This window comes from Bos grunniens, chromosome 16 (genome assembly GCF_055505025.1).
Source record: "Bos grunniens cultivar Pamir isolate PY7600 chromosome 16, Bosgru_T2T1.0, whole genome shotgun sequence".
Classification (NCBI taxonomy): Eukaryota; Metazoa; Chordata; class Mammalia; order Artiodactyla; family Bovidae; genus Bos; species Bos grunniens.
Window position 1 is genome coordinate 81149465 of NC_141180.1, and position 263026 is coordinate 81412490.

The 263026-nt window shown below is 47.3% G+C and overlaps 2 protein-coding genes across 10 annotated transcripts; both read right to left on the bottom strand.

The window, feature by feature from the left end:
- Nucleotides 1–23563: 23563 nt before the first annotated feature.
- On the bottom strand, nucleotides 23564–33213 carry LAX1 (lymphocyte transmembrane adaptor 1). 2 transcript variants are annotated; one of them, XM_086345778.1, is made up of 6 exons: nucleotides 32975–33213; nucleotides 32441–32633; nucleotides 29815–29924; nucleotides 29067–29177; nucleotides 28322–28407; nucleotides 23564–26489 (listed from the first exon to the last, which is right to left on the bottom strand). In XM_086345778.1, the coding sequence occupies exons 2-6, from the start codon at nucleotides 32527–32529 to the stop codon at nucleotides 25722–25724; spliced, it is 1164 nt and encodes a 387-aa protein (XP_086201904.1). In that variant the 5' UTR covers nucleotides 32530–32633; nucleotides 32975–33213; the 3' UTR covers nucleotides 23564–25721. The 2 variants fall into 2 exon arrangements, with proteins under 2 accessions (XP_086201904.1, XP_086201903.1); XM_086345777.1 differs by having other exon boundaries at nucleotides 24861–26489; nucleotides 32441–32639; nucleotides 32975–33211.
- Nucleotides 33214–43371: 10158 nt separating this feature from the next.
- ATP2B4 (ATPase plasma membrane Ca2+ transporting 4) lies at nucleotides 43372–143556 on the bottom strand. Of its 8 annotated transcripts, XM_086345773.1 has the most exons (22): nucleotides 143172–143556; nucleotides 95208–95866; nucleotides 83037–83234; nucleotides 80719–80976; nucleotides 80114–80239; nucleotides 79528–79653; nucleotides 76696–76731; nucleotides 74849–75010; nucleotides 72325–72539; nucleotides 71771–72013; nucleotides 71030–71271; nucleotides 69860–70091; nucleotides 68588–68767; nucleotides 67818–67905; nucleotides 67077–67183; nucleotides 61603–61794; nucleotides 60954–61167; nucleotides 60215–60426; nucleotides 59156–59263; nucleotides 56693–56869; nucleotides 52861–53041; nucleotides 43372–47890 (listed from the first exon to the last, which is right to left on the bottom strand). In XM_086345773.1, exons 2-22 carry the CDS (start codon nucleotides 95398–95400, stop codon nucleotides 47865–47867), a joined length of 3516 nt encoding a protein of 1171 aa, XP_086201899.1. In that variant the 5' UTR covers nucleotides 95401–95866; nucleotides 143172–143556; the 3' UTR covers nucleotides 43372–47864. The 8 variants fall into 8 exon arrangements, with proteins under 8 accessions (XP_086201899.1, XP_086201902.1, XP_086201894.1 ...); XM_086345776.1 differs by lacking the exon at nucleotides 76696–76731; XM_086345768.1 differs by lacking the exon at nucleotides 52861–53041.
- Between the last annotated feature and the right edge of the window lie 119470 nt (nucleotides 143557–263026).

The window sequence follows — 263026 nt, forward strand, 5'->3', positions numbered from 1 at the left end:
TGCATTGATCAGTTGATGAAAATATGATCAGAAGCTTTCAGGAACCTAATTGTATTTCCCTTGAGAGCGCTGTGGTTCAGTATTCACCAATTCAGTGTTTGTGGTAACTCTTTAGACCATAACTACCATGAATAACAAGAATCAATTGTATTTCTTTAGACTGTGCTCTGTGGCATTTGGGATCTTAGTTCCCCTACCAGGGACTGAATATGTGTTCCCTGCATTGAAAGCGTGGAGTCTTAAGCACTGGATCACCAGGGAAGTCCCTGTATTTTGCTCTCACCAGAGCAATGGAAACACTGTACAGGACTAATTCAACTGTTTCAACTCCTGTGATATTGTGGCTTTTAAAAAGAAATACATATTTGGTCTTTGCCCCAATTTCTGGCACAGAGCTCCTGAAACTCTTGAAATTTCCTAATGACAAAGATACTTTTTGTTATATTAATGAGATGACTACTGGGCCCTACTGGGCTGATTGTCAGGAGAACCAACCATGTGATTAGAGGGAAGGGAAGGACAGGGAAGAAAGGGAAGGGAGACAATGAAGAGCTAGAGGTTCAATCAATCACCAGTCACCAATGATTGGATCAATCTGCCTGTGAAATGAAACTTACATAAAGCCCCAAAAGGAGAGTTCAGAGGACTTACAGGTTGGTGAACCAGAGTGCTTCCACTATGAGAATAGAAGCTCCTTTGTTGAGATGGCACCCTGTGTATCTGTCAAAAAACCAAGAAGCCACGTAAAAGTCTTGAGTTGAGCCTGTTCAGTGTCTTATTGAGAAACATAGCCTCAGAGACAGACTCTCAGATAGCTCTGAGAAATTTCCAAAAGACTAGAGATCTCTTCAAGAAAACTAGAGATACCAAGGGAACATTTCATGCAAAGATGGGCTCAATAAAGGACAGAAATGGTATGGACCTAACAGAAGCAGGAGATATTAAGAAGAGGTGGCAAGAATACACAGAAGAACTGGCATGTGAAATGAGAGCAATTGTATGGTAGTTTGAACATTCTTTGGCATTGCCTTTCCTTGGGATTGGAATGAAAACTGACCTTTTTCAGTCCTTTGGCCACTGCTGAGTTTTCCAAATTTGCTGACATATTGAGTGCAGCCCGTGTTTTTAACAGCATCATCTTTTAGGACTTGAAATAGCTCAGCTGGAATTCTATCACCTCCACTAGTTTTGTTTGCAGTGATGCTTCATAAGGCCCACTTGACTCACATTCCAGGACATCTTGCTCTAGGTGAGTGACTACACTGTCATGGTTATTCAGGTCATTAAGATCTTTTTTGTACAGTTCTTCTGTGTATTCTCGCCATCTCTTCTTAGTATCTTCTGCTTCTGTTAGGTCTTTACCATTTCTGTCCTTTATTGAGCCCATCTTTGCATGAAATGTTCTCTTGGTATCTCTAATTTTCTTGAAGAGATCTCTAGTCTTTCCCATTCTATTATTTTCCTCTATTTCTTTGCATTGATCACTTAAGAAGGCCTTCTTATCTCTCCTTGCTATTCTTTGGTACTCTGCATTCAGATGGGTGTAACTTTCCTTTTCTCCTTATCTTTCACTTCTCTTTTCTCAGCTATGTGTAAGGCCTTCTCAGACAACCGTTTTGCCGTTTTGCAAGTCTTTTTCTTGGGGATGGTTTTGATCATTACCTCCTGTACAGTGTTATGAATCTCCCTCCACAGTTCTTCAGGGACTCGGTCTATCAGTCTAAACCCTTGAATCTGTCACTTCCACTGTATAATTGTAAGGGATTTGATTTAGGTCATACTTGAATGGTGTAGTGGTTTTCCCTGCTTTCTTCAATTTAAGTCTCGATTTTTCAATAAGGAGTTCATGATCTGAGCCACAGCTCCTGGTTTTGTTTTTGCTGACTGTAAACAGCTTCTCCTTCTTCAGTTGCAAATATAATCAATTTGATTTCTGTATTGACCATCTGGTGATGTCCATATGTAGAGTCGACTTTTGTGTTTTGGAAGAGGGTGTTAGTATGACGAGTGTGTTCTTTTGCAAAACTCTGTCAGCCTTTGCTCTGCTTCATTTTGTACTCAAGAGCCTAACTTTCCTGTTACTCTAGGTATGTCTTGACTTCCTAGTTTTGCATTTCAGTCCCCTATAATGAAAAGGACATATTTTTTGGGTGTTAGTTCTAGAAGGTCTTGTAAGTCTTCACAGAACTGTTCAACTTCAGATTCTTCAACATTACTGATCGTGATATTGAATGTTTTGCCTTGGAAACAAACAGAGATCATTCTGTCATTTTTGAGACTGCACCCAAGTACTGCATTTCGATGTTTTCATTGACTATGATGGCTACTCCATTTCTTCTAAGGGGTTCTTGGCCACAGTAGTAGATATTACGGTCATCTGAGTTAAGTTCGCCCATTCCAGTCCATTTTAGTTCACTGATTCTTAAAATGTCAATGTTCACTCTTACCATCTCCTGTTTGACCACTTCTAAATTACCTTGATTCATGGACCTAACATTCCAGATTCCTATGTAGTATTGCTCTTTACAGCATCAGGCTTTACTTCCATCACCAGTCACATCCACATTTGGAAGCTGTTTTTGCTTTGGCTCTGTCTCTCATTCTTTCTGGAGCTATTTCTCCACTCTTCTCCAGTAGCATATTGGGCATCTACAGACTTGGGGAGTTCATCTTTCAGTGTCATATCTTTTTGCCTTTTCATACTGTTCATGGGGTTCTCAAGGCAAGAATATTGAAGTGGTTTGCCATTCCCTTCTCCAGTCGACCACATTTTGTCAGACCTCTCTACCATGACCCATCTGTCTTGGGTGGGTCATAGTTTCATGGAGTTAGACAAGGCTGTGAAGCAGAAGATATTAAGAAGAGGTGGCAAAAACACACAGAACTATGCAAAAAAGATCTTCATGACCCAGATAACCACGATGGTGTGATCACTCACTTAGAGCCTGACATCCTGGAATGTGAAGTCAAGTGGGCCTTAGGAAGCATCACTATTAACAAAGCTAGTGGAGGTGATGGAATTCCAGGTGAGTTATTTCAAATCCTGAAAGATAATGTTATTAAAGTGCTGCACTCAATAGGCCAGAAACTTTGAAAAACTCAGCTGTGGCCACAGGACTGGAAAAGACAGTTTTCATTCAAATCCCAAAGAAAGGCAATGCCAAAGAATGTTAAAACTACTGCACAATTGCACTCATCTCTCATGCTAGCAAAATAATGCTTAAAATTCTCTAAGCAAGGCTTCAAGAGTATGTGAATCAAGAACTTCCAGATGTTCAAGCTGGTTTTAGAAAAGGCAGAAGAACCAGAGATCAAATTGCCAACATCCGTTGGATCATTGAAAAAGCAAGAGAATTCCAAAAAAACATCTACTTCTGCTCTATTGCCTATGCCAAGGCCTTTGACTGTGTGGGTCACAACAAACTGTGGAAAATTCTTAAAGAGATGGGAATACCAGACCACCTGACCTGCCTCCTGAGAAACCTGTGTGCATGTCAAGAAGCAACACTTAAAACTGGACATGAAACAACAGACTGGTTCCAAATCAGGAAGGGAGTACGTCAAGTCTGTATATTGTCACCCCGCTTATTTAATTTCTATGCAGAGTACATCACATGAAATGCCAGGCTGGATGAAGCACAATCTGGAATCAAGATTTCCAGGAGAAATATCAATAACCTCAGATAGGCAGATGACACCACCTTTATGGCAGAAAGTGAAGAAGAACTAAAGAGCCTCTTGATGAAAGTGAAAGAGGAAAGTGAAAAAGCTGGCTTAAAACTCAACATTCAAAAAACTAAGATCATGGTATCCAGTCCCATCACTTCATGGGAAAACAATGGAAATGGTGACAGACTTTATTTTCTTGCATTCCAGATGGTGACTGCAGCCATGAAAGTAAAAGATGCTTACTCCTTGGAAGAAAAGGTATGACAAAGCTGAACAGCATATTAAAAAGCATAGACATTACTTTACTGACAAAGGTCTGTATTGTCAAAGCTATGGTTTTTCCAGTAGTCATGCATGGATGTGAGAGGTGGACTATAAAGAAAGCTGAGTGCGAATGAATGGATGCTTTTGATCTGTGGTGTTGGAGAAGACTCTTGAGAGTCCCTTGGACTTCAAGGAGATCAAACCAGTCAATTCTAAAGGAAATCAAACCTAAATATTCATTGGAAAGACTGATGTTGAAGCTGAAGCTCCATACCCTGGCCACCTCATGCAAAGAACTGATTCATTGGAAAAGACCTTGATCCTGGGAAAGATTGAAGACAGGAGGAGAAGGGGATGACAGAGGATTAGATGGTTGGATGACATCACCGACTCGATGGACATGAGTTTGAGAAAGCTCCGGTAACTGGCGATGCACAGGAAAGACCAGCGTGCTGCAGTCCATAGGGTTGCAGAGAGTCGGACACGAGTGAGGGACTGAACTGAACTGATTGGTAGAATCATGCACATACCTCAGTGGAAGGTTGCTGCAGGTCATAAGGAACTTAGATAGCTCAGATACCTTAGTTATCAGTTTTCTAAGTATGGGACTTTCTAAGTACAGGCAGATGTAAGAATGCAGATTCATAAAAATTTCTCCTGAAAATCTCTCTCTGAAGGCTTGTTTTGCTGTTTTTTTCCCAGGGCACAGAACGCCTACTTCCTGGTCTCCATCTTGAATTCCTTAAAGGATGTGTTGAAGTTCGGTGACTGAGTGGCTCCTGACTTAATTCTTGTAGAACTGATACTGAAAACTGGTTGCACTGGTGCTAAATCAACTCTTGGAGACAGAGTTTTGGGTGAGGTAGAAAATGCTAGGTTTATGGCTTTTCCAGGCAAAGGGGGACGCAGCAGCTCATGCCCTTCAAAATTCTGTGTCCTGAGAAACTGTGAGAGAATAAATACTTGTTGCTTTAAGTCACTAAATGGTAGCAATAGGCAACTAATACAATATTCACATTACCCCATTGTTACAATAAAAAGAAAACAACTCCTCTGTGTCCCAACCTCTGTGCAATTTTTTTTCCACATCAGGTTGATTTTATTTAACTTTCGTTATTAATGTATGCTGTTGGTGTAAGATTCAATGTCTGTACTGTTGGCCATGTCTCAGCATGAGACCCCCGAAGATTTCTGAAGTCTAACTGTGGTCTGAAGTCACTGGTCCAGCTGGAATGGCAGGGCTCTCCATGATCTCTGTGACCTCCTCTGCTTCGTCCTGATTCAGCTCTTCATTCACCTTGGAACACTGGCTACAGAGCTTTGAACCTCTGGTTTTATTATTTCTTAGAGGTGGAAGATTTCTGAGAAGCTTTCTTGGCCACCTTTTCTTGAATGTGCTTATTCACCTTCACGGTTCCCTGGCCACCTTGACACTTCTTTTGGATCTCGGTTGATAGAAGGTCTTCATCTTTTTGTCCTGGGTATCTGGAGTTGGCTGTTCCATAACTGCTCTAGAGCTTTGTGGCATCCCAGTCACTTTAGTCATTTTGAAGGCTCCCAGGGGTCTGCTCCAGAGCCCCTGAGCACCCCTATATACACCCCTCCCCAGGGGGCCACACCATTATGCTTTATGAGGTCAGCAAGTCAGTTCGCCAGCCATTGGTGGCCCTGGGTGAGCCTTGACATCACAAAGCCCCATCCTGACACCTCTAGGGGAGGATAGGGAGGAACTCTGATGCTTTGGTGGGAGAAATGAGGCATTTTTTAATGCCCCTAAAGAGCCCTCCAAGCTCACCTGCCATCCTCATCTCTCTAAGTCAACTCTGATGGGTTACATGCCAGGGAGAGTGTATCTTCTCCAAACCTTCCCTCACAGCCACACTATTCAGGGTTTCATTCTGGTCTCACTCACCTTTCACCATTATCTAGTTTTTAATATCTTGCCTAAAATCCCTCCATGGTAATTTGGCTATATTTAAGTGTCCGTGGAAATGAGAATCATTCCACTTTCCTCCTACAAGGTGGTCTTCATGCACCTTGAAGATCATTTAATTCTGGGCCACCTACCAGAAACCTTTTCCATCCCACCTCCTTTTCTCAGTGTTCATGTAGCTCTCCTCAGTTTTCTAGTTTCCAGTCTGAAACCCCTGTCTTGAGGCTGTGAGACTTCATTGAATACACTTGCTCCATTTGGAACTATCTTGTTTCAAGTCTAGGACTCACAGTCACCCCACTAGGAGTACTACCTAGGCTTGCGTTTTAACAGGGTGATGGGGATGAGGCAGATAAATGCTTGCTTCAGGTTGTGCTGGGTGATCCCATGCAGGAAATGACAACCTGAGACTGATTAGTATTCCCAGGAAGGGGTGGAACTCGCCCAGAGGTGTGTGAGCCTCGTGTGCAAAGGTCTTCTCAACATGTGCCTTCACAAATCTTTTTTTCTCATCTTTTTATCTGCTGGCACCTCCACTGGAACTTACTCACAGTCGAGACCATGGTGGAATTCATTTCCATGAAGAGTTACCACAAGCTTCCAGCTTCTTGAAGGAGACACTGAGTAATCATGTCCTGCCCATCTAGTTCTTAAGGTCTCTCACTGAGGTTGTTGGCTCTGGATGAAAGGGGAGTGGGTTGCATACTTCACCGCAGTCCTTGTGTTCCTAATGAGTAGAAGGGTCAGGCAGCCTGAGGTGTGCCCCTGGGGACACAGTTTTTTGGCTTAGTGGCTCTTCTTGTGTTTCCTGTGAATCTCTCACTTCCTAGTATCCACTGGTTGCTTAGGATGCATCACAGCGTTTAAAATTTTAAGAGGCAGAACAAAGCACATCAAAAACAAGCCCCAAAGATGACTCTTAAAATTTTTAGAACAAGGAACCTAAAACCCTTGCCCTGAAGATCCCGGACAAGCCCCCAAGATGATAGCTTATGGAGAATGATGTCTAATTCATAATCTCCACAGAAGAAGATTTAGCTTCAGGACCAGGGACCAGGCTTGATCACTCATGAGCTTTTGTGTAGCAGAGTTTTATTAAATCAAAAAGAGGACAGAGGAAGCTTCTGAATGGACATCAGAAGGGAGACAAAGAGTACCCCCCTCTGTGCAATTTAGTGAGGAGTTTTACAGCAGTGGTTCAAGGACAGGGTTGCTGATAAGGCTCAGTCTGTGTGGGGGGCTTGCACTCCTTTAATCCGGTCTAAGGTGGTCTCTCAGCATGAGTCTTTCCCAATGAGGCAACTCTTCGCACGAGGTGGCCAAAGTACTGGAGTTTCAGCTTTAGCATCATTCCCAGGTATGCTGCGATTCATGGGGTCACAAAGAGTCGGACACAACTGAGTGACTGAACTGAACTGAACTGAACTGAAGGTGGTCTCCTGATGAGTTTTCTGTAGATCTAGAGGTTATCAAACTGTGACCTCTCTGGAATGAAGAATGTTTCATCAAGAAGTTAACATCTTCCATTTCTTGGGGGTTTTAGTTCTGCCGAACTCAGACTTTAAGTGCTTAAGTTGAGAGGGACCTAGGGCTCTGCCCCAAGCCTGCACTATTATTTCTTGAGTGAGTCTCCTTTGTCTCTTCATCCCCTCCCTTTCCTGACTAGCAACTGTTTGAACATGCCCTTTCTGCCTTAGGAGAGGTCCTGGAGGCTGAAGTGTGCTCCCTACAAACAAGAAATGGGGCCACAGAAAGGCTTTTGTGCGCAGGAGCCTCTCAGTGTCCTGCTCAGCTTCAGAATTAGGTGATGAATTAGCGTATCTCTTCATCTGGTTATTGATTCATATCCTTTAATACCTTTTGTAATGAACTGGTCATCTAGTGAGTTAACTAGTTTCTTGAGTCCTATGAGCTGCCTCTAGCAAATTAACCAAACCCAAGAAGGGGCCTGCGAGAGCTATGATTTATAATCAGAAGCAGGTGTAACAACCAGGATTTGTGGTTGGCATTGAAATGATGGTGGTCTTGTAGGACTCAGTCCTTACCTGTGGGATCTGATACTATTTCAGTGTAGATATTGTCAGAACTGAATTGTAGGACACCCAGGAGAAACTCCCCACATCCTGTAATTGGTGATCAGAACTGTTGACTCCAGTGCTTGAGAGACATGCATTCTACCAACACTCTCCACTTTTGACTTGATGACGAAGGGCAGACTGAAGAAAAAATTATGGATTTCCCTTTTTTGCCCTTTCTTGCTATGCAATTTTTTCAATGGGGTTGGGAGGGGAATAGCATTTCCTTCCCGCCTGTTCGTTTTCTTGGCTGGCCTAAGTGATGTAAGACAGATTAACAGGAGGGGAAACACACACACACACAAAAGTTTAATAACTTGTATACATGGGAGAGACCTTGGAAAACTGAGCAGCTTATCCGAAAAGAATGGAAACCTGCCCCTTAAATACTATTGAGGTAGAAATTGCTAGGCAGTCAGTGTAGGGTTGGGGTCTCCATTGAGTCACTCAGTTGTATCCGACTCTACAACCCCATGGACTGCAGCATGCCAGGCTTCCCTGTCCATTACCAACTCCTGGAGTTTACTCAAACTCATGTCCATTGAGTAGGTGATGCCATCCAACCATCTCATCCTCTGTCGTCCCCTTCTTCTCCTGCCCCCCAACCACTCCCAGCATCAGAGTCTTTTCCAATGAGTCAGCTCTTCACATGAGGTGGCCAAAGTACTGGAGCTTCAGCTTTAGCATCATTCCTTCCAAAGAACACCCAGGGCTGATCTCCTTTAGAATGGACTGGGTGGATCTCCTTGCAGTCCAAGGGACTCTCAAGAGTCTTCTCCAACACCATAGTTCAAAAACATCAATTCTTCGGTGCTCAGCCTTCTTTATAGTCGAACTCTCACATCCATACATGACTACTGGAAAAACCATAGCCTTGACTAGACAGACTTTTGTTGGCAAAGTAATGGTTGCAGCCTGGATTTTTTTTTTAGTTGTAGATTTTAAGTCCAACTTACTCCCTCACATAAGTGTCTCACTCCATTAACCTATAGCTGTACTTTTTGTTCTAGTTCCCAGGCATTCAGAGGAATGCCTCCTTGGCCTGAAGGCTCATAAAGCATCCAGGCCCCGGACAAGAAAATCAGTAACTGCAGTCCAACTTATCAACGAAAAAAACACCAGATGGACCACTAATTCTTAAACATACATCTGATCCTTAAACAGCCTGAGGTCATGAGAAAAGGTCACAGGCTAATGACTCAATGTCTATGAATACTCAAGGACTGGGGGATCAAAGAAAGCCATAAAAATGACAAAGTGGACATTGCAACATTTAAAATGATTGGTCAAAAATTACACACATTAGGGCCCTGAGCCAACCAAAAGTGAACAGATCAATACTGTTAAAGATATAAACTGTTGTTATTCTCACCTTTGGGGGAACTTCACCCCCTCTCAGTGTCTATGCTGAAAGCTCTGTATCTCTATCCTTTAAAATACACTCTGCCAGGAAGTGTTTGCATGTTTGTGAAGTTCATTCTTTGGCTCCATGAACGAGAACTTGGTTTCATGCTTTACCACCTTTAGCTAAAGACAAAGGACGTGGTGGTGAAGAGCCAGTTACAGGCAGATACCAGAAAAAGGACAGTAAACAAGGGTAGGGTTGATATGCAGATTCACGTTGTTGCCTTCTCCAGTGATACAGGTTTCTAAAAGTTTAGACACCCTCCCTGCTCTTGGTACAGTGAGGGAGCTACCCTTACAAAGGGAGAGCGTCCTTATAGATGCAAATGTCTCTTATAAAAGGTAACTTCTGCTCAGTTTTCAGAGCTTCTGCTGTGTCTGTAGTTTCTTTAACCAGTTTCAAATAATCCTTAAGGGACTTCCCTGGTGGTCCAGTGGTTAAGAATCTGCCTGCCAGTTTAGGGGACACAGGTTTGATCCCCTGCTTGAGAAGATTCCGCATGGGGCAGGGCAACTAAGCCTGTGCGCCGCAACGACTGAAGCTCGAGGCCCTACAGCGCAGGCTCTGCAACGGAAGCAGCAGCCACAGGAAGCCTGTGCGCCTCCATGGAGACTAGCCCCTGCTTCCCCACTCCCCAACCCCCGCCCACCACCACTAGAGAAAGCGCGCATGCAGCAACGAAGACCCGGTGCAGCCGGAAATAAATAATTACATTTTTAAAGAATTAAAAATATAAAATAAGCCTTATGGAGGGGTAGAGACAAGATGGCAGAGTGGGAAGGCGAGGAGTCCAGAAGGAACTCCTGAGTGACTGGGTAGAGCATGGCGGGGGAGAGAAGGGGGAGGGGAAGTGGAGCCAACGGGGCTGGTGCCCTGAGGGGCAACTGGGGTGTCTAATGCCTGGAAAGGCACACCTCCACGGGGCCAGTGGGGATGGGGAAAGGCCCCTGGGCGCACTTCCCCTGCCCACTGGGCCCCTGGGAGCTACTGTAGTCTCAGGCCTGGTCCTCCATCCTCTGAGGCCCCCCCCAACCTGCTTGAGTCCTGGGAGCATGAGAGAGAGGTGAGGGGAAAGACCAGAACTGGACTGGAAGGGGCTCTGGTGAGGAGGTTTGGAGGACTGGTGGAAACGGCTGGCATTCTCCTGACCACTTGGCCCTGGGGCACCTGCTGAGGTCCCAAGCCTGATCGTATACCCTTGGAGGCCAAAGACACTCCAGGGGTGCCCTCTGGGCTGCACTGAGCCTAAGCCCCACTCTGCACCCCCAGCCAGAGCCTTTTCTGGCTTTTTATTTTATTTTTGCTATTTTGGTTCTGTTTTACTTTCTGGTAGTTGTTTCACTGATATGTTTATTTTTTCTAACATACCTGTTAGTTTTCTAAATTTACTTTATTTTTTTTAACTCTTGTTAATGTTCTGCTTCACTTTTTTTCCTTTTTAGCTGTTAGGGTTCTGTTTTACCTTCTAGTGTTTATTTCATTTGTCTTTTTTCCCTAACATATCTGTTAGTTTTTAAAATTTATTTTATTTTTTTTATTATTGTTCTACTCCATTTTTTTTTTTTTTTTGCCTTGCTCTGTGGCTTGTGGAATCTTATTCATGAGCTGGAGGCTGGGCCTGAGCTCCTGTCCTCAAACTCTTCCAAAAAATTGCAGAGGAAGGAATTTTTAGGAAGTAGAACTCCTAAATTCGTTCTACAAGACCACCATCACTGTGATACCAAAACCAGACATAGATGTCACAGAAAAAGAAAACTACAAGCAAATATCACTGATGAATATAGACACATAAAATCCTCAGAAAATACTAGTGAACAGAATCCAGCACACCAAAGGATCATCACCATGATCAAGTAGGATTTATCCCAGTGATGCAAGGATTCTTCAGTATATGCAAGTCAATCAATGTGATACACCATTTTAATAAATTGAAAGATAAAAATGACATGATCATCTCAATAGTCACAGAGAAAGCTTTTGACAAAATTCAACACCCATTTATGATAAAAACTCTCCAGAAAGTGAGCATCAGTTCAGTTCAGTTCAGTACAGTCGCTTAGTTGTGTCTGACTCTTTTGCGACCCCATGAATCGCTGCAGGCCAGGCCTCCCTGTCCATCACCAACTCCCAGAGTTCACTCAGACTCACGTCCATCGAGTCAGTGATGCCATCCAACCATCTCATCCTCTGTCATCCCCTTCCCCTTCTTCCCCCAATCCCTCCCAGCATCAGGGTCTTTTCCAGTGAATCAACTCTTCGCATGAGGTGGCCAAAGTACTGGAGTTTCAGCTTTAGCATCATTCCTTCCAAAGAACACCCAGGGCTGATCTCCTTTAGAATGGACTGGTTGGATCTCCTTGCAGTCCAAGGGACTCTCAAGAGTCTTCTCCAACACCACAGTTCAAAAGCATCAATTCTTCGGTGCTCAGCCTTCTTCACAGTCCAACTCTCACATCCATACATGACCACAGGAAAAACCATAGCCTTGCCTGGACAGACCTTTGTTGGCAAAGTAATGTCTCTGCTTTTGAATGTGCTAACTAGGTTGGTCATAACTTTTCTTCCAAGGAGTAAGTGTCTTTTAATTTCATGGCTGCAGTCACCATCTGCAGTGATTTTAGAGCCCCCCAAAATGAAGTCTGACACTGTTTCCACTGTTTCCCCATCTATTTCCCAAGAAGTGATGGGACTGGATGCCGTGATCTTCGTTTTCTGAATGTTGAGCTTTAAGCCAACGTTTTCACTCTCCTCTTTGACTTTCATCAAGAGGCTTTTTAGTCCCTCTTTACTTTTTGCCATAAGGGTGGTGTCATCTGCATATCTGAGGTTATTGATATTTCTCCCAGCAATCTTGATTCCAGCTTGTGCTTCTTCCAGCCCAGCGTTTCTCATGATGTATTCTGCATATAAGTTAAATAAACAGGGTGACAATATACAGCCTTGACATATTCCTCTTCCTATTTGGAACCAGTCTGTTGTTCCATGTCCAGTTCTAACTGTTGCTTCCTGACCTGTATACAGATTTCTCAAGAGGCAGGTCAGGTGGTCTGATATTCCCATCTCTTTCAGAATTTTCCACAGTTTCTTGTGATCCACACAGTCAAAGGCTTTGGCATAGTCAATAAAGCAGAAATAGATGTTCTTCTGGAACTCTCTTGCTTTTTCCATGATCCAGCGGATGCTGGCAATTTGATCTCTGGTTCCTCTGCCTTTTCTAAAACCAGCTTGAACATCAGGAAGTTCACGGTTCACGTATTGCTGAAGCCTGGCTTGGAGAATTTTGAGCATTACTTTACTAGCATGTAAGATGAGTGCAATTGTGCAGTAGTTTGAGCATTCTCTTGCATTGCCTTTCTTTGGGATTGGAATGAAAACTGACCTTTTCCAGTCCTGTGGCCACTGCCGAGTTTTCCAAATGTGCTGGAATATTGAGTGCAGCACTTTCATAGCATCATCTTTCAGGATTTGGAATAGCTCAACTGGAATTCCATCACCTCCACTAGCTTTGTTCGTAGTGATGCTTTCTAAGGCCCACTTGACTTCACATTCCAGGATGTCTGGCTCTAGGTCAGTGATCACACCATCGTGATTATCTGGGTCACGAAAATCTTTTTTGTACAGTTCTTCTGTGTATTCTTGCCACCTCTTCTTAATAGCTTCTGCTTCTGTTAGGTCCATATCATTTCTGTCCTTTATTGAGCCCATCTTTGCATGAAATGTTCCCTTGGTATCTCTAATTTTCTTAAAGAGATCTCTAGTCTTTCCCATTCTGTTGTTTTCCTCTATTTCTTTGCATTGATCACTGAGGAAGGCTTTCTTATCTCTTCTTGCTATCCTTTGGAACTCTGCATTCAGATGTTTATATCTTTCCTTTTCTCCTTTGCTTTTCACTTCTCTTCTTTTCACAGCTATTTGTAAGGCCTCCCCAGACAGCCATTTTGCTTTTTTGCATTTCTTTTCCATGGGGATGGTCTTGATCCCTGTCTCCTGTACAATGTCATGAACCTCATTCCATAGTTCATCAGGCACTCTATCTATCAGATCTAGGCCCTTAAATTTATTTCTCACTTCCACTGTATAATCATAAGGGATTTGATTTAGGTCATACATGAATGGTCTAGTGGTTTTCCCTACTTTCTTCAATTTGAGTCTTAATTTGGTAATAAGGAGTTCATGATCTGAGCCACAGTCAGCTCCCGGTCTTGTTTTTGTTGACTGTATAGAGCTTCTCCATCTTTGGCTGCAAAGAACATAATCAATCTGATTTTGGTGTTGAAAGTGAGCATAGAGGGAACTTAATGCAACATAATAAAGGCCATGTATGACAAAACCACACCAAACATCATTCACAATGGTGAAAAACTGAAAGCATTTCACCTAAGATCAAGAAAAACCAAGGATGATCACTCTCACCACTCGTATTCAACATAGTTTTGGAAGTGCCACAGTAATCAGAGAAGAAAAATAAATAAAAGGAATACAATTTGGAAAAGAAGAAGTAAAACTGTCACTGCAGATGACATGATACTATCCACAGAAAATTCTAAAGATGCTACCAGAAAACTTCTAGAGCTCATCAGTGAATTTGATAAGGTTTCAGGAAACAAAATTAATGCACAGAAATCTCTTGCATTCTTGTACACTAACAATAAAAGAGCAGAAAGAGAAAAAAACAATCCCATTTACCATTGCAACATAAAGAATAAAATACTGAGAAATAAACCTACTTAATGAGGCAGAAAACAGTGCTGAAGGAAATCAAAGATGACACAAACAGATGAAGAAATATACCATGTTCTTGGATTGAAAGAATCAATATTATGAAAATGAATATACTACCCAAAGCACCCTACAGATTCAATGCAATTTCTACCAAATTACTGATGGTATTCTTCATGGAATTAGAACAAAAATTTTACAATTTGTATGGAAACATAAAAGACCTTAAATAGTCAAAGTAATCTTGAGGAAAAAAATGGAGCTGGAGGAATCACGCTCCCTGAATTCAAAGTTACTACAAAGCTACAGTAATCAAAACAGTATGGTACTGGCACAAAAACAGGAATGTGGATCAATGGTACAGGATAAAAAACCCAGAGATAAACCCACACATCTATGGTCACTTTATCTATGACAAAGGAGGCAAGAATGTACAAATGAAGAAAAGAGAGCCTCTTCAGTAAGTGGTGCTGGGAAATCTGGACAGCTACATGTAAAAGAATAAAATTAAAACACTTCCTAACACCATACACAAAGATAAACTCAAAATAGATTAAGGACCTAAATGTAATACCAGACACTATAAAACTCTTAGATGAAAACAATGGAAAAACACTCTGACATAAACCACAGCAAGATTTTTTTTTGACCCACTCCTAGTGTAATGAAAATAAAAACAAAAAATAAAAAATGGGACTTTATTAAGCTTAGTACTTTTTCACAGCAAAAGAAACCATAAGGAATACAAAAAGACAACCCTCAAAATGGGACAAAATATTTGCAAACAAAGCAACAGGCAAAGGATTAATCTCCAAAATATACAAACAGCTCATGGAGCTCAATATCAGAAAAGCAAACAGCCCAATCAAAAATGGGCAGAAGACCTAAATGCACATCTTTCCAAAGAAGACATACAGATGGCCAAGAGGCACATGAAAAGATGCTCAACATCAATAATTATTAGAGAAGTGCAAATCAAAACTACAGTGAGATATCACCTCACAGCAGTCAGAATGGCCATCATCAAAAAATCTAAAAACAATAAATGCTGGAGAGAGTGTGGAGAAAAGGGAATCCTCCTGCACTAGTGCTGGAAATGTAAATTGATACAGCCACTGTGGAGAACAGTGTGGTGGTGGTGGTGGTTTAGTCGCTGAGTTGTGTCTGACTCTTGCGACCCCATGGACAGTAGCCTGCCAGGCTCCTCTGTCCGTGGGATTCTCCAGCAAGAGTACTGGAGTGGGCTGCCATTTCCTTCTCCAGGAGACCAGTATGGCGGTTCCTTAAGGAATTAAACATACAACTGTCACGTGACTCAGCGAACCCACTACTGGGCATATACCCTGAGAAACCCGTAATTCAGAAGGATGCATGTCCCCCAATATTCATTGCAGTGCTACTTAACTATAGCCAGGAGAAACAACCTGAATGGCCAATGACAGATGGATGGATAAAGAAAACATGGCACTTGTAAACAATGGACCGTTACTCAGTCACCCAAAGGAATGAAATAGGGTCGTTTGTAGATATGTGGATGGACACAGAGTCTGTCACACATAATGAAGTGAGTCAGAAAGAGAAAAACAAATATCTTACACTAATGCATACATGTGGAATCTAGAAAAGTGGTCCGGATGAACCTATTTCTAGGGCAGAAATAGAGACACAAATGTAGAGAATGGGCATGTGGACACAGGGAGGAGGGGAGGGTTAGACAAACTGGGAGACTGGGAGTCACATGTATACACGACCTGTGTCATTCACTGGATCACAGAGAAAGCTAGGGAGTTCCAGAAAAATGTCTACCTCTGCTTCATCGACTACGCTAAAGCTTTTGACGGTGTGGGTCATAACAATCTGGAAAGCTCTTAAAGAGATGGGAATACCAGACCATCTTACCTGGTTCCTGAGAAATCTGTATGAGGCAACAGTTAGTTAGAACCCTGTGTGGAACAACTGATTGGTTCAAAATTGCGAAAGGAGCACGACAGGGCCGTCTGCAGTCACCTTGTTTGTTTAACCTATGCTGAGCACATCATGAGAAACGCCAGGCTGGAAGAGTTACAAGCTGGAATCAACGTAGGTGGGAGAAACATTAACAACCTCAGATATGTGGACACCACTCAAATGGCAGAAAGTGAACAGGAACTAAAGAACCTCTTGATGAGGGTGATGGAGGAGAGTGAAAGAGCTGGCTTAAAACTAAATATTAAAAAAAACTAAGGTCATGGTGTCCAGTCCCATTAGTGCATGGCAAACAGAAGGGAAAAGGTGGAAGTAGTGACAGATTTCCTCTTCTCGGGCTCCAAAATCACTGCGGATGGTGAGCCCAGCCATAAAATCAGAAGACGACTGCTTCTTGGCAGGAAAACTATGACAAACCTGGACAGTATGTTGAAAAGCAGAGACATTACTCTGCCGACAAAGTTCCGTATAGTTAAGGCTGTGGTCTTCCCAGGGGTCATGTCCAGTTGTGAGAGCTGGACCATAAGGAAGTGAGAACGCCGAAGAATTGATGCCTTCGAACTGTGGTACTGGAAAAGACTCCTGAAAATCCCGTGGACAGCAAGATCAAACCAGTCAATCTTAAGGGAAATCAACCCTAAATACTCATTGGAAGGACTGATGCTGAAGCTAATGCTCCCATACTTGGGCCACCTGATGTGAAGAGCTGATTTACTGGAAAAGACCCTGATGCTGGGAAAAACTGAGGAAGGAGATGAGGACTAGATGGTTGGATGGCGTCACTGACTCAATGGATATAAGTGTGAGCAAGCTTTGGGAGGTGGTGAAGGACAGGGAGGCCTGCTGCAGTCCATGGGGTCGCAAAAGAGTCAGACACGACTGGAGTGACTTATTATGCGTGCATGATGGGTATGTCATTCTTTTAAGGATTGTGCTCTCCCCACTGTTTCACAACTACATTCCGTTTAACTCACAGTTTCCTGGCAACTAATTTGAGAAAATAAAACTATAAGAGGAAGAAATTATAAGACAGTCTTTCATCCGTTCATTTGTAAAAATTCTCAGAATAAGAAATAAACAGAAAGGTTACCTATTTGAGAACATAATTTATTAATTATTCTCAATTTAGGAGAATGTATTTAAGGATAAATGACATTTAAAAAATAAAATTCAACCAAGTAAATTTGAGATCTAATGGCTTAAGAAGGTGATTCATGAATCAGGCTGCATTCCATCTGGCAACTGGAGGGCATTCCAGGAGCAGTACAAAATGGAAAGCTTTTATGCAAAGGAGGGCAAGAAAGTTATTAGCGAGAGAAAAGGGTTTCTTTGGGCCAGGTCTCCTTCTTTTTGAGGGGAAGGAAATAGCTTAGTTTATCATGCATATTACCTCACTAGCAGCTGTTCAGGAAATTTCAGATTGCTTTATAGGTCACATTTCTGGGCAGGATTGAAACTTGGGTGGATGTGGTGAAGTGTACATGACTCCGTTTGTGGCTTGGTTTTGCTTTTTAACTCATCGGGGCATAGGTGAAACAGTGCAACTCAGATTAGAACCTGAGCTCATTGGCCAGGACTTGAACCGGTCAGAAGCCAGACTGGGTCTTAAATCCATGGTCTTTAACTGAGGTCACACACCTGGTCTCAGGACTTAATGAAGCTGAGGGTCTTGATGTCTCATCACAGGAAGAATTCCGTGAGAGAAAAAATGATAGGCAAGAAGTGGATTATTTAGAAAGAAACACTCCACAGAGAATAGGCACCTCAGAAGGTGAGGCACAGGGTCATGGGGTTGTCAGTTTTTACAGGGGTGGGTAATTTCATAGACTAACGAATGAGACGACTATTGGACCTAGTTGGTTCTAACCAGGAATTTTGGGGAAGGGGCGGTGATTTCCAGGAACTGAGCTACTGCTCACTTTTTGACCTTCATGGTCGGCCTTGGAACTCTCATGGGGCAGGTGGGTCTGTCATTTAGCTTGCTGATGTGTTGCACTGAGGATACAGTATGGCTCAAGGTCTAGAAGAAATCGACTTGGCCACCATCTTGCACCTATTTGGTTCCAATCAGTTTATGTCATGTCCTCAGGCTATGTCATTCTTTTAAACTGCATGCTCTGCTCCCTTCTGTCTCATGAGCATGAGCTGGCTTTCTTTTCTTTGGGACCTGCCACCCAACTGTGGTAGGTTGAACCTCCCTTTCTTACTGAGTCCTAGCTCTCTTAACAACTTATTTTGATCCCATAAACTATCATCTCATAACTGAAACCAAGTGCCCCCTGAAGCTGAATTTCTCTGCCAAGTTTATGATTAACCGCTTGATCCAAAACTATTCCCTTTCTTGTCCCGCCCCCGTTCCCCTCAAGATTCAGTTCAGTTCAGTTCAGTCGCTCAGTCATGTCTGACTCTTTGCGACCCCTTGAATCGCAGAACGCCAGGCCTCCCTGTCCATCACCAACTCCCAGAGTTCACTCAGACTCACATCCATCGAGTCTGTGATGCCATCCAGCCATCTCATCCTCTGTCGACCCCTTTTCCTCCTGCCCCACAATCCCTGCCAGCATCAGAGTCTTTTCCAAGGAGTCAACTCTTTGCATGAGGTGGCCAAAGTACTGGAGTTTCAGCTTCAGCATCATTTCTTCCAAAGAACACCCAGGGCTGATCTCCTTCAGAATGGACTGGTTGGATCTCCTTGTAGTCCAAGGGACTCTCAAGAGTCTTCTCCAACACCACAGTTCAAAAGCATCAATTCTTCGGTGCTCAGCTTTCTTCACAGTCCTACTCTCACATCCATACATGACCACTGGAAAAACCATAGCCTTGACTAGACGGACTTTGTTGGCAAAGTAATATCTCTGCTTTTCAATATGCTGTCTAGGTTGGTCATAACTTTCATTCCAAGGAGTTAGCGTCTTTTTATTTCATGGCTGCAGTCACCATCTGCAGTGATTTTGGAGCCCAGAAAAATAAAGTCTGTCACTGTTTCCACTGTTTCCCCATCTATTTCCACTGTTTCCCCATCTATTTCCCATGAAGTGATGGGACCAGATGCCATGATCTTCGTTTTCTGAATGTTGAGCTTTAAGCCAACCTTTTCACTCTCCTCTTTGACTTTCATCAAGAGGCTTTTTAGTTCCTCTTCACTTTCTGCTATAAGGGTGGTGTCATCTGCATATCTGAGGTTATTGATATTTCTCTAGGCAATCTTGATTTCAGCGTGTGCTTCTTCCAGCCCAGCGTTTCTCACGATTGAGGAGTATCAAAGAAAAGGAGGGTTGACATTGAACAGGACCCTGTGGGGCCCTCTTGGGTACAAAAGACTCTTTACTTCTAGTTTATAGAAGAGTGCTGTAGTGTCCTAGGCCTTCCCTGAGTCCCAAAGAGCAGATTCAGCTTCAAGAAGTTACCAGTTAAGAGATGCAGGAACAAACAAAAAGCAGGAAGCGCTAGTTCAGTGACTGGACAGAGTCCTGGTGCCGTCGCAGGAGTACACACACCATGACAAGTGCGCGCTGAGGCCCCAGACTGGGGAGAACAGGAAGACTGGAGGCCGAGGTTCCCGGAAGGCCGCGTATCACCTCGCCACCAACCGATCAGAGGCAGCGAGACCCTAAAGCTCTCACCCCAAATACTGCCTTTAAGAACACTTCCTTGGACACTCCCTGGCGATCCAGTGGTTAGGACTCAGCGCTTTCACTGCTGTGGCCTGGCTTCCATCCCTGGGAGGAACTAAGATCCTGAAAGCTGCCGGCAGCAAGCAGCCAAAACCAACCAAACAAAAAACTTCCCTGAAAACCACTGTGAGTTCAGGTTTTCTGAGCGCTCTCTGTGCATAGCCCTTGCAATAGACCTTCCTGCACTCCAGACTCCAATGCTTCAGTTTGTTTCGCCTCACTGTGTGCAGGGCATGTGGACCCGGGTTTGACAATGTAGCTATCTCTCGGTTATGAGAATCCTTTCATGCCAGTGTTTAAGAATCAGTTCTGTCTGAATCTTCATACAGATCTGATACAAATCTCTCTTTACTTGATGAATGGGGTTACCATGCTCTTTCTGTGTTTATTTTTGCTTCCTAGGCTAACCTTTACTGGCCATCAATATCAGACTGACATAGTGCCCTTGTGTGTGACAGACATTTAAATGCCTGTCACATGTAGAGCGAATCTGAGAGCAACGAAGAAATTGACCCAAAACAGGTATGAGAGCTAGCTCCTGTAAAAATCGCCTTTATCCTACCATCTTAGTCTGCTCAGGCTTCTATAACAACAATACTATAGACTGGGGACTGAAAGAGCCAACATTTATTTCTCACAGTTCTGGAGGCTGGTAAGTGCAAGTTCCAGGTACTCACAGACTGGGTGTCTGGGGAGAGCTTGACACCTGGTTCACAGGCAGCCATCTGGCTGTGTTCTCACAAGGCAGAAGGCGTGAGAGGCCCTGGAGCCTCTGTTACAACGGCACTGACCCCATCCATGAGAGCTCCACTGTCATGACCTGATCATCTAAGGCCTCACCTTCTAATGGGGCTTCCCCGGTGGCTCAGTGGTAAAGAATCCACCTGCAGTGCAGGAGACACAAGAGATGTGGGTTCAGTCCTTGGATCGAGAAGATCCCTTGGAGGAAGGCATGGCAACCCACTCCAGTATTCTCGCCTGGAGAGTCCCATGGACACAGGAGCCTGGCGGGCTATAGTCTATGGGGTCGTAAAGAGTCGGCTATGACTGAAGCGACTGAGCATGCATTCACCATCAAATACTATCACAACAGAGATTAAGTTTCAACATATGAATTTTAGGGGCACACAAATGTGCAGTCTCTAGCACCTACCCAAGTGCTTGTGAAGCCACTTCCGATGTTCTATATTATCTATGTTATATACACAGATTTATCCTAGAAGTCTCTGGCCCTGCACCCTGTTGACATGGTACCAATGAAATGACCTAAGCCCAGATGCCTTCCTCTGGTGACACTTTTAGAGTTGCCATGCCCAGAAGTGTGTAGTCAGCCCCTCCAAGGCCCTTCCTCTCAGTTCTGGCACACACTCTACTCTCTCCTTTTCCTGGGGCATCAGGTACCCTACAGAAGAGATGGTGAGATGGTTCCCGCCCCTGGGGACGGAGGCAGTGAGGAGGAAAGACACTCTCCTCCCGACCAGCGTGTCCTCAGAGGCTCGCCACAGCCACACTCGGTCCTCTCCCGCGGAGCGGAGGTGCAGTCGTGGGGAGCAGTGCACGTTAGGACTTCTTTTCCTGTCCTCAGTAAGCCCAGAGGGTTGTTGGCTGACCCCTAACAGCTGGTGGTGCTCTGAACTCAGAAACGTGGGATGTTCTCACACCTTTGATGCTTAGCTTTAAGCCTCGGCCTCCATGCCTGAACTACAGAAAAACATCACTCAACATTTTATAACGACATGCACTGAAATCACATCACCTGTCAGTTACTGATAACCTGACTGTATCTTGGGGCTTGTCCTCAGAACTAGGGTGAATACAACGGATTTAATTATATTTTCCTACAGACAAAGGGACTGCAGTTTGATAGGAGAGACTGAGTACATACATTAACAGAACCATGCAGAAGACGAACACAAATATCCAAAGCAACGATAGCAGCGTGTGCTTTACATTATGTCCCTTTTTGCAGAAAAAGGAACAAAGGCACACTTGTTTGAGTGGAATGAACCTAGAAGTCTTCACTCACAGCTTTGTCCATGCTTTAAAATTACTTTTTGTTTTGGCATAACTTTCAGAAAAGTTGCAGGGACAGTACAGAGAGTTCCTGTACCTTTCACACAGCTTCCCCTAAATGCTAATTATATAACTTGGTTCAGTTCAGTTCAGTTCAGTTGCTCAGTCGTGTCCGACTCTTTGCGACCCCATGAATCGCAGCACGCCAGGCCTCCCTGTCCATCACCAGCTCCTGGAGTTCACTCAAACTCATGTCCATCGAGTCAGTGATGCCATCCAGCCATCTGATCCTCTGTCGTCCCCTTCTCCTGCCCCCAATGCCTCTCAGCATCAGAGTCTTTTCCAAGGAGTCAACTCTTCGCATAAAGCACTGGAGTTTCAGCTTTAGCATCATTCCTTCCAAAGAACACCCAGGACTGATCTCCTTTAGAATGGACTGGTTGGATCTCCTTGCAGTCCAAGGGACTCTCAAGAGTCTTCTCCAACACCACAGTCCAAAAGTATCAATTCTTTGGCGCTCAGCTTTCTTCACAGTCAAAACTAAGAAATTAACATTGATACAATACTACTGACTACAATATGGACTTTTTTCTTTGTTTTTTTTTTAACCTTTTTCCCCACTAATGTCCTTTTCATGTACTACAATCCAATCCAAGGCATCACGTACTTAGTCATCACACCTTCTTAGTCTCTGCCGGCCCGACAGTTTCTCCAGGCTTCCCTTGTCTTTCATGACTTTAACACTTTAAAGAGTTCTGGTCAGGTATTTGTTGAATGTTATTCAATTTGAGTTTTTGGATGCTTCTCACGATAAGACTGGGATTGTGGCTTTTAGGGAAGAATACCACAGAGGTGAAGCACCCTTGTCCTTGGTCATAGAGCAGCACAACTTTTATGTATGTATTTGTGGCTGTGCTGGGTCTTCATTGCTGTGAGTGGGCCTTCTCTGGGGTGGCAAGTGAGGGCTGCTCTCGAGCTGCAGGGCTCAGCTTTCTCACTGCGGTGGCCTCCCTTGTTGCAGAGCACGCGCACTGGGCATGAGGGCGTCAGTAGTTCCACACGCGGGCTCCGTAGTTATGGCTCACAGGCTTGGATGCCTTTGGCATGTGGACCCTTCCTGGACCAGGGATCGAACTCTTGTCCCCTGCATTGGCAGGCGGATTCTTAGCCACTGGATCACCAGGGAAGTCCAACATAGCTTACCAGTGGTGAGCTGACCTTGATCACATGGTTAAGGTGGTGCTTACCAAGTTTAGAAACCAAGGTCTGAGAGCTGAGTGCCTTCATTCCTACTGGAGCGTCACTGATCCTAGACCTTCCAGTGGACAGAGGAAATCTACATATACAATAGCCTACATATACACAGGTTTCTCCACTGTAGATTTACTATCTTCTCTTTTCCATATTCTTTTCCGTAGACAAGAATCACTAAATCCAGCCCACACCAAAGGCAAAGGGAATCAAGTGCCAAGGGAAGTATCAAATAATTTGTGGATCAACGTTAAAACCATCACGGTAGTGAATGAACATTTGAAGGGAGATTCTTTGAAGTTATGAAATTATCTTATTTTTCCATAAGGCGCCACCTGCTAATTTTACCATTTATTAGGGATTCATGGATATTTATTTTATCCCTTGAGTTATAAATCTGCATTATAAACATTTGCTTTTATTGCCTAAATTGCTCTAGTACCTTTGAGAGTGCTCTCGGCTCCTTCTGACATGGCCTCACCTTTTCTTCTCTCTTCCCCGATCCCTTGTTTCTTTCTTTTCTTTCCTTTTCTATACAGTGCTCAAACTCATCTTGTATTTTTCCTGCCTCAGCTCTAAAACCAGCCATTCCTCCAAGGAGTTCTGCTTCCTTTTATTGGACAATGATATTTGGAATCCAAGATCTGGGATCTAAGTGTATTCATCGCAATTGGAGAATCATTGCTTCTAGACCCTCTAGTGGGCAGAGTTAGGAAATACACATATATATACTGCTGCTGCTGCTGCTGCTAAGTTGCTTCAGTCGTGTCCGACTCTATGCGACCCCATAGACGGCAGCCCACCAGGCTCCCCCATCCCTGGGATTCTCCAGGCAAGAACACTGGAGTGGGTTGCCATTTCCTTCTCCAATGCATGAAAGTGGAAAGTGAAAGTGAAGTTGCTCAGTTGTGTCCGACTCTTAGAGACCCCATGGACTGCAGCCTACCAGGCTCCTCCATCCATGGGATTTTCCAGGCAACAGTACTGGAGGGGGGTGCCATCGCCTTCTCCCATATATAAACTAGCCTGTGTATTTGTGTGTGGGTATGCTGTGTGTGCTCAGTCATGTCTGACTCTTTGTGACTCCATGGACTGTAGCCCACCAGGCTCCTCTGTCTGTGGAATTTCCCAGGCAAGAATACTGGAGTGGGTTGCCATTTCCTTCTCCACAGGATAGTCCCAACCCAGGGATCGTACCTGCGTCTCCTGAGTTGGCAGGCAGATTCTTTATCACTGCGCCATCTGGGAAGCCTATGTGTACACTCATCTGTATTTCCTTTTCTACTTGCTTATTTATTACTTCTTTCTCTGAGAGTAAGAAACCTGTCTCTCCTTACCTGTGTAATATTTACTTATTTGTTCAATTCCAGGCTACACTTAGTTTCAAAATTGCTAAACTATATTCCCATGAGACACAAATTTATCAATTACACTCCAGTGTCTGTGTTCAGCTCTTTGTGTCTTATCTTACATTTTCAAGCAAAACATTGTTTTCCAAAGTTACTTAGGCCAGCTCAATTTTCCCCCACTCCCTTCAGTGAGATTATGTCATACATTTGTAAAACCAATTCAATTTTTACAAAATTTTACAAAATTTGTACAACCTGCATTATATTGTGGGCCTCCCAACAGCCTGGTGAATTTTTTAAATTTGCATATAATAAAGTCATCCTTTGTGCTGTACGGGCTTTTGTGTGTGTTTTGACAAGTGCATACAGTCAAGTATCAATAACCTTATAGAAACATTATCCTAAAAATTTCCTTGTACAGCTCCTTTGTTCCCTCTTCCCAAACCTCTCAACCATTGATCTGTTTTCTGCCTCTACAGTTTTGCTTTTTTCAGAAATGTCATATAAGTAGAACCATACAATATGTAGATTTTTACATATAGCTTCTTTCACTTAGCAAAATGTGTTTAATATTTGTCCACGTTGTTGCATGAACCTTTATACTTCACTCATTTTTACAGCTGAGTGTGGATAAATTCATTGTGTGAAGATAGGACAGCTTGTTTACCCACTCACCTGTTGAAAGACTTATTTCCAAGTTTTCACAGTCATGAATAAAGCTCTATAAACAGTCATGTATGAGGTTTTTTTTTTCTCTTGTGAACACAAACTTTACACTTGGATAAATACCTAATACTGGAATGACTGGGTTATATAATAAGTGTATGTTTATAAGAAACTGATGAGCAATTTTCCAGAGGGAAGGTTATGGCTTGCAATCCCCTTAGCAATGATGAGAATTATTATTCTGCATTTTCTCCAGCGTTTGGTGGTCCACACTCATTCTAGAGTGGAAACTCTCCCTCCCCACCCCACTCTGATTTCTTCATTCCTTTTGGCCTCTGCCTGGATTACCAAATAATCTGTGTTCTTGCTTTGCAGCCTGCTGCTATCAGCAAAGCCAATGAGTTTAGGCTACATCGTGTTTCCAGTGCGCACTAAAGGGCTCTTCCTTTTTTTAACCTCCTAACAATTCTGTAAGGTAGTTTCAGCAAACATTCTTAAGTTGGTACGAGAGGTAACAGAATCTTGCTGAGAAGAATTCCTTTCTGGCTTTCTCAAAACTCTGTTTTTGAGACCCTCTTAGCTCCTTACTCATTTCATCTCCTTAGCCTAACCAAATGAAACCACTGAAATACAGGGTCATCAAGGGTGAATCTGGCAGCAGCAGCCACTTCATGTGGCTTGCCGGCTGGGTGGCTGGGCCCTAGTTTGTCAGGAAAGAGCCGTGGGTCAGGCCACTGCTCAGCCCCTGGCTCCTGCCTCGGCAGCGCACACATTCTCATAGTCGTGAGAGTCCTCACTTGACGTCTCTTCTGCATCTTCCCACGGCCCGGTCTCACTGTGGGCAGACGACTGACAGGCCACGTGATCCTTTAAAGCCAGGAAGCTCCCTGACTGCACGGCAGGTGGGGTGTGGGTCTCTGGACCATCTGTCCTGCCCTCTACATGGTCTGTGTTTGAGGATGTCACTTCCTCCTCCTGCTGCTTGTTGCTACTGGGACCTGGTGGTACATTTTCATAATCCCTGCGGCACTGAAACATTCCCTGGAGCTGCTTCCCTTGGGGGGTCCCGAGATCCAACTCTGCCATGTTGACATAGTCATTCGAGGTCTGAGAAGACCCTTCCCCATCACTGAGTGGATCACTGTTCTCAGTTCCTGGAGACCCCAAACTGGTGCAGTCACTGGCGTTCCCACAACCCTCATCTATTTCTTCAGACGGTGCCAGCTCCTTGGTACTTGGGAGGATGAAGAGGTTCCTGGGAGGGTTACTGGCAGAAGCCAAAGTCTCAGCAATCTCCTTTGCTGTGGGGATATTGACATAGTCTCTCGAGTCCTCTGAAGAAGTGCTCGGGGAACCTCTTGAAGCTCTGACATTGACATAGTGAGGCGAGGGAGCAAGGTTTCCACACATCTGGGGCCGCATGGCATTGTCATAGATGCCCACTGCATACCCCATGGCGTGAGTGTGGGCTCTGTGCATGTGGAGGGCGTCGCCTGCTCGGGAGGGCTGTAAGTAAGAAGAGATGGTGAGTGACAGAGTAGGGGTAGGAATAAGGACAAGCCCTCCCTTCTCCCCACCCGGCACTACTGTATCTAACGGCTCCTCTACTCAGCTCTTCACTGCAGAGAGACGCTCTCAATCAGGGTCTCAAATCACAAGGCTTCCGATGCCAGGTTGGGATGAGTGAAGTGGGCTGGGTTTAAGGAAAGCAGCAGTGTAAATGTGACAATAAATTGTAACTAGTTTCTGGCCACACTGTGGGGGTTCAGTGGGGGAAGTATTATGAACTGGAGAGAGCCTGCCACCCCAGAACATATTGCTAGGCCCAGGATAGTGGCTAAAGGTAGAGGCTTCAGTTCAGACTGAGGGTGCAAGTCCTAGCCTCACCACTCTGTGCTGAGTTTACACAAGTTACCTAATCTCACTGTGCCTCAGCTTCCTAACTTATAAAATGGGGATAATCATAATAATATCAATACCATGAGGTTTTGTGAAGAAAAAATGAATTACTGCCTGTAAACTGTTTAGCTCCTGGCACAAAGGAGACACTACGAAACGCTTGCTGTTATTAGTATGGGCGCAGCTGACACAGATCAGCTATGGTCATTTAGGAATGCTGGTCTGATGTTTCCAGAATGTCTGATTTTCAAAAAAGGCTGAATATCTGGACTTCAGTGTGAAATCTCTTAGGTTTTTAAATGTTGGCAACTGGTTCAAAACGTCCTTCAAACAGCACAGAGTACAATCCAAACATGTTTGTAGGTTTAAGTCAGCTTGAGATCTAAACTCTAGGTACAAAATCCCCTCAGGGCTCAGCTGAATCCGAGAACTAGCTTAAGCAGTGGATTGCCTCCACTCTTTCTTTTATAGCCACTTGGACCTGCTGCCCTAGGAAGTCTTAGAAGCAGGACCAGAGCCTAAGAATGGGACACGTGAGAGGAGGAGGAAGCAAATGTGGCAACTTGGAGACGGCCACGCGGTCATCAAACTTGAGCCCCTGGGTAAGGAAAGGCTGGATAATGAGCCAATCAGCAGCCCTGGGTAAAGAAAGGCTGGGTAACGAGCCAATCAGCAGCCCTGGGTAAAGAAAGGCTGGGTAACGAGCCAATCAGCAGCTCCAGGTAAAGAAGGGGTAACGAGCCAATCAGCAGCAGCGGCACCATGGCCGTACTCACCCAGGGATGCTGTAAAACCGAAGAAACAAATTCTTAAACAAGCTAATAAGGACTTATCTACAGAAACGAGCGCCCTGATCTTCAGAACAGTCCCTCTGCCCCACATTGCTGTGCGTCTCCTTCTTGGGAGCTGCCTTCAGAGCCAGACGCAAAGGTATCCCCAACATGCTCAACACTTTTTACACCAGTCACAGTGCTGAGTGACTTATGACTATTACTGCTATGGAGGAAGATTGAAACAATTTGACATAGGCTTGGAAGTAATTCCCGAAGCAGAACTTTAAGGGTGCTTTGAGCACCAACAGCTCTGTAGGAAAATTTATGTACCCTCCCAAGATAATTACGGTACAGGAGACAACACTTATTTGGAAAAATGCATTATCATGTCTTTGTTAAAGCAATACATTTCGGTTCCAACAAGTGTCCATGAATACTTGTGCCTTGGTGCCTTTCTTAAAATCTCAAGCACTTGCTCTTCTCTTTCTAAATTTTTTGCCTTGGGTGGTAGGGCGATCCTGAGGCTAGTCTTCCCATTTATTAATAGGGCCTGGGGTGCCGTTTATAGTGAAACAAGAAGCAACACCTAGGACTCTTGCACTTCAGCTCTTCTGCCAGAGACACGTCATTTCTCCCAAAGGGACTGTCGTTTCGCTTGACTCTTACCACATGCTCAGAGGAAGGGCTGTCAGAATTCCTGGAGAGGAGGCTTTCGGTGCTGACAATACGGATGCTCCTTGAGGGATGTCTTCCTGAAAGGTCAGAGAGCAAACCCTGAGCATAGTCAGCCAGTCCTCCAAGTGCTTCAGCCTGTTCAGTCCTCACATTCTGGGTGAAGTGGACCTGTCTGATACCTGGTATTTGGGGGCCAGTGTTCTGTGGGGAGAGGGTCAGGGCTTCAAGGATGATGAGCTGGGAGACCAGGAACACTCCTCAGCTCGCTGAGGACAAATGGACACTAACACAGGAATCGAGGAGGCTGGCTGGGCGGAGTCTTCTCGGGTGAGCCCTCCCTGACTTGAGGCTGGAGGCCATGTTCTCCTGTGTGTCTTTCCCAACTTTAGACATACCCAGCTAACTACATCAAGAAAAACCAAATTTAGTCTATGTAATCAAATTATCATGCTGTACTCTGTAAACTCATACAGTGACATATGTCAATCATTTCTCAGTGAAGTTGGAGAAAACCCCAAACCAGATCCCTGACCCTGATGACTTCCTGCTCCCTCTTCAAGCCCCCAGGCCCCACTGGAGGTAAACCTTGCCATCTGTCTGTCCCGTCCTCTCGCCTGCTCCCTGAAGAGCAGGATGGTAGCATGCTTAGAAAAAGCCGCTTTTGCAGGTGAGACCTATATTCTGGGGGCAGAAGTTCTGTAGGCCTGGATTCCATGGATGAGAAAGAAAAACCTACCCAGCTCTTCTTGTCTTCGGGGCAAGAGGTCATAAATATTTTTGGCTCGCTGTCTGGGTCGAGGCAGAGTCAACAAGGGCATGATGGTAACTCGGAGGTAGGGAACTTGCCCTACAAGACAATGAGAGACACAGAGGTCATGGCTGGGCTTAGCTGCACAGAATGTGGGGACCCTTGGGGAAGAGACGGCGCCTGAAAATATTCCCCACCCTCACCATGTATTATGAAAAATGTGTTTCCAGACTTGACCAATGCCTTTGAGCTAGAAGAACAGGGGACTCAGGAGACAGAAGCAGGAAGCAGAAATGGGCACAGGGTACCAGGGCAAGGCTTTCAGAATGAAGTTCGACTCAGCACGGAGCTTTCAGAGCCACAGCTTGTGATCCTGACGGAGACAATGACCTGTGTTAACACACAGGTAAGAACAGAGGACTCCTCGGTGCAACGGTTTATCTCTGGAGGGCAATGTGTGTGTCTGTGCTCCGTCATGTCTGACTCCATGTGGCCCCGCGGACTGTTGCCTGCCAGGCCCCTGTCCATGGGATTTTTCCAGACAAGAATACTGGAGTGGGTTGCCATTTCCTCCTCGAGGGGATCTTCCCAACCCAGGGCTCGAATCTACGTCTCCTGCACCTCCTGCATTGGCAGGCAGATTCTTTACCACTGTGCCAGCTGAGAACTGGGCTTTAAATTCCAGACTAGACAGTTGATCGTAGTGTGTCTCAACTCTGGAAAACAAGGGACTCACGCTTCTTCCGTTTACCGCAGCACCACAGGACGCAGATAACTGCAACAACCAGGAGGATGGCAAGGAGAGCCGCAAACCCAGAAAAGATGCTGCTGCTGTGGTCTTCAGCCCTGTGAGGAAAACCAAGGGCCACGATCCAGCCATGAGGCGGGGAGGGTGGGGGGGAGTGCTTCCTCCAAGAGGCAGGACTCGAGGGTTTGGGGTGGGAGCCGAGGGAAGGAAAACTGAGGTGGGATGGGCTGCGCAGTAGAAGAACGGGTTATCTCCTCATGGAGAGAGGGAAAGAGGACGTGGGAGAAGGGAGCTATCCCTTCTGAATGCTCACTGGATGCCAGTGGTTTGCATTAAAGCTTATTTAATCTGTACAACAATCCATCTCTCTTTGTGACCAAGGAATCTGAGATTTAGACTCAGTAAGGTAAACATAGGGAAGATCACAGAGGTAGGAAGGAGCATGATGGAATGTGAATCTAGGTCTGTTTGGGCCCAAAGACTGTTCTTTCTATGGCTTCACACTGTCTTCCAGACTTGTCAAATCCATTTGCTCCTGCTTGCCCTGTTCCCTGCCCCTCAGCTTTCTGTCTTGCTTGGAAGAGATTATCCACTTACAATTAAGGAGCAGCTCTGGGACAAGAGTCCAGGTTGCTTGCATTTTAATAATCCCTGTAGCATCAACTTGTGGAGCTGGTCTTCAAGCAGCACTCTGCTCTGCTGTGGAATGTGACCAGTGCAAATGCACTGGTTAAGTACTGGGCTATTTGCAATTCCTGGGCAGGGCCAGGGCTACTGCTCTGCTTTGGCTAAAGGAAGCAGCCAATTGAGGTTACAGAATGAATCACTAGCAGTCCTGCCCCTCCAAATACCAGAAACCAGGTCATCCATCAGGGAAGGTTTTTGTCCTTATGAGTTCTAGACTTGTTCACCCAATTTCGTACTGGACATTCCCATGTGGTAACCCAATAGACATCTCAAAACAAAAATGTTTAAAACAGAACTCCTGTGCTCCCCCCACCCCCCATAAACCTGTTCCTCTGATGTTTCCTGTCATCTAATGGCTTGGTCAAAAATCTTGGAGCCATTCTTGAATGTTTTCTTTTTCACACCCCACTGCTAGTTAACCAGCAGTTTTTATCTGCTCAACTGGGACATCTATCCCAAAGCATCACCTCTTGCTCCTCCATTGCCACTACCTCAGTCTGAGCCACCGTGAGTTCCACCTTTGCAAGAACCTCTCTAATGATCTCCTTGCTTTCACTCTGGGCCCCAGCATACTATGTTCACACAGGAGCTAGAGTGATCCTCTAAACGGTTAAATCAGATCACGTGCCCCCTCTGCTTGCAACCCCCCATGACTTCTCATCACACTTGGGATAGCATCCATAGTCCCTAACAGGCGAGAATGTCACGGCCTCTTCTCTTCTGCCTTTGCCTGCCTCTGACCTCCTTTCCTGCTATTTTCCTCTGACCTTGATGACCAGGACTCCATGCTGTTTCCAGCAAAGCACAGTCTTGTCTCAGTCCCGCTGCTCCCTCTCCCGCAGTTCAATCCCCTCATTTAATTTAGGTCTCTTCTGAAATGTCACCTCCTCAGATAGGTCCTCCCTGGTCACGCCCTCCTTGGTACTGCAGTCCCCTTACTCTGCCCTGGTTTTTCTTCATAGCACTTAGGACTGATGTTATGCTGGCCATGCCTTTGTTCATCTATTTGTATCTGACCCTCCCACTTAGCTGTAACCTCCAGGAGGTCGTCTTTGTCTGTCCTGTTCACCTTGTGCCTGCAGCAGTGCCTGGCACTCACTAGGAACCTGATGGATATTTGTTAAATTAATGAATGAATAAATTATCAAATGAATGGATATAGAAATAGTATTGGAGGAGTGCTGCAGGATTCTGACACTTTATGAATTCATTCCCCATCAATGACCTTGTCCACCTGCAGGGGACGTGTATTTGTTTGTCATGGTCATGAATTTACCTCCCCAAACTACAGTGATTTTAAATTTATTGCTGTTGAGCTGTGCTTTTATCATTGCACTGAAACCAATACCTCTCAGCGTCAAAGTTTCAACTATTGATGGACTTTTTGTTAATATAATATTGAAGGTTTTGACTGTAAGATTTACATCTATGATTAATTCTGTGAGGTTTTATGATCTAAGGATGTATCTTTATCATATCTTTGATTCCGTTTTTATTCATGGCAAGTGTTTAGGGCCTGAAAGCACATCTGCGTAAGAAGTGGGCCGTCTGTTTCCATCAGAGTAGAAACTAGTTTTTGTTTCTGTTTCTTTGAGGAGTGATCGGTGGGACTTGAAAAAGGAAAGCTCAAGCGCTGCCATGAGGGCCTCTGAGCATGAGAAACCCAGCCATGCCAGGAAGCCAGCTCTAAGGAAGTGGTGTGTTATCATATTTCCTCTCTTCCCAACAACTCCTTTCTCCTCGCAATACCTATTCCTTTCCTCCCGGCAGTTCTGAGCAAACCTCTCTGAGCCAAGAGTTTAGTGGTCTTAGGAGACGAGAGCCTGGTGAGGGATGGCAAGGCTGCTGGGGTAGAAGCCTCCCAGGATAGACCAGGACCCCCTTTCTAAATCAGGGGAGGGGAGCACTCACCGCCCCCGGCACTCACTTGTCCAGGCTGCCGAGGGTTCCCTGCAGAGTGCTGGGCTCTGAGATCCTCCTTGTGGTCTCTGACCATGCTGACGTGGTGACATCCATTATTCCGCGACCCTCTCTGGCTTCAGCTTCTCCTCCTAGGTGTTCTCTTAATTGTCATCAGCTTGCCAGCCAGCCTGACACTTTTCCTATCTCTTCTTAAACTTCTGACTCTCAAGAGAAAAGGCAGAATTGGTTTGTGTTTTACATATAATCCCATCTAGTATAAGCATTTTTTTTAGTAAGTAAGAATGACAGAAACCCTCCTGGTCTCCATTTTCTGAACATTCCCTAACATACAACTTTTGACTCTCAAATTTTCATCTTCTTAAATCTTTATTTATCAAAATCCATCACAAAAAGTCTATTGGTTTTTACTTCTTCCTTTCTAAAGCTTCTAGTCTTTCTTTCTAGAACTTTCTCTCCCGCAACCAACTCTACCTTGCGTCTGTCCCTGAAATGTCAGGCTGACTTGACCCAAAATACAAAACAACAAGTTTGGCTCTACCTGGATGTGGCTGCGATGCCGACTGCAGGAGGGAAGAGCTCTTCTGGGTGCGGAGCTCCCCAGCTCAGCTCAGGGGGACGCCAGACGCTCTGCCTTATGACGGGGACGTGCAGGGTGCCCAGAGGGAGACGGCCAAGAGGGCAGAGACAGGCTCCTTGAGAAGTTCATCTTCCCCCAACCCCCAAAGCAGAGAGAAGAGAGCAAACACTGTGCCAGAATGGAAACAGATAGTCAGCTACAGGAAGCAGTACCACCAACGTGCTAATGAAGCCTGGGGCCCAGGAAATGCTGCTCAGCTCTCAATATGATAGAAGCAAGGGCGCCTGCACCCTGTTCCCTGGGCTGGCTGATGCACTGTGGTCTGCGGGGAGCATGATTCAAGAGGGGTCAAGGTGATAGGGTATTTGTGATTGCTCGACCTGGGTTTCTGTGATACCGAGAGTTTTATCAGCCTCCAGATTGACCGTGTTTCTTTCAGCAGGTCTGAGGAGCACTGGAAGGTGCTTTTTAGAAACAATACAGATTTCTGGTGCCTGTGGCTGATTCATGGGTGAAGAGTGATCCATTGCTGCAGCACTTGTGCTGGGATTGAAGCGAGAGGGCTTCCCAGACCTGGTGCCAAGGGCAGATGGCGTGGGAATGGGGAATCTGGAAGATGGCAGGTGGGAAAGCAGACAGAACCAAACCTCAGAACCCCGACAGCTACTTTAAAAATTTTTTTCAAGAACGTCCCCCTGCCTGCGACCATCTCAAGGTCTTATCTTATGTGATCTTATCATCTACACAGGTTGTTTGAGTCAGCCGAGTCTTCCATCCTCTCTTATTTTCTCCTGCCCCCATGTTTGAGGGAAACAGCCTCCTCACAGGAGGCTCCCAGGCCTCAGACTGAGCTCTGGGTTTCCCGGCCCTGGCTGTGCCCCTTCCCTCCCCACAGTAAACCAATTAAACCAACCACTCAAAACACAAAACAGATATCTGAGGTAATTCGTCGTGATAGTAGAAGAAAACTATTCACTCCTGGTGACAGGATATGTGTTTTAAACCTAATTGCTCTGGTGTTGCCTTTAACCACTTTATCAGTGCAAAGAAATAGAGGAAAACAATAGAATGGGAAAGACTAGAGATCCCTTCAAGAAAATCAGAGATACCAAGGGAACATTTCATGCAAAGATGGGCTCAATAAAGGACAGAAATGGTAGGGACCAAACAGAAGCAGAAGATATTAAGAAGAGGTGGCAAGAATGCACAGAAGAACTGTACAAACAAGATCTTCATGACCCAGATAATCATGATGGTGTGATCACTCACCTAGAGCCAGACATCCTGGAATGTGAAGTCATCACTATGAACAAACTAGTGGAGGTGATGGAATTCCAGTTGAGCTATTTCAAATCCTAAAAGATGATGCTATGAAAGTGCTATACTCAATATGCCAGCAAATTTGGAAAACTCAGCAGTGGCCACAGGACTGGAAAAGGTCAGTTTTCATTCCAATCCCTAAGGAAGGCAATGCTAAAGAATGCTCAAACTATCACACAATTGCACTCAACTCACACGCTAACAAAATAATACTCAAAATTCTCCAAGCCAGGCTTCAACAATACATGAACTGTGAACTTCCAGATGTCCAAGCTGGATTTAGAAAAGGCAGAGGAACCAGAGATCAAATTGCCAACATCTGCTAGATCATAGAAAAAGCAAGAGAGTTCCAGAAAAATATCTACTTCTGCTTTATTGACTATGACAAAGTCTTTGACTGTGTGCATCACAACAAACTGGAAAATTCTTAGATGGGAATACCAGATTACCTTACCTGCCTCCTGAGAAATTTGTATGCAGGTCAAGAAGCAACAATTAGAACAGGACATGGAACAATGGACTGGTTCCAAATTGGGAAAGGAGTATATAAAGGCTGTATATTGTCACCCTGCTTATTTAACTTATATGCAGAGTACATCATGTGAAATGCCAGGCTGGACAAAGCACAAGCTGGAATCAAGATTGTCAGGAGAAATATCAATAACCTCAGATACACCACCCTTATGGCAGAAAGTGAAGAAGAACTAAAGAGCCTCTTGATGAAAGTGAAAGAGGAGAGTGAAAAAGCTGGCTTAAAACTCAATATTGAAAAAACTAAGATCGTGGCATGTGGTCCCATCATTTCATGGCAAATAGATGGGGAAACAGTGGAAACAGTGAGAGACTTTATTTTCTTGGGCTCCAAACTCGCTGTGGACAGTGACTGCAGGCAGCCATGAAATTGAAAAGACTCTTGCTCCTTGGAAGAGAAGCTATGACCAACCTAGACAGTATATTAAACAGCAGAATTACTCTGCTGACAAAAGTACATATAGTCAAAGCTATGTTTTTCCAGTAGTCATGTGTGGATGTGAGAGTTGGACTATAACGAAAGCTGAGCACCAAAGAATTGATGCTTTTGAACTGTGGTGTTGGAGAAGACTCTTGAGAGTCCCTTCGACTGCAAGGAGATCAAACCAGTCCATCCTAAAGGAGATCAGTCCTGAATATTCATTGGAAGGACTGATGCTGAAGCTGAACCTCCAATACTTTGGCCACCTGACATGAAGAACTGACTCACTGGAAAAGACCCTGATGCTGGAAAGATTGAAGGCAGGAGGAGAAGGGGATGACAGAGGATGAGATGGTTGGATGGCATCACCAACTCGATGGACATGAGTTTGAGCAAGCTCTGGGAGTTGATGGACAGGGAAGCCCGGAGCGCTGCAGTCCATGGGGTCGCAGAGAGTTGGACACGACTGAATTGACTAAACTGACTGAACTGAGTGACTTGAAGAGTTGAATGTGACATATGATTCTAAAGATTCTAAGATTGGTTTTCAATGGACAGAATGTAAGCATCCAAGCAACCAAAGCCCTTTGAGGTGGAGGGGCAACATGCTAAACATCCTCTTTGGAAAAACAGAAGCACTGGGTTAAGAGTATCAGATCTTAAATTACTACCTGGGAGATCTTGAACAAGTCCTCTAATCTTTTCGGGTGTGTCCTTGGATGTAAAATGACAATCATAATGATATTTAGGTAATGCTGTTGTGAGAATTAATTGGTTGAACCATGAAGAATGCCTGGTTTAGGACTTGGCATGTGCAGGGGTTCATTAAATGGGGCTGCTATTACAGTATCATCTCCTGATGCATGAGGCTCATTTCTTTACACTTAATGGACTACTCCCTCAGGCCTTTCTCTCTTCCTCTCTGGATGCTTAGCCTGCCTACCTTTTGTGTGTTCCTTTATTCTTTGAGCACATGTCTCTGGGATGTCTTCCACCAGAGTGCCAGTTTGCACAAAAACCAGATGTGGTCCCGGTCCTCCTGCTGTGGTCAGCTCCAGACAGCCACCCCTTTGCCTTCTAAGCAGACCCAGCTCATTGTCCTTTCATACTCTGGGCCTTTGCACTAGTCCCTTCATTTTAACAGAGTGTCCTTTTCTTTGGTAGAATTCCAGTAAAAATCACCTTTATGAGTTTATTTCTGGGTGTGTGACTTGAGATATTTGGTTATTTTCTTTTTTTTGGACCCATTGTTTGAAGTGTCATTTTTATAAAAAACCAAAATTGTTATTTTAAAAAATTTGCCATAAGCATCACCACTTCTGTAAAGCCCTTTGCATCTGGAACTGGATTCTTGCTCTTCTGTATCTTCATGGCCCTGTGTGTAATAGCACTGCCCAATTGTTGGGATGAGTTGTTTAAATGTTTGTTACCCCGTGTAGACTTTGAACCTTCTCAGCCAGACTGTGTTTTAATTTATTACATCTCTGGCATTTGACACAGTGCCTGACTCTTAAGAGTTAACTGGGTCCTCTCAGAAGTTCTCTCGGTGCTTATTGCTGTTGTGAATTTATGACCTAAGTGCGTAACAGGATGAGATACTGAGAAAGAAATGAGCGTCCTAGTCTTTGCCTGCTGTGCAGGAACAGGCTGAAGGACAAAGCCATCTCAGCACTGCCCTCGCTGCTCCTCCCAGGAAGGGCAACCCAGGGCCTGTGTCGGGTCTCCTTCGCCCTAGGAAGGGGTTATCAGTGACTCTTGTATTTCTGGGCTCCCCCAACATGCCAAAATTGCCCTGTGTGAAAGACAGCTGCAGCCAGGCTTTGGTTTTGAAGGTCTAGGAGCTGAGACAGTGGAGCAGGATGACAGCTGGCTGACAGCCCCGTCCCTCCTTGCGCATTTGCTCGTGGAGAGGCCTTCTCCAGTCCAGACATGTCTGAAGCAGAACAAAGGCAGCAAACGCCCTCCTTTTAAGTTAACCCTGTGAGCAAGCAGGGTTCGGATAGAGCAATTTGGAAAGTGCATAAATATTTCTTTCACTTCTCTGCTCCCTGCTCTCATTCAACCCAAGATCCTTGGGAAGAGCTGAGGAGAATTTGGAAGCAAGAAGTGTGACCGGATTGGGAGACAGCCTCTGCCTGCTAGGCTGAGGCCCGGGGGGACGCCGGGCGCCGCTGCCGAGCAGGCCTTTCCTAGGCCTCGGTCTGAGGGTAGGCTGCCCCTGTGCGCGGTCACTGAGAGCAACGGCAGCTGCGGAGCCGTGCTCAGACGCCGGGAGGCTGGCCGCCGGCCTCCCCTCCATCGGCCCGGGCCCACGCGGGCGGGAGGAGGACGGGGCGTCGCGGCAGGAATCGGGAAGAGCGCAGAGCGCGCCGGGGAGGCGCCGCGGCAGCAGGACCACACGGAGCACCACACGCAGCGAGCAAGGCGGACGTCAGGACGGTTCCCTGTTCCCTTCTCCTGGGGGTGAACAAAGTATCATTTCAACTGTTTCATGAACCAGGGCCTCCTGAACAAGCTGGGGCGGCAAACAGTTCAATTCTGTTTTGAACACGGATTTTCTTTTTTGTGTGTCATAGGACAACAGCAAGACAGGGAGGGCTGAATTGACCTGTATCCCTTAGTATTGGGCTAGGCCCATGTGAGGCGTGCGGTGCACTGTTGTTCCTTCCATTTTCGTTATCCCATTAAACTGTAAGATAGATCATCGGAACCCTCAGCTAAAGCCCTCTCATGAATTCCTGTCTTAAGAAAGCCAAGCTTATGCTGGCTTACACGTTCCCATCCCTCCATCTCTGAACTTACTCCTTCGCTTTCCCACTTAAGTCACTCAGTGCCAATTCCTGTCTTCTTTGCGTGTCCTCAGAGCAAGAGTGCCTGCCTCAGGTCCCTCACACCTGCTGTGTCCTTTTCCTGAAATCTCTTTCCTCTACATTTACTAGCTCAGGCTTTCACTCCATAGCCTCTCCTTACAGTCTTCTACAGAAGACCAATCCTCATGGCCTGGGCTCCCTTTTCTTCTCACAACACTTCACTGTTCTCCTTGGTCCTTCTCACCATTTGACAAGCTCTGTATTTATTTGTTTGTTTTGTCTCTCTCCACAAGACTAAATTTAAAAGTGTCAGAGTCTTTGTTTTGTTTGCTATTGTATCCCAAGGAGAAGGCAATGGCACCCCACTCTAATACTCTTGCCTGGAAAATCTCATGGACAGAAAAGCCTGGTGGGCTGCAGTCCATGGGGTCGCTAAGAGTCAGACATGACTGAGCGACTTCACTTTCACTTTTCACTTTCATGCATTGGAGGAGGAAATGGCAACCCACTCCAGTGTTCTTGCCTGGAGAATCCCAGGGACGGTGGAGCCTGGTGGGCTGCCGTCTATGGGGTTGCACAGAGTTGGACACGACTGAAGCGACTTAGCAGCAGCAGCAGCAGTATCCCAAACACATACGTTGGTGCCTGGCATAATAAATACTTGATGAATGAAGGAGTGGCCCAATATCCAAGGGGAGGAGATGAGACCATAAAAAAAAAACTAGCAGAGGCCTCTCGCAGATCTTGGCCAGTGCTATTTTGGTGCTAGAGTTGACTGGATTTAGAAAAGAAATTGATTTCTTGTACTTTAAGGGCCGGGGAACAATTTGTGTTTGTTGCAGGTATAAGTGTCTGAGCCCCAGGTGAAGCCTGCAGGTACCAGTAAGCAGTAGTGCTCAATGCACACACAGTGCTGCGTTCTAGAGGCAATAAAGCAATGGAGAAATGCCATCTAGATATTCTCTTATGGTTATTAATAGCAATTTTAGACGCCAGAGCAAGCTTGGAAAGTGTGCCAGAGTTGGAGAGACTCTTAGGTCACAGCAAATTAGCAGCAGAATTGGTGATTGTTTTCTTTAAGAAAAAATTATTTATTTAGCTGTGCCAGGTCTTCACTGTGACATGGGAATTCTTAGTTGCAGAATGTGGGATCTAGTTCCCTGATCAGGGATCAAAACTGGTTGCCTGCGTTGGGAAGTTCAGAGCCTTAGCCACTGGACTACCAGGGACGTCCCAGGGTTGGGATTGTAACACAGGCCTTCTAATTCCCTGGCTAGCTCTTTCTTGGAGAAGGCAATGGCACCCCACTACAGTACTCTTGCCTGGAAAATCCCATGGATGGAGGAGCCTGGTAGGCTGTAGTCCATGGGGTCGCTAAGAGTCGGACACGACTGAGCGACTTCACTTTCCCTTTTCACTTTCATGCATTGGAGAAGGAAATGGCAACCCACTCCAGTGTTCTTGCCTGGAGAATCCCAGGGACGGGGGAGTCTGGTGGTCTGCTGTCTATGGGGTCGAACAGAGTCGAACACAACTGAAGAGACTTAGCAGCAGCAGCAGCTCTTTCTACCAAAGCTCAGATGAGCCCTCTTGCTTCTCTAATTTCATGCCATTCCATTGGATTAGGTCTCTGGATTCCCAACCTATTGCTCTTTCCCAATAAATTCCAACACAGAACAGCCAGATAACAATCTCAGCCGAAGGATCGATAATCACAAAGTTTTACTCTGTATTATTTATGTTACATTAATAACTATAGTAGGAGACAATAAAGACAGGATCCCAGTTAGGCTGGCTTGTGCATTTATTCACACAACTTATGACATTGTCACCCACGTTTGGATCATTTCAGCACTGACGATTTGATTTGTTCACTAGAACCTCAGCATTTCAGAGCTGGGGGCCCTTAGAGATGGCTGGTTCGTAAGGCTTTTAAGTCATTTTTTAAAGCTACAGCTGACCCAGAAGTCAAATACTTATATATGTTAAAAAAAAAGCGCTCCTTTTGTTGAATACCCGTGGGCTCTGAATCATCACTAAGGAATCCCTTTCAGGTCTTTAAAATGTAGCTTGAAAATCATTGATGTAGTTCCACTTTTTCCTTGTAGAGATGGAAAATCAAGCCAGTCAAGAAGCAGAGTTTATATCAGGGTTTTACTCCATCTAATTACTGTGTTTAAGCTCCTCCACCATAGGGTGAGCAGAAAAATATTCAAACTCCTTTTCTCTCCTACCTGATCAGCAGCAGTTTCAGTTCAAGGGTTTAATGGGAAAGATGCAGAAAAGCTTAACTCAAATGAAGAGTTTGGGTAGCCGCATCTGAAGGCAATCAGGAGTTTCCAGCCCTTCTCTCCCCACCTTCGCATCCTCTTTTAAGTTTTCATATATATTTGCTTCATTTTAAAATTGTATTATTATTATTTTTTGGCCATGTTGTGCAGCATGCGAGACCTTAGTTCCCTGACCAGGGACTGAACCCGCACCGCTGGCCGTGACCAGAGTCCTGACCTCTGGACTTCCAGTGAAAGTCGCTCAGTCGTGGCTGCTCTTTGTGACTCCATGGACTGTAGCCCACCAGGCTCCTGTCCATGGGATTCTCCAGGCAAGAATATTGGAGTGGGTTGCCATTTCCTTCTCCAGGGGGACTTCCAGGGAATCCCCTATATTTGCTTTAAATAAGGCCGAGATATGAAGATCTGGAGTTAAAACAAGAACCCTAACCTAATCAGCTGTGCTGTTTGGAGGATGGTCTCCATGGCCATTAGTCCAGGGGACACCAGAGAAGCCACGTAGTGCCCAGGCCTGAATCCACGGGCCAGGCCTGAGTGGAGACGCTGCAGCCAGCTCTGAGTGTGATGGCACTGGCCACTCAGCTCAAGCACTGTATCTTCTGAGAGCTGGGAGGTTTGCTTTGAAATAGATTTCAGAGATTTATGATTTATGATTAGTTCCATCAGGATACAGGCAAGCCCAGAACCCAGAAGTCACTGCCTAAAAGGCTACAAGGCAAGGCTAAAAGTATCCTGGTCTATGAATCTAGTTGACTATTACTCCTCATAGCTCAGGTTCTTTTGGGGGAGTGCTGCTAAGTCACTTCAGTCGTGTCCAACTCTGTGCGACCCCATAGACGGCAGCCCACCAGGCTCCCCCGTCCCTGGGATTCTCCAGGCAAGAACACTGGAGTGGGTTGCCATTTCCTTCTCCAATGCATGAAAGTGAAAAGTGAAAGTGAAGTCGCTCAGTCGTGTCCGACCCTCAGCGACCCCATGGACTGCAGCCCTCCAGGCTCCTCTGTCCATGGGATTTTCCAGTCAAGAGTGCTGGAGTGGGTTGCTGTTGCGGACAACTGGATGTTAATGATGTTACACAGATAGTAACAGGTTCACATGTTTTATTTATAACAGGTTTCAAAATCTGCTGGTAAAGGACATACCATTTTTATCCTGCTTGCAGTGGCATGGAGGCCATTCCCTAATAGACCCAGGTCAAAGGTTGGTAACCAGCTTACTGGTACCTAGTGAATCATCCTTGGATTTGCCCGGAATAAGTTAGGGAGTTGTCTGGCTGTGTGTATACACTTGGGCAGGGTGGGGGGTGGGTGGGGGTGTGGGGCTGGGGGCAGAGTCAGTCAGTCCTGGTGGAGAGTTTCAAACAAACCCAGTGACCACTGGGAGAGGATACAGTCATTGAGAAAGGGGAGACTCACAAACCATTATTAAAGATGGAGGGCAAAGAAACTGCTTTTTTTTTTTTTTTTTAAGAAACAGGGGTAGGAAAAGAAGGAAGAAAAGAACAGTTTTTTTCCCATGTGGTAACTCAAGCCTAAGGAGCTAAGCTGGCTATATACCCCATTAAACCAATGTCTTAGGGAACACTGGTCTCTGCCAGAAAGCTGCTCTGAAGCTCTGCTTCACGCCTCACCACACACTGGGGTTGGGAGGTACGGCTCCTTGAGATCCTGTTTGATGTGGCAGACGCACAGATCTGGGGCCCAAGACAAGGTGAGTAAGGGGGGAAGCATGGGGCCAAACTTTAGAAAGGACTCGAGTCGTGTGTGTGTGTGTATTTTGCATCCATTTTAAGTAAGGATATTTGGGATGGAAGCTACAAAGGAAGGAAAAAGACTTCAGTCCTGTTTTGTGAATGATTTCTGTTTTCAAATAACTCCCAGACTCTGTTTGTTTGGTTGGTTATTAGTTATTTTCTCCTCAGCGTGTTTGAAAGAACCTAGGTGGGCAGTGTGGCCGTGCCCATGAAGAGCAACCTGGGACCGGCAGGAAAGGTGGTAAGAGTTCTCCTTACAGAAGACTATCAACCGTGGCTGGTTCCTCCTTCAGAATCGACCTCTTCAAACAGCCAGGAGAACTGGGCTGTTCTTCAACATCATGCTTGCCCTGAAATACCTTGGGGAGCCAACAACTCCTTTCCTTGCTTGCTATTTTAAAGGAGAGTCGATGGTCTGGATGAGAGTTGCTGGAAGGAGTTCTGAATTCTGAGAAGTGAAAGCTCAGAACCTAAAGGACTTGCCAGGAGGCTGCTTTGACCTGAAACTAAGGCCTAATGTTAGTCATGCTAGAGACCCAGTGAATGGAACAGCTAAAACAAACAACAAACTCTCAACCCCCCAAAAACCTCTGGGAAGGTGGGAACTGAAGAACTCCGGAAGGAAGGTAGGGAATAGCTGCTAATATGTGGTGGTTTGGTTGCTAAGTCGTGTCCAACTCTTGTGACCCTGTGGACTGCAGCCCGCCAGGCTCCTCTGTCCATGGGATTCTCCAGGCAAAAATACTGGAATGGGTTGCAATTTCCTCCTCCAGGGGATCTTTCCCACCCAGGGATCAAACCTGGGTCTCCTGTGTTGCAGGCAGATTCTTTACTGACTGAGCTCCGAGGGAAGTCTAGCTGCTAATATAAAGGAAACTAATTTTCCTGATAGGCATTTCGTTACAAATTAAAACAAAGAAAGAAAGGACTGCCAAGCCTGACTCTTTCATCCTTCCAGATTCATCCTTTTTCAAAAGCCCCAGCTTCATAGTTTTCTGATTGCAGACTCTAACCAAGGTGGGCAGAGCAAAGCTCGTTTCCTAAGGGAGTGACACTGGCAACCAGGGCTGTGAATCACCAAAGTGTTAGCAGAGAAACACTTCAGGATCCAGTAATAGGCTGAGTCCTGGGCTTGCACAGATAGGCTCTCAACGTGGCCGTGGCAGGGCCCTTCTCAATTTTGACAACCGGTGACCTTACCCAAAAGTGGATACACACAGAGGATAGCACAGTCACAAGTGGGCATGGATGTTTATTCTCAGTGCACAATAGTTTGGTTTCTGCTCATCAGCAACAGCATCATTGGTTCTAAAAAAAAAAGATCTCTTTTTTCCTTCTTTTAAAACTCCCCTTCCATTCTTCCTGTCTCAATGGAACAACGTATTTGAATTTCAGAATTGCCATTTATAGCGTTTTTTTCCTAAGAACCATATAAATACATGCAAAACATTGTACAGAGAGCTTAAATAATATTAAAATGCAAATACAGATTGGGTGTACTGCTTAGCTGAACTGTAGGTTATAGCACACACTGGGGTACACATTGCTTTGATATCACCACTTGTGTATGTCATGCAGATCACGATAATCAATCTTCCGTTTTGGTTGTTTTTTTCTTTTATACAAAATACCAGTGCCTGTTATACTAGTTACTGAAAAGAAAAAAAAAAGAAACTCAAAATTCCTATCTGTGCGCTAATTTGAAACAATGTAGATAGGTTTGTTGGCACATATATATGGCATACTCACATATGGCATATATACATACAGGGAGAAAACATGAACCAAAGGCCAATTCGGTCATGGGGAGCTCACGTCCCCCCACCTCTCCTGATCAGGAGGAAAGGGGGCAGCAGGTCTACCAGCAGGCTGGGAAGGTAAGGGCAGCACTGAGCTAAACGGAGGGGTGTCTGGTCTGTTCTGAGGAAGAACCTGTAAAGGCTGAAGAAGAGCAGGCATTTACAGAGGGTCCCACCCTCACCACTGCAGTGAGGGGTCCCCAGCTGTGCAGAGGGAGGAAGAGGAAGTGTGCACTTTGGGATGGCATCACGGGCTGCTTCAGTCACTAGGCAGGGAAGACAGGAAAGAGAAGTGATGAGTTTAGAGGTTTCAGGATACATGTGAGCTTGCCATGACCCTGGGTTTTGGCAGTGAGGTAATCACTCAGATTTAACTGTGCGGACTCTCCCCTCTGAAGCTCAAGGGAAGAAGAAATGCAAACCCTGAAGAACTCACAAGTGCCTGCGGGATTTCTTGGTCTCTCTACCACACTTAGAGATGGAGAGTCATTTTAGAAGCAGAGGACACCTATGGGAAGGATCTAGTCAAGATTGTCACCTAGGGCTAGAACCAGCCTTTATTTTTCCATGTACAGCTATTATCTCCCATCTAATATATTGCATGAAACTTTTCTAGGGGAGGGGGAGAAGTCTCAAATCAAATCCTTGCACAAAAAAATCACTAATGGAAAACTCCAGGGGCAACAGGAGGTGAAAGAACTGTAAAAAATGCAACCCCCAAATCAGAGTACCCGTGCAGCCCAAGTGTCTTGGGTACCACTCTGCTAGCTGTTCTTCAAGAAATATATATCTACCTGAGGTCCCTGATCCTGATCACTAGTTCCTGATACCCATTTCCATGGGGACGTGCACTTATTTCCTGCCAGCTGTTCCTTCTTCCTGGATGCCCTCCTTCCCATTGGTAATCTACTGCCCATTCTTCTAGTTTTATCAAGAGAGGAATCTAGGATAATATTTCCCCCTTTTCCCCATCAGACTCTTTTCAAATCCAAAGCACCATTTTTGGGGGAAAGCTTTATTAACTTATGCCATATTTATTCACTGCCAGTTGGATCACTGAAACTGAATAGGAAAAAAAAAACATATAAAAATATATGCACATAAGCACTTAAACTTGCTCAATTCCATATCAGCAAAATTTATATTAAAAAGTTCTAGAATCCAACAAAATTCTTCCCCCTAAGGATAAAGATGGCTGTTTGGAGAAAGGTAGTATGGTGCATTGGTTCTAAAACCAATTGCAAATACATTGTAAGTCACCTGTCGTGTCTAACAGTTGGTTTTGTGCCCCCTTCCACAGGGTTACAGGACAGCACTTTATTTTAAATCCTTTAAACAAAATACATATGGCTGACTCAAAAAATATCAGTTTATGATCTAAAGAAAACTATATATTGTTTGCATAATATTTCTGTATTTTCTCTCTTACTATGGAAACTAGAATACACACAAAAAATCCCATTGACTTTAAACAAGTAGACACAAGCCCTCAAGAGGAAACTTGTCAGGCACCATGAGAGTCTTTCGGGAGCAGGAATGATAAAATAGCCTCCAAAGTTTGTTTTAAAAACTGATCTGAGGTAATAAAAGACTCAACAGAACTAAATCTTCCAATTACTTAATAAATATGTATGTGAACATCGAACACCTCGGGTGAGCTATTTTTCCCCCCATTAGTACTGAAGACGGAGAAAAAAAAGATCACTGAATTTGGGGGCTGATGTACTAATGGGAATGTGCAGGGGGTACCGTTTCTTTATTTTTCCTTCCTTAGGGCAGCTCTGGTGAGGGGCGGGGGGGGGGGAGGGGGGAGGTAGCCACCTTCCTAGGGCAGCTCCGGTGAGGGGGAGGGGGGAGGGAGCCACAGGAAAAGGCTGGAGAGGACAGCTCATGTCAGCGGACCCCCAGATGGAAATGCGGCAGTCCCCAGCCACCTCAAGGCCCTTCTCCCTGTCCCCATCACTCGAGAAAGAGGGGAGAGGCTTCATTTATCCGATGGAGATGGGACTTGGCCGACATGAGCTGACTCCTGCACAGAAGAGCTTATATCAGCGCAGCAGGGAGAGAAATGGAGAAACTGCAAATGCAGCTCCACCCCGTCCCACTGAGGAGCACTTAAAAAAATCTCCTAGCCAATTCCCTGGCTCCTGAGAGCCAGGCGGGGAAGGGGATGCTCTGGGCAGTGCTCAGGGAGAGAAGGCACAGGGCTTAACTGTGCCGCACTGAGCGTTCTAGAGGGGGCTTGAGCAGGGTGTAGGGTGCAGGAGCAAGGAGGGGAGCCTCCTTTTGCTCCTTTAAGTCAGCGGAGTGTCACTGGAACCATATATTTTCAAAATCAGAATATCTGAGAAAGGCTGGGGCCCTTTCAGCAACTAGCTGAGCTAGGGGACACAGCAGAGTAGAATTCGAAAACTGAAGGCAATGTCCAAGCTGACCCATCACCTGAGCTCCAGGGTTCCGGCTTCTCTGAGGTTTTCTCAGATCCTGCTCAAGGGCACTTTGGCCTCTCCCACGCCTTCTCAGTCCTCACTCCCCCAACAATCAGGCCCTACCGGAGAAAAGCCTTAGCAGATGGCTTTGAAAGCAGCAGTGGTTACTCCGAGGAGGACTCCTAGTTGGCTTTGGTGGTCTGTCTTGTCCTAGATCTGCCAGCTTCTGTTCCTTAATATCCAAGTCCAGTTAGGAGGCAGGGTCAATCTTAATTCATTCCTTTGCCACCACTTTAGGAACAGGAGGAAGCTCAGGCTTCAGGTGAAAACTACAAACCACGTATGTGTAAGCTTCATGGTCAAGGCTAATCTTCCTGGCACTTAGAAACCACACACACCGGACAAGATGGCAGTTTAGAAGCAGACAACCTGGCAACAACAGGGCTATAGTATTACCTGCTCTCAACTGCTTCCAAAGGGCTGTTAGCAAAGAAATGTTATCTGTCTCTAGAAATAAATCAAGAGTTCCATTGGGGCCGGAAGGGAGAAAGGTCAAAGTTGACTCAACTCACCTATATTCTTTCCATTTTCTTAATCATCACAACTTAAAAAAGAGTGAAGGTAAGGAAGACGGCGGTCACAAAGGACCAAGAGATTGTGGGGAGGTTTGATTGGAAGGGCAGAAAGAAGCTAAGGGCCTCGGGTACAAGTTTTCAAAATGGAAAGACTGTTTTCAAACAATCACTCTATAGGCTGATCCTGTACCTTCCATTCTTACCTCAACACGTTTCATTTGATAACGTTTGTAGCTCTGAATTTTTTGAGCTCCTGAACAGCATAGACTCATAGGGTAAAAATCCACAAGTAAGGAGACTGGTGACCTGGGTATGAATGTTGGGGAGAACTGGAGGTGGGGTAGACGCCAAGACGATTTTCGTCATTTCTTTCAAAATGACTACTGACACGTCCGAGGGACAGATCCACCACTCATCACTTGCCTGGGGCTTAACTGGGTCCCGCTGCAAACCCCAACTCGAGTTTCAGTTAAAACGCTCGTAGGTCTGTGCTCTTGCCTCCTCATGGCAGGTGAGGGTTCACACATACTTGGGAGCAGCTGACACGACGGTGAAAACTCCCATCATCACCTTACTGATGGGACAGATGAAAAGGGAGACAGGGAAGGCAGGAATGGGGAGCAGAGAAGAAGTTCACACGGACGTCTCCAGGCTGTGTAGAGGGCTGTCCGAGTGGGAAGCAACAATTTGTACTTGGCAGCAATCCACCGAATTGTTGTTTTTGTTGGTTTGTGGAGTGACCTCACCATCCGGCGAGGACGTCTTAGTCCCAGGCTTAGACACCTTTTCAAAAATCTCCTCTTCTTGCTCATCCAGGAGTGGTGTTCGTGGCCCCTCCTCATCTATGGTGAATTCAGGGTGGGTCATGAAGTTGTGGATGGAGTTTTGGTTCTTGGGTTTCTGAATGCTTTCGTGGAGGGAACTATGGAACGCTTTGACCACTTTGATCTACACCAGGGGAAGGAAAAGGAGGGTGAGAAAACGCAGCGGTGAGAACTGGTCAGCAGAACAGGGGACTGGGTGGTTTGATGACAGAAACAAAGCCCAAACTACAGAACACTACCGCCCCACAACCCAAACCAAAAGTATGAGAAGAGATCATGAAACACCAGAACACCACGTGACTTAAATTTCAAGCACTGAGGTGGGGTGGGGAGAGTGAATAATGACAAACAACTAGAATATTTCAAAGCTGCATAAAAAAAGTAGAAAACCCAAAGCAAAGTTAGCATTCCCAAACAATCTACTCTTAAAATTAAATAGGAAACAAAAAGATTCATTAGTTCTTTTGGATGGGAGGCAAGGACGTTGGAAGTAGGTGCAGTTTAATAGTCAAACTTAAAAGATGATCCAGACATGTGGATTTCTGTGTTGGGGCCAAATAATTTGTGAATGTGGAATGGAAGATTACACACTGAAGTTTAGTTATCTGTTGAAAACCCCTCAATAAGCCAAACACATATCAATTTGCACACAATACACGTTGGGTGATAAGCGACCATGAATACTGTGTGGCAAGGCAGACAATACCATGCAGCTGTGTTAGCAGCATGCAAGAAATCAAAATTCTTATACTCTCCAATTTAATAATTGCTCTTTCAATCAGGAAACATGCACATGTTTATATCCCACAGTCTCCACTGTGTCCTCTTCCCCCAAACAAAGCAGAACTCCACTCCTTCAGTCCCTCCCCTTGAAGAGGTGGATAAATACAGGCATCACAGTTGCCCCCTCTGAGGCTGACAGAGGGCTGCTCTCTCAGTTCAGACGCGGTTGGACGCGTGCAGCCATGACTCTGACGCACAGCAGCTGTGCCGAGTCACAGAGCTTTCTCCAGCTGTTTGTAAACTACGAAGAGGAACATAATCTTAGGTAGGGGAGGGAGAGCGTGGGCTCAGAACAGAAGCCACTCAGGCCAGGAGGCTTTCCTGATGGGATGGATCAAGAGGATGGAGGAAAGGGAGCCACCTGCGGCTTGTCAAAGGGGATACACTCCTGTGAGTGTCACAGTCTGTCCTACTGCACAATAGAGGAAGGGGTTCAGTTTAGAAGAGAAGAAGAAACACTTGACAAGCATTGACTACTTTATCCATAGGCACCAGCTCTTCTGGCAGCTGTTTTTCCAAACTGGAAAGCTCTCTGAGGTATGCTTTAGAACTTGGGGTGGTAGTACTAGAGTAGGGGGCAAGGTGGGATCCTGAGAGGCGGAGAGAGAGGGGAAAAGAAAGTGGTCGTAGGACAGTTTCAGTTCTTGGGAGGTGGCTGATCCTAGACTGATCCCAAAGTTCCTTCATCAGAAAAGAAATGGAAATAACGCAGGAGAGGCTGTTGAGGTGGGAGAGGGGAAAGAAGTGATGGGGGCTGGGGCGGGGAACCTCTTCCAGCAAAGAATACTTCCTGAGGAATATGGATCCAGCAGAGCACGCAGACAGACAGGCAAGTAAACTGTACAGCTTGTCTCAGTGCTTCCTGTCACTGTACAGAACCTTCCAAAGTAATGCACAAGAAGGTTCACTGAAGTTGCATCTCTGCGGCTAAGGCTTTCTTTATCTTGCCTCACTCCACAGCACACTGGCAGACCCACAGGACAGAGGGCGCTCAGAGCTCAGAAGGCAGAGGACGCTGGCACTCGGTGAAATCCGCTCAGTGCTTCAGCCAAGAAGGATCGAGGCACCCGGGTACAGATTCACCTTGCTGCACACAAAGTTAGGATCTACTCTTCTATCCCTTTGGCAAGATCAGATGGAATACAGGTTACATCTGGTTTTCAGGAAGTCCCGAGTTATAATGGGTCTACATCAAATCTTAGAGCAAAGCACCTGGGATGAAGCAAGACCGAATCCAAAGCCCTAGTCAGGTAATGGGCTCAAAGCCACACTCCCCCCGCAGGAGTGCTGGCCCAGCCCACACTTTCCACTCTTCCGATCTCCACGTTTCTAACACGTGCCACAGGCGACAGCAACCTCTATACCATGAGCTGATCATCTTCAGTATCAGTGATTTTCAAACTTCCTGCTTCTATTTTTTTTTTTTTTTGAAGCAACTGAATACTTTGTTAAAACAATTATATGTTAAGTCCAATCTAGAAAACAGATGTTTATAAACAGGGGTCGCAATGAGGTTCTGGAGCCCTGTTTGCTGGCTTTTCCTCTCACCTGTTGGGGGGACGAGTCACTGTTACAGGCAATAAGGGAGATGAAGGTGACGTGGGGATGGGGACGGAAAAGATAGGGACAGCGTCTTCTTTAGGGGAGCAAGGAACAGTCATCCAGCTAGATAACAGGGCTCTGGACTCTAAAGAGAAAGCAGCCACCTGTAAGGGAAGCTCGAGAAGAGGAGTCAGAGAGCTAGGAAGCACCACCTGGTAGCCTGGCAGGCGGAGAGGAGGGTGGTGGGCAGAGGGTGTGTGTTGCACCAGAAGGCCCCTCAATCCCAGCGCTGACCTCGGAGACTCTGTGACACGCACGGATGCCCACCGCACAGCTACCTCATCACAGCCCACCCCAGGCGGTGGCAGCCGCCCCTCCTGATGCACAGTGCCCGGTGCCCGAGCAGTGTGGGGGATAAGACACAGATAGAGGTGGGTGCTGGGCAAGCTTCAGGCCCCTCCACTGGGCCAGCCAACCTTTCCCTCCCCAATCACCGTCACTCAGAGTCTCTGGGAAACGTCACTTCTGGGGCGCTTATCCTACCAGTGAAAGTGGCAGATTGAAGAGCAACTGGTTCTCATGGCTCAGAGGCCTGAACCAGGCTGGACCTTAGATTAGGCATGAGTGCTTAAGGGCCACTCTCTGGAGTTCAGTGAATGGGAAGATGAAGACTTCCTTTTCTTCAGCTGGTATTCTGCAGTTTTCCTTTGCAGAAATTAAGGGAAGAGAAGGAATTAGGGCCTTCCTAGAGAGGGAAATCTTGGGTTTTCCAGGCGGTGGTAGTGGTAAAGAACCTGCCTGCCAATGCGGAAGACATAAGAGACACAGGTTCAATTCCTAGGTCAGGAAGATCCCCTGGAGGAGGGCATGGCAACCCACTCCAATATTTTTGCCTGGAGAATCCCATGGACAGAGGAGCCTGGCGGGCTATAGACCACAGGGTCACAAAGAGTCGGACATGACTGAAGTGACTTGGCATGCAGAGAGGGAAATCTTAGAGATCAGTCTGCCGAAGGTTAGATAAATACTTGAATCCGTTTGGAAATCTGTAATGGGAAACGGGTTTTAAAATGCATGACTGTAAGTTCTGGGCCCTCCAGTAAGAAGGCACAGCTGGAGAAAGAGCAGGTATGGCCTGACTCTCCGGATCTTCCACCTCTGCGGGTCTGCACCGTACCCTCCACCAGCAACTCTACACGAGCCCAGTGGCTTAGTGTCCTCCCACCCTCAAATCACCAGGACGGTTGGCACCAACCCTTCCCAACAGAGAGGCAGGGCTTAAAACAGAACAGAGACGAATCAGAAGGACGTGGTAAAGCCAGAAGAAAGCAGGGAACACGAGCGATACGGGAAGACTAGAGCAAGAGAGCCTTGCATGTTGGTGGGGTAAGTCGTAGATCTTGGCTGCCTTTGGGCCTAAAGAATATGCATCTACATAAACCTCCTCTCCCCCTGCTCCTCACACCTCACGTAAGAACACTTAGGGCTGGCTAGAAAGACAATGGATAATCTAGGTCTGATCATCCTACACACTCACCATCAAGTGAACCACAGATAAAGCAGTTGCTCTTTCTTTACCCGCCATCCCAGAGATGGAGCGGTGGTATCCAGGAGTCAGGGGACAAAGAAACAGACTAAACACTCAGATATTTGAAGTCCACAATATACTTAATACAGAGAGACTCCTTCCCCACCAAATACCTTAACAGCACTATCAGCAAAGAGACTTCTGTTTCCTCTCTGGGTCCCACTTGGGGAAGGTAAAAAGATCAGGAATAGGAAGGCATAAGCATTAGCAATAATCCAATAATCTACCTATAATCTACCAGATCTTAGGGTGAGCCTTGATGGCATTCTGGTTGACGGGATGACTGAGAAAGGGGTCCTAAAACTTTACAGCCAAAATAAAATATGAAGTGTTGGTTATAAGTAAAACAATCAGATTAGAGGAAAGGAGGAAAACAAAAAAAAGGTTGCTCTTCAGAAATTCCTAAAAGAAAAAAAAATTTGTTTTTAACAGGTGAAAAATAAGTTATTTTGATCTTTTTATATATTTCTCCTATGAGATGTGAATGAATAGATTCTTAAACCAGAGTTTGGCTTAAGATCCCTGAAAAGTAAAACAGCGGGACTGCTCAGACCTGTGCACGTGAACTGAACATCTTTTCTTCATATTCAGCCGCCACTTTTATGCCAATGCTGCCAGCTAACGGAAGGGTGGCGGCCAAGAAGACACTCTTAGTATTGGCCAAACTCAACGCTGATTCAACTATGACAGATCTACCTCTTAAAAAAAATGGGAATAATAGCTCCTTTCATGCCTTTTTTCAGGAGATCTCAAATTTGCCCCCAGATGAAGAGTTCCCAAGTCTTCATTTCGCTTAACCTTACACCTAACCTTAGGGGACAGAGTTGACACTCAAAGGAGCAGAAGGAGAGGAAAGGAACAACAACATCTTCAAACAAAGTAAAGTAAAACAAACAGAACTCAAGGAAGGAACAGCAATGCAGGGGAACAATCAGAAAACAAGATTACTGTCTTTAAAATGGTTACGGTTTAATAGCTTTTCAACATTAAAAAATTAATAAAATTAAAGGGCACACAGCTAGTTTTGGAGTGGGGATTTTGCCCCAACTTTTCTTTCCTTAACTCAAAGATCAAAGGGAAAAACCAAAAGGAAAAGATAACCACGACTGGTTAAAGTGAATGCCACGTGCTCTCTTGTGGTCATTTTAGCAAATCATGCATCATAATAGACTATCACTCACTGCCCAGAGTAGGAGATGAAACAGCAGCAGCAACAGAAGTGGTGGGGGGAGATTTGACTGGTGCAACTGTTACATAGGATGAGCTAGGAACATGTTTTACATCAAGGTGTTGACCCATGGTCTGGCGCTTTAGGACTCCCTTAAAAGAGGCTCCCGTCTGGAATGTGTTAATTACGTCGATCTGCAAAGAATCAGAAAGTGAGACAGCTTTGCTCCACAGTCAGAGAGAAGTGAGAAGAGAGGAAGGGAGGGTCCAAGAGGGTTAGGGGAGGGGATGGAAAGAGCTGGGGAAAGGGGACAGGAGATGGGAAGCCAGAGAGAATCCCTCACACACAAAACGACAGTCAGGAGAAGGGGGGGAAAACGTTAATTGCAAATCACACTTCATTTAAGGAACAGTTTGCCGTGGAGTCTACATACCCAGCCAGAATCTAGCCTTCCCTTCCCTTGTAGCCTATGAGGGACATTTTAGGTGTGCTGGTGTCCAAACATATCTAAAATTTAAAGGGACTTTCCCCACTCCTGACTCCTGACAGAGAGTGACAGCTTATTCACAGCTTTGACCCATACTCTTAAAAAAATAAAGCATGCAATTTAAGATAGTAGGCAAAATATATATTACTGAGTTTTGAGGCTCAGGAACTCTAAACCAATTAAACTGATTACCTATTCTTGCAGATTTTCCAGGAAAACAACTTATGTGTTTAAACAGAGGCAGTGTAGTAGCCCACACACAAGTGGCCATGGGGAAAAGGCTCCTAGACCACGAAATTGCTGGGCTCACCCTCTTCTGGGTTATTCTCTGAGATACCCTTTCCTCGGGTGGAGTAGACAAGGCCTCTGAAGGCGGAGCTCAGGAGCCCAGGGGCCAGGCCCTTAGAGAGAAGGCCTCCAACAGCAGTCGTGGAGTCCTGGAAGCACCGGCACAAGTCAGTCATGAGCTCAGAAGGTAGACGGGCCCAGGAGGAGGAGCTGGCTGAGAGTGGCGGCGGTGCTCACCAGCTGTGGGTCTAGCCCTGCACAAACTGCCTCTGATTTTCAGGGTCCAACTCTTCAGAGACAGAGGCAATGAAGGCCATTTGTCTTCTGACAGTGGCCTTGATCTGAGGCCTCGGCAACCTACCGCCCTCATCCCTGACTTCTGACTAACAAGGAACAAATCAAAAAGAACTTCCTTACCCTTCAAGATCTGGTAGAATCACATTAAAAATGCCCAAATGCTTAACACCACGGGTCAGTCTACCAGGGAGGTAGGAGAGGTGCTGACCCCACTCATCTAACCTCTCTTCCCCAGGTGAGAAGATGGGAGTGCAGGGACCTTGTGAATCAGACAGTTGCTCTTATTTATAAAGCTTCCGGAGAAGCCATGAAATGTTTAGGGCTAGTTTCTGGATTCAGACCAGGTTTGAGGTAAAATACCACTCTTATCACATGATACAGTCCTCACTTCCAAGGGATGGAGGAGCCTGACGCTGTGAGAGAAAAAGGTCTGCATGTGGGAAGGGCTCAGCCACATGGAACAAGGGGCTGGAGAGTCACTCCTCGGGCTTGTTAAGGCCACAAGGCCCCAAACCATGAAGCTGGAAGTTTACCAAGATTCAAGCCCTTGGGTTTCCCTAACTTCCGCCCTCTAGTGCTTTTAAGTCTCCCAAAGTTACAGGGACCAGGAGGGGACAGAGCCTGGCACTTCCCATCTCAGGTGCTGCAAGGAGGATGACAAGGACCAGCTCTGCCGAGGGAAGGGCTGAGGCCAGGAGAGGGCTTTAGGGTCCAGGGTGAAGGTTAGCAGTCAGCCGCAGCTGCTGTGGCTTCAGGACTGATGGCGCAGACTGCTCTTCACAGCATCTTTAACAGGTCGCCTGTGTTGCCCAAGTTCAGGCTTTAATGTCATTCTGGTCCAAGTGCCTCTTGCTCTAACAGAGAAAGGCAGTATACCTAAAGCTATGTAGGCAGCAGAACCAGAGAGGTATAGTCGAGGGGATGGACATTGGTAATGGAGGGGAGGGCAGATCCATGAGTCTCAGCCCCAGGAGAGAAGCCTGGGAAGGAGCCACGAGACACTGGAACGAGGGGATCCTGGCTAGGAAAAAATGTACATAGTAGAAGAGGAGGCAGATGATCCTGAAGGGAAGAAAAGAAGACAGGTTATTCTGAAAAGAGCAGGCCTGCAGGGAAGCACCGAGGCCTCAGAGATGGGAGCCACAGGCACCGAGCTCTCAGGGTCCGGGGGGCCCTGGCTGGGGGTGCACGTGCAGCCTGGAGTGGGGCTGCTGTGGAGACTCTGCAAGTGCTAAGGCGGCTTCTGCAGACCCTTGGGATTTCCCTCTGTGAGGAGGAGCTCAAGACAGGGGAAAGGGGCCCCAGGATTTCCCTCCCTAGCCCTAGTTCCCCATTTTCATCTGCTGTCTTGTCTACAGGAGACCAGTTCCCAGCTGCTACAGGAGTCCTCCCTTATCTGCAGGGGATAAATCCCAAGACCCCCAGTGGATGTTTGAAATCGCATAGTGTTAAATCCTGTATATACTATGCTTTTTCCTAGACTAATGGGCAGGTAGCTGATATAGTGAGGATATGATAGGCAATGGAATGATTTACATCCAGGGCAGGATAGAGTGGGACAATATGAGACTTCATCAGCTACTCAGAATGGCATAAAATGGAAAACTTATGAGTTATTTATGGTGGTTTTCATTTAATATTTTCAGATTGTGGGTGACCAAAGGTAAATGAAACCAAGGAAAGCAAAGTCATGGATAAGGGGCGATCACTGTATTTACCTTAGAATATTCATTTCACCTTTCTTCCCTAGAAAGTGGTGGGTTTGACAAAGGAACTTTTGAAACCACCTGCAGTGTTGTTTAGAGGATGAAATTTACTTCTGGGATCTCTAGCCAATCTGCAGAGATGCACAGGCCTGTTCTCTGGAGAACACCTTTGAGAACTTGGGGATTTACAGGTCCCTGAGATAGGAAATTTTAGGACTAACACAATAGAGGTATGTGAGATAAGAATGGGGAAGTGTTAAGATTATCAATACCTAGACCAGGCCATTTACCCAGGAAAAGGTAGCTACAGTTGCTGCATGAAAGGTGGGGAGAAAAAGTTACTGTAGGGCTAGAGGCAAGGGACTTAAGAGCAGCAGGAGCAGCTTCTATCCCATTTCAGAGATCACAGGAAGGGAAATGGTGTGAAGAAATTATAGCCTCTTCTTTTCTGGGGAGAAAATCTGAACCTGTAAAAGACACTCAGGCACCGAGAGACTACTGTTATTTATGTACACTTAGCAATAAGGTTCCCCATCATGGTCTTACATTTTGAGTGGGGAAGACATCAAAGAGTGAGTTTCTTTTACAAAGATCCTCCAGATAATACCTACATTCCCTTAATAGCAGCTTGAGGATGTACAGTAAATGTTGGGGATGATGGTACAGAGATACTGTCTGAACCCTTTCTTCTGCAGGGCCAGGAAAGATTCTGAACATTTCCCACTGGAGGTTAGGCCTGGTGCTTACGAGAGACTGTAAGCCGGAAGCTTGCCTAGCCGTGAAGGGTGGGAAGTGGACTTCAGACAAACCCAAAGCTAGAGGACCATGCTACCAGCTGGGGTCCTGTGTTCTGGGCTCTCCACGATCACTCTCCTCTCAGAGGAGCCCAAACTGCCGCCTCTGCCTCTGTCTATCTTGAAGCAAGGGAGCTTGGGCTATCCACCAGTGAAAGGGCCTTAAGAAGGGTAGAGACACTGGCCACCAAGAACTACTGCCCTCCCAACACCTCCCAATAAAGACGGACAGGATTCCTCCTCCAGGGCAAGGACAGGCCACCATCACCATACCTGAGTCTGGATACGGTTCAGGCCCCGGAACCAGAGGATCTGGCCTCGGCGCAGCTCCATCTCTGCATGGTCGATTTCGTCCAGCCCCTCAGCATCCTTGGTGATCTCCTCTTTGGTGGTGCCATGCCCAGCCTCCTTCAGGAACTTCAGGGATTGGGTAGGTATCGTGGAAATGACCTGAGAGCAGGTACAGCAAAAGGGGAGAAACCAGGATCAGGGCGAGAAGAGCTGTCACTCGGCTGCGTGGGTCAGGCTCTGGGCAAGTCACGCTTGGCCCCAGAACAGGATTTAACACTATGCTTGGCCCCAGAGGGAGAAGCACCAGCCCGCCTAAGGCCAGCATCTGCCAGGGCCCGACCAGCTGTCTGCATTTGTCTCCCACGTCTGAAGGAGAACTTAAATTCTAGTATCTGACCAGCATCTGCCTTGTGACACACTTTATTCTCCTCCTCCTGTCTCAGTTCTCTCTTTTCATTTTGCAGTGTGTCTCTTAAGGGAATGCAGGCTACACGGTGGGAATGCATGCTACAGGGTGGGAATGCGTGCTACACGGTGGGAATGTGTGGTATAGGGTGGGAATGCGTGGTATAGGGTGGGAATGCGTGCTACATGGTGGGAATGCATGGTACACGGTGGGAATGCGTGGTCCACAGTGGGAATGCGTGGTCCACGGTGGGAATGCGTGGTCCACGGTGGGAATGCGTGGTCCACGGTGGGAATGCGTGGTCCACGGTGGGAATGCCTGGTCCACGGTGGGAATGCCTGGTCCACGGTGGGAATGCATGGTACACGGTGGGAATGCATGGTACACGGTGGGAATGTGTGCTACAGGGTGGGAATGCGTGGTACATAGTGGGAGGGGACACAGACAAGAATCTGGGGCAAAACACGGCTGGGGACAAGATGGTCACAATGTGTGTGTATGCACAAGGGGGACGGAAGGCTGTCGGAGGGGAGGGGTCCTCTTCTCAGTCTGCACATGCTAAGTGATTCCTCTTTTATAAAACTACAGTGAGAGGACCCTGAGGGTCTTCCTGGGCTTCGGGTGAGAAAGTGGATGGGCAGCCCACAGAAGGGACGTATGCGTATTCTCAGAGGACATGGAGCAGGAGCTCGGGCTTGCGATTCAAAGTGAATCACTCAGTAAGCTCAGTGCCTGCCGGTCAGCTCTCCTTTACAAACAAGAAGAGGAGCAGACAGGGCTCAGCTGTGAAAGGGGGCCGTGTGAGCTGTCCTACGTGGAGCCAAACATTTGAAACAGAACGTCCACATGCTGCTTTCAGATGTTGGAAGGAGCTGTTGTGATACAGAAGGAAGGCTTCAAGGCCACAGGGGCACATGTGAAACGCGATCCAGGTGAGTGTTTCAAACAGTACATGAAACAAGAAAGCTTTAGGGACCCACTGGTAAACAAACAGCAAACAGAGCAGGTTGGAGGGACGTGTGTTAGGAACTGGGATAGGGGTTAATCAGGGAGGCAACTAGGAGGTAGGGAAGAAATAACCAGCAGGTCTATGGGGGAAAGCCCGCAGTCCTAGGAGGAAACTTTGGGGCCAGTTAGAGCAAAGCCTCCATTACTCAGGTGGCTGGGCACCGATCAGTGGAGACCTGGGGTCTGCAAAGCAGAAGCATAGCCCAGGGCAGAATTAATGATGAGGGGGAGTTGTAAAGTGGTACTAGGGAAGGAATCAAACTCTTATCAAACCAGATTATATTATTATAATGTTAATAGCTAACATTTATTGAGGATTTACAAGGTATTAGACATTTGTCTAAGTCATTTCTATATGGAAACTGGGTTGCTGATTAAGAATGATTCACAATGGCCTTGCTATCCTGAGTTGAGGAAACTGAGGCAGGGCTGCTATGAAACATACTCACTATGATGCAGTTTGTAAAAAACAACCAGGATTCAAACCAAGGTAGTCGGTTGCAAAGTCTGGGCTTTCGACCATACGCTATACTGCTTCTCTAGAGACCGCGTGAGTCTGAATTTATCTTAGGTGATGGTCAGGCATTCATTGTGAATAAGGTGATGGTGAGAAACAGCGGAGGCAAGGGAGTCCTGCAGCATGACGCAGAGCACGCACAACCAGACTTCAGCTTCACTGCAGACATGGGCTTTGTAAACGCTTCTGCTTCTAAGACCCTTACTTTTTTCCTTTTTTTTTAAGCAAAATTAGCACTGAAAATTTCCACTTCCATCTCAGAGAAGCTAAGGGATTTGTCTGTCTCCAGGCATGATTAGAGAAGAGATCAGAAGCCTCTGAAGTGGCAGGCACTAATCATTCTGCTTGGAATCCTGCAAGATGGAAAGAACCTGAAAGCCTGGTGGCAGAGGGAACGGGGAAGCAGAACACGAAGGTCTGGAGCTGGGGGTCTCCAAGCCGCTCGTTCCATCTCGTCTAGGGAAGGGGAGGTCTGCCGGCTGTGCAACTGCGGGAAGGGTGTGTCCGTACTCACCTGGCCCCACAGCAGCTCTCCAATACCAATGAAGAGGCACCAGAACCACTGGGACAGGGTGAGCTTCGTACAACTGAAGGGTTTGCCCCCGAATTCCACGATGATGATCTAGAACAGACAGGGAGGCAGCCTGTGACTGGGAGGCGAGTAACAGGTAGCCAGCCCTCTAGTCAAGGCCACCAAAGCCACGTCAGCTCCCTGCCCCAGGATCCCTGCAGTGCAAACCCTGGTCTGCTTGTTGGGGAAGGAGAAAGAAGAGACCCAGATCGGGGGAAGGGAAGACAGACACCAACAGTCTTTGCAGAGCCTTCTGAAGGGGAGTTCCCAGTCACTATGAACACTATTAATGCAAAGGCGAGCGGATCAAGGGGAGCTAAGGGCTTCCTGTGACTGAAGCCAACAGTGATAGAGAAGGGAAACTTAGGAGGGGTGCAAGTAAGGAAGAGGCAGACTCTCTTGTGCTCATCATCTCTTGCATGGCACCTGTCTTGGGATATCTCTGAGGGTGGCTCGATCCTTTCACCAGCAGGGCAGTCATGCCCTTGACTCCAGTCTCACAGAAAGAATACACATCAGGCTTATCTACAACTACATGTGGCACCATGCTCTTTCTTCTCCTTTACTCTTGAATCGTGTAGCATTTTGTACCATGAGCCCTTTCAGAACAAAGCGGCAGGGACAGAGAGACGCCTATTTGGCAGCTGCATGCACATTTCGAGTGCGCTGGTACGAGACATGAAAGGGGTTAGAAGACAGTGACCTTCCTCCCGGTCACTATGTTAAATTTCTGTGTTCTAGAAAGTTAAGGAGAGAATTCTACAAATTTTATTTTATTCACTACCAACATGCTGCCGTGCACTGGAGCACTCGACACAGAGGGATCCAATTCTAGAGAAATGAGCAAATGAGAACCAGCTGGGAACCCCAAAGGGTGCAACCCACAACTTAGGTCCCTAGCCCCTTCCTACTCCTCTTCTGGGGCACCCAGGGAATCCTGGCTTCCAGCTTCTGGCCTTTATCTTCCCAGACCTTCTATCCCAATCCTAGCTAGAATCTCACCTGGCTGATGAATGTGCCCAACACCACTGAGCAGAAGATGAGATTGCGGAAGATGCCCGAGAAGACATTCCTCTCCCCGTGGATCTTGCGGGAGTTGATTTCGTTGAAGAGCTGCATGAGCACGAAGGTGTTGAAAATAATGGTGTAGTGCTGGCTGGGCGGAGAATGCAGAGGCGCTCTCCTCCCGCTGTCAATGTCAAAGAATTTCTCACCTAGTTGGGAGAGGGGTGCACCGCAAGATTGAGTACACTCTCAGGGAGGGCTGAGGTCGAGTCAAGACAGATGAGGGTTGGTGTCCATTCTAACCGCTCAGTGTCCGAGCCACACGGTCATCAGACGTTTTCGGCGTTAGCCCTGGTCTCAACATTTCTGACCTTCTCTCTGTTTGTTCCGTCAATATGCATGGTGGTAAAACTACATGCACTGGAGTCTGGCAGACATACGTTTGAAACACAGTGCTGCTATTTACTCAATATGTGACCTAAGCTTCAGTTTTATGATCTAAAGAAAGGTATCATAAAGTTACCCCTGAGAGATTCTTAAGAGGAGTCAGAGAATGCCATAATGCACCACGGCGCGGGAACAGAGGTGAACTCAGTGCGCGAAGATGCTACCGCCCCGCTGGCTCAGCCTGCGCCCTGCTCCCTCCTCCTCTTGGGCCCATCTCTGCCTCCACACTCCCTCTCGCACTCCACACGCTGGCCCCCACCCCATCCTCCCCAACCTCCCCGTGGCTCACCCGCAAACACAAGGAAAAAGATGACGGTGAGCTGATAGACGGCGTGACCCAGGATGTTCTTCATCATGGTGCGGGAGATTAGAGGCTTATTGCGGCCATAGGGCCGGCGCTTCAGTAGAGAGTCTGTAGGAGGCTCTGTGGCCAGGGCCAGCGAGGCAAAGGTGTCCATGATTAGATTAACCCACAACATCTGCACGGCCTTCAGTGGGGAATCCTGGCAGGAAGAAGAACCACTCCTTTTAGCTTGCCTTGCAGACTACCCCTCACCTCACTCGTCAGCCTCACCTTTGCCCCTGAAAGGGCCTACCTCCTGCTATCCAGCTGAGTGACACTTGGAAACTTATTTAACCTCTTTGAGCCTTGGGTGCTTCACCTGTAAAACGGGGATAATACCTACTCTGCAAGGCTGTTTTTGAAGATCAGAGAACCACAAATAAGTGCTTATCATGCTGGCTAACATGTAAGTGCTGCGTTAATGGTGAATACATGATCATCCTCCCACAGGAGCAGATGCAGACTCGGGAGAGCGAACTCCTGCCCCAACACCCCTGCAGAAACGCTGGGCCTTGGTCCTCAGCCGACACACTGTAACGTCACACCCCTTGTTCCTTGGCCCTAGCCTCATCCCTCCCGTCTCAGCTCATCCAACCTGGGTGATGCAGGCTCCAGTGAAGGCCACGATCACGGCCACCACGTTGACGGTGAGCTGGAACTGCAGGAACTTGGAGATGCTGTCGTAGACGTTCCGTCCCCACATCACCGCCTTCACGATGCTGGTGAAGTTGTCGTCTGTTAGGATGATGTCGGAGGCCTCCTTTGCCACATCTGTGCCTGCAATACCCTTAGGTAAGAGCGGGGAGGAAAACAGTGAGGAACTGGAAAAGGAGCTCATCTGTATTCGGAACCCATTTCCTGAACTCCAAGAAGCTTCAGAACTCGGCACAAACATCAGAGGGCACAGCAGCCACACGAGTTCTACAAACTAAACCACCGTGTTCTGTCTTCTCTCCCAGAGGAAAGGAAGGGGAATGTGCCGCTGTCACTCATGGAAAAGGGCACTGGGCCGTGATGCCAGCACTGCACTCCTGAACTGAGACTGGAAATCACAGCCACCTTGGATATTCCGGTCTCCTGTCCCGCCTACTTCTCCATCTCAGAAAGCAATTAGAAGATAGGGGAAAAGTCCTTTCTGTTCTACCTTCAAATTAAATATCCACTTTAAATCCTTATGTCCCCCACACCTTGAAGTCACCCTACGTTCTTTCCTAGAAGGAGCAGTCCAGCAGCATGGTTCAGATATCCTGTCCTTATTCAAAAACCGATTTCCGGGGAACCACTCAGTTCAGTTCAGTTCAGTCGCTCAGTCGTGTCCGACTCTTTGCCACTCAAGGTTTGTAAATAGACATACCAGTGGTTGAAAGCAGAGCTTGAGAAACAGTAAACTCTCTAATCAGGTAGTCAAAGCCTTCAACAAGTGAGCTCTGGTTCATTTTCCAAACTGCTCTTATATAAGCTTTCTGCTCAAAACCTACTGATTTATTCACAACTCCCTGAATTCTCTCATTCACTTCAAGAGTTCAGTCTTCTACTTACACCCTTTGTCCAAGCCTGGAACATCTTCTTTCCCCTTCCATTTAAATCCTATCTATCCTTAATGAAGTGAAAGTTGCTCAGTCATGTCCGACATCTATCCTTAAGGCCCCTGTAAATTAATTAAGCCCTGCTTGCTAAACAAAGCTGTTCCTAACACCCCCAGACCGTACTTCTATGCCATGTCTTACAACTCCTAAAGCCTACAGAGGAGCCTGTTTGTGAATCTGACCTGTACCACTAGATTATTTGTTCTGTTTACCTGGTAGTATTATTTTCCTATCCAGATTGCAACAAATGAATATCTGTTAGATATACTATATAATTCAATTTCCCTTTCAAAAGATTCTCTAATATATCCACACAATGCTGTACTATGCACTGTTAGAAGAAAGAAGAGAAAGAAAAGAAAGAAAGAAAGAAAGAAAGGATGTCTTTAAATATGTACTACTATGGAATACTCTCCAAGTTAGGTTGTTATATGAAAAACAGCAAAGTGGAAAAAAAAAAAGAGTATATAGTGTGTATACAGATAAATATAGCTAAGTGTCACTTATTTAAGAGAATGGGATATAAATATACTACACATTTGATTCTATTTTTAAAGGAGCAAACAGAAGGATAAACCAAAAATCAAGGAGGCAACAGGCTAGAGGTGACAGGGATGGAAGCTAGACTTCTATAAACAGATCCTGTTCTATATACTTTAAGTTTAGAATTATGTAACTACTTCATATAGGTATAAAACAACATTAAATTTAAAATAAGCAATCTCAAAAATGGAAAAAAAAAAAAACCAACCCAACACATGGTATAAATGAACTGGTATAACCGGTTGATAGCAAACCACACAAAATGAAAAGTTCTCAATGACTTTTCGAAAAACACAGTACTTTGATCCTACATCTGTAGTAGGATATACCTACAGGATAAAAAGAACTCTAAGAAAAATCTTTAACTGTTTTTAGTACAGGAATTGTATTATTATGGTTATCTTGAGACTGTTACATATATATTAGGATAAAGCAAGTAATAATTATGTTAATACCCTTAGATCAATGTAAAATCAGGGAAGTAAAATTAGGAAGTTAGTTCTAGAATTCTAAATTTGAAATGGAAATGCCAGTATGAATTCATAAAGTATTTTACCTTTAAAACAAAGAAACACAAAACCAAAAACGGATATAAAAGACGTATTTCTTAGCTTTGTCCACTGAAAAGTTCTAGAAACAATAATTTACTCAGAAGTAAAGAACATACTGACATTCAGATTGTGTTCTCTAAATACCATTTCTCACTAAAATGAAGCAGAACTCCTTTGAAAAGTGGATAATTCTAGATCTAGAACAAGAAATATGCATGACGGATGTGGAACATCTTATCATGCAAGAGACCAAGAATGCCATTACACAGAGAACTGAGGTTATACTCCAAGTGCTTAGCAGTGTGGAAGAGGCAAATGATGGGTCAGTATGAACATCAAAATAATAATATGGGCAATGGACGGAAATATATCACATACGTTCAAAAGAATATGAGCTCATAATGATACTTTAAAAAAACAGACAATTAACTTTTAGTAGTTTCAGTTCAGTTCAGTCGCTCAGTCGTGTCCGACTCTGCGACCCCATGAATCGCAGCACGCCAGGCCTCCCTGTCCATCACCAACTCCCGGAGTTCACTCCAACTCACGTCCATCGAGTTGGTGATGCCATCCAGCCATCTCATCCTCTGTCGCCCCCTTCTCCTCCTGCCCTCAATCCCTCCCAGCATCAGAGTCTTTTCCAATGAGTCAACTCTTTGCATGAGGTTCATTGGACAACTGTGGAGGATCCCCCAAAAATCAACTCATTGCTTTGGGAACTGGTAAATAGTGGAGAAAAATCAAGCATTTAACCTATCTTTCACATAGGAGCTGAACCAAAGGGTTGATGAGGGTAATTTTCTTTTTATAGAAGTATTCAAGTTAATAAATAAAGAAAATCAGAACATTGTCATATTGCAGCCCTTAGTGAAAGATGGGGTGTAGAATCTGACTGCTCACAGAACTAAATACTACTTTATAGGAAATACAAGGGCACGTTAAAGGACATAGGAATATAATCAACAAAATCCATGACGTGGTATATCCTACATAGAAAAACAAACTGTTTCCTTCAAAATCAAATAGCTAGGAAAAAAGACGCAAAGGCTTGTGCAGAAAAGAATTAACAGCATGGCTGAGACTGCTATCTTGCGAAACGTCTGTTTGCAAGGTTGGCGCTTGGTTAGCATCTGGTAACTTGGCTCTCAGAATGCTCTCAGTCAACATTAACTGAAAATTAGTTAGTGATTCACTAATTTTTCTTATTTTCCATTGAAAACCTGCTTCCTTCTAGGAGTCTGGAATCTTAGCATATGCTGGGTTGATGGTGCTTATATGGCCAACCTTAACAGAACTCTAGGGTACCAAGTCTCTGATGTATCTCTCTGGGCAGAAACATCACCTGCATCGCTACATTTTCGTTGCTAGGGAAAGCAGGCCCTCTTTTTGACCCCCTCACTGCAGGGAGCAATCACAGGAAGCCTGCATGTGGATTCCAGACCCTGTCTGTGACTCTGTTTTACTAGATTCTTAGTATACCAGTGGATTAAATCTTAGCTACGAGCACAGTTAGAGGCCGCGTCCCCTGAGCCCTTCCAGTGAATCCACAAATGTAAAGGGTGGTCTTGGGAACCCCTGACATGTAGGTCCTATGGGGTCAGTGGTTCTCAAACTTTAGGATGCGTGAGAATCACCCAGAGGGCCTGTTCAAACATGGACTGCTGGGCCCCCACTGCAAGATTTCTGACTCAGTAGATCTGGGGCGAGGCCTGAAAAAATCTGCATTTCTGTAGGTTTCCAGGCGGAGGCGGAAGAGCACACTTCAGGAACTACTATTATAGATTCATACATTTAAGAGATATATCAACCAACCACAGTGTATGGATCTTGTTTGGATTCCGATTTGGACAAACAATTTAGAAAAACAAAAACTTATGAAGAGAAATGTGAACACGGACTAGATAGCTAATGATAGCAAGGGATCAATATTGCTGTGAGACAATGGCATACAATTCTTTTAAATATATTTTATTGATACATATTTCTATTCCAGAGACACATACTAGATGAAATGATATAACATCTTGGAAATGTTTTGGAGTAAGCCAGCTGGAGAAGGGGAAATGTGTATGTGTGGGCCAACACTGGCCCACCCAGCAAGATTTATTCTGGGTAACAGGTACACGGGGAGTCAATAAACTATTCTATTTTTGTATGTTCTTGAAATTCCCTAGGACAAAAACTTTTAAAATTTATTTTCTGGGTAAAGAGAGCATCCTAAAGATAGATTTCTTCTTGAATCACCTTCTACTGCTTAAAAATCACCAACAGTTCAAAATGTATGGGAAGCTTACAATCATTACCTACTTGAATGTGAGAATGTACTTTGCTATCTGAGGGCTTCTAAATGTCCCTGAGCATTAGAATCAACAAGTGTACCTAGTAAGAAAAACCTAAAGATTTCTGTTTGGGCTCCAAAATCACTGTGGATGGTGACTGTAGCCATGAAATTAAAAGATGCATGCTCCTTGAAAGAAAAGCTATGACCAACCTAGACAGCATATTAAAATGCAGAGACATTACTTGGCCAACAAAGATCCGTCTAGTCAGGGCTACGGTTTTTCCAGTGGTCATGTATGGATGTGAGACTGGACAATAAAGAAAGCTGAGTTCCGAAGAATTAATGCTTTCAAATTGCAGTGTTAGAGAAGACTCTTCATTGGAAGGGCTGATGCTGAAGGTGAAGCTTCAATACTTTGGCCACCTGATGCGAGGAGCTGACTCATTGGAAAAGACCTTGATGCTGGGAAAGACTGAGGGCAGGAGGAGAAGGGGACGACAGAGATGAGATGGCTGGATGGCATCACTGACTCGATGGACAAGAGTTTGAGCAAACTCCAGGAGGTGGTGATGGACAGGGAAGCCTGGTGTGCTGCAGTCCGTAGGGTTGCAAAGAGTCGGACATAACTTAGCAAATGAACAACAACATACGTTCTGGGATCTGGCCCAGATGCTATTGAATCAAGATCGCTGACTGTCGAACCTTGAAATACGTGATTTTAAATGAACTTTCTAAGTGACTCTGATGCTCCTGGCCTCATAAGCAGAGTGATGAACAGCACTAACTACAGAATAAACACTTTCCATATGGAATGTGAATTTTCTCTAGTGTGCCTAGGCAGACAATATTACCATATTCATGGGTAAGTTTCAGTTTGTCTTATTTTCCTGGGTAATGAAACCTCGTGATTTCCCTGTCTTCATACTTCATGAATCCCTCATTATATATATTATTATTGGCCAGGCAGGCAGGTGAGATGGAGTTAGAGAAAAGAGCACAAAGCGGGCTGTGAAGGTCCAGGAAGCAGAAGGGTATCAGAGCCTGTCTGGGCTTCCCACTGGCGCAGGCAGCTTGCAGTCAGAGAGAGATGCTACGCTGAGCTGCTTACCATGGCAAAACCAACGTCTGCTTTCTTCAGAGCTGGGCCGTCGTTGGTGCCATCGCCGGTGACAGCCACCACCTGCCGCTGGTCGCCAACAGTGCTGTCGATGATGCCTGGGGAGACAGGCGCACCACAGTGAGGTCAGGGGCCGCTTTCCCACAAAAGATGCTTTTTCGGTCTTCCTCTCTAATCCCTGTCACTACCTCCCTTTTTACGCTCTTTCCTTCTTTTTCCCTATGCTGGAGGTTTTACAGCGTCACCAAATGGCGGTAAATTGTTTCACAGGTAGCAATCTAAGCTAAGAAAGTCTGACCTCGTCAGATATCCTGTCTGGTACATCAAGACACCTATAATGCAGTCGGAAAAGCACTGCATGATTTGAAGGCAGAGACCCAGAGGTTGAACGATAACACTTCCATTTACCACTTGGGCAGTCTGGATAAGTTATGTGTCGTCTCAGCCTCAAACTTTCTTTTTTGCAGAATGGGAAGAGCTTAACCTATATTGCCTAATTCCCAGTACTATCGACAAACAAGATACGATAATGTTTAAAAACAACTTCATCATATAGCTTATACTCACCAGGTGCTCAGACGTTTGCTAACCTGCATGTTCTTCCCATGAGCTGGGAAGCTCTCCTAGGCCTCCCTATTCAGGATGAGAGTTGCTTTGGCTTCGGTTCTTTATCTGTGCTCGCCCTGGTCTGCCTTCCCCTATCCCAGGCACCTGCTCAGGAGCCGACCTCACCTTTCACCAGCGTGTGCTTGTCAGTGGGGGAAGACCGCGCCAGCACTCGGAGCTTAGGCCAGATCTTGTCCAGCTTTTCCTGCTCTACCTGCAGCAGCAGACACACCTGGGTCAGTCAAGCTCAGAGCAGCCGCCAGGGAAGTCTGCACATGCGCCAAGCTCCTGGCAGCTGGTGTCCCAGGGCCCCCCGGGAGCGTGACCCTGGCCTCCAGCGGAGGCAAAGCAGCCAGCTCAGCTCTGAGGGCGGGTTCAAGGATGCTGACCGTTCAGGCCCTGCTTGTCTCCTTTTCCTCCCAATTCCATCCCTGGGAGCCAACCCCCTAGTTTTGAGACCCGTGACAGAAGGTGAGACCCTTCACTATTGGCTGAAGTAGTGCCTCTGAGGTCTTAGCTTCAGTCTCTACTTAGACCAGGAGCTGTGGCCTTCCCACACCCAGATCGTACCCTGTCACCAGCCTGAGGCCCTGCCAGTCACAGGGCAGTGGTACAGGAGGGGTGGGGTAGAGGAAAATCAGGGAAAATCATCCCACGACTGGAGGAAATGCGGAGATGTAAAAAGTGAGTCTCAAAAATAGCCTGTGAATGAATACAGTGAGAAGAAAAAATTCCCAATTTTACTGTCTGAGCAGCTTTGGTAAAAGGCACGTCTCACTATGAATAGATTTTAATTTAAAAACCATCTACTTTCTCCTACCTGTCCCAGATGCCTTACACATGCATCAGCCTTCCCCTAATGAAGGAGGCTCTGATTCCCACCACCTAAAGCTCACCTCGCCCTTCTCGTTTCGGATGAGGCGATTGAATTCTTTGCCTTCTAAGCACAGAAAGTCGTCCCCGGGAGTCACGATGCCACACTTGGTGGCGATGGCACGGGCTGTGTTGATGTTGTCCCCTGTCACCATCCTGACAGTGATGCCAGCTCGCTTGCATTTGGCAATAGCTTCTGGCACCTGCGGAGAGTGAGGCAAGCAGAAAGGAGAGGTGGTGGCGGCGAGGCCCGGCCATCGGCTTCTGCTCAGCTGTCCCTCACTGCGGACAGGAGAGAGGCACCCTGGAAGTAGAACCCCGGGGCGCAGGCCGAGTCTGGTCAGCTTTATATTGCTTGGTGCCCCCTTACTTCTGGCCTACCCATGAAACTCACATTTGAATTTGCCTTATTGCACCATGAGTTGAGGGCTTCCCAGGTGGCGCCAGTCGTAAAGAACCTGCCTGCCAATGCAGGAGACATAGGTTTGATCCCTAGGTCGGGAAGATCCCCTGGAGGAGGGCATGGCAACTCACTCCAGTGTTCTTGCCTGGAGAATCCCATGGACAGAGGAGCCTGGCGGGCTACAGTCCATGGGGTCGCAGAGTCAGACACAACTGAGTGACTTGGCACGATTGCATGGGCCACGAGTACTGCTTCAGGAGCCAGGTGTAAAAGTGTATTCTCTCACTTACAATCTAGATTTCTTAGCAGGCACGCTAGACCTTTTGAGATTTTACCACTGCCTTCCTTTCCAGCAGAAGTTTTAACTACCTTCCACCCCTGGCAAGTACTCCAACCACATCAGTTCTTCCAAGTTTCCCAACTGCATGACACCCTGTCACGCCTCCAAAAGTTGCGAGTAGTGTGGAGCTACTCTACGGGCGCCTGACAAGATGTGTGGATCGAAGGGACGTGACTAGAGCCAAAGCTGGTGTCTCAATTAATCCCACCTCCTCACTATTCTTGAGTGCCAAACTGTTCTTATTAGCCCAGTGAAACCTGTGCTTCTCAGCCCATAGACGGCATGAACCACAGGAAGTGGGATTGCCACTTTGTATAACTTCAGTGAGCTCCAGCAGTTCTGTGAAGCAGGAAGCACAGAAACACCTATCCCAGCAAATGAGAAGCAGTTAGGTGACTTGCCGAAGTTTCCTAAGTCACAGCTAGAAACGGAGCTGGTACCGCGGTTCCCGTGACTCCTGCGTGGCTGCTCATTAGGTCACGTGCAGGGGCCGCGGCCGCTGGAAGACTCCCCTTCATGCTTCCCAGACCTGTTCCCAAGTCAGAGCCTCACCTCCGGGCGCACGGGGTCCTCGATGCCCACCACTGCGATACAGGTCAACTCAGTGAGGATCTCGCTCTCGTTGTCCCACGGGGGCTCTCCATCGTTGAAATCCCGGTAAGCGATGCAGAGTGTCCGCAGCCCCTCACAGGCCATGGGCTCGATGACGGTGCGGACCATCTCATCTCGGTCCTTATTCTTGAATGGCACGGCCTCCCCCTTTTTGTCCAGGATTCGATTACACCTGGGGAGGTGCACAGTCAGAACACAGCACCCCACCTCCCGCCCAGTGTGCTTCGACACATTGCAGACACCCTGACCACTCTGCCTGACTCCTAAAGACACTACTGGGTGGCCGTAATCTCCACTCATTGCCCAAAGCTGAGCCCCTGTATCCAGGGTGGGGTGGCTGATAGGTGGGCAGAGTGTGTCGCTCTCCCCTGTCATCTGCTCCTACTCATCTGGGAACGCAACACCAAGAGCTGTTCATGGGTCGCCTACTCTTCTGAGCTTCTCAGTGGTAGAGAGACCTTCTCAATCCCCAGTCTCTAGAGGGCTCAGGGCAGAGGGTGTGGGCAATGACAGAGTCTCACCCATGGTGGCGCTAACCCATGCTGGGGCATTGGTTTTTAGCTACTGGCCCTGTATCCACATAGGTCAACTTTTAATGCCCTATGGATCGTCTAGCCACTTTGATTATGCAACTTCCTGTGATCAGAACTGAGAATGAAAAGGAAAAGGAACACAGAACTAACATTTCTCGTGCTTACTATGTGCAAGGCGTTTTTCATACATTCAATCATTTAATCAGAGTAACCCTGTGAGATAAGTGGGTATTCTCTCTTCAGAATAGGAAATGGAAGCATGGATTGCCTAGGTCTGAATCCTGCCTGGACCACTATCCGTTGTATCCCCTCTAGCAAGTTACTGAACTTCACTACACTTCTGTTTCCTCATCTGTAAAACAGGGATAATGGCAGCATCTGCCTCCCTGAGTTGTAAAGTGTAAGTATAGTATCCAAAGTATATAACTGCATGGCTTGGCCAGAACCAAGCTCAGATCTTGTCATGATGTTACCACCCGGAAGGAGGGTCAGCTATTATCCGGGTGGCTCAGCATGGGGCCGACACCCAGACCTCCCCGAGGAGAGGACCCTGGAGGAAGAAGCTGGGGGGGCTCACTTGCGCAGGATGATCTCGGAGGCGCCCTTGCTGTACATGCGGTAGCCGCCGCCCGGCTTCTCGATGACCGTGCTCATGGACTTGCGCACCGAGTTGAAGGTGTACACTTTGTAGAGCTTCTCCTCGGGCACCTCGCTGCGCACGGCGTGGTAATCCTGCTTCAGGTCCGAGACGAAGCCCAGCAGGGCGCACTCGGTCTTGTTGCCCACCTGCCGGGGCAGGCCGCCCTCCTTCTCCGGAGGCTGGAAAGAAAGGCACTGGTGGGCCGGCGGGGCGAGGGGCCGGCCGGGGAAGGGCTCCCTCAGGAGGCTTTCGCACGTGTGCCCGGGGCCCACGGGGGCGCGGGCCATGGCCGTGGTGACCTGGCCCTGGAGCCACCCGGGGCCTGGGGTGTTTTTAGCCGCCGTGGGGCTGGTGCTGGTGCCTCTAACACTGTCTCTTAGCTTCCAGAAACTAAGTGATTTACTCGTGATAAGCTCAATTCTGCTACCAGCATGAGGCCTCTTTTTAGAGATACTGCCTTTCCACGGTGATTTCACAGCCCCAGATTCCTACCTGCCTCACTCCCCCACCCCATCTCCCAGTCTCCTTCCACGGATTATTCCCTAGTCTCACCCCAAACGCGTTCACTGGGGAGTGGCAAATGGGAACTGGGATGGCAGTTCAGGCAGAATAAACGAGAAAAATCAATGGTTCCTTCCAACTACCCATTTTAAGTGTCCTGGCAAAAGAAGAGCTTACCAGAATCTTAGAGGTGTAGGCACTGTTGATGGAAATGCCATTGACAATAAGGTCCAGGACCCTGGGCACAAGGTCATCAGGGCTTGGGATCTGATGGTAACGAGTGTCTCCAATGTAAGCCTGCACCACAGACATGCGGTTCATGGTCAGCGTGCCCGTCTTGTCCGAGCAGATGGCTGTGGCGTTGCCCATGGTCTCACACGCGTCCAAGTGCCGCACCAGGTTGTTGTCCTTCATCATTTTCTACAAAGGAGAACAGAGGAGACTGCAGAGCGGCCAGCTGAGCTCTCCAAAACACAGGGCAGAGGCCATTTCCCAGCCAGCAACTCTCCACGTTTCATTTCCCGCTCCCATACAAAAATGCAAGATACGATTTTTGTAAACCCTCTTAAGATGCTACTGGGTTAGGTAAACGTTGATTTCAGCAGCTTGTGCCCCTGGAAGGCATCACCCAGAGTTTATGAAGACAAAGTGGCCGTCCTTTCAGCAGAGCTACTTGGCGCCCTTCCCTCTGGTCTGTGTTCTCAAAGAGCAGAGCCTCACCCCAGCCTCACCTTCACAGAGTAAGCCAGTGAGATGGTGACGGCCAGGGGCAGCCCCTCGGGCACAGCCACCACCAGCACCGTGACGCCGATGATGAAGAACTTGACAAAGTACTGGACGTAGATGGGGGTACACTCGGCCAGCCATGGTCTGCGCTGGATCACAAAGTTGTCGATCACGAAGTACAGAATCAGGATGAGAACTGTGATTGCAGACATGATCAGACCTGTCCAGGAAAGAAATCACGTGAACCCAGGCTTGAGGGCATTCCTAGGGCCCTAACTGAGACAGATCTCTATCTGGTCATACCCCAAGGCCCTAGCTGGTCTCTGGTACTTGTACATTACGGTGTGGGCAAAAGACATGGTTTTGCATTCTAAAGACATGGGTATCAGTTTCGGTGCTTACCAACTTGACTCGTGGCTTTGGACTGGTCTTGACCCCTCTCTGAGCCTATTTCCTCATTTATAAATAAGGGGGTTGGTACAGTTTTCCAAAAACAGCATTTTAAGATTCTATCTCAGAGCTACTATCTTCCCAGAAATCATAATGTAGTGACTACTGTTACCTCTTTCCTTAGCAGTTTATTGACTTTTTCTCTAGTAGACTGAGAATGTCAGGCAATTCATGCGTTCACAGTGGTGCCCTATGGTGTTAGCACAACACCTACATAACTAAGCCTTAGAAGTGTGCCTCCCAGCCTTCCTCCTGACGTGGCACAGACAGAAGATGACAACAACGGCAACTGTCCGGGCAGCGCTTACTATGAGCCAGGCAAGCACTTCCAGGTAGGAACTCATTAATCCTCACAACAACCCTGTGAGGTACGTTACTATTATCATCCTCTTTTATGAGGAGATGAAGGCACGGGGAGGTGTTAGTATGGCACACCAGAGGAGGACCAACCATCCTGGGTTGCCTGAGAGACTGAGCAGTTTCCTGGGCTGTGGGACTTTCAGAACTGAAACTGAGAAGGTCTCAAGCCAACTGCCACAGTTGCTCATCCTACACATCCTATAACAGAAGAATAAGCTCTGGGTCAGAAAACAACCGGCCTGGGGGCTCCAACTGCCGTTACGTATTGCCTGGCTACTCTGAGAGCTGCGGCATCAATACGTGGGCACCTGGGTCTACCTGTGGCACAATATCCGGGAAGAGTCCTGCTTTCTGATTCGTATCTTTGCTTTTCCCGAGAGCCCAATGATTCAGGGAAATCAGAGCAAGGCTAGAGGTGATTATATCAGTGAAGGCATGTTCAGGGTCAGGATGAGCATGGCATCAAGCGAGGGTGCAAACTTCAGGAAGGCCTTCACTCTCAGGGTAGTGCATTCCCTTGCTTCCTTCTGGTCCTTGGCCTCGCTTGATGTGGGAAGTTCACAGACACCACTGACAGCCCTCAGTGGCCTGTTCTCCCTAAAGAATAAGGTGGGGATTAGGAGCACAGCAGGAGGCCTGAGGCAGGAAGTGTTTAATGCTTCAAACCTGTGTGCCAGGCTCAATGATTTGATTTCATACTTCTTTTTCTTGTTCATCTATTGTCTCTTTGCAAGGGGTTTCATGGTGGTCAAAATTAGCTGGGTACTGGAGCTGAATGGCCAGGCCAGGCTGACGCTCTGTAAACTCTGTGATGTTCAAAATGTTCTCTGTTGGCACTGTCCAATAGGGAGCCACTGGCCACATGTGGTGACCGACCACTTGAAACAGGCTGATGTGACCGAGGAGCTGAATGCTCAAGTGGATCGCCGCAGGTCCCTGCTTCTCACTATGTGCTCAGCAGAGCAGCAGCGCAGGCCCCACCCGGGGGCTTGTTAGGAACGCAGGTCCCACCCAGACTGCTTGAGTCAGAATCTGCACCGTAACAAGGTCCCAGGTGAACGGTACACGGAGAGATGCATTGGGCTAGACTCTGTGGTGAACACAGAGGTGGAGTCAGGAAGTAAACAGGGGGAGGAGACTGTTTGGAGAGATACCCGCTGAGGGAGCAATCTTCCTTTCGCTGCCTCTTTCAGCTCTGTCCCTCCCCGCCCCCTCCCCACCACCCTCTCCAGAGTCAGGCATGGAGAAGCTGTTTCCTCTCACGATGCACAGGAGTACCTTTAGTGACCTCTGCTCTGCAAAGCACCTCTTTAATCATTGTCTTCCTTTGCCTTCCAGTCCTCATTTTGAACTGATTGTCCTGTGCCTGGCCATTCCTATGCTAGAGAATTGCTCCCAGCCAACAGCAGCCTTCTCTACCCTTCAGGAATTTTCAAGCCAATACTTGAGCAGGTGAGCAGTTATTAAAGTCTTCCTTCTTGCTAATGTTAATCTCCCATTTGTTTTGGGCCTTTATCTCTAAATAGGAAGACATGTCTCTCTGCTAAAGCCAAGGGTCCAACAGTCACAGGGAGGGACATGGATTCTTGAACTGCACCAGCCACTTGGAATTTTCGGCTCCTTCCTGCCAGGCCTGGTTGGTACAGAAAGGAGGCAGTCAAAGTGGCGAGGACCCAGAGGAAGACTGACGGACACACTGAGAAGTCCCCGCCTACTCACCAGCTTTCCCAATCTGGACAGCCAGGCGGGTCAGCTTGCCCTGCAGCACGGACTTCTCCTTTTTGGGCAGCTTGGCGGCCTTCTTCTCCTTTTCCTCACTGTCGATCCCCTCCTGGCTGTTGAGTGGCTGGATTTCCAAGGCCACTCCATCTTGGGTCTTTGCTAGGGTGCACACACGAAGAGGACAGGTCAGCAGGCAAGGCAGCAGCCCGAGTAGTAGGCAAGGGGAAGCTAACACACCGTTCTGTCTGCTTCTGGAACACAGCTTGGACCTCTGGCATCAGATCTGACCTCGGGGAGCTTGGCCTTCTCTTAGGGCCTTGGGAACGGTATCTTAACAACTGCAGGTGAAATGGATGGCTCTCCTCTCCAGTGGCAGCTTCCTGGCACTGTCTCAGAGCCCCGAGCCAGGTTTGTTCCAGCAAGAGGATTTGTCCTGCCAGTCAGTGCTATTACCAACAGCCATCCTTCCTAGAATTCAGTGCTTAAATCAGTGAATCTTTACTGCAGAAAGGGGCTGAAGGGGAAGGTTGATAAATGTTCCTACAGCATAAGGGTCTTGTTGTTTAGTTGCTAAGTCGTGTCCAACTCTTTTGTGACCCCATGGACTGTAGCCCACCAGGATCCTCTGTCCATGGGATTTCCCAGGCAACAATGCTGGAGTGGGTTGCCAGTTCCCTTTCCAGGAGATCTTCCCGACCCAGGGATCAAACCCACATCTCCCGCATTGGCAGGCAGTTTCTTTACCACTGAGCCACATGGGAAACACATTAGGGTCTTAGTTGGCTCTTTAAAAGGTTCCCCTCTCTCTCTACGTAGATATAGACTTTCACAGAAGAAACACAGACCCCAGACACAGGGTATTTTCCAGTTCTCGCTTATGTTAGTTGAGCAATAGGGGAAGGAAATCTCCTTTCTCCCCTGTCTGATGAAGGTAGGGAGGTACAAAGTACCTTTCCCTAAGGGAAGAAGTTGGTATGAGGGACTCTCTGGAACAAGAGAAAGCAGGTATAAAGACAGACATAGAAATCCATTTTGCTTTCAAAAGAAGAGTTAAAGAGATCTGAAATTTAAGAATTACTTTTGTTGAGCCCTAGTTTTCCAATGTGATGTCTTTATGAAAGGAAAAAGGCTCCAGGAGCTGTCTCAAGAGAGCAGTTCCTGCTGGCCCCCAGCACCCCTCCAGCTTCACCCTGAAGAGCTCTGCTCCTTTGCTTAGGTGCCCTTCCTGAGAGATCGTCTCTGCTGTCAGACTCACAAATAAGACAGAAACAGGATGTAAACACAGCCACCAAAAAAGAAACACACATCAAATTAGGAAGAAGAAAACAGACTGTGGAGAGAACAAAGAAGTGGGGAAAGAGGTTACAGAGAAAGGGCTCTCTGCACCCCAGAGAAGACTAGCTGAGAAGGGATCTAGATGGGAAGACAGCACCAAAAGAGGAAGAAGAGGGTGCAGGGACTGCCCATCCTAACCCCTTCCCCCATAAGGACCCTGCAGACTTCCAACCCAGAGACTAACGATCCTTGCTCTTTAACTCTGGCCAAGGGCAATGAAGCAAGGTCAGCACCCTGGGAAGAGCAGATCACCACACAGGCTTCCCGAGAGAAATCTTGACAGAAGGCCCCTTGAGCTAACAGCAGAGGGTGCTGCGTCCCACCTTAGATTGGGTTTGGCAGCTTGGGACCACCCCCAGATCTCTGCACCGTCCTCAGGATGAGGCATCTGGGCCACAGGAGCAGATAACAGATTTATGGAGAGGAAGAGAGGGAAGGCAGATGGCCTGGAAAGGTCTGGTTTGAGTGTGGGCAGGTAGAGATGGTAAATGAGTGAGTGGAAAGGTTACCTTTGTTGCGATTTTCAGGGACTCCTTGTTTTTTACCTGTTTGAACAAGAAAGAAAAAAATGGGGTGGGGACCCAAAATGACTATTCAGAGATCAGATATCCAATTTGCCGGTCCTGTTCAGAGCCTAAAAGGGCGACATCAAAGGGTCTGAGTTGCAGCGAAGGGGATGTAAAGGAAGCTCACACCTCTATTTATCCCCATTTTTATTAGAGGCGCTCACAAATCCCTGGGGTATGGACCAGGCCACTCATGCAGGGGAGTGCACACCCCCTTCTGAGCTGCTTTCTCCTGGAGCACAGTTGCTGTTAGGAGGTGCTTCTGGCTTGAGTCAAACCACTTGGAGAAATGGGGTGGGAGTTAGGGAGTGAGAGGTCTGAACTGTTTCCACCTGGTGGCAAAGGCCGCGCAAGGTGCCTCCATGTCAGCTCACCAGCACCAGGCAAGCCTCCTTACTCACTCTGAAGGCAGCTGCAGAAACAGGCTGGTTCCTAACTGAATGAGCTTTGTTGCCTTCTCATTAACTGCCCCTCCCCAAACAGCCCAAGATGCACCTCCAGCCAAATAGTACAAATCCTTCTCTCCTCCAAGAGAAGGAACACTTAGGGAAAGGTGCAGACTTGGTTTGTTATCTTTCTGCCTTCTGTTTTCCTTCTTTCAGGAACAGTTCAGTTCAGTCGCTCAGTCATGTCTAACTCTTTGCAACCCCATGAACCGCAGCATGCCAGGCCTCCCTGTCTATCACCAACTCCCAGAGTCCATCCTAACCCATGTCCATTGAGTCGGTGATACCATGCAACCATCTGTCGTCCCCTTCTCCTCCCGCCCTCAATCTTTCCCAGCATCAGGGTCTTTACAAATGAGTCAGCTCTTTGCATCAGGTGGCCAAAGTATTGGAGTTTCAGCTTCAACATCATAGGATGGACTGGTTGGATCTCCTTGCAGTCCAAGGAACTCCCAAGAGTCTTCTCCAAAACAACAGTTCAAAAGCATCAATTCTTCGGTGCTCAGCTTTCTTTATAGTCCAACTCTCACATCCATACACGACCACTGGAAAAATCATAGCCTTGACCAGACGGACCTTTGTTGGCAAAGTGATGTCTCTGCTTTTTAATATGCTGTCTAGGTTGGTCATAACTCCTTCTAAGGAGTAAGCGTCTTTTAATTTCATGGCTGCAGTCACCATCTGCAGTGATTTTGGAGCCCCCCAAAATAAAGTCTGACACTGTTTCCACTGTTTCCCCATCTATTTCCCATGAAGTGATGGGACCAGATGCCATGATCTTCGTTTTCTGAATGTTGAGCTTTAAGCCAACTTTTTCACTCTCCTCTTTCACTTTCATCAAGAGGCCCTTTAGTTCTTCTTCACTTTCTGCCATAAGGGTGGTGTCATCTGCATATCTGAGGTTATTGATATTTCTCCCCGCAATCTTGATTCTAGCTTGTGCTTCCTCCAGCTCAGCATTTCTCATGATGTACTCTGCATATAAGTTAAATAAGCAGGGTGACAATATACAGCCTTGATGTACTCCTTTTCCTATTCAGAACCAGTCTGTTGTTCCATGTCCAGTTCTAACTGTTGCTTCCTGACCTGCATACAAATTTCTCAAGAGGCAGGTCAGGTGGTCTGGTATTCCCATCTCTTTCAGAATTTTGCACAGTTTATTGTGATCCACACAGTCAAAGGCTTTGGCATAGTCAATAAAGCAGAAATAGATGTTTTTCTGGAACTCTCTTACTTTTTCCATGATCCAGCGGATGCTGGCAATTTGATTTCTGGTTCCTCTGCCTTTTCTAAAACCAGCTTGAACATCTGGCAGTTCACAGTTCACGTATTGCTGACACCTAGCTTGGAGAATTTTGAACATTACTTTACTAGCGTGTGAGATGAGTGCAATTGTGTGGTAGTTTGAGCATTCTCTGGCATTGCCTTTCTTTGGGATTGGAATGAAAACTGACCTTTTCCAGTCCTGTGGCCACTGCTGAGTTTTCCAAATTCGCTGGCATATTAAGTGCAGCACTTTCACAGCATCATCTTTTAGGGTTTGAAATAGTGCAACTGGAATTCCATCACCTCCACTAGCTTTGTTCATAGTGATGCTTCTTAAGGCCCACTTGACTTCACATCCCAGGATGTCTGGTTCAAGGTGAGTGATCACACCATCGTGAAGATCTTTTTTGTACAGTTCTTCTGTGTATTCTTGCCATCTCTTCCTAATATCTTCTGCTTCTGTTAGGTCCATACCATTTCTGTCCTTTATTGTGCTCATCTTTGCATTTGGTATCTCTAATTTTCTTGAAGAGCTCTCTAGTCTTTCCCATTCTATTGTTTTCCTCTATTTCTTTGCATTGATCGCTGAGGAAGGCTTTCTTATCTCTCCTTGCTATTCTTTGGAACACTGCATTCAAATGGGCATATCTTTCCTTTTCTCCTTTGCTTTTCCCTTCTCTCTTTTCTCGCTTTCAGGAACAAGTGAATGGCAAAGACGCCTTGATGGTTTGTATAGCCCCCCGTGTCTGAAGAAGAAAGTGGTGAAGGCTGGAGCCAGAGCACACTGCTCGCCCGTTTGCGTGGGCCTTCCACCTCATTCTCTTACAGTCGACCAGTAAATGCAGGAACCAGTGCAACCTGACCGCAGAGCAGAGCCGGATCCGGTTCTCATTAGAGCACCGTGGGGAGTCAGGGATGAAACCGTTAGCTAAACAAGGGGTTTGGAGATCTGTCCTCATCATCCTGCAGAGTCTGCCAACCAGGTGTTCCACTCCAGACCCGCTCCCTCTCCTAGTCTGTCCGTGGGGCTGGGAGGGGAGAGGCTCTTCTGAAAGCCCCTTACCTTTCTTCTTCTTCTCTTCCTCTTCCCCCTCACTGGCTCCCAAGAGGGTAAAAATGATTCCAGTCTGAGAGTTGATACCCACAGCCGTCACTACCATTCGTCCAGAACCTTCCATTACATGGGTCCCTATATGAGAAAGAAGATGGGAGAAGAGTTTTTTCTTTTTTTTTTTTTAATACCTGGCCATTCTTTGGTGTGAAACATAAACTTGGAAAAAAGCAATCCCTCTACCTTCCTCTCCCATGCATGGTGTTATACTTGGCAGAGAGTAGGAAAAGATCAAGAGCAAGCAATGTGGGGGTAAGGAGAACAATGTGTGTAACGGCTTTGGGGTAAGGCTCCTTTCCCACCACCCATTCCAGCCAGCAGAGCCCTTCGCAGGCTCCTGTAGCATCTGCTCCATGGACAACCTCTGTTAGGTTGCTTAATATCCTTGTATTCAACCCACTGACACGCTACAGCCCCCGCTGAGCCTTGGGGCAGGAGACGGGGCACGATCGGAAGACAGGGCAAGGTCTGGACATGGTCTCTGTGGCCGAGTGTCTGCGGGGAGGGGGGCTGGGCGCTGGTGCAGTCGGGGCCTCACCTGAGAGCAGCATGGGGTCCCTCTCCAAGGACTTCTTGACATGGTCCGATTCCCCAGTCAGAGAACTCTCATCAATCTTGAGATCGTTGCCCTGGATCAGGATCCCATCTGCAGGCAGCAGGTCACCTAGGACATGGAGGTGAAGGGCCGACAGGGAGAGGGCAGGTGAGGACCATCCAGCCTCATCTCAGGGCTGCTCCCAGGGCCCTGCCTGTAGGCAACGGCCCGGGAGAGCCTGGAGAACCTCTGAAAGACAACTTCACATCTGACAACCTGCGATAAAACTCTGCTCTGGGTATTATAAATTCAAACAGTTACTGATCCCCAAACACCTTCCCATGGCCTGAATATTACATACTTGAAATCTAAGACACACAGGGTACAGTCTGACAGTCTTTGGCAGTTTCAGTTACTGCTTTCTTTGAATTTCTTTTCCATAACCTCCTTAAACTCTAACCTAGAAGCTAACACAATTTGGGTCTTATCTTTTTGGGTCCTCAGCAATTCCTAGCCCCCTTATGCCAAAGGACCTAGCCCTCCGATAGGGAGGGTGGCACAGGTGTAAAAAACAGAGCTAAAAGAGAAAAGAACCACAGAGCTCTCACCATATTTGATTTGGGCAATGTCGCCCACCACAATCTCAGCCACAGGGAGCTGAATGATGTGGCCATTCCGGATAACGGAGAATTTCTGCTCCTTTTCGATGCGGTTCTGCAGCCCCCGGAATTGCTTCTCCTTGCTCCAGTCATTGAAGGCGGTCACGAGCACGACGATGATCACCGAGAATAAGATGGCTGCACCCTCAATCCAGCCAGCTTCCGCCTCCCCTTCGTCCTCTGGGCTAGTGACGGCTAGACCACACTCTAGCCCAGGGAAAGGAGAGAAAAGGGTCACCGAGGGGCCCTTGCGGACATTAACAATGGGGGTTGTGCTTCCATAACTCCCCAGAACAGAAAGCCAGGGGAAGAGAAGAACAGAAAACTCGGGTAAAATAGCTATCCTGAAGATAGCAGAGGACGGCAGGATTGGGCATCATCTCGTCACCAATATATAACTACTTATGTTTACCCAAAAAAGGCATATGACTAAACAGCATGAAACAGGTCAATGAAAACTACAGGCAAGACACATAGAGAGGCCTTATGACCCCAGCATGGCAGTTCCCACTGCTATTTCCCGTGATGCCCAGCGTGGGGGACGGGGGAACTTTGAGGTGCATGGTCTTGTTGGTTTAGAGAGGGCAGAGGATTCATAACATTCTGAATAAGGATTTACTAGGAAAGGGGGGGAAGACCTTGGAATCAGGATGAGTTGGAAGAATAGCCTACTAGTTACTTTTTAGTTTCCTTTGGAGAACCCACTCAGATAACGGGGTGGGGGGCAGGCACATGCACAACACTTAAGCTATTAGGTTGGTGCAAAAGTCATTGCAGCTTTTGCATTATTGAAGTTTGCCATTTGCTACTGGAATACATTCTTAATAAATGTGGTTATGTTGTACATCATTTTAATGTGCATTATTTGCTTTACGTTTTTTTTTTTTGTTAATGACATTTCTTGCTGTTTATTTTATACTGACTATGGAAATGATGTTAGATAAGAAGGAAATTTGAATGCTTTTCTCATTTGAGTTCAAAATGGGTTGTAAAGCAGTGGAGACAACTTGCAACATCAGTAATGTCTGGTACAGGAACTGCTGACGAGCGTGCAGGGCAGTGGCGGTCCAAGAGGGGGATGAGAGCCTTGAGGATGAGGAAGGTAGCAGCCGGCCGCCAGAAGCTGACAACGGCCAACTGAGAGCCGCCACTGAAGCCGATCCTCTTACAACTAAACAAGAAGTTGCTGAAGAACTTAATGTTGACCATTCCACGGTTGTTTGGCACGTGAAGCAAATTGGAAAGGTGAAAAAGCTCGGTAAGTGGGAGCCTCGTGAGCTGACTGAAAATCAAAAAAATCGTCATTCTGAAGTGTCATCTTCTCTCATTCTACAAAACAACAACGAACCATTTCTCGATTGGATTGGGATGTGCGACAAAAAGTGGATTTTACACGACAACTGGAGATGACCAGCTCAGTGAGTGGACTGAGAAGAAGTTCCAAAGCACTTCCCAAAGCCAAACTTGCACCAAAAAAAGTCATGGTCACTGTCTGATGGTCTGCTGCCGGTCTGATCCACTAAACTTTTCTGAATCTGGGAGAAACCATTACATCTGAGAAGTATGCTCAGCAAATCAACGCGATGCACTGGAAAGTCCAACGCCTGCGGCTGGCACCGGCCAACAGAAAGGGCCCAATTCTTCTCCACAATCAACACTTCAAAAGCTGAACGATTTGGCCTACAGAGTTTTGCCTCATCCACCATGTTCAAAGTTCAAAGCTCAGTCATGTCTGACTCTTTGTGACCCCAAGGACTGTAGCTCACCAGGCTCTTCTGTCCATGGGATTCTCCAGGCAAGAATACTGGAGTGGGTTGCCATTTCCTTCTCCAGGGCATCTTCCCGACCCAGGGATCGAACCCGGGTCTCCCGCATTGCAGGAAGACTCTTTACCATCTGAGCCACCAGGGAAGCCCATATTCACCTGACCTCTCACCAACTGACTACTTTTTCAAGCATCTTGACAACATTTTGCAGGGAACATGCTTCCACAATCCTAAGGATGCAGAAAAATGCTTCCCAAGAGTTTGTCGCATCCTGAAACACAGATTTTTACACTACAGGAATAAATGAACGTTTCTCATTGGCAAAAATGTGTTTATTGTAATGGTTCCTGTTAAAACTAGTTATGTTTTAAAATTCATGCTCTGAAACTGCAATTATATTTGCACCAACCTAATAAAATTTGTCAACACACACTACGTGCTTTTCAGTGACAGTGGAAAGAGCCCAGACAGGAGTCACGCTTGTTTGTTCAAGGTACTCACGTTCGTTTTCTCCCCCCGGGGGGCGGTAGAAGGACAGGACCAGGGAGATGATGGCCGCGATCTCCAGGATGATGAGCGTGACGTCCTGGAGGGCTTCCCACACTAACTCTAAGAAGGTCTTGGGCTTTTTGGGGGGAATCAAGTTCTGTCCAAACACTTGTTTACGTTTCTCCAGATCTGCAGGGTTTCCAGATAGGCCTGAAAAAGAGACAGGAGCGGAGTGAACGAGCAAGAAAAAAGAGGAAGAGCTGAATGACGGAGGAAGGCAGTCAAAAGAGCCCTTTAAAAAGGATCCCTTGCTTCCCAATCTGCCCAAATATGAGATCCAATTAGGGTGACCAACCAGCCTCATTTTCCCCAGACTCAGCAGGTGTGAAATGGGGGCAAACGAAGACAAGCTGGTCACAGGGGCTGCTCACTCCTCTTGGTCTCCAGGGTAAGCTAACCCAGACCTACAGTTTCATCTCTTCCTCACTGAGTTTGCACCAGGCTTCAGCTCTAAGAGTACATTAAAATGTTTCCTGAGACACAGAATTTTCCTCTTATATTAACATGTAAATGCTGGCCATGATTTAAAAGAAGAGGTGGCTTCTACCTACGGGCTCACACAAAAAGGCCATAAAGAATAAGCTATTTGCTCAAGGTCATGCTAGGAGGCTAGGAGACAGAGCCCAACCAATTGTCCTGACTCCAAGTTCCAGAGGTTTCAGGACATCAACAGAATACAGACTTCATGAGACTCCAGCTTCAAACATCCCCTTTAGGCATACAGAGCCGTCCCATTCCATCACACACAGACACACACATCTTTAAGAGGTACTACTGTTCTACTAAGAACTACGTACTTGGAGATGTACTAAGTGCTACGAGTACTGCTTAGACAAAGCACTGGGAGAAGCACTGTCGTTCAGAGTGAAAAAAGAGAGAACAGTGGAGGTGAAAGCGCGGAAAGTCAGACAGCGCTCAGTCCGCGGTCAGCAGCACGCCCTCCACTAACACACGTGTGCTGACATACCCATGTGAGTGTGCACACAGAGTCCAGGCACGGCCCCAGAGGGAATAAGAGGCAGAGTTATTCCCAGAGTCCTAGGCTCTTCTCATGCGCCCAGGAGGGGTTACACTTTAAGGAAAGAGGAGAACGCATATAATTTACATTAATGCCAGGCGGCATTTATCAAGTTGTTTACACAACTTGATTAGCGAATAGCCTTGCTTTGGCACTAGCTGTTGGCTATACTGCTTGATGGGTTCCCCACAGGCAGGGTGAGGCAACCTTTGTCTTGAAAAAAGATCAGCAGTGTGGAGGGTTAGAATCAGAGGATGGAGACACTTAACATAGCTTTACCCAGAGGCACGGGACGAGGAGATGCCTGGAAGCTGCAAGGAAAGGACGGGCTACTGATGCGAGGACCTCAGCCCTCTCCACACTGAAGGGCTGGTCCGCTGGGGGGAGAGGGACACTGGGGGCCGGCAGACTTCTGTCTCCACTGAATAGGACCCAAGCGCCTTACTTTAAATGGCAAAGAAAGAGATCTGGGTTAGAACTAAGGAAGACATTCAGACAGGGATTTTGAAAATGGGAAAATCTGTACCCAAGGGAGTACTGTTTGCAGGGTCCATTCCTCCACCCTAAAGACAAAAACCATCAGGAGAGGTATCGAAATATACCTGGGGACCCTGCCTGGAGATACAGCAGGGGTGTGAACTGGCACCCACGACTGTGGAATGGGGACTGGAGACTGCTTCCTTCTACCTGCTAGCGCTCGGCAGAGAGAAGCAGGAAGCTGGTTGGGGAAGTGGCCCCTGATGCTCTTATCCAGGGCCTCCTGCCTCCTCGGGGCCAAGAGCAGGACCCTGGCTAGAGAGCTGAGAGGCACAGCAGAGGTCTGCAGGGGAACGGGTGGGCGGGGGGTGGGGGTGGGGGTTGGCCAAAGCACTAGAAGCAACACGGGCTGCTTGCCAGAGGCTCCCTGCCCCCACCACTCTGAGGAGTCGGTTCTCAGCAGGCAAGAAACGCCAGAGCCTGGGAAAGGAGTGTTCCTGGGCAGGGCATCTCGATCCCCAGGCGGGCAGAGGCAGAGTTGCTAGGGAACAGGGCCGTGTGGGGTGTTTCTCCCAGGGACCTGAGATAACACATGTGTGCCAACTGGAACTGCTGTGCTGGATGGCTAGGCCTGCTCTTGAGAAACAGTTCTGATACTTGTTAATCTAGCCGGGATGTTTCTTAAGAAAGCAGGATTTACGACGTAAAGGGAGGAGATGCTATTCCCTCCATAAGAAGGGCGAGTAGACGACTATGAGGGCAAATCAAGACATCAGATACAGAAGGTTATCACATGCCAATAGTCCAGTGAAGGCCAAAAGGCCAAAAGACTCAACACCAGTCTAGCTGAAAGGGCTTCCCTGGTGGCTCAGATGCTAAAGAATCTGTCTGCAATGCAGGAGACCTGGGTTCGATCCCTGGGTTGGGAAGATCCCCTGGAGAAGAGAATGGCAACCCACTCCAGTATTCTGGCCTGGAGAACCGCATGGACAGAGGAGTCTGGCGGGCTACAGTCCACGGGGTCGCAAAGAGTCGGACACGACTGAGCGACTTACACTTTCATTTCCACTGAGGTAACCCTGCCCCACTCTGTTCTCATATTAATGCCTCGTAATCATCCTTGACGCCTCTCTCTCTCTTATCTACAATACCCATTTAGTCAGAAAATGTATCATCTCTACCTTCGAAATACATCCAGGTCCCCCTCACTTCTCATCTCCCACTGCTCCCATGCTGGTTTAAGCCCTGGCCGTCTCTCAGCTAGGCTACGGCGACTGTCCAATGGGCCTCCTGCTTCCAGCCTTAGCTTTCTGCCCTCAGTTTCTTCTGGTTCCAGAATGATCTTTTTCAACACTCCCGTGGCACTCGTCTGCCCTTTCGCGTGGAATGAAACGGAGTAGAAGTCTGTGCCGGCCTGGTGGCCCCCTTTGTGAGCACCCAGCTCCCCACCTGGGGAGTGCTACCATTTCCGCCTTGTTCGCCGAGATCCCGCCAAGCTAGCCTTCCGGCGATTCTCTGTGTGCACCAGACATGTTTCCATTTCAGGGTCCCTGCACATGTTGTTTTCTTTCTCAGATTTCCCTTCACAAGTTAGGGCTTGTCCTTTCACTTCCTTCAGGTCTTCAGACAAACGCCCTAACCCTGACCAGCGTATTTCACGCGGACATCTCTGCCCCAGCGCATGGGATCCCCTTGGCCTGCTCAACTGTTTCCCTCTACAGGTCCTCTCCTGGAATAGGTTATTTGATATATTTGTTCTACATTTGTTTATCTCCCTCTACAAGGCCAGGGTTTTTGTCTTTGTTCCTTAGGTCTAAAGCAGTGCCTGACATGTGCACAAATTCGTTGAATGAACTGCATGAGTAATAGATATTATCGTGAACATTTAGGCACATTTGTGTCTTCTCACTGAAACACTGCAAAGCCCTGAGTGATAGCTGCTATTAACCCCATTTCTCATTCAAGCAACCTGAGGCCTAGACAGGTTTGGTAACTACTCAAGTAAATATGTGGCAGTCTGTAGCTGCTCCACAAGCAGCAGCTGGATTCCAACTCACACACAGAGGGGGCTGGGGCGTGGAGGCAGCTGTACTCAGCTGAGGCTCCATTTTGCTGTGACTAACCTTTCCTACTTCGCCTAGGACTTTCCAGATTTCATCACTGAAGCGCCTGTCTCCTGGGACAACCTCTCAGCTCCAGGCAAACAGGAATGGTTGGTCAGCCTTCTTCATTTACCGCAGGGCCGGCCCACTTGCACCTCTAGGCAAATCAGCCTTGTTCCTACCCTTTATTTACAATTGAGGTGAATGAGTCCTGTCTTTTTCCTGTCCTCAGGCATGGTGACACCAGGCCTGTCAAGAGTCCAACCTATGAATTTTATATTCAATAAAAGTTTCGTTATTGGCCTTATTTTGGACCCAAGCAAATGAAACAAGATACATTACGGAAAACAAAAAGAGGTCAGGCCTTGCTCTTACCTAGATGCTCTCAAAGTCACACATTTACTTCCTCTTTGTATTTTCTCTCACCTCTCTCCTCCACCTTAAGTCACCCTCAGCTCTTAAATAAAAGCCCCCCTAAGAAGTCAAGTGGCCCCAGGACCCCGTACACCCTCTGGCAGGGAGGGGCAGTGTGGGGCTGCTGGCGGGTGCCCTTGGGAATCCTCTGACATGCAGCATTGCACAGGAGAGCCATGTGGGACTGGGAGCTCCGCCAACCCCCAATGTGGGGCTTTCCATTCCAATTCTTCCAGCCCCCAAGAGGCTCTCAGGCCTTGATCTCAGCAGCTGTGATTTCACATAAATACTTGCCCAGGCCAGAAGGGGGTTTTAGTCCCTCATCTTCACAGCTGCTTCTCAAGTACACCGCTTCCCAAAGTGGGGAAGGAGGACTTGGCAGGAAGAGAATGCGGGAAACTGGAAAGGGGTTTCCCCTAGAAATATGTCAAGAAAATGAGCAGAAACCGTGTCCCCAAGAACATATGACAAAAAGTCCCACCCAGACCGGGAGTACCTCTGGTCCTCAGCCAGATTTAGCACATGAGCCGGGAAAGGGGACAAGAATGGCGGCCTGGGAAGTCACCGCCCGCACCCCAGGCTGGGGACTCACCCGGCCCCTGCCCGGCCAGCGGAGATGGAATGGGCGGCGGTGGAAAATCTGTGTCTGCTCTGAGCCCCTGCGGGCTGTGGCTTGGAAGAGGAGCGGCAGCCCAGCCCCTCATGGCCTGGCTCCAGCGGGAAGGAGGGAGGGGCGGCCGAGGACTGTCGGCAGAGGCACCCCTTATCAGAGCCAGTGCAGAGAGGGTGCGGCCAGGTCAGACATCAGGAGGGACTTCCCAGCGGTGTGGGCGATGACGCCTTGCCAAGAGGAGAGCAGAATCTTCTGCTGCACAGATAGTACCAGGGAGAGGTTTCTCTGGGTTGCTTAGAAGCCAATCCTATTTGGTTCATGAGAAGAACAGACATCAGAATATCTTTCAAGTCCTACCTTAAAACCCTGGATTATGGGGTAAAAGAGAAGTGAAAGTCTTGGTCACCCAGTCGTGTCTGACTCTCTGTGACCCCACGGACTGTGGCCCACCAGGCTCCTCTGTCCATGGGATTCTCCAGGCAAGAATCCCGGAGTGGGTTGCCATTCCCTTCTCCAGGGGATCTTCCCAACCCAGGGATTGAACCCCGGTCTCCTCCATGACAGGCAGATTCTTTACTGTCTGAGCCACAAGGGAAACCAAGAGGGAAGAGCAGCTTAAAATCAGCATGAGGACTGAAAGGCTTCAGCCAGCTCCTGTGCTAAGCCACTGCCACTGCTCTGAGGAGTCAGAGCATTTCCTGCTTCTGCGTCTCCTACTTCTCACACCCGCAGCTTGGAGACGCGCTCTGTGCCTATGGCCTTCCTGCCTGTAGAGAGTAGGCAGCCTCCCTAAAGCCACAGCAAGAGGTGACGGATTGAGAAGAGAATGGCCCTTTCCTCATTCTCGATCCCAAAGCCTGCCCTTGGTGGACAGCTTTGTCCGGGGGTGTGTCTTTCCGTCTGGGCTTCTGCTGTGCACCTTTTGTGAACTCTCCAACTCCAGCACAGAGAAGAGAGAGCTGCCCAGAGTGCCCTCCTTACCCTCTGCTTGGTTGCCCTCTCCCAGGCTGTGTGTTCATCCGCCCCTCTGGTGTCACACCCCCAGTGCTCACACCTTGTAGCTAAATAAAAAGAGTGAAAGCCCCACTTCCAAGGGCAGATGCAACATCTGTCTTGGCTGAAGAAGGAATGCTATCTTTTTTCCCACCCCCAGCTGACATTCAGAGCAAGGCAACCGCAAGGTTGAAAGCAAAACAAAACTTGCAAGAGATTCTGCTGAGTTGCCAAATGAATGGAGCACCAAAGGTCTTAGGCCTGGTAGAAGGGGAGAAAGCGGGGAGGGTTCTCGGGTTGAGAAGACGCAGCGACTCTCCCTGCCTCCAGAATTCCCTATCCCCTGCTTGGCAGCATTATGCCAGCTAAGCCAGAAGCCCCACTCCAGGCAAGGAGGAGCTGGCTAGGAAAGAATTCAGAGAGCCTGGAGTTGGCCTGGGAAACAGCAGGCCCGTGGCTGTCATGCACCGTTGGCCTAATTCGGCCCTAGGCGTATAACTCAAAGCAGACAAGGAATTCCCAGGACACAACATGGAATTCCCTGCAGGGTAGGCGGGACTCAGCAAGGGCACTTTTTCTCTCCTGTCTTTCTCAACCATCTACCTACCATCCCACTGTTGATGCTGCTTCCTACAGGTTTTGTGAAAACCTCCACCCCTCTACCATGTACTAAATATTTCATTTTTGAAGCTCCTGGACTTGCCTCAGCTATTCTCATCACAGTGTAGTTGCTCTCCGGCTGTTTGAGCTGGTTTGCCCCCTTCTCCTCCCTCAAAGATAGTGTTCTGCTATGAGTCTCTCTCATGCCTTAAACTTAATATATCCACCCAACGTATGATGGGCAGAGAGGACCACAGACTGTTCATCTTGGCAGGCACCCAACGTATGATGGGCAGAGAGGACCACAGACTGTTCATCTTGGCAGGCATGCCCATGGGACTGGTTTTTAGGGTAATTTACTTGACATCTTCAAGGTGATAGCTACGGGGCAGAGGGCACAAGGAGAGAGGCAGCTTAGCTGTACTTCTAAGCTGAGCTGGATGGACTCCTAAAAGCAGACTGCTCATGAGTCTGAGCAAGCTCTGGGAGCTGGTGATGGACAGGGAGGCCTGGCGGGCTGCAGTCCATGGGGTTGCAAAGAGTCGGACACGACTGAGTGACTGAACCGAACTAACTGAAAAGTGGATTTTCTGAAACAGACTAATTTTCTATAACAGACTAATAAACAGACTAATGATAGGGAGGAAAATCTCAGAGAAGCCAGTTACCCCTTTTCCTCTCACATCCATTCTATCCCATATCCACTTGCCAATTTCTTTATACACCCCCTGGCAACATTAACATTCTCCAAGGCAGTGGTCTCTAAACAGGAGGCATGCATTCATCTGTTGGAGCATGGGAAAGGTACTAGAACTTTTTGTATTACTTCATCCATTCCTATTTCTTGCAGAGTCTATTATGTAAATGATATTAGTGTTAGAAGTACAGTAGCATGTAGTTGAACATTTACTGGGGCTACCTGTGCAGTTTTCTCCCAGATTGACAATGCTACTAGAAATTTCAATCTGCCGCACTGAGGAACAGCCCAACCCCAGCACGTCCCAGCTTTTGGAAAAATAGTTCATGGTAGGACATGCCGCTGGCCTCAAAAGGCACGCCAACAGAAGCACAACAGGGACACTGCTGAACCCCAGAAGCCGTAGGCTGGCGGGAGATATCAACTCAAATCCTACAGTTAATGAACCAAAAATCAAAATCTGGGCTGTCTCAAAGCAGTTTCTTTCCCCTTCCTGCCATTTACTCCCCAAAGAATCTCAGCTTCCCAAACCAAGTAGCTGCTCAATAATTACGCCAGGAACATTTAGTAAGTGGTAGCAATTACCCTAGAGCACAGCCAGGCCAGAGCTTCCCTAGACAGTCACATGATCGAGGAGTCCTATCTCCAACTCCTAAGCCCAGCTGTCCTCCCCTCCAGGTCCCCATAATACCATCACAGCACTATGACACTATTTCTGAAGTTGACTTAATTTTTGTGTATTCTCTTAGTGCCTGTCAAGCCCTATGGAAGGAAGAACTGTCCCTGTTGTGTTCACCACTGTGTCCCCACTACCTGCTGGACACTATTTGTTCACTGTCATTGAAAAGAAATTAGAATCCCTGTGTCCTACAGCCATACCTCAGCTCTGCAGAGGAGAAAAGAAACAGCAGGATGTAGAGGAAAGATGAAATAGAAACTCCCAACAACGTTCTTCTTGATCCAAATTCAATATAAATAGCCTTTAGCTTTCTGAAGGAAGCCCACAGGTAATTATTCAATGTTTAGTCAAGGCTCCCCTTCTCTGCCCTTTCTGATCTGGGCCCAGGTCCCCTGACTCCCCTAATATTGGCATAGCACCTCCTCAGAAAACATCATTCTTTCTCTGAAAAAGGGTAACACAGCTGAGGACCCATGTGGAAAGGTTCTGTGGGGAAGGAGAATTCATACAACTTTCTATCTGCACCGAAGAATCTCTCATCCAGATCTTCTCTTCTTCCTGCACACCAAGGGAGACTAAGGAAAAGACTTCTTTCTTCCCCTTAGTTCAGTTCAGTTCAGTCACTCAGTCGTGTCCGACTCTTTGCGACCCCATGAATCGCAGCACACCAGGCCTCCGTCCATCACCAACTCCCGGAGTTCACTCAAACTCATGTCCATCGAGTCGGTGATGCCATCCAGCCATCTCATCCTCCGTTATCCCCTTCTCCTCCTGCCCCCAATCCCTCCCAGCATCAGAGTCTTTTCCAATGAGTCAACTCTTTGCATGAGGTGGCCAAAGTACTGGAGTTTCAGCTTTAGCATCATTCCTTCCAAAGAACACCCAGGACTGATCTCCTTTAGAACGGACTGGTTGGATCTCCTTGCAGTCCAAGGGACTCTCAAGAGTCTTCTCCAAAACCACAGTTCCAAAGCATCAATTTTTCAGCGCTATCAGTTTTCTCAGTTCAGATTCACACAGGTTTTTCTTGCTCTTGGAAGCCAGGAGATAGCATGGAAAATTAATCAGAAGATAAAAGGCTACCTTCCAGTGGGTATCATCCGGCTCTTTGAGGACTGGAAAAATCTGAGGGTGGGGATGGAATCGGGAACCAAGCGGCAGTGAAAAGAGAGAGAGAAACTGGAATGAGGAAAGGAGCAAACTGAAAAGATCCCATCAGTGCAAAACGCTCAGGTTTTTCTTGCTGATAAACCTCAGGCAACACAACCTCTTAGGGCCTCCCCGACGGCTTGGCGGTGAAGAATCTGCCTGCAGTGCGGCAGGTGTGCGTTTGATCCCTGGGTAGGGAGATTCTCTGGAGGAGGAAATGGCAACTCACTCCAGTGTTCTTGCCTGAAACATTCCACAGACAGAGGAGCCCGGCGGGCTACAGTCCATGGGAGTCAGACATGACTGAACGACTGAGCACACACACACACACACAATGCAGCCGCTTACCCAACCGACACAATCAGCTCTGCCTCTCTGCTGAGCCTCGTCTGCTCACTGATGAGTGCTGAGGGGGCTGAGCACCTCCATGTCATCTCAGATGTAACCAACTCTTAGCCACTGGGGCACCGCCTCTTGTTCCAACTAGTCACTGGACTCTTAGCGACCCCATGGACTGCAGCCCATCCATGGGATTTTCCAGGCAACAGTACTAGAGTGGGGTGCCATTGCCTCCTCCTCAAGGAACACAAGCCAATATTAAATGCATATTAATATCGGGTCACAGTTAGGCATTTTATCAGGTACCAGAATATAAAACAAATTGTAAAACTATCTGTGCTTCTGAGACTCTCTGTGTTGCTGCTCTAGCTGAAGAGGCAGCAGAGCATTAATGGTCTGTAAGTCAGAAAACACGAATTATTCCATCAAGTTCTACCCTGTGGTAAGACTTTAGGCAAGTCATTTAATTTTTTTGGTCTGTTGAGATCACTCAACAAGAGAGAGAGAGAGAGAAATAAAACTATGTTAGTGTCAGAAAAGTTATAAACTGCAAGTTGCATAAGGTCCCTTAGTAGCTATGGTGTAAAACAATCTATCCTAAAGATACTATCAATCCAACAGAAAATAAAGAGGAAGGGTCATATTCTAGGGAACGATCTTCCCAATCAATCAGCGGAATTCAAGCACTGGGAAAACTTCTTTATGTTATTATCAGCCTGCAGGGACCTACCACAGGAGACAAAGCTGTGCTTGGCTGTCAGGCGCCCTCGTGTGCTCTCTGTGCACTGGCTGGCTTTTTCTGCCACCTGGATACTGACACTCTTTTCTCAGCCTGTCCAAACAAACCGCGCAGCATCACCTCTGTCTGGGGAGAGAGTCCCGTGTCATAGCTCTTCTGTGGCTTCTTTTCTTACCCCTTTACCCTTCTCACACATGAGCGAGTCACTGTTGGCCCTGAGCGCTAAAAATCACTCATGGAAAAGTTGTTTCTGACAGCCTGCTTCCCAGTTCCAGGACCAGCCCAATGGTAAGTTGTAATACTGAAAACCATCAGGACACATGTTTGCGATCCAAGGAAGCAGGGGAATGGCAGCAGACAGCTGTGCCGGTGGCAGGGGTCCTGGCGTGGCCAGGGTCTGCGGCAACAGAAGCCCCTGACACCAGAAGGCGACTTCCAACTACAGGTCTACAACTGGGGTTGGGAGAGAATCTAAGCATTTGATATCTGATTCTGACATGAAAGAACACGTATGTTGGCCTTTGGGAATGGGAGCTCTCTGGGAACTAGAAGTACACAGTAGCAGCTATGAGAAAGGGGCGGGGAAATTGGGAGGAAAGTCTGGACTCTGCTCTTGGAAGTTTCTCAGGTTCCAGTTTATTCGGAGTTTCACTTTGTGAAGGAAGCAACTGAGCCAAGGGAAAAGAACGTAACAGGAAGAGGGAAAGGAAGATCCTGCTTAAATTCTGAGTAGTGTTCCTGAAGTACTGCATTATCTCAGTGAAAACATAGGAGTAGCCACTGTGAAAGTGGCAAAATAAAGAAATCCAGCTGACAAGAAGAAGGCATTACCCAAAGGGCAGTCATGAGAAACTGGACAGACGGCAACGACTGAGCCGCACGAGAGCAGCTTAGCACTGCCACACTAAGCAGGCTTCTTTTGACATCGATGGTGAATGCAGAGAATGGACAGCGGCAGCAGGTGGACTGCAGCAGCCTGACAGATGAATAACACCCTGCACTCCATGGGCTCTCATATCCTGGCAAATATCATCAGACGCATGGGCTCTGTTTTAATGTGAGACAACTAATTTATTGAACACCCATTATTAGAATAAGCATTGTACGTACATTATTTAATCCCAATAACTCTATAGACTAAGTATTAATATCATTTGCAAACAAGAAAATGATTTTTACTTACGGAGAATGAGTAAACTATTCAATGTTATTCAGCTAGTAAATGGTAGAGCCAGTACTGAACTCAAAGCCTACAAGATAAGAAAGTGAACTCTAGAAGTACAGAGACCATGTAAGGCAGCTCTCCCTGCTGGTAAAGAAAATAAAACATGGGCAATGGACAGATATCTAGATAAAAATTTCTCCCTTTTTCCTTTTAATCATAGAGTCTGGACTCCAAGTCACTAATTTATAACACTGGCTAGGGGTCACAACTTCTTAGAACTGGCAAAAAATATGATGTGGCTTCCAAGAAAGGGTCAGAAATGGTACACCTCAAGAGGCTGAAGGCATCTCAAGGACAAGATCTTTGCTCCACCTCAAGCTACTCAATCAAGGCCTGCCTGACTGATAGGGCCAAGCAAGGACCCGTAACAGAGATGCTGAAACTAGGCAGAAAGAAGCAAATAAGATTTCTCTAGTAATATCTCCATTTCAACAAAATAAAATTACCATGGCTCACTGGGCAATTGGGCTGAGCCAGGTAAGCATGAAGCTGGATTTTTCATTTTCTTTAGAGAATAGATTAAGAAGAACTATACTAAAAATACATCAGACAGGGTTGAAAAAGTCATCAATAATTTCCTGAAAGAAAACTGAGTAACCCAAAGATATGGTGGGTAAACTCTCTACATTTTGATTTTCCACCCTGTTTCTAACTGTGTACCATAGAGAAGTACTACATTAGGTAGACGGACTCACCCACCCTTCTTCCTATTATACTGTAAGATCAGGGTAGGGAAGAATCATATCTTCAACCCTTTGCAATCAAAGACTGATACTGAGTTAGGGACTTGATTATTTACTGATAAACACACCTCTAACATAAACATTTATAAGAGACATTCCCCCTTCTGTACAAGAGAAGGAAAGAATGATCTTCAGAGAATACCACAGTCACTAAACCTCATCTCTGGGAAAGAAATAATGTTTCTCTCCACAGCCTGACATCTTTTCAGTGCTATGGAGACTGTACTTTGCCTGCACAGATATAGCAGCAAGGTTTCCAGAAACATTCCTTCTCTAGACGCAGACAGAACACAGGCCGCCTTCCTCCAATCCCCCGCCCCTGGCGTGGCCTTTACCTTCCACAGGGTTGGTTTTCAGTCTACTGCAGAGGTTCATCACTCCTCCGTAGTGGACGTTGATCTGGTCTATTGCATCACTTGAGCGCAGCTCCATCAGCTTCCTCAGGTCCATCACTGTGCAGCCAAACTCCCCTTCACGGCTCTCAAGTATCGAGTTGGACGGCAAGGTGTGTTCTGTTGGGTTCGTCATTTTGCCTGCTGTTACCAAGCCCCTCAACAGAGAAAATGTGAACTCTCCCTTCCACTGATTCAGGGTCTCTCGTTTCTCTTCCTCACTTCTTACTTCTTTCTTCTCTGAGAGTCCAGATGCGATTAAGACCGACTAAATCTTGTGCAGGAAGCTTCAGAGCAGCAGCCTGTGGTCCAGGTCCTTTCTTGTGTATGAAGCGTGTCAGCCAAAGGAGGAAGAGGAGGGGGGAACTGAGTGTGAGCCGGACCACGTGTTACGATGACTGGTGTCCCCAGGTGGTGATGGAAGCAGTTGTCCAGGGTAGGTAGGTTCCTAGTTTAGACCAACTTTCCCAGATGGCGGGATAAACAGGATGTCCATGTTACCATGGAGGCAACCTTAGCAACAACCAGCAACTGCAGTGGCAGAGAGGTGGCAGGAGAGGAGAACGAGGAGGGCTCCCTGGAAACCGGTGACAACTGGGTCTCTGGAATAAAGATTCAAAGGCAGACATAAAGAAACAATTAGAACAGCATGGGATCCAGCAACAGCAAGGACAAGAGGTACTCATTCTAGCGCAAGGGTTTAGGTGACAGTTGATATCTGAGCTGAACTGATAGCTCAGGCCTAAGCTGAGCGGACTGACTTAGGAGAGGCCCCTTCTTCCCTGGGGGCCCCTCGGCAGCCTGTAAACTCCAGTGTAGAGAAATAACTTCAGATACACCCCAGCCTTCACACCTCACCTCTGCTAAACCAAGCAACACAAACCCCACAACTGGAGAAACTTGGAAATAACGGGTTATATGACCTCTAATGGCTCTCCCTGTCTATTTGAGGGCCCTGCAACAGAATGTTTTAGTCTCTTTTAATCTTAGAATGTTTTAATCTTACCTCTAAGAGGTGAGAAGAGATCAGGAAAGGAGTCCAGACCAGAGTGATCTGGAGGGTAGCCTGCCAGTCTGCCACCCTCCTCCAAACCCTGTACCCTACCACATTCCTAACACACCCATGTACAAACCAGGAGGGCAACCTGGGAGAAGACGGCCACATCCCCTGCAGCCCCTGAGAACACTTGGCCTGACACTGTATAGAAATTCTGCAGTTGTATATATTTCTGTATAGAAATATTGCAGTTGTCAATAGATCAGGTACTATGTTCAGATCTTGGAGTCTAAAAAGCTTTGGGGAGAAAAGGATGAGTAAAACCCTCCAGCAGTAGGCGATGCAGGGTGGAACATTTATACATAATGGGAACAGAAAGACCTCTGAGGAAGAAAGATAGTTTGAAGCCTGTGAGTGTTCAAGTTTCTCTGGGATTGCAGGAATATGACAGCTATCAATTCAGCCAGAGCCTAGGGCCACAGCAAGGTCAGTAGGGGAGCAAAGTCAGCTTGTGTGTGAGTGACAACGGAGGGTCTCAGGTCAGCAGTTCTCTCGGGAAGCCATATGTCACCTCACACATGTTGACTAGGGAGAGAGAGATGGGTGGGAACGGGGAGGATGAAGGAGAGAAAAAGCCTAAGCCCTGTCCTCAGCTTCAGGCAAGAGGACCACCACACACCAGCCACTTAAATGCCAAGGGGATCTTTCTGAACACGGCGCCAAAGCATTGAGGGCCCAGCCCTGGTCAGCCCCTCTTTTATACGTGGATGATGTCCTTGCTTCTAGACGATGAACAGGAAGTACAAGGGTCATCAGATAAGGGCTTGACTACTATATTAATTTCCAAAAATCACATGTGGCCAAAGTTCTTACTAATTCTAATCAGCACTGTTCTTAGTAGATTCCGCGGGGATGGAGGCGGTTACACCCCTCCCTCTCCCAGGATGCCCGCAGCTTACTCCTTCTACTGTGAATTTCTAGTGCTACCCTGACTTATAAAGGGTTATACAAGCAGCGTTTTGTTTTGTTCTTGTTGCTATTGTTTTTCAAACATCATGCTCCCTTTTCTTTTCAGGTGACATTCCTAGGGGACAGAAGAGAAGCTGAGGCAGTGTATCACACTCCTTTCAATCCTCCTGGCACCGGGACAGGCAGTACCACGGACATTTCTCTCCAATTCGGTTTCTTCTCCAAGCCTGGAAGCCTTGGGAAGGGCTACAGCAGCAAGAAGCCCATTTGACCCTTAAGTGGAACTCCTTAACCTTTGGAGAGGATGTTGAGGGCAGTGCTGATTGACAGCTTAACTGGAAATTATAACCTTTTTTTTTCTTTATCTCTACCACCTACTGCCATGGCTGTTTCACGAAGGCAGAGATTTTTCATGTGTCTTGCTCAATGCTTTCTCCCCAGTGCCCAGACAATCACCTACACAAAGCAGGCATTCAGCTAATTTTTTTGGCTGAATAACTCATAGTAGATTCAGAACCAGATTTACCATCTTCCCAAGAACCTTTTGAACAAGTCACTTAGCTTTCTTAGAGCTCAGTTTTTTTTAGGGCTCAGTTCCTCCCACCTTTATCTGGGAGAAGAAATTGATAAATGAATGGCATTATAAATAGAAATAGTACCTGGAAATCTTAGATGAAAGATGACCAAAAAAAAAAAAAAGAAAGATGACCAGTGTCCTGTATAGGACAGTCAAGTGATGTGAAAAGGTTAATTTGATCTTAATGAACTTTTGTTATCTAGTCCTTTAAGCAGAAAAGCAATAATCCCCATGTGCCCCTCCATCTTTTCTTGTGAGAGCAAACTCCCTCACCCCCCAAACAAGTGGAAAATTCCAAGCAGCATCATTAGCAATAACCATTATCTAGGTTATAACCATTAGCAAAAACCACTTCATGGATCACAGCCTTGTCATGGTAAAGGGGTTTGCATAACTGAATGAAGCTGTAAGTTATGCAGTGCAGGGCCACCTAAGACAGACAGGTCATAGTGAAGAGTTCTGACAAAACTTGGTCCACAGGAAGAGGAAATGGCAACCTATTCCAGTATTCCTGCCGCAAAAACCCTATGAAGAGTATGAAAAGGCAAAAAGATATGACATGGGAAGATGAGCCCCCCATGTCAGAGGGTGTCCAATATGCTACTGGGGAAGAGTGGAGGGCAATTACTCATAGCTTCAGGAAGAATAAAGCAGCTAGGCCAAAGCAGAAATGATGCTCAGCTGTGGATGTGTCTGGAGGTGAAAGTAAAGTTTGATGCTGTAAAGAACAGTGCTGCATAGGAACCTGGAATGTTACATCCATGAATCAAGTTTGAACATTGTCAAACAGGAGATGGTAAGATTGAACATTAACATCTTAGAAATCAGTGAACTAAAATGGATGGGAATGGGCAAATTTAATTTAGATGACCATTTTATCTCCTATTGTGGGCAAGAATCCCTTAGAAGAAATGGAGTAGCCCTTATAGTCAACAAAAGAGTCTGAAATGCAGTACCTAGGTGCAGCCTCAAAAACAACAGAATCATCTTGGTTCATTTTCAAGGCAAACCATTCAACATCAGAGTAATCCAGGTCTATGCCCCAACCACCGATGCTGAAGAAGCTGAAGTTGACTGGTTCTGTGAAGACCTACACTGTCTTCTAGAACTAACACCGAAAAAAGATGTCCTTTTCATCACAGGGGATTGGAATGCAAAAGTAGGAAGTCAAGAGATATCCAGAATAACAGGCAAGTTTGGCCTTAGAGTACAATATGAATCACAGCAAAGGCTAACAGAGTTTTGTCAAGAGAATACACTGGTCATAGCAAACACCCTTTTTCAACAATACAACAGATGACTCTACACATGGATATCACCTGATGGTCAATACCGCAATCAGACTGATCATGTTCTTTGCAGCCAAAGATGGAAAAGCTCTATAAAACAAGACCTGGAGCTGACTGTGGCTCAGATCATGAGCTCCGTATTGCAAATTCCAGGCTTAAATTAAAGAAAACACGGAAAACTACTAGGCCATTCATATATGACCTAAATCAAATCCCTTATAATTATACAGTGGAGGTGACAAATCAATTCAAGGGATTAGAGCTGGTAGACAAGTGCCTGAAGAACTACGGACAGAGGTTTGTAACACTGTACAGGAGGCAGTGACCAAAACCATCCCCAAGAAAAAGAAATGCAAGAAGGCAAAATGGTTGTCTGAGAGGCCTTACAAATAGCTGAGAAAAGAAGAGAAGAGAAAAGCAAAAGATAAAGAGAAAGATATACCCAACTGAATACAGAGTTCAAAGGAAAGCAAGGAGAGATAAAAGGGCCTTCTTAAATGAACAGTGCCAAGAGATAGAGAAAAACAATAGAATGGGGAAGACTAGAGATCTCCTTAAGAACATTAGCGACATCGTGCAAGGAGGGGCATGACAAAGAACAGAAACAGTAAGAAGCTAACAGAAGCTGAAGAGATTAAAAAGAGGTGGCAAGAATACAGTATATTAAAAAGGTCTTAATGATAACCATGATGGTGAGGCCACTTACCCAGAGCCAGACACCCTGCAGTGTGAAGTCAAGTGGGCCTTAGGAAGCATTACTATGAACAAAGCTAGTGGAGGCAACAGAATTCCAGCTGAGCTATGGAAAATCCTAAAAGATGATGCTGTGAAAGTGCTGCACTCAATATGCCAGCAAATTTGGAAAGCAGTGGCCACAGGACCAGAAAAGGTCAGTTTTCATTCCAATCTCAATGAAGGGCAATGCCAAAGAATGTTCAAACTACTGTACAATTGCACTCACTTCATATGTTAGAAAGGTTATGCCCCAACTCCTTCAAGCTGGGCTTCAGCAGTATGTGAACTGTGAACTTCCAGATGTACAAGCTGGATTTAGAAAAGGCAGAGGAACCAGAGATCAAATTGCCAACATTAATTGGATCATGGACTAAGCAAGAGAATTCCAGAAAAGCATCTACTTGTGCTTCATTGACTACACTAAAGCCTTTGACTGTGTGGACCACAACAAATGTGGAAAATTCTTAAAGAGATGGGCGTATCAGACCATCTTACTTGTCTCCGGAGAAACTTGCATGTGGGTCAAGAAGCAACAGTTAGAACCAGACATGGAAAAATTGACAGTTTCAAAACTGGGAAAGGAGTATGACAAGGCTGCAAACTGTCACCTTGCTTTGTTGTTGATGTTCAGCTGCTCAGTCATGTCCAACTCTTTGCAACCCCATGGACTGCAGCACGCCAGGTTTCCCTGTCTTTCACCATCTCCTGGAGCGTGCTCAAATTCATTTCTATTGAGTTGGTGATGCCATCCAACCATTTCATCCTCAGTCATCCCCTTCTCCTCCTGCCTTCAATCTTTCCCGGCATCAGGGTCTTTTCCAATGAGTCGGCTCTTTGCATCAGGTAGCCAAAGTACTGGAGCGTCAGCTTCAGCATCAATCCTTCCAATGAATATTCAGGATTGATTTCCTTTGGGATTGACTGGTTTGATCTCCTCGTTGTTCAAGGAACTCTCAAGAGTCTTCTCCAACACCACAGTGCAAAAGCATCAATTCTTCGGCATTCAGTCTTCTTTATGGTCCAACTCTCACATCCATATATAACAACTGGAAAAACCATAGCTTTGACTAGATGGATCTTTGTTAGCAAAGTGATGTCTCTGCTTTTTAGTATGCTGTCTAGATTTGTCACAGCTTTTCTTCCAAGGAGCAAGTGTCTTTTAATTTCATGGCTGTAGTCACCATCTGCAGTGATTTTGGAGTCCAAGAAAATAAAATCTGTCACTGTTTCCATTGTTGCTCCATCTATTTGCCATGAAGTGATGGGACTGGATGTCATGATCTTAGTTTTTTGAATGTTGAGCTTTAAGTCAGCTTTTTCACTCTCGTCTTTCACTCATCAAAGGGCTCTTTAGCTCCTCTTTGTTTTCTGCAATAAGGGTGGTGTCATCTGAGTATCTGAGGTTATTGATATTTCTCCTGGCAATTTTGACTGAGCTTGTGCTTCATCTAGCCTGGCATTTTGCGTGATGTAATCTACATAGAACTTAAATAAACAGGGTGACAATATACATCCTTGATGTAATCCTTTCCCGATTTGGAACCAGTCTATTGTTCCATGTCTGGTTCTAACTGTTGCTTCTTGACTCACATACAGGTTTCTCAGGAGACAGGTAAGGTGGTCTGGTATTCCCATCTCTTTAAGAATTTTCCACAGTTTGTTGTGATCCACAGAGTCAAAGGCTTTAGCATGGTCAGTGAAGCAGAAGTATATATTTTTCTAGAATTCTCTTGCTTTTTCTATCATCCAACGGATGTTGGCAATTTGCTCTCTGGTTCCTCTGCTTTTTCTAAATTCAGCTCGGTTCATATAATGTTGAAGCCTAGCTTGAAGAATTGTGTTACTTTGCTAGTGTGTGAAATGAGTGCAATTGTGTGGTAGTTTGACCATTCTTGACATTGCCTTTCTTTGGGATTGGAATGAAAAACTGACATTTTCCTGTCCTGTGGCCACCTTGCTTATTTAACTTATATGTAGAGTACATCATGGAGAAGGCAATGGCACCCCACTCCAGTACTCTTGCCTGGAAAATCCCATGGATGGAGGACCCTGGTAGGCTGCAGTCCTTGGGGTCACTAAGGGTTGGACACGACTAAGCGACTTCACTTTCACTTTTCACTTTCATGCATTGGGGAAGGAAACGGCAACCCACTCCAATGTTCTTGCCTGGAAAATCCCAGGGACGGGGGAGCCTGGTGGGCTGCCATCTATGGGATTGCACAGAGTCGGACACGACTGACGTGACTTAGCAGCAGCAGCAGAGTACATAATGGGAAATATCAGGCTGGATGAATCACAAGTTGGAATCAAGATTGCCAGGAGAAATATCAATAAAGTCAGATATGCAGATGATACCACTTTAACAGCAGAAAGTGAGGAGGAACTAATGAGCCTCTTGATGAGAGTGAAAAACCTGGCTTGAAACAACATTCAAAAAACTAAGATCGTGGTATCCAGTTCCATCACTTCATGGTGAATAGAAGGGGAAAACGTGGAAGCAGTGACAGATTTTCTTTTCTTGGGCTCCAAAGTCACGGCGGATGGTGACTGCAGCCATGAAATTAGCACATTAAAAGTGGAGATGTCACTTTGCCAACAAAGGTCTGTATGTAAAGTCAAAGGTATGGTCTTTCCAGCAGGCATGTAGGTGTGAGAGTTGGACCATAAAGAAGACTGGGTGCTGAAGAACCGATGCTTTCAAATTGTGATGTTGTAAAGACTCTTGAGAGTCCATTGGACTGAAAGGAGATCAAGCCAGTCAATCCTAAAGGAAATCAACCCTGAGTATTCATTGGAAGGACTAATGCTGAAGCTATAATCCCTTGGCCACTGATGTGAAGAGCGGGTCATTGGTAAAGACCCTGATGCTGGGAAAGATTGAAGGCAAAAGGAGAAGGATGTGGCAGAGGATGAGTTGGTTAGATAGCATCACTGACTCAGTGACGTGAATTTGAGCAAACTCTGGGAGATGCTGGAGGACAGAGGAGCCTGGTGTGCTGCAGTCCATGGGTGGCAGGAGTCGGCCGTGACTCGGCAACGGAACAACTACTGCAGTGCAGCCTTGGGCCTCTAGAGAAGGAGGGGCAGCCTGAAGAGACCAGAGTCTTCCACTCACACAGACAACCAATGCGAAAAGGCCAGTTAAGGTCAGAACACGTGCGGCAGGTAGAAAAGGGTGAATCTGGTCTGCTTCAGGCCGCCCTTGAGACACACACAGGCCAGGCACGAAGCTGCTGGCACAAAGGCAAGGGGTGCTGCCCGTCTGGGATCCCTTTTTAAGCCGGGCTCTCTGCGAAAGTGCTTCTGGAATTTGGAGGCATTGCAGGAGCCAGAGCCAATACTGCTCTCTCTCTGTGGCTGAGCTTGCCTAGCCCCTACCCTTATTAGGCAACTGGCAAAGAACGACCGGTAAGTGTTCACGCAGCCTCAGCCCCGGGCGCAACGCTCTGATGTCCGGGAGGCCACTGCCTCCCGTCAAGTCAGGATTAGTCATGCTGCTCGGGGCTTTCTGGGTAAGGCATGTTCTCACTCCCCGTTTCTAGCATTTTGCCAGCCTAATGATGACGGGATAGAAGAGGGAATTTTCTTCCCTTCCTGTGGGGTCAAGAAATCCTACTGCTTACATGACCACTAAATCATTGTAATTTTTTTCCTCCTAAAGTTCTGTAACACCTGTTGTGCAACCTGTCGTGACACGTGACAGGATTTGGCATACCAATTTTAGGTAGGACGGCTGTGACTCCCACCTTACAGGTGAAGACGCTGAGATTCAAAGCCCTAAAAAGTGCCTGTTCTTCCGCAAGTCAGTGGCCTTTCCTGTGCCGTCCTCTTGCTGTACCTACTCCTCCCCTCCAGTCTGGGCCTCTTCATTTTCTGACAAATATCTAACAGGTTCTTTACCACCACTTAGAGGAAGTACTGACTCTCGCACTTGCTCTTTCTCTTTCAGAACCAGTTCCCTCACATTCCACACAGTCAGGATCAGAGATCCCCTCCAGTTCCTACACATACCTGAGAAGCAGAGCGCCCTACACTTCCTGATAACTCAATTTGCAGCTAACCTCCCTAGCAAGTTCCAAAGTGAGGAGCTGCCAGAGATAAAAAAAAAAAAAAAAACAAAAAAAAAAACCATGTCTTAAGCCACCAAGCCATAAACAATAGTCAGACGCTGTTCCCTCCAGTTTTGCCAAGAAATCCCTTACTCGTAGAAACCTTCCTGGAGTGCCCTCAGAATATGAGGGAAAAAGTTAACTTCCTATGTAGGGGACAGAGTAGGGTATTTTGAGGATGTGAAAGGAACCCACTCCCTGAATCTCCACTGCCAAAGGCTGCTAATGAATCTGGCGTGATGCATGGGAAATGAAGAATGAATGCAAACAGGAGAAAGGAAATGGCAGGGGGCCGCGGGCCCAGGCTGCAGGCTGGCGACCGCAGCGAGACCTGCCGGGAATGGTAAGGAGCTCAGCTCCAGCCTCTGGGCTGCCGGCGGCCGCTAAGATGGGGGTGGCACAGGAACAGGATCGAGACACCTTATAACGCGCCAAACTGAGCACGGAATCTGCTTCAGGCCCACCCTTTCCCATTCAGAGAGAAATGATTCATGTAAGTACACACGTGTTATTACTGATACATAAACAGCAGCCTAGCATAGCAGCTGTTATGTAGTGGTTGGTCCATACATAGTTATTCTCATTATTCCACATATTGTTTCTCTGAATCTTCATTAACAGCCTTGTAAGGAGGGCAAGCCATTTTATAGGAGGGAAATACAGATTCTGAGAACGAGGATTTGTGTCCTAGCCTGAATCCAAAGCCTCAAGTACAAGGTCAATCCTCTACGAAAAAGGAAACAAAGCTACAGATTTACTACCTAAAGCTTGACGAGAAGCCCATATAAATCTATATGGCCCAGAGCCCCTAAAGGCTCTACCACACCTCAGGGAAACACCTCCTTACCTCTTTCAGCTTCCTGGGCAACCACAGCAGTAGGTCACAGCTTATGAGGGGCTGACACCCTCCACTCCAGCCCTGCCCCCACATACATATGCCCCGGCCAGAATGCCCTTGGCTCCGGATGGCATGACTCCAAGTATGTCCAGTTCCCACTCAGAGGCTGAAGGAGGGGGCTGAGGGCTCCCTGCACTCCATCACCTCACACTCGGGGCATCAGCCCTGGGATGGGGAGAGGCACAGAGACACCTCTTCTCTTCTTATTCCCGCAGGGGCAGTTCCCTGCAGTGTCTTAAGCTTCACTCTTTGTCTCGTTGCTGGCATACCTCTAAGAGGCCTTTCATGAGAGCTGGCAAGCACCTGCACGGGGCAGGCTGCCCTGCATGAGACATCCTTGGCTGGCCCTCCTCTGAAGGTCTAAATACCACGCGGAGGCTGCTTTGCTTCATCCTCATGACATGACAGGCCTCTTATTCCCATGACCAGAGGCTGGCCCACCAGCGTCAGTTCTCACCACTCGGGTCACGCAGCCACCCTGCTTGGGGTTCAGGGCTCTCCTTCTATCCCCCTGCCCTAGTGCCTGCTGGCTTGCCAAGCAGACCTGCATGCACACCCTCCTCCAGTCTCTGAGGCCCTGTGGAGGCATATGGGCAGAAGGTCAGGGCAGGGGATGCTGGCGGGAGTTCAGGTGGTGGGCAGCACCCCCTCTCATCGCCAGCAACAGCCAGGTTGGTGCCAGGAAGCCAAGGGAGGACTGAGGCACCAAAACTAGGCCTCCGTACTGACCACAGCATGGCACACTGCAGCCTGTGGTGCTGGAACCCGATGCTAATTCTCTGCCAGCCCCTGGGACCTGGGTTCTGGTGGGTACTCCCTTCCTAAAGCGAAGACATCACTTACTGGTGAGGAGGTGGCTTATGTGAGGCCTCCTGGCTTACCCGCTCCCTCCCCACAAGCCTTCGAGAAAGTGAAAGTGTCTGACTCTTTGTGACCCCATGGACTGTAGCCCGCCAGGCTCCTCTGTCCATGGGATTTCCTAGGCAAGAAAACTGGAGTGGGTTGCCATTTCCTTCTCTTGGGGAATCTTCCTGACCCAGGGATTGAACCCAGGTCTCCCGCATCACAGGCAGATTCTTTACCATTTGAACCACCAGGTAAGCTACCCTGAGAAGGTCTTCTTCAGTTCAGTAGTAGAAATGCAGTGCCAGAATCAAAGCATCTGTGTAGAGAAGATGTGGTGCCCTCAAGCCCTGGGTCTCAGGGATTCAGAATTTCCCCCTCCTCCTTGGAGCCACCTTGCACTTGACCAAACTAAGTCTATGCATTATTTGTGGTGACAGAGTTGAAGGCAACCTGGGATCCCCTCTCCCACTGATGGGCAGGAAAAATACATGAGCTAGATAACAGAGAATATCATGCAACAGAAACACAGATCAGATGTACATACAATATTGCTGATCTTAAAAACAGTGCTTAGTGCAGGTAAAAAAGGATACTTTAACAAAAATTAAAAACATATGCATTTTAAGGGATATATTTAAACAAAAAGACACACATTAGAATGCTGCTCACAGGGAGGGAAGGGAAAAGATGTGGAATATGGGAAACAGCACAGGAAGGGCCTTGCATGGATCACGATAATACTGGACCATGAATCCACAGTACGATTGACTCAACAGTCTGCACCCGAAACCGGAAAAACATAAAACATGCTACGCTACTGAAGCCTTTCAGACCTGAAGGGACTGCACTGTCTAAGATATGCCATGACAATGAGAACAAAACTTACCAGTTCTGGCCAGACGCCTTCAGGTGGCAGGGAGAGGTCAGGCCCACAGAGAGCACAAGCTCTCTCTGACAGTGAAGCCGAGAATTGGCCAAAGGCTGATGATACTCTGCTCCTGATATCTATTGATCCAGCCCCTGTCAGAGACCCCAGAACCATTAAGGTGAAGACAGGAAGTTTCATGACATGGGTTGGGAAACTGAAGCTGAAATGTTCCTAACAGGGCACTGTTACCTTCCTAGATTCATCCTAAAAATAGCACCAATAGAGCAAAATGAAAATGGGCAGTCCCTTGGGCCTAGAGCCATAGGGAATATACCCTATTTCCAAATAATCTGAGTCATACTGGCCTGGGTCACTGCTATGGCTGCCTGTGACTCAGGGGGTGTTACGGGAGTGTTCACAGAAAGCTGAAGCTCAGGAAAAAAAAAAAAAATGTAGAGGATGGAACAGTAACCTCCTTCAGTGGATGAAGGAGGACAAGAGCTGAGTTCAGGCGGGAGTAACCGTCCCATCCAGAAGGTCTGTTGTCTGATGCAAGGAGTGCTGGCCAGATGGTGGGAAATGCGCTGGACATGGGTTAAAAGGGCACCTTCCTCCTACACTAAGCAAGGAGCAGCTTGCTTGCACTAGGTCAGCAGACAGGAGGCAGACCCTCGGGCAGCAGCTTTCGCAGACCCAGGACACACAGACTCGTGGGCAACAGACTGCCTTTCTTGGCGCTGAGGTGGTTTTTTCACGTTTTGGCCCCATGGGAAAAAGGGGGGAGTGCTATTTAGCAGCTGGATTATATCCTGTATTATTTTTACGAACAAATTTCAAGAGAACCATGTCATGCTTACGGAGAGGGAGAAGGGTCAGTCTCCCTGGGCTATTGGAGTTGGTCAGCATCTCGTTGCTCCTAGACCCCAGGCTCTGGTGGAAGCCTCAGGTGCGAGGGAGGTCACATGTCATCCACCAAACGGCGTGCTGTGGGCAGCTGTCCCAGGGGCTCAGGAGGAGAGGAAGCAAAACAACATTCCTGTGTGCCCCGGAGTACCACACTGCCTGGGTGGCACTCCTGTTGCCTCCGTCTGCTTCATGACAGTCTTGCCAGTATAGACAGCCACCCCCGGCCCTGTCTAATCCAGACCTCTCAGCCCAGCTAGATCCCGGAAGCTCCAGACAAACGGGCAACGGCTCCACGCCGAGAAGATGGCATGTATCAGGACAGAGATCCGGGAGCACCCCTGAATAAGTCACCTTACCACCCAGGTTCACTCTTCTTTGTTTATACACTGTATAGATAGGAGCTGCTAAGTCAGGGTGGGGCTTCTGAAATTGGGCAGATCATACTTTCTTGCACTTGTGCCTTGGAGCAGCGGTTCTGAAACCTGCGTGAACATCAAGACTCCCAGGAAGTCGCAAAGCCCCGCTTTGAGTTCCCTGGGTCTTAGAGCAAATTCCTATTGGCTGTCTATTTTACATATGGTAGTGTAGGTTTTCATGTTACTCTCTCCATACATTCCACCCACTCCTTTCTCCTTGACCCCGTGGCCATAGGTCTGTTCTCTGTGTCTGTGTTTCCATTGCTTCCCTGCAAATAAATTAAAAAAAAAAAAAAAAGACTTCTGGGAGGGTTCCCAGAGTTGCTGGTTCAGGAAGTCTGAGGATGTGCATTGAAACAAGCTCCCTGACAAGCGGATGCTGCTGCTGGTCTGGGTACCACACTTGAGAAGGATGCAGAGTTTACAACCTTGTGAGAATCTCCAGCGACACCAAGATAAAGCAACCGAGGCTCCCAGCGGAGGCCCAGGCCCAACACCGTCCTCGGATCCAGGCTGACAGGGGAGTCACACAAGGGTCTTGTCCCATCTCCCCCTCCTTTAGTCCTTCCAGAATGTTGATCTTTGCTTCTGTTCATCTCAGGGCAGCCTTGTTCCCAGAGAGACCCATGATCTTCTCAAGGGAAGCCTCTGTCCTGTGAGTCCTTGAGAGACTTGAGAGGACCTCCCTGAATAGGCTGCAACAGAAGCCAGGATTTATTTAGAAAGTTCAAACAAGCTGCCTCGTGAGGTTCAGAACCCGGACCCCTTTGGGTTCATGTGCAGCTAAGCACCCTCTGCACTTTGGTTCCGACTTTGCAGGAGATAAGAGATGGGGTGATGCCCAGGGGAAAGAGAAGAAATAGGCAGGAAAGACACCCACCCCTCACTTCAGGTTCTCAGGATATTACCACTCCTCGGCACATCTGAGGCCTTCCTAGGTGGCATAGTGGGTTCCTGCCAGTGCAGGAGACGCAGGAGCCTCGGGTTCGATCCCTGGGTCAGGAAGGTCCCCTGGAGAAGGAAATGGCAACCCACTCCAGCGTTCTTGCCTGGAAGGTTCCACGGACAGAGGAGCCTGGAAGGCTATAGTCCATGGGGTTGCAGAGTCGGACACAGCTGCACATCTGGATCCCATGCTGCCCTGGCTCTGCCATTTCCCACGGCCCCGCCACACCTCGGGTTGGGGGGAGTGGTGCCCACTGCTCTGAGGCCCAGGCGGCACGGGTGTGGCGGGTGAGCCGCAGCAGCTGCTGTTTTCCAGCCGGGGTGACAGGCTGCTATAAACACTTGCTGAGGTTGCTATGGCAAAGTGAGTGTGCAGACCCACGATGGTGTAGCTATTTATGTGCCTGTAATGGCAGAGCGGCCGGTTTTTTATTATTTTACTTTCAAAGTTTTCCTTTCCCAACCCCTAAAACTGCTTAAAAAAAAAAAGAAAAAAAAAAAAAAGAGCCACTGCATCTTTCCTCAAGAAGAAAAAGACTCTATTACAGAGTCTGGGATTTGAAACAGCAAGGGGAAGACTGAAGTAAGGAGTATGGTCAGCTCCTTTGAAGAGGGCAATGTATGGCTTCTTGCCCCTACATGCTTCTGCCTCAGCTCAGCACGGGGAAGCCCCAACTCTGGGTTTTCTCACCTCTGCACCACTGGCTCTGAGAAGAGACAAAGATGCTTTGTCCTATGCCTTCCTGTCAAAGCTGGCTCCAGCCAGCAGCATTCCTTAGGTTCCCTGTCTCCCCACCAGCCCCCTGCCGGATGCAGGTTTCGTCAGGACCAAGACACGGGGTCGTGGGAAGACAGTCTCAAGACGATCACCCTCCGGTCCCAGCCCAGCCATGGGTGCAGAGCCATCCGACATGGATCCCAGACACTCCTGGCTGGAGGGCCGTGGGAAATGACTTCTGAGGTACCTCTGAAGGGACACCTGTTTCTGCCACTTGTACAGAGAACTTTCATTCAATTCTCTCTTCTCAGGGAGCTCTGGGGGGAAAGGATACTCCTGTAGAACAAGGTTTACGGTCCAAATCAGGATGGTAAGGACCTCTCACCAGCACCAAGGAGCCAGCATTCAAGGTTCAGATGCTGGAGGATGATCAAAAGCAAGGTTGATTTATCCTTGGACACCAGGACACTAGGCACGTGGGGAAAGCTTTTGGTAGAAGTAGGGAGTATTTTCTGGCTACTGGATGGGGCAACACAGCCTCCTACCTTCTCCACTCGCCCCGGCAAATGTGAAGTAATAAATACGAACAAAGAAATGCGCCATCAGGCATAAGCAGCCCAAGAGGGAGAGGGTGGAAGATTACCGTGTGGTATCTCACACCCACACCCGTGCACGTACACAACTGAGCTAAGAGTGTGTGCTGACTGATAAATACGCCAGTCATCAGATGACATCTAAAGAACAGAGAGCCACCTTGCAGAAACAGCTGGTTGGAATACAAAAGATGCTGAAGGATTTTACCATTCCTCTTTCTCCACCTTATTCTAGTTCCTTTCAGATGGTTACATCCTTAGTAGGAGAAAAAAAAACCCCACCTGCCGAAGGGCATATTAATCAGATTAAAAATAAAGTTAGGGCAGTTTTAACAAGAGCAAATCACACAGACGGTTCAATTCTTTCCATCTCAGACTGGAACAGAATGCCTCCCAGATGCCACTATGGCTCAGAAAGGCTATCAATGAGAACAGTCCTCAAGGGGAAGAGAGGCAGAGGGGGAAGCTGCTGTTGATTCCACAAGGGAAGCACCCCCTGCTGCCCCAGGAGAGGTCAAGGTCCTAACTGACAGTCTGGGTTAGCTGATACAATCTTGCTGGGAAAATCAGCAACTTGGGACAGCAATCAGTCTTGGCAGACCCTTGAGGTCAAAGGAGCAGAGTGGGCATGGTCTCTAGGCTTGTCAAATCAGCTGTCGCCAGCACGCCACTGTCCCTGCAAGGCAGGAAGGGAGGGCCCAACATGAGCTCCTGTTGGTAAGTCTCAGCGCATTTACTCAGGCTGAGCAGTCGTTGCTTAGGAATACATTAAAGACAAAGAAGCGGACATGTCCTAGAACCCCCACAGCAGACTAAGCTTCCAAAAATCTCGGTTATAAACAGTGTTTATTCAAAAGGGCTCAGATGGACACAGGGCCCATTGTTGAAAGAGACAACGGGCAGGCAGAGAGGTGAGTCAGCCCCAGCTGGCGGTGGTTTATGCATCTCAAGAGAAAGTGCAAGGTACTGTGTATTCTGGGCGAGTGGAAAGGGTGTGTCACCTCCTTCTCCCAGCTCCTGCCTCAGTGCCTGACCTAAAACGTGGAGGTCACGAGTGAGCGACCCCTCTCTGCTCCCACGCGCTTCTGTCCCTAGGGAAAGAGAAAGATGGAAGGCCGGGAAGGAGACCCAACCTGCACAGAGAAGCCACTGTTCAGTCCCAAGGGCCCACCCTCAGCACAGGCCCGTCCCCCCGGCCTCTTGGGGGCTGCGGGGCTGGCGGACTGGAGGCCCGTCACCCTCGCTCTCCAGGACACAGCCACAGGGCTTTTCTGCTGCGGATGGAAGGGAAACCAGCTGCAGGAATCACTGCAGGAATCATCCACCCTCTAGGCAGAAGCAAAGACCAACTATACAGAACTCAGGTTCTCCTGATACCCATTCAATTCTAAACTCCCACACACAGCATTTTAAACATCACTGCCATACCTCCAAGGAAAAACCTGGGAGAACCATGGTGATTGTTTCTTGGGGAGAGGTCTGTAGGAAGTGGCAGAAAAGCATGTTTTCTGGATTATTTCTGAAGCACTGCACTGCCAGAAATCATGGGAAAAACAGCCAGTATCAGTCTCTTTTACCTCCTCATTTTTCTCTCTATACCTCAAATCTAAGCCTTATTTTTTCATATTTCTGTACATCACTTTCCACATCTCTCCCTCTCTTCCTGCCTGCTTCCTTCTCGCTTTCTCTCTGTCTCTCACCCTCACAACATATCTATTTATCGGTCTGCCTATCTATCTATCTCAATCTCAAAATCTCTCTCATTCTCTGCCACATTTCCAGGGGCAATCTAATTGGACAGAATTCCATCCTCCTTACCTGGGTAATTTCTGGAACCAATCAGCCCTGTCAAGTCCACATTGGCTCAAACAGCAAAGGAGTCTGGGAACACTCAGAGGCGAGTGGGGCGCTCACGGGGCTGCCATGGCTAGTCCCAGCACAGGGAATTCTCTCTCCCTCAGAGAATGGCCCAGAGACAGTCAGGCTGAACTCCGAACCAACCTGCATTCTCCCAGACCTTCCTGGAGCTTGCCTGGCTACGTCGAATAAGTAAGTAAATAAGTAAGTGAAAGCCACTCAGTCGTGTCCAACTCCAGGCCAGAATACTGGAGTGGGTAGCCTTCCCCTTCTCCAGGGGATCTTCCCAACCCAGGGATCGAACCCAGGTCTCTCACATTGCAGGCGGATTCTTTAGCAGCTGAGCTACAAGGGAAGCCCGGCTAAGTCGAATATGTAGCATCTAATCATGCTTGAAGCACAGTCAAACACTGGGGACTCAGAAGTGAAGACCCCCTAACACAGGCAGTGGGAAAGGAAGGATGCGAGACTATTCCTACGGGTAACAAACTGAAATCAGGATTTCGTATGCTCAGCCAAGTTCCTGATCCAGTATAGATAGGAAGTGACCTGATGGAGGAAGAGGCTGGGAGATTAGACAGATATAAAACACATCTGGGGCCACAACTGGACTCTGGCTCCTCTCTGTGCCGCCACAGAAGCTGAAAATTCACAACTGAACATGATAAGCTAGTCCTACCCAACCACAAGCTGCAAAGTGGCTCCACTGTTTCACTTGAATTGCGCTGTGATTCTATAAAATTGGGGCTGGGAATAGACAGATGGAGGCGAACATTCAGCTCCCTGGTGACACAGTCGCCTTCTCCTAGCTCTCCCTACCACTATGCAAGTAAGTATTCAAGGATTCGCAGAGGGAACCAGTGGAGGAGCTGCAAAAGGCATCCTAACCCAGCAGGGCCAGACCTCTGTAGGCATCTCACACTATTTGTCTAACATCTGCTTCAGCAAAAATTTGCTGGAGCACTCTTCCCAGCTTCTCCAGTCTCACACATCCTGGCCAGCTGTTCCAAATCAGTTAAGATCCATATCAGCAGAGAACAATCCTTTCCAGTGTCGGGGGGAGGTCAGCGCCCGCCCTTCAGGGCTTCAGCCCCTGAGCCCTCCCTCTGCAAGCTGCCATGTCCAAAGAGGAGCCAAGGACAGGCTACCCCGCTTCCCGCCCTCCCTCCTCCAACAGCCAGCTCAAGAGGATTCCTTCACGGGGACGTCCCACAGCAGCGAAGCCACGGAAACTTTGCCGTCTAAGGCTGTGGAATTCTTCTACCGGGCTCCTGCAGTTAATCATCACAGCTCCCTGGATGCCCAACTTGGGACTTTAAAAGGTAGCACCAGAGCAAACATGTCAAGAGAGAAAAGAAAAAAAAGTTGGGGCAAGCTAAAAGATAACCAGCTCCAACAGTCTTCTAAGTAACTGAGTAATTATGAAAAGTCAAAGAAGAAAGAGGCAAGTGAAAAATGCGTGGACCACAGCTTCAGGATTCCCAGCTAATGTTGCCTACATTCATATTCCAAATCCTGCAGGAAATGTTGCTTCCATTCCTAACCAAAAGGGTTGGTTTGTTTGAAACTTTCTTCGAGCAGAACTAAAAATTTGAAGGCTTCTGTCCCACTTTGGAAAAATGTATTAGAGAGTCCAGAGCTGTGAGTACAAGGCTTTGGAACATTAACTCCCAAGATGGTAGAAGTGGCCTCTTAGGCCAGGTTGCCATGGTTTCCGGGAGAACAAACAGAATATGGCCCTAAAGAGGGGTAGGAGGGTGAACCGCCTTTTTCTTCTGATTGGAGTCGTTTCAAGAGCCAAGACAGGAGTGGGGTACGGTAAAACAAAGCGAAGTTTACGGAAGGTTACAGGGGAAAGAAAATGGTCAGTCTTCATCGGTCCCGTTCTTCCTGGGGAGGCTAGGGTGAAGGCCCTGTGTTTAGGATGATAAGGCACCATGTCGGGGAAGAGTTAAACCTAGGAATTACATAGGAAGATGAGCAGCCTCTCTTCTATATCAAATGCCCAGCCAAGCTAACCTAGGAGGCAAGGAGAACACAGGCTGTAAGTGAGCTGCTCCGGGAAAGGCAAGGCCCTCCGAAGCCCCTGAGTTTCACCCAGAAGTGATACACAGAGGTGGTGTTTCCCCAGAACTGAGGCCTACCCCTCTGGCCACCTCCCACACCAGCATCAGTGTACTGTCTCCCCAGGCCCTCGGTTGGGACTCCCGATTCTCGTTCCAAAGGACCAGATGGGGCAGAAGAGTGTCGAGTGCCAGAATGCTACCACGTCTTTCCAGCAGGAGCGCTCAGCTGAACGGGGCCACCTGGCCTAGGAATTCCCTTTCATGCTCGTGACAGCTCTCTGCATTGTACAAGAACCCCTTGGATGCCTCCTCCAGAGTTCCTGCCAGCTTGACTCACACTGGAGAGGTGGAAAGGACAGAGCTGACCAGGATTCTCTACACCCAGAAGTGGCGACTGTAGGACCTTTGTAGGTTAAGTACCATGTATGCCCTGCCAGCTTCTCAAAGCAGGGTAGGGCCAGGGGTTGACCAGCCACAAGCTAGGAGGCAGGTTTATCAGTGAGTGCACTCCAGAGTTAAATTCCTTGCCTTTTCAGGGAGCAGATCCTCTGTGTTTCCTACCAACTAGACCAAACATCTCCCAGAACCCCAGTGCTTCCCCTTTGGGGAAAGCCTAATGGAAATCCCCTCATTTCACACTGAAACTTCTATGAGTCAAACACTGTGCCGGGCGCTGGGACAAAAAGACTGCAGTCTATATGGGAAAACAGGGCAGATAACGCAAAGAAATCTGCATTAGGCGTCAAATGAAGGGTGGAAATGCCCCCCTTACCTATCCACCTGTGTGTATCCAGCACCTCCAAGGTCGGCCCCGCAGGCCAGCTGGCAGCCAGGACGAGATCACTCACAGAACCCCTACCCCCCAACTCTGGGCCCCACCCACACCATATGCAAAGGGGAGCTTTCCAGAGCTGCTCCATACAGCACATGGGTGTGCACGTGTGCCCTGAAAATGATGAGCCCATAGTAAGCCAGGCACTGGGAGATGAGCCACGCTAAGTTTTGCTGGGTGGGTTATGCACCCATGGGCTGGGTTCATCTGAAGGGAGCACCTTGCTAACATCATTATAGAGGTGCCTTACAGGCTGGCAGTGACATGTCACTGTCAACCTGACACACTGCCTTGGGTCACTAGATTCTAAGAAATACCTAAGGAAGAAAAGCAGAAGTGACGGAGGCTGCACCCGAAGCGGCCGGCCCGCGGGCCTGGGCCCTGCTGGGCTTGGCTGGGCACAGACCTGCCTGCGGCCCCAGGCTCTGCCCCTGTGGGTCTTCCTGAGCGGCACTAGACTCGCCTCCCCTCGGCCACTTTCATCCAAATCCATTCTTCCTAGGCCTCAATTTTCCCATGTGAAAAAAGGAGATAGTGAAAGTAAGTAACTGACCTCATATTAGGTTGGGAGGTGACTACTTCTTTCGTATCCGAAGGCCCATTGCCTTTGGAGGAGTATCAGGTGCATTAAAAAGCTTTGTCAGAAGGGAGGCCACCAAGGCCGCCCCTTTGTCAGGGGCTCCCGGCACCTCTGGCTACCTTGTTCTTACCCTTCTTACTACCTGTTCTGGAACCCACCTCTATGTACCAGGAAGATACTGATACTCCCCCTTCTCGGATCTCTCCAGAATCTCCAACTTTTGCAGCCATATCTGGGGAGTTGGCCTGAGGTTTTCTGTTAACTGGTGTCAGGAAAACCAAGGAGGAAGGCAGAAAAGTTCATCAGAGTCAAAGAAGACTGTGGTAATGTCTGCACACTGCTTTATAGTTTCAAAGCACTTTGATGTGATCTGAAACAGCCTTTAAGGATAAACAGGACTATGGTGGGAAGGGATAGTTAGGGAGTTTGGAATAGACAAGTACACACTGCTATTAATATATTTAAAGTGGATAAACAACAAGGACCTACAGTATAGCACACGGAACTCTGTTCAATGCTATGTGGTAGCCTGCATGTGAGCGGAGTTTGGGGGAGAATGGATACATGTATATGTTGGGCTGAACCCCTTTGCTAGTCCCGTGAAACTAGGGGACTAGCAAACAATTAACATTGTTAATTGGCTATGTCCCAACAAAAGTTTAAAATCTAAAAAAATAAAAGTAAAAAAGATAAACAGGACTGATGATAGTCCTTCTACAGATTTTATCACACATGGTCTTAAAGGTGACATGACTCAGTTAAGGCACACAAGCACAGGAAGAGCCTGGAAACTAAGACACACTACACGTTACAAGTTCCTATTTAAAAAGTGGACAGAAACCAGAATAAGAGATGAGAGCAGCCCATATGAAACAATCAGATAATTTTAGGCCCCGCCCAGGACACCGGAGCTGGGAGATTCCTACCCTGATGAGCTCAGAGGGTTAGCATAGTGCTCCACGCCCTGTGAGAGGGAGCTGTGAGACACCCTGAAGATGCGTCACTGTCGGAGTCAGGGCCACCTCGGGCACACAGACTGTGGTCCAGATAAAGGCTCCAAAGCTCTGGTGCATCGAGGGGTTGTAAGAGGGAAAGCAGAGAAGGGAGAACAAAAACAGGAGGCGGGAAGACTCAGAGAAAGGAAGAGAGCCTTCTAAGGGAACTCCCAGGTACAAAAGTCTAAATAAAGAAGACTGGACACATGTCTGTTCAGAAACCCTGAGAGTATAGTATAGTACACGCAGAAATACTGACCTGCCAAGCAGGAGACAGAAATGACACAGACTGGTAAGAAGAAATATACAAAACAAAATGTACAAAAACTCAAGAATATAAACAGGAGATCCAAAGCTGCTCTAGAATCTCTATACCTGTGCCTACAGCACTGACAACGCAGCGCCCCTGGGGCAAGGCCGGCTCTGTCCCCAGGAAGGCGGCAAAGGCAGGCTTGCTGCCCCAGGTAACTCTGCTCTCTGTTCCCACGAGCACTTCTGGGTTTGCTGATGTCAGCACGTACCTGTTGGGAAGAGACTTCTAGAAGGGTGAAACCCAGTAGAGGCTTCAGCGCAGAGTTTACAAACAGCACGCTTAGCTGAACCCGCCCTCAGCCTCTGGGACAGTGACCCCCTCCGTGTTCTACTGCAGGGAAAGAAGCTGCTCTCTCCATATGACTGCAAATTATGATGTGCCGAAAGAAAAGATTAAAGAAGTCCAAAGATTAAAGAAAAGGGAGCATTCATCAACAGATGAATGGATAAACAAAATGTTGCATATTGAACAGTGTATGAATCGATACAATGAAATATCATTCAGCCTTAAAAAGGAATGAAATTCTGATATATGTCACAACATGAATAAAGCTTGAGAAAGTTATGCAAAGTACAAACGTTAGAAACAAAGGATGAGCACGTCATGAGTTCACTTATGCAAAGTGCCTACTCTAGACGAATTCACAGAGACAGGAAGCAGCGTGGGGCTGCCTAGGCTCAGCTGGGGGTGGGGTTGGGTGATGTACACGGATTGCTGTTTAATGGTACAGTTTTTATTTGGGATGATGAAAAGCTCTGATAGTGGTGATGGTAGCAAAACAATGTGAGTGTAATAAATATCACTGAAACTATACATGTAAAAAATGGTTAAAAAGGGTACATTTTATGTGTATTTTACCATAATAAATTTTAAAAAAAAGATGAGAGAGCAAATGGAATAGCGTTGGTACAAAGAGGTGAGAAGGGAAGAAACAGTGTAGCTCAGGACTGTGGAACCCCCTTGCTGCGGCCACCGGGAGCTCAGCCCCATCCTGGCAGCGGAGGCAGAGGCCCAGTGGCCCAGAGGGCAGCTACCCCAGACTCGCACAGAGCTGAGAGCCCACGGAGGGTCTAGCACATCAGACAATGCACCATCCTGACACGGAGGCGCGGCCATGCCGAGGGGAGGGGAAACCGGGCTTTCTGAATACCATGCTCTGTGTGTTGGGGCGGCCAGTGGCATAGAAGAGTGATCAGGGCAATGCTCAATGCATCCTTTAAAGCAGCAGATAAAAAAGTCAGCCTTCATCTACTCGTTCCCCCGAAGTCACCCCATTATCAGCTCAGAGCACGTCAGTTTCCGCTTAGAACAGGCACAGCTAAGGCCTTCCTGACTCACTATGAAAATAGAGGGTCCCCAGGCTTTCTGAGTACATCATGTATGACCTCTCTTGATCCTCCCAACAAACCTGGGAAGCAGATACCACCACCCTTATTTTACAAAGAAGAAAACTGGTTAAATACCTTGTCTCTGGCCACAGGGCTTCCCTGGTGGCTCAGATGGTAAAAGCGTCTGCCTATAATGCGGGATATTTGGGTTCGATCCCCGGTTCAGAAAGAACCCCTGGAGAAGGAAATGGCAACCCACTCCAGTACTCTTGCCTGGAAAATTTCATGGATGGAGGAGCCTGGTGGGCTATAGTCCATGGGGTCGCAAAGAGTCGGACACGACTGAGCGACTTCACTTCACTGGCCACGTAGGGCCGGAATCCAAGTCCAAATTTGACAAGGGCCATGCTCTTCTGGAAAGCTTGAATGTGCTTTCCAGACACGAGGGCTCTTCTGCTCAGTCATCTTTTAAGATACAGTGCAGTGATAAGCTGGGTTCAAACCCGAGACCCACCGTCAATCACTACCCGCTTGACGCTGGGAAAGTTAATGTCTCTGTTCTGCCATTTTGGCATGGATAAAATGGGGATAATAACAGCAACTCCACTGAAAACACTTCACACGACTTTAAGATCATTAAATAGCCTCTGTAAAAGCACACAGTGCTGCCACGTAGTAAGCACTCAAACATAATTACTATGGTTATTAGTTAATGCTATCAATCAGTCCATTTCAACTGCTGGGTCTGGAGTCACTAGAGGCCTGCTCACCAGTCAGAGAGTGAGTGGCGACGCACTGCAGTATTTCCCTTGCTTCTGCTTAAGGAAGAAATGAACACCTTAAGGTCACCCAGATTCATCTCTACTCCAGTGTTAGAAACGATTCTCTTCTGAGCGTTCCCTAAAGCGCCTCCTCTCTCTTATATTAAACTGGGACCTAATTTGTGATCTCTACCATCCAAGTGATTGGCATGCAGTCTCACAATCTTACAAACACCTTTTTTTTTAAAAAAAAAAGACTATTTAGTTTTGGCTGTGCTGGGTCTTCACTGCCGCGTGTGGCCTTTCTCTAGCTGTCGCGAGCAGGAGTTCCTCCCGGGCTGTGGGACACGGGCTTCTCCCGCAGTGCAGCGTGGGCTCCAGGGCGCATTGGCTTTAGTGGTTATGGTGGGTGCATGGGCCTAGTCATCCTGCAGCAGGTGGGATCGTCCCAGACCAGGGCTCAAACCATGCTCCCTGCCCTGGCAGGCGGAGTCTCAGCCACCGGACCACCCCGGAAGCCCAACCACCTTTCTTAAGATGCATTTGCTCAGTCGCTCAGTCGTGCCCCACCCTTTGCAACCCCATGGACTGTCACCCACCAGTCTCCTCTATCCATGGGGTTTTATAGTCAAGGATACTCGACCAGGTTGCCATTTCCTACTCCAGAGGTTCTTCCTGACCCAGGGATCGAACCCAATCTCCTGCATTGGCAGGTGGATTCTTTACCACTGCACCACCTGGGAAGCTCACCTTTTTAAATAGCTGTTTTCATCCCCTTTAAACAGTTGAAGAAGTGGAGGCCCAAGGTCCTACAGCAAACTAAAGTCCTACAGCGGTCAGGACAGGCCATGAACCCAGGTCTGCCTGCCTCCACAGCTCATGCTCTCAGCTATTATACGGACACTTCTGCATCAGAGAAGAGCGGGCAAGTCTGCACACGGTAGAGGGGAAAGTAGGTATGGCTGAAGTCCACACACCTGGGCTGGACTCTGCACAAGTCCCCCAGCAACGGCGTTCATCATTTGGCGGCACGGAGCATCCGACGACGACTGTTGTGGCTCAAGCACTGTTGACTTACTTTCACAGACAGGAAAACAGAGGGGCCTGTGTGGTTACAGCCTCTGAAGAGGCGGGTTTCACTCTCATACTGTCTGTTGCGTTTCTTTTTCTCATGTTTCTCAGAGCCTCAGTTTGCTCATCTTTAGACAGGAATCAGTATTCACTCCCATTTAATTTTCTTCAACAAATGAGTGCTTACTAAGTTCCAGATCTTGTTTTAAGCATAGGCATGTAGTAATAAGAGAAACTGAAAATTTTAATGTCTTCTTTGTATTTTACATGAAATTATGAAGATTAATGATTCAAAATGACTAACAGCATCTACTCAATAAATGGTAATAGCTATTACTTTCTTCTGTGTCACAGTCTGAACCTTTTTTAATAACACATTTCCTATTATCTTCATTCTTTTCTTTCTTTCCATTTTCATCCCCATCACTAGTTTGGAAGTTACATTATTCCTAGTTTTTGTGTTAGCCTAGAAAGCTTAAGAATCCTAGAATGTGCATTTAACTTAGAAACTTCTGATAATCAATATCTTTAACCTCTTCCCAAACTACACTAGGAGCTTAGAACTCCTGGACTCTATCTTCCAATTTATATGCTATTGTTACTGGCAATTTTAATGTATAGCTTCATTTTATCATTAGAAATTAGACACCATCATCCTTATTTTCTTTGTGAGTAATATTTAGATTTAGCACCATGTTTACAATTTCCTTTGCTCATCATTCCTCCTTGAACCTTCCTTTGGGGTAATTTTTCTTCTTCTTGAACTATTTCCCTTAGAAGTTGCTTCCGTGGAAATCTTACTGGTAGAAACCTGGTTTTGTTTGTCTACAAAGGGCTTTATTTTGCCCTCATTCTTCACAGATTTCCACTGACGACAGAATATTGTGTTAGCAGTTTTTGCTTCAGAACTTTGAAGATCCTATTTCACCATCCTCTTGCTTTTATTGTTGAAGTTGAAAAATCTATTGTTAGTCTAATTGTCATTCCCTTAAAGTAATTTATTTTTTTGGTTACTTTAAAAATTATTTATCTCTGGTATTTTGTAGTTTCATTATTGTGTGTCTAATGGTGAGTTTTACGTATCCTTCTTGGGATTCTTTAGGCCTCAAAGTATATAAATAATGATTATACCTCATCCATTCTTAAACCATTGCTTCTTTAAACATTGTCGTAAGTGTATATTGGAATCTTTTTGCTCTATTCCCAGTGCAGGCAAACTGTACAACCTGGGCCAAATCTGACCTGCTATCTCTTTTTATAAGTAAAGTTTTACTGGCACACAGCCACAGCCATTCATTTATATATTGTCTGTGACTGCTCTACAACAGCAGAGTTGAGTAGTTATAACAGAGACCACGTGGACCACAAAGCCTAACATATTTACTATCTGGCCAGTCTCTGTTCTATATTCTATGCCTCTATAGTTCTTCAGCATTTTCCATCTTCATTTCTTCCATCTTCCATTGTCTATGTAATTACTCAGAAATATTTTACAACTCATTAATTTTATCTTTGGCCACAAAATACTATTTCAAGTAATTCATAAATATTAATTTCTTTTACTGTATTTTTTTCATTTTTAGAGGTTCTCTTTGAATATCTGCCTCATCAATTGAGTTTCCTGTCCCTGTATTATTTCAATACTCTCCTATTTCTTTCAACATATTAAATATATTCTATATTTTTCTATATCCAATAACTCCAATGTTTGCAATTTTTGTGGGTCTGATCTGTGAAGTATTATTTTTGTTTTTCAACTTCACTTAATCAGAGAAATGCAAATCAAGGCCACTAAGAGATATCCATAGACAGCATCACTGACTCAACGGACATGAATCTGAACAAACTCCAGGAGATAGTGGAGGACAGGGGAGCCTGGCATGCTGCAATCTATGAGGTCGGAAAGAGTTGGACATGACTTAGCAACTTAACAGCAACAACAAAGAGACACTATTTATACCATTCAGTTGGCAAAAATTTAGAAGTCTGATGATACCAGGTACTCTAAGGACATGGACCAAGAGCAACTCTTACACTTTACTGCTAGAAGCAAAACCACTACAAACATACTGGGAAACAATCTCTCGTTATCTTGTAAAGCTGAATATTCACATACCAAGACCTAGCAACTCCCTTCTGAGACTGATACCTAGAAGAGAATTGCACAGGAAAACATGAACAAGAAAGTCTGTGGTAATCCTGTTCTTTATGGTGAAAAAGGGTGGTAGTCTTCACCAATAAAAGAGTATGTAACAGTAAAAATGGATGAACTGCTGGCACCCCACTCCAGTACTCTTGCCTGGAGAGTCCCATGGACAGAGGAGCCTGGTGGGCTGCAGTCCATGGGGTCTCGAAGAGTCAGACACAACTGAGCGACTTCACTTTCACTTCTCACTTTCCTGCATTGGAGAAGGAAATGGCAACCCACTCCAGTGTTCTTGCCTGGAGAATCCCAGGGATGGTGGAGCCTGGTGGGCTGCCATCTATGGGGTCACACAGAGTCGGACACGACTGAATCGACTTAGCAGCAGCAGCAGCTACACTTAACAGGGACAAATCTTAGTATTATAATATTGAACAAAAATAAGCTCCAGAAGACTGTACACAGTATATATTTTAAATAAAGAATATGAACTAAGATTAAATAATATATTTGATTAGGCATACATAGGTTTATGAAAAGAATGGTAAACACAAAATTCTGGATAGTGGTTGAGATAGGTGATAAGGTAAGGGGCTAGCATGGAAAGGGCGCATGCTGCTGCTAAGTCACTTCAGTCGTGTCCGACTCTGTGCGACCCCATAGACGGCAGCCCACCAGGCTCCACCGTCCCTGGGATTCTCCAGGCAAGAACACTGGAGTGGGTTGCCATTTCCTTCTCCAATGCATGAAAGTGAGAAGTGAAAGTGAAGTCGCTCAGTCATGTCTGACTCTTAGCGACCCCACGGACTGCAGCCTACCAGGCTCCTCCATCCATGGGATTTTCCAGGCAAGAGTACTGGAGTAGGGTGCCATTGCCTTCTCCGAGAAAGGGCGCATAGGTGGATGCAAAATATGGGCAGGATCTCGTTTTTGGACTGGGTGAGGAGTTCAACATTTTTGGACTGGGTGGTGCCTTCAACCGGTACATTAATATATTAACATAAATAGTAAAAGAGAGACATGCATAAACCAGTGAAGAAAATGTATCATGAACCATTCATTTTTGTGCATCAGAGAAATAAAAGGAAGAAAAAAACTGAGGTAGAGATCAGAGAGAGAGGTATGTTTCCACTATTTCTGCCTGCAACATTTGTAATCTGCATGATCAAAGAAAGTCATCGATCTCCCAAAAGCCAGCAGCTCTTAGATGTGCCCTTCTGTTATCAATTTCACAGTCTAAAATTGCCATTTAGCAACACAGTGAATATACTCATTTGACCATGTTAGCTAATAACATTATCAACCAACGTAGCAATTCTGATTTTCGGGGGTGGGGTGGTAGGGAAGCAGGGCAGAAGTTCGGATCTGCATTATTCCTCTAGAGACCTGAGAGCCAGAAAGCGGCAGGGGCTGGGAAAGAAGGTGGGAGGGAGAGCTCAGCAGGGACCTGGTCTCCGGCTCCGGGTGGAGAGAGGTGAAGGGAGGCATTTCATCTTACAGTGCCGGGAGACAGTAACCGGGGACAGAGGAAGCCGAAATGCCAGTGTCCTCTGGGGCGCAGAGCGAACTGGCTCAGGGGAGCCCCCACAGAGACTCCGGGTCCTCCGCCGCCAGAGCCTCACCCAGGCACGGGGCTCCGCAGGGCGGGCCCCGGGGTGGGGGCTAGGAGCCGCAGCGCCCCGGCCCGCGCAGGTCCCCGCCCGTTTGCCCGTCTCGGGCGGAGCCCAGGGGAGGCCCCGCGCCGCCCCGTCCAGTCCCTGCCCGCGTCCGGCGCCCAACCCGGGGGCGCCCGGGGCAGCGGATGCCCGGCCCGCCAAGCCCGGAGAAGGCGGGCGGCCCCACCCGCCGTAGCCCAGAGGAGCCGTGACTCACCGCGGCGCGCCCGGGACCTGCTCTCCACCTCCCCTCGGGCGCCCCCCAGGTCCCCGCCCGCCATCCCCGGCCTCCTCCACACTGCGAGCTCAGCCCCGTTCCTTCCAGCCCCGATCCGAAGCTGCCCGGACCGCCGGCTCCCCGTTCTGCCCGGCATGCCCACGGCATGAACGCTGATGATCGGTGGATGCATGATGTCAGAGAGGAAGGACAAATATCTGGGCAACTCTGAGATGTTAGCATGAAAGGCACCTCCCATCCCGGTGGAAGGGAAGGGCGTGGCAAATTGGAGAGGCTTTAACGCGGGACACTAAGGTACACAGAGTGAATGGTCTTCCATCTGTCCTGGGATGCTGCTGCTGCTGCTGCTGCCTCGCTTCAGTCGTGTCCGACTCTGTTCGACCCTATGGACAGCAGCCCACCAGGCTCCTCTGTCCTCAGGATTCTCTAGGCAAGAATACTGGAGCGGGTTGCCATTTCCTTCGGCAGTACTGGGATGTGGGAGACCTAAAATAGAAGGGCCACCCATGTGGGGAACCAGAGTCGTAGAGTGCGGCCTGGTCAGGGTACAAGGGGGGACTGCTTGGACTCAGTTTCTTATGGTCTGTAAAACAGGGAGTTGAGCGATAGCCCCTTCCAGTGCTGATACGAGGTACTGTTGTCTGTTAGCTGCTCAGTCACATCTGACTCTGCAATCCATGGACTGCAGCCCACCAGGCTCCTCTGTCCATGGAATTCTCCAGGCGAATACTGCAGTGGGTAGCCTTTCCCTTCTCCAGGGGATCTTCCAGACCCAGGGACTGAACCCAGGTCTCCTGCATTGCAGGCAGATTCTGATATAATAGGATTCTAGGATGTGTAATCTTAATCAAACACGGGTTCCCCTTGACATCTTCAGGAACACATCTGAGCTCTAATAGTGTACTATCACACATGTATAGTGCTTTTAATTTCTCAGAACACTTCTGTTTACATTCTACACTGTCCTCCTAGATTATTAATAATCCTTACGGTTAGAAACAGATGGCAAATGAGGGTCAAAGGTTAAGGGGCTTGCTCAAAGTCATGCTGTTAGCTAGTGGCATGGTCAAGAGTGGAACTCAATTAAGGGGCTCTTTTTAGAGTTCCAGCTTTTTCACCCACTTTGAACAAATCTTTCACACTTGCTGCATCTCACCTTCCACCTACAGCTGAGGTACAGCACCTACCCAAGAAAGAGGGTTCAAATTTTAGATGAGCTGGAAGAAGGCCTTCCTAACCTCAGAGGTGGAGAAGGCAATGGCCACCCACTCCAGTACGCTTGCCTGGAAAATCCCACGGACGGAGGAGACTGGTGGGCTGAAGTCCATGGGGTGGCAAAGAATCAGACACCACTGAGCGACTTCACTTTCACTTTTCTCTTTCATGCATTGGAGAAGGAAATGGCAACCCACTCCAGTGTTCTTGCCTGGAGAATCCCAGGGATGGGGGAGCCTGGTGGGCTGCCGTCTATGGGGCCGCACAGAGTCGGACATGACTGAAGTGACTTAGCAGCAGCAACCTCAGAGGAGTCAGGTGAGGAGGGACTTCCTCATTCAAGAATCTTCGTAAATAATTATATATTTGTAGGCCCTCTACCTTAAAGGACTGTCACACCCATTATCTCATGCGATTCTTGTAATGACCCTGTAAGGTATTCAAAATTATATTATCTGATATTTTAAGGAGGATGAAAAAGATGAAGTTCAGAAGCTGGGTGACACATGTGATGATAACACCCAGTCTGTTATCTTCCTCTGTTATGGCAAGAGGTTCTGGAGTAAACGGAATAGAAGACAGAATAACAAAGATTCCCCTGTTTTGTAATGGAAACCAAAGCATCTCCCTCCATTTCCCTCATCTATCTCCCTAGATGGGAGGAAGGAGGAAGGTTAAGGATGAAACCTCCTTAGGAAAGAGGAAAGTGCAAGGGTGAAACCTCCCTGTGGGCCAGGAGACAATAGTGGAAGGCTTCCCGAGTCACACAGGGAGGCGGCACCAACTCATGGGTGAACCAAGACTTCATGTCCCAGCCCTCGAGCCTACGCTGAACATGTACCAATATTATTCAGATAAGCCTACATTCATCATGATGGTCATCAAGACTCTTTGTCACTCTTAAATGTATAATTGCTGGTTGGTACAACTTTTAAGAGGCTGACATCTCAGGCTGTCATTTCAAAGCATCCCAACTGTTGAGGGGTGTTGAGCTGCCTACCAAAAGCACAGGGACTCTCTGTCTCCATCAGAGGCACTCACCAGACCTTGTCTTTGTCCCCAGCGCTATATTCGCTAATTTTGGTGGTGGTGACAGCCTCTTGCTCTTCCTAACTCCTTTTTCTCTGCCCCTCCCTGACCCAGGCTTGGATGATTATTTAAAATCAAAAGAAAAAACAAAGTTTCTTTCTTTAAAAATATAGCCCGAGATAAACTCAAGAGAAAGAAGACTGGAAAAGCCATTACAGTTCTTTCAAACCAGGGGGCTAGTATAAGGGACCAAACTCAGCAGGAGAAGTCAGCCGTTCTGCCATTAAGAGTAACTCCACTCACAGCTTTATAGGGACTTGACTTACGGTATTCCACATCTTCTTCCAGAAAGGCCTACCCCTAGCTGAGCCTGTGTAAAAGCCACTTTACATTTTAAACTCTTACTTCAAACACAAGTTGGCCTGAACCTTCATGTGGGATCCAAACACACAGAGAGAAGGAATTTTCAAAGGCAATTCAAGGGTTCCAGGCTTTTTCCCTCTTCTGATCTTTCCATCCCAGGTTCAGACCCCTGTGCCCAGCCTAGGTTGGCTCCAGACTGTCAACTTTCAAGACAAAGGATGCAAGCATCAGTATCTTTATTTTCCTTCCAAAATCACATCAATCTTTCACTTCAGGTTGCCTACTATCATCAGATTCCAAGAACCATATTTGTGACTGACTTGTGGCCAATTCCTGAGGCTGTAAGAAAATGCTCATGATATAGTATTGAGTTGGAAAAAATCTGAATCAGAAACTTGATATTCAAACTATCCCCAATTTTGTTTAAAAAATGTGTAGAGTCACAAACATATATAAAAGAATAAAGAGAATATACCAGAATGTTAACAATTATCTTTGGACTTATGGAAATCTTACTTCTGCCTTAAGGAAAGCATGTAGGATTTCCCTAGAGGTCCAGTGCAGGGGACACTGGTTTGATCCCTGGTCTGGGAGGATTCCACATGCTGCAGCAGGGCAGCTAAGCCCATGCGCCACTGCTGAGCCAGCACTCTAGAGCCCTGAGCCCCAACTACTGAGCCTGTGAGCCACAACTACAGAAGCCCACACACCCTAGAGTTTGTGCCTCGAAACAAGAGAAGCCACCACAATGAGAAGCCCCCACTCGCTGCAACTAGAGAAAGCCTGCACGCAGCAACGAAGACCCAGCACAGCCAAAAAGAAATTAATTAATTAAAACAAGAGCATGCAAACCAGAAAGTAGGAAAAACAAATTCTATGAATGGGTATGCAAAGAAGGTTCTGCCTGCTTAGGGTAACAGAGAAGGCAGAGTTGCCTAGGGCTCAGACAGGATGATTAAGGAGCTGAGTGAGAAACAGCCCTGACTCACACTGGGGCACAAGTAAGCTCCAAGTTAGACAAAGGACTCTGGGATCAGCCAGCCCTGAGGAGGTCTGAAGTACTGCTGTTTATAGCAACAGGTGCATGAGATAAGCTGAGTAAGTTAACAGGAGAACAGGCACTTCACCGATAGGAATATAGCTGGGATCCTGGGTTGCCTCATGTTGTATTTACTCCAACAGGGTGAACTGTTGTGTGACCAAAATACTAACAGAAGGTGGACAACAGAAAGAAGTGCAAAGGGAATTACCAGCCTTGCAAGGTTCTTAGATGGAGCCCTAAGCTCCCTACCGTGTAGTGGCAGATACAGTTATACCAAGGAGGCCCTAGGGAGCCTTCCAAACTCCCGGCAGGCGTCCAAGAAAAAGGAAACTGGTGAAGAGGGACGGCTTCCTCAGGCAAGGCCTTAACAATTCTTGAAGGCCAAGTCCCTAAGCAGTCTCCTGGGGCACTGGCCACTGTTCCCATTCGCATCCCTGCCACCGCCTCCCAGGAAGATCCCCTCTTCTCTGCACCTAAGCCCAACTGAGCTGCCACCCCATCCTAGCTGCCTCTCCCTCCACCCTTCGAGGTTTTGTTTTCCCCATTCAAGGTCTGCAAATTAACATGCCTCCATGGACCAGGCAGCCACAAAAACGAGTGAAGCAGCCCGAGCATTAGGCAGCAGGGAGAGGAGGCGTCTGTGGCAAACGGGAACGCAGACGCTGTCTGAACAGGGCAGCGGTTACTTAGCTCCTGCTAACTGTTGCCATGGAAAAAAGGTGGAACTTTTGTGAGAGCTTCCACTTTTTGAGAAGCAAGAAATTTGGATTTCTATGGTGAATCTTATTTTTAAAATTTGGTAACCAACTATAATTAATCTGCAGGGTTGTTTAGGCAGGAGGAGGCAGAGAATTGGGAGTTAAAATCTCCTCAAAGTATGTTTAGGCCAAACTATTCATTTTATACATGATTTATCCTTAAAGTGATAAAGCAACTTAAATAGTTGAAGTTCCAGGTCTCCCGACTTCTAATCTGTAATTTGTCCTTCTAGACCACCCTGTCCATCATTAGGAGTCCTTTGCAATTATTCAGCATGACATGATGAAATGCTGAACAGGGATGATGACCCTGGGAAGAAAAAAGGTAAACTCTGCTGTGATCTTGACTCTGAAGAAAAATTTCTATTTGTTTATTCAGTTATTCATCCATCCAACGTTTACTGATGATCATCCAGTAAAGAACCAGGGACTTTACTGCGCTGTGCTTAGTTGCTCAGTCATATCCAACTCTTTGTGACCCCATGAACTGTAACCTGCCAGGCTCCTCTGTCCATGGGGATTCTCTAGGCAAGAATACTGGAGTAGGTTGCCATGCCCTCCTCCAGGGGATCTTCCCAACCCAGGGATCGAACCCAGGTCTCCCGGATCGCAGGTGGATTCTTTGTTGTCTGAGCCAGCTGGGAAGCCCAAGAATACTGGAGTGGGTACCCTATCCCTTCTCCAGGGGATCTTCTTGACCCAGGAATTGAACCGAGGTCTCCTGCATTGCAGGCGGATTTTTTTTTACCAGCTGAGCTACCTGGGAAGCCCAAGGACTATGCTGCTGCTGCTGCTGCTAAGTCGCTTCAGTCGTGTCCAACTCTGTGCGACCCCAGAGACAGCAGCCCACCAGGCTCCCCTGTCGCTGGGATTCTCCAGGCAAGAACACTGGAGTGGGTTGCCATTTCCTTCTCCAATGCATGAAACTGAAAAGTGAAAGTGAAGTCGCTCAGTCGTGTCCGACTCTTTGAGACCCCCTGGACTGCAGCCTACCAGGCTCCTCCGTCCATGGGATTTTCCAGGCAAGAGTACTGGAGTAGGGTGCCATTGCCTTCTCCAAGGACTATGCTAAACACTGGCTAAACAGAGGTAGGGCACCAGTCCTGGCTCACAGGCTGTGCGTGGGCTAAGCGGATGCTGTAGCCAGAACTGACAAGTTGATCTATCCCAGCAACCACGCTGCCATAGGCCTGCTCACATGAACTCGGTTACGACTCACATGCTCACTTCTTCTGAAAGCATCTCCCATCACAGGATGCCATCCCTGAGAGACTAGGAGGCAGCTGGAGAACCTATCTCCTCCACTCCGAAAGAGCCTGGAGCACTTAAGTAATCCACAGGAAGCAGAAGCAAGAGCCCAGTCTCTCCCTGCCACGCCCCTTCCAGCTCAGGAGAGCAAATGCTGGTTCGTGCCTTACCTTGGCCAGGCTGGCACTTCACAACAGCTAAAGTCTCTGTGTGGGTGCGTGCTGGAGAGAGAGGAGGCGATCCCAGACTGGGACTCTCCTACCTGTTTATTAAGCAGCCTGCTCAATTCCAGGGGCAGCTGGCAAATGATCTGCCCGACCAAATAGCGATGGCATCCTCAGGCCACAGCTGCTACAAGCAAGTAGAGCACTGTCACCCATTCCTGCTCCTACAAGAGATTTCCCAGCATGGCTCTTCCAGCATCTACCTCCAGGGGAAGCAATGCAGGGCAGGAGCAAACAAAATGAGGGGACTGTAGCTCTCCCCCTGCCACTCCTCCTTATTTTGCCAGGACTCTTGCTGTACAAGGGTCAAGCACGATTTTGGAACTGCTGCCATGTGGAAACCACGGAGTCCTCAGTCAGCCCGTGAAGCCATTTGGTGGAGAGCTGTAGGAAGCGGGGGCCTCCGGGCCTTTCAGTGACTTGGGGACAGTGGGCTCTGACCCCAAAGGTACTGTGCCCAAAGGTTGGCAGGGAGCAGGTGGGCAGGTTTGAGCCAGGATCCATGGAGAAGGAAGGGAGAACTGGAGGGACGGAAGGGGTAAAATCAAAAGTCAATGAGGACCTACTTCGGGCCAGGCCCTTAGAACATGGATCACTCTTTATTAATAAATAATCCTCTTTTCCAGAGAAAATTGAGTCCAGTCACATGAAAAATTTGTCCATGGTCACAAGGATGGGAAGGCCGACTTGAACCCAGTTCCATCTGACTCTCCCAAACCTGGAATTGGGAACACTGTCTGGGTGACTGAGGGCAGAGGGCACTGCTATACAGAAAGGCATGGGAAGAAATCCAGGATTTGGTAAACTGAACCATGGGGCTGAAAACCCAGTGGAAATTAGCATTATTTTCCCTGGCATTCTATGTCCTGCTTCAGTAAGTGAATTTTCTAGCGTTAGGGAAACCTCCTTTCACCTGCCTTCTTCACAGGGCTAAATGTCTTGGATCAGGTGTACAGGACAGGAAACACAGATGGAGATAGAGCTATACCACCCTTTAGAGTCCTCTATGTTGAGGGACTCTTCCTAAAGTCCCCTGTCAAAGGAGAGTTGAGTTAGGGACCAGAGGCACACCCAGTGGGCTACCCTAGTTAACTCAGTGGCCCATTCTCAACAGTTAGAATATTACCCTTTTCCCTCTGACCATGGGAAGCCCGGGGTATAGAAGATACTAAAACAAAATTCATTTGATGACGTTTTAATTGAGCATTTACTATGAGCCACATACTGTTTTAGGTGGGATATATCAGTGAACAAAAAGACTAAGATCTTTGCCCTCATGGAGCATACATCACAGCAGAATCAACATCAAATAGTCATCTTTGGTGAGTTTTGGTTAATAGAAAGGGTCTTACTGTCAGACAGGCCTGGGTCAAACGTTGGCCCAGCCCAAACCAACCAGAGGACCTCTGGGTAAGACACTTGGCTTGCTGAGTATTAGCTTTCTAACTTATAAAATGAAAACAATGACATGTTGTAAGGTTGAAAGATAATACACACAAAATTCCTGGCACATAGCAGGGTTCAAAAATGGTATTCTTATCTTTCCGGGCCCACCTGAACATGCAGATTCTAGGACAAATGACTCATCTCTTCTTTAGGGGCTGCGGCAGGGTGTCACCTCTATGACATCCGTTGGGACAGTCTTCTGTGATAAACAGCTTGGTAGGTTTGCATCCGTCTAAGGTCAAGGACTTCCCCTCGAGAAACATCTGCTCCCACCCACAGCCACTGTCGGAGGGACAGGCCTGGGTGTTCATGATTTGATTAGTCCACACTCTCCTCAAGCAGGCCACACGGATCACAGATAATTAGCAGGGATGGACATCAGATCTGATCTGGAAATCAACATCTCTTGATATTTGGGCTGAGAAACTTGAGTTAATTTACTTTGCAGAGCTAAGCAGGAAGGTCATCAGTCTGGACACTGAAACTGCTGCTTGGTGAACCACGATGAGAGCTGTGCATGTGGACTGGGGGGCAGAGGAGAGATGCTGTCCACATGGAAGCTGCACCTCTTGCTGCTAATTCTGTGATATTTCTCTGTAACCTACTAGAGTCCTCTTTTGCTTTTTTGGACTGGTTTCTATTCTGCAACCAGATGATGTCTAAGACAAATCCAGTAACTGTCTCCGATGGTGGTTGTTGTGACATAATTTGAAAGCAGCATATTTAGTCGACATTCAATAAATGCTGTCAAATCTCTCCCTGTTCTTGTCAGCCAGTCAGTCATTGAGCAGTAGAAAGAGGAAATTCAGAGATAGGCTAAACTAGGGCTGGACCTCAGCCTGTGTTTTATGAACATCTTTACTAATCTGTAAAATGAAGATAATACTAGTACTGACTTCATCGTCAACTAAGAATATTAAATGAGATAATCCAAATTTAATACCTAGCACATAACTAGACTATCACTTTTTACTGTTGTTATCATTTAAGATGCAACAAGAGTTATTTTAGATCTTGATCTAGGCAAGTAGAGAAGACATGGTAAGAGCAGAATCTGCAGTGGAAGTGAGAGCTCAGAGAAGGACACACTGGCGAGCAGGATCAGAGGACTGGGCAGCAGAAAGGACCGAAATGCAAACTGGAAAACGAGGAGGGGCACTGGAGTAATAAGCCTTACGTACATCCAGCACTTTGGCGTTTACCCAACGCTGTCATCCACCATGTCTCATTTGTCCATCACAACACTTTACAGGGTAGATAAGGAAAGATGATCTTATGCACACTTTAAAGATGGGAAAGCTGAGGTTCAATGAAGATGTGCATAACATGCATCGAATCTAAATCCACTGTCTTATCCTTTAAGCTCAACATTCAGAAAACTAAGATCATGGCATCCAGTCCCATCACTTCGTGGCAAATAGATGGGGAAACAGTGGCTGACTTTATTTTTTGGGGCTCCAAAGTCACTGCAGATTGTGACTGCAGCCATGAAATTAAAAGACACTTGCTCCTTGGAAGGAAAGTTATGACCAACTTAGACAGCATATTTAAAAGCAGAGACATCACTTTGCCAACAAAGGTCCGTCTAGTCAAGGCTATGGTTTTTCCAGTGGTCATGTATGGATGTGAGAGTTGGACTATAAAGAAAGCTGAGCGCTGAAGAACTGATGCTTTTGAACTGTGGTGTTGGAGAAGATTCTTGACAGTCCCTGGGACTGCAAGGAGGTCCAACCAGTCCATTCTAAAGGAGACCAGTCCTGGGTATTCACTGGAAGGATCGATGTTGAAGCTGAAATGCCAATACTTTGACCATCTGATGCAAAGAGCTGACTCATTTGAAAAGACCCTGATGCTGGGAAAGATTGAGGGCAGGAGGAGAAGGGAATGACAGAGGATGAGATGGTTGGATGGCATCACCTACTCGATGGACATGGGTTTGGGTGGACTCCGGGAGTTGGTGATGGACAGGGAGGCCTGGAGTCCTGCGGTCCATGGGGTCGCAAAGAGTTGGACACGACTGAGTGACTGAACTGAACTGAACTATCCTTCAATATCACCCTGCCAAGTAGGGTGGAAGGGCTGAAATGAGAAATAAAGATTGAAAAAAAAAAAAAGAAATAAAGATTGGAGGAGAAACTGGGGGGCTTCTCTAGATGTTTATTTTTTCTTTCAAAGGTTCCATTCAGATCTCTCTGCACATCCTAGCAACAGAATATCTCCCATCAGATTCTGAGAATGTAAGCAGGGGATTGCAAAGTCGGACAACACTGGCATGCCAGCCCAAGGACTGGGTATACCAGGCTGGACAAACACCCAGCTCCAGCACCAGGCCCTGGCCCAGAAGACAAAGGACAAGGGCAAGTCCGTCCTCATCAGGCCAGTCCTATCAGTGACACAGGGGTGCCCCTCCCAGCTCAGTCCATCACGGAATCTAAGCCTGATCTTCCTGAGCTCAGGGGTTAAAGGTATACTTCAAGGACACAAATGCAAGTTCTCAGGAACACTGCCACGATCAGGGCTTGCTGTGGGTGCCCAGGCTCGGCTCACTTGTCCTCGAGCTGAAAGTAGGCGATGCTTAGTCCTTGCCTGCCTTCTGGACACCGCTCCTTCCCAAATTCTAACACCGCGCCTGAGACACAGTTTGTGCTCATTTTATGTGTGCTGAATGAACAAGTGAATAAATGAACCAGCAAATGAATGACAGATAGGCTCTGGCCATAAAATCAATCTGTCCTGTCCTATTACAAGTGGCTCGACTCTGCTGATTCTTAGCCCCTAAATCAGAGCTCCCAGCCAACCCAGGCTAGTCAGCTGCCAAGGAAGAAGTGAAGGTCAGAGTGTTTTCCCTCCACACTCCTTCCAAGAGTCCACATTCTGAAAAAAGGGTAGAGCTGGGGATACCCAGGCAGGAGGAGGGCTCTGCCCACCCTTTTCCAGGACTCTGCTTCTGCTCCGCATTACTCTGCCTTTCCCAGCTCAAGGCCCGGGTGCCTGAGAAGGGATGTGGAAAGGACCAAGAGAAAAGCTCAGGCCCGTGAGAAGCTACAGTGATAAGGGTGGCGCCAAAGCACTTCTCCTTTGCATTTTCTCTAGTCCTAATAACCTTAATTGCTAATAACAGCAACAGTAACAATCACGGCACAGCAACTCTATGGTTTCTGGCATCTTTCTTCGAAAAAGCTTCTCGTACATGATCTCACGCTGCACATCATCCCAAGAGGGGCTAGAATAATTGTCCCAATTACACGGGTAGAGAAAGTGGGTACCAAGGCAATTCGACATCCATCTGGCTCACGCAGAAACGCATGGAGGGGCCCAGGGGCCCAGTCGCAGGCGTGGAGTGGGGAGAACTGGGCTTGGCCTCCAACTAGTCCAGTGTTCTTGGACAAGTCTCTAGGTTTCAGTTTTCTCACTTGGGATAAAGGGAAATTGGACCATTTCTCCAGCTCGATCCATCTCAAATGCTCTGGCTCAACAAAATAAAACCTCCCCAGCCCAAAGCCTGGTGACCAACCTCCCCTGTACCAAGGTCAGAAAGCCCCTGAAAGCTTGGATGCCAGCTGTGCCCATTCTAGCATTCCAACAGATGTCCTACAAGTGCTTCCCACAAAGAAGGCTGCCGTATAGACAGCGGGGAGGGAACATCAAAAAAATCATCCTAAAGGTCCACGGTACCAGGAGAGCAGGCAGGCAGCAGGCTGCAGCTGAGGCCGGATGCCACCTCCCTGAGACCTGGGCGCCGGCTCAGACAAAGGACGGGATGCATCCCAGCAGGAGGAAGCAGACAGCCTCCCTTCACCTGCTAGAGCGCCTGACTCTCCATGATGCTGAGTCCTGGGCCACATGCAGACAGCCCTTCCTCCCAATCCACCCATCCTCCCCCATCCTCTCCTCCATCAAAGCTGTTTTCTCTCCTCATCCCAATCCTATTTGGCAATTACCTCCTCTAAGGATGGGGTGCTGCTGCTGCTGCTAAGTCACTTCAGTCGTGTCCAACTCTGTGCGACCCCATGGATGGCAGCCCACTAGGCTCCCCCGTCCCTGGGATTCTCCAGGTCTCCAGACCTGTCAAATTCTGGCCTCCACATTCCTACTAATTCCTTCAGCTCCCAGCATCCTGTGCCAGATGAGGATTCAGGTGTGTGTCCCACTGCGGTCTGCCACCAGAGGGGGAGAATTAGATCGATATTTCCTATTTCTTCCTTTCTTAGTTTCCTCCATTCCCAACTCTACAGATATGAAGCAGGGCACAGGATAGTCAACTACAGATGGACAGCACTCTCCTCTCTACCCACGGGCAACTGCCCTGGCCAGTTACCAGGAAAACTACTGCTGAAATCTCAACTAGAGTCTGGACAAGGACCTGGCTAATGTGTCTACCTCCAGGGCTAAAAGCCTGGATTGAGAGAGAGGACAAACCGGTCTAGCAGCTGGTGACTCTACCCAAATTTCTCTAAACCCAATCCATTGTTCAGATGGAAATCTCATCTCTCCATTCCATAGTACTGACTGGAGTTCCTGACTTCCAGTGTTTAATAATATTAACGTTAATTTGAATCATATTAAATTGCCTTTTATAGGTCAAAAGAAGTTGCAAACTGGCAATTTTATATAGTTTGACCTAATAACTCTCTGGGGGAAGCATGTTTCTTAGGAACTAAGTAAACTCCTTGAAGTCTTGGATTTCTGTATCTCCAGCCAATCTTTCTTAATGTCTGGTTTAGGACATAACAGAACTGTGGCCTTGGAGGCGCTGAGTATGTACTCAATTAACTTTCAGGCCAGTGGTGATGGGGAATCTAAGAACTCTGTTCTACTCCAAGACCTGGAGAGTGTGGCTGTCCACAAGGCAGATGCTTTTAGGTCTCCTTACAACTGGTCATCCTGGGAAGAAGGATGGAACTTAGCTACAGGATGTTACATTGTGCTAGACTCTATGATAAAACAGCTTGGTTTGGGTGTTGAGTTTTCCCTCTTTGTAGAAAAGGAGCCTTGAACCAGAAATGCCTGTTTGTCCAACCTTGGTTTCATTTTACAGTGGGAGCGATTAAGGCCCAGAGACGTCACCTGCCTCAGTCAAGGTCACTCAGTAGTCATAAGCCCAGATCACCAGTTTTCTGACTCCCAGTCCCGAGTTCTTCTGGCAGTTCTGGCAACACATAGAACAAACCCGTCCCTGTGTGCCCCTTCCAACTTCCTGGCTGCTGCTCTTTCAGGCTCCTCAAGCAAGACAGAGGGGAACTGACTGAAGGATCCAGAGTCCTCTCCTACCTGAGAAGGGCCCTGAGCACACAGGACCTAAGCCCCAGGGTACCCAGGGAGAAGAGAGAAGAGAGGAGAATGCAGGCAGTCCTGGAAACCTGCTCTCTCTCCAGAGTTAGAGCCAGGCTGAAGGCAGCGGTGACAGCACGTGATTTGGGTTAGTGACCGTGCAGCCCCTGTGCTGTCTCCAGCAGGGGACCCTGCTTAGCCCATCTAGAAGGCTCAGGGAAGGCACAGCTGGGTTCCCTCAGAGGCACCTCATTGCAGAATTCCGAAGGGAGGTGAAAGGTTGGCAGAAGCAACTTCTGAACTGTGGCAGGTCCCTCCTCTTACACGGAGGGCCATTCTCAGAGGGCAGGCGGTGGTTCTGGAAGCCTCAGCCCCCCTGGCCTCCCCGGCAGATCGCAGCCCCACAGGCAAGCGCCTGCGTCCACCTGCTACTCCAGGCTGCCCGAGCTGCTCCCACCCAGAAAGAAGAGCCTGATGCTAAGGCGGTGAGGGGAAAACAAAAACTTCCCGGAGGGTGCTGTGTGCCAGCGAGGGAGCTGAGAGCAGACGCGCTGTTGCTTCAGTCACAGGGGTGAGTGAGGGAATCTAGGAATCCAAGGGTCCTCCCTGGCATGTACTTCTCTCCTTACCTTGGTGTTAGGAAACATTTCAAATGTGAAATGTTGAAAAAAACAGTGCAATAAACAACTCCAGACCCTTCACTTAGATTCACCAATAGTTAGCATCTTGTGTGCCCTCCTGATGTATATAAATACACACACACATACACACACACTTATGTTTGCTGAACCATTTGAAAACCACTTGCAGACACTGTGCCCTTGAATACTTTTGCATAAATATATTCTCTTATAAAATCATTATCATGGCCATTAGCACACCTTTAAAGATTAACAATAATTACATGTCATCTAATATCTATATTAAAAATTTCCCAGTTGTCCCAGAATCTCTTTTAACGTCCTTTTATTTTTTTTTCTGACCCAAGATCCAATTAAGGTTTATGCATTGTATTTGACTAAAATACCTCTTTAAATCCAAAGAGGTTTCAGCCTCCCTACCCTTCTCTCCAAACACACAATTTTAATGTTTTTTTTTAATAATTCACTTTTTTGAAGTCTCAGTTGTCATGGAGAATGACTCTCATTCTACCCCAGCAGGTTTTTTTTTTTTTTTTTTTGGTTGCTAACATCCAGAGATGCCTGCCTTATTTCTTACTAGGTTTTTCAACATTTCAGGCTGATGACATCAAATAACAGTCTAACTACCACAAAGTTCTCTGAGATTTTTTGCAGTTCTTTTTATCCTTAGAATATACATTTCAATATAGATATAGTCAGGGCACCAAACTAAAAAACTACTAGAATTAACTCTCTTATTTGTAATCAAATTGATATTCAGTTAGGATCTTTATTTCTGTTGCAGTCAGCTTTAGAGTCTGCTTTTTTCTTTCTTTTTTATCTAATTTACTTTGTGAATACATAAAATTTACCTGGTTCAAAATTCAAAACAGTCTAAAAAGGTATCAGTAAAGTTTTGTGCCAATCGCTAGCCTCTCTAACATGTTTCTACCTACCCCCTATAGGTAACCATTTTAATTAATTTCTGGTTTATCCTTCCTGTGTGTATGCATGTATCAGTTTGCAAAAAAAAAAAAAAAAAGCCGTATTTCTCCCACTTCCTCAACCCAAAGATGGCGTACTATGCATGCACACTCTTTTGCATCTTGCTGTTTTTACTTAATAGCATATCCTAGGTATCACATATCAGTTCATAGAGCTCCTACTCATGTTTTTGACTGCACAGTACTCCATTGTGTCTATTAAAGATGGGCATTGACAGTTTCCAGACTTCCTAGGTGGCACAGTGGTAAAGAATCCACCTGCAACGCAGGAGACATGGAAGACATGATTTAGATCCCTGGGTCATGAAGATCCCCTGGAGTAGGAAATGGCAACCTGCTCCACTATTCGTGCCTGGAAAACCCCACAGACAGAGAAGCCTGGCTATAGCCCATGGGATCGCAAAGAATCACACACAACTGAGTGCACACACAAAGAGACATCGATAATTCCAATGATTTCCTTATTACAAATATGCCTTAAATGATTACCTTGTGCACCTGTCTTTCTGTATTTGTGGATGTACATTTTCTGGATAAATTTCTAGAAACAGGACTGCTGGGTAAATGCATATGTTGTTTTTTTAGACATTGCTAACTTGCTCTCCATAAGAGTTGTACTAGTTTGCACCCCTGACTGGAGAAGGCAATGGCACCCCACTCCAGTACTCTTGCCTGGAAAATCCCATGGATGGAGGAGCCTTGTAGGCTGCAGTCCATGGGGTCGCTAAGAGTTGGACACAACTGAGCGACTTCACTTTCACTTTTCACTTTCATGCATTGGAGAAGGAAATGGCAATCCACTCCAGTGTTCTTGCCTGGAGAATCCCAGGGATGGGGGAGCCTGATGGGCTGCCGTCTATGGGATCACACAGAGTCAGACACGACTGAAGAGACTTAGCAGCAGCAGCATCCCAGACACTGATTTTGCAGGTGGAAGATCACAGCAGGATGCTATGAAGTGTTCTAAGCTGAGAGTTTCCCTGAGCTTATCTGAGAGTCTTTAACCTCCTCCCTATTAACACATTACCCTAAGCTCCCTCTGCCCTGAGTGATGCAGCTCAAGAAGGCCAAAGCAAAGGAGTCTCACTGATTTCATCCCAGTCCGTTTTGTACTTAACTTGGGAAACCAGAGCAGAGAGAAATGATGAGGCTGAAGACTATAGCCAGAGAAAATTTAAGAGTGAAGAGAGTCCAAACAGGGGTGGGGTGGATGGGGGAACTGTTGCCCCCAACACCTGTGTTCTCACCTCCCTTTTCTCTCCTTTGGCCTGTCTGATCCGCCCCTGTTCCAGCACAAACTGCCTGCATCAGCTCCTCCACTGGCTAGCAGTCCTTGGCTTTGGTTCTAAGTAGGTCCCCTCGTTTCCCTCCTCAGCCCCGTCTCTGTGGGCTGAACACAGAGGACTGGCTTACAGTGGGGGCAACAGCGCTGGTCATTTCTGCTTCACCACGTGCAGAGGAAATAAGTCAGTGGAACAACAATGGCTCATGCAGGGAAAGAGGAAAGAGGAGACAGAGAGATGCCGGGAGAGGAAGTGGAGCACAAAGCATTCCGCACCTTCTGGACCGCAGCCTGCCTTCCTCCTCTAATCCCCTCTGCAGCCGGGGGAAATGAGCGGGGAAGGGATGGCATCGCAGCTGACTCTGCCCAAGTGTTCTGCTTCCCTGGGACCACTGTCTTGCTCATCCCTCCCTCCTTCTTACCCCCACCCAGCAAATACGCATCAGAGATGACAGGAGTCAGTGTGGGTCTGAGGAGCGGAGCCGGCAGGAAAGGGAGCCCTATCCCAGCGGGCTGGTGGAGGAGGTCGGAGGCGGGGAGTTCCCCAGGGAAGGCAATGGGGCCTAGGAGGGGCATTCCTCTAACAAGCTGAACCCAACACTGGGGCCGACCTAAGCCAGACAGGACTCAAGGTGCTGGGACCAAGAAGGAACACCCTCACTTTCTCCCTCCAAGGCCTGGTGGGTCTGGAATGCCCTCAGCGGGCAGGCCTTCTGGCTCAAGGGCCAGGGGAATAGAAAAAAAGAGAAAAGGGCCCACGGGGGTTGCTGAGAGAAGCTGAATTATTCTCGAATAAGAGGCAGTTTCCTCTGTAAGATCTGAAACTCTGGCAGGTGGCAGCGGATGAGGGCTGGGTTGAGTGGCCCAGGACCCCTCTTCTTCTCAAGGGGCCGCGGCGAGAGAGGCACAGAGTCATGGTCCTCAGCGCCTGCTCGGGGTCCCCGCCCGCAGCACCTGCTACTTCTACCCGCCCGGCCCCCCCCCCACCCCGGGCCCTCCCATTCTGACTTTCTTGGACACCCAAGGCCATCGACCCCTGACAAACCTGACTCAGCACTCCCTCCCACCATCACCGGGGGAGCGGGCGTTCCCGTCCCGAGGGGAGGCCGGAGACCGCAGGGAAGCCAGGAGTCAGCCGGGTTCCCAGACCCCCCAGACGCCACCTTCTCCTGCCCCCAAACACTGACTGCGCCCTCAGTGCTGAGAAGCCCGGGTGGATAAGCCAACTGTGCTTGTCCTGCTGGGTTCTGAACCCAGCCAGGGCCGCGGAGACGGTAACCGGGAGGGGAAGGAACCAGGCTCCGGGCACCCCCGGGGGCAGGGAACCGCGCTCGGCCTGGAGACCGGGGTGCCCGGGGTGCCCGGCGCGCTTCGACCCGGCAGGCCCGGGGCGGGGCGGAGGCCGGGCGTGGCCGCGGCGGAGGGGGCGCAGCGCGGACACGCCCCTGGCCCGCGGGGAGGGCGTGGGGAGCGGGGAGCCCCTCGGCCCCCGCCCGCGGCTCAAAGCGGCGGGCGCGCCCTGCGCGTCCGGGAGACGCCTCGGCGAGCCCGCCGGGGTTGACCCCGGGTCAGGGCCCTGCGTGGGGGGCCGGCCGCGCGGACGCCGGGGTTACGGGCCCCCCGAGTGGGAGACGGCGCGGGCCGGGGAGAGGGCGCGGGGCGCGGAGAAGAGGGTGGTTTCGGGGTTGTGCTTCTGCAAGATGGTGGCGCGGAGGACGGGGCTCCCGGGCCAAGAGATGAGCTCCTTTCCCTGGCTTTCCTCAGAACCCAGGCGGGGTCCTGCCGTGGGCCCTCTGCCCGCAGGGTAATGTCCCCCTGGCTCCTCCCGCAGAGTCTAGGGAGAGGCGCGGTCTGACCTTGCAGGAGTGCAGGCAGCCCCGTCATCCAGAACCCCAGAGTGGAAACGGGTTCCTGTTGCTTCCCGGCCTCTATGTCTGCTCTCCCCCAAATCTTCTGCTTCCTTCTTTCCAGGTTCTAACCTCTCGCCTTTAAGACTCTTCCGACCAAACTGGCTGAGAGGGCGAGGGCGGGAGCTCGGTTCCACACACCTGCACTCCCCAGCCTCGGGGGCAGGATCGGCTCCCCAGCACCCTTCACCCGCCCCAGAGCGCGCTCCGCGGGCCGCCAGCCCGGGCTGGCCGCCGAGGGAGCCCGCCCTCTACACTTTCTCCCCGGCCCCCTGCCCCGGAGGCCCCTCTCCCCAGGGCCTGCCGCAGCCTAGGATGACCTTGGTCTCGTCCCTTCCTTCCTTGTAAAGAGGGCCTTGAGGTGAGGGGGCGATGGGGGCAGGGGGCTCCAAGTGGTAAGGACCAGAAGGGGCGGCTCTGGGGGGAGGCTTCGGGAGGGAGGGAGACCGTCTCTCCCGGCCAGGCACTCCACCCAGGCGAGGTGGGTGCGGTGGGGTTTTCCGGTCCCTTTGGCGCCCTCACCGCCGCGGGGCCTACTGCGTCAGCTGAGATCCCCCCTACCAGGCTGGCGAGCACTAACTTCAAGTTACTGTGAGTCTGGCAGGTATGCCCGGGAGGGCGGTGATCCTGGCCAGCAGAGTGCCCACTCTCTCCCAGGATGTGGCCAGCCACTCCCGCACCCTCCACACCCGGCAAGAGAGCGGTGGATCCTTCAGAGAGATGACGGAGGCGTATGTGAGGCTGGACTCGCCTGCAGAGGATGCCAGCTTGCCTCCTCCACCCCAGGGGCGAGCCAAGTATTTGAGCGAGTGTGTTTGTGAACCAAAAGGAGGGACAATCCCAGCATGAATTTCTAGCTCTTCATCAAGACAGCACAGTGGCCCAGGATGCTGGGACCTTCCTAATGTTGCCTGTGGCCCACCCTAACCACCAAACATTCGCCAGCCCCGTGAAACTGCAAACTTTCCAACTTCACCCCTTCGCCTTTCTCCTCTTTGGGAACAGCTATATATGGGGCGGTGCCCTCAGAGACACTCATACAGTTGGTTCTTGATGCTCTGCATACACTCAAACAACAACGGTATGAGGGAACTCCCAGCTTTTTCCACGACTAATTATAGACGTGAAAGTCTGAGGATGTTTTGTAAGCGGTAGAGAGAAACTGCTGAGGTTTCTCTACAAAGCCAAAGAAAATGTATGCATTCCCCTTCCCCACCCCCAACTTCTCCTAGCTCTAACCGCCACTCACCCCCCAGTGAGCCCTTTCTCAGCCCCCAGAGCTGCCCCTCCTTCCTGTTGAAGATTTCATACTCAGTTCTTTTTTTTTTTTTTTCCATCTCTCTTTAGGGCTTTCAAGAAAGGGAACAGACACGGAAAATATTTCTGCAACAGTTTTCCATTCTGTGTCTCATTCCCAAGCCAAGGGGGAGGAGGGGGCAGGGAGGGCAGGAACGAATGGGGGAAAACAAATGCTTTTGCCAAAAGCTCAATTTGGGTATGAAAAATACAGACCCTCCACTTCCCTACCCCCACAGCCTAAGAATGACAACTGGGCGGGGGGGGGGGGGGGGGAGGAGAAATCACTTGTTTGATTATATGGTTTCTAAGAACTGAATCTAGGAAGGAAATACAGTATTTGACAAATCTGTGCACATATACACACATACACACACCCTAAACCCAGTCGCAAGAAATATGCTAGAAGAAGAAATTCAGGGAGTTAAAGAAGTCATTGAGAGAAAAGAAAAACTAAGTTTGCAAATCACGATTCAATTCATTCTCTGCAAGCCTACCTCTCTTTCTTAGCAAAGATCCAGGCTTCTGCACGCGGGACTCCCCCTCCAGCCTTCCATGGACAGGGGTACCGTGGGGGGTGTCTACCCACCGGTCTCCCTAGTGTGGCAACCACGCCGGAGTTGTGAGCTGGTCTCTTCTGCCTTCCCCGCGGAGACCAGGGAGTGGGCTGGGTCTCCGCCGGCCCTCCCAAGGGAAGGACCTCTCAGGTTCCTGGAATGAAAGGGGCGCCGGGGAGCTGGGCGGGTGTCCCTGGTCTTGCTTTTCCCGGAGGGACGGTTCCCCGGGAACTTCGCGCCCCCTTTCAACGCCCGGATTTAGACGGTTTCAACAGCAGAGCTTTCTTAAGAAAATGCTTGTCATGGCAACAGCTCCAGCCAACTCGGGCCAGACTCTGGCTCACCAGCCCGGCCCGAGCGGGAGGAGAAGGGGCGGAGCGAGGCCGGGCCGGGTGGGGCTTGGCGGGGAGCCAGGCCATTCCTTGCTGTTAAGGTGGCCCGGTTGCAAGCTGCGGTGGCTTCCTGGTTTGTCTTAAGGCGGCTTGGGGAAAGGAGGGGAGGAATCCTCTTTCCGGTGGGGTTTCCTTTCCGCCCTGCTCTCCCTTGTCGAAAGCAGCGCAGGGTGGGGGTGGAGCGAAGAGTGGGTGTGGGTGGCGGTGTTCAACGGTTGCTGGGCGGAGGGGAAAAAGGAAGCTTCTGCAGGTCGTTGGCTTCCTGCACCTCCTCTCAACCTCTTACTGCCTTAGACACCGGACCCAGATGTCTCAGTTCAGTTCAGTTCAGTCGCTCAGTCGTATCCGACTCTTTGCGACCCCATGAATCGCAGCACGCCAGGCCTCCCCGTCCATCACCAACTCCCTGAGTTCACTCAAACTCATGTCCATCGAGTCAGTGATGCCATCCAGCCATCTCATCCTCTGGCGTCCCCTTCTCCTCCTGCCCCCAGTCCCTCCCAGCATCAGAGTCTTTTCCAATGAGTCAACTCTTCGCATGAGGTAGCCAAAGTACTGGAGTTTCAGCTTTAGCATCATTCCTTCCAAAGAACACCCAGGACTGATCTCCTTTAGAATGGACTGGTTGGATCTCCTTGCAGTCCAAGGGACTCTCAAGAGTCTTCTCCAACACCACAGTTGAAAAGCATCAATTCTTCGGCTAACCCAGAGGTCTAGGTGTCTGAGAACATGGTCCAGCCCCTGCACCCTCCTTCCCCTGAGTAGGGAGCCTACTGGAGGAGAAGGAATTGCTTTGATTGAATACACCTAGACATGGCTTTGCTTGTACACACACCTTGGTGCACAATCCTCACCCAGATCTCACAAACCTGCTGCCTGGTTAACCACCTCAGAATAGTTAACCGCCTCAGTAACCACCAGGGGCACATCCCCAGTGCGTGATACTAGCTGCCTAATTTGAATCCTACTATGTGTGGGCTATGGCACCAAAAGCTTTGTATACATCATTTCTAATGTTCATGACAATCTTTTTAAAAAATTTATTTATTTTTAGTTGAAGAACAATTGCTTTACAATATTGTGTTGGTTTCTGCCATACGTGTACATAGGTCATCAGTGTACATAGGTCCCCTCCCTCTTGAACCTTCCTCCCACTTCCCACCCTATCCTCCCACCCGTCCCCCAGGTTGTCACAGAGCACCGATGTGAGCTCCCTGAATCATACAACAAATTCCCACTGGCTCTTTTCCATGTGGTGGTGTGTGTGTTTCCACGCCCCTCTCTCCACCGTCCCGCCCTCTCCTTCCCCCGCCCTTCCTGTCCACGAGTCTGTTCCCTGTGCCTGTGTCTCCACCGCTGCCCTGCAAATCAGTTGGTCAGTACCATCTTTCTGGATTCTATACATACGTCAATATATGATGCTTGTTTTTTCTCTTTCTGACTTACTTCACTCTATAATAGACTCTAGGTTCATCCACCTCATTAGAACTGACTCAAATGCATTCCTTTTTATGGCTGAGTAATATTCCATTGTGTGTATATACCACAGATTCTTGATCCATTCATGTGTTGATGGACATCTAGGTTGTTTCCATGTCCTGCTGCTGCTGCTAAGTCGCTTCAGTTGTGTCTGACTCTGTGCGACCCCATAGACGGCAGCCCACCAGGCTCCCCCATCCCTGGGATTCTCCAGGCAAGAACACTGGAGTGGGTTGCCATTTCCTTCTCCAATGCATGAAAGTGAAAGTGAAGTCGCTCAGTCGTATCCGACTCCCAGCAACTCCATGGACTGCAGCCCACCAGGCTCCTCCGTCCATGGGATTCTCCAGGCAAGAGTCCTGGAGTGGGTTGCCATTTCCTAGCTATTGAAATAATGCTGCGATGAACATTGGGCTACATGTGCCTTTTTGAATTATGGTTTTCTCAGGGTATATGCCCAGTAGTGGGATTGTTGGGTCATATGGTGGTTTTATTCCTAGATTTTCTAAGGAATCTCCACACTGTTCTCCATAGTGGCTGTATCAGTTTACATTCTCACCAATAGTGCAAGCTAGCTAAGTCACTTCAGCTGTGTCCGACTCTTTGTGACCCCATGGACTGTAGCCCACCAGGCTCCTCTGTCCGTGGGATTCCCCAGGCAAGAACACTGGAGTGGGTTGCCATTTCCTTCTCCCCAGTAGTGCAAGAGGGTTCCCTTTTCTCCACACCCTCTCCAGCATTTATTGTTTGTAGATTTTTCAATGATGGCCATTCTAACCGGTGTGAGGTAATCTCATGGCAAACTTGAGAGGTACTTATTATCTTCATTTAAGTTGAGGAAATTGAGGATCAGTGACTCGTCCAAGGTTACACATCTGGTTAATAACAGAGTGAGGATGTGAGGCTGAGTCAGACTGGCTCCAAAGCCCATGGGCTTCCCTGCACTTGCATCAAGTTCCAGCGCACATTTCCATTTTAACTTGCACGCAGATATTCACGCACACTTACACACAGACTATAGACTGCTAATCACACCCAGCAGCCACACACTCACCAGCACTGTGTAACAGTGCCACCCCTAGATTTTGCCTAAAACCTTCTGGCTGTCAAGTGCAAACAGGCACCATCAACTGGTGCACATCTACACTGCCTGACACATTCCCACACCTCCCTTAGCAGGCATGTGAGCACAGGCAGACGCACACACTCATGTATTAATGGAAGGCTGATTAAAACACACCTCACAGGGTAGAGCCGTAAACTCTGATGTAGAGAAGGTGAGTGGCCACAGCTTCAGGGTTTGGGAAGAGACCTCTTTGATCTTCCCATCTTAACCCAGCTCCTCACACACACCACGCCTGCCCTCCTTTGCCATCCACCCTCCAGGCCCAAGCGTGAAAAACCACGTGGAAGAGCAGAGCTGTGAGTTGGAGCCTCGTGGTCTGGTTTTCCTCTGCCTATTCGCACCCTTGCCAGTGTCCTACCATTTGGGTCCTTTCTTTCCTCTACTTTTCTATTCTAATATTTCTCAGGAACTCATTTATGTCCTATTTCTGAGCCAGGGAAGGTTAAACAGACAAAAGTAAAGAAACTGTGTAGAGTGGTTGGCTGGGCTCAGAACTCAGAGTTTCCTAATGTGGTGCTAGATTGCCTGCTCCCATCTATCTTGGGAACTGAATCCAAAATAAATCCCTTGCCTACCCTTGTGCCTGTCTTTCCCAGTCCAGTAGATGGAGGATTCCAGAGGTGTGGAGGGACATTTAGGGTCGCACTCTCTGGAAGGCATCATGGATTGTTTCTCAAGCAGCCCTTTCTTCCTAGGGAGTGGAAGTCTCCCCTCCACTTGGCATTAGAGGAACCCGAAGGTGAGGTGTCCGCTCACTCGGTCCCCACCTCTCTTCCAACTCCTCTGGTCCATCCCACTCCACTCTCCAGAGCGTTTCGGTGGAAGAACTGGTGGTAGGGATAGAGATGTTAGCGTTTCTAAGGTCCTACTAAACTGTCAGCTTCAGGAGCCCAGATCAATTGTTGAGGAAGACAGGGAAATGCAAGGAACGGAATCAGCGAAACAGAACTTCGTATTTAATGGCTGTCAGGCTCTCTGCCAGATTGCAGCAACTTGACATTTTAGTCCCCAGTGAGTGTCAGTTGCATCTTTATCATTCATGAGAAAGCCAGTCTCTGAAATGTGCTTTATATGGATTAAAGTGTATTTTAAGCTTGTCTGCAGTGGCTGTGTGTGGAGGCCTTGCCTGACTGTTTTGTAAGTTTGCCTTGGAGGAGTAACAATTTAGACGAGATGTGTGGTCCCATTTAAGGAAGGATCTACTTTGGCGGCCTGGCATGTAGGGGCTGGGAAATGATGCCTGGTTAGTATGTGAAAGGCTAGAGAGTCTCCTCAGACTCCCTGGGTTCAAAGGAGGCAGGCTGTGCAGGGAGGGGGGGTGGGTTCTGTCAAAAGAGGTCCCAATGGCTGGCTGGGGTCCCTAGGCCGTGTCAGGTAGATCTTCCCAGTGTCCCCGTCCCTCGTGGGGCTTGTGGGATGAGGGGAGAGCCCCCCAGCACAGCCCAACTCCAGCCCCTTGAAACCAGGAGGGAGTGTGGAGTGGCCGAGGCTTCATCTCTGTAACTGAACCAGTCCTGAAGCCAGTGTTTGCTGGACGCCCAGAAGCTTCCATGCCTTCTTTCTTCTAGCAGCGGGCTTGAGGTCTAGAACAGACAAAAATAAATCTACCATAAAAATAACTGCCCAGCGTGGGAGAGCCGAGGCGTGCCCCTTCTCCCACCACGAAGAGGGGAGGGTGTCGTCTCTCGCACTGAAAATTCCTGGCCGGGCTGTTGTGGATGGCTGGTTGACTAGCCTCTGACTAGACTCTTTTCCTTCTTCTCCCTGCTGTGCCCCTGCCTTCACATGTTCTCCGATCCTTGAGCTGTAGCCTGGCTCTCCTCAGCAGGTGTCATGGCCTCCCCAGAGCAGGCCAGGCCAGTGGGCTTCCATCACTGTCGACCCTGTCCCCACGCTGACTCTTACTTGAAGAAAATGCAGTCAGCCTTGTCTCTCCCTTAGGTGTTTAACAAAGCACGTTCCTCTGGCCTCTTGAGATCCCCGCCTTGAGTTCCCCAAATCACCTATGGCAGTTCTCCCCAGCTTTCTTGAATGCAGACTCTACCTCTCCTTACTCTGAGTATCTACTGTTTTATCTGTCTAGAACACCAACAGTTCTTCTTTAAGACGGTCTTTCTCCTCACTGTTAATATGGGAACTCCTTTTATTAGAGGCCCATCCCTACCTGACCCAAAGTGAGCCAATTATATCCCTTTCTGAGATTTTTGACTAAAAGGCCAAAGTGAAAATGAGGCTTGATTCCGTCCAGCAAGGACATTCAGAGGAATGAAGCTCTGGAAGTTTGAGGTACTATGTTCCCTGCCACATGAAAGAAGCCTGCCATCGTAAGAGTAAAGCTTACACGCAGAGAGTAAATGAGAGAGTAAAGCTTACACGCAGAGAGAGGCAGAGAAGAAAGCTGAGGAGCGAGCTCTGGAAGCATTTGAATCCACTCGACCTCATATCCTACTATACCCTTGCTTTTCCTACAAATGAGTTAGTTACGTGACTCATTATCAATGCATAATCTAGACTAAATTGGGTTTTTTGATCACTTGTACTAAGTACTATAGTAATACAGAAATCTTTTAAGTCGATACATACCATTTCAGTTCAGTTCAGTCGCTCAGTCATGTCCGACTGTTTGCAACCCCCTGAATCGCAGCGCGCCAGGCCTCCCTGTCCATCACCACCTCCTGGAGTTTACCCAAACTCGTGTCCATCGAGTCAGTGATGCCATCCAGCCATCTCATCCTCTGTTGTCCCCTTCTCCTCCTGCCCCAATCCCTCCCAGCATCAGGGTCTTTTCCAATGAAGATACATTCATTTCAGTGAATTTTATTCATTCATTTATTCATTACTGAATACCTACTATTCAATTCAGTATACATTTATTGAATGGCTACTGTTTTAACATCCACTGGGCCTAGATGAGGCATACAGAGATAATAAAGCTTATCATTTAGTGGCGGAAAAAAGATGTTCACAGCATAAATAACAACAATAGAAGGTGTTATAGTTATTCTTTTAAACAGTTATTATTCTTTTAAACGTTTATTTCATGCTTACTATGTGCTAGATAGTATATGGTGAAATTTGAAGTATGAAAATACTTCTCTGGAAATTCCAGGGAGTGATAACTTTTGACAAAAACATTAGAACGCTCTAGAAAATAGATGGTATTTGGAGATTTCTGAAAAATCTTGAAGAGTAAGCTTTAGCCTGTTTTGGACTGGGGGAGGTGGGGGGAGAGGGGCGGGCTGGAGCAGTGAGCAAAAGTCCAGAGGTAGGAAGAGCAGAGTGGAGGCTGGGAGGTAGGCTTGGTATGGACTCTCCAGAGCCCTGAGTGGCCTCTTCAAGTCTATGTTTAGCAAGCTGGCTGTGGCAGCAGCGTGTAGATAGCTTGGAAACCTAGGTGGGAGGCAGGGATAATCCATACCCAGGGCAACACTGGGCAATTTTATGTAGTGTAGTTATATATAACATAGTCCCTGTTCTCTGGAAGCCTCTTATCTAGTTGTAGAGACACATAAAACAGATCACAAAACAAAGTGTGTGATTAAGTCTAAAGCTTGGATCCAGATGAAAAATCCAACGAAGATCTAGTGAAAGGAAAGCTGATGATGGGCTGGAGCCTTTGGGGAAGGCTTTTTAGAGTTGGTGGGACTCCTGCTGCACTTCAAAATTCTATCCAAGGTCTCTCTTCTCGTTCCCCTGCAGAGCAATTCTGGTGATGGCTGAAGGCAGGGTAGACAAAGGCATTTATCCAAGCAACATCTGCCCCCATGCCCTTTTGTGTCCTTATACATAACCCAAGACAAGGCTGCTGATGGAAAGGAAACTGGAAGACAGAGTTTAGGAAAGCAGTTTGGCTGAGGTTGGTCCCCAAAACTGGGGGACAAGAATGCCTGCTAGCAACTGGGAGTCAGTGTGCTAGGCAAAGACATCAAAACAAGCCTACTGAATGAGCCTGGGTCAAGATGACAGGTAATGAAAGAAGACTGCAGGTAGATGAGAACACAGATAGCCAAGACAAGCCCATCTGCTCAAACAAGGAACTCTCAACTCTGTGGTGAGGTTTGTTCCAGGAACCAGATAGGGAGCACTCTATCCAGGAAGGCAATAATGATTTCGGCTGGGAGGGTCCAAGGGCAGTGAAAGGATGGCTAGCTCTGGCTGGTGATATGAGAGATACGCAAATCACAGCAGCTGTCTCAGCAGCAATCGCAGCAACAAGCTGGGGCTATTTTTCCACTGCAGGAAACTTGCTGGGCCCTCCACAGGAGGCCAGGCTTCCAGCTCACCCCTTGCTGAGTGTGGGTGGTCATCTACCCTAGACAAGCAACAATTTCATTTTTTCCACTTCCTGGGATTTCTGTGGAGAGGACTGGGTGGGACAGTCTTTACTGAGATCGTTAGAAAGCATGTCTGAGCTGTAAAGGGTGAGGCAGGATTAAATCAAAGGATGCTTTCTCTACTGGTCTCAGGAGCTGGTCTCAGGATCACCAGTCTCTGTCATCACAGAGGCCTTTGGGACTCAACTGTTATTCGCTGGATTTGTGGTGTTTTGTTGTGTTGCTGGTTTAATGCTCTGATTCTGGCAACAATGAGGCTTAGTAGGGGTGCCGAGAACTCCACCTCCTTCTGTGATCTCAGGCAGAAGAGGGTGTATAGTGGGGAAAGAGTTGAGACGGGCAGTGGGAGCGTGTTTGAGTAGGAAAAACGTGTGTGTTGAGCCCCTCCTGGAGTGAAGGAATCCTCTCTTCCTCATCTCTGCCTCCCTGGTGACTGAGCACGTCTGAGATGTCCGGGGCATCCTGTGAATGGAGGAGTGTGGGGTCTAACATGGGAAAGCCTGGGCCAGCAGAGGCGAGGGCCAGCAGCAGTTGCGGGATCCAGTGCTTTTGATGATGTGTAAAATTGGTTTGATTTACTTGGGAGCATGTTTTACTGTTTCAGTTTTACTCTTGTTCAGTTGTTTCGGAAACTTCAGTGGTTTGGTTTTAATTTCACTTTGAACTCATTAACTAGTTTTTGTTTTTTTGTTTTTTTTTTTTAACTCAAGTTTGGTTCGTGATTTATTTTTCTAACGATATATTTGTCTTGCATTTGTTTCAGTCTACATCAAATCAGTGTCATTTAAAAATAATTTTTGGTTACTGTCTGTGTTCAGTAGAGCTGAGAAAGTAAATGTAGAAAGAAGGGAACAAGTGATGACTTTTACATTTAATTTTTAAACCTAATTAGAGTGTCAGCAGTGCCTTAAGTGCTCATTAAGTTTCAAACGAAGATCAAAGAAAAGCCAATTGGAAGGATCCTTTCTGGCCTCCACGCCAGACAGGAAGAGTTTATAATCTGTCCCATCTCACAGGTCCTCTGTTCCAGAGTCTTTAATAGCTCTTCCATGTCTGCAGAGTACTTGCAGTTTACAAAGTGCTTTTTCTGCATAGAATAATTGGATCCTTGCAGAATAGGGTATGAGCTATTATTCCCGTTTTCCAGGCGGGGAACCGATATCACATAGTTTGTGTGGCAGGTCCGCTGCCTGCTCAGCCAAGGTGCTTGTCCCCTATCTTGAGTTGACAGGCTTTCTCACCCTGCATATCTTGGGTCAGTTCTTCGGACTTCAGACCCTCTAGGCTCAGGAGGTGCTGTGGAGACCTGGGGAGAACAGCCCTGGCTGGGAAGGGCTGCAGGAAAGAGGAGGCAGCAGTGGTTCTGCCTCCATCCCAGAAACCTGAATTTTAGCCCCTCCCGTTTGTTCTCAAAGTGACACTGGGTCCTAGATTCCAGAAATCCTCCTTCCTTCATGTTTTCATCTGGAGAAGACCACAGGAGGTGGGCCCTCGCAGAAACCCAGAGTGGAATTTGCTCTGCAGGGAAGGCTTAGGCTGTTTACTCCAGGACCTAGGGCCCTTCAGTCCCTCCTGTTATTTAGGCAGCTCCTTAGCTCCCATCTTCATTTCCTTCCAAACACAGAGTAAGCTGAAGGGTTCCCACGGGGACCTGGGTAAATGCTTAGGCTGAGCACTTACCTTCCAGTCATTTCTCCGACTAATATTTACAGACAATGGGCAAGCCAACTCACTTGCCTTATCTCCTTTCACTCTGGAGGTCCTAAGAAGTAAGTGTCGTTACACTAATTTCATGGGAAATGAAGCTCAGAGAGAGCTGCTAACCAGTAAGTCATAGAGCTGGTTCAACCTCTAGACATTCTGACCAAGCCTGTTGTGCCCGCACACTTCTGTTTTACTTGAAACAATGGACATATGAGTGTGGTGTCCACACTAACTGAAAGCACCCACTCTGGACAGGCACCATAGTAACCATTTGTGTGGATTATTTTATGATAGGAGGTCCTGGTAAGGAACACAGTACTAACAAGCCACCACCAACCGGAAGAGTTCAGGAAAGGTCATAAGGAGATGCAACGTGTCCTACCACCTCCCAGAATCCTCCTTGCTGGCAGCCATCTTGACTGAGCAATGCATGCACCACCAGGAAGGACCCTGAGTCAGAATGATTGGCCAAGGGCAATGGGAAACTAATCCCATCACCATGAAACTGTGAACCGCATGGCAGAGCAGTGCTCCTGGGTTCCCTCACCCTCCTGCTCTCCGCCCGGGCGCCCCTACCCAATAAAGTCTCTTGCTTTGTCAGCATGTGTGTTTCCTTGGGGAATTCATTTCTGAGTGTTAGACAAGAGCCCCCTTTCAGGCCCTGGAAGGGGTCCCCCTTCCTGCAACAAAGCCAGAGTGGCCAGTTCAGGGAGGAAAAAGAGATTTTAAATGTTTGGCTTGTCTGTGTGTCCATCTCAGTGTAACAGCCTCCAGAAAGCAAGGACTGAGGATGGTGAACGTTTCTGTGACCAGTGTACAGCCTTTTGGTCAAGAGAGAAGGAAGAGGGACGGGAACACCTACTCTGTGTATTTAACCTGGGTGTGTGTGGGGGGGCGGGGGGAGTAAGCAGATGGAGGGCAGACCCCAAGGTGAAGGGAGGGTTCTGAGGGTTGGGGTGCTGTCTCTCCCCAGTGACCACCTACCCCAGAGCTCTTGGGTCTCAGCCTGACCTCTGGAGGTGTTGCACCCTGTGCTTCTAGGAAGTCACTCAGTCCACACCCCTGTCTCCAGGCAATCCTGCTAAGGCTCACCAGGTAGAGAGCCCTCTTTCTGAAAATCCCCCTGAAGAAGGAGATTCTGCTGCCTGCTTGCATTACACATTCCTTTTTTATCCATTAGAAATAAGTAAATTCTTCAGAAGGACTAACCAGAATCCTTCTTATTCAGATTCTGGTCGGCACTCACCAGAAACAGAAAGAGGATGATACATGAGATAGAGCACATTTTAAGACTTTTGCTTAGCTGTCTTCCCTGGCACCCGACTCCACACTGGTATTTGGAGTCTGGAGCTCTACCTTAGAGGCACTCTCGTCTGCTGGAGCTGGAAGTGAAGGTACCAGAAAGAGTGCGTCCAGGGTCGAGGACGGACAAAGAGGGGCTGCTGCAGCTGGTGGCCCCAGGCTGGCTCCCTTCATCTTAGTTTCTTCTGGGATTTGGTGGTTGTGGAGTGGAGAGAAAGTATGTCAGTAGGAAAAGCTATTTTTCTTTGCATTGTGTGGAGGGGTGTGGCTTATCTGACCAATTCAAGCGGCTTCAGACAATATTCTATTTTTGGTTCCTTGAGTGACCTTTTGCAAAGTGTTCAGCTTCTATAGGCCTCGGTGGGCTCCCCACACCTGTGGTTTGGGAGCCTGGAAGTGGGATGCATGCATGTCTCTCCTGGTGTGTGAAACCTGGTTAACTGGTTTGAAGGACTGAGCCAAGATCCTTGGGATAAGTTAGAAATAAAGAGTCAAATTCTGAAACTCTTCTTAACAGAGGAGCCTCCAGAGGTCATCTGGTTCTCCCCTTCCACATTCCAGGCTGGAAGGTTCTTGTCACCATCCAATCTAGCTGATTCTATATGAAGAGAAAGTTGTTCCATACCCTTCCCCACCACACCCAGTCTCCGTGAGGCTGGCCTCTATTCCTTCACTTTTCGTTGACTATGGCGGATGCAGCAACCTACAGGTGCATTCCAACGGGACCACCTGCTTCTGGAGCCCATTGGAGTCCTTGGTGCCCAAGTCGTCATCACCCTAGAATCATAGGCATTGGGGTATAACTTCTGCTTGGTAATTACCCCAGTGCCGTCAGCTTGATATCATCTCCATCAGATAACCAGCCTGGCAATAACCAACTTGTTAGGCTTCTTGTATGATAAAGGCTGAGCAATAGTTCTCAAAATAACTGTTGCTCAGATCTGCTTGCTCAGCAGTCCCTCAGCTTATGTGTAACCTCCTCTGAGATGCCTTGCCTGAGTCCCCTCTCCCAATCACAGGTTAGGTGCCCCTTGAGGCTTCAAAAGTGTTCAGAGGTGACCTTTATTAAGGCACTTACTGTGTACTGCAATGATGGCCTGTTGCTGGGTCTCCTTCGCATTAGACTCCAGGCTCCTTGAGGGCAAAGCATCTTACTCAACTTTGTATTTCCAGTAGTTGATACAGTGCCTGGCACAACAGGTGCCTGACAATTTATTATAGCAAAAATGAATCAACAGCTGACTGAATACATGAATGAATATAAACTGTGGTGGGTGCTAAAGGTTTGGAGTTAGTCACAAGAGCATCCCATCAGATTCCAGAGGTAGGCAGGCCAAGAAGTCTGCCACCTGGAGGTCTTTAAGAAGGAGCACAATGCGTGTGTGTGTGTGTGTGTGCGTGTGTAGTCACTCAGTCGTGTCCAACTGTTTGTGACCCTTTGAACTCTAGCCTGCCAGTCTCCTTTGTCCATGGGATTCTCCAGGCAAGAATACTGGAGCGCGTTGCCATGCCCTTCTCCAGGGGATCTTCCCAACCCAGGAATCAAACCGATGTCTCCTGTGTATCCTGCATTGCAGGTGGATTCTTTACCCACTGAGCCATCAGGGAAGCCCTGCCATCTGCCTGGTATGGGCTAATTTTGGTTTTGCCAGGCCAGGGATATAAGTCTCTGATCTTGCAAGCCACAGATGTTAAACAAGGGAAGTAAAGAGTAGGGTCAAAGTTCTCCCTTTGGGAACTCACCCTCTGCTCCCTCATCTATTTCTGAGGCTGCTTGTTGCAGAATAAAGTTTCAAAATCCTTTGAAATAGGAAGTCTTGCGTGGGGTCTACACCCACCATTGATCATACACTTCTGAATTTCCACTGTGATAAAGGTTTTAGTTAGGCTACTGTATTTGAGTCTATGAAAACTTGAGGGGTTAGTATCATCCTCATTTTATTGAAGAGGAAAGTGAAGGTCAGAGAGGTTTGTTAACTTATCCAATGGCACATAGCTGGTATGTAGCAGTACTTGGTTTCAAACCTAGTTTTCTTACTAGGAAGGAATGCCCATATTTTTCTTCCAAAGCCTGGGGCCCGTGGCTCCTGGACTTCTGACTGTCCCACCCCCATCCCTCTGCCTCTACGTGCCCTCTCTAAGTATAGAGCTCACAAAACAGTTTATTTCTGGGTCTGGCATCTTGGTGGATAAACTCAACCCCAAAGAGGTAACTGATGCAGTCTCTGCCATCCAGGATGGGCTGGCACGGGCTACATCACACACTGACTATCACACATTAGCTTGCACAGCCACATTGCCAGTTCCCTCTCCTGGATTCCCATTCCTTCCGTCCCAGACCATGGCCAGGGATATTTCTCTTAACGTCTCCTGTCACACAGGAACAAAACCTCCTCTGTCTGGGCAAAAAAGTTACCCTGATTTTCATAACAGCTCTCTCAATTCAAAGTCATCGCGTCCCCTACATTGTGAAAACTGGTATTTTGCGAGAGGTTTCTGCCTCGTCTGGATGCCTAGGAGCAATGAAAGTTTTGCTAAATATTCATTTTTCTTGAACTCACAGTCTTTTAAAATGCCTTGGAGGTAGTCGAGTCAAATGTTCTGGTTTAAGATTGAAGAAACAAAGGTGGGTAAGACTGACTCTGGTTCTTGAGGGGCCAGGAGTTTGTCAAAAGCTCCTCATGGCGTCCATTTGTATAAATGCTTCACCTGACAAATACTTTAGTAGTTACACTGGATGTCTTCATATTAAGAACCTTGACCCACTGATTCAAGACAGGGTCTGTAGTGGTCATTTGTATCTTGGTCTGCTTCTGGTAACAGCAGCTGTTTACTCCAGGATCTGGGGCCCTTGTATGTAGAGAAATCCCCTAATAGGGTGACGTGTCCAAAATGTGAGCTTCAGATTTGATACCTACACCTGCAAAATTTCAGGTCCCTTTGCTCTGGTGGGTAAAATCACCCCCGAGCTGATTCCCTGAGTGGCAGCACATGGATTTTTTTCTTTGAAAAATCACTGCTGGAGGAACCGTCACAATATTGTAGTGCAATTATCCTCCAATTAAAAATAAAATACAATTAAAAAAAAAAGAAAAATTACTGCTTCCTCTTGCTAAAATCTTGCAGTTTGGGAAGAATTGGCCCTACTCCTGACTTCAAACCAAGGGATGAAACTCAATTCTGGAACTTTGGTCAAAATTCCTTCCAGTAGAATTCACGCAAGTAGGGTTAACACCTGGATATGTGGGGCCGTCTTGGCAATACCTCCTGGAGAGCCAGCGGTGAAAGTCCAGCTGCAAGTGGCAGAGGAACCAATGCTGACAGTGAGATTTCTGTAGGCAGCCAGGCCTCATATACTCATGGATTTTGCTCAGGCCAGGTTTAGTTAGGTTTCTTTTCATTGTAATGGAAAAAAATCCAGACTAATATTGGACTGAGGCCCATATCATTTACCAAAAAAAAAAAAAAAAGTTGCCTTTTTCTACTGGCCTGAGGGAACAGGAGCAAATTCTCCTCCCTCCTACATCTTCTGCTATACATTGGCCTTTTCTTACTTCCTTTCCCCTTTCAGGTTACCCCAGGGTTTGGTTTAACTGGATTTCATCAGGATAAGCGTGTTAGTGTGTGTAGATGATGGAGGAACGAACAAGTTTCCAGACAGTGTTGTCCTGGTGGGGCAGGTGAGGCCATGGGGGGGACACAGAAGGAAAGCCCTCGGTTCAGGGTGGCTCCCGCTGCACGGAGTCACAGAAACAGCCCTCAGGATGACAGGTCACTAAGCTTGGGCGAGGGAGCAGCGGGGCCTCAGTGGGCAATTACGCAGCCTAATGAGGTGTCCACCCTGCACCTTCTGACTCTTGATACTGAGATCACAGTTCTCTTTGCTTCAAAACTCCACAATACCCGGAGGTCTTGTTTCTATCCTTTTCTGTCCAAGACCCTGCCATTCAGAGAATCAGCTGGGGGTGATTTTACCCACCAGAGCAAAGGGACCTGAAAATTTGTGGTTATGGGTATTAAATCTAAAGCTCACATTTTGGACAGATTACCCTATTAGGGGATTTCTCTAAGTACAAAATACTGTTCTAGTGCATCAGACCAGCAGCTCTCTTTGGGGTGTTGCAGATAGATTTGTCAGGCGCTCCTCTGTTTGCTGCGCTCCCCTGTTTGCTCCACTCCTCTGTCTCCCTGGCTCCTGTACCCATCTTGGCTTCTGGCTAGATTCAGTTTCTGAATTACCATCGAGAGAAGTGGGACTTGTATTAATTATCTGCACAATATTCGTCCCCTCTGGCCTGTGCTGAGATGAAAGGAAGAACATCCTAGCTAGAAATGCCTGCGGGAGGGAAGCTGAAGAATGTTCCAACCAAGGACTAATGAGGGAGCCATGCCCAACAGGCTCCTGGGAGCTCTTTCCAATCCGACAGGGAACCAGTGTCTTTCTGTCTCCAGCTTGGTTGTGGCTTCGTCCACAGGTACCGCCCCAAGCCTAGATGCTACCTTGGCCGGGTTCTTTCTGTATTTGAATTGATCTCCCATCGGCCAGCACCCTCAAGGACTCCAGGTAAACGTCCACCTCACTCCCCACTGCTGTTCCCTGTTAGGCTGATTGGACGCCCAGCGCCGTCCATTTTCACATGGGCCCCTGTTCTTTTGGTCCCAGGCTGCCTGAGGTTTTCTCCAGGCCCAGTTTGTTCAGCAGCATCCGCATTTCTGTCTCAATCTGGTTCCATCTGGTTATCTCCTCTCTCTCAAGGTCCCAGTCACCTTGAACTAGATCAGTAAGACAGAAAGCAGTAAGGTGAAGGGGGCTCTGAGCCCCCTCTGCAGGGCAGGCATCTTTGTTCTGCTTGTGGCAGTGGCCGCTTTGCCCACACTCATTTGTCCCATCTTTGCTTGACCAGCAGCACGGTCAGCCGGGGTGGCCTGGACTCTGAGCCATCTATAGCCTGGACCCTAAGCCCTGATCTCGTTAGCCTAATGCTCCAACTAAGCTCAGCTCATTTGCTCATTCAAAGCAGCTTTAGCATAAAGTCTGTGCCTAATTTTGTTATAGCTGCATGAGGAGTTATGGAAAGTCTGTGGTGTAGTTGACTATAAAAACTTACACCTATGAAAAGTCAGTCAGTTCAGTTCAGTTCAGTCGCTCAGTCATGTCCGGTTCTTTGCGACCCCATGGACTGCAGCACGCCAGGCTTCCCTGTCCATCACCAACTCCTGGAGTCCGCCCAAACTCATGTCCATCAAGTCGGTGATGCCATCCAACCATCTCATCCTCTGTCATCCCCTTCTCCTCCTGCCTTCAATCTTTCCCAGCATCAGGGTCTTTTCAAGCGAGTCAGTTCTTTGCATCAGGTGGCTAAAGTACTGGAGTTTCAACTTCAGCATTAGTCCTTCCAATAAATATCCAGGACTGATTTCCTTTAGGATGGACTGGTTGGATCTCCTTGCAGTCCAAGGGACTCTCAAGAGTCTTCTCCAACACCGCAGTTCAAAAGCATCAGTTCTTCGGCACTCAGCTTTCTTTATAGTCCAACTCTCTCATCCATACATGACTACTGGAAAAACCTATGAAAATTACCCAACAGCATAATAAGATTCCATGGACAGAGGAACCTGGTGGGCTGCAATCCAGGGGGTCACACAGAACAGGACATGACTGAGTTACTGAGCATGCATGCACACATAATAATATGAGATGTGAATGACACAGAGTGTCCGGAATGGTCTGTGATTTGTCGTTGCTTGAATCAGAAGGGAAGTGCTGAGGGTGTTCCGAGGGTGGTGTGATGCCTGGCGCTCTGACTGTTAGGGGATGTCTGTCTGGGTTGATGCAAGTCTTGAAGCTTTGGAGGATATGGACCAAGTGGGTCTGAAATTATAGGGAGTAGCTGGAATTCAGGGAGGCCTGAACTTTGGGGAAATCATCCTCCTGAAGAATACTCAAGTTTAGGTCGGCCTAAATGAAGCCAAAGGTTCTTGTCAGGGGCAGTGGAAGATGAGAGAATGTGACACTTTCTCTAACTTTGGGGAAGATTAGGAACTCATTTGTCAAAATAAGTAACATTTATTGCTAAAGTCTTTTATATGCATCAACTCATTTAATCCCTAAAACAATGCTATGCAATCAGCATTTAGATTACCCCTGATTTTTAAAGATGAGGAAGCTGAGGCTCAGAGAGCTGAAGACCCCAAAGCTGTGTCAGGATTTGAAGCTGTGTGTCCTCAGAATACTAAACTTGTCTCCCCATATCTTGCTGCCCACCCCACCCCTGATCCTCCTTCCTGTGGGTCCTGGTGACTCACCCTCTTTCTTGGCAGACCCTGTGGTTTTTGATAACTCAGTGAATGAAGTCATCCTGATGTTGCCACACCTAGTGGCCCCACATCCGTGGGCTCCTCAGGCCTCTTGGTTGCTGGAGCAGGAACTCTGCAGCTAATGCTGCCTGTTTTTTCTTGTTTGTTTGTTTTGGTTTTTGGTTTAAGTTTCTTCTTTGAAAGAACGAGGACCAGGTTTCCCAAGGGCTGAGCCAAGCCATTTAAGTAATATGCTCAGTTACGTAAAGAAGCTTTTTTTTTTTTTAAATCAAGAACAGGCGTTCTCGTCTCAGGTGAGCTCCGCATGCTGACAGCACTTGGAGCAGACTCTGTCCTCCCTTTTCACTTGAAGACTTAAGCCCCATTTGCCAGAAGCCTGCTCATTACGCCAAAGCCTTTACCTTCCTAGGGCTCCCCTCCTGGCCCTTGTAAACATGATATATTGGTTGTCAGTGTCTATCTCCCAGGACGCCTAGGGTGTTCTGTGCTTAGTCGCTCAGTTGTGTCCAACTCTTTGTGACTCCATAGACTGTAGCCCACTGGGCTCCTCTGTCTGTGGGGATTTTCCAGGCAAGAATGCTGGAGTGGGTTGCCATGCCCTCCTCCAGGGGATCTTCCCAATCTAGGGATGGAGCCCAGTTCTCCCACACTGCAGGCGGATTCTTTACCATCTGAGCCACCAGGGAAGGTGCTTCTTGTAGCGGGATGTGGAGGGAAGTAACAGGGAGGCAGTCAGAGGGAGCTAATGCGTGCTAAGTGAATTCCGTGGGCTAGGCGCTGTGCCTTCTGTATTTTAAAGCTGAATTACAGTGGTAGATTATCAGTACTATTGGCTTCATTTTGCAGTTGAGAAAACTGACACTCAAGGAAGTTGCAGAGAAGTCCACCAAAGGCTGAACCAGGTCTCTCTTGATTCTGAAGTTATTTATCCTTCTGCGTCAGACCTCACCCAGCTTCAATTTTATCCTGTAGGCAAAGGGGAATCAACTGAAGGTGCCCAGCAGGAAACCAAGAGGCTACAGGAGTATTTTAGGAAGGTTAATCCAACAGCAGTGAGTGGGATAGATGGGAGAGAAGTGAGGCCAAAGCTGTGAGGACAGGTTAGGAGGTTTCTGCCACAAAGTCGCCCTGAGACACTGCCAATGAGGACAGGTTAGGAGGTTTCTGCCACAGAGTCGCCCTGAGACACCTCCAGAGGGACAGCAGAAGCAGACAGGATATTGAGAAGGAGAGGAGCAGCTCTGCACAGCTGAGAGGACCCCGATATGAAGGGGAAACCTTTCTTTCGTTCTGATCAGTTAAGGTCTCGCTGGCTCTTGGTGACCGGTGCCGGGGGTGAGACTCGGTGGTCACTTCTGCTCAGGTCGGTTCACCCAGGAGCAGAGGCACGTGTGAGCTGAGAAGGTGCCTTGCTCTGCTCCTTGGCAGGGCTGGGCCGGGTTGGCTGCTCTTCCTGGGCAAGGCCTAGACCTTTGAAACTTCTATTTGTCTAGCCCAGGAGACGGCATCATGTACGCTCAGTAAATTGCAATTGGAGTGGTGAGCTCAGAAGTGTCTCTGACAGAGAGAATGAACAACACTGTTTATGAGCAACTCCCCTCCTCAGCTAGGGGAGGCAAATGGGCCCAATGACTGCTCCTTTACTGCTGGGGAAGCCAAGGCTCAGCGCTTATGTGACTTTCCCACGGTCACCTGCGGAGCCAGAGGCCAGAGTTATGATTCAGGTACGCCGTCCTCAGCTTTGACCTGAAGTCTCACTGGCTCCCCACTTCTCTCCGTGGTGTCGAACAAACAGGTGAAATTAATGGTAAGCCTTCCAGTATGGCGGTTTATGGTTTACAAACCTGCTTCCCATTCATTATCTCATTTGATCCTCACAGCAATGAGGTATTATTATACTCATTTCACAGAGAAAGAAACCGAAGCTCAAAGAATTGAGGGCTTTGCTCATTGCATTGTGAGTGACAGAGCTGGAATTCAAAATGAGGTTTTCTGACTTGAAGTCCACAGCTCTGTCCCAGAGCCATGAGAATAAGAAAAAAAGGAAAACAGGGCATCAAAGAGGAAAAACAGAAGACTCAGAGGAGGCAGGGCAGTGAACGCAGTGTAGATGGTTCTGGAGGCCTTCTGGTTCAACATAATAAAAAGCTTCTGGGTAGAAAAGGCTATTCACTGTAGGTGTGAGTACCAGAGGGAATCAGTCTATCTGCCTGGGGAGTGAGCCTGGCTCTTCCTAGAGGCTGATGAGTGGAAGAAATGACGTCTGAAAAGTCTCCCCCTTCCTATCCACAGATCTTGTGAAGAGAAAGAAGCCAGAGAAAGAGCAAAAATGGACATGTCAGCATTTTTCTGTTAGGTTCCCAGTGAATTAGGCTGAGTGGATAGATGGGTGGATGAGACTTAGGGAAACTGTACATCTACTCAGCAACACTCCACACGGTTCTCCTCACAAGTCCTGAACAACTCTCCCTGCTCCTCTGTCCTTTAACCCATCTACATAATGCTATGCTAAGTCACTTCAGTCGTGTCCGACTCTGTGCAACCCCATAGATGGCAGCCCACCAGGCTTCCCCGTCCCTGAGATTCTCCAGGCAAGAACACTGGAGTGGGCTGCCGTTTCCTTCTCCAATGCATGAAAGTGAAAAGTGAAAGTGAAGTCGCTCAGTCATGTCCGACTCTTAGCGACCCCATGGATTGCAGCCCACCAGGCTCCTCCGTCCATGGGATTTTCCAAGCAAGAGTACTGGAGTGGGGTGCCATTGCCTTCTCCATCTACATAATATCATGCTATAAATGACAACAACTCTTCCAGCCGAGGAGGAAAAATAGGGGTAGCATTAAGAGAGAAGCTAAGAAGTAATTTGCTTTGTCCAGAAGAGTGGAGGAATGGATGGAATGGAATCTCCCACCTCCTCTCATCTGCTGAAGCCCTGCTCTGGACTAAGTTAGGATTCCTTCCTGCCCAGTTTCCCGTGTGGTGATCCATACTGCGTTTGTGGTTGGGCTTAGAAAGGTAAGGAACCTGCAAGGGTCCAAGGAGCCAAGAGCTCTGCGGGGGCAGGGTCTTGTTCTTTGCGCTCCTGTCAGAGAAAAGCTGCAGTGGGCCCCTCTCAGGCCATGCAGGGGAAAGGCCAAAGGGCTGGAAATGGTCCATACAGGGCTGGGCCTTTGCTCACTGCTCAGGCTCAACCACCACTTACCAAGCTGAACCAGTAACTCTGGCCTGAAGGCTGCATTGCGGTCTCATCACAGAGAGTTCCCGGGCCTGTGTCTCCTGACCCTGGGTTCCAGTTCTAATGATCATTGATGATGCCTAGTATATAACACAGCATCTGTAGGTAGCAGGCACTCAGTAAAGAACTGATGGAGTGAGGAATGAATGAAGTAATTAGCTGTGACCTTGATTTCCACATCTGCAAAAGGGGCATGATAATGCTCTCACTGCCTCTCACTCCTAGTCATCCCCTGAAGATCAGGAAACGGATGGGCGGATGTCCATGCACAGTAGGGTCTGGGTGCACATCAGTGATTGACGTTTGAGCCTCCCCGACTCAGGTCACGTTACTGCTGGCTTGGTGGTTAGGAGCAGCTCTATCCTCAGGCTCCTGGAAGACCTGACCCACGGCAGAGTCTCTCTGAATTACCCTGTAGTTTCCTTATCCCCTAAGGAGCTTACCTTTAGGGGTTCTGCCTCTGGGAGGACGCGTCAGTGTGCTTGGAGGCCTTTTTGCTGCCCTCTCTAGGTCCAGGACCTAGTGCAGGAAGGAGAGGAAGCAGCTCGCTTATAAACTCACCCCAGCCGAGCCTCTTATGGAGACGGAGCCACTGACGGAGGCTTCAAGACTAACCACCAGCCTGAAGGCGCCTTTAGGAGACCCCTACCTTTGAGCTGAACATAGTTGTTAGAAGGAAGGTGGCAGGGATTTGGGGTGGGGGGAGCTAAGGAGCAGGAGGGATGAAGCCTGGAGGAGAGTGGGAGGAGGGAAGGAAGGGGGGAGGAAGAAAAGAGGCAGCAGAGTCTGAGAGACAGAGAGGGAGAGGCAGAAAGGAAATGGAGAGATGGGGGTAATGTGAAGAGATGCAGCAAAGAGCTGCAGGGAGAGAGATGAGAAAGGGAGAGCTGGAGAGACAGATCCATCAGTCTTTGGGAATGGCAAGAAACCTCAGCAGCGTTCCGATGCTGGGAAAGTGTGCTGGCTTGGTGGAGGCAGCGCTGGGGGATGACAGAGGTTGCCTGGGGTGCAGATTGGCTGGGATGAGGCCCAGTGTGGGGTCTGGCCACCTGCTAAAAGCCCTTGCTAATTGATTATCTGCTGCAGTGATGACCAACACAGCGAGCAACCACTCCAGACCACAGACACCTCCCCACATCTTCATTAGGAGCCAGGCCTGGTGTTACCCTAACCCCAAGGCAGTTCTAGCATCCCAGCCAGCCTGCCTTCCGGCCTTCGCTGGGGGTAGGGCAGCGCTTCTTGGTGATGGCGGCGGTGTGTGCCCTTCTAGATGGGTGGGACTGTGGTATAACACAGTGAAAGAGAGCAGCCTCGGAGACACAGAGGAGAAATCTTCTTCCATAGCTTCAAGCCCCTCACTGGCCAAGGCCATGGAAGTAAGAGGCAGGTCGAAGAAGCGGCCTGGAAGCCCTGATGTGGAATGAGTCCAGGGCAGGCCAGCTGGGCTGAAGCTGCCTGTGGTGGGAGGGGGAGGGCCCCACGTGGGGATCCTGCAGGGGGAGAGGGGATGGTCCCAGAGGTCTGGGGAATCCACTGCTCTCGGCTCAAAAAGCTGCACCATGTGAACAGCACGCGCAACCACTTTTGCTTTCACGAGTGCTCCGGCCCTTGGGCTGTGGGGTGGGCTCTGATCGTGGCCGGAGCTCCGAGGCTGAGAGGTGGGTGGGGTCTGGGAAGGGCGGCTGCTGGCTCTGAAGCTGCTCTGTGGTTTGTTTGGGGCGGTGGTGGAGGGCGGGCATCCACCTCAGGGACCCAGAAGCCCAGAGCTCTCCTTTCTCATCCCTGCCCTTTCCCAGATCCTGGGAGGAGAGACTGGGCAAGGAGAGAGAGGAAAAGTGGCCTGTCCCCCACTGCTGGGTGAGCACAGGAGGAGAGAGATAAATTAGCCTTGTCACCCTTTCCCCAGGCTCCACAAGAGCAGAACAGTTCCTGTCCCCTGTGGGAAGATCAGCCATTATTTATGAGCCCCTCTGAAGGGGGCACCGTGGGGATATCCATCTTTGCTCCAAGCTGGGGGCGCGGAGGAGCTGGGGAGCCCGCAGGCGCCCACTTTCTGAAAGGCACAGGAGACCCTCGCTGGAAGCCAAGGTCCAGCCCAGACTGGAAGCAGGGCAGCTTCCAGTTAAAGCAGAGAGCTGCAACTGAGACCTGGTGCACGGAGACCCCGCCACGGGCAGAGGGTAAGAAACACTCGTGTGAGTAACGGAAGGGGCGTTGGGGTTTCCACACCGGCACCCCGAGGCGCAGAGCTCATCGGGCATGGCTAGTGTTGGCCCCAAACACAGCCTGCGGGATGGACGGACGTTCACTGGACCAACGGGCGCAAACTGAAGACTAAAGTTTGGGAGTCTGGGCAACGGGTAGAGGCCTCAGTGCAACAGGAGGATGGAAATCACATTTTTCTAAGGTTTGGGGTCCAGGAAACACCACACGATAGTCCCGTCTTTCTCCTTGTTGAAGAGAATGACTGCGGGTCCAAGACTCCAACAAAAGGAGCCCGAGCAGCAAAGGGAGAGGCTGAGGAGCTAACGGAGGTGCGGATGCGGTGGTTGGAGAGCTGCAGAGGGAAAGGAAGGGAGAGAGACTAAAGCAGCAACCAAACGGCAGGAACTTAGGAAAAAGTGCAGGCCAGGGGTCCACAGAGTGGGAGGCAAGAGGTGAGGGTGCAGGGCCTGGAGACAGGCTGGGGGAAGAGACAGGGCGCCAGCTGCTGTGAGGCAGGGAGACGGCCGGAAGTCAGGAGCCGCAGGGGGGAAAGGCGGGCAGGGGGCAGGTGGTGGTGGGTGGGGCGGAGAAGGGGCCTGAGGGCTGCGGAGCCGGGTCTCTGCCTCAGGCAAGGGGCAGGGGGAGGGCCCACCCGGGAGGGCAGGAACCAGCGAAGGAGGGCCTGCTGGGTTTTCTTTTTGTCTTCCCCCTCTCTTTCATTTCTATTGCTATCAATAATCCGTTCCCAAGGAGCTGCCCTGACAGCAATTAACAAAGCATTTATGCTCCAGAGAGAAGCTGAAATCATTTCCTCCCGCCTCCCTGCGCTCCCTGGGCAACGGGCCCTAGCGCTGAGCTCCCCAGCAGCGTGCGGTCCAACCTGGGACACGCTGGGGAACGGATGGACAGGGCCAGGGAGGATGTTCCACCCTCCCCAGACGGGGTCTGTCTGAATGCTTTATACCAGGGTCTGGGTGTGGGGGTGTCGTGGGAGATGGGAGGGGGATTTTAAAGATGGCACATTCGGTGAAACCTTTCCTGATGACCAATCCTCGGCGGATGGTAGAGGGAGGCCAGCTGCCTCTTCAGCCTGGTGGCCGGAGGTGACACCTCTCTCTCTTTGCTAAAGTACCAAGAATCCAGGAGGTTAGAACACTGTGAGGAGTGTTTTCCAGAGCTGATTTCAGTTCAGTGGCCCTTCACTGAGCTTCTGTTGTGTGCCAGGACTTCTGACAGGTGGAGGGGGTGTTTGAGAAAGAGGAAGAGGGTTCCCGTTCTCTAGGAGCTAATCATCTGATGGGCAGAAGTCACACTGAACGACACAAAGAACTGTGATACCGGGCAGGCGCTGCCCGGAGGCACTGGGAACACCAGGAATCAATAGAGGAGAGGAAGAGAAGGCGACAGGCAGGTCATTGCAAGAAGCTCTTTCCCAGGAGAGGGAGCGGGGCCATTCCCGTTGTGGAGCCGGGATGATCACTGCTCCATCGCCTCCTCACCTCCGTGAGTCAGGCTTGTGTCAGGCACTTCACATCCATTGCCTTCTACTTGGCCCCTCACAGGGTACCCTATAAGGAGGCAGATGTTTTAACAGACTAGGAAACCAAGGATTAGTGAGGTCACATAGCTTGCTGGAGGATGCACAGCTGGTAAGCAACGGAGCCAGGTTGAAAGATTTCAGCAGGAGTAGACTCTTTCTGTTTTGCTCCCCATCAGTAATGTTTAATTTCAGAGCTTGCTTACTTAGCAACTTCATGTCTAGGAATTTTTCTTACAGATGTCCTTGCACACGAGCACAATGACCTTGTATACAGAGTTGTTCACGGTAGCATCCTTTTTCATAGCAAAGGATTAGAAATGACCTAGTGTCCATCATACAGAGAAGGCAATGGCACCCCACTCCAGTACTCTGGCCTGGAAAATCCCATTGACGGAGGGGCCTGGTGGGCTGCAGTCCATAGGGTTGCTAGGAGTCGGACACGACTGAGCGACTTCACTTTCACTTTTCGCTTTCATGCATTGGAGAAGGAAACGGCAGCCCACTCCAGTGTTCTTGCCTGGAGAATCCCAGGGACGGGGGAGCCTGGTGGGCTGTCGTCTCTGGGGTCGCACAGAGTTGGACACGACTGAAGCGACTTAGCAGCAGCAGCAGCAGCTGACACTTTTAAGGTCCAAGTCGTCAGACAAGTCACGCCACCTCGTTGAACCCCAACGGACACATGTGTAACCGGGGACTCTCCCTCCGCACGTGGAGGACGGTCCTCGTCTGCGCTGAATGCTCAGACAGCTGCAGCCGTGACCACTGTGGGCCCTGGAGAAGCCAAGAGAAGGGGCGCCCGGGCACTGCTCATGGCTGGTCAGGAGCACTCGCTGATTCTTGATGCCTTTCTGACTCAGGGCATCCCTGGTAAATCTGTGTGCCCTCTTGCCTGAAACTGCTGGGCCCCACAAAGAATCTCTGTTTGGCCAGAAACCCTGAGGGCAATCCCAGCCCTGCTGCTCTGACCTGAAGGTTCTCTCTGTCTTCTTTTTTGCAAGGAGCTTTCAGTTGTCCTCAAAGATTTCCTCTCCAGCCCAAAGGCTATGTTTCTCTGGAGGCTGTACTTTGTTGAGTCCATAGGAGGCGAGGAGAGGCAGAAGGCTGTCAGGAGACGTGGCGGACTGGAGTCAGAGGATCTCAGTCCAAATGTGAGCTACAGGTCCTTCGGTCCAAGTCCCTAAGCCTCAGTTTCCTTCTCTGTAGAATGGGGCTGTGCCCTGTGATGATCAAATATGTGGTAAAACCACTGTGTCATATCAAATATGTGGTGAAAGCTCTGTGTTAGTGTGGAAGCAGGAAAGCTGCCTGAAGCATGCTTTCTTTTTCTCAGGATGGTTGTGATATAGACAGTTGCCGAGGCTGGTAAATGGGCCTCAAGTCAGGTCAAACCAAAACAGTATCAGCCAAGGGTTTCAACGAAGCATGATGAGGCCATGCTAGTTCTGCTCCTGCTGCTGGGGAGGGACCTGTGTGTGGGCAGGTGAGTGCTGGGTAGAGGACAGGGGGTGAGTGGACTGGCTGAAGAGACTGTAATGGGATTTTTCTCCACTCACTCAGCAATCAGGAGTGGGTATCCCTTTATTGGTTCTACTGGGAGGTTCTAAGACCCGGGTAGTCCCATCCTTGAGAAACACTCAGGCAGATGTGGGGCAGAGATCATTCGGTCATTCAACAAACACTTACGGAGCCACTTATGAAAATGGCTATAAAGGGTGCCCAGGATGGATCAGCCGTGGTCCCTGCTTTCTAGATGCTTATAGTGTGGCAGGGAAGATCATTCAAGGCACATAAGGCTGTATTTTCATAAGAGAAATTTTTACCACTGTGCCAACTGATTGTGCAAGAATTGGATGAACATGGGGCAAAAAGTGCTCAAGGCCAGGGAGCATCAGCTAAGAAAAGGCTTCCTGAGGAGGCAGGAGCCTGGTCAGCTGGACCAGAACCAGGAGGCCATGGTGAGAGGAGGTGGGGTGAGCCATGCGGGACCCTGGGGCGCGGTGTGTCCCTTCAGGAGAGTGATGTGCAGTGAGCTGGAGAGGAGCGGGCGGCTGGGGGTGGACTGGGGCCCTGGGGCAGCACGGGTCCCTCTTCCAAACTGTCAGCCCTGCAGCTGTGCTGCTGCCTCGCTCTGCAGGGGGGAGTAAACTGCTTATTATTCTCCCCTCAGCCTCACCCGGGCATCTCACCCCGCCAAACAGCAGAGTGAACGGGAGCTGTAAACGTCTGGCAGAGGCACACGTCAGATCTGGCCAGTGGAGCAGCGGGGCCTGGTTGGCTCCTGGCTCACGATGACCTCAGTCCAGCCAGAGCCGCCGGGCACCTGGGTCACCTGCTTTGTGTCTGAGTTAAAGCCCGCCCCTGCTGGGATGGCAGCCCTACCTCGCCTGCTGGGCCTCTCTGTCCGGCAGGCCTGCCTGGGAGATTCACATCAATATTGATTGTCTGCTCAGCCATCTGGGAAGGGGATGGAGAGTGGGGCCAGGCAGGGGAGCCCCATCAGACAGCCCTGGAGGACAGAGCGCTCCGGCTGAAGGCTGGCCGAGGCCCTCTGGCCTTCTCCCTGTAGGAGGGGCAGAACTCGTAGGGTGGAGAACGCCTTGCAGGGTGGCACACACTGAACTCAGAAGCGTGCTCACCTCGGGTGAACGAGGAGCCTGTCAGCAGGGAGAGCACGGGGGCCTGTGGGGGCATTCTTAGTGCCATTCCGGATTTTGTTCCTTGTGTCTTTCTCTGTGTCTGAATAGTTTGGAATACATTTTGGTTTAGTGACCTAGAGAGTTCATGGAACTCTCCCTCCAGCCTCCAGGCGAGACTTCAGCAATGCACTGGACACTGGTGATGTTTCTAAGTTTACAGCTCTAGAGAAGGAATTCCCAAGCCCCCAGCATAACCCAGGTGCATCCTGCTACCTGCTCTTCCTCCAGTGGGTCAGACGAAGCTGCTCCTTCTCTGAAAGCCCTGCCTCCGTGGGGCGGGAGAGCTTGCCTCTGGGCCCCGGGCAGCAGCCCTACAGTGTTTTGTAAGTCTCTCCCCAATCCTTCCTCTCTGCTGGCATCATCCCCAGTGCCCCTGCCCCCAGGGGCCCCACTCTCTGAGCAGTCACGGGGAAGAGACTTTAGTCACTTTGGGGAAAAGTGGATCTGGCAGAGAAGCTCAGACACCAGATAGTTGTTCAACCACTGTCTATTCCTTATTTATTCCCATCTTCCCAAGACAAAAGCCCTTATGAAGGACCAGGGACTTGGAGTAGTCTAAGAGTTTTTGTAAGAAAATTCCCCTATCTAGAGTTGATGGATCCAAATTTGGTGACTAAGAAAGAGGTTGAAACTCCTTTCTGTCCTGTCAGTCACGGGCATGACCTTGGAGCAGAGGGACAGTCATTTTCACTTTAGGGGGGGGGGTCCTGTCAACCTGGATATACAAGAACAAGCCATCAAACATCAGAGGAATCCCGTCAGACTGTAGACTCGGTGGGGACAGAGATCCCTCCTATGATGGTGCCCGGCACACAGAAGGCACTTGATTAGGGCTTGCTGAAATGCTGGGAGAAAGTCAGCCCAGGGAGAGTGCTTTCAGAGCCGGGGAAGTCACAAGCTTTGGAGTCAGACCTGGATTTGAACCTGAACCCTGACGTGTATCAGCTGTGTGACCAGGGGTGTCGCTTCACTTCTCTACTCCAGGGTCCCCTGAGCTGTAAACAGGCAGCGAGAATGCCCACCTCGTGGGGTGTTACACAGTCTAATGGACAGAATGTAGCTGGTCCACAATAGGGGCTCAAATCCTAAAATCCCCAGCCCCCACCTTGAACACTTCTGTTCCTGAGAACCTTCTCTCTCTCTTTTTAATATATATATTTTATTGAAGTACAGTTGACTTAGAATGTTTCAGTGCTTGGGAACCTTCTTGAAACTCCTGATGGAGATATTTCTGTATCTGTAGCTTTGTCTTAGCCTGTGTTTCTGTGTTGCCTTGCTTTTGATTCCATCGTAACTCCCCTTTTTACCTTTTGGGTCAGGTTTTCTTTCTCCCCTTTTTGTTTGTCTGCTCCTTACCTTCCACCCAAACCACTTTATTCTTATTATCTTCCAGTCCACCCCCTCCCATCCTCCTTTACCTCTTCCTTTCCCCTTTCTGATTCCGACCCTCCAGGGCCTCTGTTTGACTGTACTTCTCACCTTGCTGCTCCACGTTCCTCTATTCAAGGTATAGGATGACTCTCCTTACAGCATTCAAGTAAATGAGTGAGAGGTATCTCTCAGTTCACAAACCAGACAGGGAGCTGCTCTCTAAGGCCACACGTGCTACTTAGACAGTCGCTTCTGGGGAAACCTCTTAACTCTTGGAACCCAAATGGCTCCAACCCCTTGTTATCGCTCCTGCTTTCCAAGGGCCTCGCTATCCAGCAGGGTCTTCTGCAAACCAACAGCAAGGCCTTGAAAACTGTGTTGTCCAGGCAATGAACTCCTCCTGAGTCTGCTCCCAGGTCAGGATTCTGCAGGACTCTGGAGGGAGTGGACAAGGATTGTTTGCAGGATCAAGAAGCTCTCATCTAATGGGAGAGTCAGCACTCTCATGAGTAAGGCCTGATACAAGCTCAGACTACAAGCAATAAATAGAAAGCAATTTTCTTCCTGAGAGCTGAGAAGCTGTGCCATTTAGAACAAAACAAATTTAATCAGAGAAGACTTCTTGGAGGAGGTGAGTATGAGTGCAGAGACTGAAAAGAGGTACTGGGTTGGGGGGACACCCAGATAGAGAATAGTGGTCTGGGTCCTCTCAGAGGGTAGGTGAAGGTACCCAGGTTGTGCTGTGTTCCAGGACTGTGCATTCAGTTTTACAGGTTGGAACCAAGAGCCATCATAATGAAATTAGATTGGCAGGGAAGGAACAGTGGGAAGACAGGGCTTCCCAGAGCAGCTGGTTCAGATCCAGCTGGGCCAAATCAGGCTGTCAGTCTGCGGGACGAGCAGGTGTTCAGACTGCTGGTGCCACTCCCCTCTGGAAAAAACTGCAGATGGTCCAGTTCCTCCCCTAGCCCCGGGCCCCCAAGACTGCTTTTTGGGAGAAGCCCACCCTATAGGAAGGGAGGGCGGGGGGTGGGGGCAGTGGGTTAGAAGGTCAGCGAGTTCATTTGACTTTCTAGTATGTGGGTGAAGGAAGGAGGAAGTGTGCCTCAGGATAAGTGAGCATCTCTGCTTTGTGAGTCTATGTGTGTATCTGAAAAAGACATTAAAAAAAACATCTGTGTAAATGGGAGCATTTGTGTATGTGTCTACATGAGACCCAGGGCCACACCCCTACTGTTCTTATTAATAGCCCCCTTTGGTCCTACTGACATTTTCTCTTTTGAGACCTGAGGCCCCATCCACCCCTCTGAGACCTGGGGCCTCGGCATTGGCCAAGCCCAATTGCATTGTTTTGCCCTCTGATGCCTCAGATTGGCTGCGGAGAGGCCCTGGCCCCAGTGGAATCAAAGGGCGGGGGGCAGGAGCGGGGCGGAACCCTGCCTTACCGTCTGACAGGCTGGTGACTGTCCAGCCTGCAGGGAGGCGGGACAGAAGAATGTTTAGGAACCGACTCACCGAAGCTCACCCGGCCTGCATTTTAATGAGGTTCTCTTTAAGATGCAGTGTGCTGTGGGGATAGTCATTAGGAGCAGAGGATTCCTTACAACCAGATTTTCCCTGGCTTTCTCCTGAATTTCTCCTTTTCCAGGAAGACTGGACCCACCAGTTGGCACCTGCCCACCCTCTTGCCGTTCTTCTCTCTGCTCCCCTCCCTGGCCCTCCTGCAGCACCCCACAGGGCAGGGCAGACAGAGTGGTCCTTGGCCCCTTGAAGCCCTTGGGAGTGGGAGCAGAGGGGCCAGCCCACAGCAAGCTGGACCAGCAAACAGCAGCATCCAGGTCTTCGCCTCTGACGTCAGAAGCCTTGGTTGCCCCGATGAGAAGAGTAGTCTGGACAAGCTTCTGGCCCTTTGCTCTCAGGCAGCCCTTGGTTTTCTTTCTCTGCAGGTTGCAGTCTCAGAAAGCAGGGATCAGAGATCTGAGGCTGTTGTCCTGGATTTTTTCAGTGTCCCCTTGGGAAAGGTGACGGTGTGGGCCAGGGCAATGCTATCTGTGGGCTCTTATCTAAACCAGACAGGCTGGGGCTGGGGCCCGGAGCCGTGCGAGGAGGCAGGGCTGGGCACTCACAGCCGCCCCATCCTCGCGTTTGTCTCCATCACTGCCCTGTGCATTCTCCCTGGAAGAAGACGTGTTTCTGATTCTGGGTCTTCGTGTCATTATTGTTTGGAGAATGTGGCTTCCTTTGTACTTTTCCGCCTTCTCAGACTGGAGATCTCCAGGGCATGGGCCACATGTCCTCAGCTTGGAGCCCACTAAAGGCTCCTTACTTTTCCCCTATATCCCACCTAATGGGCATGGAGGGTATGGGTGGGGATGAGGGTTGAGCATGGCTTTGACTGATTAGGAAATTTGCCTCCTGTTGGGAATCCTGGGCTGGCAGGCAGATGGGGAGAGCCTGGAGCCAATTCATCAGCTTCTTCCTCCAAAAACCTCCAAGGAAACCTCCAAAGCACTTTATGAAGAAGATCTCTATGTCCTCCTGTGATGTCTGGGAAACCAGAGGACAAAATCACTCTTTTCCTCTATCAGAGTAGGAAACCCTTAAAGAAACCAAGCATGTTAGCCAGACACGTACATCTGGAAGTAACAAAGTCAGAGTTCAAATGCAGAACCCTTCTGTCTCCAATCCTCAGCTTGACCCCCTTGCTCCTATTAGGTGGGATTTTAACAGGTCAAAAAAGTAGCTCATTGGCATCAGTAAGAGCTACTGAAACAGCCTACCAGCCCTTGGCGGTTTTATGCAGTCAGTTCACTCGCTTGCTCTTGCTAATGGATCATTGTGTCTGGCTGTATAGTGAGACATGCCAGACACAGGGCTTCATGCATACAGAATAGACCTCTGGTCTGACTGAAAGCAGGGAAATAAAGAAATAGGGTAAAAGAGGAGGGGGGGTGAGTGGCAGTCAAGAAATGCTGTGCAAGGGCCTGTCTGCAAGAGTGAAGGGTGGGCTGCAGGGGGAAGGCTCCTGGGCCAAAGCAGGGACAGATCACTTCCTGCTGAGCCCAAGAGTCCGATCACGCAGCAGGCTGGCCAACCAGAGCGGCAGGCTGACGGGGGGGCCAGCGCGGGGAGACAGAGGGGCCAACCCAAGGCGGAAGCCAGGGCTGGCTGAAGAGGGCACGGAGGGCTGGGAGGGAAGGGGCCAAGTTGTCCTTGGTCACCCTGTCTCCAGCTCCTGAGAGGGAAGCTTTTACGAGTGTCGCTGAGAAGGGGAGAAGTACTGTTGCTAAGGAGGATGGGGACAGGTCGTAGGGAGAGACAGAGGCAGGGAGCAGAGCTGGGATGCCTGGCAGGGCAGGGCAGTGGTGAGAGGTGTGTGCCCACTCCTCCTGGGCACCCCAGGTCTGATGCAGCCAAGGCTCCCTTGGGGGGGGTGGGGGCAGCCCTGCTTTCCTCTGTGTGCCTGCCTGCCCAGGAGGAAAAGGGGAAGAGAAGCACCAGCTAACCACCTCCAGCTATTACCTCCTCTCTCCCAGCCTCCCAAATAAGCGCAGCGCACCCCATCCCCTTGTCACCCTGCTTCCTAAAACAAGAGTTGGCTTCACTTTGTTTTACTTTCCTGGGATTGGAGGCCACAGAGAACTTGTTAAGTGCTCAAAATTCCTCTGGGAGGCTGGTGTGTTTTGTGAGCTGAACCTATTGTTATATCACATTAAAAAAAAAGAGAGAGTTTAAGCTTGCTGCTGTTGGTATCTTTAAAATTGATGGCAGTATATAAAAGCTTCATCCAAATTAACAGATATACCTTCGGGTGCTAAGAATTCATGCGAGAGAGGCACATTAGCAGGGCATGGAGAGCAGACAAGGGCAGAGAGGAGATCAGGGCCCGAGATCAGTGCTGGGACTCAGATGGGTACAGAGAGAGGCATCTTGTCTGACACCTGCCAAGTGGGGCCTTGGATGTGCAGCCGGAGGAAGGAGAGCGCCGGGGGGCTGGTGTGGTCCCCTTGCTCATCCGCATCTCAGCCACATCTGGGCGGACGAGACACGTGTGTTTCCTGAGGACATCCAACAGAGTGAGACGGCCGGAATGGAAAGCCTCCGTGTGGATGGGAGAATTCCAAGGGGTGGTGCTCCCTGTCTCCGTACAGAGTGGGATGTGCAGTTTCATGCTCTGAAGCTAGAAGGGTGGGGCAAAGCGCCTACAGTTTGAATTTTTATGAATCTTATTACTGTCAGTGATATTGTAAATGATTAATAAGGCATTTGAATTGAAGGCATTGTTCAGTGGAGATGAGGAAGGGAGGGAGGGAAAAGATGAATATTTATTGAGTGCTGGTGTGTCAGGCGTTCTGCTAGGAGCTTTCACACACCTTGTCTCTGTAGTTTAACCTAGGCAGCTCCAGTCCCTGGTAGTTGAGACAGTAAGGAATCTGCCTGCAATGCAGGAGACGTGGGTTCAATCCCTGGGTGGGGAAGAGCCCCTGGAGAAGGGATAAACGGCAACCCACTCCAGTATTCTTGCCTGGAGAGTCCCATGGACAGAGGAGCCTGATGGACTACAGTTCATGGGATCACAAAGACTAACACACATACACGCGCACACACACACACACACACACACACACACACACGGCTGCAGTCTAAGGTTAACTCCTTGCCTTCCACAGCTTTCTTCTGTTTACCTTTCTTCTGTCTGGGCCTTTGGAACTCAGGTCCATGTTCCTTCTGAGTTTCCATCCCCGTCCCCAGGGGCTCTTGGAGCTGCTGTATCAAGGGAACAGTGGATCATTATCATCTCAGCACTGCAGGCCAGGGGAGCCCGCTGTCTCCCGGAGACTCCTGGAACAGGCTTGGAAGGGGAGAGGGAAGGGGGGAGGATCGGCCGCTCCTCTTCACCTTCTCCCAGCAGCACGGTGACCTTTGCCCCTGGCAGGCCCTCTGGGGAGGACCCTGGGCTAGAGGCACAGCTTATGTGCACTCTCTCCTCTCCTGCCGCTGATTGGACTTTGGAGGCCCTCGGGCTTATCCCTCATCCGCTTTTCCTCTTCAGGCTTCGGTTCCTCCATGGTGGGAGCTCAGGAGCTATTTCTCAAGGTCTCTAACAATGCTGACCTTCCAGAGTTGACTTTGCAGAAAAATGTGAGATCCACGAGGCAGGGGCTCTGCCGGCCTCGTACACAGTTGTGTCAGAGCTGCTGCGTAGCAGACACTCAAAAACTGGCTGTCACCTAAGCCTCCTATCCTTCCTTTCCCAGGAAGCCCTTGGGCTGGTCCCGGGGGAACACATGGAGAGGTGCAGGTCCGGCTGTTTTTGCACAGCGTCCTGGAGTGCGGGCCTCCTGGGCTCAGTAACCTGCCAGGGAAACAGCAGCTGGCGCTTCCCCTGGCGGAGCAGAGCTCAGGGGAGGAGAGGGCGCCTCTTGGCAACCCCAACTTGTGGCCACTCGCGGCTTTGCCCTGCAGAGTACACCATAGTCACAGGAGGCTAAGGTGTGGGGAGGGGGCATCAGGCAGCCTGGGTGAGGAAGCAGGGAGGTAAGAGAGAAGGCTGAAAGGGACTGAAGGAGGCCTGGCACACTAAGTGGGAGTTTCAAGTTGTCACCAACAGGTGTTTCCCTTAACCCCACAAACCCTTCAGAGACAGCTGGGCTGGGGTGGATGAAACCTCTCCCAGAGGCTCAGTTACCAGTTGGAGAGCAACCATTGTTTCCTGCCCAGGTCATCTTTGCGAAGTGCTTGGTGAGCACCATGGGCAGGAAGAGTCCTCCAGAGGTCATCTAAGTCATCCCTCTGCCGCAAACACCCTGGGTGCCTCCTGACTGGCCAAGTGATCGGAAAGGGAGATCAGTGTCCCCTGGGTCATTGAATCTTTCTGCTTCCCTTGCAAACACTTCCTCTCCCCACATCACCCCTTTCTAGCCAACTCAGCACTTGAGCAAGGTTGCAGGCCCATCCCACCTTGGAGGGGTGAGCACGGCCTCCAGCTCCAGGTGGCCACAGGCTCCTCACTCCGAGGGGAGGACCTGTGGTCTGGGCTCCAGGCTGCAGTGCCAACAGCCCTTGGGGCCCAGGGCCCACACCATGGCAGAGGCTGGAACCCTGGCAGCATCTTGCTGACTGCAAGCTCTCCTCTTCCCCGACAGATCTAGATCGAGCCCTCCGATAGGTGGGAAGAAAAACGTGGCTGCCATTCTACACGATCTGTTGGCATTGTCGCCTGGGAAGGAAAATAAGTGTAGATTTGCCTTTCCCAACGTGTTACCCATTTCACACTAGAGTTCGGGGAACTAATTCCAGGTCTTACAATTTCCCTGTTAGCCTCCTCCACCTATGGTCTCCCAGGTCCCCCAGCTCATCCAGCTCAGAGGAACTCCAGGTCCAGAGGCTCTTCTTAGAAGCTGGAGGTGAGGGCTGGGTGCTTCCACCACGTTAGCCGTTGGAGCAGCCCCCAATGGTGCTGCAAGTTGGGAGCTGCTCTCTGCCTCTTTGGAATCTTTCCTTGGGTTCCAGAAGGACGATAGTGTCATTTTCATTAGTTTTGGCTCGTTGCTGCACATTGCTCCTTTTTGGGGCTCCCTCCCCCCTCCTCCTCTTCTTGGTGATCAGCAGGGCCTGGAAGGCCGTCCTGCCAACAGACAGTGAAAGGCAGAGCAGGCGGCCATGCCTGCAAAAGGACAGGCGATTAAAACAAAATGATTCATCTTGGGAATAAGTGCCATTCGCGTTCCACTTACTGGAACTGGGGCTGGGCTCCAAACAGACTCCAAGGGCTCTGAGGAGAGATGGGAGTCTGAGCCATTGACCGTTAAATAATGAGCTCCACTGAGTGTTCCCTGAGGACTCGGTGCAGAGGGGGTCTGGCTGGCAAGGCGGGCGAGGGAGTCCGAGACTGAGCAGGGCCAGCCTGAGGTTGCACAGCTCAGTCAGGGCACAGGGCAGAGTGGGCAGTGCCTCTGTGGGGGCCTGGGAGGGTCCAGAGGTCCTGGGCACCGTGATTATTGGAGACCTCTGGAAATGGTCAGGCTGGGGCCACCTAACCCTCTGCTTCGTCATCAGTGCTTCAGAAATCCACAAGGCTATTTAAAGAGCCTTTGCCGGGTGTGCCAGGCATTGAAGAGCTGGAGATTAATAAGGCATGGATCTTGTCCTCAAGGGATTTATAGTCTAGGGGTGGGCGGTCAGCAGGTCAACAGAGAAAAGTACTGTGATGGAGACAAATGGAGGACGTCATGGGGCCTGAAGTGGGGAGATGCCCGTCTTATCTGGTGGGGTGGGAGAAATCAGGAGAGGCACTAGGTGACTCTAGCTGTATCCTGAAGATGACTGAGTGTTCTCCAGGTGGACTGCTATTGGGGGGGGGGGGCGCGGTGTGGGCAGCAAGATGGAGTGAGGAATTAATCTAGCTAGAGAGATGAGCTTCAGGAAGGTCCATGTCAAAAAGCCTGTTTGAAAAGTGCTGGAATGTGAACGTTCTAACCAGGGCGTGGTGAGGGGAGGTGGGGAGCTTGGGCTTGAGCCTGGGCTGGCCTGAGCCACGGAAAGGGTTCAATCAGGTATGTGCCGAGGTCAGGGGTGCACTTTCAGGTGACTTCCAGCCACCCTGGGTTTTTCAGTCTTTTCTCATCCAAGCCCACTATGTTCTAAAAAAGAATCTGAAACACATATGTCAAACTAACACACGTGTCATACATGTATGTTAGCATGTATTGAAAAAGGGCAGTGGGTACGTGAGTATATGTTACTTTATTTTCTGCACTTTTCGTTGAGGTTTTTGTTGACCAGACGGGGTCTTCGTTGCTGTGTGTGGGCATCTCTAGTTACAGCGTACGTTTAGTTGCTCTATGGCATGTGGGATGTGGGACCTTAGTTCTCCAACCAGGGATCGAACCCAAATCCCCTGCATTGGAAGATGGATTCTTAACTGGACTACCAAGGAAGTCCTTTCTTTGAATTTAACATCTTCAAAATTAATAATAAATTTTTGTGTATTCTTGTGACAGAATGGGCTTCCCTGGTAGCTCAGCTGGTAAAGAATCCACCTATAACGAAGGAGACCCTGGTTTGATTCCTGGGTCAGGAGGATCCTCTGGAGAAAGGATAGGCTACCCACTCCAGTATTCTTGGGCTTCCCTGCTATAGAATTTGCCTGCAATGCGGGAGACCTGGGTTCCATTCCTTGGTTGGGAAAGACGCCCTGGAGGAGGGCATGGCAACCCACTCCAGTGTTCTTGCCTGGAGCGTTCCCATGGACAGAGGACCTAGGGGGCTACATACAGTCCCTGGGGTCACAAAGAGACAGACAGGACTAAGGGACTAAGCACAGCACAGCACGTGACCGAACGCTGTGCAGTATTGAAGAGGGAAAGTGAAATACGTATGCTGTCACGACAAAATATCTGGGATGCTTTTAAGTTGTGAAACAGGATGCGTATAGTATGATTTCATTTTTTAAAAGTGAAGTTGTTTTAGTTAATGTAAACACTTTTTTCTTTTTTTTTTGCCACATGGCCTGTGGGATCTTAGTTCCATGACCAGGGAGCAAACCCACACTCACAGGAATGAGAGCTGGAGTCCTAACTACTAGACCACCAGGGAATTCCCTGACTATATTTTTTTAAGAACGACAGCAAGAAATAAACAAATAAACAAAGTGGATCTGGAAGGAAACTATCAAACTCTAAACAATGGTGATGTCACCTGTGAGGAGTGGGATTTAGATACAGAATTTTCATTTTCTGTTTTATGCCTTTTAGAGTCGCTTAATCTTTACAATGAGACTGCGTTATTTTCAAACAAAAACCTCCTTTTTAAATTGCTACCTTTTAATTTTGATGCAATTTCAAACCCAGAGACAAGTTGCAAGAATAGTGAAGGATCAAGGAGGAGGAAAAGACAGACACCTTTTTTTTGTTTTTTCCTCTGCATTCCTTAGTCTTAGTCACATAAAATGTATTTTTTCTTTAAGCCTGGAACTGATGATTACACAACAGACAACTCAGTTTAAAGGCTGTACTAGAGATTATATGACAACAATGTATCCTGCTTGAGAACAGTTTCTCCTTCTTGAAAACCTTCTGACTAATCCTGTTATCTTAAAATGTAAATTGTGGGAGTGGGCCTGGAAAATTTTTACAACCTTCAGACATTCTTTTGATTTATTGTAATAACCAATTAAAAAAGTATATAACTCCCTTGCTTAGACTAGCGAGGGGGGCACTCTCTGTGCCCCTTCTGACATCTGTGTCAGAAGTGTTCTCTGTCCCTTTTCACAGTTTCATAAAACTCTGCTGCACACACACACACACACACACTAAGAATAGTAAAGGGATTCAACTGCACTTCAGTTAAAAAAAAAAAAAAGAATGGTAAGGAATTCATTATACTTCTTGCCCAGACTTGTTGCTGGCTTCCATCTTGCCGCACACAACACATATCTGTGAAAAGATTTGCTTCATTTTGCAAACTCCAATGGCTACTTTTGTTCCCAACGGCTCCTTTTCGGTCCCAACCTTCTAGCTCTCTCTCCTGCTTCTGAGGCTGTTGTCGCCCTCCCTTTCTGCAAGGCCTGCGGCCCCTCGGCCTGAATCTCCTCTGCTCCTCCTCGTTCTCCACTTTTCCTCTTGTGTTCTCCTTCTTAGGGCCCTCCTTTCCAGCACCCTTTAAACACTCGAGTTTCTCCGAGTTCCAGCCTAGACCCACAACGTGCTGAGTGTATTTTCTCTTTGGGAGAACTCATCCACTTTTATTTACTACAATGACGGTCTCTAATCTGATGAAGCCCACCCCATATCTGCAACCATCATCTCTCCGTTTAGGTTCAGAGGCCCATATTCAAGTACCTGTTACACACACATGCCCTTAGATGGTCTGCAAACATTCTGAACGTGACATTCCAAACGCAACATTCTCCTCTGTGTCCTCCGTCTCAGGTAATAGCACCACCATCTTTCACTTTGACAAGTGTAATCAACTCCTAATTGGTCTCCCAGACTACAGTCTTCCTCCAGATAACTCCCCTCTGTCAAAGTGACAATCCTTAAATGCCAATCTTTCTGTGTCCTGGCCTGAGAAAGCTTGTCAATGGTTTTCACCACCGGCAGGTTCAAGCTCCTTAAACCTAGCCTATGTGACTCTGCCCAGCGTCTCCGGCGCATCTTATATCCCTGCCTGCCTCGTGAGCCTCCGTGCGTCTGCTCACGTTGTTTTCCTAACAGGGACCTCCTCCTCCCTTTCTTTCCTTGGCTAACCCATCCTTCAACACTGAGCTCAAAGGCGTCTCCTATAGGCTAGGAAAAGTGTCTCTTTACTGCGTAATTGCAATCTTTTTCTTTCTTGCATCTATTCATCTACCAAATGATCTTTTTGCTCTGGGCAAATGACACACACAATTAATACCTAAATATTTGCTTGAGGTTCAGACACTGAAGGTAGCAGAATTGGAACTGGAGGAAGACCCTGGCCACACCAGGCCCGGGTGCAGCCCCTTCCCCGCCCAGTCAGGGCCGGCTACTGACAGTGGCATAACCCGAAGGGAATCTGTGCGTGGCGCCCAACACGGGAAAAATGATCCCACGGCCTCTCTGTGAGATTCGGTCATTTTTTGGCCTGTGTCACCTCCCCCAGTGTTTGTGTTCAGTCGTTCAGTCGTGTCCAACCCTTTGCGACCCCATGAACTGTAGCCTGCCAGGCTCTTCTGCCCATGCAATTTTCCAGGCAAGAACACTGGAGTGGGTTGCCATTTCCTTCTCCAGGGGATCCTTCTGACCCAGGGATCGAACCCATGTCTCCCGCATCTCCTGTAGAATCTGTCCTTGGCAGACAGATTCTTTACCACCAACCCACCTGGGAAGCGTCACCTTCCCCAGTAACCTAACCCTTATTATCACAGAAGTGATAGTGTTACTGATAAGACATTTAATTCTTCTAAAATGTGCCTCCAGAGCCTTTCCTTTTTTCATAGTCTCCTGGACAAGGTAAAGAAGCTCGATTTTTCTGTTTGTCTTTCCTCACTGCTCTGAAAACCCTGGAAGGTAGGGGGTTTGTGTATCTTTATATACAGCTATATACCTTTATATTCCTTAGTGCCTTAGCACCGTGCCTGGTGTGTAGTAGGCCCTAATAAGTATTTGCTCAACTGAGGTGGGAGTTGCTGTTGCTGCTAAGTTGCTCCAGTCGTGTCCGACTCTGTGCGACCCCATAATGGCAGCCTACCAGGCTCCCCTGTCCTTGGGATTCTCCAGGCAAGAACACTGGAGTGAGTTGCTATTTCCTTCTCCAATGCAGGAAAGGGAAGAGTGAAAGTGAAGTCGCTCAGTCGTGTCTGACTCTTAGCGACCATGGACTGCAGCCCACCAGGCCCCTCCATCCGTGGGATTTTCCAGGCGAGAGTACTGCAGTGAGGTGCCATCGCCTTCTCTGGAGGTGAGCATCAGCTCTGGCCTTTCCCGAGTCCCTCGCCGCTTCCCCTGACCGCACACACTTGACCGTGGGCCACCTCCTTCTGCATCAGTGTCTGTCTTCTGGTCCTTGCCTCAGCCCTGCTCCACCCTCCCCTCTGCCCTGTCACTGGGCTTTGCTCCTGGGTTCCTTCGTCTGCTGCTCTCCTCCCTCACCTTCTCTTCTGCTTCTTTCCTGTATTTTCAGCAGCTCTTGCTAGCCTCTCATATCTTCCCAGATGCTTCTCTCCCACTATTCTCCCCTGTGGGGGCCACTCAGGGCAGTTTCATCCCACTCGTGGCCCAGGTGTCTTGTGTAGGACTTTATATAATTACCTTCACAATGTTGCTTAATGACTGTAAGGCATTTTCATCTCGACCCACACAATTTCAGATTTACAGCAACCAAGATTTCATGCTTCCAATGGAACACACATCCTACTAGGCCCCTCTCTGGAGCATATTTTGGAAAAGATACCTTCACAGCCCTTTAGGGAAGAGGGTCACTTACAGGCTTTTCTTGCTAATATTCGTAAGCTTAAGAACCTAGCTTTGCTCCTGAGCTCTCCTTGGCACCCCGTCTGTGTAGTAAGGGTTCGTCACAAGCACCCAGGCATTTACCGTGTTGTGAGCTGATCTGCTACCGTGTGAGTTGTCTCAGGGGCACACGTTCAGTCCATCACCCACTTGTAAACGTTTACGCCACCCACTGGATCCAGACAAGTGGTCATGGATGAAGATGCCCTGCTCAAAGATCCAAAGGAACTCAGTCTGGAGAAAAGGACAAATCTGCAAACAACTTTAATAAAACAAGAAGGATGCGAAGGCACCAGGTGCTATGGGAATGTGGAAGGAGCACTTGAGCACAGCTGGGCTGGAGGAAGGTTTTAGAGAAATGACATTTGAGGAATGAATGGGAGTCAGTGAAGTGGACATTTGTCATGGGGCTGCCCAATGTCTGAGCACCCTTCCTATTTCAGAGGGAATTCGCTATCATTCAGTGCAGGCAGGATTTCACCTTCTGTTCCACACGGTGGTAGGGCAGGGGGAGTAGGCAGATTTTTTTCCCTCCCTGCTTCCCTCACAGCATGGATGTGGGCAGAGTCAGGGGAGAGGGAGGGTGAGCCCTAGAATCTGAGCTCAGCCAAGCTGCTGCCCCTACAGAGTCTTTGGGACTTTGACAGGAAGAGCAGGAACAATTGGGAATCATCACAGCAAAGAGTCTTAGCAGCAGATGACTTCCCTGTAGCTCAACAGTAAAGAATCTCCCTGCAATGCAGGAGACCAGGGGTTTGATCCCTGGGTCAGGAAGATCTTCTGGAGAACGGAATGGCTATCCACTCCAGTACTTTTGCCTGGAGAATCCCATGGACAGAGGAGCCTGGTGGGCTATAGTCTGGGGGGTCTCAAAGAGTTGGGCACGACGGAGTGACTAACACACACACACAAGCCTGGGGGAGGGGTTTATCGGTTGAAGGTAGATGGGAGAGAGGCAGAACCAGCATGCCCTTGTCAGACGCCCTGGTCAGACGCCCTTGTCGTTGACCTTGGAGTGTTCTCGGCCACCGAGCCTCTCTTTGTCCTTGCTTGGTGGGAGCTGCAGCTCCAGTCCACCCATCAACTCCTGAGACACTAGACTTTCTTCAGAATATTTCTTGTCTGCTTAATCTAGTGAGAGTTGGCTTTCATCATTTGCAGCCAAGTTTCCTGTCTGGTCCAGGCTGGGAAGAGCCTTGAGAAGGCTAAGAAGTACAGAGCGTGGTGTTTAGGGACAGACAGGCAGGGTGACATTGCTGGAGTGCAGGGGACTGGAAAGAAAAATTGCTCACAAGCCTGGGAGGAGGGGCCGAGTCTCACGGGGACCAGCCTAAGATGTCTGCCTTTCTCCTCACAGGAGAGGAGCAGCCACGAAGAGTGTAGTGAGGGGTGTCGCGGTGGAACTTGGGCTTTGGGAGGATTCCAGGAGATCGGGCCAGGGATGGCCTGGAGCTGCCGCCTGCCCCTGCTGCCTCTGGGGGAGAGTCAGCCATCTCTTCCCGGCAGTCTCCATCACGTGCATTGTGTTGCTTGGCTAGCAAAACGGGGCTGCACTTCAGCCCCAGTTCACGTCTCTGTTGTGCAGAGCACGGGGGGGTTCAGTAGTTCTCAGTAGCCTGGAGCTGGGGCCCTGACACCGTCCTTGACCCTAAGGAGCTTACAGTACCACCTCTGCTTTGCTTTCTTCCGACACAAACCTCCTTCCGTTTTCACCAGAGAGACTTCCTTTCTGTCCCCGATTTTGAGGAAACAAAGCCACTTAATTTTTTTTATTGGAGTATAGTTGATTTACAATATTGTATTATTTCTGCTGTACAGTAAAGTGAATCACTTACACATATACACACATTCACTCTTTTATAGATTCTTTTCCCGTATAGATCATTAGAGTATTGAGTAGAGTTCTGTGTGCTATAGATCCTCATTAGTTATCTTTTACATACAGTAGTGTGTGTATGTCAATCCCAGTCTCTCAATTTATCCCTTCCGCCACTGACTATAAGAATGTTTTCTACATGTGACTCTCTTTTTATTCTGTAAACAGGTTCACTTGTACCGTTTTCTAAGACTTCATATACAAGTGACATCATATGATAGTTGTCTTCCTCTGTCTGACTTCCTTCCCTCAGTTTGACAGTCTCTAGGTCCATTCATGTAGCTGCAAATGACTTTCTTTTGTTCTTTTTAATGGCTAATATTCCATTGTACATATATTCCCTAGTCGTCTAGCAGTTAGGATTTGATGCTTTCAAATGCCATGGCCCAGGTTCAATCTCTGGTCAGGGAACTGAGATCTTGCCAGCCATTGGCATGGCCAAAATTAAAAAAGAAAAGAAAAGAAAATTAAAAAAACAAACAACCAAAAAAAACCCCCCCAAGGCTAAGCCACCTTCTTAGCTGGTTGTGAAGGCACAACCCTTCGTTTCAAGCAGAAATGGACTTTATAGTCAAGGCTTCTGCCCCGTGTGGTTGTGGTGCTCTAATTCCTACAGCCAGATATCTTTCATTAGGTTTTCCCTTAGGCATCTTTTCTTCGGTCTCTTTCAAGTCCAGAAGAAACAACAGTGAACAGGCCACTTGGCTGCTCAGGGGGAAGGCCAGCGGCACTGTGAGTGCCAGTGCATGGAAGCAAGGGGTGGCCCCTGCCCTCAGCCACCACGCACCGAGAGGGCTTGCTGCCTGCAGAGACTCTGAACCATGGACGCTGGACTCTTCCTGCCACCAGAACTGCCACTCAGAGTAGGAGTCTTCTTTATAGTAGGCTTGTCAGTGGCCACCCACCCTCTGCTTTCATAGCTCCGGTGATGAAAAGCTCAGTATTCAATGTGGAAGCTTATATCCTGTCTGGACAGCTTACATCTCTGGAAGAAAGGTTCTTCTTTGATAGTGACCTTGGTCTGAGTTCTGGAATTCAGGAGCTGTAGAAAAATGCTAACGGAGAAGGCAATGGCAACCCATTCCAGTATTCTTGCCTGGAGAGTCCCATGGATGGAGGAGCCTAGTGGGTTGCAGTCCATGGGGTTGCTGAGAGTCAGACACGACTGAGCAACTTCACTTTCACTTCTCACTTTCATGCATTGGAGAAGGAAATGGCAACCTGCTCCAGTGTTCTTGCCTGGAGAATCCCAGGGACGGGGGAGCCTGGTGGGCTGCCGTCTATGGGGTCGCACAGAGTCAGACACGACTGAAGTGACTTAGCAGCTGCAGCACCAGAAAGATGCTAAACATGGTCTGCTTTACAACCAGTTGCCTTTACTATGCTTTTTGGCCAATCTCCTCACCTCGCAGTATCTCAGTTCACTTTTGGAGCATCCAGAGAGGCTGTCAGTAATGTATTTGGGTGACCTTCTCAAGGTCACACTCCACTCCGACTCCCACTGTGGAGCTTCTGGGTCATTCCTGCACACCCCTTTCCTGCTTGGTGCCTCTTCCTATTCCTAAGGACTCAGCCCCTCAAGGATCCAAACTTGTGGACTGACCAGCCTGAGGTCAGGGGAATGTTGGAGTGGGTGGGCTGCCTGGAGCCCCCAGACCTTGCCAGCTGCTCAGTCTCAGAGGGGAGGGGGGTGGAGGCAGCTGGGGCGTGCAGCTCCACCGGGAGCTGGGCAGGGCGATATTTTTCCTGTTTGTTTTTCATTTTCTCTCCTCCCATTAGCTTCGGCTGGGGGATTGGAGCTGCGGGTATGTGTGTGGGCAGCACAAGCCTGTGTGTGTGTGTGTGTGTGCGTGAGTGCACACACGCACAGTTGTGTGGGAGGACATCCATGCAGGAGGCTTCAAGAGGGAGAGGCCTCTCCTTGCCAACCGACTCGGGCTCTGACAGTGTTCCCACTGAATTGGCCTTAGAAACTTTCCTGGTTTTGACAGGAACAGGAGCTGCAGATAGGCTGTGCAGTTTCCTTAGCAACCCCAAAACATGGATGGGAGAGGGGACGGTGGGAGCCCGAGGGAAGAGAGTGAGTTGGCTCCATCACCGGCTTCAACCCCCACTCCTCCCCCTCAAAATAGCTCAGGATAAGATGTTGAGCTGGTCCCATGTTCTCCTGGGAAACAGGGAGGGAAGACAGACAGCAGAGAGGGAGCAGAGGTGCCCTCAGATCCGGGCAGCAGTGCCGGGCTCCAGGACCACCTTTGGAAGGAACCTGGCACCCGGGGCTCTCCTGTCTCACAGAGGTGACTTCTCTCCCTCCTCCATCCACGCCCCTCCCCCTTGTATCCTGGCAGCTCTAAGAGACCCCTGCCTCCACAGGCTGACCCAGGGACACCAGAACCTCAGACTCCCTCTACCCGAGAGGAAAGGGGTGGGCGGTGAGGGAGGCACGGAGGACCCCACCCAGGGAAACCTGGGGCCACTGCATTTAGGAAGCAGGAGGCGGAGAGCTGAGATTGCTCACTAGGAACAGAAGGCATTTATTGGTAGCTACTGAAGCCGCCTCCCCTCCTGCCCTGAACCCCACCCCCCCACAAGTGAACGTGGTCATGGCATCTCCGCAGAGCTGGTTCTCTGGGGTTGACCAGGAAGCCCTGCACCTGGCAATTCTTGACAGCCCTCCTGTCTCCCCAACATGGGGGCTTCTGGAGGAGTGAGCCGTGTCCTTGACCCCTGGTCCCCTGTCTTAGGCACTGTAGTTCCTTGAAAATTGTGGAGGCTCTGAAGGCATTTTTGAATAAAATGTTAAAATCCAGGAAGCCTGACGCCACCCTCGACCTGCAGTTAAGCTTTCGTGCTGGCCGCCCCTCGTGGCCCAGACTTCAGGCACGGGGACTCCTTTGGGCACTCAGAGTAGCCCTGCCCTGTGGAGATGTCAGTGTATCGATACTGAGCAAGCAGGCAGAAGGCAGGAGAAGAGCACCCCACAGCCAGCCCCTGGGGTACGACTCACGGCCTCCCCTGCTGGGCCGGGCTGGGGTGTGAGTGGGGCAGGGGCGCCGGGTAGGGGTGACGGGGTCAGAGCTCCAGCCTGGCCCAGGCCCACCAGCTCTGGTGAGGAAGGCAGCCACACTCCTGGGGACCACAGTCCTGAACCACACCCTGGGACACAGGCTGACACAGGTGGAGGTGGGCAAGGTCAACGAAACATAAGACTGGCAATGAACGATGGTTGCCACAACCGGGATCCCTCCACTCTCCGAGTCTGAACCTTTTGTGTCTCTCCATGCCTGCAGGGCCCGTCACTCCCAGGACGTGTTTGTCAAGATCTGCCTGACTTTCTGCCTCCAGGGAGTCCAGGGTTCCAGGGCTTGACCCCTCCGCCCCCTTCCTGTCGGCAGCCCCTTCCCTCTTGGTGTCTTGGCCCTCAGCGAGGCGTCAGGGCCCAGGCCCTCCACCTCCCCACCCTGGGCTAGGCCCCCCGGGAAGAGAAGACAGCTCCCACCTCTTCCTTCTGGCTCTTAGGTGACAGCAGAGGTGGAAGCCCACCCGGGAAAACAGATAAGACTGAGTCTTGGGAGTTGCCACCCCCCATAGCTTAGCAAGGCAGCTTTGAGACAGTGATAATTTTAGGACACTCCAGTAGGAGGCTGAGAGCTGCTTATGAGGAGGGCAGTGTCTCACAAGAAGAAGCACAGTATGAGAGAGGGAGATGACTCAGGAGACCAGGCTCAATCCTGGTTGCTGTTTGTTCTTCCCAAACATCATATATGCACCTACACATCCCTTAGAGGAAAGACTCATTCTCAGGGATCTTTATGGCAGGAACTGGAAACAATGGATAAAAGAGTGCCTTCTCTTAGGGGCTCTTTGAAGTTTCTGCTTTGGATGCTGGGATCTTGGTTTCTGCTGGATTTGACCTCCCTTATTTTACACGCAGGGATTCCCTGCTTCCCTCAGGCCAGAGAGGCCTTTGTGACTGACAGTCCTGACTGAGAGCAGGAAGTGAGCTGCTCAGAGACCAGGCAGGTAGAAGAGCGTGGTAGACAGTCTAGCCTCCTCTCCCGTTCTGAGCCTCTGCGGAGCCTGTCTGGGGGAAGACTGAGCAAGCTGAGGTCAGAAGCTGTGAGCAGATGGAGTCCTCAGGCTCGACCTGAAGCCCACACCAAGTGGTGCAGAGGCAGTTCAAGGTGAGGTTCAGTATGTGCCCAGAGTGGCTGAGGGAGCAGAAACTGGGGGGCTGTTAACAGAATCTCTAATTTCTGAAGACACTCAACTGAGAGGTACTGCAGACGCTAAAGTTTAGGCCGTCCTAGGTGATTCTCTAGGGTACTTTGGCTCCCTCGGGGCGCCTTGGAGCCCTTCCGCCCGGCTCCCCTGTATTGGTTTCTCAGGGCTGGCTCACCACAAACTTGAAGCTTAAGAGAACAGGCTTACCCTTCCACAGTTCTGGAGGACATCAGGGTGTCCGCAGGGTGGGCTCCTTCCGGAGGCTGAAGGAGCCCCGTTCTGTGCCTCTCTTCTGCCTTCTGGCTGCTGCTGGCAACCTCTGGCGTTCTGGGGCTGGTAGATGTACCAGCCGAGTCTCTGCTTTCATCTCCATGTGGTGTTCTCTGTGTGTCTCCTCTCCATCTTATAAAGATATCTACCACTGGAGGTAGAGCCTACCCTGAGTCCAAGATGACTTCACCTTGAGATTCTTAACTAATTATACCTGGAGAGACCTTATTTCCAAATAAAGTCACAGTCTAAGATTTCTGAGTGGTCATGAATGTTGGGGAGACACTCTTCAACCCACAGCATGGCCTACTTGCACCCTTACACCAGAGCTCGGGAGGACCCGAGAAGACGTCTGCAGGTTTATTCACCACCTGCTTGTTGGGGTGTCCCAGGTCAGGGTGGTCAGAGCACACTGGGGCCTGAAGCTGAGACACACCTTCCCCACCTCCTTGTCATCCTGAGCCTCCCAGAAAATTGCAAAGTAAAAGCTATTGAACCCCATCCCCAATCTTGGGCAGGAATATTCTTCCTACATCCAAAAGAAAGACAAATGTCCAGAATATTTCCTTGGAAAATAAATTGTACCTTGAACTGCCTCTTGTTAACTAGACTAGCACCTTTCTCAAGCCTTCCTTAATCTGTCTTGCAGCAGCTCAGCCATGTTTCCCCTTGGCTTGTCCTTGAGGTTGGTGTAGAACAACAACTCTGCTCTTGCTCAGGTAGCATTTATCATCACTTTTCTCCCTGGTTCAGTGGAGGATATTTTCACCTGGAGAGGATACATCAGAGGCATTCAGATGAAACAACCCACCTAGACTCACAGATTTTGAGTTTTCTCTATGAGCCGTCTCAGCTGACTGTTATTTTTGCATGCTTCCTTTTGTCCCTCCCACCCCAGGGTTGGTAACCAAAGCTTGGCAACAAGCTGAGCTGTGACTATCTACTTGCCTCAAACCAATTAGCCACCCCCACCCACCACCACTCTACACAATTGCTCTCTAGTGAAAGAGAAAGCTGGGAAGACAAGCGTGAGGTAGAACGGCCATCCGTCACCCTGATGCTCTAGAATCTGTAGTCATTACGGTGATAAATTGCTATGGAATTCCCATCATGACTAGCGCTGCACAAAGGAAAATTCATATCTAGACACGAGGCCCCGATGCGTTCATCTCCGTTCAGCATTGTAAGGAGAAAAAAAGGCCAGCATCAGAGAGTTAGGCTTTCTTCTATGGCCCGAGGGCGCCTTCTATTGAGGGCTGCAAAGGTCAGGGGAAGGGTGAACTGTAGCCCAGGCATTGAGCAGCTCTCACTGCAGTTTTATTATTCATCTTACAAACTCCAGAGAGTTGGGAGTCTGGTGGTAAGAGCAGACCGTGCTCAGGCAGAGCCAAGGGTGGGTGAAGACAGAAGAGACGGGAGCGGGCCTGGGAAAAGGACGAGTGAGGGGCCACATTCTGCACCCCAGGGCAGTGTGCAGGCTGGGTGAGGGCCCAGCGCCCAGCGGCTGCGTGTCCTTTCCAGAACTATGCATTTTACCTACAAATAAGCAAAGGAACTGCCGTTGTTTTGTGCTTTATACACTATCTGAGTCAATCCCCAAACCCCACCATGAGGTAACTGTAGGGATGAATATTTTACTGATTGGAGAAATGAAGCTCGGAGAGGTGAAGTTCCTAGAGTCTGAATTTGAACTCACATTTGTCTCACCTCTAAAGTCAGTAAGTCCTCACCAGCACCTTGCAGTCTAGCCTGTTTTTCTTTGTTTAAGGAGCAAGCTGAGGAACTCCTCTGGAACTGTGAGGGAGAAAGAGAGGAGACTGCCCAAGCAGCACACAGGAGTCAACTGCGATGGGGCAGTGGTTCCGTTTGCTGATGCAGAAGAGGCAGCTCCCAGTGACTGGTCCTGGGTACCATGGGTGAGAGGCCTGGCTAAGTCACCAGAATTAGAAACTGGCAGATACTAGAAATGTAGGTTTTATCAAGAAAATACCAGGTGGTGATGGACCGGCTCAGGGTCTGTCTCATTCATGGAACTCTCTGCCCAAACTCCCCAGACAGGACTTTTTACTTCTCTTAAATAACTTTATTTTCACCCTTGAGAAGCACAGTTAATTATGTCCCTAAGTCACTGGCCTGTTCTAAGCCTGCACTTTATTCTATTTTGTTATTTTCCACCCTCACTCCTGTTAACTTCTTTACTGTAGACATTCACCTCAGTGCGTCTGTATCTTTCCAGTCTGCCTTTCATATGCTGATAGAGATATATGTGTTCTTGCAAAAAAGATTCATGATATTGTTGTGTGTGTTCTTAATTTGCATCATTATTTTGTGCTGTAATCTCACATTTCTTTGTTCACTCCATGGTAGTGATTTAAAAGCTATGCATGTTGTCATGTGTATTTTTTATAACATGATAGTCCATCACACGTACATGGTTCCTATCCAACTCCCAAGCACTAGCAACAGTCTGCAATCTCTGCACATCTCTTTGTCAGTTTGGGGCAGTGTTTTTCCCACAGTGGGAATGGGGAGGCTAGGCCATAGGGTGACTAGATCCCCAGTCACCATAATCTCTCCTTGCACGACCTCCTTGTAACCCATATTCTTAATTATGTTCTGTTTTCCAATTGCTAGTTATATCCTCACTTGTACATGTCTTGTTTCTTTAGTGAAATCATTTCTTGAGGTTAGAGATCACGTTTCATTTTTGTATTCTTTTCATTTTGTATTTCATTTTCATTTTTGTATTCTTCCCTGATAGTTCAGCTGGTAAAGAATCTGCCTATAATGCAGGGGACCCTTTTCATTTCTGGGTTGGGAAGATCCCCTGGAGAAGGGATAGGCTACCCACTCCAGTATTTTTGCCGGGAGAATCCCCATGGACAGAGGAGCCTGGCAAGTTACAGCCCATGGGTTTGCAAAAAGTCCGCCACAACTGAGTGACTAAGCATAGCAATAGACATTTTACGCATAGTAGGTACTTAATAAAACATTTAAAACATTAAATTAAAAACATTAAAATAGACTGAATGAATACCATCTTTCCCACTGGGACATTACTTTCTTGAGAGCAAGGTTAACAGTGTTTCATTCATTTCAACCAAGTTCAGTATCTGTCTCTTTGTAAGCTGTCTTAGATCCGATGCATGACATTTTGAATGTGGAAAAATCATACAGTTAAGAGTGAATTGAGTTAGGAATTAGGAAGTGCCATTTGATGAGTTTTATCACCTTGAATAGATAATTTCTCCTCTGACCCTCTGTTCTCTTGCACGTTGGGAGGGGCTTAGTGGCGTCTTTCTCTCAGCCTTGGGTCTGGAATGATGAGCCGTGTTGCTGGTGATCTTACCTCTCCATCTCCCATTTGAGGAAGCTGCTGGCAGAGGGGAGACGGGGAAGGTGAGGCTGGGGCATGCCTGTCCCCTTCGGCCCCTCCTCTACTCCCCATCTCCTCATGCAATTTCAATGTACCCATTTCTAGAATATTTGTCACTGAAGACATAGGGTCCCCAAGAGGGATTAGGGCTCCCTTGGGAAGATCCAGACCATGAATGAACCGAGAAAGAGAAAAGAGATAAATGAAGACTAAAGGCCTGCAATAGTAATTGGGGCACCAACTGGAACTTAAGGGAGGCAGCATTCATGGCAACCAGGCTGGAGCACAGAATAAATAGGACAAAAGTGTAGCCCATGGTCAGTCACCTCTGAAATGTGGGCCCCAGGACTGATCTGGGGGATCCTACCATGCAGATACCTGTTCAAGGATGGGTTAAGGTCTAAGGGAGGAAAGCCAAGCGGATTCAGGCTACACTGAGAAAATTCAATGGGACACCAGGGGCAAGTGCAGAAGTGAATGGGTTTCCAACTAGGATGCAAGAAAAACTTCTGTGAGGTGTTTCCAAAGTATTTAAAAATTACTCTCTGGAAAGGTCAGCAGTTCTGGGTAACTGGGGGAGGGGGAAAGGTGGGAGAAGAGTATACCATTTTGGGGGTCTATGATAACCTGTTTGGCTCAGCACTGACAGATGGTGAGATCTCCATGGTGACAGGCTGGTTAGGACTGTGGATGATCAGGGTTAAAGGGAGATCTTTTCAGGGCTCTAGGCGACCATGGAGGAAGACCCCAGCCTTCTTAAAGTCTAAGCCTGGCACTGGCATAGCATCACTTCTGCAATTCACATGTGCAACACATTCACAGGCCAGCCCAGATGCAATGGGAATAGAAATAGATTCACTTCTTCCTGGGTGGAAAGTCCAAAAAGCTCTTGGTCATTTTTACTCTCCTGCGTGTACCTCCCACTCAGCCCCTCCCCCTCCCTCTCCTCTCTTGTCTGCTCCTAACCTGTTGCCTCCTGAATTCCTCTCACCTGCCTTAAGCGCAGACCGTTTCCTCTGGCCTCTGTCTCTTCATGGTAGTTACCACCCTCCGGGGCTACTCCCCTTTCCCTGTCTCTTCCATCTCAGCTTCGCTACTAACTCCTTTCACAGGGCCATCTGGATTCTCTTCTGCTGTGAACTTCTCCTTGGGTAATCCTTTCCCTTCCTCTTCCCACGTGAAATTGAACTTTTCCTCAGACAGAACCAAATCTTTACAGGCAGTTTTCAATGACAGCTGCTGCTTGTCTCATGAAGAGGGCTCAGGTCCCTTGCTTCCTATCATGACTTCCAGACTCTGCGCAAGACAGTGCATAATGGAAATGAAATTATCTAGTTACAGTGTCTCAGTCCAAGTGGAGGCTGAGGATACAGATACCATTAATCAGTCAAAAATATTTACTGACTGGAATGCCCAGTCCACTGGGGAACCAACAATTTAGCGGATAATCAGCTTACAGTGTGTGACCAGCAGGTATAAACAAAGAGGTAGTAAGCTCCTTGAAGTCAGGGACCAAGTCTCATTTATTCATGCCTTGGATCCCAACTCAGTGCCCATCAAATATAAGTGCATTAGTGAATACGTGAATTAGCAAATGAATCATTTCATGCTTATGGATATAACATTATCTCTAGAAAGCCAGTCTCTCTTGGATTAACTGGAACTCACATGAGTCATGTAGAAGTCTCTGGAGGGCATTCAGGATCAAGAATTAAGACTCTTCTTTAAAATTTTTTGCCATCTGGCCATCTGCTTTTCCTGGCTTCTCCCCATCTTGACTGATGATGCTCATGACTCCAGGACTTTCCAAATGACCTTAGTATCTGACTCACAATCCTCTTCCACACGATGCACCCCCTGCTCTCAACCTCAGCAATTCAATGTCTGTGTAGAGTTGTTTCTTTTCTAGACTTCTGATCTAATAATTCTTGACATTGGTCCACTTTTTTGTTTCAGTTGCCAGCTCAGCTTTCCAGCCTTACCCTTTCAAAATTACTTTTTACACCTTATACTATCAGCCTAGGCGGCCATGTCCCCCCCGAAAGACTATCCATGTTGAATGGGCACCATTCCCATGTATCAGCATTCCACCCATACTTCACAGGCAAGCTTAAACACTGTCTCCTTTATAGGACTTGTGCTGATTCACCCAACCAGATGTGATCTCCTCTTTCCTGAAACTTGCAGAGAGTCTCGGTTGTCCTTCTCTTATGGAGTTTCTCACAGTCTGCTATTTTAGTCCATTCAGGTTGCTACAACAGAAATTCCATAGTGTGGATGACTTAAACAACTAAATTTATTTCTCACAGGTCTGGAGACTGGGAAGTCCAAAATCACGGTGTTGGCATATTTTGTGTGTGATAAGAGTCTACTTCCTGATTCACAGGTGGAGCTATTTAGCTGTAAACCTCACATAACAGAAGGCGGGCATGGGAGTGTCCCTGGGTCTCTTCTATGAGGGCACTAACCTCATTTGGCCCATAACCTCTGGCCTTCTAGTATTGTTATGCATGTCTTTGCCTCATCTTCCCTAGTTTGATGTAAGTTTTCATGGAGAGGAGGCTATACCTCCCCCATCTTCTTGTCACGTCCCTTCATAACAGCACCCAGCAAAGAATAGTAGACAGATGTTATTTTGTCTTCACAGTATCCCATCTTTTAAGGGATCCTCCTTCTATGTCTATATGATCAAAGTAGGACTCAAAGTGGACTGTTCATTATGGTGCTCCACAAAGTTGGGCGGAAGATACAGGCTAACCAATGAAAATACTCCACTTCCAGCATTAGAGATGGCACATGACCTAAGAACCAAAGAGCCTACCTTGAGATTTGCTACATGTATGCGTGGAGAAAGGTCTTTCTTCTCCTAAGACCAGAAGCTGTGGGGAAGATGCAGATTGGTCTTTCTGTGGCCAACTCTCTGGCCTACATGGAGGAAACTGCAAGAGAGAATGATGCCTGCCTCAAAAGAAGCAGAGACGGGAACAATAATAGCTGGCATGTTTGGAGCTGAATTTACACCAGACACTATTCCAAGCACACTTGTGTGGATGATCTCATTTGCTTTTCACAAGAACCATGAGGCAGATACTATTATTACATCCATTTTACAGACGAGGAAACGAGGGTAGTGAGAAGTTAAGCAACTTGTTTTCAGTCTACCAGCTAGTTAGATAGTGGGGCCAGGATTTGAATCCAGTCTGTGGGACCCCTAAACTATCATGCTTTGCCATTACATATGAGCCAGGACAAACAGAAATGGGAGACAGATTTATTCATTTATGAGCAAGTGCAAAGGAGAGCTGACAGCATCGTTTGTGCCTGGAGCCAGCTGACTCATGTGCTTTTTAGTTAAATAAGCCAGTGCATTCCCTTTTTGCTTAAAATAGTTTGTGTATCAGTCACTTGCAATCTCCTGGGTTCACAGAGGAACGTATCTTAGAGCAATACTTCCGGGTTTGCATCCAGGCACTACCCCTCAACACTTGGACAAATTGCTTGACCTCTCAGGGCCCTGGAGCTAAATGACCCAGACTCTCAGGGCTGAGGGGACTGTGACTGGAGATTAGATTACTTGTAAATACACTTAACACTCTCCTAACACAATATAAGTACTGGATAATTGTTAGATCTCCTTTCTTCCCCTTTCCCTTATGAGGAGTAGTTGTTCAATAAGCATTTGTTGAATTGAATTAAATCCTTAAGAGACTGCAGGATGTTGCCTGAGCTTGAATGCAGCTGGAGTTCCAGAGTTTCTAATCAGAGGAAGCTCCTCAGCCTGAGGGGCCCCCTAACAACTCTATTTAGCCATTCAAAAGAAGGAGGAGGAGGAGGGGTGGGGAAGGAGGAGCAGGGGGAGGAGGAGGATGAGGAGGATGAGGAGGAGGGATTCTGCCCTGCTTTGGTCTCCATCGCACAGTCTTATCCTCTCTGCTTGCAGATCATTCCAACCTAGAGAACGTTTACAGTAACTTCAGAGGTGCCCTGGCCCCTCTGTGTCCTCTTTTGTAAGCAGATAGGGGGGTGGTCCTTTGAGAAAGGGAACCAGACATGGCTTTCTTAATGAAAGAGAAGCCATTTTTGGCCTAAGCCATTTTGTAATCTAAGCCTGGCCACAATGCTTGCCTTTGAACAGGTCTTAATAATTAATGATCTTAATAGGCTTCCCTGGTGGCTCAGATGGTATAGAATCTGCCTGCGATGCAGGAGACCCAGCTTCGATGCCTGGGCCAGGAAGATCCTCTGGAGAAGGGAATGGCTACCCACTCCAGTGTTCTTGCCTGGAGAATTCCACGGATAGAGGAGCCTGGAGGGCTACAGTCCATGGGGTCCCCCGGAACTGGACGCCACTGAGTTGCTAATGCTACTACTACTAAGGGAAGTAAGGGGGTGAAGAAACAAAGGAAAAGCAGTCAGGAAACAATTGTTCAGATAAACAGCAAGTTCCTACCACGTAGCATAGGAACTATATTTAATATAGTGTAATAACTTGAAAAAGAATATGAAAAAGAATATATATATATAACTGAATCACTTTGCTGTACACCAGAAACTAGCACAGCATTATAAATCAACTGTCCTTCTGCCGCAGAAACCAGTACTCGAGAAACCAAGCACCACACTCGGAGAGTTGGAGAACTCAGGTTTATTACACCAGCGGGACCAGAGGAGTTAACACTCCAAGTTCTGAGCCCCGAACAAAGGGATTACAGAGTTTATACAGACAGACTGTAGTGGGCAACACTAGCTGTTAATAGGCTGCTTTAAACTCAGGGGTTGCGCGCGCGCGGGAACCCCAGTCAAGATGGGGAGGGGGGTGCCTGGCTTGGACAGGCATGATTAAGCAGGTTTGCAGTGGCTGGGAGACTGCAAAGAGCAGGACAAGGGTGAGTGAGATAAACTCCAGTTCCTAGTATTGCCAGCCCCCACTTTCTGAGACTACGTGACCTACATGATCTAGACTTTGCAAGGGGCAAGCTGAGTTAGAGGCAGAAGGAGATGACGTAAAATTTTAACTTTTCCTCTTCACTTCAGTTAAAAAGGAAGAAAGAAACAGAATAGATAAGTAGATCACTTGACTTAAAAAGTTTTAAAAAAAGAAACAATAGTTTAGGGATAAACCTAGTCTTACTTCCTCCTCAAGGGAATTACCTAACAAGCAGGTATGCAAATTTGAGCTCGGCAGGGACTAATGCCCCACCCAGGTGAAGGAAGGAATGATGATATTAACCTTTTCTGACTTGAGTCACCTAAAGCTTGGTCTCTGTCAACATTTATTCAGTTCTCTGCTGAAGCCCCTTCATGAAAACGCAAGTACTCTTGGCTTAAAACTTCCCTCATTTTGCAGTTCCAGGAGACGTTACTTTGGGAAAGATACCCAGCGTCCCCCTGACTTGCTGCAAGTGATAAATCCTTCCTTCTCCCAATCTTTGGCTCGGTTGTATTTTTTGGTTCAACCAAGAGGCCAACCCAGTTTTTGTTTTTTTAACATTTGTTTGGCTGTAGCAGTTCTAGTTATGTGAGGCACGAGGGAGCTTCAGCTGTGGCACGTAGGATCTTTAGTTGCAACACTTGAACTCTTCGTTGAAGCATGTGGGGTCTGCTCCTTGACCAGGGATCAAACCTGGGTCCCCCGCATTGTGAGAGTGGGGTCTGAGCCACTGGACCACCAGGGGAGTCCGCGGAACCCTGTTTGTAGGCGACACTTTTCCTTCTCCTTACAGTTGCCCTCCTATCCATATGATATTGATTAATTAACCTTTGGGACAGAGGAGCCTGGCAGGCTACAGTCTATCACGTGAGTGTATGTTCCTCGGTTCTTTGTCTCGTCACAACAAAGATTTGGAGCAACGGACGTTAAAGCCCTCGGTGCGTCACAGCTCTCGGGTCTTGGACAAACCGTGCTACAGCTCTTAGGCAAATCAGTGTTACAGCTCCATTTTATTTAGAAGATAGCAGGAGAGTGAGAGAGAGAGAGAGAGAGAGAAAAGAGCGCACGCACGCGGGAGAGAGACTCTGTGAGAAAGCACTTTGGCTCCTCCTTTTATATGTTTTTTCCTCCACCTGGGCCTGCCCTATGCAAATTGGGCTTAGCCAGGAGTGCTGTTTGTTCGGTTTGTTCTGCCTGAAGTCTTCAGTCTGGTCCTCGGACCTTCCTTTGACCTTCCTTGTCTTTTAGCCACCGCCATTTTGGACTCCTTTTCCCTATTCTACCTACCTAACAAGTCCATGAGGTTGCAGAGTTGGACATGACTGAGTGCGCGCATGCATGCTCATACACACACACGCACATGCATACACACACACATGAAGATGTTTCTCAGACCTGCTGTCTCATCTTTACTCCAATTGACAGCACCCTACATCTCTTTCTGGATGTTTCCCTCAACCTCCTCACAGCCTCCCTCCCTCCAGCCTGCTAGGCCCTGGGTGCAACCAGGAACATCCATGTTCAAGGTGACCAAATCACTCTTCATCTTAAAAACACCATTGCCTACAGGATAACAGGCAAACTCTTAGCAGTCCCTCCTCAACTTCATCCCTGCCCAAATCTCCAGGCTCATCTCCTGCATGCTATTTCATGCCTCTATGCCATCTTCATGCTGTTCCTGATTCTGGTAGACTCTGCACCCCACCTCCTGCAATCCCTTCCCCAAGTTCTCACTCATCCTTCAAGACCCTGCTCAGTTGTTTATTTATTTTTTTTCTCCTGGAAATCTTCCATGAACTCCCAGTCCAGTTCCTGGGCCAAGTGCCTCTCCTCTGGGTTCCCACATCATTGGTACATAATTTTGTCTACTATCTTATATGGCTATGATCACTTTCTCCATCTCATCCTTTAGTGGTCAGGAGCAAGGTCTTACTCAACTTTTCAGCCCTTGCACCCAGCACAGTGCCTGGCTCCTAGTTGGCCCCCACATGCAGACACTGAAAGCGAATAAATGCAGAGGGGCTAAAAAGAAGAGGAGCCATTACATGTCTTGCAGATGAAAATCCTGGTTTGCATTTTCTTAATATGTCTGGTTGATTTCCTTGATTGCTGTATTAGGACCAGTGCTTCTCTCTTTCTTTTTTTAAAAGAAATGTTTATTTATTTGTTTATTTTTGGCAGCGCCGGGTCTTGTTTCTGTGCGCGGGCTTTCTCTAGTCGTGGGGAGCAGGGCTACCCTTCGTTGCAGTGCGCAGGCTTCTCGTGAGTCGTTGCAGCGCGCAGGCTTGTCATGTGGCGGCTTCTCTCGTTGGGGAGCACAGCCTCTAGGTATGTGGGCTTCAGCAGCTGCAGCACGTAAGCTCAGTGCTTGTGGTGCATGGGCTTAGTTGCTCCACGGTATGTGGACTCTTCCTGGGCCACAGATTGAACCGATGTCCCCTGCATTGGCAGGTGGGTACTTATCCACTGCACCATCAAGGAAGTCCAGGAATGCTTCTCTTAATAGCAACAAACACATAGAGTACAATTGTCTGGGGAAGAGGGCGAGGTTTACTCATCTTCTAAACTGAGGATGGGATACTCTCTCCAAGTGGTTAAAAAAAGAAAGATGAATTTTCTCTGGGCTCCTGTGAGGTTGTAGGATAGTTTGTGTAATTGTGTAATTCTCCATACAGCTTTCTATGCATGATACATGAATAGGTAACCTTCAGCTACCTTAAAAAAAAAATCTCAGTTTTAAAAAAGACAAAGTTATTTCATTACATCTAAATATAGGCAATAAAGCAAAAGTAGATGTTTTTCTGGAACTCTCTTGCTTTTTCAGTGATCCAAAAGATGTTGGCAATTTGATCTCTGGTTCCTCTGCCTTTTCTAAATCCAGCTTGAACATCTCTGGAAGTTCATGGTTCACGTACTGTTGAATCCTGGCTTGGAGAATTTTGAGCATTACTTTGCTAGCATGTGAGATGAGTGCAATTGTGCGGTAGTTTGAAAATCCTTTGACATTGCCTTCTTTGGGATTGGAATGAAAACTGACCTTTTCCAGTCCTGTGGCCACAGCCGAGTTTTCCAAATTTGCTGGCATATTGAGAGCAGCACTTTTACAGCATCATTGTTTAGAATTTGAAATAGCTCAACTGGAATTCCATCACCTCCACGACCTTTCTTTGTAGTGATGCCTCCTAAGGCCCACTTGACTTTGCATTCCAGCATGTCTGGCTCTAGGAGAGTGATCACACCATCATGGTTATCTGGGTCATAAAGATCTTTTTTGTATAGTTCTTCTGTGTATTCTTGCCACCTCTTCTTAATATCTTCTGCTTCTGTTAGGTCCATACCATTTCTGTCTTTTATTATGCTCATCTTTGCATGAAATGTTCCCTTGGTATCTCTAATTTTCTTGAAGAGATCTCTAGTCTTTCCCATTTTATTGTTTTCCTCTATTTCTTTGCATTAATCACTGAGGAAGTCTTTCTTATCTCTCCTTGCTGTTCTTTGGAACTCTGTATTCAAATGGGTATATCTTTCCTTTTCTCCTTTGCCTTTAGCTTCTCTTCTTTTCTCAGCTATTTGTAAGACCTCCTCATACAACCATTTTGCCTTTTTGAATTTCTTTTTCTTGGGGATGGTCTTGATCACTGCCTCTTGTACAATGTCACGAACCTCCATCCGTAGTTCTTCAGGCACTCTATCAGATCTAATCTCTTGAATCTGTTTCTCACTTCCACTGTATAATTGTAAGGGATTTGATTTAGGTCATATCTGAATGATCTAGTGTTTTCCCTACTTTCTTCAATTTAAGTCTGGTTTTGGCAATAAGGTATTCATGGTCTGAGCCACAGTCAGCTCCCAGTCTTGTTTTTGCTGACCATATAGAGCTTCTCCATCTTTGGCTTCAAAGAATGTAATCAATCTGATTTCAGTATTGACCATCTGGTGATGTCCATGTGTAGAGTCTTCTCTTGTGTTGTTGGAAGAGGGTGTTTGCACCTGACCTTCCTCCTGAGAAATCTGTCTGCAGGTCAAGAAGCAAGAGTTAGAACTGGACATGGAACAACATACTGGTTCCAAATCGGGAAAGGAATACATCAAGGCTGTATATTGTCACCCTGCTTATTTAACTTATATGCAGAGTACATCATGTGAAATGCCAGGCTGGATGAAGCACAAGCTGGAATCAAGTTTGCTGGGAGAAATATCAATAACTTCAGATATGCAGATGACACCACCCTTATGGCAGAAAGCAAAGAAGAACTAAAAAGTGTCTTGATGAAAGTGAAAGAGGAGAGTGAAAAAGTTGGCTTAAAACTCAACATTCAGAAAACTAAGATCATGACATCTGGTCCCATCACTTCATGGCAAATAGATGGAGAAACAATGGAAACAGTGACAGACTTTATTTTTCTGGGCTCCAAAATCACTGCAGAGGGTGACTGCAGCCATGAAATTAAAGACACTTGCTCCTTGGAAGAAAAGCTATGACCAACCTGGACAGCATATTAAAAAACAGAGACATTACTTTACCAACAAAGGTCCATTTAGTCAAAGCTATGGTTTTTCCCGTGGTCATGTATGGATGTGAGAGTTGGACTATAAAAAAAGCTGAGCACCGAAGAATTGATGCTTTTGAACTGTGGTGTTGGAGAAGACTTTTGAGAGTCCCTTGGACAGCAAAGACATCCAACCAGTCCATCCTAAAAGAAATCAGTCCTGAATATTCACTGGAAGGACTGATGTTGAAGCTGAAACTCCAATACTTTGGCCACCTGATGTGAAGAGCTGACTCACTGGAAAAGACCCTGATGCTGGGGAAGATTGAAGGTGTGAGAAGAGGGGGACAACAGAAGATGAGATGGTTGGATGGCATCACCAATGCGATGGACATGAGTTTGAGTAAGCTCCAGGAGTTGGTGATGGACAGGGAACCCTGGCGTGCTGCTGTCCACGGGGTCACAGACTTGTACACAACTGAGTGACTAAACTGAAATATAGGCAAAGAGTTTGTACTGATGCATAAATTAAGAAAATACTTGCAAATCCCTTGCAGGCTGGAGGGACCGGATAATGCCATCATTGTAGATACATCTCAAACCCCCAGTGCTCTTTCTCCCTTTTGCTGCTGATCTTGAACAACCATATAATCTGTCAGAATCTTAGGATTCTCCTTGACCTAGTAGGCTGGTGATTGCTATCAGCCTGCCTCACAGAGCCCTGGAGAGAGTTGGATGGAAAATGCAGAGTGAGAGGGCTGTGCATCAGGAGATGCAACCCTGCGGAAGAGGAACTGGGTGGGATGGTGGGCAGGCCGTTGTGGGAGGTCCTGCTGGGCAGGCTGCCAGGTGCTCTGCTGGGATCTCTGGGGTTTCATTCCTCTGTAATTCTCATTTCCCACCTCCCAAATCTGTTTTCCATTAAATGGAAATGTGTTCTCTTTCTGCCTTTCTCCGCAAGCTGTGCCTGGCCTCTCAGAACTAGGCTGCATCTTTTGTTGCTTAAGGCACCTACTAATTCAAACCAAAGAAAGCAGGAGGTGGACGAGCCATGTGGCCACCCCTTGCTACCCCCCTTCTCCCTAGCTTGCCGTGACTCCCGCCTTTCTCCCTGGATGGAAAATTTAGTCTCAGACTGTCCTTGTGACTGGAAAAAGCAGGGCCAGCTCACCGAAGCTGAACAAGGGTTGTTAGCTTTCTTCTTTCAGAGGGATATTAAGAAGGCATGGCTTGGGAAGAAGGGTCACTCAGCCCTGGCTGGCTCCAGCCAGAAAGGTGGGGTATACTTCAGCAGGGAGAAGTCCTGCTAGGGGCAGGGAAGACTTTGTTAGCGGGTGCTGAGGTATTGGGAGGGGGTGACTATGGAAGGGAAATGTGTACGATGAAGTGGTCACTGTCCTGGGCCAGGAAGGAAGGCCAAAAGGGAGTGATTTGCTCTATGTAAGGCCAGCTGTCTCTCAAAACACGTGGGGGCCCAGCTCAATGCTCCCTCGTTCTGTCTTCCTTCATCCTGTGTAAGAAGAGGAAGGAAGTGTGTGTGACTGTGATGAGGAGGGCGCTCTGTCTCTGGGGGATCCTCTGGGGCCAACTGCTGGGGATTCCAGTTTTCATGTCTCAGTAACTAAGGAAATGGTCTCTTTCCAAGGGGCAATTGCAATATTACCTTTGGAATATCTGGGTTGCCATTTTGGACTCCTGGATTCTCTAGCACTTTGGTGGGACTGGGAACACGTAGTGTGGGAATAGAAAGGAGACTTACATGGTAATCATTCTGAAATGTACAGTAATACTGACTTATTATGTCACGTACCAGGAGCAAAGTGTAATTGTAGGTCAATTACACTTCAAAAACGAGCAAATTTATAGAAAAAGAGATCAGATTTGTGGTTACCAGACGTGGGGAGAGGAGAATTGATTGAAGGCAGTCAAAAGGTACAAACTCCCAGATATAAGATAAATTCAGGGAATTCCCCGGTGGTTAGGACTCCACACTTCTACAGTCAGGGCCCAGCTTTAATCCCTGATTTGGACCTGATGCTGCTGCTGCTAAGTCTCTTCAGTTGTGTCCAACTCTGTGTGACCCCATAGACGGCAGCCCACCAGGCTCCCCTGTCCCTGGGATTCTCCAGGCAAGAACACTGGAGTGGTTTGGACCTAAGATCTCACAAACTTTTTAGTGTGGTCAAAAAAAAAAAAAAGAGAGAGACAGAGGAGAACAAGATGGCGGAGGAGTAGGTGGACGTGGAGTACATCTCTCCCCACTGATACATCAGGAATACACCTCCAGACACAGACGTGCATGCAGAGCACCAGCTGAGAGTGGACAGGAGGACCTGACCAGTGGAAAAGAATACATAGACCCACGCAAAACTTGGTAAGATGAAGGAACCAGGGGGAAAAACAGGAGTGTTAGTAAGACTGGACCTGCCCTTGGTGGGTGGGGGAACTGAAGCAGGGGTCCAGTCCCCACATCGGGGCAATTGTCTGGGTCAGAGGAGAAACATTTAAGACTGAGAGTGAAACGGCTGATCTGTGGCAGCCTAAATGGAATGAGAATCAGACAGTCCTTGCAGCAGCCATACATACACCGGACAGGAACGCTGGTCCCCTGAAAAGCCCAGCGGCTGGGAGCTGGAGTTTAGGGATTGTGGAGAAATCCCAGGGCGAGGGCTGCTGTTGTCTGTGGAGAGATGGACTGAAGGAATGTGAGAGAGGAGATTTTGGTGGGAAATGCCTGCGGAGGAAAGTCAGGCAGCCATGGAAGCAAGGTGATACTGCTGAGTCACCCATAAGGGGTGGGGCCATATGGCACCATAGCCTCTCTCTCCCCACACGCCAGCGTCGGCAGCTGAACAGCAGAAAGGCTGGCCCATCAAATGCTGACGCATTGAACTACAAAGCAGGACCACACCCAGGGTGCTCCTTTAAGTGCCTAATGCACTGATCTACAGAGTAGGACCTCAGCCAGGGGGGCCCCTCTATGTGCCTGACACACGAACAACAGAGAAGGACCCCAGGCAAGGGAGCCCTCTAAGTGCCTGAATGGCGGAGCAATGGAGAAAGACTGGCCAAAGAGGCCTTCTGACCGCCAGCTACAAGAGGCTCGAAAACAGACTCTGATAGGGCCATAACTCCTGTGTCAGAGGCAGTCTGTGTCCCTGAACACTTGGCACCGCCAGGGTCCCCACAAGCCAAGCAGCTGGACCACCTTCACGCTCACCTCTCACGGGGCAGAGCTGCCACAGGCAAAAAGTCTTGTGTCTATGTGCGCAGGATCGCTTTGGTCATGTCCGACCCTTTATGGCCCTGTAGACTGTGGCCTGCCAGGCTTCTCTGTCAGGGAGGGGGAGTTCTCTAGGCAAGAATACTGGAGCATATTGGCCACTACTGGTTGCCATACCCTCCTAGAGCACTATATTTCCTGCTGCCCTAGCAGCCAACTTCCCTGAGTACCTGGTGCTGCCAGACCCACTGTGACCCAAACAGCTGCACAGCCTCCACACCTGGCCCTCACAGGGGCAAACCCAAGTCCTCCAAGGCAGCATTGGGAGCAAACCCCAGTGGATGACCCACAAGCAGAGGTGGAAATAAAACCACGATTGAAACCCAGGAGTGGTGTGGCTAAGGAAGAAGACCCAAAACCTTCCCACCAGCTGTACAAGCTGCACATTAAATCCATACAATCAACTAGGCAGACTCTGTCTCTATGGAATATATAAAAGGCCATTGAGAGTTCCCACAAAAGAAAACACACTAGTTCTGATAGCTGTGGACACTGGAGGCAAGAACACACAGAATTAGGACCAGATTAGAATCTGAGCTTCCCCTATAGCAGGTCCAGAGATAAGCACAGTGTTGGAGGGCATCCTAGGGAGGTAAGGTGGGCTGCGACTCCCAGTGAGGGAAAGGACCCTGATGGCAGTGACTCGAGAGAAACATTTATTATTCTTATGTTTTGACTTGTTCTGTAGTTTCTTTTGGATTTTTCTTTTCTTTTTATCCCCCTCTGTTGTAGTCATCGATTTTATTGGCACCATGAAATCTAATTAAGGTTTTGAGGTTTTTTTTTTTTTTCAATAACAACAACCTCTGCATTGGGCTTTTGCAGCTCTATGCAGTTTTCCTTCTTTTTTTTTTTTTTTTTCCCTCTTTCTTTCTTTTTTTAATTTTATTTTTTAAAAAACCTATTATTATTTTTTCTACACTTATTCCTTTGTTTTTCCTACTGTTCTTATGTCCTTTCAGTTAATCTTTAATGTATATAAGTCTTCTTTATCTACCTCTACTTAACTTTGCATATCTATTCTTTCTTTTCTTTTCTTTCAACGTATTTATCGGTTTTATTTTCACTGCTTTGTTCCCCACCTGGCACCTTGCTTTAGTTTTGTTTTCGAGCTTGTGCTTCAGTTAGCTCCGTTCTTAACTGGTGGGTATCATCTTCGGTCTCCTTTGTTCACCTGGTCAATCTATTGTACTTCATTTTTGTTGGACTGTTTTGATTTTGGTGTGTATATGTATACGTGTATATTCCATTATTTTAATTATTATTTGCCTGATTTTGTAACTGCCATTTGTCTAGGGTTCATCTTTGGTTTCTTGTCTTTGGGTATTTGTTTTAATCTCACTTAATACCATAACAAACAACTTGTGGAATCTTTATTCCTGACCAGAGATCAAACCCTGAGCCTTTGGAGTGGGAGCACTGACTCCAAGACTCTAGACTACCAGAGAACTAACCCTAGGGAGTATCAAATAGTGAGAACTCCCACAAAGAAAACCATTGGAATATAAGACCCAGCATCACTCAATCACCAGTAACACCCTGTGCAGGATGCCTCATCTAAACAACAAACAAGACAAAAATACAAACCCAGTCATCAGCAGACAGGAGTACCACCTCATGCAGCCTTGCCCATCAGAGGAAAAAAAACAAAAAACCAAAATATAACTCAGCACAAATCTCACCCTATATGAAGCTTACACAAACCACTTCACCAACCTTATGAAGGCAGAAACCAAAAGAAAGAAAAAATTCAACCTTGAAGCCTGGGAAAAGGATACCTCAAACACAGTAAGTTGGAAAACACACACACACACACACACACACACACACAATGAAAAGTCAGAGAAATACTGCACAAATGAAGGAATAAACTAGAAATACAGAAGTTGAAATAAATGAAGAAGAAATAGACAAACTACCTGAAAAAGAGTTCAGAATAATGATAGTAAAGATGATTTTAAAAACCTTGAAAACAGATTGGAGAAAATGCAAGAGTTAATTAACAAAGACCTAGAAGAATTAAAGAATAAACATACAGAGACAAACAAAACAACTACTGAAATTGAAAATACTCTAGAAGAAATCAACAGCAGAATGTCTGAAGCAAAAGAATGAATCAGTGAGCTGGAAGATAAAACGGTAGAAATAACTTCTGAAGAGCAGAATAATGAAAAAGAATGAAAAGAACTGAGGATCATTTCACAGACCTCTGGGACAATATCAAATGCACAACCATTTGAATTATAGGGGTCCCAGAAGAAGAAGAGAAAAAGAAAGGGTATGAGAAAAATTTTGAAGAGATTATGGTTGAAAATTTCTCCAACATGGAAAAGGAAATAGTCAATCAAGTCCAAGAGGTGCAAAGAGTCCCATACAGGATAAACACTTGGGTTTATCCCAAGGAGAAACATGCCAAGACACACAGTAATCAAACTAACAAAGACTAAACACAAAGAAGAATATTAAAAGCAGCAGGGGAAAAGCAAAAAGTAACATACAAGGGAAACCCCATATGTTTAACAGCTGATCTTTCAGCATAAACTCTGCAGGCCAGAAGGGAATGGCAGGATATATTTAAAGTACTGAAAGAAAAAACTACTGAAAGAAAAAACTACAATCAAGATTACTCTACCTGGCAAAGATCTCATTCAAAATTGATGGAGAAATTTAAAGCTTTTCAGACAAGAGAAGTTCAGAGAACTCAGTATCACCAAACCAGTTTTACAACAAATGTTAAAGGGACTTATATAGTCAAGAAATACAAGAGAAGAAAAAGATCTACAAAATCAAACATCAATCAATTAAGAAAATGGCAATAGGAACATATACATCAATAATTACTTTAAATGTAAATGGATTAAATGCTCCAACCAAAAGACACAGACTGGCTGAATGGATACAAAAACAAGACACATATATATGCTGTCTACAAGAAACCCACTTCAGACCTCAAGACACATATAGACTGAAAGTGAAAGGATGGAAAAATATATTCCATGAAAATGGAAAGCAAAAGAAAGCTGGAGTAGCAATCCTCATATCAGACAAAATAGACCTTAAAGTAAACAATATTACAAGAGATAAGGAAGGACACTGCATAACGACCAAGGGATCAATCCAAAAGGAAGAAATGACAATTGTAAATATCTATGCACATAACATAGGAGCACTCAATACATAAGACAAACACTAACAGACATAAAAGGAGAAATTGACAGTAACACAGTAATAGTAGGAGATTTTAACACCCCACTCACACCAATGGACAGGTCATCAAAATAGAAAATTAATAAGGAAACACAGTCTTAAATGATACGTTAGATGAGATGGATCTCCCTGATATCTTCAGGACATTCCATCCAAATTCAGAAGCATCCACCTTCTTCTCAAGTGCACATGGAACATTCTCCAGGTTAGACCACATCTTGAGTCACAAATCAAACCTCTGTAAATTTAAGAAAATTGAAATCATATCAAGCATTTTCTCTGACCACAATGTTATGAGACTAGATATCAATTACAAAAAAAAAAAAACTGTAAGAAACACAAACACATGGAGATTTAAACAACACATTTCTAAATAACCAATGGATTACTGAAGAAATCAAAAGGGAAATCAAAACTTTCTACTAACAAATGACAATGAAAACACAACAACTTAAAACCTGTGGGATCCAGCAAAAGCAGTTCTAAGAGGGAAGTTTATAGAAATTCAATTCTACCTCAAGAAAAAAGAAAAACATCAAAGATACAACCTAACTTTACACCTAAAACAACTGGAGGAAGAGGAGGAGGAAGAAGAAGAGGAAGAGGAAGAAGAAGAAGAAGAAGACCCCAAAATTAGTATAAGGAAAGAAATCATAAAGATCTGAGCAGAAATAAATGAAAAAGAAGTGAAAGAAACAATAGTAAAGATTAATAAAAGTAAAAGTTGGTTTTTTGAGAAGATAAACAAAACTGACAAATCTTTAGCCAGACTCATCAAGAAAAAAAAAAAGAAGAAGAAGAATCAAATCAACAAAATTAGAAATGAAAAAGGAGGGGTTACAACAGACAGTGCAGAAATACAAAGGATTACAAGAGACTGTTATGAAAACTATATGACAATAGGATAACCTGGAAGAAATGGACAGATTCTTAGAAAAGTTCACAATCTTCCAAGACTGAACCAGGAAGAAGTAGAAATTATGAACAACCCAATTACAAGCACTGAAATTGAAGCTGTGATCAAAAATCTCCCAAAAAAGAAAAGCCCAGGACCAGATGGCTTCACATGAGAATTCTATCAAACATTTAGAGAAGAGCTAATGCTTATCCTTCTAAAACTCTTTCAAAAAATTGCAGGTGAAAGAACACTTCAAAACTCATTCTATAAGGCCACCATCATCCCAATACCAAAACCAGACAAAAAAAAAAAAAAAACACACAAAAAAAGAAAACTACAGGCCAATATCACTGATGAACATAGATGCAAAAATCCTCAACAAAATTTTAGCAAACAGAATTCAGCAACACAATGAAAAGCTCATACACCACGATCAAGTTGGGTTTATTCCAGGGATGTGAGGATTCTTCAATATACACAAATCAATCAATGTGATATACCATATTAACAAACTGAAAGATATAAACCATATGATAATCTCAATAGATGCAGAAAAAGCCTTTGACAAAATTCAGCACCCATTTATGATTAAAACTCTTCAGAAAATGGGCATAGAAGGAACTACCTCAACAGAGTAAAGGCCATACATGATAAGCCTACAGCAAACATTATTCTCAATGGTTAAAAACTGAAAACATTCCCCCTAAGATCAGGAACAAGACAAGGGTGTCCACTTTCACCACTATTATTCAACATAGTTCTGGAAGTCCTACAGCAATCAGAGAAGAAAAAGAAATAAAAGGAATCCAGATCAGAAAAGAAGAAGTAAAGCTCTCACTGTTTGCAGATAACATGGTACTGTACGTAGAAAACCCTAAAGACAGTATCAGAAAATTACTAGAGCTAATCAGTGAATTTAGCAGTCACAGGATACAAAATCAATACACAGAAATCACTTGCATTTCTATAACTAACAATGAAAAATCAGAAAGAGAAATTGAGGAATCAATACCATTCACGATAGCAACAAGAAGAATTAAATACCTAGGAATAAACTTACCTAAGGAGGTGAAAGAACTGTACACAGAAAATTATAAGACACTGATGAAAGAAATCAAAGATGACATAAACTGATGGAGAGATATTCCATGTTCCTGGGTAGGAAGAATCAATGGTATGAAAATGACTATGCTACCAAATGCAATCTACAGATTCAATGTGATCCCTATCAAATTATCACTGGCATTTTTCACAAAACTAGAACAAAAAATTTCACAATTCATATGGAAACACAAAAGACCCCTAAGTAGTCTTGAGAAAGAAGAATGGAGCTGGAGGAATCAACCTTCCTGACTTCAGGTTATACTACAAAGCTACAGTCATCAAGACAGTATGATACTGGCACAAGATGGAACAAGATACAATGGAACAAGACAGAAAACCCAGAAATAAACTCATGCACCTATGGGTACCTTGTTTTTGACAAAGGAGGCAAGAATATACAATGGGGCAAAAACAGCCTCTTCAGTGAATGGTGCTGGGAAAACTGGGCAGCTGCCTGTAAAAGAATGAAATTAGAACACTTCCTAACACCATACACAAAGATAAACTCAGAATGGATTTAAGACCTAAAGGGAAGACCAGAAACTTTAAAACTCTTAGAGGAAAACATAGGCAGAATACTCGATGAAATAAATCAAAGCAAGATCCTCTATGACCCACCTCCTAGAGTAATGGAAATAAAAACAAAAGTAAACAAGTGGGGCCTGATAAAACTTAAAAGATTTTGCACAACAAAGGAAACTATAAACAAGGTGAAAAGACAACCCTCAGAATGGAGGAAAATAACAGCAAATGAAACAACTGACAAAAGACTAATTTCCAAAATATACAAGCAGCTCATACAACTCAATACCAGAAAAACAAACAACCCAATCAAAAAATGGGCAAAAGACCTAAACAGACATTTCTCCAAAGAAGACACACAGATGGCTAACAAACACACGAAAAGATGCTCAACATCACTCATTATTAGAAAAACGCAAATCTAAACTGCAATGAGATATCACCTCACACCAGTCAGAATGGCCATCATCCAAAAGTCTACAAACAATAAATGCTGGAGAGGGTGTGGAGAAAAGGGCACCCTCTTGCACTGTTGGTGGGAATGTAAATTGATACAGCCCCTATGGAAGATGGTATGGAGATTCCTTAAAAAATTAGGAATAAAGCCACAATATGACCCAGCAATCCCACTCCTAGGCATATATTCTGAGGAACCAAAGTTGAAAAAGACACATGTATCCCATTGTTCATTGCAGCATCATTCACAATAGCTAGAACATGGAAGCAACCTAGATGTCCATCGACAGATGAATGGATAAAGAAGTTGTGGTACATATACACAATGGAATATCACTAAGCTAGTGACTCAAAAGGAACCCACTTGAGTCAGTTCTAATGAGGTGGATGAACCTAGAGCCTATTATACAGAGTGAAGTGAGTCAGAAAGAGAAAGATAAATATCATATATTAACGCATATGTATGGAATCTAGAAAAATGGAACTTAAGAATTTATTTGCAGGGGAGCAGTGGAGAAACAGACATAGAGAATAGACTTATGGACATGGGGAGAGGGGAGGAGAGGGTGAGATGTATGGAGAGAGTAACATGGAAACATATATTCAGTTTAGTTCAGTTCAGTAGCTCAGTCATGTCTGACTCTTTGTGACCCCATGGACAGCAGCACGCCCTGCCTGGAGTCTGCTCAACTCATGGAGTCTGCTCAAACTCATGTCTACTGAGTCAGTGATGCCATCCAACTATCTCATCCTCTGTCGTTCTCGTCTTCTCCCGCCTTCAGTCTTTCCCAGCATCAGGGTCTTTTCCAATGAGTCAGTTCTTCGCATCAGGTGGCCAAAGTATTGGAGTTTCAGCTTCAACATCAGTCCTTCCAATGAAAATTCAGAACTGATTTCCTTTAGGATGGACTGGTTGGATCTCCTTGCAGTCCAAGGGACTCCAACACCACAGTTCAAAAGAATCAATTCTTTGGCGCTCAGCTGCTTTATAGTCCAAATCTCACATCCATACATGACCACTGGAAAAACCATAGCCTTGATTAGACGGACCTTTGTTGGCAAAGTAATGTCTCTGCTTTTTAATATGCTGTCTAGGTTGGTCATAACTTTCCTTCCAAGGAGTAAGCATCTTTTAATTTCCTGGCTGTAGTGACCATCTGCAGTGATTTTGGAGCCCAGAAGAATAAAGTCTGCCACTGTTTCCACTGTTTCTCCATCTATTTGCCATGAAGTGATGGGACTGGATGCCATGAATTTAGGGTTTTTTTTAAGCGAATTTTTTCACTCTCCTCTTTCACTTACCATATAGATATAAGATAGATAGCCAACCAGAATTTGCTGTACGTCTCAGGAAACTCAAACAGGGGCTCTGTATCAACCTAGAGGGGTGAGAAGGGGAGGGAGATGGGAGGGAGGTTCAAAAGTGAGGGGACATATGTATACCTATGGCTGATTCATGTTGAGGTTTGACAGAAAACAACAAAATTTTGTAAAGCAATTATCCTTCAGTTAAAAAATAAATAAATTAAAAAAAGAGGGAGATAAATACATAATAGTGATGCAATGTACAACATGATAGATATGATTAACACTGTTGTATGCTATATATGAAAGTTAAAAGAGGAAATCCTAAGAGTTTTCATTACAAGGAAAAATATGTTTTTTTAAAAATTTCTTTAATCTTGTGTCTATTTGAGATGAAGGATGTTCACTAAACTTATTGTGATAATCATTTCATAATGTATGTAAGTCAGATTAGTATACTCTATACCTTAAACTTACATAGTGCTGTATGTCATCTATATCCCAACAAAACTGGAGGAAAAAGAAACAATGAAATTCAAAAAAAAGAGAGAGAGAGAAAGAAGTCTGGACATGAGTCAGCTGAACTGGGGAACAAAAGAGGGTGGGGTGTGTGGGAAAGGAGGCATATTCAGAAGCTCAGTGGTCAAAGGCTGAGACAAGAAGAGCACGGTGGAGTGGGAGGGAATACTGCAACCTCCCCCAACCCCCAGCACAGTGCTCTGTCCCTGTAGAACTACCCCCAAGCTCTCCCGCAATTCTATTTTACCTTTAGAGATCAGAGAATTTGCAGGAACTAACTCTGGGAAGTTCTGACTCTGTGAAATGCAACAGAAGAAACAATTGCATATCAAAGCATGATTATGGTCCCTAAGTTCAGTTCAGTCACTCAGTCACGTCTGGCTCTTTGCGACCCCATGGACTGCAGCATGCCAGGCTTCCCTGTCCATCACCAGCTTCCAGAGTTTACTCAAATTCATGTCCATCGAGTTGGTGATGGCATCCAACCATCTTATCCGCTGTCGTCCCCTTTTCCTCCTGACTTCAATTTTTCCCAGCATCAGGGTTTTTCCAGTGAGTCAGTTCTTTGCATCAGGTGGACAAACTATTGGAGTTTCAGCTTCAGCATCAGTCCTCCCATTGAATATTCAGGACTGATTTCCTTTAGGATGAACTGATTGGATCTCCTTGCAGTCCAAGGGATTCTCAAGAGTCTTCTCCAACATGACAGTTCAAAAGCATCAATTCTCCAAGCACTCAGCTTTCTTTATAGTCCAGCTCTCACATCCATACATGACTACTGGAAAGATCATTCTTTGACTAGATGGACCTTTGTCAGTAAAGTAATGTCTCTCTTTATGATATGCTGTCTAGGTGGGTCATAGCTTTTCTTCCAAGGAGCAAGCATCTTAATTTTATGGCTGCAGTCACATCTGCAGTGACTTTGGAACCCTGAAAAATAAAGTCTGTCACTGTTTCTGTTGTTTCCCCATCTATTTGCCATGAAGTGATGGGACCAGATACCATGATCTTAGTTTTTTGAATGTTGAGTTTTAAGCCAGCTTTCCCCCTCCTCTTTTACTTTCATCAAGAGACTCTTCAGTTCCTCTTCACTTTCTGCCATAAGGATGGTGTCATCTGCATATCTGAGGTTATTGATATTTCTCCTGGCAATCTTGATTCCAGCTTGTGCTTCATCTAGCCTGGCATTTTGCATGATATACTGTGCATATAAAGTAAATAAGCAAGAAGACAATATATAGCCTTGAAGTACTCCTTTCCCAGTTTGGAACCAGTCTGTTGTCATGTCTGGTTCTTACTATTGCTTCTTGACCTGCATACAGATTTCTCAGGAAGCAGGTAAAGTGGTCTGGTATTCCCATCTCTTTTAGAATTTTCCATAGTTTGTTGTGATCCACACAGTTAAAGGCTTTGGCGTAGTCAATAAAGCAGAAGTAGATGTTTTTCTGGAACTCTCTTGCTTTTTCCATGATCCAGCGGATGTTGGCAATTTGATCTCTGGTTCCTCTGCCTTTTCTAAATCCAGCTTAAACATCTGGAAGTTCATGGTTCACGCACTGTTGAATCCTGGCTTGGAGAATTTTGAGCATTATTTTGCTAGCATGTGAGATGAGTGCAATTGTGTGGTAATTTGAACATCCTTTGGCATTGCCTTTCTTTGGGATTGGAATGAAAGCTGACCTTTTCCAGATTTGCTGGCATACTGAGTATAGCACTTTCACAGCATCATCTTTAAGCATTTGAAATAGTTCAATTGGAATTCCATCACCTCCATGACCTTTGTTTGTAGTGATGCTTCCTAAGGCCCACTTGACTTCGCATTTCAGGATGTCTGGCTCTAGGTGAGTGATCACATCATTGTTGTTATCTGGATCATAAAGATCTTTTTTGTATAGTTCTTCTGTGTATTCTTGCCTCTTCTTCTTAATATCTTCTGCTTCTGTTGGGTCCGTACCACTCTGTCCTTTATTGTGCTCATCTTTGCATGAAGTGTTCCCTTGGTATCTTGAATTTTCTTGAAGACATCTCTAGTCTTTCCCATTCTATTGTTTTCCTCTATTTCTTTGAATTGATCGCTGAGGAAGGCTTTCTTATTTACCCTTGCTATTCTTTGGAACTCTGTATTCAAATGGGTATATCGTTCCTTTTCTCCTTTGCCTTTAACTTCTCTTCTTTTCTCAGCTATTTGTAAGGCTTCCTCAGACAACCATTTTGCCTTTCTGAATTTCTTTTTCTTGGGGATGGTCTTGATCACTGCCTCCTTGTACAATGTCACGAACCTCCATCCATAGTTCTTCATGCACTCTTTTTATCAGATATAATCCCTTGAATCTATTTGTCACTTCTACTGCATAATCATAGGGATTTGATTTAGGTCATACCTGAATGGTCTAGTGATTTCCCCTACTTTCTTCAATTTAAGTCTGAATTTTGTAATCAGGAGTTCATGATCTGAGCCACAGTCAGCTCCCAGTCTTGTTTTTGTTGATTGTCCCTAAAAATGTATCCATCCCTTCTTTTAGTAATTAAACTCAGAATTTCAAGAGTTCTTATGCCAACTCATGAGGTACCTGGTTTGTCAGCTCCAGATCACATCTTCCAGCTTCCCTTGATCCGAGCTGTGGCTTTAGGATGAAGTTTTAGCCAGTGGAATGTGAGTAGAAGGAATGTGTGCCACTTCAGGGTAGTATCCTAAAGGGAAAGGCATATACTCCACATTCCTTTCCCCACTTCACTCTGACCAGAATGTAGCTGTGATGGCAGGAGCTGGAGGAATTGGCTTAGATCTTGAGATGGAAGCCACATGTTGAGGATGGCAGAGTGACAAAGTAGGATGAGCCTGTCCTGCTCTGTGAAGCTGCCAAATTTAGTCCTGGACTGCTTATTCTAGAGCTCTCTCTTGGTGAAGTCACTCTTATCGTGACCTTTGTTACAGCAGCTGAATTTGTATCCTATGTATGTAAATAAAACAGCCAACCTCAACTGCAATCTTTCCGTGTATCCATTACTGTTTTGAGTGTTTTACATGCAGCATTTAATTTGACCACCCCCTCTCCATAAGTTGATGAGTTGATGAGCAGCATGCCATACAAAACCTTGCGTGCCCCAGGACCAAGGGACGGGAGCAGTGACCCCACGAGAGACTGAGCAGCCCTGCCTGTGGTGTCTGAGGGCCTCCTGCAGAGGCGTGGGTTGACAGCGGCCTGCTGCAGGGACAGGGCTCTGGCAGCAGAAGTCCTTGGAGGCGTAAGTCTTCTTGGAGGAGGTTGCCCTTAGCTCTGCCACAGAGCCTGGGGCCTTACCATAGAGACTGCAGGGTCTAGGACTAGGCCACCTCAGGCCAAACAACTAACAGGCAGGGAGCACAGCCCCACCCATCAGCAGAAAATTGAATTAAAGTTTTACTACGCATGTCCCTGCCCACTAGAGGAAGACCCAGTTTTTCCCACAGCTTGTGCCTCCCACCAGGAAGCTTGCACAAGCCTCTTATCCTCATCCATTGAGGGCAGACAGAAGAAGCAAGACTACAATCCCATGGCCTCCAGAATGAAAGCCACAGTCACAGAAAATGAACCAAAATGATCACATGGATCACAGTCTTGTGTAACTCAGTGAAGCTATGAGCCAGGCCGTGTAGGGCCACCCAAGATGGATGGGTCATGGCGGAGAGTTCTGACAAAACCTGGTCACTGGAGAAGGGAATGGCAAACCACTTCAGTATTCTTGCCTTGAGAACCCCAAACAGTATGAAAAGGCAAAAAGATAGGACACTGAAAGATGACCCCACTAGGTCAGTAGGTGTCCAATATGCTACTGTGGAAGAGAGCAGAAATAGCTCCAGGAGAAATGAAGAGGCTGGGCCAAAGCAAAAATGATGCCCAGTGGTGGATGTGTCTGGCGGTGAAAGTGAAGTTCAATGCTGTAAAGAACATTACTGCTTAAGAACCTGGAATGTTAGATCCATGAATCAAGGTAAATTGAATGTGGTCAAGCAGGAGATGGCAAGGCAGTTAGGAATCAGTGAGCTGAAATGGACGGGAATGGACAAGTTTAATTCAGATGATGATTATATCTACACTGTGGGCAAGAATCCCTTAGAAGAAATGGAGCAGCCCTCACAGTCAACAAAAGAGTACAAAATGCAGTACTTGGGTGCAATCTCAAAAATGACAGAATGATCTCAGTTTGTTTCCAAGGCAAACCATTAACATCCCAGTAATCCAAGTCAACCACTAATCCCAAAGAAGCTGACGTCAGACGGTTCTATGAAGACCTACAAGCCTTTCTAGAACTAACACCAAAAATAATGTCTTTCTCATCATAGGGGATTGAAATGCAAAAGTAAGAAGTCAAGAGAAACCTGGAGCAGCAGGTAAGCTTGCCCTTGGAGTACAAAATGAAGCAGGGCAAAGGCTAACAGTGTTTTGCCAAGAGAACACACTGGTCAGAGCAAACACCCACTTCCAACAACACAAGAGAAGACTCTACATGCGGACATGGCTCTAGAGTGCAGGCTCAGTAACTGTGGATGAGCTTAGTTGCCCTACAGCGAGTGGGATCTTAGTTGCCTGACCAGGGGTTGCACCCATGTCCCCTGCATTGGCAGGCCGATTCTTAATCACTGAACCACCAGGTTGACAGGGTGTTTGCTATGACCAGTGTGTTCTCTTGGCAAAACACTGTTAGCCTTTGCCCTGCTTCATTTTGTACTCCAAGGGCAAACTTACCTATTTCTCCTAGGACTGGTCTTTATTGAGAGAATAAGTTGGATATACAGGCAGAAGCAGAGAAGAGAGAGGGAGACAATTCTGACAGTGTTCAATTGCAGGTTCCAAATGTCTGTGAGACGTCCCTGCCTAGGCCATGGTTTACTTTTTAGTCTTTCTTAGATTCTGTGAACTATCGAGTTCTTTTTTGCCTAAGAATTGCAACCTTTACTTCATTGTCTTGAAGTAAAGCTCTTAAGTTTCCATCTTCCCAAGATGTGAGTAGAAGCCATATCTTAATCATCTTGGCCCCTGCAGCATCTAACCCAGCACCTGGCATGAACAATGAGCTCATTATATTTTAAATAAGTTAATAAATGACCTCATGTGTTTTAAATGAGTTAATAAATTACCCCATAGGCTTGGAGGTCAGCAGCGCACTATATATTTGACTGACTTTTCTCCTTGAAAAATATTGACACCAGGAACATTTCTCAGCAGCTCACTGGAAAGCCCTGAAACTTAGAGCATCTACCACCCACAGCTGACCTGTTTGGATTGGGGCTTGAATCCATGTTCTTTTACTGGAGATCACACAGCTGATCTTAGGACTTAATGAAGCTCAGGTTCTTGATGTCTTGTTGCAGAAAGAATTCAGTGAAAGACACAGTGACAGGTAAGAAGTGGATTTGTTTAGAGAGAAACACACCCCACGCACAGAGTATGGGTCAGCTCAGAATGTGAGACTGCTCCTAGGGTATGAGGTTGTCAGTTTTCATAGGGGTGAGTAATTTCATGGCTAATGAGTAGGAGGAGTATTGCAGCTATTTTAGGGAAGGGGATTTCTAGGAATTGGGCCATTGCCCACTTTATGGTCTGCCTTGGAGCTGTCATGGTGTCTTTGTGTTTCATCTAGCTTGCTGATGTGTTACAGTGAGCATATACTGAGGCTCAAGGTTTAGTGGAAGTCAATTTATCACTAAAACAACAACAACAAGGGCAGAAAAGAACAAATGAATGTTATCAGGCAAAATATGTAACAATTTTTTGTTGTTGCTTAGTTGTTAAATCCTCTCCAACTCTTTTGTGACCCTGTGGACTGCAGCCTGCCAAGCTCCTCTGTTCATGGGATTTCCTAAGCAAGAATAATAGAATGAGTTCCATTTCCTTCTGCAGGGGATCTTTTCAACCCAGGGATCAAACTCACGTCTCTTGCGTCTCCTGCATTGGCAAGCTGATTCTTTACTACTGAGCCACCAGGGAAGCCCAAAGTAACAATAGCAAAGATAATAAATCAGTTGTAAAGACTCCTAGTTCTGTTTCAATGTTAAAAATTAGCCCAAAACATTTTCTTGAACTCTTTTGGAGAATTTAAACCTGCCTCAAGTACTCAACCACCAGATCAACTGGAACCTAAAAGATGATAGGAAAACATTTACTTCTGTTTCATTGACTATGCTAAAGCCTTTGACTATGTAGATCACAACAAACTGTGGAAAATTCTTCAAGAGATGGAAATATCAGACCACCTCCCCTGCATCCTGAGAAATCTGTATGCAGGTCAAGAAGGAACAGTTAGAATCAGACACAGCAGACTGGTTCCAAATTGGGAAAGGAGTACATTAAGGCTGTATATTGTCACCCTGCTTATTTAACTTATCAGCAGAGTTCACCATGTGAAATGCTAGGTTGATTGAAGCTCAAGCTGGAATCAAGATTGCCAGGAGAAATATCAATAACCTCAAATATGCAGATGACACCACCCTTATGGCAGAAGCCAAAGAGGAACTGAAGAGTTGCTTGGTGAAGGTGAAAGAAGAAAGTGAAAAAGCTGGCTTAAAAGTCAACATTCAAAAAACTAAGATCATGGCATCTGGTCCTATCACTTCATGGTAAATAGATGTGGAAATGATGGAAACAGTGACAGACTTTATTTTCTTGGGCTCCAAAATCACAGTGGATGCTGACTGCAGTCATGAGATTAAAAGACACTTGCTCTTTGGAAGAAAAGCTATGCCAAAACTAAACAGCGTATTAAAAAGCAGAGACATTATTTTGCCAATAAAGATCCATATAGTCAAAGTAGTATAGTCAAATTTTTTCCAGTAGTTGAATATTGATTTAAGAGTTATACCATAAAGAAGGCTGAGTGCCAAAGAATTGATTTTTAAACTGTGGTGCTGGAAAAGACTCTTGAGAGTCCCTTGGACAGCAAGGAGAGTAAACCAGTCAATCCTAAGGGAAATCAACCCTGAATATTCATTGGAAGGACTGATGCTGAATCTAAAGCTCTAATACTTTGGCCACCTGATGCGAAGAGCTGACTCATTGGAAAAGATCCTGATTCTGGGAAAGACTGAAGGCAAAAGAAGGGGGTGACAGAGGATGAGACGGTTGGATGGCATCAATGACTCAATGGACTCATGTCCATGTTTGAGCAAACTCCAGGAGATAGGGAAGGACAGGGTAGCCTGGCGTGCTGTAGCCCATGGGGTTGCAAAGAGTTGGACATGTCTGAGCGACTGGATGACAACCAAAAGATACTGCTGCTGTGGACTCTCATAACTTCAATCAACTGGAGCTTGGGCACTTGTAGACTTGGCCCAATTATACTTCATTCTCCTATTCAATCCCCTTCATAAATATGTACACACCACTCAAACCCCTTCATGAATATGCATGTACTCTTAGCTGGAAAGTTCCACAATTTTGCTACTAGGGAGACATTGCTTTGGGAAAGAGACTATGTTCTCCTTGTGTGTGTGTTCAGTCACTTCAGTTGTGTCCAACTCTTTGCAGCTCTATGGAGTGTAGCCCACCAGGCTCCTATGTCCATGGATTCTCCAGGCGAGAATACTGGAGTGGGTTTCCATGCCCTCCTCCAGGGGATCTTCCCAACCCAGGGATCAAACCCATATCTCCTACATCTCCTGCATAGGCAGGCAGTTTTTTACCACTAGTGCCACCTGGGAAGCGGTGTATTCCTTACTTGCTGCAAATAATAAATCTTTCCTTCTCCCAGTCTTTGGCTTGGTTGTGTCTTTCAGCTTGACACCCATCAGGAGGTGAACCCAGTTTTCGGGTAGCACCTGCAAGGCATGCCCATGTGGCGCCAGCGAAAACAGTCATGTGGGACATGATCCGTCACCCACTGTCATTGTTACAGAGTGTCCTGCCTGGGCTCTGGCCCTTCAGCCCCTCCCCCTGGCTCTGTCCCCTCAAAAGCCTGGAATTTAGTTGCTAGAGGCTCAAAGGTCTCAGGAGACAGTGGGGCAGCTGGAAGCACAGCCCCGATGTTTCCTAACAAGACTTTCAGGAAAGAGGAGCCAGCTTTTGGCTTCAGTCCCAAGCTGTCTGGAAAGAGGGACAATGAGTGCCTTGCCCTCACTACAGCGTGGTGACTCCTGTCCCCCAGGCCGAGCAAGGAGACAGTTCTTTCCCTCTGCCAGTGGGAGAATGAACTCTGTTCTCCTCTGCACTTGAGGAATTCCATTGTCCTTAAATTACTTGTATCAAACATTTGAGTAGAAAGAGAATTTTAGAGTTGGGAGAATTTGTTTATATTTTCATTACTTATAATGCTTTTTTTGTCAGAACAATTTGCCTGTACAAAAGGATGACCTAACATTCATTTATGAAGAGAGAAAACACAAAAAGCAAACTAAGGCTTTGCAACATCAAAGTGAATGTCATCTTTGGCAAAAGGTACAGAGATATAGAGAAAAGGTTGATCAGAAGGTTTTATTAGTAATGGACTTGTCCGCTGAGCCCTGGGGTCTTCTTCATCTCTGAAGTTATAAAGACTTACATTCTTTCGTTTGTTCTGTTTTCTCCGGTTCTGTGCTTTTATCACATTTTCTTATCCACAGTCTTTGTTCCTTCTGTGCTCATCACATTTGCAAGCTAGTTTTTGTATCAATGGTGAGGAAAGTCTTTCCAATGAAAATGTTGCCTCTACAACAGAGGACAGACAGTTGAGATTCGAGGAGGTGTCCTCACAGTCATCTTATCTCTGTAAGTGTAGTCCTGCTGGGAATTTGTAGGAGAAAACCTGATCATTTACTGACCTATTGACCTATCTACCCATTGATATATCTTCTTTATCGTCAACTACACATCAGTTATTATGCTAAGTGTTTCAGATATATCATCTCATTTAAAATTCTTTTCAATCTTGTTAAGAGATACTGTCTCCCCATTGAACAGATGAAGAAACTGAGTCCTAGTGAGATTAATTTGACTGATGTCACATAGTTGGTAAATGACCAAGCTAGGGTTGGGACCAAAGCTTCCTGAATTTAGAATCTTAATGAATTTGTGTAACTAGCTCCCTTCACTGATCCACTTCCTTAAGCTGTTTGTTACAGTTCTCCTTGTCTCTTTAAGACGTTTCAGGTCTATATTCTCCAGTGCAGGGGGTCTTATTCTGGGTTTGCAGAAGAGTTTTCATGAAGCCTTTGAAAGGCACACAACTTTTGTGTGTAAATACTCATATACATGTTTCTGGGAAGAGATATCATTGCTTTTATCACATTCTTGAATGGGTATGAGACCTTGAATGTTGGTGCAAGTTGGCTCATTCCAAGGAGCTCTACTGTCAAATTCTAGGACAGAGGTTCCTAAACATTAGTGAACATCAGTCTCACTCAGGGAGGTTGTTAAAATCCAGATGCCCTGCCCTACTTAAGGTGATGCCGAAAGTTGGCCTCTGTGTCCTGAAGCCAAGTTAAATTTCAGAGATAGAGTTTTGGATAAAGTAGAATGTGAGGTCAAGCGGGCCTTAGGAAGCATCACTACAAACAAAGCTAGTAGAGGTGGTGGAATTCCACTTGGCTATTTTAAATCCTAAAAGATGATGCTGTGAAAGTACTGCCTCAATATGCCAGCAAATTGGGAAATCTCAGCAGTGGCCACAGGACTGGAAAAGGTCAGTTTTCATTCCAATCCCAAAGAAAGGCAATGCCAAAGAATGCTCAAACTACCACACAATTGCACTCATCTCTAGCAAAGTAATGCTCAAATTACACTAGCAAAGTAATGCTTAAAATTCTCCAAGCCAGGCTCCAACAGTACGTGAACCATGAACTTACAGATGTTCAAGCTGGATTTAGAAAAGGCAGAGGAACCAGAGATCAAATTGCCAATATCTGTTGGATCATTGAGAAAAGCAGGAGAGTTCCAGAAAAACATCTGCTTCTGCTTTATTGACTATGCCAAAGCCTTTGACTGTGTGGATCACAACAAACTGGAAAATTCTGAAAGAGAGGGGAATACCAGATCACCTTACCTGCCTCCTTAAAAATCTGTATGCAGGTTAGGAAGCAACAATTAGACATGGAACTGGACATGGAACAACAGACTTGTTCCAAATCGGGAAAGGAGTACATCAAGGCTGTATATTGTCACCCTGCTTATTTAACTTATATGCAGAGTGTGTGTGTGTGTGTGTGTGTGTGAAAGTCCCTCAATTGTTTCTGACTCTTTGTGACCCCATGGACTGTAGCCTGCCAGATTTCTCTGTCCATGGAATTTTCTAGGGAAGAATACTGGAGTGGGTTGCCATTCCCTTATCCAGGGGATTTTCCCAACCCAGGGATCGAACCCAGGTCTCCCGTCTGAGCCACCAGGGAAGCCCAGTACAGAATACATCATGTGAAATGCTGGGCTGGATGAAGCACAAGCCGGAATCAAGATTGCCGGGAGAAATATCAATAACCTCAGATACGCAGATGACACCATCCTTATGGCAGAAAGCAAAGAAGTAAAGAGCCTCTTGATGAAAGTGAAAGAGAAGAGTGAAAAAGTTGGCTTAAAATTCAACATATAGAAAGATGACTAAGATCATGGCATCCGGCCCCATCACTTCATGGCGAATAGATGGGGAAACAGTGGAAACAGTGTCAGACTTTATTTTTGGGGGCTCCAAAATCACTGCAGATGGTGACTGCAGTCATGAAATTTAAAGACGCTTGCTCCTTGGAAGAAAAGCTATGATCAACCTAGACAGAATATTAAAAAGCAGAGACATTACTTTGCCAACAAAGGTCTATCTAGTCAAAGCTATGGTTTTTCCAGTAGTCATCTATGGATGTGAGAGTTGGACCATAAAGCAAGCTGAGTGTTGAAGAACTGATGCTTTTGAACTGTGTTGTTGGAGAAGACTTGAGAGCCCCTTGGACTGCAGGGAGATCCAACTAGTCCATCCTAAAGGTAATCAGTCCTGAATCTTCATTGGAAGGACTGATGTTGAAGCTGAAACTCCAATACTTTGGCCACCTGATGAGAAAAACTGACTCATTGGAAAAGACCCTGATGCTGGGTAGGATTGAAGGCAGGGGAAGAAGGGGATGGCAGAGGATGAGATGGTTGGATAGCATCACCAACTCGATGGACATGAATTTGAGTAAGCTCTGGGAGCTGGTGATGGACAGGGAAGCCTGGTGTGCTGCAGTCCATAGGGTCTCAAAGAGTTAGATACAACTGAGTGACTGAACTGAACTGAAGAAAAGAATAACTGTATTGCTTTGCCAGCCAAAGGGGGACATGGCGAATTAATGCCTTCAAAGCTGTGTCTCCCAACTGAAGGGGCATTTGATGAGAAGTTTTATAAATGGTTCAAAGATGTGTTAGCAGATGAGGATCAGGGCGTGTGCAGGGCCTGCATGTCTTTAATCTGGCCTCAGCTCTCTTTATGAGCTTCTGTGGTTCCTGAGGTTATCAAACTCGACCTTCTCTCTGAAATGAAGAAAGCTTCGTCAAGAAGCTAACGTCTTCCATTACTTGGGCCTTTTAGTTCTGTGAAGTGAAGTTGCTCAGTCGTGTCCGACTCTTTGCAACCCTGTGGACTGTAGCCCACCAGGCTCCTCCATCCGTGGGATTCTCCAGGCAAGAATACTGGAGTAGGTTGCCATTTAGTTCTGTGGAAGAGGTCAAAGATAGTTGTTTTGTGCACTCCTTGAGGTAGAACCAGGACTGTGCCCCAAGGCCACGCTATTGCTTCTTGGCTGCTCCTCCCTTGTCTCTGCAGCCCCTCCTTTTGCTGCTTAGAAACTGTGCGAATAATCAGGGATGGTCAAGGAGGCTGAAGCATATTTCTTACAAACTAAGAAACCAGGGATACAGAAAGGCTTCTGTACCCAGGAGCCCCAGGGTCCTGCTTCGTTTCACAGGAGCCAGATCTGCGGCCAGACCAGGAATCTACTTTTTAAAAAGAACTTAATTTGTATTTATATTAGTATATAGTTGATTTATACTATTATATTAGAGAATCTATATTTTAGCAAACACCTCAGCTGATTGTGATGCCGGGTATCTGGGATACATACTTCATGGGGAGATTATTTTCTTTGATGAATTTCTCTATAGTTTCCACTCATTTCCTGTGAACTTAGATCTTGGAGTTACCCCTGTGACATTGTTGCAGCAACCTCTTTGGAAAGAATACAGGCATTGGGACTTTCCTGGTGGCCCAGTGGTTAAGACTCTGTGTTCCCAAGGCAGGGGGCTCAGTTTGATCCCTGGTCAGGGAACTAGATCCCACATGCTGCAACTAAGACCCAGCACAGCCAAATAAATAAATCATTAAAAAAACGAATCGAGACATTTTCCACTCCTCCCACAAAAGATGCTTGACCCTGCCTGTGAATGTCAGGGTTGTGCTCCAATCAAAGAGGAGATTCAGAGGATCAAGACAAATCAAAAGGAATTTCAACACATTCTCCCACATGGAAATACTCATGTTGTTGGATACTCTAGTACTGATGTCATCAAAATATCAATCTTAATCCTCACCTACCTCCAGCAGAGGGTTTCTAAGACAAATGCTATTGTCCTCTTTTCACTCTCCATTGACACAAGTAGGATAGCTGGGGTCTTAAAAACGGAATGCACCTCTTGGGCAATCATGGAGGAGTTCCTTGGGAAGGCCAGTGGTTCTCTCCCTACATACTTCACATGGGAGCTTTTGCCCTGGTGAGTTTACTGAGGCCCAGGAGGGGGCCTTATCTTGTATGTTCCTGCATCTTCATGGTAGACCAATGGGTCAGTTTATCTGCCCTGTTGCCGCTTAGTCGCTCAGTAGTATCTGACTCCTTGTGACCACATGGGCTGTAGCCCACCAGGCTCTTCTGTCTGTGGGGATTCTCCAGGCAAGAATATTGGAGTGGGTTGCCATGCTGTCCTCCAGGGGATCTTCCCACACCCAGGGATTGAACGCAGGTCTCCCACATTACAGGCAGAGTCTTTACGATCTGAGCCACCAGGGAAACCCAAGAATACTGGAGTGGATAGCCTATCCCTTCTCCAGGGATAGGAGTCTTCTGCATTGTAGGCGGATTCTTTACCAGAGGAGCTACCGGAGAAGCCCTTATCTGCCCTACCCAGGCCTATCTAACCCCTTTGGTCTCCTTTCATCACCCCAGTAGGAGGTTAGTGGGATATGAAACTCTATGACCCTTGTCATTGCATTTTGCACCAGGCATGGCTAGAGTTGATTCAAGGGATTAGATCTGGTGGACAGAGTGCCTGAAGAACTATGGACAGAGGTTCATAATATTGTACAGGAGACACTGATCAAAACCATCCTAAAGAAAAAGAAATGCAAGGAGGCAAAGTGGTTGTCTGAGGAGGGCTTACAAATAGCCGAGGAAAGAAGAGATGTGAAAAGCAAGGGAGAACGTTAAAGGTATATCCAACTGAATACAGAGTTCCAGAGAATAGCAAGAAGAGACAAGAAGGCCTTCTTCAGTGGAGAATGCAAAGAAATAGAGGAAAACAACAGAAGGGAAAGACTAGAGATTTCTTCAAGAATACTGGAGATATTAAAGGAACATTTCTTGCAAAGATGGGCACAATAAAGGACAGAAATGGTAAAGACCTAATAGAAGCAGAAGAGATCAAGAAGAGATGGCAAGAATACTCAGAAGAACTGTACGAAAAAGGTCTTAATAACCATCATGGTGTGGTCACTCACCTAGAGCCAGGTATCTTTGAGTGTGAAATCAAGTGGGCCTTAGGAAGCACTGCTGCCAGTAAAGCCAGTGGAGGTGGTAGAACTCCAGCAAAGCTGTTTCAGATCCTAAAAGATGATTCTATTAAAGTGCTGCAGTCAATATGTCAGCGAGTTTGGAAAACTCAGCAGTGGCCACAGGACTGGAAAAGGTCCATCTTCACTCCAGTTCCCAACACGGGTAGTACTAAAGAATGTATAAACTCCTGGAACAACTGTGCTCACTTTCCACTCTAATAAGGTTATGCTCAAATCCTTCAAGCTGGGCTTCAGCAGTACTTGGGTCAAGAACTTCCAGGTGTACAAACTAGGTTTAGAAAAGGCAGAGGAAGCAGAGATCAAATTGCCAACATTTGCTGGATCATAGAGAAAGCTAGGGGGATTCCAGAAAAGCATCTATTTCTGTCTCATTGACTACGCTAAAGCCTTTGACTGTGTGGGTCATAACAAACTGTGGAAAATTCTTAAAGAGATGGGAATATCAGACCATCTTACCTGTCTCCTGGAAAACTTGAATACGGGTAAAGAAGCAACAGTTAGAACCTTATATGGAACAATTGACTGGTTCAAAATTGAGAAAGGAGTATGACAAGGCTGTATATTGTCACCCTGTTTATTTAGCTTATAGGCAGAGCATATCATGTGAAATGTTGGGCTGGATGAATTGCAAGCTGGAATCAAGATTGCTGGGAGAAATACCACAGATATGCAGATGACACCACTCTAATGGCAGAAAGCGAAGAGGAACTAAAGAGCCTTTTGATGAGGGTGAAAGAGGAGAGTGAAAAAGCTGGCTTAAAACTCAATATTAAAAAAACTAAGATCATGGCATCCAGTCCCATCACTTAATGGCAAATAGAAGGGAAAAGGGGGAAGCAGTGACAGATTTCCTCTCTTTGGGCTCTAAAATCACTGTGAATGGTGACTGCAACCATGAAATTAGAAGACAAGAAAAGTTATGACAAACCTAAGCAGTGTTTTAGGTTTATGACATACCTAAAAAGCAAAGACATCAGTTTGTGGACAAAAATCCATGTAGTTAAAGTAATCCATGAGAGTTGGACTGTAAAGAAGGCAGAGAGCCAAAGAATTGATGCTTTTGAACTGTGTTGCTGGAGAAGACTCTTGAGAGTCTCTTGGACAGCAAGGAGATCAAACCAATCAATCCTAATGGAAATCAACTCTGAATACTCATTGGAAGGACTGATAGGGAAGCCCCAATACTTTGGCCACCTGATGCAAAGGGCCAACTCATTGGAAAAGACCCTAATGCTGGGAAAAATTGAGGGCAGAAAGAGAAGAGGGTTACAGAGGATGAGGTGGTTGGGTGGCATCACTGATTCAATGGACATGAAGTTGGGCAAACTCCCAAAGATGGTGAGGGACAGGGAGGCCTGGTGTGCTGCAGTCCATGAAGCTGCAAAGAGTCTGACATGACTTGGTGACTGAACAACAAATGGCTAGAGTGACCCCCCAAGTCACACTCAGTCAATTAAATTGTCTCAGGATTTTGAAATTATGATGGGATGGGGCTCAGAAACCCTACTATTTCTGGAAGTGGGAAGTTATATAAATTTTAATTGAGGCAGCTATGTTTGGTTTAATAAGCAAGTGGAACAGAGAAGATCTACTGGGGAGAGGGAGAGAATTTTCTAGTTCTCATTCTTTCTGAGTTCCAGTCTGCACCCCCCCGCCCCTCCCCCCTACCCCGTGTTGTTTGTTTTATGAGACACCTCCATGATCTTTCAATAAATCCCTCACTATTTTCTTTCTTTCTTTTCTTTTTTTTGGCTAAAGCAAGTTTGAGCGAATTCTACTTTTTCCAATCAAATGATTCTTTACTACCATGCTTTCCAAAACTTTCCATTACAGACAGAAAACACTAGTACTTGCATAGAACAATCTTGGGCCACTTATATCACCACATCTGGGCAGCTTTGATTTACTAAGACATAAAATAGCATGAAGAAGTTTTGTAATTGGTAGACTGACAGAGAAAATATAGAATAGGCTGTGGAGTTGAGGTGGGATATAAATTTGTGCTGAAGTGGAATGAGGTGTGAAAATCTCATCCTTTCAGAGCAAGTGACCAGTGGCCTTTAGTACCCTCAGCCTCTTGAAACCTAGCATAGTCTAGCTCACTGAGGTCAAAGTTTGGGGGACTGTCCAGCCGTAAAACATGAGGCTGTGCTGCTCCTTTCTTGAAACCTTGCTTCAAATATGGCAAGAAAGGGACAAACTCCAATCCAGGTTGCCACGTTGAAAGTACATAGGGCCATTATATAGTTAAACTCTTTGTGGGATGTCCTTTCTGAGCTGATGGGGGCCCTATCAAGAAATTATTAATTCATCTTGCCAAATTATAACAGTTGAATCCTCTGCTATCCCTTTTTGTGATAATGCCTTGGTTAGAAAGGGGTCCTGATAACTGAGAATGTGCATAACTGAGAAGTGGGGCAGTGGGGCCCCTCCGGAAAGCTCCCCGCTGCATACACCCCATAAACCAATGGCACGCTTCCCTGCGCTGTAAAATGCATCCTGTGACTAGGCCAAGCGTAGTGAGGTCTGGGTGTCAAGCTCAAGAGCAAATACGAGGAAGAAGAGCTGGTTTATTTTCTTCCCTCTGAGAAAGGGCAAGAAGCAAAGGAAGAGCTGAATGTAGCCTTGTTGTTACTAAGCAACAGAGCGCCTGCAGAAGTCAGCCCAGCCCAGCCCCTAAACAGCCTGGAGGCCAAGCACCGAGGCAGCAGTCTGACCCAGCAAAATTTGTCACTGGCCCGTAATCAATAGAATTCCTTAGAAGAGGCAGTCCACTGGGTTTCTGGGAATAAGCACACTTCTATGCTCGATTCAGACTCATAGGCAGGGAGTCTTAATCTGCCCACAGTTGCCAGGTACCTGATAGAAGTAACACCCACACCCTTGAAGCGCAGCACTGTATATTTATAATGGGAAATATAATGCCACATTTTAATGCTTATCTGGGAGGGAAATATGCCAAGAAATACTTAAAAAGAAAATGACAAAGGATCTCAAAACATACCACAAAGCTTCAATAATTAAAACAGTATGTATAAAGATAGAAATAAATAAACCAGTGCGATAGAATAAATTATCCAGACATTCCTTATAATTGGGAATTCAGTAAATGATCACAGTGACATTTCAAATCATTGGGGATAAAGTGTTGGGATTATTAGATTTAATTTGGAAATAAAATAAAATTAGATTTACAACTGACATGGTATCCAAAGACAAGATTCCAGGTAAATTAAAGATCTAAATATAAGGAAAAATAACTACCTAATTATAAAAAATAGTACAAGAAAATAACATTGTAAGAAGGAAAATTTTTTTAAAGTAAGCCATAAATACCAGAAACCATAAAAAATTTTGTCAGATTTAAAAATATGAAAATTTCTTTTTGAAAAAAGATACCACAAATAAAATCCAAAGACAAGCAGCAGAGAGGAAGAAAATATTTGCAACATACAGAGCAGAGAACAAGTTACTATCTATTATATTAATATATAAAAATTTCTATAAATTAATAAGAAAACAATTCTATTATTTAAAAAGATGATTTTTAAAATAATACAAACAATTTATCTCACCAGCAAACTAAAGTAAAGACTGATTTGTTATTTTCTACCCATCACATTGGCCGAAGTTAAAAAGCAAAAATAATACATAATTCATGCTTTTGGAAAATGAGCAATCACTCGCATCATTGGTGGGAGCAGAAATCTAAATTCATACCAAGTTTTTGGAAAGCAATGTGTAATACCTATTCCATTTTAATTCATTTTCTAGGAATTTATCCTATAGAAATACTTAAACATGTACAATCATAAGAAATATATGGGTAAAAGGATGTTTTATTTAGCAGTTGACAAGAATAAAAAACCAAGAAAAACTAATACCCTGTTTCTGTTACATACTCTTTCTCTGAACATGGTACAACTGATTAAGTTTACTCTCAACAAATTACAATTTTATCTTTCTGAAATTACACCCAATTCACTTTGCTTGGAGGGTAAAATGCTGCATGAATTCAATGTATTATTAATCTTTCTTTCCCATTTTTGAGTCAAGAGGGCCATTGCTCTTACGGACTGATCATCATGTTGCTGAGGTGGAGAGATCCTGGGTGTAAAGGATGGTGGTAGGGGATGCAAGGGAGAAGGGAATCAAAATGTAATCAATTGTTAGTAAGTGCCTGGTACCATAAAAAGCAGTGAGTCACAACCTTGAGTGGTTTTACTCTGTAGCAGATATTTGGCCATGTCTGGGGATATTTTTAATTGTCACAACTAGGAGGCTGTTACTGGCATCTAGTGGGCAGAGACCAAGTGTGCTGCTCACCGGTCAAGTCCCTACAGCAAAGGATCATCCAGCCCCAAATGTCAATTGATACTACTGATGTAAGGTGATATAAAGCATCTTACGTGGATATCTCATTAATATTCCCAACAACCCTATGACATTGGAACAGTATAACGTTTCTTAGTAGACTTGCACTAAATCCACTCATTAACTCAATTAACTGACATTCTCGCTTTCCTCCATAAAACACAATGAGGAATGACCTTGACACTCAAAGTGCTCAAGTGTAACCGCGGGCCAGAACGCTTGTGCACTTCTCCATCGTCACTACAGCTATGCTCACCAAGTTGCTTTTGTTACTGGGTCTTCTAATTTTATTATTGTAATTATGTAATTTAATAGCTGCCACTGCTGCTGCTAAGTCGCATCAGTCGTGTCCAACTCTGTGCGATCTCATAGACAGCAGCCCACCAGGCTCCTCCGTCCCTGGGATTCTCCAGGCAAGAACACTGGAGTGGGTTGCCATTTCCCTCTCCAGTTTAATAGTATACACATGAATTAGAATTTCTCAGTCTTGGCACAGATATAAATCAACGGTATCATTAATATGAGTGCAAATATAAAAGGAATTGTTTCTATGATAACTGAAATGACAGAGACTGGCTAGCTCTCACTAACCTGTCCTGTCTAATTCCTGGATACACAGCTGGACCACATTTCCAGACCTTTTTGCTGTGGATGGAACCACATTTCTACCTCTCACCAAGGGAACATGAACTGAGGGGATATGCATCTCTTCTGGGCTGAGGGACTTCAGCGATGGGTATGCCTTCACAATCCTCTCTCCTCTTTCCCCTGCTTCTCACCTGACACACAAAACAGTTTGGGGCAGCTATATACTGAATATTGCATAGCCCAAACTGAAGGACTTTGCACCTTTGAACCATGCTTGGAGGAGAGTCACTCACCAACTAGAAGTAACTGTTTGGCTTTTATGTGAGTAATAACAAAAAATCTAGTTTTCTTGAACCATTATGCATTTGCAGGCTTGTTGTTAGGGCAAAGTTTGTTTTCTTAACTAATATAAGTGAGTTATACAGGAAATACTGGAAATACAGGCATGCCTTGGAAATATTGATGGTTAAGCTTTGGATCAGCCCCATAAAGTGAGTTACATGAATATTTTTGGTTTTCCAGCGCATATAAAAGTGACGTTTACACTATACTATAGTCTAAGCATACAATAGCATTATGGCTAAAAATACTAATTTAAAAACACTTTATTGCTAAAAAATGCTAATCATCAGGTGAGCCTTCAGCAAGTTGTAGTAGTAATATCAAAAATCACTGATCACAGATCACTATAACAAATATAATAACAATAGGAAATTTTGAAATATTGTATGAATTATTAAAATGTGACACAGAGACACAAAATGAATAAATACTGTTGGAAAAAATGGTGCCACAGACTTCCTTGATGTGGGGTTGCCACAAACCTTCAATTTGTAAAAAAAAAAAAAAATGCAGTAAAGTGAAGCACAATAAAACAAGATATGCCTGTACTTGTAAAAGTGAGCCCCTAAAAATTTGCCATTATATTAAGTGTAGGGCAAAAAATGGTATAATATTGGGAATTAAATCTAAAATAGCTCATAGTCATACTTCTTCTTGAGTCTTCTAAGCTCCTACTCCCTTTTGAAGACATCATTATACACATTGCTAGTACAGTTCATGTAAGAAAATCATCTGGGAATCCAACCAACAAACCCAGAAGGCCTGGTCTTACATCAAAATATTGATCTACACATGTACTTTTAGTTATTTTAAGTTGAAACTGAATGTTTAAGGTAAATGTATCAGTTTAGTTCAGTTCAATCACTCAGTCGTGTCTGACTCTTTGCGACCCCATGAATCACAGCACACCAGGCCTCCCTGTCCATCACCAACTCCGGGAGTTCACTCAGACTCACATCCATTGAGTCAGCGATGCCATCCAGCCATCTCATCCTCTGTCGTCCCCTTCTCCTCCCGCCCCCAATCCCTCCCAGCATTGCAGTCTTTTCCAATGAGTCAACTCTTTGCATGAAGTGGCCAAAGTACTGGAGTTTCAGCTTTAGCATCATTCCTTCCAAAGAAATCCCAGGGCTAATCTCCTTCAGAATGGACTGGTTGGATCTCCTTGCAGTCCAGGGGACTCTCAAGAGTCTTCTCCAACACCACAGTTCAAAGGCATCAATTCTTCGGTGCTCAGCCTTCTTCACAGTCCAACTCTCACATCCATACATGACCACAGGAAAAACCATAGCCTTGACTAGACGGACCTTTGTTGGCAAAGTAATGTCTCTGCTTTTCAATATACTGTTTCTTAATGATTTCTTGCTCTGACTCACTTCTTTTTAATCACTCATACTTTTATTTATTTATTCGGCTGTGTCGGGTCTTAGTTGCAGCGTGCAAACTCTTCACTGAGTCACGCGGGATCTTTCATTGTGGCACGTGGACTCTCTAGTCATGGTGTGGAGGGTCCAGAGCGTGCAGGCTCAATAGCTGCTCTGAGATATGTGGGATCTTAGTTTCCAAATTAGGTGTGGAACCCATGCCCCCTGCATTGCAAGGTGGATTCTTAACCACTTGACCACCACGGAAGTCCTAAACCGAGTTTTTAAGATAACCTACTTTCCACCAGCCCAGTCCTACCGGCCTCCCAGTGTTTAACCATTTTACAGATGAGAAAACTGAGGTTCAAGGAGATAGGGTGACTTCCCAAATCCCCAAAACAACTCACAGAGCCGGACTCCACCTCCAGATTCCCAAACTGTCCACTGTTACTCCAGGTGGTGGTTCTCCTTCTTGGGAGCTCTAACACCACAGAGCCAGACATAGGCCACCATCTTTGAAACTGATGGAGAAGCCAGTTCTGGCTTTAAGAGGCTTATTACAAAAAATGAGATGCAAATGCTCCCTTGGAAGTTGCTCATTTGGCAAATACTTCAGTTTATGGAATTGTTTAACTGTATGAAAAATGGAACCAGGCAGCGCAGCCCTGGCTCCGTGTCAGTCCTGCCCAGAGCCCTTAGCAGAGGTTCCCTTCAGTACAGCTGGTGTTCCAACCCTGCAGGGCTGCGGCTGCCAGACCTTGGGAGGTGCTCTGAGTCTCAGGCTCCCTCTCTCTGACACAGAACTCTCTTTAGAGCTTACAAACAGATTTCTGTCATGTTAGCTTTTTATTTTTTTGGTCAGCTTGTGGGATCTCGGGGCTTCCCGGGTGGCACAAGTGGTAAAGAAGCTGCCCATCAGTAAAGAGACCTGGGTTTGATTCCTGGGTTGGGAAGATCCCCTGGAGGAAGGCATGGCAACCCTCTCCAGTATTCTTGCCTGGAGAATCCCCATGGACAGAGGAGCCTGGCAGGCTACAGTCCATAGGGTCCCAAAAAGTCATACATGACTGAAATGAATGAACATGCCTGCACATGGGATCTCAGTTCCCAGGACAGGGATGGAACCTGGGGTCACAGCAGTGAAAGCCTAGAATCCTAACCACTAGGCCACTAGGGAACTCCTGACTCTCAGCTACCTTTAAAGTCAGTGGGACAGATTTTACCTCATTTTACAGAGAACTGAGCTGAGAGAGGTTAAATTCCCTAAGTCCCATGGCTACTATGTGCCAGGGATAGCGCTGAGATATAAACCCAGGTGTGTGCTTTCAGCTCCATATTCCTTCTGGCACACCACATGACTTTCTCCTGCTGCCATGCCAAATCCCATTACCCCCAAACCTGGTGCCTCTGTACCCAGTGAGAGAACACCTTTGGAGGTGAGTAGCTTTGGTTTGAGTCGGGGCTCTGACTCCTATCAGCAGTTTTCTCGTCTTTCTCATGGGAAAGAGTAACCACACCAACTCACGTAGAAGTGGTGAGGCTCAAGTGTGCGTCTGCTGAAAGCTGCAGCCACGATGTGGCTCCCAGCAAAGCTTCGCTCCCACACTGTTTATTGTCTGTGCCCAAGCGTTAATGCCTGCGCTCTGCGTCTGCGCCTTTCTTTCCACGCTTGCAATGGGCTGCGTCTAGGGCCTTCCACCCTGACTGGGAATTTCCGGAGAGCAGGGACCTTGTCCCCTCTATGCAAAATGCTTTGAAGTGGCTCCGGCCTTTGACCAGGAGCCAGGAGACCTGAATTCTAGTCTTGGGCCATTTTCTTCCTCTGAGTCTCGATTTTCCCATTTGTAATCTGAAGAGGTTTGACTAAGTGATATATATATATATATATGATCCTTCTAAATGAGAATTTTCTATGGTTTTCCTCACACAGACTAGAAGATATCTACCTGAAGATAGAGGAACTGTGGCCTATTTTGCCTTGAATACTTCCTACCTCCAGGCTCTGTATGTTCACAAACGTTTAAGTGAACAGTATTGTATGCTCAACCTGATGCTCCAGGGAGACACAGGGAAGAGAAAGCAGTCCCATCCCCCAGGACTCCTGCTCACCAAGTTCTCCCCTCTGGACTCATGGAGAAGATAGCATCAGCACATATGAAAACATGGAGGATGTTTGGTTTGGGCCCTGGGTGTCTCTCCCTTGGAGGAATCTAAACAGCCCCCTAACAGAATTCCTCACTTCCAGGGCCTCCCCTTGCTAATTCACCCACCCACCCCACCCCAACCCCGCCCCTGCGCATGCAGCTGCTGGATGTACAGAGGCCTGGTTTGATCAGATCACTTACTGGCTCTGAATCTTTCAATGCTCCTTCTCTCTTTCTATTGAAAATCTAAACTTACTAGCACGGCACCAAACCCTTGGCTGACAGTCCCAGGGCCTGCCCTGGGGGCTCCAGCTTGTCTTCACTCCTCACCAGTGCCTGGATGCCGGTCAGTTGGAAAGTGCCTGCTCTCATTCCCATTCCTAGTCCCAGACTTCCAGCATACTTGAAAGCCTCTTCATCCCCCATGATTTGCTTGACCAATTTAGGTATTAATACAACCCAATCACATTTCATTTACTTATTTCATTTCAACATTTCAGCCTGAAGTGTCCTTATCATCAGAAATTCCAGAATCTTCCTTTTCTCTCTCATTCCCTGCTACTCTACTGCACACAATTGCCTAGCAACCTGGGGGGCAGACTCAGTCCAAAGAGATTAGAGTGAAGAACAGTCAAAATATAGGAAATATAAGAAAATATAAGAATCATGTAAGATCAACCAAGATGGGTTTCTTGGAAACAGAGGACTTTCATCAGGATCTAGAATGTACAAGAACTTCAACAGGTTGATGTATTGGCAATGGGGAAGGGAGGACCTCTGAAAAATGGAATCAATAGCCAAGGGGTAGAAGAAAAGAAAAGCAGAGCCTCTGACTCAAAATGCAGTGAATTTGCTCGATAAATTCCAGTCTGGTAAGACTTTCAGGAAATGGGTGCCCTCATTCAATGCTGATATTGTTCTAAATTGGTGAAGTCCTTGAGAGCCATATGTTCATGTCTTTGACAAGTAATCCAGCTCATGAAAATTTATGCTTCAAGGAAATAACTCAATGGAACACCAAATGCTCTTTGAACAATAGTGTTTATAGAGGCATTCTATATAGAAGAAAACATTTGGAAGCAATCAAAATTTCAACAGTAGGAGCTGGTTAAATAAAATATGAAGCATCTAGATAATGAAGTGTTAGGAATATATTAAAACTGATCATTGAAACAGACACAGAGAATAGACTTATGAACATGGTGCGGATGGCAGGGAGAGGGAGAAGAGGGTGAGCTGTATGGAGAGAGTATCATGGAAACTTACATTACCATACAGAAAATAGATAGCCAATGGGAATTTGCTGGATGGCTCAGGAAACTCAGACAGAGGATCTATATCAACCTAGAGGGGTGGCATTGGAAGGGAGATGGGAAGAGGGGGGACATTTGTATACCTATGGCTGATTCATGTTGATGTTTGACAGAAAACAACAAAATACTGTAAAGCAATTATCCTTCAAAAAATAAATACATTTAAAAAAATGAAAAATAAAATAAAATAATGATCATTGAAGTCTGCACTATTTAATTCTGAATTAATTCAGCAAATATGGATAAAGGGTGCTGTATTAGGGCTGCTGTAACAAAGTACCACAACCTGGGTGACTCAAAGGCAGAGATTTATTTTTGCACAGTTCTGCAGGCTGGAAGTCTGAGACCAAGGTGTTAGCAGAGTTGGTTTCTTCTGCAGTTTTTGTCCTTGGCTTGTAGATGTCTTCTCCCTGTGTCTGCACATGGCTTTCCTTTTGTGTGTGTCTGTGTCCCAATTTCCTCTTATAAGGACGAGTCCTGCTGAATTAGGGCCAAATCTAGCGACTTCTTTTTTAATTTAATTAATTCTTTATTCTACTGTTTATTTTTGGCTGTGCTGGTCTTTGCTGCTCCGTGAAGGCTTCTTATAGTTTTGGCAAGTGGGGGCTACTCTCTCGTTGCAGTGTGCAGGCTTCTCTTGCTCCGGAGCATGGGTTCTAGAGTGCGGGCTCAGTAGCTGTAGCACATGGGCTTACTTGCCTCTCAGTGTGTAGAATCTTCCCAGAACTTGGATTGAACCCTGGTCCCCTGCATTGGAGGGCAGATTCTTAACCACTGGACCACCAGGAAGTCCAATTCACTACTTTTTTAAAGACCCTATCTCCACATACTGTCATACTTGGAGGCACAGTGAATTAGGACTTCAGCATGTGAATACTGGGGGGACATGATGGCTTGTTCTGTATCCAAGACTGCACTGTAGGTGTGGGGGACGGATGTGAGAAATACCCAGCCACTGGTTGTCAAACATCTATAGACAAGGAAAAAGGCTGGCTTTCACGGAAGGACACAACTCTGACAGGCAGAACGGTTGGGTGGGCAGGGAACAATTAGGGCACAGGCCTGGAAGCAGAGCACTGGTTACACCTGACCTCTGTGAAGTGATTCTTGGATGCTGCACACACAGGGCTCAAGGGCCATAATCACTGAGTGAATTTATTTTGTCTCCCACTGCCCTTTAAAATTTGTTCAGCTGGGAAATTTCCTCATTTGCTCCTGCACAAAAACTCACATAGTCTTATGACTTTCTGATCACTCTTAGGTAATAAGCCTTTTGGATTAGGTTAAGTTGTCAAACTCTGTCCCAGTTAAATAATCAAATTATTTAACTTGATGAAGTCAAAGCCTAAAAAAATGACTGTCCCTTGTTTTGCTGCCCCACTTGCTACAGGTGAGTTATCTGGGGCACGGGGCTCGGTGAGGCTGACCTTTCCCTCTGTTCATCTTCCTTCTCTCTCCCACTCTTGGATTGGGGTTGAGGGAGGGAGAAAAAGATAGGCTATTCCTGTATACACATTATCTCTGTGGCTACACAAGATCTCCTTGGCTTGGGAAGGTTTTTGCCAGGTGTGGGCTGGCCAGCCAAGAGCAGGGAGAATAGGGAGCTATCACCCAAGACCATTCAGCTATTAAAGAGATGACACAGCCTGGTCTGTGGTTTCCTAATGACCGCCTTAACTTCAATCAGTTCTAATCATTAATGAGCTTCAGACTGTAGCTGGCTCTCTTGAGAGCCTCTCAGGCCAAGAAACGAAATCAACTCTAACAGAAACTGCAATGCAAATCGAGATATGGAGACCATATTTAAGTTTACATCCTCTATAAAAGTGGTAGGAGAGGTTACAGGCAGTGAACCTCATGGGAGAGAAGCAGGGTCAGAGCTGGTCTGGGGTCTCACAGCGGAGAAGTGCTGCAGCCTGGATCTGCAGACTTCTGGCCCCACAGATACTGCATTACTTGCTTGAATATGGCAGTGTGGTGTTGAGAACATAGGCTTTGGGGTCACAGGCATAAATTCTGACTCCATCTCTACACTAATTAGCCTTGTGGCCTTGAACAAGTCACTTAGCTTCTATTTTATCTAGTTTTCAGAGTTGTCATGAGGATTAGTTAGTAAGTTAGCTCAGTCGCTCAGTCTTGTCCAACTCTTTGCGACCCCATGAATTGCAGCACTCCAGGCCTCCCTGTCCATCACCAACTCCCGGAGTTCACTCAGACTCACGTCCGTCGAGTCGGTGATGCCATCCAGCTATCTCTGTTGTCCCCTTCTCCTCCTGCCCCCAATCCCTCCCAGCATCAGAGTCTTTTCCAATGAGTCAAATCTTCGCAGGAGGTGGCCAAAGTACTGGAGTTTCAGCTTTAGCATCATTCCTTCCAAAGAAATCCCAGGGCTGATCTCCTTCAGAATGGACCGGTTGGATCTCCTTGCAGTCCAAGGGACTCTCAAGAGTCTTCTCCAACACCACAGTTCAAAATCATCAATTCTTCAGCGTTCAGCCTTCTTCACAGTCCAACTCTCACATCCATACATGACCAATGGAAAAACCATAGCCTTGACCAGACGGACCTTTGTTGGCAAAGTAATGTCTCTGCTTTTCAATATGTTATCTAGGTTGATCATAACTTTCCTTCCAAGGAGTAAGCGTCTATTTTATCTAGTTTTCAGAGTTGTCATGAGGATTACAATATATAAAATATACATAAGCATCTACCCAGTACCTGGTACATGAAAGGTCATAAATTAGTTATTTTTGCCTCTCCTTCCCTTATTAATGTTGAAATGCAGCCTTTACTGAATCTAAATGAAAAACTACAGTAATGAGATGTGGTTGAGCTGATTCTCCAAATATGGGGCCTTGTTGAGAGTTTCTAGGACCTGAGGGTAACCCAGGTAACAACGTGGAGAAGGACATTAAGACTTGTCCAGACAGTAAGGTTGCTCAGACAATCTGCTTCCCTTCCTGAACCTCCAGCTACTCCAGGTGCCCTGGTCTCACCCAGTTCCAGATCCAGAAGGCTCACCCTCGAGGCAACTGGATTCCTATTAGCCCTTGTCTGGGACATCAGTGTTGTGGTCCCCATGGCCTCGCTGGAAGGGGTCCACTTTCCACCCTCCTCCACCGGCCACCAGCCAAGTGGCCGGTTCTCCATCAGGCTGTGGCTGTTCCTCCCATAGGCCCAGTTCAGTGGGGACACAGTCTCTACTCTTCCTATTTCCATGAGCAAGGGCTTCTCTGGGTATCACTCCTGATCTCTCTCATTCTGCCTGAGGAACAAGGCATCGACTTAGTGATTTTTGAGGACGGAGTTGAATGTAAGAAGGGAGTCCTCCTGGATTCTGTCCTGAGATCTGCACTCTGAACTACTCTGTCTACTCTGTGTGAGCTTAGGGAGCATGGTCTGATGCCTCAGAACAGGCTCACTGCTGTGGGTGGGAGATGGGAGTGGAGGGAGGGATGGAGGATGGAGAGTGGGTCAAAGTATCATTTTCCAAAAAGTTAAAAACATTACTTCCATACAAATATATGGAAGAATATATGTCAAAGTTGTGTTTAAATCGTGAATAAGAAAATGTTAAAGCTAGATCTTGAAAGCATTTGATGAAGAAATTTATATAGTTAGTCTAGAAAGGAATGCTGAAATAAGTCTATTAAATTAGATGTAAAACCAGCTAATATACTCCTATGCAATCAAATGAAAGCCTCTGCAGTTATTTTCTCTATCAAGCAGATACTGCTTGGATCTCTATCAGACAAAAATCTGCATTTAACACGTAATGTTAATGAATGCTAATGAATTTGGGCCTTAATACAGAGTCGATAAAAGTGAAGTAAAGATTAATTTCTCCTTGGTGGGGCCCTTAAACAGTGGTCCACTAAAATATTGAGAGAACAAGAAGTCATGTTTTTGCATTATTTCCAAAATTTTGATAATGCTGAATAATTCTTAATAAGGGATAAATTCAATACTTGGAGAGGATATTAGCAAGCCCAGAACATCTGAACATTTTGTTAAAATATTTTTGTTTACTGTCTCCATCTTTGTAATTGTCTAGATTTAGAGCCCCGATAGGCAGAGAATTGCAGAGAGCCTGTGAGCCTTATTGTTTAACCCCCAAGACCTCCCACCCTCATACGGGGCCTCTGAAGATGCTTAGGGAGAAATGAGATTGGGTGACTAGCCATTTCAATGAAGATTCTGTAAATGTCTTTATGGTTGTTCAGTTCCAAGTCATGTCCTACTCTTTGTGACCCCATGGACTGCAGCACGTCATGCTTCCTTGTCCTTCACTATCTCCTGGCATTTGCTCAAACTCATGCCCACTGAGTCAGTGATGCCATTCAACCATCTCATCCTCTGTCATCCCCTTCTCCTCCTGCCTTCAATCTTTCCCAGCATCAGGGTCCTTCCCAATGAGTCAGCTCTTTGCATCAGGTGGCCAAAGTATTGAAGCTTCAACTTCAGCACCAGTCCTTCCAATGAATAGTCAGGGTTGAGTTCCCTTAGGATTGACTGGTTTAATGTCCTTGCAGTTCAAGGGTCTCTCAAGAGTCTTCTCCAACACCACAGTTCGAAAGCATCAATTCTTCAGCCCTCTGCCTTTTTTATGGTCCAACTCCCACAACTGTACATGACTAGAGGGAAACCCATAGTTTTGACTATACAGACTTTTGTTGGCAAAGTGATGTCTCTGCTTCTTAATACACTGTCTAGGCTGGTCATAGCTTTTCTTTCAATGAGCAAGTGTCTTTTAATTTCATAGCTGCAGTCACCATCCACAGTGATTTTGGAGCTGAAAAAAATCAAATCTGTCACCGTTTCCATTTTTTCCCCATCTATTTGCCATGAAGTGATGGGATTAGATGCCACGATCTTAGTTTTTTGAATGTTGAGTTTTAAGCCAGCTTTTTCACTCTCCTCTTTTACCCTCATCAAGAGGCTCTTTAGTTCCTCTTCACTTTCTGCCATAAGGGTGGTATCATCTGCATATCTGAGGTTATTGATATTTCTCCTAGCAATCTTGATTCCAGCTTGTGATTCATCTAGCCTGGCATTTCACATGATGTATTCTGTATATAAGTTAAATAAGCAGGGTGACAATATACAGCCTTGATATACTTTTTCCCATTTTGAACTGGTTCATTATTTCATGTCCAGTCTACCTGCTTGTTGACCTGCATACAGATTTCTCAGGAGACAGGTGAAGGTGATCTGGTATCCCCATCTCTTTAAGAATTTTCCACAGTTTCTTGTGATCCATACAGTCAAAGGCTTTAGTGTAGTCAATGAAGCAGAAGTAGATGTTTTTCTGGAATTCACTTGCTTTATCTATGATCCAATGGGTGTTTACAATTTGATCTCAGGTTCCTCTGCCTTTCCTAAATCAAGCTTGTACACTGGAAGTTCTCTGTTCACGTACTGTTGAAGCCTAGCTTGAAGGATTTTGAGCACAACCTTACTGGTGTGAGTGCAATTGTGTGGTAAGTTTGAACATTCTTTGGCATTGCCCTTTTTGGGGATTGGGATGAAAACTGACCTTTTCCAGTCCTATGGCCACTGCTGACTGAGTTTTCCAAATTTGCTGACACATTGCATGTAGCACTTTAACAGCATCATCTTTTAGGATCTGAAATAGCTCAAGTGGAATTCAATCACCTCCACTAGCTTTGTTCATAGTGACACTTCCTAAGTCACACTTGACTTCATACTCCAGGATGTCTGGGTCTAAGTGAGTGACCACACCATCGTGGTTATCCAGGTCATAAAGACCTTTCTTGTATAGTTCTTTGGTGTATTCTTGCCACCTCTTCTTAATATCTTCTGCTTCTGTTAGGTCCTCACCATTTCTGTACTTTATCATGCTCATCTTTGCATGAAATCCTTGCTTTGTATCTCTAATTTTCTTGAAGAGATCTCTAGTCTTTCCCATTCTGTTGTTTTCCTATATTTCTTTGCATTGTTTACTTAAGATGGCTTTCTTATCTCTCCCTCCTATTCTCTGGAACTCTGCATTTCAGGTGGGTATATCTTTCCTTTTCTCCTTTGCCTTTTGCTTCTCTTCTTTTCTCAGCTATTTGTAAGGCCTCCTCAGACAACCATTTTACCTTCTCGCATTTCTTTTTCTTCGGGATGGTTTCAGTCACCCCCTCTGTACAATATTACGAACCTCCATCCATAGTTGTTCAGATACTCTGTCTATTAGATCGAATCCTTTGAATCTATTTGTCATTTTCACAGTATAATCATAAGGGATTTGATTTAGATCATACATGAATGCCCTAGTGGTTTTCTCTACTTTCTTCAATTTAATGCCTACTATTTGACAATCACAGAGCTAGGACCAAAATGTATAGAATAAAATGCCCAAGATGTATATTCTCAGTCCTTGACAAGTTCATAGTCTTCTCAGAGAAAAACGTATAGACAAACACGTTACAAATGCCATGTGGCAAACAGGGCAATGGAAGCATGCGGCTGGTGTAGGCTTCACTGAACGTCTTGGACAGCCTGTTTGTTAAATGAGGTCAATGCCCTCTTTATTGGTTTTGTGAGTTTTGGAAATAATGTATTTAAAACACTAAATATAGTAAGTAGCACCTTGTTGGCACTCAATAAAGTATAACTGTTAATAAGAGGCATTTAAAATTTTATTTATCTATTTATATTTGGGCTTCACTTGTAGCTCAGTTGGTAAAGATTCTGCCTACAATGCCGGAGACCCGGGTTTGATCCCTGGGTTGGGAAGATCCCCTGGAGAAGGAAATGGCAACCCACTCCAGTACTCTTGCCTGGAGAATCCCATGGACTGTAGGCTGCCAGGCTCCTCTGTCCACGGGGTCGCAAGTGTGGACACGACTTAGTGACTAAACCACCACCATTTATACTTAGCTACAATAAATAACTCATGATAGAATCGCCCTTTGAAATGTATAAGGCTCTTTCAATCCATTATCTCAACACTGGGAAAGAGTTATTTTTGGCTCTCATTCACTAATGAGTAACCTGGGGCCTAGAGAGGTGAAATGCCTTGGCCAAGGTCTGTAGTTCATGCAGAAATGCTGAGCGAGAATCACTTTTGGTTAAGACAGATAGTACTGACCTTTTCAAGCCCAAGTGCTAAGAAGAGGGACCACCAGAAGGAAAGAGATTGGTGTGGCCTTTAGGCTTCCCTTGTAGCTCAGTCAGTAAAGAATCTGCCTGCAGTGCAGGAGACCCAGGTTCGATCCCTGGGTTGGGAAGATCCCTGGAGAAGGAAATGGCAACCCACTCCAGTATCCTTGCCTGGAAAATCTCATGGACAGAAGAGCCTGGTGGGCTGCAGTCCATGGGGTTGCAAAGAGTTGGGCACGACTGAGTGACTAACACTTACTTACTTACTTACTTACTTTGCTAAGGTAGGGCTTGTTGGAAGGTGGTAGAGATCACACAGCCCACTTAGGGTGATACAATCAGAGGGTGGGAGCAAGTGGAGTCCCTACATTTCCTTGGAATTTCAGAAAAAACCTTTAGACCAGAGAGGTCAAGTCTGTATAAATGCCCACAGACTTGGGAATCTTTGTCACTTTCCCTCGTTTGATGGTTTTATCTTCTGCCCATTCATTCTCCTGAACCATGAGCAATAAAATCCTAATAAGAAAAACCATCTATCAGCATATTTTGGAGGCAGCAAAGAAACAGAAACTACATAGAAAAAGAAGAACCCCTAAGGATATGTGGCTAATGGCAGTTTTTCAGGGGAAAAGGCTGAATCTTCAGGACATAGCAGAGGCTGGGGAAAAGTGAGAACACAGGAGCTTCCCAGTGGGAGTGGGGCCCACCAGGAGTCCTGGGGTTTTACAGGGTGCCCCAATCACTGTCGCTAACTCAGCTGTGCTGCTTTTTCACACAACTCCCCAGGCCACCGTGTCTTCCCTTGTAAAACGGGGACAAATAATTCTAGCTTTAACCATTTCATAGCATTCTGAACAACAACCAGTTGAAGTTAATAGAAAAGAACACTGAAAACTGTAACAAATTCTGAAGGACTAGAAGAGAACTTTGTGTGTTCTCATTTCTAATTAATTAATTCTAAAGCACTCTCTAATCCACGAGTGTGGCCACGTGTCATTTATTACTGACTGGGAGCTCTCTGATCCTGGGTGCTCCAGGGGTATGCACGCATGCAGACAGTAGGGCACAGGGGAGCATCCAGTTTCCGCGTCAGAACAGAATGGTACATGCTTCATGTGCAGCAGCATGAATTTTGGCTAGACTTTAGATAGATTAAGTTAACTGGAAGGAAAGGAAAGAAAAAGGAGAGACTGTGTGAAATTTTGAGAACTTTCTTCTAAGATTTTTTTTTATCTTTTTTTCTGAAGCATTTTGCAGTAGATTAAAGATATTACAATTTTTCATTCCTAGTTACTTCAGTTTGATGATTTTTGATGATGAAGGTGGATTTTGTATGCGTGTGTGCAAGTATAGGCAGCTCTTTTTGAGAGGGTTTGGGCACTCCTGTACTCAGAGTCAGGAGAATGGACTATATATATTCTCCTCACATCCCTCCTGGATTTTAGCAGCTGCCATCTCATGCTCAGCCTGAGTGTCCTCAAGCTCTCAGGGAAGGGAGGTGCCTGGAGCCGAAGAGAGGAGCAGACAGGGCAAGCTGACTCAAGGGAAATTCCTCTGTTTCTCTGTCTCTCATCACAGCCTTTCCCTGAGGCACTAAGTATCCGAAGCCAGTGACTCTATAATAATCCCTCATCGAGAAAACTGAAAAAACTGAGGGCTGAGTGTGGTACCCAAATTGCAAATCAATGAAGTCTGAATTAAATATTGATTTTCCCCATTTTTTTTCAGGAAAGCTTCTTTAGAGTAGAGTAATTGCCTTGCTGGTTTTGTTTTTCACTTTTAAATTTTCATCCTGATTTTTAATCACTCCAGTGCCAAAGGACTAATAATCCTGTAAGGAAGAGCTCCGTCCTCCCCACTTTCCTTTCACCTTCCTCCTAGCCCTCCTCCCTTGGTAGCTTTCCTCTCCAAAAATGCAGTGTCAGGAAATGGGGGATGCGACTCATAACATAGGACTGAGCACATCAGCCCGTAAGGCTGTGCAGGGCGAAGGGCAGTCAGCCCCACCCCCGGGGCCCCTGTATGGACACTTTGTCCCAGAAGGAAGACCAAGGTATCATCTCCTTAATGTTTAAGATGTAATACATAAACTCTAAAATCCTTTAGCATAACTGACCATATATATATATCAAAAGCATAAATATATTTAGGCTATTTTTTCCTTCAGTAATCCTCAAATTTTTACAATTAAACCCAAGATAATAATCCTAACCCACAAATAAGAGCAAGGCATTATCACCAAGGCCAAATAAGAGATGAAGACTAAGTGTCACAGAGGCTTGACTTCAGTGGGATTCACCTAGACTATTCTCTTCACACCCTTCTTCAGAAACTCTTCCTTGGTCTGCCTCTCCTAAAATGCAGGGCTTTTATCCTTGGATATGGGCCTGCCAGAGCTGGAGGAAAATATTTAAGAAGTCCTGAGCCTTAAAAAGATTCTGGTGCTTTCTCAAGTGTGCCAAATCCTCATATAGCAGAAAATGAAACATAAGTTAAGGCATAAATCTCCAAAATAGTTCTGACTCTCCCATAATGATGACTAGAATGTCAAGTAGGAAGTCGTCCGAATTGTTTGTGTGTGTGTCTGCTTTGTTGAGTGTCCAATAAGTGGCTGAGCTCTAGGTGTGGTGAGAGGGCAGGTCCATTTCTAAGAGGCTGGAGTCTGCCTGGTGGCCTGTAATTCTCCATCCACCCCCAGAGAAGCTGTCAGTCCCAGGCTCTGGGTAACAAGGAAAACAGCCCAGCCATGACCCGCTTTCTCTCCCCGTGTGCCAGCAGCTTCTGGGCCTCTAGCACGTCCAGTCAGCCACTGGCTCCAGACTACAGAAAAAGAAAACGGTCCGGTCTCTATTCCCAGAGGACCAGACTGGAGGCAAAGATGTTCCGGGATGAGCTTGTTAGCAGAGAAATTTAATTACCTCCCTCTCACCAGACCAAAGGTTCTGTTTCTACAGTGCCTCCCTCTTGAGCTCTCCAGTGTTGGTTACGAGCAGGTCTGTAAGTGTCAAGGTGCAAGTGTGGAGAACAGGAAGATGGTGCAGGCCCAGGGGCTTTCAGAGTTCCCCCAGGAGGAGAATCGTCGATGTGCTTCCTTCTGCCCTGCTTCATTCACTTTTGCTGGAAATTCCTCAGACTTTGGAATGAGCCAAATCTGGGTTTGCATGGCAGCAAATGCATTCGTTCACTAAACACTTATTGAGACCTACTGTGAACCAGGACTCAGGTGAAGAAGTATGGAGATAAAAATCACAGCCTGTGATCTTAAAGACCCCTTTCTAGGGAGACAGACACATATGCAATTACAATATAGCTTGGTAAGGGCTGTGAGAGGTATATCCATGGACCCGTGTAAGAAGGACACCTACAGTCTACTAAATGAGACCAAGTGGGACCAGCTTCATGGGAGTTTGGGAAGGTAATGAATAAATGAGATGATCTGTATAAAGTGCTTCCCCTTCATGGATCACAGTGCTGTCATGGAAAAGGGGCTTTTGTAACTCAATGAAGCTATGAGCCATGCTGTGCAGGGCTACCCAAGACAGATGGGTCATAGTGAAGAGTTCTGACAAAGTGTGGTCCACTTGAGGAGGGAACGGCAAACCAGTCCAGTATTCTTGTGTGAGAACCCCGTGAAGAGTATGAAAGGCAAAAATACATGACCCCGAAAGGTGAGCCCCCCAGGTTGGAAGGTGCCCGATATGCTACTGGGGAAAAGTGGAGGGCAATTGTTAACACTAATAGCTCCAGAAAGAATGAAGTGGCTGGGCCAAAGCAGAAACAACACCCAGCTGTGGATGTGTCTGGTTAGAAAGTGAAGTTCAATGCTGTAAAAAGCAATATTGCGTAATAACGTGGAATGTTAGGTCCATGAATCAAGGTAAATTGGATGCAGTCAAGCAGGAGATGGTAAGAGTGAACACTGACAACTTAGGAATCAGTGAACTAAAATGGATGGGAACGGGTGAATTTAATTCAGATGACCATTGCCTCTACTACTGTGGGCAAGAATCCCTTGGAAGAAATGCAGTAGCCCTCATAGTCAACAAAAGAGTCAAAAATGCAGTACTTGGGAGAAGTCTCAAAAACAACAGAATGACCTTGGTTTGTTTACAAGATCACTCATTCATTACAGTAATCCAAGTTTATGCCTAAACCACTAATGCTGAGTAAGTTGAATTTGACCAGTTCTTTGAAGACCTACAAGATCTTCTAGAACTAACATCAAAAATAGATGTCCTTTTCATCATAGGAGGTTGGAATGCAAAAGTAGGAAGTCAAGAGATACCTGGAGTAACAGGCAAATTTGACCTTGGAGTACACAATGAAGCGGGGCAAAGGCTAACAGTTTTGTAAAGAGAACACACTGGTGAAAGCAAACACCATTTTCCAACAACCCAAGAGGTGACTCTACACGTGGGCATCACCAAACAGTCAATACTGAAATCAGATTGGTTATGTTCTTTGCAGCCAAAGAAGGAGAAGCTCTATACAGTCAGAAAAAACAGGACGAGGAGTGACTGTGGCTCAGAACATGAACTCCTTATTGCAAATTTCAGGCTTAAATAGAATAAAATACAGAAAACCACTAGCTCATTCAGTTATGACCTAAATCGAATCTCTTATGATTATATAGTGGAGGTGATGAATAGATTCAAGGGATTAGATCTGTAGACAGAGAGTCTGAAGAACTATGAACAGAGGTTTGTAACATTGTACAGAAGACAGTGACCAAAACCATCTGGAAGAAAAAGAAATACAATAAGGCAAAGTGGTTGTCTGCAGAGGCCTTACAAATAGCTGAGAAAAGAAGAGAATTGAAAAGCAAGGGAGAAAAGGAAAGATATATCCACCTGAATGCAGAGTTCCAGAGAATAGTAAGGAGAGAAAAGAAGGCCTTCTTAAATGAGCAATGCCAAGAAATAGAGGAAGACAACAGAACGGAAAAGACTAGAGATCTCTTCAAGAAAATTGGAGATATCAAGAGAACACTTCATGCAAAGATGGGCATAAAAAAGGACAGAAATGGTGCGGACCTAACAGAAGCAGAAGAGATTAAGAAGTGGCAGGAATAAACAGGAGAACTATACAAAAAAAGTCTTTATGACCCAGATAACCACCGTGGTGCAGTTACCCACTTAGAGCCAGACATCCTGGAGTGTGAAGTCAAGCTGGCCTTAGGAAGTATCACTATGAACAAAGTTAATGGAGGTGATTGAATTTCAGCTGAGCTATTTCAGATCCTAAAAGCTGATGCTTTTAAAGTGCTACACTCAAAATGTCAGCAAATTTGGAAAACTCAGCAGTGTCCATAGGACTGGAAAAGGTTGGTTTTCATTCCAATCCCAAGGAAGGACAATGCCATAGAATGATCAAGCTACCATACAATTGTGCTCATTTAACATGCTAGTGAGGTCATGCTTAAAATCCTTCAAGCTAGTCTTTAGCAGTGTGTGAACCAAGAACTTCCAGATGTGCAAGCTGGGTTTCGAAAAGGCAGAGAAACCAGAGATCAAGTTGCCAACATTCGTTGCATCATAGAGAAATCAAGGAAATGTCAGTAAAGCATCTGAAATTGACTAGTTCACTGACTATGTTAAAGCCTTTGACTGTGTGGATCACAGCAAACTGTGGAAAATTCTTAAAGAGATGGGAATACTAGACCACCTTCACTTGTCTCCTGAGAAATCTGTATGCAGATCAAGAAATAACTGGACATAGAACAACAGACTTGGTCAAAATTGGGAAAGAAGTATGACCAGGCTATACACTGTGACCCTGCTTGCTGCTGCTGCTAAGTCACTTCAGTCGTGTCCGACTCTGTGCAACCCCATAGATGGCAGCCCACCAGGCTCCCCCGTCCCTGGGATTCTCCAGGCAAGAACACTGGAGTGGGTTGCCATTTCCTTTTCCAGTGCATGAAAGTGAAAAGTGAGTGAAGTTGCTCAGTCGTGTGCCACTCCTAGTGACCCCATGAACTGCAGCCTACCAGGCTCCTCCATCCATGGGACTTTCCAGGCAAGAGTACTGGAGTGGGGCGCCATTTCCTTCTCCAGTGACCCTGCTTATTTAACTTAAATGCAGAGTTCTGTTCAGTTCAGTTGCTCAGTCATGTCCGACTCTTTGATACCCCATGAACTGCAGCACACCAGGCCTACCTGTCCATCACCAACTCCCGGAGCTTGCTCCAACTCATGTCCATCAAGTTGGTGATGCCATCCAAGCATCTCATCCAATGTCTTCCCCTTCTCCACCAGCATTCAATCTTTCCCAGCATCAGGGTCTTTTCCAATGAGTCAGTTCTTTGCATCAGGTGGCCAAAGTATTGGAGCTTCAGCTTCAGCATCAGTCCTTCCAAAGAATATTCAGGGTTGATTTCCTTTAGGATTGACTGGTTTGATCTCCTGGTAGTCCAAGGGCCTCTCAAGAGTCTTCTCCGTTACCACAGTTTGAAACATCAGTTCTTTGGTGCTCAGCCTTCTTTATGGTCCAACTCTCACACGCACACTTGACTACTGAAAAAACCATAGCTTTGACTGTACAGACCTTTGTCAGCAAAGTAATGTCTGCCTTTTAATATGCTCTCTAGGTTTGTCATCTAGGTTTGTCAGATTGAAGGCTGGAGGAGAAGGGGACCACAGAGGATGAGATGGTTGGATGGCATCACCAACTCAATGGACATGAATTTGAGTAAGCTCCAGGAGTTGGTGATGGACAGGGAGGCCTGGCGGGCTGCAGTCTATGGGCTTGCAGAGTCGGACATGGCTGAGCAACTGAACTGAACTGAACTGAGGTTTGTCATAGCTTTTCTTCCAAGGACCAAGCGTCTTTTAATTTCATGCCTGCAGTCACCATCTGCAGTGATTTTGGAACCCGAGAAAATAAAGTCTTTCACTGTTTTCATTGTTTCCCCATCTATTTGCCATGAAGTGACGGGACTATGTCATGATCTGATTTTAGTTTTTTGAATGTACATCATGCACAATGCTGGACTGGATGACACAGCTGGAATCAAGATTGCCAGGAGAAATAACAACCTAGATATGCAGATGATACCACTCTAAGAGCCTTTTGATGAGTGTAAAAGAAGAGAGTGAAAAAACTGGCTTGAAACTCAACATTAAAACCAAGATCAGGGCATCCAGTCCCATCACTTCATGGCAAATAAATGGCGGGGGGGTGGTGGCGGCTGGAAACAGTGACAGATTTTATTTTCTTGGGCTCCAAAATCACTGTGGATGGTGATTTCATGGCAGTCATGAAATTAAAAGACACTTGCTCTTTGGAGGAAAAACTACGACAAACCTAGAGAGCATATAAAAAAGCAAGAGATATTACTTTGCCAACAAAGGTCTGTCTAGTCAAAGCTATGGTTTTTCCAGTGGTCACGTATGCATGTAAGTGTTGGGCCATAAAGAAGGCTGAGCACCGAAGAACTGGTGCTTTCAAACTGTGGTGCTGGAGAAGACTCTTGAGAGCCCCTTGGACTGCAAGGAAATCAAACCAGTCAATCCTAAAGGAAATCTACCCTGAATATTCATTGGAAGGACTGATGCTGAAGCTCCAATAGTTTGGCCATATGATGCAAAGAGCCAATTCATTGGGAAAGACCCTGATGCTAGGAAAGATTGAAGGCAAAAAGAGAAGGAGGTGGCAGAGGGTGAAATGGTTAGATAGCTTCACCAACTCAATGGACATGTATTTGAGCATCCTCCAGGAGATAGTGAAAGACGTGCTGCGGTTCATGGGGTTGCAAAGAGTCAGACACAACTTAGAACTGAACAACAACAACAATATAAAGTGGGTAACACAGTATCTAGAATGTTATTCAGTTCATTTCCGTTCAGTCTCTCAGGCATGTCCGACTCTTTGCGATCCCATGAATCGCAGCACGCCAGGCCTCCCTGTCCATCACCAACTCCCGGAGTTCACTCAGACTCACGTCCATCAAGTCAGTGATACCATCCAGCCATCTCATCCTCTGTCGTCCCCTTCTCCTCCTGCCCCCAATCCCTCCCAGCATCAGAGTCTTTTCTAATGAGTCAACTCTTCGCAGGAGGTGGCCAAAGTACTGGAGTTTCAGCTTTAACATCATTCCTTCCAAAGAAATCCCAGGGCTGATCTCCTTCAGAATGGACTGGTTGGATCTCCTTGCAGTCCAAGGGACTCTCAGGAGTCTTCTCCAATACCACAGTTCAAAAGCATCAATTAAAAAAAAAAATTCAAAAAAAAAAAAAACCAAAAGCATCAATTCTTCAGCGCTCAGCCTTCTTCACAGTCCAACTCTCACATCCATACATGACCACTGGAAAAACCATAGCCTTGACTAGACGGACCTTTGTTGGCAAAGTAATGTCTCTGCTTTTGAATATGCTATCTAGGTTGGTCATAACTTTCCTTTCAAGGAGTAAGTGTCTTTTAATTTCATGGCTGCAGTCACCATCTGCAGTGATTTTGGAGCCCCCCAAAATAAAGTCTGACACTGTTTCCACTGTTTCCCCATCTATTTCCAATGAAGTGATGGGACCGGATGCCATGATCTTCGTTTTCTGAATGTTGAGCTTTAAGCCAACTTTTTCACTCTCCACTTTCACTTTCATCAAGAGGCTTTTGAGTTCCTCTTCACTTTCTGCCATAAGGGTGGTGTCATCTGCATATCTGAGGTTATTGATATTTCTCCTGGCAATCTTGATTCCAGCTTGTGTTTCTTCCAGTCTAGCATTTCTCATGATGTACTCTGCACAGAAGTTAAATAAGCAGGGTGACAATATACAGCCTTGATGAACTCCTTTTCCTATTTGGAACCAGTCTGTTGTTCCATGTCCAGTTCTAACTGTTGCTTCTGACCTGCATACAAATTTCTCAAGAGGCAGATCAGGTGGTCTAGTATTCCCATCTCTTTCAGAATTTTCCACAGTTTATTGTGATCCACACAGTCCACCTATATATTTTAGTCACTATTATTACTGAGTTGTATGACCTTGCAAAAGTTATTTAACTCTCGTCTTTAGTTTTCACATAGGTAAAAGGGAATTTAAAAATCTATTCAACTGTGAGCAGATAGAGGGCTTGTCCTCTTGACTTGGACCTCCCAGCTGCTGAGCAGTGCCTGGTATACAGATACTGGTTTCTCATTTCTCTTCCTTCCCTTGCTTTTTCTTCTGCTAGCCCCACTTAGGGCCTACACACTTGAAAACAGTGGCAGTTACTTTTTTTCTTTCAGTTCAGAGTCCATTTTGCTTTAAACTCACCTACCAAAAATAGATCTGATTTTAAGTTCGGCCTTCTTTCCACTAAACTCTAGTTGCCATGACATATTTTTAATCTAACAATGACACAGAGATTTTTGCCTAACAAATTAGCAATGCATTAAAAAAAAAAAAAACCCAGTGGAGGTAGGAATACAGAGAAATGGACACATTTATTCATTGCTGGCATAATGTTTAAAATGTAATATATAAATTCTAAAATCTTTTAGGATAACTGACAACATATATCAAAAACATAAATATGTTTAAGCTGTTCTTTTCACCAGTAATTCTCGATTTTGACAATCAAACCCAGAGTAATAATCATAAATATAGACACACAAAAGCTAGCTGCACAAACGTATTTGTTGCTGCATTACTGTTGGGGAAAGACTGTATGATTAATCCTAAGAGAACAGTTAAATTATGATAGAACCATCTACCCAAACTTGTGCAATTATGAGGGTCGAAGAGCAGTCGAATTCATAGAGGCTGAAAGTAGAATGGCAGTTACTAGGAGTTGTGTGGGGGAGGGAATAAGCAGTTGTTAAATGGGTGTAGAGTTTTAATTTGGGAAGAGGCAAAAAAAATCTGGAGATGAATGGTGTTGATGACTCAACAATGTGAGTGTACTCATTGCTATTGAACTTTAAAATGGTTAAACAGTCAGCCTTATGTTATGTATCCCTTATACAGGGCTTCCCTGGTGGCTCAGATGGTAAAGAATCTACCTGGCATGCAGGAGACCTGGGTTCAATCTCTGGGCTGCCATTCCCTGGAGAAGGCAATGGCAACCCACTCCAGTATTCTTGCCTGGAGAATTCCAAGGAGAGAGGAGCCTGGCGGGCTACAGTTCACAGGGTCACAAAGAGCTGGACTGCACTGAGTGCTAACAGTTTCACTTTCACATACCTTACACATACACACACACACACGCACACACACAAAGTGCATCAAAGAAAACTAAGACGATATTAAAAATTCTCTTTCCTAAAATCCAATTAATTTAAACAGAATTTGTTTGGAGTTTGGAACATGAGATAGTGCATGAGAACACGGAGAATACTTGTTCATCCATGCTCATTCGTATCGTGAAACACACACCTTTGCACCAGGAACTCTGCTTCTAACAGGATGCACAGTGGGATGGACACGACAGACCTGGGTGTTGACCTATTTTTCTCCTCAGTAATAATCAGAACTAGGGGAACTGCAGCTCCAGGGGAACCAGTTGAACTGTTGGAGACCATATAAACTGTGGTGTCCTGTGTGCCCTGATTCTGCTTGTTCGGGCTGGAGAGGTGGCTAGGTTCCAGGTGGACGATGTAGACGTGGCCATTTCTAATGGACTCCTGTATTGTCCCATCTCCAAGAAAACTCTGCCTCTGGAGGACAGCAGCTTCCGGCTCACTTAGCTTTAGGCTTCTGAGAGAATGAAGAGCCAAGCATGTACTGGGTTGGCCAAAATTTTCATTTGGATTTTTCTGAAACATCCTATGGAACAACTTGAATAAAGTTTCTGGCCATCGTAACTGCAGGGGGCTTCTGGGTGAGTGTATGGCCCCACAGCAATGAGGAGGGCAAGGCCTGTTTTCATGACTCAGCCAGAGTTGGGGAGCAGGGACGTGGGCGTGTTCTCCCACAGGCCTGGTTCATGCTTACCAATGCTGCTGGAAAATGTTTTGGAACACATCCAAGCTCTGGAACAGGGTTAGAAACAATAAAAGTGCAGGTGAGTAGTGCTAAATATAACTGGGAGGGACTAGGGGCCGCTTAGTGTTCCAGACAGCCAGTGAGTTTGATCAGTGTTTGCTATGTGTCAGACGGGCTTCTCTGGTGGCCCAAATGGTAAAGAATCTGCATGCAATTCAGACCTAGATTCAATCCCCGGAGAAGGCAATGGCATCCCTCTCCAGTACTCTTGCCTGGAAAATCCCATGGACAGAGGAGCCTGGTGGGCTGCAGCCAATGGAGTTGCTAAGAGTCGGAGACGACTGAGCGACTTCACTTTCACTTTTCACTTTCATGCATTGGAGAAGGAAATGGCAACCCACTCCAGTGTTCTTGCCTGGAGAATCCCAGGGACGGTGGAGCCTGATGGGTTGCCATCTATGGGGTCACACAGAGTCAGACACGACCGAAGTGACTTAGCAGCAGCAGCATCAGCTGCAGCAGATTCAGTCCCTGGTTGGGAAGATCCTCTGGAGTAGGGCATGGCAACCCACTCCAGTATTCTGACCTGGAGAATCCCATGGACAGAGGAGCCTGGCAGGCTACGGTCCACGTGGTTTCACAGTCAGACATGACTGAGCGACTAAGCACAGCACAGCATGTATATCAGACACAAGGGTTACAGTCTATAGAAAAGGAGTTCAGGGCACAGAGAGTAAAGCTGTGTCACCTGGTTCAAGGGGCTTCCCTGATGGCTCAGTTGGTAAAGAATCCGCCTGCAATGCAGGAGACCCCGGTTTGATTCCTGGGTTGGGGAGATCTCCTGGAGAAGGGGTAGGCTACCCACTCCAGTATTCTTGGGCTTCCCTTGTGGCTCAGCTGGTAAAGAATCTGCCTACCATGTGGGAGACCTAGGTTTGACCCCTGGGTTGGGAAGATCCCCTGGAGAAGGGAAAGGCTACCCTACCCACTCCAGTATTTTGGCCTGGAGACTTCTATGGACTGTATAGTCCATGGGGTCGCAAAGAGTCGGACACGACTGAGTTACTTTCCCTTTCTTCACCTAGTTCATGTCCTGGATGTGCCACTTCAGGCTTAGTCACCTTAGGCAAATTATTTAACCAGCTCTGTGACTCACTTTCCTCATCTGCAAGGTGAGAACATTAAGAACATTTACTTCGTGTGTTCATATGACGACTGTCCTACCAGGTGGCTCCGTGGTAAAGAATCTGCCTGCCAGGCAGGAATCGCAGTTTCAATCCCTGGGTTGGAAAGATCCCCTGGAGGAAGAAATGGCAACCCACTCTTGCCTGGGAAATCTCACGGATAGAGAGGAGCCTGGCAGGCTGTGGTCCATGGGGTCACAAAGAGTTGGACACAACTTAGCGACTGAACCACCACTCATGATGATTAAATGAGTTTATATTTGCAAAATGCTTAAAGTAATGTGGGGTACATGGTACAGACTATTCAAGCTTCTAATAAATGAGATTCAGTAAATTATCAGCCCATGGAGCTCACAAAGCGAGAACGTCTTGAAGCCTGAACAGATTCACACCTGTGAATACAGCCTCTGAGTACCGAGCTCCCCCTCCTCCCATTTGGGCAGGGAACTTCCCTACAGACCTGTGAGTGAGGCTGTGTTGGGGCTGCGGATCCCACGGAGGCTGGGAGCAGGGTCAGGCCGGGCCACCTGCTTTGGCAGCCGGCTCTGCCCCTCCCAACGGGCTCCAGGCACGGGCGTGCCAGCAGCAGGCAGACGCAGATCGAGATGGAGTCAGATTAATATCATCGCTGTATGACCAGCCCTACTCATTCCCCCACGCTTTCCCTAAATGGTGATTATTATACTTATTAGAGGCTCAGCTGCCAATGGTTATTGATTTTCCCTGCTGCAGCATTTTAATCAGGGATCTGCATCTATTATTGTAACACAAGCCTCTAAAGGCCCCAGGACAGAGGCCGAGCTGGGCATCGGGACCTTGTCAGGCACCCAGACGGGGTCCCCGGGGCTCCGGAGGCCTACAGAGCGCTTGATCCAGAAACACCCTGCCTCGGCCTGGGGTCTGGGAAGTGGGCTCGCGTCACAGATGCTGGACTCAAGTTCCAGCTCGGGGCCCTGATCAGGGTGCTTTCTGTCCCCTGCCTCCCTCCTTGGCCATCCCGAGGGTGGTGGCGGTGGACTCAGCAGTGTTTGGGGGTCTGCAGAGCTGGGCAGAGGCCATGGGCGGGGCAGGTGTGGCCGAGACAGCTCGGCCGTCCCCCAGAGTCAGGGGTGCGCGTCTGTTGTAGGCCACTGCACGTCAGGCGTGGTGCTGGGAATTTTGCCCATGATATTCCCTCTAACCTCGCATCGGCCTCTTCAATAGCACGTTACTCCCACATTATTTATAGAGGAAACTAAAGCTCAGAGAATTAGGGTGGCTTGGGAAAGGTCAATCAGCTAGAAGAGGTAGACCTGGGATTGGATTCAGGTCTTGGATCTGAGGGTGAGAAAGACTCCATTTCAGAGATGGGTGGTGGCAGAATCCTCTAGATCTCTGCTGATGTCAGTCCTGCACAGCCCAGCCCTGTTTTGTGCAGGCACTGAGGATGCTCAGTGAGCTTTAGGGGCATCATGTACTTGAGCCCAAGAGAGTGAAACCTATACCATGGGAGGCCACCAGCCTGGGCAACAGCCCTGAGCTGCGGGAAGAGCCCCTGTGGCCACGGCCCTGGGCTTCAGCTCTGACTTATCCTGTGCCTTCCAGGTCTCCGCCTCCACTGGAGTGCTCACAGGAAGGCCATGCTGGGGGGCCGAAGCCCGTGCCCATCATTGCCTTGGGAGCCCTGTGGTCCCAGGGCCCCTCACAGGCTGGCACCTGGTACCGTTCCATCAGCCAGGATGCCATCGTCTCTCCTGCTGAATTTGTGCACACTGTGGCCCTGCTCTGTGAAGCTCTTGCAGCAAGTGCAGGGGAGTAGAGTGGCCCATAAAAGTCAAGTGAAAATCCAATAAATCAAAAAATATTAAACATAGGTTTCCTACTTCCACAAACAAATGGATGTGTAATGTGAACATTTTTCAGTTCTGCTGAAAATATTAAGTGACTCAGGTGTTAGCAGTTACAGAGGATTGCAGGTCTTTGGTTGACGTTGGTGAATTCTAGGTTCTTCTGGGGGACAATCCATTGGCGTCCTTGTGGCAGAGAGTCCAAGAAGACAGTATCACAGACCCTCTGCGACTGCCTGTACTGGAAGCATCACGGGAATCTTGTAACGGGGCTCTGTCCCTGCACGGAGCTGTGCTCTAGTGACCTGACCCGCAGGCCCCCTACTTTCAGAGAGGGCAGGATGGACAGGCAGTGTGAGCTCCTCCAGGGGAGCCCCTCCCACTGATGCAGTGTGTGGGAGCGCCCCAGCTCTCCTCGCCGTCTCCTGGACTTCCCTCTCCCTGTTTCCGCTGAGTGGCCTCAGGGCCTCGTGTGGGGGCTGGCAGTGCTGTCATCTCCCAGGTCGCACTGGCAGAGCTGCAGGCAGGGCTCCTGTGCATCCAGCGAGACCACCCGTGTCCCTGGGACTGCGGCTCCCACTCCAGCGGGGCGGCCCCAGCTCCGGCTGGCATTCCCAGCCCCAGACCCCGAGGCTCGGTCTCTTGTCAAAGTGCCAGTGCCTCTTTGTTGGTGGTGTGTGCCTCTTTCTCTGCCACTCTCCCTACCCCCATATTTCAGAGACGCACACGGACACCCTGTGCCCAGCTTGCTACCCGAGGGATCTCCAGTGCTGACTGTCCCCAGCCCCCAGGCCCCAGTCTGTGTGCTGCTCAGTCACCTGCCCTTCAGGCCCAGCGATCACCAGCCCCCTGGCTCACCAGGATTCACCCTGCTCTTGCCTGGTGACCTTCACCACCCCCTGGCTCCTAGCTGCAGCCGTCCAATATGCTCCCAGTGAAAGGGTGTCCCTCCCTAGGAGGCTGCAGCTTAGGGGAGTGGAGGAGCAGGGCTGTAACCCCGTTGATTTGCTGCATGGCATGTAGCAAACACATCACCCTTATGAGCCTTAGATTTTTCTTACCTGTAAAATGGAGATACAGCTGATTGAAGGTACGGGTCAAATTAGGTAGTGGGTGTACATTGCCTCGGAGAAGGCAATGGCAACCCACTCCAGTACTCTTGCCTGGAAAATCCCATGGAGGGAGGAGCCTGGTAGGCTGCAGTCCATGGGATCGCTAAGAGTCGGACACGACTGGGCGACTTCACTTTCAATTTTCACTTTCATGCATTGGAGAAGGAAATGGCAACCCACTCCAGTGTTCTTGCCTGGAGATTCCCAGGGATGGTGGGGCCTGGTGGGCTGCTGTCTATGGGGTCGCACAGAGTTGGACACGACTGAAGCAACTTAGCAGCAGCAGCAGCAGCAGCATACATTGCCTACATTGACATCTGGCACAGAGAGGGAGTTCATCAGTCTTAGCTTCCAATTTCCCTTTCCTCCTTTTAGCTAATTTGTGTCCTTCCAACATCGGGTCGGGGCAGGACTGTGATAGGCCTGGTCGTCAGTCAGCACCTGGGAGGCTGGTGCGGCTGCAGCTGCCCTCACCTTGGCCTTATCTGTGTCACCCGAGGCTCCAGGCCTCAGTTCCTGCTTCCCACCCCCAAGATGCAGTGTCTTTGGATCCATACAGCCTCTGTGGCTCCTGAGGTACTCTGAGACTTGGAGAATGAGTCATGGCAGTTGATAGCATGGAAATGAGAGCAGCCAGCATTATGATCTCAGTATGATAATGAGCATCATGGAGCTTGGAAATGAGTCAGAGAGGCCGGCTGCCCCATCCTTGCCCTTACCAGCTGGGACTCTGACACAAGGGGTCCTCACCGGTGGGGACTCTGACACAGGGGCCCTCACCGGTTGCGACTCTGACACAGGGCCCTCACCAGTTGGGACTCTGACACAGGGCCCTCACCAGTAGGGACTCTGACACAGGGCCCTCACCGGTGGGGACTCTGACACAAGGGGTCCTCACCGGTGGGGACTCTAACACAAACGGTCTCTGTTAACCGCCCCCTACCCCGACCTGCTGCTCCTGGGCTGTTCCTGTGGCGCCAAGGGGAGGCTTGGAGGTCTCTTGGGAAGGGAGCCTTTCAGGAAAAGGGGAGTCTGGGATCCAGACTCCGGGAATTGTCCTGCAGTCTCTCAGAGGCCCCAAAGTAGCCCCATGTCTTGGTCACCGTGACTGCTTGTTGGGCCCTAAAGGGAGCTGAAAGAGGGAGGATTTAGAGCCTGTCATACTCCTTTTAAAACACAGTAACAATCACTTCTGTTTGTCAAGCTCTATGTGTCAAATAATGGTAAGCATTGTGTGTGTGTATGCTATTTAAGTTAACCCTCATAACAACCCCAGGAAGGAGTGGTATTCCCACTTCACAGATGAAAAATGTGAAGCTCAAGACAAACACCCTGTGGTCTCTAAGTTAACCAGACTGGGCCTTGTTCTGGGGCTGCGGTCAACACATCTTTTTTCCCTATTTCCTGCTGGTGGGGAGAGCAGGGGTGAAATATGCACTTGTGGGGCTGCAGCAGGAAAGAGGTGGCGTGTGCACCGAGGCGGGGTTGCGGGAGACCTGGAGAGAGCAGCGGCTGCGGCGAGCGGGGCTGACCGAGGACGGGGGGCTGCGCAGTCCTCCGCTGCCGGGCTGAGCTGGTCCCCCCAGAGCCTGATGTCCAGGCGCCTGGCGGGCGCAGGCTTAGAAATCAGCCTTCCGGGCACAGAGCTCAGAGCGGGCAGAGCAGCAGGGAGGGCAGGACGTGGGGTGGAAGGGCAAATAGAGGCTGGTCACTGCAGGCTCCTTCTGGAACTCTCTGGGAGACGGGCACTGCCTGATGCTCTCGGAGCCTGGCGAGGGCAGGCTGGGGAAGTCCATAGTGCTGTTTGGCCCACATCTAGGGCAGCGGCTTCTACCTGATGTCCCGGGTATGAGAGCCACAGGGGAAGGCACCCATTCCTGCCCCCAGGGCCCCAGGGGAGGCTCCGGGTTTGAACAGGGGCCTCCCTGGAGGGAGCCAAGCAGAGAGGCGGAGGAGCCCTGGAGAAGATGCACCTTGCAAGGGCGGAGCGGAAGCAAGGGAGTGGCGAAGGCCAGCTTCCCCTTTATGCTTCTTACCTTTAGAGGCACACGCTCAGCGCCAGCGGCCCTTTATTCTTTCTCTAACTGTGCTGTGCAGTGTGAAAGGCCTGTCCCTGCCATGCAGAGGTGGTACTAAACACCTGTCTCTGTGGGAATGAGGAGGGCATGGCAGTTCATACACCACCTCCTCCGTACGGGCCTCTAGTTGAGCTCCGCCCGTGGCACCCTCCCTGAGCTTCCTTTCACGTCTTTATAGCCTTGGCTATGGCCTCCAGGGTAAACGCACCAGGACAGGCTCACGTTTGATTTGCCAACATAACCCTACTCCTTGAAGTCAGGGAAGTACCAGGCATGGAACAGACATTAGAGATGCTCTGTAATTCTTGCTGCCCTGTGCTCACCTCTAGAAAAGAGAGACTGATAACGCAGCCGTCTTGTCTGTTGGGCAGGTGGGGCCACTAATGCCAGCGGCCCAGCCCCGGGCCCTGCCCCTGACCCAGGATCCTCTCACATTAGCTACCTGCAAGGGTGGTTCCCACCGCCTTCTGTTTGTGTGATTCCCACCCCCACCCCCTTATCCAGCAGCTGCTGGGGAGTGAGAGGGCAGGCGTAACCTGCCAGCATCCTTACTGATCTGGGTACACATGGGAGGGACGGAGTACAGCCCAGAGGCCTGGACAAGTGGAAGGCAAGGGCCGGAGGAGAATAGGCTGAGGCCCTGCTCATCACATCTATGGACTGTGGAGCCTGCCGGGCAGCTTAAAAGGCTGGTTCAGCTCCCAGAGAGATTGGCTGCAATCCTACTGCACCTTGGGCCCTGGGATGGAGTCCTGATCGGACTCAGTCCTGGGAGATGTGCGTTTCCCTCTGCTAGCTGCTGGCCCCGGCATCTCCTTGTGCCTAGAGGAGTGAGGCTGAACGGGAGTTGAATCTCTGCCAGGAGAGACTGGGCCAGGGCCCATTTCTGGGGCACTGGGGCACTGGGGCAGGGATGAGCCTTGACTGCTGGGCGAGCCACTCCACAGCCAAGAGCCTTTCAAACCCGTGACCTCGAAGGGAATAGATGAGCCTTTGTACCCTCGATTTTTCTCCTTCCCGTGTCAGCTGACCCCAGGCTCTCTGCATCATTTGCGTAATAGAACTTAGGACTTGATGGGAGAGGCAGGCGGGTGACTGGGTACGTCTGAGGGAAGGGCCTAGCTCCCCACCACTGCCATCCAGCCCGAGTGTCTCTCTCGTTTCTCAGTTGCTCAGCCATATTTCTCTCCCTGCCCCACTGGTCTCAGCGGCCCCGAGCAGCTTTTGCCTCCTCATCCATCATCCTGACTGCAGGGCACCAGAGTACATCTCCCAGGGAAACCTGCCTGCCCTAGGCCTCCGAGGAGAGAGCCTCCGCTGTCAGAGAGGAGAGTGGTTTCCAAAGGGGTCAGAGCCCTGGGCCCTGCAGGGCTGACGGGCCATGAATTCCGGACGTCCTGCCCCAGGGGCGGCAGAGCCCGCGGGGTGTCCCTGCCTGCCTTCCAGAGTCAGCCTCTTTTCCCAGCGTCCCTTCAGCACGTGTTCACTGACTTTACGTGCAGTCCCGACTGATACCACTTTGTTAGCTGCTTTTTTACTGGATGGAGTCTTTGTGCACACACAGGCTCCCCCACT

Excerpts from the sequence above, each read along its gene's own strand:
- ATP2B4 (XM_086345768.1), bottom strand. The coding sequence starts at position 95,400 with ATGACGAACCCAACAGAACACACCTTGCCGTCCAACTCGATACTTGAG. Across the intron at positions 76,732-79,527 it reads GGAAGAGAAGAAGAAGAAAG|GTAAAAAACAAGGAGTCCCT; the intron begins GTAAGGGGCTTT and ends TTGTTCAAACAG. Across the intron at positions 71,272-71,770 it reads CCTACACCTCTAAGATTCTG|CCTCCGGAGAAGGAGGGCGG; the intron begins GTAAGCTCTTCT and ends CTTTCTTTCCAG.
- LAX1 (XM_086345778.1), bottom strand. The coding sequence starts at position 32,529 with ATGGATGTCACCACGTCAGCATGGTCAGAGACCACAAGGAGGATCTCA. Across the intron at positions 29,178-29,814 it reads CTGCGGTAAACGGAAGAAGC|GGCAAGTTCCCTACCTCCGA; the intron begins GTGAGTCCCTTG and ends ATTGTCTTGTAG. Across the intron at positions 26,490-28,321 it reads GCCCTTCCTCTGAGCATGTG|CCCTCCCGAGCAGGCGACGC; the intron begins GTAAGAGTCAAG and ends TCTTACTTACAG.